At 35.6% G+C, this 242,880-nt stretch overlaps 28 protein-coding genes and 2 pseudogenes across 46 annotated transcripts in view; 9 read left to right on the top strand and 21 right to left on the bottom strand.

Annotated features, from left to right (window-relative positions):
- Positions 1–1,458: 1,458 nt before the first annotated feature.
- LOC141676850 (pentatricopeptide repeat-containing protein At4g14850) lies at positions 1,459–4,503 on the bottom strand. The gene is made up of 2 exons (XM_074482569.1): positions 2,806–4,503; positions 1,459–1,985 (listed from the first exon to the last, which is right to left on the bottom strand). Exons 1-2 carry the CDS (start codon positions 4,389–4,391, stop codon positions 1,520–1,522), a joined length of 2,052 nt encoding a protein of 683 aa, XP_074338670.1. The 5' UTR covers positions 4,392–4,503; the 3' UTR covers positions 1,459–1,519.
- Positions 4,504–9,081: 4,578 nt separating this feature from the next.
- LOC141676798 (uncharacterized) lies at positions 9,082–19,494 on the top strand. 2 transcript variants are annotated; one of them, XM_074482511.1, is made up of 5 exons: positions 9,082–9,249; positions 14,885–15,254; positions 16,609–17,126; positions 17,234–17,297; positions 18,662–19,494. In XM_074482511.1, exons 2-5 carry the CDS (start codon positions 14,897–14,899, stop codon positions 19,075–19,077), a joined length of 1,356 nt encoding a protein of 451 aa, XP_074338612.1. In that variant the 5' UTR covers positions 9,082–9,249; positions 14,885–14,896; the 3' UTR covers positions 19,078–19,494. The 2 variants fall into 2 exon arrangements, with proteins under 2 accessions (XP_074338612.1, XP_074338618.1); XM_074482517.1 differs by having other exon boundaries at positions 14,882–15,254.
- A 710-nt stretch (positions 19,495–20,204) lies between these two features.
- Positions 20,205–28,822, bottom strand: LOC141676782 (uncharacterized). Of its 2 annotated transcripts, none has more exons than XM_074482496.1 (8): positions 28,642–28,822; positions 27,869–27,974; positions 26,871–26,915; positions 25,336–25,374; positions 24,333–24,441; positions 20,981–21,206; positions 20,648–20,707; positions 20,205–20,563 (listed from the first exon to the last, which is right to left on the bottom strand). In XM_074482496.1, exons 1-8 carry the CDS (start codon positions 28,693–28,695, stop codon positions 20,354–20,356), a joined length of 849 nt encoding a protein of 282 aa, XP_074338597.1. In that variant the 5' UTR covers positions 28,696–28,822; the 3' UTR covers positions 20,205–20,353. The 2 variants fall into 2 exon arrangements, with proteins under 2 accessions (XP_074338597.1, XP_074338604.1); XM_074482503.1 differs by lacking the exon at positions 28,642–28,822 and adding an exon at positions 27,015–27,161.
- Positions 28,823–29,583: 761 nt separating this feature from the next.
- LOC141676765 (pentatricopeptide repeat-containing protein At4g14820-like) lies at positions 29,584–32,081 on the top strand. The gene is given in 5 exon segments (XM_074482479.1): positions 29,584–30,029; positions 30,401–31,226; positions 31,228–31,314; positions 31,316–31,831; positions 31,833–32,081. Coding segments are annotated over 5 exon segments (1,848 nt in total). The 5' UTR covers positions 29,584–29,775; the 3' UTR covers positions 31,998–32,081.
- A 31-nt stretch (positions 32,082–32,112) lies between these two features.
- Positions 32,113–33,829, bottom strand: LOC141676773 (uncharacterized). The gene is given in 5 exon segments (XM_074482488.1): positions 32,113–32,697; positions 32,833–32,982; positions 33,122–33,256; positions 33,258–33,311; positions 33,313–33,829. Coding segments are annotated over 5 exon segments (1,014 nt in total). The 5' UTR covers positions 33,739–33,829; the 3' UTR covers positions 32,113–32,448.
- A 1,160-nt stretch (positions 33,830–34,989) lies between these two features.
- Positions 34,990–35,400, bottom strand: LOC141715000 (uncharacterized). Its single transcript, XM_074518489.1, has one exon. It carries the CDS (start codon positions 35,398–35,400, stop codon positions 34,990–34,992), a length of 411 nt encoding a protein of 136 aa, XP_074374590.1.
- Positions 35,401–40,120: 4,720 nt separating this feature from the next.
- Positions 40,121–42,432, top strand: LOC141676745 (pentatricopeptide repeat-containing protein At1g05600-like). The gene is given in 3 exon segments (XM_074482458.1): positions 40,121–40,254; positions 40,698–40,992; positions 40,994–42,432. Coding segments are annotated over 2 exon segments (1,491 nt in total). The 5' UTR covers positions 40,121–40,254; positions 40,698–40,743; the 3' UTR covers positions 42,236–42,432.
- A 1,913-nt stretch (positions 42,433–44,345) lies between these two features.
- LOC141676755 (FCS-Like Zinc finger 8-like) lies at positions 44,346–46,962 on the bottom strand. The gene is made up of 3 exons (XM_074482469.1): positions 46,060–46,962; positions 45,041–45,915; positions 44,346–44,681 (listed from the first exon to the last, which is right to left on the bottom strand). The coding sequence occupies exons 2-3, from the start codon at positions 45,862–45,864 to the stop codon at positions 44,588–44,590; spliced, it is 918 nt and encodes a 305-aa protein (XP_074338570.1). The 5' UTR covers positions 45,865–45,915; positions 46,060–46,962; the 3' UTR covers positions 44,346–44,587.
- Positions 46,963–51,364: 4,402 nt separating this feature from the next.
- LOC141676890 (putative cytosolic oligopeptidase A) lies at positions 51,365–65,082 on the bottom strand. 2 transcript variants are annotated; one of them, XM_074482617.1, is made up of 7 exons: positions 64,964–65,082; positions 62,466–63,801; positions 57,293–61,553; positions 57,049–57,173; positions 52,527–52,648; positions 51,922–52,166; positions 51,365–51,804 (listed from the first exon to the last, which is right to left on the bottom strand). In XM_074482617.1, exons 5-6 carry the CDS (start codon positions 52,644–52,646, stop codon positions 51,933–51,935), a joined length of 354 nt encoding a protein of 117 aa, XP_074338718.1. In that variant the 5' UTR covers positions 52,647–52,648; positions 57,049–57,173; positions 57,293–61,553; positions 62,466–63,801; positions 64,964–65,082; the 3' UTR covers positions 51,365–51,804; positions 51,922–51,932. The 2 variants fall into 2 exon arrangements, with proteins under 2 accessions (XP_074338718.1, XP_074338721.1); XM_074482620.1 differs by lacking the exon at positions 57,049–57,173 and having other exon boundaries at positions 61,298–61,553.
- Positions 65,083–72,183: 7,101 nt separating this feature from the next.
- Positions 72,184–75,130, top strand: LOC141676861 (putative nucleoredoxin 1-1). Its single transcript, XM_074482578.1, has 4 exons — positions 72,184–72,722; positions 72,818–73,363; positions 73,977–74,480; positions 74,567–75,130. Exons 1-4 carry the CDS (start codon positions 72,618–72,620, stop codon positions 75,098–75,100), a joined length of 1,689 nt encoding a protein of 562 aa, XP_074338679.1. The 5' UTR covers positions 72,184–72,617; the 3' UTR covers positions 75,101–75,130.
- A 7,282-nt stretch (positions 75,131–82,412) lies between these two features.
- On the top strand, positions 82,413–83,225 carry LOC141676869 (uncharacterized). The gene has a single exon (XM_074482590.1). It carries the CDS (start codon positions 82,486–82,488, stop codon positions 83,038–83,040), a length of 555 nt encoding a protein of 184 aa, XP_074338691.1. The 5' UTR covers positions 82,413–82,485; the 3' UTR covers positions 83,041–83,225.
- A 551-nt stretch (positions 83,226–83,776) lies between these two features.
- Positions 83,777–84,853, bottom strand: LOC141676884 (non-specific lipid transfer protein GPI-anchored 5-like). The gene is made up of 3 exons (XM_074482612.1): positions 84,444–84,853; positions 84,287–84,328; positions 83,777–84,030 (listed from the first exon to the last, which is right to left on the bottom strand). Exons 1-3 carry the CDS (start codon positions 84,757–84,759, stop codon positions 83,903–83,905), a joined length of 486 nt encoding a protein of 161 aa, XP_074338713.1. The 5' UTR covers positions 84,760–84,853; the 3' UTR covers positions 83,777–83,902.
- Positions 84,854–86,143: 1,290 nt separating this feature from the next.
- Positions 86,144–87,978, bottom strand: LOC141676879 (non-specific lipid transfer protein GPI-anchored 26-like). The gene is made up of 3 exons (XM_074482598.1): positions 87,651–87,978; positions 87,499–87,561; positions 86,144–86,485 (listed from the first exon to the last, which is right to left on the bottom strand). Exons 1-3 carry the CDS (start codon positions 87,976–87,978, stop codon positions 86,373–86,375), a joined length of 504 nt encoding a protein of 167 aa, XP_074338699.1. The 3' UTR covers positions 86,144–86,372.
- Positions 87,979–88,418: 440 nt separating this feature from the next.
- On the bottom strand, positions 88,419–94,170 carry LOC141676817 (disease resistance protein Roq1-like). 4 transcript variants are annotated; one of them, XM_074482545.1, is made up of 8 exons: positions 94,037–94,170; positions 93,683–93,726; positions 93,430–93,546; positions 92,742–93,115; positions 91,064–92,165; positions 90,577–90,891; positions 88,998–90,485; positions 88,419–88,850 (listed from the first exon to the last, which is right to left on the bottom strand). In XM_074482545.1, exons 1-8 carry the CDS (start codon positions 94,131–94,133, stop codon positions 88,419–88,421), a joined length of 3,969 nt encoding a protein of 1,322 aa, XP_074338646.1. In that variant the 5' UTR covers positions 94,134–94,170. The 4 variants fall into 4 exon arrangements, with proteins under 4 accessions (XP_074338646.1, XP_074338651.1, XP_074338655.1 ...); XM_074482550.1 differs by lacking the exon at positions 94,037–94,170 and having other exon boundaries at positions 92,742–93,308; positions 93,683–93,721; XM_074482554.1 differs by lacking the exon at positions 94,037–94,170 and having other exon boundaries at positions 92,742–93,209; positions 93,683–93,721.
- On the bottom strand, positions 93,759–100,489 carry LOC141676841 (TMV resistance protein N-like; annotated as a pseudogene).
- A 1,074-nt stretch (positions 100,490–101,563) lies between these two features.
- Positions 101,564–106,590, bottom strand: LOC141676738 (TMV resistance protein N-like). The gene is made up of 5 exons (XM_074482447.1): positions 106,028–106,590; positions 104,360–105,461; positions 103,933–104,208; positions 102,335–103,849; positions 101,564–102,208 (listed from the first exon to the last, which is right to left on the bottom strand). The coding sequence occupies exons 1-5, from the start codon at positions 106,534–106,536 to the stop codon at positions 101,801–101,803; spliced, it is 3,810 nt and encodes a 1,269-aa protein (XP_074338548.1). The 5' UTR covers positions 106,537–106,590; the 3' UTR covers positions 101,564–101,800.
- Positions 106,591–106,821: 231 nt separating this feature from the next.
- On the bottom strand, positions 106,822–110,067 carry LOC141676728 (disease resistance protein Roq1-like). The gene is made up of 3 exons (XM_074482435.1): positions 109,427–110,067; positions 108,016–108,768; positions 106,822–107,788 (listed from the first exon to the last, which is right to left on the bottom strand). Exons 1-2 carry the CDS (start codon positions 109,936–109,938, stop codon positions 108,687–108,689), a joined length of 594 nt encoding a protein of 197 aa, XP_074338536.1. The 5' UTR covers positions 109,939–110,067; the 3' UTR covers positions 106,822–107,788; positions 108,016–108,686.
- A 567-nt stretch (positions 110,068–110,634) lies between these two features.
- On the bottom strand, positions 110,635–124,551 carry LOC141714993 (TMV resistance protein N-like; annotated as a pseudogene).
- Positions 124,552–127,905: 3,354 nt separating this feature from the next.
- LOC141676717 (toll/interleukin-1 receptor-like protein) lies at positions 127,906–131,731 on the bottom strand. The gene is made up of 2 exons (XM_074482425.1): positions 130,951–131,731; positions 127,906–128,882 (listed from the first exon to the last, which is right to left on the bottom strand). Exons 1-2 carry the CDS (start codon positions 131,598–131,600, stop codon positions 128,672–128,674), a joined length of 861 nt encoding a protein of 286 aa, XP_074338526.1. The 5' UTR covers positions 131,601–131,731; the 3' UTR covers positions 127,906–128,671.
- An 11,177-nt stretch (positions 131,732–142,908) lies between these two features.
- On the bottom strand, positions 142,909–150,611 carry LOC141676693 (disease resistance protein Roq1-like). Of its 3 annotated transcripts, XM_074482407.1 has the most exons (6): positions 149,898–150,611; positions 147,547–148,234; positions 147,133–147,408; positions 146,597–146,974; positions 145,006–146,520; positions 142,909–144,879 (listed from the first exon to the last, which is right to left on the bottom strand). In XM_074482407.1, the coding sequence occupies exons 1-6, from the start codon at positions 150,407–150,409 to the stop codon at positions 143,083–143,085; spliced, it is 5,166 nt and encodes a 1,721-aa protein (XP_074338508.1). In that variant the 5' UTR covers positions 150,410–150,611; the 3' UTR covers positions 142,909–143,082. The 3 variants fall into 3 exon arrangements, with proteins under 3 accessions (XP_074338508.1, XP_074338502.1, XP_074338515.1); XM_074482401.1 differs by having other exon boundaries at positions 147,133–148,234; XM_074482414.1 differs by lacking the exon at positions 149,898–150,611 and adding an exon at positions 148,328–149,883 and having other exon boundaries at positions 147,133–148,234.
- Positions 150,612–154,796: 4,185 nt separating this feature from the next.
- On the bottom strand, positions 154,797–161,043 carry LOC141676580 (TMV resistance protein N-like). The gene is made up of 6 exons (XM_074482253.1): positions 160,197–161,043; positions 159,438–159,998; positions 157,576–158,677; positions 157,130–157,405; positions 155,527–157,041; positions 154,797–155,299 (listed from the first exon to the last, which is right to left on the bottom strand). The coding sequence occupies exons 2-6, from the start codon at positions 159,947–159,949 to the stop codon at positions 154,889–154,891; spliced, it is 3,816 nt and encodes a 1,271-aa protein (XP_074338354.1). The 5' UTR covers positions 159,950–159,998; positions 160,197–161,043; the 3' UTR covers positions 154,797–154,888.
- Positions 161,044–167,913: 6,870 nt separating this feature from the next.
- LOC141676685 (uncharacterized) lies at positions 167,914–169,702 on the top strand. Its single transcript, XM_074482390.1, has 2 exons — positions 167,914–168,357; positions 169,066–169,702. The coding sequence occupies exons 1-2, from the start codon at positions 168,053–168,055 to the stop codon at positions 169,211–169,213; spliced, it is 453 nt and encodes a 150-aa protein (XP_074338491.1). The 5' UTR covers positions 167,914–168,052; the 3' UTR covers positions 169,214–169,702.
- A 1,541-nt stretch (positions 169,703–171,243) lies between these two features.
- LOC141676591 (type IV inositol polyphosphate 5-phosphatase 7-like) lies at positions 171,244–175,911 on the bottom strand. The gene is made up of 13 exons (XM_074482277.1): positions 175,364–175,911; positions 175,154–175,241; positions 174,780–174,848; positions 174,568–174,652; positions 174,372–174,476; positions 173,459–174,269; positions 173,186–173,379; positions 172,887–172,995; positions 172,636–172,784; positions 172,260–172,515; positions 171,885–171,922; positions 171,656–171,797; positions 171,244–171,564 (listed from the first exon to the last, which is right to left on the bottom strand). Exons 1-10 carry the CDS (start codon positions 175,391–175,393, stop codon positions 172,293–172,295), a joined length of 1,863 nt encoding a protein of 620 aa, XP_074338378.1. The 5' UTR covers positions 175,394–175,911; the 3' UTR covers positions 171,244–171,564; positions 171,656–171,797; positions 171,885–171,922; positions 172,260–172,292.
- Positions 175,912–179,210: 3,299 nt separating this feature from the next.
- LOC141676602 (uncharacterized) lies at positions 179,211–185,968 on the bottom strand. Of its 7 annotated transcripts, none has more exons than XM_074482300.1 (5): positions 185,862–185,968; positions 182,556–184,900; positions 181,996–182,162; positions 179,776–180,016; positions 179,211–179,596 (listed from the first exon to the last, which is right to left on the bottom strand). In XM_074482300.1, the coding sequence occupies exon 2, from the start codon at positions 184,879–184,881 to the stop codon at positions 183,163–183,165; it is 1,719 nt and encodes a 572-aa protein (XP_074338401.1). In that variant the 5' UTR covers positions 184,882–184,900; positions 185,862–185,968; the 3' UTR covers positions 179,211–179,596; positions 179,776–180,016; positions 181,996–182,162; positions 182,556–183,162. The 7 variants fall into 7 exon arrangements, with proteins under 7 accessions (XP_074338401.1, XP_074338429.1, XP_074338406.1 ...); XM_074482328.1 differs by having other exon boundaries at positions 183,088–184,900; XM_074482305.1 differs by having other exon boundaries at positions 179,211–179,644; positions 179,755–180,016; positions 181,996–184,900.
- A 1,039-nt stretch (positions 185,969–187,007) lies between these two features.
- On the top strand, positions 187,008–191,063 carry LOC141676670 (protein RDM1-like). 2 transcript variants are annotated; one of them, XM_074482372.1, is made up of 3 exons: positions 187,008–187,166; positions 189,560–189,736; positions 190,496–191,058. In XM_074482372.1, exons 2-3 carry the CDS (start codon positions 189,586–189,588, stop codon positions 190,876–190,878), a joined length of 534 nt encoding a protein of 177 aa, XP_074338473.1. In that variant the 5' UTR covers positions 187,008–187,166; positions 189,560–189,585; the 3' UTR covers positions 190,879–191,058. The 2 variants fall into 2 exon arrangements, with proteins under 2 accessions (XP_074338473.1, XP_074338477.1); XM_074482376.1 differs by having other exon boundaries at positions 187,015–187,166; positions 189,566–189,736; positions 190,496–191,063.
- A 10-nt stretch (positions 191,064–191,073) lies between these two features.
- Positions 191,074–193,659, bottom strand: LOC141676589 (pentatricopeptide repeat-containing protein At3g22690). Its single transcript, XM_074482263.1, has one exon. It carries the CDS (start codon positions 193,592–193,594, stop codon positions 191,093–191,095), a length of 2,502 nt encoding a protein of 833 aa, XP_074338364.1. The 5' UTR covers positions 193,595–193,659; the 3' UTR covers positions 191,074–191,092.
- A 464-nt stretch (positions 193,660–194,123) lies between these two features.
- On the bottom strand, positions 194,124–199,772 carry LOC141676657 (homocysteine S-methyltransferase 2-like). Of its 2 annotated transcripts, none has more exons than XM_074482353.1 (8): positions 199,654–199,772; positions 199,329–199,506; positions 197,365–197,421; positions 197,038–197,267; positions 196,149–196,278; positions 195,142–195,345; positions 194,728–194,799; positions 194,124–194,597 (listed from the first exon to the last, which is right to left on the bottom strand). In XM_074482353.1, exons 2-8 carry the CDS (start codon positions 199,470–199,472, stop codon positions 194,451–194,453), a joined length of 984 nt encoding a protein of 327 aa, XP_074338454.1. In that variant the 5' UTR covers positions 199,473–199,506; positions 199,654–199,772; the 3' UTR covers positions 194,124–194,450. The 2 variants fall into 2 exon arrangements, with proteins under 2 accessions (XP_074338454.1, XP_074338463.1); XM_074482362.1 differs by having other exon boundaries at positions 199,329–199,487; positions 199,654–199,694.
- A 2,499-nt stretch (positions 199,773–202,271) lies between these two features.
- Positions 202,272–207,272, bottom strand: LOC141676642 (serine/threonine-protein kinase 52-like). Of its 2 annotated transcripts, none has more exons than XM_074482337.1 (7): positions 206,862–207,272; positions 205,675–206,325; positions 204,739–204,860; positions 204,262–204,473; positions 204,006–204,180; positions 203,262–203,396; positions 202,272–202,742 (listed from the first exon to the last, which is right to left on the bottom strand). In XM_074482337.1, exons 2-7 carry the CDS (start codon positions 206,174–206,176, stop codon positions 202,536–202,538), a joined length of 1,353 nt encoding a protein of 450 aa, XP_074338438.1. In that variant the 5' UTR covers positions 206,177–206,325; positions 206,862–207,272; the 3' UTR covers positions 202,272–202,535. The 2 variants fall into 2 exon arrangements, with proteins under 2 accessions (XP_074338438.1, XP_074338446.1); XM_074482345.1 differs by having other exon boundaries at positions 207,069–207,272.
- Positions 207,273–229,750: 22,478 nt separating this feature from the next.
- On the top strand, positions 229,751–232,383 carry LOC141723842 (exocyst complex component EXO70C2-like). The gene has a single exon (XM_074525763.1). It carries the CDS (start codon positions 230,088–230,090, stop codon positions 232,077–232,079), a length of 1,992 nt encoding a protein of 663 aa, XP_074381864.1. The 5' UTR covers positions 229,751–230,087; the 3' UTR covers positions 232,080–232,383.
- Positions 232,384–236,458: 4,075 nt separating this feature from the next.
- The window catches only part of LOC141676562 (protein NETWORKED 1A-like), an 8,125-nt gene continuing 1,703 nt past the window's right edge, over positions 236,459–242,880 (top strand). The window contains exons 1-4 of one of the 2 annotated variants that reach the window (XM_074482244.1): positions 236,459–236,583; positions 237,387–237,469; positions 237,599–237,816; positions 238,530–242,800. In XM_074482244.1, the coding sequence (XP_074338345.1) occupies positions 237,711–237,816; positions 238,530–242,800 (4,377 nt within the window). In that variant the 5' untranslated portion in view covers positions 236,459–236,583; positions 237,387–237,469; positions 237,599–237,710. Of the gene's footprint in view, positions 236,647–237,386; positions 237,470–237,598; positions 237,817–238,529; positions 242,801–242,880 lie in introns of both variants that reach the window. The other variant, XM_074482235.1, reaches the window with a different exon arrangement.

The raw sequence follows: 242,880 nt of genomic DNA, 5'->3' as shown, positions 1-242,880 counted from the left end.
ACTTTTTTCAACTCAAGGTTTTCCAAACAAATTCCTGATGGATTGGATTGGACGTAAGAGGCTAGTGGGACTAGTCCAGTCATTGTAAGAGGCTAGCGGGGCTAGTCCAGTTTAAGGCTGAAATTATGCCGTATGGTACCTTAAAGACCGGATGGAGGTCGGTACGGGTTGATCACCCGTATTATAATGAAATGGAAAGATAAAGTGGTCCAATCAATGGTTATATATTGATTACTTAAAATGAAACTGAAATTTTCTATTCAGAAATTGATTCTTGAAAATGAAAAATTGTTTATATTGCTTTGAAAAGAGTTGATTATGTTAATGTGAAGCTTAAAACTTGAGAACCCTGATTTTTTTTATCTGTTGATCATATAATTGATTCCATATAGTGAAATACTGTTGCTTTCCTCTTTCTGAAAGATCTATTCTGATCCTTTAATGATTTGTGATGAATGCCGGCTTTCGTCCTACGTTGAGTCCTGTTTCTTAAAAGCTCCATATTGTTCCTTCAAAACCTTTCCTTAATCCAAAAGCTGGAATCTGCCACCTAGAACAAATAAAGTAGAATGTCCTGAGTTTGGTAAAATATATTGTGGATTTAATATTGTAGAATTGCTATATAGTTACTTGCTGAGTTTTATACTCATATGTTTTGTTTTAATCTAACCATGACAGTTAAGTAAGAAGATGGTCAATCTTAGGCGCACTGCTCGTAAGAGCGTACCTGGTGGTCCCTATCGTGTTGAGGGCTTCCGGTTGTCAGAGCAGGTAGTGGTATTTTTGAGTGAGCAATCGCTTAGAAGGAAATCTGTAAAGATGCAATGGGTTATCTGTCGGTTCCCAGCCGGAATCGATATTGTTTATTTAATAATATTTTGGGGTTGTAAGTTATATTTTATGATTGGTAGTTGTAATCTTATCTCATACTTTATCTTGTTGATCCTATTAGTAGTTAATCCGGGTTTATGTTTATTTAATTATTAGATTAGAGGAGTGTGGGTCCTCATTTCCTAACCCCGAGATTGAGGGCGTCACAGTATATGATTACATAACCGTGATTACATAACCGTGATTCCATAACCGCATCATAGTCGCGTAGATAATTTAAGTGATACTCAACATTCATCACATTTTCATATCGTGAATTACATATAGCTTCATTTAAATATTCTATAAATTTATTTATTTCACCAAGTTCTTATTCATCATATTATTCTGAATGAATCTTACAATGTCAAAAATAATTTGAAATTATGAATGTTTTCACATTAATATTCAATAATGTAAAAAAATATTACTTTATCGATAAAGTAATAAAATATTATTATATCGATAAAATAAAAATTCGGTAAAGTAATATTTCCCCCCGTACCGAGGGTATTATTTAAAGAGGTTCAAACCGTAGTAACTTGCTAAGTTCAAGCTCCTCTATAAAGTTGCATTATTAGAGGTAAACTCGAAATTTTGATTAATTGTGGTGCCTATCTTGTAAATTTATGTAATATACAAAGAATTATTACCAATAATCTCTACATGAGCAACTATTATCTCTGAAATGATGAAATCTATTATTATCTCTTACAATAATTTCTCTTCCAACAATGCCTGAGATGAACTTAATAGCACTATGACAATCAACACAGATTCGTAAATTCTTTGTTATTCTTATAGGGACTCCAGGGGGGATCACGATTAGCGCAAAAGCCAGGGCAATCTTCTCGCTGTGGAGCGAAACTTCCGATTCCCTCTCTTCCTCCTCTAAATCATATAGAGCAAACTTTGTATCAGGTACATAGCCAGCAGCCTTCATCTTTTCTTTCAGATAAGTAAGCATTGCCTGGATCTCAGTGTTTCTCTCATGAGAAGTATCCTTCGCTTGAAAAACATGGGTTTTATCCTTAACCGAGATCCAACTGCATCCTGCACCCTTTTTGATTCCCACATCCATCATCTCTTTCCTCACAAGGTTGGCGTCTTCCCACCTGCATGCACCATTTAATGTATGATTGATCAAGAACACAAGAATGCACCACATATATGTGCAAGTAAAACACTATGTACCAGATTTACTGTCATAACCCAGGAATTGTGTGGCACTTTATTACAAAATGTATAAGCTTCATATTATCTTGTTAAACAGTGCTCCCAAATTGAAGAAGGCTAAAAAGTATTTCCTTGTTAAGATCAAACTCTAAAAACCAACCTAGGCTAATCTTCATTCAAAAGAATGTTTTACTATGTATAGATAAGATTACATAATTGTCACCTCTATTTTTAAAATATTGGGCTTCTGAATCCTATAGTACTGCTCTTTCATTTTTAAATGGGTCTTTTATGTTCCTGTCCGTGTCCTGCATCAACAATTGTCCCTAAAACTTAAGATTCAACTTTAATCAGTAGGTACTCTGCTCTGTTTTAGAATTTAAGTTAAGATGTTATCATCAATGCACTTAAAAAGTTGAGAGTACTACTTCACTTGCCTATAATTAAAGGTAAGATCTTACATATTTCGAGCCTACAGTACTCTGTACAGCCTATGTTTCCTAGGGCCTTCTATGTGGCTGTTGACAAGGATTTGTCCCTATAAAAGTAAGGTTCGGATTATTGATCTTGTTGGACAATCTGTTTTGTCTAGAATTTAAGTTAACGTGTAAACATCTATGCAGTCCAATATACTATGTTACGTATTCTATAAAGTTCAATCAACTAAGTAATGTAAATACCATCTCGCATCTACAAACACAAGCAAATATACACAGCATTAAATTTAATAAATGGCAGTATAGTAAAAAGAGAAATTACCGGCCAGCTGCTGCAAACATATTTGAAAGCAATACATGATTCCCAGAGTCTTTTGGTTCAAGTTCAAATAAATTTTCAGCTGCAATTTTTCCTAATTCTGGCTTCCCATATACTCTACAGGCTCCTAGAAGAGCCCCCCAAACTGAAACACCTGGACTAATAGGCATTTTCTTTATAAAGTCATAGGCATAGTCTACCATTCCTGCTCTCCCTAACATGTCCACAATGCAAGCATAATGCTCGATACCAGGTTCAATCCCATACCTCTCCCTCATTGACTCAAATATTGACATGCCTTCTTTCAGTGCACCAGACCTACTACACACTGATAATACACATACAAGTGTCACATAATTAGGTACAACCTCACGTTTCATTTCCTCAAACAAAGCTAAGGCAATGTCTGCATGCCCTTGATGAGCATACCCACCGATCAACGCATTCCACGTAATTGAATTTCTTTCACGCATTTCACGAAACGCTTTGTCACAATCCTCTATACTTCCACACTTCCCATACATATCCACAAGAGCACTCCCAATAAAAACATTCAACTCAATACAAGCCTTCACCGCAAGACCATGAATCATTCTCCCCAACTCAAGCGCCGCAATACCCGCACACGCACTAACACAACTCGACAACAAAAAATCCTTCGGCTCAACCCCTTCTCTCCGCGCCCTCAAAAAAACCTCACACGCCTTCTCCTTCTCCTCGTTCTGCTCAAACGTAGCCACCATCGAACACCACGAAACATCATTCCTGATCCCCATCCCATCAAAAACCATCTCCGCCCCTACCACATCCCTACACTTCCCATAAAAATCAATCATCCCATTCCCAACCGACACAACCTCACTCAACCCAGTCTTAACCACAAACCCATGCACTTGTCTCCCCAACACCACATCCTTCAAATCCGAACACGCATTAAAAACCGCACACAACGTAATCGAATTCCCCTCCCCACCAATCCTCCTTAACTCAATAAACCCAAAAACCCCTTCTCTCCCCCTCCCATCACCCACATTATTCGAAATAAACGCATTCCACGTCGCTAAATTTCTCTCAGGCATTTCATCAAACACCTTCCTTGCATCCTCTCTACCCCCAAATTTCGCATACATATCAAACAAACTACACTCCACAAAAACATCACTCACTAATCCCACCTTCACCGCCAATCCATGAACCAATTTCCCCACAATCACCTCCCTAAGAGCTCCACACGCCTTAAAAACACAAGGAAATGTGTGATCATTAGGCCATATCGAATCAACTCGCATTCGCGAAAAACACAAAAGGGCATCTACAAAATGCCCGTTCTGAACAAACCCAGAAATCAAAGAAGTCCAGGTAACAACAGACCTGTGGTGATCAGGAGTGAGTTGGAAAGCGAGTTGAGCTGAGTTGGGAAGGTCGAGTTTAGAATACATGTTGATTAGATAGTTTGAGAGAAATGAAGGGAAAGGGGGGATTAGGGTTTTGATGATTTGAGCGTGAGTGGATTTAGCGAGTTTGGTTGAGTGAGTTGAAACGGACGATTTGATGAGTGCAGCGAGCGAGTTGGGTGAGAGAAATGGCATTTTTAGGGTTTTGCATGGAGATGAGGGGTAGGGTTTAAGGAAGTTTGTATTTTGGCGCGCAGAGGAACGTTAGGTTTTAACTTTTAAATTCTTCATTGGAGTCGCATAATAGATTTTTGTATTCCGTTTAATTGTTAAACAATTTTCGATCCAACTCTCAAATTTGTATTTTTAGATCAAAATGATGCGAAAATACTTTACGGTCGAACTCCAAGTTTTACACTTTTTTGAATTTTGATATCAGCACTAAATATTACATCAAATTTTTAGCCTCCTTATAATTTTTATATTAAACGAAATTATTTGATTTTTATCCAACCAATTTTATTATTTTTGTACTTTTAACAATAAAATACTAATTACAGTTTAAAATTTAGTGTATATTTGTTGAAATTGAATATGAAAATAGTATAGTTTTATACCATGATATAAAAATGATGCTAAAATAGTGTAATGCAGTGTAAATACTCTTACAATTTTGTCTATATTAATGTCTGATCATTACCGAATTTGATTTATTTTGATGTCCGGAATCATTGTTCTTATTACAATGATCCATTTACAATGGTTTACATGAGATGTTATACATATAAAATGATGGGCTTACTGAGTAGGTCTAACTCCACGTTAGTATGATATTGTCCGTTTTGGGTTTGAACTCATATATATTTATTTTTGGGTAATTTTCAAAATACCTCGTACTAATGGAGTTATTTGACTATTTATATTATAGCAATATGTCACTCCCATAATCGATTTGACAATCTCCCTCTTCACATATCGGGCTCGACATTTGTCGGATCTGCCTCCTGATTATGTGATTTGGCTCATCTTTTGACTCATACTAGAAGTTCATCTGACTATCTGCTCTTCCTAGAATCATACTGAAAGACTCACCTGCCTTTTCATTGAGCCCATCCTAGGTTAGCTCATCCGCCTTTACCTAAGTCCATTCTTAGAACTCATCTGAGATTGTTATGAACCGTTACAACCGTAGCTCTGATACCACTTATTGAGCTTACTGATCAGCCCTAACTCCGAAGTCACCTAATCATAATCCTCTTATATTATTTTTTTTCAAATGGTTAGGGCTCTGTTTGAGATTACTGTTAAAATCAGATGATTGTTTGGTAATATTTTTAATTTGTATATGTTTTGATGTAAAAAATTATAAAAAATAATACTTTTGATGAGGTTTGATGGTAAAATCAGCATGTACTTCACGCAAAAGCTGAAAAACAGTGTTTTTGAAAAGCATGAGAGACCTGCTTTTCCAAACAACAGCTTTTACGCCAAAAATACTTTTGAGAAAAACAGTTTTTTAATTTACCAAATAATTTTTTAACTGTTTTTCAGCAAAAAATTGTTATTACTGTTATTAACAACAATACCAAACACACCATATATATATATATAATATAAGGAAAACATACTTCACAATACTATGTCATATTCTTAGATTGTTTCCGCAAAATGTGTTATATTCCAGCGTTATAAATGAGAGATGCTACACACTGTAATCTATTTTACGATTCTTGTTTTAACGAGGAGTATTGTTTTTTTTTTCTTTTTTACGCGCTCAATTAATTTCGGTTACTTTTGTAGATCTTATATGACATATTATTAGTGAATTATTTTAACTTTAACAAAAATAATTAGTATTTTATTTTATTACTATTCAAGCCGAGGTTAATCGAGTCAAATTGAACCAGCTCATTTAATAAATCGAGCCTAAACATCTGCCCGAATTCGGTTTATTTAATTTCACGAATTGAGTCGCACCGGTTCGGGTAATTGATCGAGACAGAACATCTCCCCGAACTCCGCTCGTTTAAGTAAAAGAGTTGAACCCACTTAAACGAGTTCAAACCGGACGAACTCGCGAGCCTCCCGACTTGAATTATAGCTCTAAAGAAAATCTTCCAATAATTAAATTAAGATTCTATAATTAGGAATCAGATAATTCACGATTCATTTAGACAAATTAAATCTACAGATAATACAAATTATTCACTGAGAGAAAAAAAAATTAAAAATATGACTGATAGAACAAGCACAATCAGAAAGAAAACAAGGAGTCTTACAAAAGAAAAAAACAGCAACGCCAAGAAAAAAAGTAGTCCTAACAAAACAAATTATAATGTAAAAGAAAAATCAACTTATCGTGATCCGGTTAAAAGCCCACCCCCATTTGAACATCCAATAAATTTTTTGGCAAAAGCGCAACCCACGAGGGCCTAGGATAGTTTGTCAAATATCAATTGTTCATTAAATTTTAAGCGATTTATGTTTAAAATGACATGGTTGATTGTATTATTTCATTGAACCGGGTAAAATTGGATATTTAAGATGACATGGTTGATTGTATTATTTCGTTACACTATTTTCAATTTATTTAATTTAAGGTTAACTGTTCTTAATGTATAATTAATTAATAATCCAATCAAATCGAATCAAACCAATCCAAACTGAAATATTACCAATTGATATTTAAATTCATATGATTCCGTTTGAGTAAAATTGGATGTTTAATATGACATGAATGTTTGTACAATTTTGATAAACAATTTTTAACTTATTTAAACTTAAAATTTCCCATTCTCATACTATAATTTATTAACAACCCAATTAAATTAATCCAATCGGAAGTACAACTAATTAATTTAGGCTACAATTTGTATGATATATATTGGGTTGAAATTTTGAAAATTCAATTTAATTGGATCGAGTCAAATTGAACCATCTCATTTAATTAATCGAGTCTAAACTTCTGCCCGAACTTGACTTGTTTAATTTTATAAGTCGAGTCGAGCCGAATCGTTTAGCTGGCCGACTCGTTTAATTTTACACTTAATCAAGATTAAACCTCTACTCGAATTCGGTTTATTTAATTTCGCGAATTGAGTCGCACTGGTTCGGGTAATTGATCGAGTCAGAACCTCTCCCTGAATCCCGCTCGTTTAACCAAAAGAGTTGAACCCACTTAAACGAGTCCAAGTCGGACGAACTCGCGAGTCTCCCGACTTGAATTATAGCTCTAAAGAAAATCTTCCAATAATTAAATTATTAACTTAATGTGATCTGGTTAAAAGCCCACCCCCATTTGAACATCCAATAATTTTTTTGGCAAAAGTGCAACCCACGAGGGCCTAGGATAGTTTGTCAAATATCATTTGTTCATTAAATTTTAAGCGATTTATGTTTAAAATGACATGGTTGATTGTATTATTTCATTGAACCGGGTAAAATTGGATATTTAAGATGACATGGTTGATTTTATTATTTCGTTACACTATTTTCAGTTTATTTAATTTAAGGCTAACTGTTCTTAATGTATAATTAATTAATAATCCAATCAAATCGAATCAAACCAATCCAAACTGAAATATTACCAATTGATATTTAAATTTATATGATTTCGATTGAGTAAAATTGGATGTTTTATATGACATGAATGTTTGTACAATTTTGATAAACAATTTTTAATTTATTTAAACTTAAGATTTCCCATTCTCATACCATAATTTATTAACAACCCAATTAAATTAATCCAATTCGAAGTACAACTAATTAATTTGGGCTACAATTTGTATGATATATATTGGGTTGAAATTTTGGAAATTTAATTTAATTGGATTGAGTTAAATTGAACCAGCTCATTTAATTAATCGAGCCTAAACCTCTGTCCGAATTTGACTTGTTTAATTTTATGAGTCGAGTCGAGCCGAATCGTTTAGCAAGCCGACTCGTTTAATTTTACACTTAATCAAGTTTAAACCTCTACTCGAATTCGGTTTATTTAATTTCATGAATTGAGTCGCACCGGTTCGAGTAATTGATCGAGTCAGAACCTCTCCCCGAACTCCGCTCGTTTAACTAAAAGAGTTGAACCCACTTAAACGAGTTCAAGCTGGACGAACTCGCGAGTCTCCCCACTTGAATTACATCTCTAAAGAAAATCTTTCAATAATTAAATTATTAACTTATTGTGATCTGGTTAAAAGCCCACACCCATTTGAACATCCAATTTTTTTTTTTTGCAAAAGCGCAACCACGAGGGCCGAGGATAATTTGTCAAATATCATTTGTTCATTAAATTTTAAGCGATTTATGTTTAAGATAACATGGTTGATTGTATTATTTCATTGAACCGGGTAAAATTAGATATTGAAGATGACATGGTTGATTGTATTATTTCGTTACACTATTTTCAATTTATTTAATTTAAGGCTAACTGTTCTTAATGTATAATTATTTAATAATCCAATCAGATCGAATCAAACCAATCCAAACTGAAATATTACCAATTGATTTTTAAATTTATATGATTCCGATTGAGTAAAATTGGATGTTTAATATGACATGAATGTTTGTACAATTTTGATAAACAATTTTTAATTTATTTAAACTTAAGATTTCCCATTCTCATACTATAATTTATTAACAACCCAATTAAATTAATCCAATTCGAAGTACAACTAATTAATTTGGGCTACAATTTATATGATATATATTGGGTTGAAATTTTGAAAACTCAATTTAATTGGATTGATTTGTCAAATTCTATTAACTTGTCCAAACCAAATAATGTACAATTCTAGCCCCGATAATAACTAAAAAAATCCAAACCAAACAAAGCCCACCTATTTCCCATCTAAACATTTATAAAATCCGATCCAAACCCGGTCCGAACAACCAGAACGCCCAACATATTACTACGAAATCCCATCCATCCATTTGGCAGAGGAGCAATCTCGGCCGTCAGCCGCTCCTTATATTTGACGTGGATCCCCTTTCTCCCGCTCCTAGGTTTTCATCATTTGTCAATTTGGCAACTCACTGTTGATTCTCGTAGCAGGTATGTTCTCTCTTTCTAAATAGTTCTTGTCCATGCCTCTGTTAAGTGTGCACACATGTTTAGTTTGCTTACATAGAAAGCTTTGATCACCCAACGAATTCTCGTGTCCCCACACACCCCGTATCCCCGTATCGGATATTCGGACTTTTGAGATACTTGTATGCTCAAAAATCTCAATTAAAATTCATATTTTTTATGATTTTGTACTAGAAACTTAATTGATTTTGAATTAAATTCTTGTGTTTTAAATGTTTATATCATGTATTTGATTCAATTTGCATTAAATTATTAGACTTGCTAATGAATTTTTATCACCCAATATATCAAATACATACTTGTAATATTACTATATGTGCGGTATCCTCCCGCACCCGAATTCACATATTATTTAATTTGATAAATCCATGTATCCCCGCACTAGACACCCACATCTCTTGCTTCCTAGGGTTACATCATTGAAAAATAGCCATTTTAGTTGTTTTCTTCACTTATCTTGGGTTGTACATTCATCTAGAGTTGATCTCTTTAAGTTATAGCTTCTAGAATTTTTTATGGGTGCTTAAGAAAAGAGCATGCTTGTTATTTTATTTGTGAAGTAGATGGAAAAGAAAAAATTTAGGGTTGAAAATGAATCCGAGTAACTCCAATATCATAACGGATCCGTCCCATTAGTCCCCCGAACCCCCGTTCTTCGAGAAGGGCTTACAAAGCTTATATATTTTTTCCAAACATTCTTTATCATTCTAAAGCCCATTTTCGGTCGAGGATTGGGTCACGGGCGTCCATTGTTTGTGTAATTTGCCTTTGTGCCCATAAATTTTGGGAATATGATGGATCGTTTGTTCAATTTGCCTTTGTGCCCATAAATTATGGGAATATGATGGGTGGTGGTGGTAGGGAATATTTGTGGGAATATAGGGGTTGCAAACTTGAATCGGAGCTCTGATACAATGTTAATTTAAAAATTCTAGTGAAATCTCATATATTATTGAAATTAAAATTGAAGGAAGTAGATTTGTAGTTTATTACTGAAATTAATATCATTGAGTCAAATCTTACTTAACATGATCTTTATTAAGAGTGGTGTGAATAATAATGTAATAGTACTTGAACATATATTATAATCATGTCTAACTTGAATTTTTTAGTGAGTTCATTTATGTACATGCTTTATACATATAAGATATTATATACCGAATATTTCCCATAAATGTTTTTGATATCAGTTATAGTTACAAAATCATTGATGAATCATTTGCATGTGAGGACCACGTATTAATTACGGTGGTATGAAATTTTCAGAGGATCACCTTGTAGTTATAATAAGTAGAATATCAAGGAAAATCGAGATTATAATAGCATAATTAAAAGAGATGTGCGTCCTTTAATTATAATGGTAATAGATATTTAATCGAGATTATGGTATATAAGAGCATCTCCGAAGAGGGCGACAAAAAGAGTGCCAAAATGCCATGTGACATGATGTGGCATGACACTCTTGTTGGCTACCCATTGGAGGTTTAAGGGTGCCAACCAAAGTAGCCAATTTTTGGAACACTTTGATACCCTCCTCCCAAAATGGAAAAAATGTTCTATATCCTAATAAAGACATGTACTTTCATATCTATTTTTAATTATACTTGTATATGAATAGTTTGACAACTTTGCGTGCTAGTTGTTGAAGTAAATTTTGGTAAGAAGGGTGTCAAAAATACAATTAAAGAAAGAGACAATAATATATTAGTATTATTGATGAGTTGTCAATATTGAAAAGCTTAATTTAGCACCCCATTGGAGATGTTCCAAAGTTTTGTAATCTTTCAATGTTGGTTAGAGATGAATTATATACACGAGGGTTTTATGTGTTCTTCGTCGATTACATGTGGAGATGGGCCCTTTCCCTTGTTTAACCTTTTATCCTAATATGTCCTACATCATTTGTGCATCTATTTACTAAATCACTTTTGGTCCCAAAAGGCGGGAAGATTTGAAATGAGTTGACACGAATTTAACTGAAAAGTATGAATTTGAGTCGAGAGTTGCTGGGTTCAAGTATACCAATATTATACCAATATTGACCTATAAAAATTGGGTGAAAATTAAGGTGATTTTGGAACAACGGGAAGTTAACCCTTGAAATTCAATATCTATGCAAAACACTTATATTACTTAATATATGACTTTTTCAACTGAAGGCCCTACTTATTAACACAAAAGGAACCTAATTTTACTCATAGTGCTATATAAGGTGCATCATTTCTCATCCCTCCTCTCTCGGTTCACCCCTCATTTGAGAGTCAAAACCCCATCTTATTACAAACAACTACACTTTGTTAATCTGTTAAAACCATATCTTGTTACGAACCATCACAATTTTAATTTTAAGTTTGATACTTTATTTTAATTTCTCCATCTTTCTTATAATCTTATGTATAGTTATATGTATGTACAGGCATAATTTGGTGTTGTGACCTATAGCTTTGATTGTTGACTAGAGAATAAAAGCGTGTCATTGATGTTCTAAATGATTCTACTATGGATACATGTGAAAAAATATGTACACATGCCAAAATCATTTCTTTTGTAGTTTATGTTGTAATGTTTGATATGAATTTCAGTTTGTTTCGTGATGAATGCTATATTTTATATGCAAATGACATTGGTCTTTGTGGATTATAGAAAATACATCCTTATAGACGTGCGAACAGGAGAATGGATTAATATAATACATTTAACTTGGTTCTGAATCACATATGAATCTAATAGATTGTCAAGCGTGGCATGTTATTTTCCACAAACATTACATTAACAGCTTAGGCTAGGTTGAAGTGGATGCAAATTTATAGTCATAGATGGAGGTATTTGAGTAATTATGTACTTAAATCTAATGTTTTGGGGGTTTATAATTGAAAGTGCTTAGAGTCATGGATAAAAATTAACATTGCACGTTGAAGGAATTTTAAACTAATGTTGCTCATGCCTTCAAGCTCGATCCACTCAAACTCACAACATGCATCCCCAGTGCACATCCGACTCATGTCGTGAGTTCAATTTCTTACAACACTGTTTCAACCGCCATGAGCGCATCGTACTCTTGCATGCAGTCACCATAGCACCTTTTCACATATTTCATTCATTCACTTTCTGTGAAATCATTGTTTTTGAATTTTCTATTATAAAGCACTTCATGCCTCTAGAAGATTACATCATTATTGTTGATACATGATTTCCACTGCCTTAATGATGGCTACGCACACCATATTAATATTTTAGTGGAAGTATGATTATGCCAAGGATAAACACCAAAACCATTTTTGTTGTAATATTGAATTGATGTTAACTTATGTTTCATGGTAAAGGTTGTTTTGATTAGTGTTGTTCAGGGGCATATGTTTTTTGTCGACAAGTTTTCATTGGGAAGAAGACAAGTGAAGATGTGTACACAAATTTATAGCCCTCGGCTGATATTGCAAGCATGGTGCTTGCATGAAGGTTTATGCTAAAATTGAATACCTATGGCCCAATAAGGGTTTAAGTCATTATTTGGCACTTGTCACCTACTCGCCTTGACCCTAATCGACCTCTTGATTAACCTTGCACATCCGCATCAACTTAAGTCTGACAATCAATTGTTGGTTGTTTGAAGCCACACTTTTAGCAAATCTTTCACAATTTCACTTTTGCATGCACTAACCACAAAACTACTTCGTCTTGCCCCCAAAGGCCATTTAGTGTGCTTTTTTAGTGATTGTCATTATATCTATATCTATGTTGCATTTTGTTCGTTTTCATTTTATTAATAACGTTTTTGCCTTCAAAACGCACGCTGACACCGGACACAATCTATGTCCGGGTTGCTCTTATTTTATGCCCTCACTTACCATCAAAGGGGTAACAGTGGAACATGCTTATGTCTATTTTATTGTGTCATGTAATATAGTTTGAGGAGTTAAAAGGAGAAAGGGGTGTGAATGTGATTGAGTCGAATCCTGAGCATTTTTTAAATATCAAGTTAGGTCCCGATTTTGAGACTGAAATAAGTCGAAGCACACCGGTCTAAATGCAACAACTTGGGTAGTCAACAACACTACCATAGGTCCTTAAAAGGTCATGATTTGTTGGTGCACTTAGTAGTATTATTCTTGCTGATATACTGAGAAAAGTGTCCCAATCTCCTCCATGTGGGATTGAGGTGTTATAAACTCTCCCACTTAAACTCGTGACATCTTTAGCCTAACGGATAGCCTATAAGCCCAGATCGTACATCTCTAGCCATTGTGGGATAATAGCGACCGGTTTCGTATCCTCACCTCCAAACTTTTGTCCATTGTGGGATAATACTGCCAGCCTTCGTGTCCGTATTTCGGCAACGTGACAAATCAAGCTTTCGAGAGTCGGCTCTGATACCAAATGTGACAACCCGCGTCAGAGTCTTGTTTTGAAAATCGAATCAAGTCCCAATTTCGAATCCGAAATAAGCGAAGTATACCGGCCCAAATGCAACAACTTTGGCGGTCCACAAGGCCACTATAGGCCGCCAAAAGGTCATGATTTGTTGGTGCACATAGTAGTATTATTTTTGCTTATACTTAACAAAGTGTCCCAATCTTCTGGATTGTGGACTGAGGTGTTACACATAATAGGGACCAATATAACATGTACATGCTAGCAAAGTTATGTCATATGTATTGTGATGTAACTCTCTTGTAATGTGCATCCGATTTTTGATGGATCCAAAAAAATGTTGAGTGATGCATGTTTTTTGCTGTCAAGATAGACCATTATAGGTAATATCAAAAGAATTTCTAGTACAAGGGCACAAATGAGTTGTAGCGAATCCACCTTTCTTGGAGTTTTGGACGCGATTTTTAAGTGTTTCGGGATGTATATCGTTGGCCAACAATATGCACTAAAGAATTGAATGCGATGTTCTTCTCATAAAGGTCAGACTGAAATCAATTTGCTTAGGTATAAGTTATGCCAAAATGAAATCCTTTTATTGAAACTCCATCATGGAGCATGGAGCGCAATAAGGGAGAGTTAAAAGTCAACAGTAGGAGCTTAGAGTACTAAAAGTATATATAAGTATTCGAGTTTTATCTTTTAAAAGAGACCGATCGGATGCATCACACATTTTATGGAGATGATAGGATGTCTAAATTGAAAGACTAATTTAAAAATGTTATGTTACACGTCAAGGTGTAATTGGAGCCAAGTTAGGGAGGTCGACTCAACTAAATGAATTAAGCCTAGTCCTTGTCTAGTTATCAACTGGTACAGTTTTACACATTTGATATCATTTACATTGAATTATACTAAATCTGTTAATGTTTCGTTAAGCAGTTTTATACAAGCCAATTCCCTAGTCTATTTAAGTGGTTATCCTTTCAGCCTGCTGTAAGTCGATCAGGGGTCACTAAGTGTACTGTGATTTTTATTGATTTTATGAGTTTGACTAAATGTAACGAATGAATTAAATTACTAGTTAATTAAATAATACCCTATAATATATCGACCAACCACTGTAGCAGTCCTACGATCTAAATACATCTTATTTGCTTGATATCGTTGCATATGTTGATCACGCTGGCTGGTGGTGAGATTGAAGTTGATTTTTTTTACTATCTGTTAGTAGAATAAAAGATATATGGAGATCGACAATGATGAAAACAATCGAGATGCTAGTGAGATATCAAAGAACGGAATATATCTTTATCCAGTTTGTGCTCAAGCTTCCGGTGAAGGTTTACCGTATGCTCCTGTCGATTGGCCTGAACCTGGTGATATATGGCGCTGGAAGGTGGGCACTAGAGTAGCAGCATCTGGTCACTTTATGGATCGATACCTATATCTTCCAGAACGTCTTCAGAGTGTTCCCAGGGAGAGATCTTTTGCAAGCAAGCTCTCAGTTGAACAATATGTTCAAAAAATTGGAGCAGATGTCAAGGCATTTTTTGCCTCTTTTAGTTGGAAAATACCTTCAAGGGATCGACCCGAACTAAAAGGTTTGCTTGAGCTTCTTCCATTAGTATTTTCTTTTAAATATTTGAAATGAAAAATCATTTTCTACCACTTGATTGTAGAATCTTTACTTGTATAGAACTACTATATAAAAACTATGGGTGGTACTTAATGGTGCACTTCATAAGTTTATTTTGCATATTCTGCACCTCATAATTGTTTCCGCAAGGGCAGCAGTTACCGAGTGTTGAGCATTAACAGGGGCACAGTCCCAGATCTAATGCTTATGACCTCAAGTTTTGTTAAATCACCCTTAGTAGTATGATAAGTGTTTGTAGGACATCAAATGTATGTACTGATATAGGTTTTCTTTGGTTTAGGTGTTGTCTTAGTCATCATATCTTTTGGTTAATAAGTTAAAGAACATAAAATTTTGAATATATATATATATATATATATATATATATATATATTTAGAGGAAAGTTCTATGGAGACCATTTTTTCATCGGAGACCTTGGAGACCACATATGTTCTGCAACCAAAACACTATGAAATATATTATTTTGTGAAGTATGTTTTATTAGTATCACTAATTCATTAAAATTATTGAAGATCATTTAAGTTTAATAAGTAGAATGTGTATGTTCTGCAAGCTGAACAAATGTTCTGCAAATTTAACATGTTTTGCAGAATAAAATATTCTTGTGATGTTTTACATGCAGTACATATATGATATTCAAGATTTTGAATAAAATAAGGAACTTTGTAGAGCATAATTCGCAAAATAATATGTTTTGCAATGTTTTTATGCAGTATTTAATTTGCAGAACATAAGTGGTCTCCAAGGTCTCCAAAAAAAAGTGGTCTCCATAGAACTTAACCCTTTATTTTGTGATATGCTATATATTTGATGTGAAATTTTTACTTGGACGAATTATGAACCTAATCGACCAAAACAGGAGTAAAAATGTCTTAATATTTAAATGAGTTTGGAAGGAGTAATTGTTATTTCCATTCTTCGCAGAAAGTATAATAATTTGTAATTACACTCTTCAAACACTTTAATTATTTTTACCATATTTATTAATTTCTTATTGAATTATTAAGATTATTTAGATATTTAGATACCAACCTCTACCACGAGTTGAGCTGTCTTTTTAAGCTTTTAAATTGGACAAGGAGAGATCAGCTTCATAGTTTCCCGTTACCAGGAAAAAAAGTAATGCAGATGAGATTATTATGTTGATATATGGTGCAAAATGAACTGCAAGGGTACTGCTTAAATATCTATACTTGGTTTATTAATAATCTGCCTAGAAAACTGTCATGTGATTTGCTTATCTACTGCTTTGTACGATGTAGGTACTGAAAATGGTTTTACATGTTTTCCTGTACAGCGGAGTATCTAGGGTCAGAATTGCAACCTGGGATTAGGTGTTGTAAGGCTGGTAACAAATCATGTGGCAGCTTAGTTGAATCAGAGGAGGCTTTACCCGGACACATGGTTTGCGACATTTGTTGTAGTGAACCTGGCTTCTGTCGGGACTGTTGTTGTATTTTGTGTAGTAAGACCATAGATTTAACCTATGAAGGCTATAGTTTTATTAGATGTGAAGCAGCTATGGATGATGGTGTTATTTGTGGCCACTTGGCACATATAGGATGTGCTCTTCAATCCTACATGGCTGGAACTGTAGGAGGATCCATTGGCTTGGACGCAGAGTATTATTGCCGGCGCTGTGATACAAGGACAGATCTTGTTTTACATGTTACGAAACTTTTACAAACTTGTGAAACTATTGAATCTCGAGACGTCATCGCGAAAATTTTAAATTTGGGGGAATCTGTTTTGCGTGGTGCACAAAGACTTGCTGCAATCAAGCTGTTGGATCGTATTGAATTGGTTATGGGAAAGGTATGCTGATTATGCAGTGAAAATTGGCTGTTTATATTTGAAAGAAGTTTATCCTTGGTTCTATACACTCTAAATTGGCAGCATGATCAAACTGTTTTTTGCCTCAGCTTGGAAGTGGGACTTGCCTAGAAGATGTATGGAAGATGGAAGATACTTCAGCTGCTAATTCAGGTACTTTTTCATTCCTTTGCGGTTTTTTGTTTGAGATGCTCCTATTTACTTTGCAATGTTTTTGGGTTGGAATGTTTTTGGTTTCTGTCTTTGAGTTATAATTTATAACAAATTAGTTGGGAGAAACGCAAAAGTATTCCCTTGACCTTTTTCTCAAGTGCCTATCTCCCACTAAACTCTACATTTGCATCTAAACATGTGAAACGTGAAAACAATGATTTTTTGCAAAAATTCATATTTGGACAAACTTAATAACTGCCCACACTGCAAAAATGTCAGATTGGTAGACATGATTAATCAATTGTATTTATGGTTTTTTTATCTTTGATTGTTTAAAATCTAGTGCATAATGTTCTTATGTACAAAAAAAAAAGATAAAAATTCTTCATTGCTATTCGTAAAAATGTGCTCTATTGCCAACTTAAACGGGTTAATTATCAAGTAGGTCACTTACTGCGTCCAAATGTATCGAGCGAGTCACTGATTACAAAACCGACTCAAATGAGTCACTCATTTGAAAATTTGTATCACAAATATCACTCTATTGTTAGTCGAAATTCTTAAAAATATGATATTTTTTGAGTTTCGCATATTTTTTATGAATGATATTACATCCAAATGAAAGATTTTGAGTTCTAGTATTTTAGATAATATTTTTTGATGTTTAAAAATTTATCTACTATTTATTTTTATTTAAATCAAATAAAACAACAAAAAATTGAAAAAAAAATAGTTGATAAATTTTAAAAAACTAACAATATTATCTAATATTGGAACTCGGAACCTTTCTTTTTGATGTAATATTATTCATAAAAATGTGCGAAACACAATATATAATACTTTTAAGAATTTCAACTAACAATAGAGTGATATTTTTTATACAATTTTTTAAATAAGTGATTCATTTGAGTCAGTCTTGTAATCAGTGACTCGCTTGTCCTATTTGATAATTAACCCCAACTTAAACTCGGTTGTGAAGAAAAAAAGCAGAGAAGTTTAGTGCCCAGGTTTTATGCATTTATACACATCGTGCCATCATGATTCCTCAAATTGGAACATCTATTGCACCTAAATGTTTAAAATTTGCAGAGTGTTGGGGGCAGGGATAGGGCTCTGAAGGTAAAGTGAGGAGCATTATAATCTTTTGAGCAAAAAGGTCAAGGGGCATATTTATGCATAATGGCAATAAGTTTTCATCAGATTTGAAAATTTATTAAGATCATAGTTTATAAGTTGTGAAAGGCAATCTTTTTATCAATGAGCTGCAATCTTTTTTAAATCCACCCTCTTGTTTTAGAAACTCTATAATCGATACTCTTTTATTTTGTACCCAAGGGAGTATAATTCCTGCATGTTTGTAACAGGAATATCGGTCCATGATGCACTGGAATTTTCAATGAACGAAAAACCTGCTCATAACAGAGTATCCTCGCCTTATAAAGTATCTGGAAGTTTTGATCCTCTTATAGAGTCTTTAAAACTTGAGATTAAAGTTGACAAGATTCTGGGAGCCTTGAAGAAGTCTCAAGAACAAGAATACAATATGGTCCGGGATAAGCTATATGAGCAAAAGAACAATCTTCAAAATCTTTATCAACAAATTAACAAGGACAAGGCCGCTCATAATGCTGACGGGAAGGGATTGTTTACACCTGTTGTGAATAGCCTTGATCAGATAAACAGGGAGGTGATTAAAATCAAGGAGATGGAAGAAGTGGCTAAGGGATGTGGAAGAACTTCCCCGAGAATCTTGAAGGAACATTTCGATCTACATTGTTGACATGGATAAAAAATCTTGAAGGAACATTTTGATCTACGTTGTTGACATGGATAATTTTGCAACGGTTCCTTCTCTGGACGCGGCCCTTATGCCTCATGTAAGAATCCGCGTGTTCTGCAAGTGCTATCTGCCAGTGCACTAGTGTGCACAAGTTTTGCTCATATTTCTATACATTCTTTTTGTTGTAACGTTGTACTGCAGAAGTATTTCTATACATTCTTTTTGTTGTAACGTTGTACTGCAGAAGTGCTATGTTTTCTAGTTATTACATGGTAGATTAATTCTACACACAAAAAGATCCTCCCTAAAATGGTTTTCTTCATTTTGGCGGGTGAAATATATACAAAACATGCTTGTTAGACCAAGTCCTACCGTGATTTAGCTTTATATTTATGCTTGTAGTCTAATAATGATTCACATTATTTCTTTAAAAAATATTAATTCACATATCCTTGAATTAAGTGGCTGTTGCCTGTTGGAGACTATGATAGTTTAATCTGGACCTTTATCTATTGTTCGAACGGACAATTATAGTACTTCGGTGAAATTCAATATATGATTTTTAATATATTTTTTCCGGAAAATTCATGGGTGAAAGCTAAAAATACCCATTTTTGAGTGAAATTTATCAAAATACTCATTTTGAAAATACATGGCTGAAAATATCATTTTAGTTATGTGCATTTCTGGATTAGATATGTCAGAAAATTACAAATGACATGCATTTTCAGTTTCAGTCGGGGTTTTTGAGATACCCAACTATCAAATATCTATCATAAAAAAAATAATTTTTTGAATATCAATTTGACAAATGCGTGTTTAATAAAAAATATGATAACCAAAGGGCCAAATGACAAATACGTATCCCAAATGGTAAAATCAACCACTACCCACCAGAATTGGTACTTTCGTCGATTTTCACTAAAAAAATGTTATTATTAACATTTTTTTCAAAATTCATTACATAATTGAAACCATTATTTAGCAGTAACAGACTTTATCTGTATGGTATTCAGCTTGACATGTCTTCTTTATTTCTTTTCTTTCATTTTAATTTCTTCCTATAAGTCTTCTATCTGTTCATTAGCCAGTTTAATGAGCTCATTTTTCCCATCCTACTCTATTAATTAATTAGATTTATCGAATTATTAACGGATATTGACCACATTTCTACATTTTTTTTTACTTAAGAATGTACAGCATCTCTAAGGCATGGAAGCAAAAACACTTCTATGCAGGCATTGAATAGCATTCTGGTGACTACAACATCAAGATTTCAGATTGATGCCATGCCCTTGTCGGCCAAAGCATGTTGCATATTAGTTGAAGCTTCTCGCCTGCTCATTAGCCTACGGTTAGCTCTTTTATGACTCCGCTTATGTCTTCTACGTGACATGGCGGAGGAAGCAGCATCTTCAACGTCCTCCTCTCTTTGCGGGACATTCCATTCAAAAGGATCTGTCACTGTATCAATGTCAGTACTCTCCTGCAACCAAAAGTGATAATTTAGATGACAGACATTTCAGTATTTCACACTTCTGATTTTTTTGTCCATTTTCTAAAAGCACACCTTTTTGGAAAATCTGTCTCTTTTTTGAACACCAGAAATAGCAGAGATAGGGTTGTCGACCTGAAAATTAAAAACACGATATAGCTGGTGACCATTTTCTGCGCCTTATGTGTGATTTGGATTTGGAAAGGATATGTGCTTCTTTGCATTCACTAGAATTCATAATACATGTCCCGAGTCATATAAGTGTGGAACTACTTTCAGTATTGAAACCCTCTTCATTTTGATTAATAACTAGGATCAGGATGTACTTTGCATAAACCGCAACCTGACAGTGGGAAGTAACACAGTCCTTGAGGAAAATACTCTAGATTGAGTGAAATGTGAACTTACAGTAAATGGCTTGGGTTGCAGATCAGTATTCTCACTGTAAGAGCTGCTCTGGCTTGTTCTCTGAGAAGCAGAAGCAACATCTCTAAAAAAGTTTTTGCAGCGCCAAACATGTTTTGGATCCGTGGATAAATCATCAAAAACTTTCTCCCGGTAAAAATGCTTGGATACGTACTGCTTTATTATATCTTCACTCTGCAGAGGAAATTTTTCCACAAAATTCACCAATCTACATGTGTACATAGAAACATTAGTTAATTTGCATCAGAACTTTTGTAACATCTGCAAGTTTAAAATCAAATGCAGAACTATAAAAATCAAAACATATTTTAGCAATAGAAACCTCAAAATAATACAAGTTCTATTTTTTTTTCTACAGAACAGATAAGAACTCGAAATAAAAGGAAATGCACTAGTCTAAATATGGACTTGATCTTTATAAAAAATTATTTCCACTTTACATAAATTATGATTCGCTAACAAGGAAACCTAATCCAATGAGTAGTTATCTGAAGAGGAGTTGTTGATGGTGGATACTCATAATAATTTCCATCCCTCAAAACATTCCCAATCGCTGCAACATTCCTTCATACTTCAACAAACATCTCCTATGCGAAACTCTTTACATATTTCTTGTCCCTCTTACTAGCACATCTACCCATTGGTGAAATACTATGAAACCTTTGACATCCATCTACCAAATTGTCGTAGTCAAAATAGTAGGTGTTCGGCTCTTTCTAGTTTCAAATTTGCCTCCTCTAAATCAGCTCAGAGACTTTCAATTTCAATTTCGAGGTCAGTCTTTTTACTAAGCTCATTAATTATCCCTATAGGATGTTCTTGAATTGATTCATCACTATTTGAAAAATGGTCAAAATTGTTGACAAAATCATCACTATCTAAGCTAAGGTTATAGTTTGACAAAGGTATTCAATGCTTACTTTAGCTTCCTGTAGACTGCCTTTTAGACTTGACATGTGAATTATGAATTTAGTCCAGTGTGTTTTCAAGGTACTAGTAAATTTATTGTCTTAGAATTTTGTAGGCAGAAGTACGTTGAGTGACACTGAGGATCCTAACATTGAGGATCATGTTGATAGTTCACCATCACCTTCGTCAAACTATGACCCTAGCGAAGATAATGATAATTCCGTGAACAACTTTGACCATTATTCTGATAGTTATGAATCAATTTAAGAACATCCTGGAGAGATATATAATGAGCCTACTAAAAAGACTGACCCCGAAATTGAAATCGAAAGTCTCTCAGCTGATTTTGTGGAGGCAAACTTGGAACTAGAGAGAGCCGAACACAAGACTATTTTTACTACGACATAATCTGGTAAATGGATGTCAAAGGTTTCGTAGTACTTCACTAAGGGGTATATGTGCTAGTAAGAGGGACAAGAAATATGTAAAGAGTTTCGCAAAGGAGATGCAGATTGAAGTACAACGGAATGTTATAGCTATAAGAAATGTTTTGAGGATGGAAATTAGGATGAGTATCCACCATCAGCAAGATCTTTCTCTTCATATAACTACTCATCGGATTAGATTTCCTTGTTAGCGAATCATAAGTCACGTATAGTAAAAATCGTCTATAATAAAGATTAAGTCGTTATTTAGACTAATGCATTTCCTTTTATTTCGATTTCTTATTTGTTACTTATGTAGGAACACAAAATAATTTGTTTTATTTCGAGGTTCCTATTTACTAAAATATGTTTCGATTTATACAGCTCTTTGTATATTTTATGATTTACACCGTGGTTGAGTTTAAGTAAATTATGTAGGAACCATGCCTCGTCATAGTAATAACAACGTGATGACTCAATTAGAGGAAATATTGGTGACATTAGTAGGGAACCATCAAGGTAGATCCAGGAGCTTCATATATAAATTTAAGAAGTTAAGTCCTACCAATTTTTAAGTATCCACATTTTCATCAGAAGTGGATAGGTGGCTATAAGAGATGGAGAAATTTTTTGACTTATTAGGGAGCACGGACGAACAGAAAGTCCTTTGGCAAGCTACCAACTCCAAGGGAGTGCCTATGATTGATGGCTTACGGAGAAAAGGTGTGTTGAAGGCAATGCGAAAGGGGTTGCCCAAGCATACACATGGTAAACTTTTAAAGAGTCATTTCAGAACAAATATTTTCCTAGAACCGTACAGGCTAATTAAGGTGTAGCGCGATTTTATACGGTTGGAACAAGGAGAAAAACGAACTGTATCGGAATATGAAGTTGAATTCACCCATTTGGCCAAGTATGCGCCATCTTTTGTTGCAGACAAAATTAGTAGGATGCTTAGGTTTGAAGAAGGGATACGAAGTGAGATTAGGAGGCATGTGTCGACATTTGAACCGAGTAGTTACAAGATGGTGTAGTGAAGAGAGGATTGATGGTAGAGGACGGAAAGAAGAAATTTGAGTCTAAGAAGAAAGCTGAGCCTACAAGTGGATTTGACGAGAGTGGACCATCAAAGAAGTTCAATAATCGAGAAAATTTTATTCGACGCGATTCAGGAGCTATGCTTTCTTGTTCCATTTGTTCCATATGTAGAAGGAATTAATTGGACAAGGATTGTCGCTAGGACATCAGAGTCTCTTTAAGGCTGCAGAGTGTCCTAAGAGTGAGACTTCAAGATACATGAACAATAGGAATAAAGGCACTCTAGCCGCACTTGGACCAAACTACGGCCTAACCTTCCTAGCGGGCCAAATACCGGGCAAAATACGGATTAAGGTATGAAACGATTTTGAACATAAAGAAATTTGTAATATATCTAAAATCTGTTAATTATTAAAATACTGCTAATATAACTAAAAATACGGGACTAATAATATTACTTTTAACATAGGGAAATTTGTAGCCAGAATATGTAGCCCAAATCGTCCAAATTTTAGTAAGACATGAGCAAGAATGAACAAAACTTTTTTGAAGAAAACAAGGCGAATTTCAGCTCTTTATTTATGCATGAAGTTGTTTATTTTGTCTTACAATTTCAACATTTTTATGTGCAAGGCAATTTGGAGTTTACAATGTCAAACAACCTGCCTTTGTTGTTATTCTCCATGAAACAAATACTGCAGGCTACAGAGGAACATATATTGAATGTCAACCATCTATTATATTTCTTATTACTACACTTTTTTCACTCAGCAGTCAACAGTTTACTTTAGTTTAAAGTTTAGATCATTTTAAAACTCTCAATTTCTTCAAAAATCATCAAATAGCTGATGGACAATATAGAGGGTAAATATTAGCCTATTAGAGAGCTTTCTCAGCTTTTAAAGTCATATTAGGTACAAAACCAGATATAAAAGGTCTTGTAGTAAAGCATAAAGACATACACATTTCCCAACTCTTGTTGAATATGAGTTCCCTCCTGGTTGAGAATATGTTCAAATGATGAACCAAATGAGTGCTGAACTCCATATCCTCCACCCATGAAAGCACTTGCTGCGAAGATAAAAACTCGTATGTTCATGCATATAACTGTCATTAAAATGCAAAAATCCTGAAATATGATTACTTTATAGGTTATCTAAACATTCACAACGGTATTTTTGGTATCACGGTTCACTGATGGCATATTTTTTATTGTGTAGTAGAACGGTGCAGTGATACCTAAAGTGTGATGGTGAACTTATGTTTGCAGTATTCTTCCGGCTCAGAATTACCATCTTAAACAAAACAGAATCTATCAGCCTGTTCTTTTTATGTTCACTGCTTATTAAAGTTGAGTCATTTTACTACTAATTCTGCACAAGACAGTCGTTAAATTTCTTCTGTATTTCTTTCCCTGATTTCAGAACTAACATAAACCCCTGAACCAAATATGTTCCAAGGGTGTCTAACATAGCCAGATATTATCTTCTTTGTTTTCCATCTTCACCAATTACTTGTCTTTATTACCGCATCTTTTATCTCATCTTCTCCAACATTAAAAAACAATAATTTAGGTAAGTTGGTTCTTTTACATCATTAATTCATTTGAATTATAATGCATCTGTATGATTCTTTTAAAGCATTTATCCACATGAAGTTACCCAGGTATAGTAAAAAAATCTTATGACGATAATTAATTCTACAGAGGAGTTTGAGTTTAAAGCTGCACAGTCTAGGACATCATAGAAGTTTAATTTTAACAGTTAGAAATTTTAATATGCATTGGATTACAGTTACAGTAACAGAAGGAGAGGTTTTGTTTGCAACTACCACTCAATATGGAGAAGTAAATGAGGTGATGCGCAGGCTGACAACCTTTTCACAGCTATTACAAATAACTGGTTATATTTGTGTGTGTGTGTGTGAGAGAGAGAGAGAGAGAGGTAGAGGTATTATTATAGTTACTGATTGTGAACGAATTCCAAAAACTCCATGCGACCGCATCTGCCAGGAAAAATTAGAGACCTCTATCAGTAGAACCCAAAAATAAACTTTAAAAAAAGCATAAATAAGAAAAATAGGAAGCAAAACAATAAAAATTAAAGCATACTGCAGAGTGACATTTGCAAAACAGGATGAGTTAGTTCATACAAGTACAAGTATGAGAAATAAAATGCTGGCTGGAGATATAAGTTACAACACTATAACTGGTCAATTTGGTGATGCATATCACTGTGAAGTTGCACATATGGAAGTCCCAAAAGCAATTTAGGCAATATGTAACTATAAGTTGGTTAGGAAAATGTGTTCCTTGTTTTCATAGAAGTGACCGAAGACGAACTTTTAACTAGAATATGAACGGAAGGGTGTCACCACTTATAATACAATGGTGCAGGTAAGCATTGTATAACTTTTTTTACATGACAGCTCCTAAAAGATATAGGTAAGTTTGCGTGAATTGGAACCTTCCCCTATGTCCATACCCATGTCCGAGTGTCGAGTGTCCGACACGGGTACTCGAAGCAAAACGAAGAGTCTGGGTAACTAAGACCTTCCCTAAACCCTACTGATGTGTGAGCTCTGTGCAACGCAGATGACCATCATAGATATATGTCTTGGAATGCATAGATGCATGTCCACAAGCGTAGCTATTCAGTTCTACTCCATGCTCATCATTCCTATCTTGCAGGCAAAAGTCAAAAGCTACGAACTTTCTGTTTTCCAGTTCATTGCTTATTTCGGCTTGGTGCAGACTACAAAGTGTTTAAACATCATAAGTTAACTGAATAACTGGTATGAAAATCACAAGCTATTACTTTGCAAAAGTGAGCTATAGGTTGATGGTTGTTTTTCAATTGTCTATTAGCCTTGCACAAACATTAAAGCACAGAATTGCAGATAGAATAGCTAATACTAGTACTCGTGGTCTCTTTAGTTTAGGAAAAAATGCTTAGAGGGAATGGAAAAGACTTTTTAATAGGCCCCTGACAATGTAGGAACTATGTTACTCGTTTCTCAACTTCATGGATATACATCGGTCTATATTTACACCCAATTCTTTCTTATTTGCTTGCAAGTTGCAACAGATTTGCACTGTGTAATACAAAAAAAAATAGATCAGCACGCTAGTCCTTTATATCACAAGTTTTGAGTTTTAATTCATTTTCAGTAAAGAAGCATCTCTACATTGTGGCATAGTACTATTCCTAATGCAAATATACATTTTGGTATGATAAGGTAATCATCTCTGTGTCCTTGATTTATCCCCTAATGATCAACTCGAAACAATTCTGATACTGCATATTCTAGGAGAATTTCTATGCTACGTGATTCAAAAATTCAAATTGGGCCGTGTCCATTGCATTTAAAGGCACTAGACTTCAAAAAATTACTACTCAGAGAGAAGTGATAGAGACAGTGTGAAATGTTTAACGGCTTTATAACAATTTATATGTATGTGTGTAGGAGAGTGAGTGAGAGAGACACTATGCCGCAATTACCTCCTTCATAAGGCAAGTTAAACACTTTTCGAAGCCTTCGTGTCCCTGCCAAGAAAATTATGAAAGAATTTAAATAATTAATAGACAACTCTAAACACAGATGCAAGGCTAAACCACAGGAATGCATTTTGCTGCACTACAAACCAGCGACAAGAATAAACATTTTCACAATTAAGAATCAGTAGCATCACCAATGCTCCAAGATTACAATATCCTTAAAATTCCTTTATCGCAAGCATCTGAGACTATCTTCAAAACTGTAATTTACTCCAGTTAATGTTGACGTTTAACCTATTAATTTAGAATAAGAGTTAAGGAGTAATATAATAAACCATTGTTTTAACAAGAAGAGTAATATAATAAACCATTGTTTTAACAAGAAAATGTAGTTCTGGAATAGATGTGAGTCAATACGTGTATTACTTTCTACAAGTATCTCATGGAAGATTATTACATTAGTGTTATGAATATTTGACATTCAAATTACACTTAAATGGCATCAAGTTTTCCTGGTCAGTTGTAAATTGCATGGTACTGGAGCTAAATTTACCTAGATATAGAAACTTTGTTAAGAAAAGACCTAGACTGGATCATATCTCTCCAAGTATCAACCAATTTTTTTCATATCCCAGTCCTTCAGCTCATGCACAAATCATCTAACTTTCGATTTTGAAAAAGCACACAGATGTGAAATTTGTCTCTCATAATTTATGTAGAAGGCATATGTACACCAGTGTGCCAAAGAGGTGGGCTTACATGGACATCAATGACAATGACACATAGAAACACTGTCAATTTGGCTCAATGATCTATTGAATCAAAGGTAAAAAAAAAAAATTCTCTACATATGCATAACCTATCTAAATTTATATAGTATCTCCAAGAGAAACTAACAACAATGTCTCTGAACTTCAACACAAACACAGAATCAAATGTTTATAATAAAGATCACTACTGGAAAAAGGTTCTTATATATTGCTATGAGGTGAAAACAGTACCTAACTTGACAGCAATGCCGGCAACATAAAAACCAATCCAGAAAGCTCTTCGTGCATGTTTCCCGGATTCCTCGAGTATATTCTCTTCCTCTAATGTTAGCCTTACCTGCAAAACAATCATACTTTAAAGCGCTCCTAAATTTTAACACCTATAGCAGCATATGTTGCATTCACTTCCTTATGGCTGAGAGGAAGCTAGTAGAGAGCGTTTCCGCCTTTATGAATGTGAAATGCACTCTGCAATCTGAACGGAGGACAGATCATGCCCAGGAATTTTATTTTAGGACACCGGACAAATTTTGAAAAAATCCCTTTATATTTTTGAATTTTGAGGGGGCACTTTCATATATTTTCAAAAACTTTAATGGTGAAAAAACGTAAAATTTGATTTTATGAGGGACACGTGTCCCCCGGTACCCCTTACTAGATCCTCCCGACGTGTGTGTCGCGCAGAGGATGATGACTATAACGTCATCCAACAATCTTACTAGCAACTAAAAGGCAAAATCTTGATCATAATGTTCAAGTTAATGAACCAAGTCATACATTTGATCACATCATCTAAGTTAACCATTCAAAACTAAAGCTTAAACAATTATTATTATTAAAAAGTAACCAATTACACATATTACATATCAGCATTTGGGAATAATTTCGGGAATCTTAGCATTTTCTTCAAACAAGTGATTAGGGATTACATATATCAATCAAAACATTATGGGCTATATAGCCTATATATAAACATAAATATAGCAAAAAAAAAAACTTAATACCTCTTTTTGAGAGAGAGCTTGTTTGAATTGTAAATAAACCAATATCCTGTCCATTTTTGAGATGGTAAAATGAACAATAGCTAGCTAGTTAATTTGCTTAGGGTTTAATTGCTTACATGCTTGTTTTATGCTTGTCTATTAACAAACTTTTACAGGGTAGATGCAACATGCAAGAGCAACTTACCCTGGAATACACAGATAAAATATAACATGAAAATCAAGTGTTAAGGATGATTACAAAATGAGAAAAATCCGGACTTCTTAATTATCAGTTCGGTACAAATCTGACTGAGCGATCTATCTGTACTATACTATGATATAATATATCTGTACTCGATTTCGGTTCACAGAACCGTAATTGAGTATAATTTGGTACATTTTTTTTTAATCAACTATCAGCACCCTTAAATTCAAATACTAAAACAATACGCGCTACTCAAGTTTCAGGTTCGAACCCCGCCAGTATCAAATATTTATATTATTATCTATACACTATCCAATATTCAGGTTCGAATCTCGACAACAACAAATCTTTATATTATTATTTATAAATGTACTAATAAAATAATGATCCAAAATTTTTAATTATAATTTTAAATAATATAAAAATATTAATGAATTAAAAATTTTATGCACAACAAGAAAATTTTAAAACAAATCAACAGAAAACGGAGTTATATAGTAAGTGCATCTTAAAATACAGGTGAAAATCAAACTAGACAACTAATTTGGACAAATGTGCTATTTTTGTAAAATAAAATTAAAAAAGAAATACTTTTTTCCTGTCGTGTGTTCGATTCTCGTTTATCTCAAATTCATCGATACTAAGTTATAAAACATATAAAACTAGTTATTCAAAATTAAAATTAAAATCAAATTAATATGATTGTTAAGTAAAAAAATAAAAAAATGTTAATATAAGATCTATAAATAGTAAATATATTCAAAAACTAATTTGTATTTCCCTCCATTTACACACACACCCCTCCACAGTGATGAACCACCCCATCTTAGCTCTCCCAACTCCACCACCACCCACAACTCTACCATCTCCAACTCCATTTATGCAACCGCTTGTTGCGAGATTTATCGAGAACCAAAGACCCCGGAAAGGCACTCAATGTGTTTGATGAAATGCTCAAGAGAGGAAGTGGGGTTGATAGGTTTAGTTTTCCGCTTGTACTTAAGGCGGCGGGGAAAGTTAAGGCGGTGGATGAAGGGATGATGGTTCATGGGTTGGTTGTTAAGATGGGGTTTGCGGATGATTCGTTTGTCGAGACGGGGTTGGTGGGAATGTATGCGTTTTGTGGGGAATTTGAGTGTGCACGGAAGGTGTTTGATAGAATGACTGAGAGAGATATTGTTACGTGGAATATTATGATTGATGGGTATTGTTCGGAATGGTTTACTGTTTGTGTGTTTTTAATTTTTAGAGTAAATTGCAGAGTGGTGGCCTGTACGTTACTGAATTTTTAAAAATGTTGTTAAGTTTTGAAGTTCGTAAATTCTTTTAAATATGTACTACTAACTTTTGTGAAGGTGGAAGGGAGGTATTCTTTTGAAATGTTGAAATAAAATCTTACCATGGGAGCTAATTTTTTAGAAGGCGGAAACTAAAGTTGGCCATTAATTAGCGAACTTGAAAATTTGGCAACTTTTTTGAAGTTCGGTGTAAACTAAGGTCACTACTCTGTAATTTACTCCTATTTTATTTTTAGTTTTAATAATTTTGTGACGTGTTTGTTTGAATGTTGAGCAGGTACTGCAAGAGTGGATTGTTTGATGAAGTGGTGTTACTTTTGGAAGAGATGAAGAGGTGTAATATTGAGGCGGATGTGAAATTGTTTTCGACTATTCTTTCTGCTTGTGGTCGTGCGGGTAATTTGGAGTTTGGGAAAGCTATTCACAAAATAATTGTTGATGATAATGTCATGATTGATTATCGTACGCAGAGCACCCTTGTTACTATGTATGCGTGTTGTGGTTCTATGGACTTGGCTCAGGATATGTTTGATAAGTTGAATCCGAAGAATGTAGTTGCTTCAACTGCTATGGTTTCAGGGTATTCAAAACAGGGACAGGTTGATTTGGCCCGCGCGATCTTTGGTCAGATGGCAAAAAAGGATTTGATCTGCTGGAGTGCGATGATTTCTGGTTATGCGGAGAGTGATGCGCCTCAAGAAGCTATAAAGTTATTTGGTGAAATGCAAGACTCCGGAATATATCCTGATCATGTGACCATGTTAAGTGTTATTTCAGCTGGTGCAAATGTAGGAGCACTGGATCAGGCTAGATGGATCGACGAATTTGTCAAAAGAAATAGATTTGGGGATGTTTTGCCAATAAATAATGCCCTTATCGATATGTATGCCAAGTGTGGAAGTCTTGAGGATGCAAGAGAAGTTTTTGTTCACATGCGACGAAAAAATGTCATAACTTGGACTACTATGATCTCTGCATTAGCTATGCACGGGGATGCCATTAATGCCCTAAAGATATTTCATCAGATGAAGTCTGAAAATGTTGAGCCCAATGGAGTGACATTTGTTGGTGTTTTATATGCATGTAGCCATGCAGGATTGGTTAGAGGAAGGTATAAAGCTTTTTGCATCAATGGTGGATGAGTATGGCATAACACCGAAGCACGAACACTATGGTTGCATGGTAGATCTCTATGGTCCGTGCTAATCTTCTTAGGGAAGCTCTCCAGCTTATAGAGAGTATGCCTTTTGCTCCAAATGTTGTAATTTGGGGATCCCTTATGTCTGCTTGTAAAGTACATGGTGAGTTTGAATTGGGGGAGTTTGCTGCAAAACAGCTTCTGAAGCTAGACCCTGATCATGACGGTGCCCATGTCCTCTTATCAAATATTTATGCCAAAGAAAAACAATGGCACAGTGTCGGAGAGGTGAGGCAGTTAATGAAACACAAAGGTATATCAAAGGAACGGGGAACTAGTAGGATTGAGCTAAACAACGAAGTCCACGAGTTTTTGACAGCAGACAAGTACCATAAACAATCAGATGAGATCTACACAAAGCTAAATGAGGTAGTCACTGACGTAAAGCGAATAGGTTATACACCGATTACCTCCAATGTATTGACTAATTTAGATGAAGAAGAAAAAAAGGAAGCAGTGTTGTGGCATAGTGAAAAATTGGCACTCTCTTATGGGCTGTTGTCCAGGGAAAACTGGGACATGCATTCATATTATCAAGAACCTCAGGATATGTGAGGACTGTCATACTTTCATGAAGCTTGTATCAGACGTGTATAAGACGGAAATTGTTGTCAGAGATAGAACTAGATTTCATCATTATAAAAATGGTGTTTGTTCATGTAATGACTACTGGTAATCCTTAATGGTTGTTTATAATACATATGAAAGTACAGATTGAAGCAAGCTTTGTGTGTCTGAACATTCAACACTTTCTATTGATAACTTTCACTACATTCAACACTTTATAATGATAATTTGACAAGTTTAGCTATCACACATTCAACTTTCACCATTCAACTGAAAATTTCACAAGTTCAGCAATCAAACCATAGTGTTGCACAAATTATATGACACTATGACAGATATGAATGAACAGAACAAAATATGAGATATATTCAAGTTGTTAATTTTGAGCTACGAGAGTACAAAAGAAACTCAGATAGGCTCTGTAATTCTAGCAAAGACTATCAGAAATGAGAACTAGATGCCTCAATTGTGAGAAGACCAGGGTCCAGGAGCACTCTCATTTCCTATCATCTTATAAATAATTCTCAAGTTGGGACATTGAAACTTTCCTGACTCTTCTTTTAAACTGGCTGCCTTGAATAGACAACCACCAGAACTCCTGATTCATTTTTTCGCAGTAGCCTGGTAATCTTTAACTTCAAGAACTCTAAAACTGCTGGAAGCAATCTTGCATTCTCTGTTACGAAACTTCTCTTATACTCGAGAATCCATGTATTACGCTCTAATTGCACTACCGAAGCACTCCATTTTTCTTGTGTCCATGAATCATTTGCTCTTCGGATCACATATCCAGCCTTTCCATTAGCCCACTGTAAAATGAATGGTCATGAATACAAGCTACTGACATACGAAAGCATGACCTCAGGCACACTATACTAACAGAAAACACAAACAAATAACAGAAATTAAATGGACTGCATTTCAGAAATCAGTCTGAATCATACCTCAGTAACTCTTCCTGACAAGACAGTATATGACTTCGAAGAAAATGTAGTTGTAAGCAATCCAGCAGTCTGCAAAGGCCATCCCCATACACGCACCTCCTCCACCGCAGATTTGTACAGTATTAGATACGAATTTAAGAGCAAACCATCCTACAATATCGAATACATCCAATAAAAACTGTAATCTACTTCTCACAAAACACATTGCAACCAAAAGGGCTTCAAAATTAAAAAATACACATACATTCAATTAAAACACACAAAATGATTTGATTGCATATTTATATACCTGATTTATCTCCCATGTATCATCAACAAAGCTACCATTCAAATTCTTCTCACCAATCAATCCCTTAATCCCATTCCTCAAATACGCAAACCTTTCATTCAAATCCCGCAAACCGCAAGATTCCTCCCCCAAATTCCCTCACCAAATCATCCGATAACTCTGGCCTTAAACCCCTCGAAACCACCCAAGAAAACCCAAACTTCCAATCCCAAAACCAAAAAAACCCCGAAAAACAACCTCCTCATAAACCCCACCTCTCTTTTCTCCTTCTTCTTCACATCCCCTTCAAACCTCAATTTTTTACTCGCTTTCATCACGGGTGATAAGGCCAATCTTACAAGAGAAACCCTTGACTCAGGAGTAGAAACACCATTAGGACTAAATGGAATTGGAGTCCTCGATATCGGATTAGACGACAATTTAGTGACAGTAGATCTTTGAACACTCAATGGCATTAAATCAAGAGTGGCATTAATACTTGCCAAGCACATTTCACATTTGCAATTAGCATCTTTTCGACAATCTGGAAAATAACAGCTCGTGTCTCGGGTTTCAGATTGTTCGTCTTCCGTTGTCGAGTACTCGGAGGATTCTGGGGTTGAAGTGACTGATTTCATTGCGTGTTTGGTGTTTGATTGTGTCTGTGTGTGTGTTTTCTTTAAGACTGTGTGTTTGTTGGGGGAGATTAGGATAGAGCCGTTGCTTTTTGAAATTTAAAATGCCTAAACGGTCTTATTTGGAGATTTTGGTAAATAAAAAAGAAATCAGGAAATTGCCTAAAGGACTGTTTTAACTTTTAACTTATCATATTATCTCTCGTTGGTCGGTTAAACTACCGATTTTCGATTTATCGGATAATTTTTAAGGAGATTTATCGGGAATTAGTCAAATAGGACAAATTTTTATAACCATGCCCTCAACAAAATATTAATTTGTTGCTACTCACTAATTTGTCCAATTATATGTTTGAAATATTAATTTTAATAATGGACACGTTCCTAATTATTTGAATAGTATTTGTTATTCCAAAAAAATTAACCAATTTTCTTCTCAAATAACATGAAAAGACATATGAAATATTTTAATTTTGAGAAATATTTTAATTTTCTTCCGCACATGCTCTGACTGAGGAGACATAATCATAAATTCTCCTCCCGTGGGATTCGAACTTGTGACCAAGAGGATAGTTTTCATCTTTTTAACCAACCGAGCCAACACTTGCGGGATGTACACGAGAGTTCTACAATACTATTAGGAAAGTTACTATCTACTATCGAACACACGTCAGCATCGAGAGAATATAACATTTCTCTAATTTTTTTAGTACAACCTATTATGCGGGCAATCAATATTTCAAGTAATACTAGGTGGACAGAATTTTTTACAAAAAAAAATATATAGAATTACATGACAATTAATATGACATATTTTTTGTTGAATTTTTTGATTTGAATACACTGATCATTCCAATTAAAACACAATTTTCCAATTTTATAGACAAAGCATTTTCCTTCCAACATAAACATTTCTATTGAAAACAAACACTATCACTTTTGGTTCAACCTAACCTCTCTCTAAACACCTTATTATCAGGGGAAAAATATTCTATGCAGGTCAAGGTCATGGATACATTATAATTACATGACTTCAATTCTTCAACTAATTTCAAGAAAACAAATGAACACATTCATCCCCATGCTTTACGATCAAAAAGGTGAAAAAACCCAAGTAAAAGTCATGCAGAATCAAGGCACCATCAACCAGTGAAAAAACATCTTTTGTACAAAACAAGTTGCATGAGAGCTGAACAGAAGCTCTTCTATAAGTCAGCTTATTCCAACAAAAGTTAAACCAGAAATCACACCTTTTTACACCAGCTTGTTACAACACAAGAAAGACTCATTTCCTACCTGTGATGCACTTGTTGATCTGGCATACTTCTTCGAAGAACTCGAGGAGATATCGGACCTTCTACGGAGCATCTGCCTCATCCCCTCAGCTACTAGAATAGCAGGATTGGCTTTAAATTTACTACAAAATGACATATGAGCGTTTATAGCGTCTTCAAGACTAATTTTAGCCCCGACTGTTTTATGATCCTGGTTCTGTCGGTGAGTAGTACTAATGTTATTTTGTTTGTTGACTTCATCTTTAACTGCCTCTGAGCACAATCCACATAGCCATTTGCCTTGAAACTCAGACTTGACTTCATTAATGTAGTCTTGAGTACAATCTTCTTTAAATCCACAACACTCACACATGGCCAACTCAGTCTCCATTTCTTGAGTACAATCTTGCATGTAGGTTTTGAAGGTCAAAATGGGAATTATGATGGTTTGGAAATATAATGTGGGGGATGAGTGGGGATGAAAGTGAAGAGGGAGAGGAGGGGGTTTTATAGTAGGGAAATGTGCAATAATTTGCTCCATGTTTCAAGGGACATAGGCAGTGGAAAATGGGACAAACTGGTTGGGCCTTGTCAATTTTATTTACCTAAAGGAGTTTGGAATCTGCTAACTGTTTTGTTTTGTTATGTTTGATGCATGTAAGCATTTTCTTGGTTCATTGAAATTTTATATAGATTGGAGAATGAAAATTTTTGAGTCCGGATTTTATGTACCCTCCCATGTTCCCTAATATGTCATTTTTTTTATTGATCACTTTTTTACATTTTACGTGATCAAATAACTGATACGAAACATAGTTATTAAACAAACTGACATATTGAAACATAAAGAACATATTAGGGACGCGGGTGAGAGACGGACTCGAATATTGCAACCGATGTTTAAGGGGTGATGTTTATTAAGTGTTCTCGTGCGGCGGTCTTGAGGGGAAAAAACTAGTACATGTTTGTTTTTCTAACACTTTATAAATCATAAATATGTACATTTTAAATTTATAAATTACTTTAACAAACTAAAATATCAACATATTTCATGCTCAATTATAGTTCTTAGAGTTGGGTCAAAAATAATTAAATTTCTAATTAATCAGCTGGAGACTTGGAGGCATGCTTATTAGGGTTTGTTTTTTTTCTTTGGAGTTGATGGAGATTTGACAGTTACTTTCGGTTAACATTGATTCACTAATCATTTGACTTTGAGGCTAATTTGTGTGTAATTAAGTTAACTTTTGTCTAGGGGGTGTGGTTAAGTTACTTTGATTTCATTTATATATTTTTGTTTCCAACTTATCAAATTTAACAGTTACTAAATTTATATTATAAAATACAGAGGAACTTGAATGAAAACTCTCTAATTATACAGTCCATGGTATGACATTCAGACCACTTAAACTAGATTATCTACTTAAACAAATGTTACTTTTTAATAATTTTAGATTCCAAATCTTTGACTCATCTTTAGATATGATCAGATGAGTGATTTCCATTGATTAATTGATAGTTTGGAATGTATATACACATCCAGTGCACATACTTATATTTAATACATAGTACATAATACATTATACAGATTTCTTTAACAACTTTCTAGTGTTCTAAGAATTGAGTTGACATATTTTGCCATTTTGTGAGTGTGCAAGGTTTTAAGTGAGATTTCAAGTGAACGTTTGGATTTAAAGGGAGTCGTATGACGATGAAATACTGTGTTAGCCTTCTTCAGAATTCAGTCGCGATACATGTTTAAATGAGTCCGATGAAATTATATGTTAGCCCTCTTTAGAATTAGTCGCGGTGCCTGAAAGCCAGTTGGTTAACAAAAAAATGGGTTATAACTGTTGACTTATCATGATGTGTAGACAGACAATGCAGATTAATGTTAACAGTCTAACCATCTGCCAATCCCCATCTCCACATCACATCTTACAATCTGAATCCAAGTAAATCAAAATGAACTTGCCCAATGTGTTCTATTATTTAGGAAACATGTTCCGAGAGATACTGCAAGACTCTTCTGTGATGGAACTGAATGAATGCAAGGTTCAAGCAATTGATTAAATGGTTCTAACCAAATGTTGTAGTAATTAGTTAACTGCATGCCATGCATGACAAACTGAATGGACAAGAAGAGTTCATCCAATGGGTGGCCCTGCATGGCCAAGAAGAAGAACAACTATCCAGGTGTGGATTTTGTGAGCTTCTTTGTCACTCTCCTTGCCTAACAATAATTATGTTATTGAGACCAGATTAACAATGCATGCACATAGTGACTTTCTTACCAGATGATTAAGGCCTAATATGAATACAAGTTCAAAAGAAAATTAAAGAGCTGGACCCTCTATGTTACTTATAAGTTAAAAATTCAGGTATTTCTTACTTATAAGTAACTTATATCTGGACGACAAACAAGGAGGCTTGTGCTCGAATGAATTTTAATATGAAATCTGAGAATCCGTGATTTTTGGAGTTGAGACTGGTGATTTCACACAAATTACTACTGGTTCACAAAAGAAATATCGGTTTACATTTCAATTCGTTATTATTATAATAAACTTAATATCAGTCACACTAATAGGGTTTATATAGCGAACAACCAAACAGAAATAAATGAAATTATTCTAAGAAAAAATATGGTGTATATGAAATTTGGTAGGTAAAAGATGCAATCGGAAATATTCTTGATAATTGGTGATTAAAAAATATTAGCCACTCAATTATAATGATTGATACAATGCATTATGCATGTTAAGGATCTCTAAAAAGATAATTAAGCAACATCTATAAATACACCAAGTATGTATGATTGTAACAGTATTCTTGTTCAATTTTATCCTGAAACTCATTACATAATCCAAGCACTTGAGAAATTATAGATTAATAGCACATCAAACTTAGTACAAACCAGCCTTATCTACAACAAACAAGGTTTTCAAGTTTGCCAAACAGATTGTCCATGAACAAACTTAGATTCAGTTCTGCAAGAAGCACCAGAAACCATATCTTAATTGGCTAAATGCTAATCAAAAAGTTGTCTTCCTAGATGGTCTAGAATACCAGAGTCAAATGTTTATACATTGCGAAAACGACACATTCCAAATTACCAAATAATTACAGACAGAGTATGGCCATGGCATGTGGGGTTGCTGAACTTAAAGCATCTCATTACACAATGTTTATGTTCTTGACCATGAATATTTGTAGATCTTTGCAATCATCTCTTTCAGACTCAGAGCATGTGGATTCTTGTCTACTAGTCCTACATGCAATGGCCTCAGGCCCTCAAATTTGAAAGTTTAAACCATTCTCTATCTTATGTCATTGCATGTGGTTCACAATTCGATTGTGATAAATATCAAGTAGGTCACTTGGTGCGTCCAAATGTATCAAGTGAGTCACTATTTTCATGTAGTGAAAGGTGGTGACTGGTGAATAATCTATCTGGAACTAGACAAACAGTGAATATTAGAGTATCTGATGTAACAAGACATGTAGCTGCACATTCAATGGTTATTCTAGTACTATGTTGTCACCAAGCTGAAAACATTTATAAATATTTGTGGATATATAATGATCTAGATAATTAACATGTTTGGCTGCTGCAGATTATCTTAATTTGGCACTGATTTCTGTTTCTGGCAATGAAGGATTTAGCCAACCACTTGTCATCATTAACCCCCCTTGCTTCAACATTCACTAGATAATTATAATTTTTTTTTTTTTTGCTAAGTGATAATTATAATTTCAACTTGAAGCATCCCATTACACAATGTCAATGTTCTCATAGTGCTGTCATTTTTACTTGCTTTTGCCCTACATTAACTTTTAAACATTTTAGAACTGTTTTCTCACATGGAGGATCTTGTTTTCTTATAGTAATATCCTAACAACCAAACTCATAAACTCTGGTATTGTAAATTCCTATGTTACTCGGTACTCTTCCTTTTACTTTCGAGTATTCGTGCGGACACTCGACACTCGGAAAGGGTAGTCAGACTTGAACACTTATTTTAGGCTAAAAACATACATTTTTTTTAAAATGTTGTCAGCGTCCGATGTCGAACACTTCTAGCCGAGTCCGAGTAACACAGATAAAAACAGGACACTAATACAAACATGTATAACTCCCAGCAATGCTACTATATGCAAATTTACCAGGGGCCTACAACATATCTGGGGAGTGTTGTATTTTGAATAGTTAGTTTGAATTTTAGTGTTTTTCACATGGCATCTCATATGCAGGCCATTGGTTTTCTTCAAACCATGGTTTCTTCTTTAACCCCATACATCCACTTGCAATATCCCATGACCAGGAATCATCCAGTTTTTTAGGCATCAATAGAGGTGTACATGAGTTGTCGAAACCGACCCAAACCGGCCCTATTTCCAGCCAACCCAACCCGAAAATTACAAACCTTCATATAATTGGGTTGAATCGACTTCAACTCGGCTTTAATGAGCTGGGTATGGTTTCAGATTTTATCGAGCATCAACATTATGATCATGTCCAAAGAATATAGTTAAATCTGTTCTTAAATTATATTCGTTTTTGAAAATTGAATTTATCTCATAATACGTAGCTAATTTTTTACATTTTGGATATCATTTCTAAAGTAGGATTTTTAACATACATACATGAAATTCATATTTACAATTACACGTGTCACTATCTTTTATCGCGATATGATATGATACAAAAACCGTTTACGCTTGACAACGCCTCCTTAATACCTCCTTACCTTGCATTGTTGCGGCTACTCTAACTTCGAACTCTACCTCCAAAAGTTAGTTGATGCTGTGGGGCTTTGCTTGCGAGTCATTTTGCATAATACATTGCATTTGCTCTTTCTTGTTCACAAATAATTTAAAATCATAAAAACGGCTACAAATGAGAACACACAAAATTCTGTTACTCCAGATTCTTAACATTTAAAATAAAAAATTTGACCCGTATTTTAAATTTCTTATTTAGTATGAATCCATAATATATTTTTAACCTTTTTTTCTGAATAAAAATTCAAATTTTAAAATTTTATTTAGAAAATGAAAAAATCTTAAAACTAAATTATAAAACTATAACAGCCTTAAAATCTCATTATATTTTTTATAAATAAATCCGAAATTCGAAATCCGAAATTGTCAACCGTGCTCAGACCTGGTCTTTAACATCCCCTGCACCCATCAACGTATCACTTACTGTGCGCTGAGATTTCTCAGTGAAACAGCCAAACAGGTAGCACACTTTTTAAATATTAATATTTTTAATTAATTTTGCTAAATTTCTAGGTTTTAATTTCACTAAGCAATCTTTCTAAAATTATCATGTTGTGTGTGCCCAAAGTACTGAAAGAACATAGATTTTATAAATGCACATAAGGTGTTTGTGTAAATGTCAAGATGAACTTACTTGCTTACTGAACTTCATTTTTAGTACTTGCCCATAAGTTCAACAATTGTGGTGGTGTATCAATGCAGCGTACATAGTGAGTAAGATAAGAACTACTTTTAGTGAACTTTGCGCTAGAACTAGAAGCATTCGATATTTTTTAGTGTTTAAAGTCGTGTCGTTTTGGCAATTTGACATCTATCATTCTGACATTTATGAAATATTAGTCTGCGTTAACAATGCACATTGTATTTCTGGTGTATGAAATGCTTGTGATTTGTGACTGGCAGATGAAGTGAACTTTTTGTGCAACGCGTTTAATTAGAATAAACTAGGATGAATGTGATATGGCCTAGGCTTCTGACTCCGACTCATCTTTGTCAACTCATACGGAAACAGAAGAGTCCAGTAAAAGCTCTGCAGATATTTAATGAAGCAAAATCGAAATTTCCTAATTATCGTCACAATGGTCCTGTCTATGCCACAATGATCAGCATTCTTGGAAGCTCGGGGCGGATAACTGATATGAAAAAAGTAATTGATCAAATGAAAGCAGACTCGTGTGAGTGCAAAGATTCTGTTTTGCACAACTGCAATCAACACGTATGCAAAAGCTGGATTGCTTGATGAAGCCGTTACCCTGTTTCAGAACCTTCCTAAGTTTAATTGTGTGAACTGGACGGAATCTTTTAATACACTTTTGGGAATAATGATAACCGAGTCTAAGCTAGAAAGTGCTCATCGTCTTTTCTTAGAGCGCTCATCTGGTTGGGAAGTAAAATCTCGAACTCGTTCCTTGACCTTGCTTATTAATGCTATGTGTCAGAGTGGTCGTTCCGATCTTGCCTTGCATGTCTTCCTAGAATTTAATAGTCAATGCTGTTATCCTGGCAAAGAAACTTATAGAATTCTAATGAAAGGATTATGTGCTGATGGGAGACTAGACGACGCCACACATCTATTGTACTCGATGTTTTGGCGAATTTCTCAAAAAGGTAGCTGTGAGGATGTTGTGATATATAGAACTCTCTTGCATGCTTTTGTTGAAAGCGGACATATCGATGAAGCTGTTGAGCTTCTTGGTAAGATCTTGAGGAAAGGTCTAAAGGCCCCAAAGCGATGCCTCAAGCAGCTTCATCTTGCCAGATTCCATGATTGCGATGACAAAGGAGCGAAGAATTTAATAGACGAAGCTCTGATAAAAGGTGGAATTCCTAGTTCAGATAGTTATAATGTGATGGCGGTTGATCTCTATTCGGAGGGTAATACTAGTACAGGTGACAAGGTGATTCAAGAGATGCATGATAGAGGTTTCAAACCTTCACTTCTGATTTATGAAGCTAAGGTAGCGGCATTATGTAGGCATGACCGTGTTAATGAAGCAATAGAGGTAATAGAAAAGGAAATGGTGAATGATAATTGCATTCCAAGTATCAAGTTGTACAACACTGTTATGAAAGGCTTGTGTGATGAAGGAAGATCTGTCATGGCTATTCAGTATTTGAAAAAGGTCTTTAGGCAGGTCGGTTGTGTTCCCAACAAGGACACTTACTCCATTTTAGTGGATGGATTGTGTGCTGAGGCAAAATATATTGAAGCGGGTCAAATTTTAGAAGAAATGCTAAAAAGCTCCTACACTCCTAGTGAGAAAACTTATAATTCCCTAATACAGGGTCTTTGCTCAATGGACAGGCCATTTGAAGCGATTATGTGGTTAGAGGAGATGGTTAGCCAGGGAAAAATGCCGGATATTGCTGTGTGGAAGTCACTGGTACCTTATGTATGTGCTGAAATGCACTCCACCAAAGTTGTCTCCTGCAATGTTTGAGCCAATATCTAAAACAGTTAACTGATTGTTCATCTGGATCCTTTGTTATTTCAGATTTGAATTCAGTTGACAAATAGAGGTATGCCTAATATTTTCATCAATGTATTTTATCTGTATTGCTCCTTATGTGTTGTTTGAACATAAATCATAAGCTACCTTTTATCTGCTTAATGAAGGTTTATTGAAGCAAAAGTATCAAATAATTGCTTGGCAGACTAAATGCAATAGGTTGTGGACCTTAGTATATAAAAAGTTAAAAATCCCATGAAAGACATGCATCATAAAATCAAATCTGCTACGATCCCCACCATGTTATGTATTTTCAATTTTTCACATTCCTGCCAAGGTGCTCACGACAATAGATGCGACTAATCCTCTAGTGGGGACTAGAGGGGAGTGGAATATCTCTAGGTGTGGTTAGTTCAGGGCCTGTTCATATTTTATTTTTATAGCAAAAATGTTCAGATTAGATCAACTAATATATGTAAGAAATTTAGACGATAGTGTCACAATATTTTAGAGGGGCTGATGCTGACATTAGCTCTGGACAAACGATACCCATCAATTTTACAAGCTGAGATAGCCCTGAGTTACTGGCCTTGCTTAATTTTTTTAAGTACGGGTATCAGGACCTTAACTCTCTTCCTAACAAAGCTTCTTGGGACCAAGCGCCCAACTACATTGACAACGTTGTTGGATTTGGATACCATGTCATGTATCTGAAGGTTGTGACTTGTTGGTCGAAAATTCCTATACAGGTCCAGGAGAATCAACAGCACAAATTTACACTGGTTGCATCAATATTTTTTATATCAGAAATATGCCTATATCCCATTGCAATACAGAGTAAGGTTGTTACACCCACTACATGTAACATACGGAGTATATATATAGGAATTCTTTCAGCCTATGATTTCCCATTAGAGTTCTTCTTAAAACACAATTGATCCCATTTGTTAGGTTACTCCACCAACAAAAATTAATGCAGCTTATATATCCTGTTGAGTATTAAGAATGACCTGAACAGGAACTTTTCAGCACCATTAGTATTTTACCTGTAAGTATTGTTGTGGTTTATTAACCCTTTGCTTCCGTAGTTTCTACTGACTAATCTTTTAAACTCATACAATTTTATTCAATTTTATCATTTCAAACACGAAAAAGACCATTATGAAGGTAGTTAACTTCTTTCTCCCCTTTCATTTCAGAATGGCAAGTAGAATACTGTCAGGGCCCTTGTCCGTGTACTCACACGGAGTTACTTCCTCGGACCCTCGACCTCTTGTTACCAAGGACTTCAGGATATATTAAAATCCCGTTACTATCTATTAGGTAGAAAAGTAACCATAAGTACATATCAAGGTTTGCTTATTTTCCTTGGAATTATATACTCAAGTCTATTTAACACTAATAATTCTGTCCCCCCAGAAAAGCTTCAACCAGTCTGTAGATGAAACCGATGTATGAGAGTAATTCCAGCAAATGGGTTAAAGGTGGTCTCATGAGTAGAGAACCTTAAAAGAGAGACCTTAAAATGGTCCCAACTTGCTTATATTCAATAGTTAGTTGTTGAAAGTTGTCCTAGCCAAGGTCCCCATAATTGTTTCCTCATATGCAGCATATATTTGTGGACCATATGTAGGATAAGGTCTAATTACTTTCTTCAATAAGAGAACCAAACTTCCAAATGCTTTTGCACATTACTTGTGTTCTCATGAAACTTCAATTACATAATACAGTGAAGTATGTCAAGTTGATTCAAGATTCTTGAGGTAGGACAAATCATTTCCATCATCAATATCTCAATACCTAACCAAACAAACAGTTCCTGATCAATGATGTATGTATGGCTTCAAGATTAGCATATGTAATCACTGTCAGTAATATTCTACTTGGATTTTGTATTGTACAAGTGAAAGGATTAGAATGTCTTGAATCTGTTTAAGGTATGTACAAGTGAAGCTAGCTAATTAGTTTTACTCAAAACAAGATAGATGAGCAAGTACTAATTAGTTTAGCTAATCATAGATTCTGAGATAGGTTATTCAATCATAGCAAGTCAAACCAAGGCCAAGAATGTAAACAACTTACCACCTTAAACAAAATTCAATACATAACAATGTCACCCCTTTCATTTCTTCTACAAAGAGAGAATTTGAAGGTCGAAACAAGAAAATAAGGAGATTGAACAAAAGCAATCCAAAATATACATTATTACTAGCTTTCGGAGATGGTTGTCCTCACTAGACTTAGTTGATTCATATCTGAAATCTTAAAGATCCGTAGATACAAAATTGATAATACATAATATTTTCCCGTGAAGCTTATTGTAGAGACTAGAGAACATTAGGATCAGGTTCCGAAAATATCATTAGACGTTTCAATGCCTTCATCTGATATTATCTCCTTGTAGCGACATTCGTTGCTGCAGAAGGCTTTTTCCCCCCTGAGATCATAAGTTAACCGAAATCAACAAAAGTTTTCTGATTAAAATCAGCTATAGAACTTTAGGAAAACAAGTCCAGCAACAGACATATGTACTACTCTGAGAATACATCACATATAAAAGATCAGAAACTGCAGATATCTGATCAAATTCAGCTCGAGAACTTGGAGAACTTGGGATTATCAAATGCATTACTTGATAGTGTATTATCATTGTACTCTAGCAGCACAATTAGATTTGATTAGTATAAATCTAGAATCAGTCCTTGACAAAAGTTTAGAAAAAATCTAGAATCAGTGAATGCTACTTGTATCTAGTTTGTAGAAGTAACATACTAATATAAAGCACTTGAAACTAACCTGTACATATAGATGTCTTTCCCTTGCCCAAGATTCTTCTTGCAACTGTAACAGAAACTTAGAAAGCTCTCAGAGGGATAGCGCAATGTCTGATTAGTGCCAAACCCGTTTTCTTTTTTTAGTGATGCTGATAATCCAACAACTCCACAACAGCTCTCAATTATACAATCATCAAATATATGAGTGGTCTTTGGGTTTGGGCCATGAGTGATCACACAAGTATAGTCCTCAGAAAGCTCCATTTCATCAGCAGAGAGATATCCAGGGAAAATCCGTGGCGAATTAGAATTTTCAAGGCCGGGATTCATAGAATCAAAAGGGGATTTCTTTGATGAATACGGAGAAAAGGATCCTAACTGAGAATTCCTAGATTTTAGACCAAAATCCCCAGGAGACACTGGATGATCAGAATTAGGAGTTGGATTAGGGGAAAGAACTGAAGGAGGCAGGGGAGGAATCTGAATCTTTAACTGTGATCCAAACAATACCATCCGGCTTTCGGGTTTGAATAAATTTTGGTCTGATGTTTCATCAATGAGAGCATCAACTAGGCCAAGACCAACCCCTTTGGAATCTAAACTATCCAAATGAATTCTACTCTCAGGTTTCGAGATTCTTGGGTTGTTACTATTCCCATCAGACCAGAAATGAGTTTTTATAGCAGGAAAAGGCTTGCTATCAAGAATTGAAGTAGGACTCATTACAGATTCTGTTTCAGTATAACCCTTTGAGGTAAATCCAGTAAATAACCTAGGAGAACTTAAGATGAATGAGGATGATGTTCTGTACTTATCTCTAGATGAAAATGACCCATTATCTGCCATTACAACTTGCTCACTTTTGCTTACTTTATGATCCCTCTTTAGCAAAACTACCTATATAAAACTTACAACTTTTAGGTTCCAGAACATCACAAGATCAAATACCATAAAACACACACACACACACACACAAACACAAAAACACACAAACACAAAACAATATATGCAGATACTACTAGAGAGGGAGAGAAAACACACCTGCAATGTTAGAAAACTGCCATGGCTTGCAGGCTGAAAAGAGCTAAAAAAGAGACAAAGGTATAATCTTGAAGGTACTATGAGTAAATATGAGGGTTAAAGGCATTGCATCAAAAACAATGGTACCATTCTTGAAAGCCCACAAAGCTTTAATGACCAAATAGTTATATGTATAAATTAACTACCCACTCAGCCTGTCTTCTAATCAATTCAGAATCATTCAAGTTCTACAAACAGACACACAAAAGAAGGGTGACTGAATAATCATTCAACAACAGCTTTAATGATAAATACTCCTATTAGCTACAAGCCAACAAAATACACAAAGCTTCTAAATTTACCAATCTTTTTCATTTTACTTTTTCAGTCTTGAATTAATGCATGATTCCAAGATATTCAAGATTAGTGCCCTTTATAAAGACAACACTTTTACATCAAAAATCATAAAGTAACATTAGAAAATGAAGCTAAAATACAAAAAGAGACTAAAAAATAGACTTTTTTGTGTTAGTTTTTGTCCACTAACTTAAGGGTGGTGAAAAAATTAACTGCCCTGGGATTGCAGAAAAAAGTGGTAAAAAGTGAAAAAATGTTAAGGAAGTGTATGAGAATCTCTCTCTCTCTCTCTCTTCCCTGGTCTCTCTCTCTCTCTCTCTCCCCTAGTCTCTCTCTCTCTCCCCCTAGTCTCTCTCTCTAGTCTCTCTCTCCTGCTGCTGCTGCTGCACTGATAAATGGCCTACTGAGGAGTATATTTATGCATGAGGGTGAGCATGTATGTATAGATTTATCTGGGCAAGTAGTACAAGTGTGTGTGTTTGAGTGTATAGAGGAGTAAGAGTGAGAGTAGATGTGATGTGAAAATAAAGAGAGGAGCTCAAACTCATAGGCTGACGCAAGAGACTGTGTATAATAATTAGTGCTGTACTAGTACTTACTACAGCAACAGCACTGTATTTTATTCATTTTCTTGGATTCGGCGAGGCTCGGCTTTAAATGGCATTTGGGACAATCATGTTCAAAATTATATGCTGCTTTAATCATTATTCCCTACATTATTCACATTTGAAATAAAATAATTGACAAAGTTTAAGTTTTTTTATTTAATATGGTCTCATAACTTATTTTTTTTATTTATTTTGAATAAAAATTTAATGGTTAAACTTTTATTAAGGAAAAGACAATTTAAAAAAAAATAGTTATGGGTTTAAAATACGTTCCGAATTTTTTATTTCAAATATTAAGAATCTAATAAGACGGTGGTAATAGTACTTTTTGCCTTAAATCCATTTAAGCTAGGTCCATCCGTCTTCGGGTTTAATGATTACAGTCGACTTGAGATGTTTTATTGAAAAATATTTATGTTTCTAGCTCAGACTTAATTTAATTTTTGAAAAAAATTATGCATCAACTCATTGACAAATGAGTTATTATTTTGTTTTTGTGAATAATTCGAAATCAAGTACATGTCAAGCTTGATTCGAATTTTACGTTTGACTCAAATTCATTTTTTACAAACTCGATCATTTTCGATCTTAAATCCGAGGTTTTAGTCGATCTTTGATACTTATTTTTAACATTCAACTAGTAAATAAAGTGTTCGCTTAAATCAGAATCAGTTCATTTTTTGATTTTGAAGTATTCATCCGAATACTCGTCCAAATCTATTCATTTTTTGATTTTGAAGTATTCACCCGAATACTCGTCCGAATCGACTCGAGGAGTGCTAGAAATTGATAAATTTTGAAACGACAAGAGTGCCATTATTTGAGGGTGTCCTCCTATGTAACCTCAAAGGAAGCTAGTGAGTGAATGAGTAGGGTAGTGTAGCTGGCTAATAGCTCGAGCCACGGCTAAGCTAAGCTAAGCTAAGCCAATAATGCCTTCAGCTAGTGTGCATCTTATACAATAATAAATCACTAGACGTTAAAAAAAATTGTTTTAGAGTTCGTGCCAAGTGGCTCTGGTGGGGCCCGAATGAAACTTTACTAAAATACGAGTCGAAACGGTAACAAATTCACGGACCCTCCTGTATTTGATTAGCTACTCTGTACGCTGATCACCAGCCCAAACCCCAAGGCCTGTAAATTATACTCCCTCGATCCTCCTCGATTCTTTATATTGGAGACAGGGATTCAGCACGCACTTTAATATTTTTATTAAATGTAATTGTATAAATATTTTTTTAATTTTTTTTTCTTCTAAATAAAAATATAATGTTCAAACTTTTATACAAAAAAAGAAAATTTTAAAAATAAGTTACGGAAATATACTTTATAGTTGTCGTAAAATACGTGTCAAACATGTGAAAAAAATTGTAAATAAATGAGAGGGACGGAGGAAGTAATAGTCTCAGCTAAGTCGTCCAAAGTTTGGACTTTCAACCCCTCGTACCCTCAGTATTTAGGATTTGAACAGATCGGTTCGGATCAGATATTACAAAATCAAAGTTCAAATTTAAATATTTTCGGATTATTCAGATTTAAATTCGTCAAGTTTTGGATTGTATCAGATATTTTACGGGTATCGAAAATTATGAATAATATTATCAAATTTAATCTTATTTATACATGCAGATACCATTAATTACATGTATATAATATCAAAAATTAAAATACATTGATTAATAAGTAGCCAAATATATTATATTGCACACGTTGATATGATGAATGAAATCTAAAATATGTTAATAACATAATAACATTAGTATCACATTACCGATGATTTTTTTTTAAATACATAAAAGGTACATCCTAAATAATAAAAATTGAGATTGAAATAGAGATTTATATTTCACTAAATAAGTGTTGATAATCTTGACATTCTACTCAAATTATACAATAAAATTATGTAAATTATGTCTTACATCTAAAATATTGTACATAATATATTTTCTATGTACCGGGTTTTAATCCGGTTTCGGGTTCGGATCGGGTTTCAGATTTCGGATCGGGTATCGGTTTGAAATCGTTGAAGTCCAAATCCAAATCCAAAATTTCGAGTTCGATAAATCTAAAATTTCGGGTTTGGGAGAGAGTATCCGCCAGATCAGATTATTTTGTCATCACTATCTATTTGGTTCGATTTCCGTAAAGTCCGAATTTAAGTAGGAGATCACTTAACGATTTTCTGAACTCAATATATTAAGGATTAGTTAAAATATCCCGGATACCTGATTAAAACAAATTAGAGTTTGGTTTGAACCGAAACTCATGGCGTATTAATAATTTTGAATTTAATGATAATCGAACTCAAAATCTTATACGATATTTTATTAATATTTCTAATTACTTATTTTATAGAAAAAGACGGGTGTTTTTACGCCGTACTCCCGAGATTTTTTGGGAGAGAAGAGAAGAGAAAAGATGGGAGGAAGAGAAGAGAAGAGAAACAATAGAAGAAAATAAATCAGTCTTGTGTTCCCAAGTTTGTATAAAAAAAGAGAGAAAGTGATCAAAAGAAAAGGTAATGTTAATTGATTTTTCCAAATCTTCCCATTTTTGGGAAGAAAGTTTTAGGCGAAAATTGTAGGATATTTTCTCTCCTGATCATTTCTCTTCTCTCGTAAAAAATTTGAAGCACGCCTCGAAAGGAAAATTTTAAAATTTTCTTTTTCTCTTCTCTTCTCTCCATTTTCAAATTCTGGAGTAGAGCGTTAGTTTTGAATCTTTCATAGGGTGATGGACTGTACAGATTAGAAGTGAGGCAAGGGGAACAGATGAAATGATGTGAGTGCTTGAGTTGTAATTAAGTCTTTATCATTTTCCCCATTTTTGCATCAATAGCTTTATTATTTCTGAGTGGAAATTCTTATCTTTAGAAGTTTGTCTCACCTTTAATCCTAGGTGTACTTTAGAGTTTAGACTCTTGTTTAAAAAAGCTAATTGATATGATTAAAGCAACAAATCTTTAAAAATAGTTAAAAGTATTTAATATAATATTATGATTGATTATTATGATCACACATTTTGAAAATCGTAACTAATCAGATAAGCAATTTTAAAAAATTGAACAATTTTTTAGCAATTTATCAAAGCGGTCAATTCTATTTAAATAATTTATCGTTACTTATTGAAAAATCGACCGATTTTTATAATCACATTTAATATTTGAAAATTATATACCATCCCTTTTCGAGAAACTAAAAGTATATTAAATAATCACCAAACAAATTAAAATAAGCAGATGGGTGATTTGACCCTTTTTATATGATCCACAATAATTAAAAAATTCAAAGTAAAGGGTCCATGAAAATATTTAATATGTAGTGTTGATTGATGTTGAGTTGTGAGACATGGCAAGTCAATGTCTCCACAATTAATCTTGCAATTCAAGATTTTATTATTGACTCATTGGAGCACAAGGTCCACAACTTTTTCTACACATGTTGACTAAATGATCACAAGAAAAGAGGAAATGCGCATTTGCAGGAGGTGTATTAGTAGAAAAACTAATCACCGTTTTATCATGTTTTTAGTAATTTCAAGGCCTTGTATAATTATGTTAGTGTAATAATCCAGAAAAAGGGAGCATAAATTAGGCCATTGTCTTTTAGCCCTTTTGCATGTTTCCGTAGACTGGAAATTCATTGCACCTTTGTCGGCAACAATATTCGCCTAAACATTTTGTTTACAGGGAACTCTTTTACAGGAGAGTTTGGATTTTGTAAACTTAGTGCAGGTCCGGGAATTCTAAAAATATGTAACTTACGATTTAAAATAAATAAATGAATTATAAGTGTTAAGTAAAAAAATACTTATAAGTCAAATAAGTGTTTAAATAATTTTACTTATAAGTTGGGATTTATTTCTCTTAAATGAATTAAAATATATAATTATTAAATATAATTATATAAATTCTTGAAATTTTAAGTTACATTAACATTTAAAAATATAAATTTTAAAATTAAGGTTAATAAATCAGTAAAAAATTAAAATAAGTTGAGAAAAAGTACGTAATTACTAACATTCAACTTATCAGCTTATAGCTTATAAGTCGTAAATTATTGGGTTGACAAACATTCGTCAATAAGCTATTACGAGTTTATAAGCCGTAAGTGGCTTATAATTGTATTGCGAGACCCTTGAGCCCCAATTTGATGCATGGACTTTGAATACGTACCAAAATACTTTACTGCACTCATGTAAGCCCAACATACTTTCCTCATAAAAGCCCAATTCATTCTCACTAGAATAGCCCAAATAATATAGTACTTGGCTTTTGGCAATAAGGCAATTCAAGTTCATAAAGGTGGAATCACTTGCTATTCATTATTAGTAAAATGATTATAAAAATCGGGAATCGGAACTAAATAGTCAAGATACTCGTTTTGAATTAATTGGCTAATCAGGATGAATCGGAAAATATAATCGGCCAATAAGATCAATTAGAGAATTTAATCGAAGTAATAATCGGATGTATTTAGCTTTTTTTCCTATAATAAATAACTGCATCTGATCGGTTAACAAGAAACTATACATGATCATATCCCTAATTTCACCTTTGTTATACCCATACTTCCTCAGCAACCCTTCTTTTTTGAGCCCAACTTTCTCTAGCACCCTTTGTGACCCTCTATTTTCTTCTTCCACCAATGCAACAGTGGCGATGCCAAGCCCCCAGTACTCAGCGCTAAGCGCGTAGCTGACATGCGCACTCGATGCCCCTAATACCAGCTACAAGACCCTCATCTTGTTTCGTTAACAGATGTTGGAGTGCATGACCAAATTCATGGAATACAGTTTCAACCTGAAAATTAGAGAGTTAAAGTGTAAACGAACTGTTAACCGTGTAAATAGCAAAAGTAGATATCATCACCAATTGCCTATAGTTAAGGCATACTCACCCAAAAAAGTACACTCTTACCTCACGAAAAGTCATGAGGCTAGGCTTGTCCCCAACTGGAGGCATTTGATTGCACACCATATGTGCAACAGGCAACCTAGCAGAAGCACCGTCGCGTGAAAGTAACGGCTCCGAGCAACAACCTCATCCATCCAAGCTCCTCCACGCTTTTTGGATGGACGAGAATATGGATCAAAGTAAAAGTACGCAATAGGACTGCCAGAAGAATCCTTGACACAATAAAATTTGACGTCGCTATTCCACACCTAGAAAACAATATTAAAAGACTAGAACATCTGCATTGCACATAGAATACATAACAAAGGCTACAGATCTAATTATTATACCAAAAACATAAAATGAGGGGCTATTACAACAAGGCACAAGTCCAATGTGCCAGATTTCAGAATGTGACAAACCAAGTATTTGATTTTTTTTAAAATTATTAAAACATAATTATCTGGAGCTGGCCGAGTCAGCACAAAATGGGATCTGGGGCTGTCATATTTTATCAAGTGGTTAACAAGCTCAAGGGATATATTAACAAGTACAAGTATAATTTATTGTGCATGCTGCATAGATTAACCGTAGCGGAAATTACATTTGAAAGGGCAGAGATAACTAACCTCATTTGTTTCATATTTTGATTCACGCAGCCTCTCACTCCAGTATGTTGTGTCCCAATGGATCAGATCATCTGCTTCTGGAGCACCTTGATCTTTTGCGAATTGCTTCAGTTCTTCCATATCTACCAAGATCAAAGCAATTAACCTCTATTTTCTTTTTAACAAAATCACGGGTACTCTATAATAAGCAAGCTCATGGGTCTTTCTTAGGCATCTAGCAATAATTCAACTAGACAGCTGTAAAATGTATATAAAGGTGACACGATTGAAACTTCTTAGACATCCAGCACTGAATCAACTAAACAACTGTACAAAGTATCTCCAGATTGCACAATCAGAACAAGTTATAAGGACTTATTTTGAGTTATTTTGACATTCGATGAAGTCAATTTATCACAATACGATAACAGATTATAATCGACTAATCGTAGATCTGCTGAAAAGTAACAAGGGAATCAGTAATCAGTATCAACATGCTTTCATCAGACAAATCCACTTGAATCGGTCTACTTAAAAATGATGCAGAACTAAAGCTTATACATGGATAGTACTTGTTTATTTTTGTGAAAATGACTAAATAACACCTGACTGTGCTAAATATCTTATATGTGCATACTAGATATCTTATATGTGCATACTACATATAAATATTCAAACTAGCAAGTCACTTGGATCTTTTCAAGTAGTTTGCTCATAATGTGTCACTTACAGAACTCTCAAAACTAGAAAGTTCTTCGTTATGGTGCATTCATGGAAATGATTATAACCTGAGTTGTTTCAGAATTACAGTTTCATATTCCAACTTCAAAAGAGCTTTCTTGAGTTATTTCATGACTTAAGTTTCTCATTATTGTTTCAAAAAATTATAAGATTACAGTCAACATTTTACAGTTAATATGTCAAGACTTCTTGAGTTTAATTCTATTTCCATACCTACTGGACTGAAGTCTTACTTATCGTCAGCAAGGTATGTCTTTTTCTAGCAACTTCATATGCTTTTTACTTAATCACTTGTAATTTTTTTTAAAAAATATTGCTAGTGAAATGCTTTTGATACTCATCAGTATTAAGTAACTATTTACAAATCATAATCAAATCGATTGACATTTATGTTTGTTTAAAAGTTCACGTTACTGGTTTTGCTAGAATAATATATTAAAAAGGGAATAAAACCCTGAAGATTACATAAATGGGCCAGCCCCAAAGGAACCTACTGAAGACAGTACCCATGCAAACTGAACGAAAACTAATACTAAAACTTAACCTAGAGAGGCTTCTACAGCCATAGCTACTTGCCTTGAGGAAATCTACTCGAAGAAGATAATACTACATAAAGCTAAAGCTCCCCCCACCCCGTGCCTTAACGTCTACTACCTTGACCCTTAGGTTTGGTCACCTTTTCGAATCCTTCATCATCCAATTCTTTTTTCTCAGAAACTTTTCTCTCAACATCTCTTTTCTCCTCTTCAATATATTTCTTAAAAGATTTACGATCTCTTTGAGTAAGATAATAAATGTTATGCTCTTCGTCCTGCTTTTCACAATGATCAATTCGGGTGAAAACTTCATTTAGAGCTCGATTAACTAAGTTTCCTTTTTGCCACTCAAATCTGTATCTGACTTCAATTAGCATACAATAATGTTCGGCATCACACTGACAAATCACTTGATTTGGAATTGGTTGTTTGAGATCGGGGGTGAAACTAACTGGGAAGACAAACTCTCTTTCGAAAACGGATTTTTTCTTGCAAAATGTTTTTTTCATCAATCTCACCTAAACTTTCAACCGGGTTGCAGTGGTTGAATAATATTGATGTAAAATCAATATATTCAGCTATAGATAAACCTACACCTGGTCCATGCTTAAGATATTCTGAAATTAAGAACTCGCACTCCTGACAAAGATAATAGGCTATAAATTCACATGTTTTGGTATGAGGAGTATACGAGAAGTGCTCCATCCACTTCAACCTCACTTGATCCCTCAATCTTGGGTTTTTATTAAACAACAATGCAAGCTCTTCAGCAACCTTCATCTGGTTCTCTTTATGAATATAAACACTTCTTTCCTCTTTTTCTCCAACCTTCAGTTCGGCAGCCAAAGTTGCAAATACTCCGTGTTGAACCTTTGTGAAATTACTGGCATAGAGCTCTTCGATAATCTTTTCCTTGTTTGGATCGTGTGTGTGCAAACACCTTGTTCCTAAGAGGAAGGACGAATATTCGAAATCAGTTTTTGCAAATTGTCCATCTTTTTTTGCATTAGCCACCTTTATATCCATCTCAGTAATGTTTTCACGAGTCCACTTTGATCTTGAAGCCTTACTCTTTGTTAAAAGATTCACTAAGAGGTACTATTGTTTGTTTTCGTGAGCTTTGAGAAGAACTAGATGTGTAGGTCATTGATGAATGAGAGGGAAAGGATGATGAATGAGAGGGAAAGGAAGAGTAAAAATGAGGAGAAAGACATAGAGATGAATCCTTAAATCATGAATCATGTGTCGCTCTTTTTACCCCGGAAGTTGCTACATAATTACAACAAATGCCATCAACTTCCTACTTTTTGGTATATTATTATATTTCATACTGCTGTTTTTGTGTGTTTGTTACAGATGTGGTAGTGACTGCCAAAGACACGGATGTAGTTCAAAGATGTGGTTTTGATCAGGCAACTCACGTGATCTCAATGCTTAATCAGGCAGTACTCTGACATGGCTTTCTTCATTTCAGCCCTATTTTCACAAAGGTGGCTAATGCAAAAAGAGATGGACAATTTGCAAAAACTGATTTCGAATATTCGTCCTTCCTCTTAGGAAGGAGGTGTTTGCACACACACGATCCAAACAAGGAAAAGATTATTGAAAAGCTCTATGCCATACTCTGACATGGCTTTCTTCATTTCAGCCCTATTTTCACAAAGGTGGCTAATGCAAAAAGAGATGGACAATTTGCAAAAACTGATTTCGAATATTCGTCCTTCCTCTTAGGAAGGAGGTGTTTGCACACACACGATCCAAACAAGGAAAAGATTATTGAAAAGCTCTATGTCAGTAATTTCACAAAGGTTCAACACGGAGTATTTGCAACTTTGACTGCCGAACTGAAGGTTGGAGAACAAGAGGAAAGAAGTGTTTATATTCATAAAGAGAACCAGATGAAGGTTGCTGAAGAGCTTGCATTGTTGTTTAATAAAAACCCAAGATTGAGGGATCAAGTGAGGTTGGAGTGGATGGAGCACTTCTCGTATGCTCCTCATACCAAAACAGGTGAATTTATAGCCTATTATCTTTGTCAGGAGTGCGAATTCTTAATTTCAGAATATTTTAAGCATGGACCAGGTGTAGGTTTATCTATAGCTGAATATATTTATATTAGATCAATATTATTCAACCACTGCAACCCAGTTGAAAGTTTAGGTGAGATTGATGAAAAAAACATTTTGCAAGAAAAAATCCGTTTTCGAAAGAAAGTTTGTCTTCCCGGTTAGTTTCACCCTCTGATCTCAAACAACCAATTCCAAATCAAGTGATTTGTTAGTGTGATGCCGAACATTATTGTTTGTTAATTGAAGTCAGGTACAGATTTGAGTGGCAAAAAGTAAACTTAGTTAATCGAGCTCCAAATGATGTTTTCACCCGAATTGATCATTGTGAAAAGCCGGATGAAGAGCATAATATTTATTATCTTACTCAAAGAGATCGTAAATCTTTTAAGAAATGTATTGAAGAGGAGAAAAAAGATGTTGCTGTGGAGAGAAAAGTTTTTGAGAAAAAAGAATTGGATGATGAAGGATTCGAAAAGGTGACCAAACCTAAGGGTCAAGGTAGTCACAAAGCGCCTACCATTGGTGAATCCAAAAGGTTTTTTTTTACTGGAGGAATCAGTTGATAAGGTCCCAAGTTAATATAAGCTCGTCGAATCTCATCACACTGATTAAATGCATATTCAGACAATTGACATCTTAGTCCTGGACACGCTCTAATTTAAAAATATCAATCTCATTTATGTTTATTGAAGGAGTTGCATCCGCTTCAATATTTTGATGTTCAACAGGAGGCTGGAGAGTAGTTATTTTGACATCAATTATTTGAGGTTCTGATGCTTTTTTAAAGAAAGAATGAATGGTGCGTTTTGGTTTCCCCAGGAACATGCTTATTTAGGAATAAAAGTTACAAATGCATAAATTCTAACAAACTTTAACAACCAGGCACAATTAGACAGTTTAACAGCAGATTGGTATTTACTATTCCCTCCGTCCCAATTTATCTGTCTTGTTTGACTTTGTTTGACTTTTGATGGTCAAATTGACTCAACTTTGACCATAAATAAAAATTTATTCTTTCATTATTGTGAAAAACTGAGAAATACAAATTAAAGTACATTAAATATACTTTCTAATGATATAATTTTTATAAATGTTTTTGATAATCTACTATGTGAAATTTTGAGTCAAAATTGGGTCAATTTCACCATAAAAAGTCAAACATGACAGATAAATTGGAACGGAAGTAGTAATACATACCTCAATGGAAGATTTGTTGTCACAAGCTCACAGGTTCTGCTTTCTGGGGTTTGGAATTTCTGTACTAATCTATTTATCAGCAACAAGCCAAACTAGCTCTCGGCCAGAATTCAATTATCTAAAACCTAAATTCAGGAATTCATTTTTTGAATGGTAAGAACTCCCAAACATATAACATATCATTCAAAATAAAAAACGATACTGAAGTGTAAATAGAAAAGATAATTAATTGATAGCTTCTTACCTGTAAATCTGCAATTCCGATTACCGAATGCTTTAGTTTTTTGATTTGTTGAAGTCTTAAACACTTGAATCTGTATCGCCCTTTTGCTTGACAAAGTAGAGACAGAAGAGGTAATAGCATCCCCATTGGAAACCCATCCCCATCCCAAAAACTTACTAAAAATGATAATTCCCTAAAATTTTCTTAAAATTTTATTCATCTTTTAAAAATTTTGTACATCCTATTCCCCATATTCATCCCTACTTCCTTTTTTTATTAATTTTTATTTTCTTTCATTTAAAATTTTAACTTTCAATTAAATTTAATTTTATATATTCTTTAGTGCCATTATTTGTTAACACATTTGAATTTTTCATGAATATAAAAAGTATAGTTATATTTATTTTTATTTTTATTTTTGGTATAAAATTTTAAGAAAATTTCAAAATATTGAATAAATATTAATATATGTGAAATGTTAAAATGATGTAAATTTGAGATAAAAATAATTTAATAAGAAGAGAAATGAAATGGGGAATGAATAGTGAAACCCCAAATATGGGGATTTGGTTTTAATCCCTAAAATTATTCCCTATTTTAGGGATCCAGATGTGGATGATATTTTGACAAAATTTAACATAATTCCCTAAATTATGGGGATGGGGATTGAGATGGGGATTGGGATGGGAATACTCTAAGAGGTGAGTTTAGACTTGTTGGTGGGTGAGTTACTATTTAACTTTAAATGCTTTATATTTATATATTACAGTACTTTCTGTTTTTAATAGTTTTAATACACTTTTTTTATATTACACTTTCAGGTGTGTGGGTTCATAATTTAATACATAAAATATGTATTATTTGTAAATTTTGGGGTCCTGCCCTCAGTCCCTGGCCTCTCGTATGTCCGCACACCTCTGAGAACTACATCAAACTCTTATTCTTCTGAACATAAGCAAGTCATTTTCAACTTTACCAAGTATATTATAGTATTTTACCGAGTTGAATAGCTAGGAAGGTTGGAGATGCTCTTAGTCAGTTTTTCCTCCTAGTTACTTTTTCTTGTTAATTGCATTACTAAGAAATGCAACAAATGCTCAAGCTATCTTAAATGTACTAACTTTTCCATTGCACAACATTATGTAAAACATAGATACCTTACCAACATTTACACTTAGTTTTAATTACCAACCACTTAAATAAATGTATGGCAACTTTCTTGATGGTAAATTTAGCTTTAGACAATAAGGTGAAGCCTAATTAGTCGTCTTTAGTGCTAACCAAGAACATAAGACAGGAATACAGAATTACGACAAGATTACGGTAAGTTTCTTCAATAATATATATATATCAAGTAACATTTTAAAGCTTACAAAACTTACATTAATTCAAAACAACGATTTAATCATATCAAATGAAAAGTTTAACTAGTATTAGACAAAAATCTACACACTACTGATATCTTAGAGCATTTCCAAGAAACACTTTAAGTCACTCTTAAATATAATATGATATAAATTATTGGCTCTATGCAATTTAGTTTGTATAAAAACAACTTGATCTCATAAAAGTACAAAAACAAGTGGATAGAGAGAGAATATGTCTTATTAATTTAAGATGAAATATTACTTTATGGGTTGATAGGAGCTCAAACAAACAAGGAGAGAGAGCAGGCTCTTAGATTTTAGGAGCCACTGAGAGTCTCTTAGACCAACATATGCTCTCCCTCCTCAAATTTCAATTTAAGAACTAAGATCTTATACACGAACTCAAACTCGAACTTTGGTTATCACAATCATTAGAATTAACAATATATAAAAGAAACTACAACTAAATACGAGTAACTTCTTCTCCTTTTCTCACTTCACAAATAAACCATGACGTATACGTTAACATATATACACACACACATAAATATTAACTTATATCCTGTACACATAGATCCTAGGCGCTGTGTGTATCGACCGGTGGCATAAATAACCATGATCGGCTACGATATTACAAGTTACCAATCTAAATCAAACATGATTTACATGAAGAAGGTTTGGCTCAGCATGTTCTATTCAATATGGGTAGGAGAAGAACTATTTACAACTATTCAATTAAGAATTCTCAGATTGACTAGTTTTAAGTTTTAACCCTACGACATAGAAGGAACAGTGAAATAAATAGTAGAAGACATTTTAAAGTAGGGTTTGGCCGGGAAAACAAATATAACAATTATTGAAAGAACAAAAATAACATTAAAGTTGTTGACATTTTTCTTTATTCTAAATACAATTCAGACACACCGTTGCCAGAACCTAACAATATAAGGACTCTAGATTTTAAAAAGTAATGAACTTCATATTCAAGCCTTATCATTGTTTTTTCTGCAGCTGCATATGAAGCTACTATGTGCAACTATGCAAGTCTTTTGGTGATGGGTTAACAGAAGTGAAAAATCCTTGTCTATACATTATTAATTGATTTATATATATATTTAGTGTAGAGAGAAATAATGTATTTATTTATATGTTTTATATGTGGGGCTAGTAGTTTAATAAATAAGTAGTTTATTTATAATAAAAACCCAATTGTTCACGGGCCTTAGTCCATTAAGTTATGTTTTCGGGTCTTATAACCTATATAAGTTATGCAACAAATACCAAGACGATAGGAAGGAAAAATTTCTACTACATGCAGCATTTTTAGTGTTATGGTTCCTACTATCTGGCCCAATACCTTGTGCAACTTATGGCTTTGCATATGATAAGATACACTATATAAACCCCACACTTGTGGCAGTTGCAGCAGCCTCTTGGCTATGCATTCTAGAAATTAACAAGGTGTTATATTAAGGCCACAATGTACCAAGTGAATACCACAGTTATGGCATCAAGTGTTTGATGAAAAAATTTTGGTTGGTTCTAGAGAGCTTCAGTACTTTATATCATTTTGACACGGAGATGACCAAACTAGTTAAGCGGGCATCATAATGAAGAGTGTGGATAGATACTACATATAAACAGAGCTAGTTCAAGTGTGCTATATTACATCTGCCTTGAAATCTTATTTATTGGCTCTATTTCTTCTGTAGTCTGCAATTTTGTCTACACCTCGATTTTTTATCACAGTTTTATCTGGAATTATTAATATAATTACCATGCAGTCATGCACAACTAGTCAACTACAATGCTTTGGCCCATAAGCTGATACCTTGTTATAAGCGTTTTGAAGGTCTTATATCTCAATTCAATCACTGTCTGCCCAAAGTGTTAGACATGCTTTACTATCTCGAGTTTTCAACACCCCTAGGTTGCTGCCTAAATATTATCCTAAGTTGAATTTAAATACTCTAACTCAAGTTATTGATCACAAATTCTTTTATTATCAATTAAAAGTATCACAAGACTCCCCACAATCTAAATTCTAAAGCATTACTAGACTATTCTAATCAACTCAAATTCAGCTAACAATAATTAGACTACTGCTGCATGGCCTTCACTTGAAATTATAAAAATGTTACAGAGCTATATATCAGCAAAGGACATTTTTTATGTATTCTCTCCATTTACAGTTATAGTAAACCCAGTACCATACTTGTGTCACAATTGCATAGTACATTATATAAGAAAGTCAGATGCAAGCTCACACGAAAACGCTATAAACAAGGAAACTCTACTATCAAAATAGATAATAATTACTACCAAGACTGACTTTTCAAGCAAGCCCAACAAACAAGTAACAATTAGTTATGCGATGCATTCCAAATTGAACTTTTTTTTTTTTGACAAATATGGCTTATAGACTTACAAAGTGAGTATTTGTTCTAATAATGTTATGCAAACTGATAACCATTACTTAAGTCTACGTGTTTAGATAAATTTACTGAAACATGGTCATCTTAGACACTCAAGCTGCACTATATAGTGAGGGAGTCTAGACACAAGTATCCTGCAAAGTTAATCAATACAAATACATATATAGAGATAGGTAAGAAACTTATAAAGCTCTGACATATAATACTACACTGGAGAAACTTACCAAGTATTTGTTTGTGATGGTCATCTTTCTGGTGGCGAACCTCGGTATCACTTAAGGCGTGCGATATGTTCCGATAAAGGAAGAAGAAATTATGAATGAAAGCCAGGGTTTGTTACCACTACCTCCTTTGTGGTGGCATAAAGTATGGTGGCTTGCACATGGATGGTTGAAACCATTTCCTCCATTTTGGGCTCTTGGATATGTCTTTGGCCTTGCAAATAGTCCTGATGTTGATGCAGAAGCAGTACATGGAAAACTACATTGATCCATCTGGCGGTAGCTAAATCAAAAAAAATAATGTATAGTCCTGCAATATGCATTCTACTACAGAAATGGCTACATTATTTTTATTATACAGTATAAAATATTTCTCCTTTTATGAGTCGTCCTGTAATCTTCTTATACTCACACTAGAAGTTTGCTTAGTACTTAAAGCAAGGAATTTAATCATTGAAGATTATATTTATATAATTAAAATATAACAGTTTCCTAGATTGATTGGTATAGGTATAGAGAAACAAAAATCCTGCATGTGTAACATTCTTTTTCAAATAATCTATTTATTTCTAATAAGAACCTAAAGAACGAAACTTAAATACTTGATCATGCACATCAGCTAACCCTAAACACTTCTTTCTTTTCCAAGGTAAAACAGGGTAGAAGTTAATTATCAGAACAAATACATGCCTCAAACTCTAATTCTAATGGAGAACAAACACAACAACTTATGATTCATTTCTGTGTTTTTCCCCAATTTCAAAGGAAAGGATATACTGGCACATATTTATTATAGGTGCAGACTAAGATGCAGAAGTACCAATTATTTTCTGAATCATTGTTAAGTTGGAAAATTGGACTGATATCTTGGTCAAACCTAAGGCAAACTTGCTAAGGTTAATGGTCAGATTCATAATCAAAACAACAGGAATGTGAATGCTTTAAGCCTGTATTTTGTAAAATAATATAAAGCACACAATTGCTTTACAACTGAAGAAGTACATTACATGGACAAAATGCAAAAACATCTTTGCTAAATATCTTTTTATATTTGAATCGTTCTTGGCATATAGTCACAACAGATTGGTATTACAGAATAAGCATATTAAAACAAAAAATAAATGAATATGCATCTTGCAAAAAAAGTTAAACTAGTAAATGTTAGATGAACCTTTCCAATTTGGGACGATCACAAAATATATTTTTAGCAGATGAATGAACGGCACTTTGCTGGGGCCTGGTTAGCTGCTGCTCCAAGTTGTTTCTTGTCTTCATTATGGAGGAGACTGTTAGGCTAAAGTAGTCATTACTTTTCTGAGATGTAGCCCCCCTACACATTTCTTCCCAGCAGAAAACTTTTTTGTTTTTCTAGTGTTGTCCAACGAACAATTGGATTCCTCTGGACAGATGCCCCTCTACTGTAATTGACAGCTTAGGCAACATCCTACTTGCTGAAAGTTTACGCCTCAAGGGCTTGGACTTTCAGCTGTTTCTGCAGAATACATTGTAATCTCTCCTTCGTTGCTATATCCGTCGCTGGTCGGGCATATCTGAAACTTCAACAAGAAAGGAACTGATTCGACCTCGCTCCCAGAGACATTTACAGAACCAGTTGAAGCAATTTCGGCATCTGCCACAGTATCAAGTCCTTGATCCCTTGAATGCTCTTCTCCAACTGCATGCCGCAAGGGAATTGCCTTGACCATATTCTTGTCTAATTTCAGATGCATATTTTGAGCAGGCTGATGCAAGAGCAAGACCGCAGGTTTGATGATCCTTGGCAGAAAATTAATATCTAAGAGCTGGATTAGGGCACTTTCATTCTTTCTAAAAGGAGCTGGAGTTAACTTAGGTGATTCGTAAATTTCAGGAGTTGGAAATCCTTGTAAATGAGGAACAGTCTGTAATTCAGTGATTGGTGTGTCCTCTTAACGTGCATTTGCCACATGGTACGAGCTTGGTCCAGGAATTGGTATTGAGGTTTGACAATGATGGAGTACCATCATCTTCAGCTTCGGTTGACTTGAAAACCTCTTTGTGAAGGAGCGCAGGATTGTTCACTTTTTGGGTAAGCGGACATCAAGAGAATCACCGGTAGTTTTGGTCTAATGAGTTCATCAAGATTACCCTCCAAATGTTGGTTCAACCAATCACAGATAATGGGAATCAATATACAAAATTGCATAAGAAGATCCCTCTTCCAAGATGAAGACGAAGATGATTTTGAAGTGGACTAATGGTGGGAGATGTGGCTAGTTTCATGGGATCACAGACCATAAATGCAAGATTGCCAATGCATATCATACCCAGCTGATCCAGGGCTCTATGTTACTCCATCAGTGGATATCTTTATAAGATTGTCTGTCGCTTTGACCACTTTTCCTTCCCCGACTGTCAACTCCCTTTTCTCAGCATAACCTAGTATGTAGACAACACTACCAAGATCCAAACTGAGTTTAGAGCAGATCTTTAAGTACCAAGGTTGCGGAACCTGCACACTTGAGTCCCTGTCCATCACATCCAGAACAACAATTGTTAGATCAATAATTGAGTTTGTGATGAAGAATCTGCACATTAATAAGAGAATTAATAAAAAATCATATGAAAGTAAAACACAGACCTAGATACATCATAAAATGAAATCCTTACTAAGAAGTAAGAACTATCCATATATGTTACATTAAGTCACAAGCTTTACCAAGAAGCATTGGTAGATGTAGGTGGAAGAGCTAAGATATTCAGCAGGAAACAATGACCATGTTATGAAATACAAATTAAAGGGTAAGCATGCCTTTTAAGAAATGCAGGGTTGCATGAAGTACTTGATATGTGCAGTACAATAAAAACTTTTTTGTATCTTGTCTTGAGATTCTACCAACTTATCACCCCATCAAAGTTTCACCTTTCCTATTTCTCGAATTCTCACCTATTCTATGTCAAAATGCAAGAGACAAGTTATGACAGAAAGCTCTTAAATATGTAGCAATCCTATTCTCTAGTCTTGTTTTTCACATTTTCAAGAAAATGACATTCCAACTCTTGTTTTTCACATTTTTAGTAAACTGTAATAACTTATGCAAACTATGTCAGATCTAAACCATAAAACAAAACATATGCATTAATCCCCTTCACTCATAAAAACAAAAACTTCAGCAAATTTTGCCGATAAAAACCAAACTAACTTCACCAAGTAATCAAGAAAATAATCGACATCACCACCAATATAACTCCATGGAACAATTATACAAACTTATACATTAAGCAATTAGCTCAGAAACCAAGTATAACTCTGTGGGACAATTGATGCCTGCAATAATCGACATCACCACCAATAATGACATAATTTTCACAATATACTTCATTATACCTGCCACGAGAACCATACGATAACCTAGAACAACCCTCATACAAAAATGAATATGTAGAACAAGAATTAATTAAAAATGTCATCACAAATTAATTAAATTGTCAAAAATGTGAATAACCTCAGAATTCACTTAGCTAACACAAAATTACAGCTAATAATGAAAATCATAAATCTACAAACTACATTTTTTTTGAATTCAAATCTAAAAACTACATATAAACATAAAGTTAAACCAATTGATCAACATAGCATATAAATAAAAAATAAAAAATATTTTAAAGTTCAAAGAAATGAAGACTCACCGGCGCCGGAAAACATGTGGAGAGAGAGATGAAGATGAGTAAAAAGGAGAGAGGGAGAGAGATGAGGATGAATACAAAGATGGAGCCGAACCGAATCGTACAAATTCGGTCCGCTTCGTTTTAGAATTTTTTTTACATTTCGGTTTTCGATTATAACAGAACTAAAAGTTCGGTTCGGTTCGGTTCGGTTTTGAAAATTATAATTTCGGTTTAAGCGAAATAACCGAAGTTTTATATATATATATATTTTAAATTGGGTAAAATTCCACAGGCACGGTTGGCTCCACGTGTTGGGAGCCAACAGAAAAAGACTTCCGCAATATTTCATGGCGGAAGACTTCCGCAATGAAACAATGCGGAATACTTCCGCAATGGAATGTCATATTTGAATTTGGCTTTTAAATATTATTTGGTATGTATTGGAGCTATAATTTACTTTTTTTATAAGTACAAATTTTAAAAAATTAATAGCTGAAAAAACAGGGGAGTAATGCCTACTTCTGCAATGATTCATTGCGGAATGCCTTTCCTTCCGCAATGATTCATTGTGGCCGGTCTAGCCCACGTTGTAGCCCTCGGCAACACAAACCTCGTACGCAGTGCAATCTCCGGACGGCCAGGCAATACCCTCTCCCAAACCCACAACATCAACAACATAGCACACCCGTTCAGACTGCCTGAAGACTTATGCACAACCTTCGACAAACATCTATACAAGTAGCTCAGAACAGCAGCCCCCCAAGCATAATCGATAATATGATCAGTGTCCTGTATAAGCTGTAGATATCGGGGGTGCACCACATCCCGAGATGAGGTAGGAAATAATATACCTCCAATCAGAAACAGAAGATATGCCCGGGTGTAAACTATAGGATCCTGCTGAAGAAACTCTAGACTCTGCTCCCCCTCTGGCCTAGAACCATATCTCGTGCGTAACTTGTGAAGAGTCACCCCGCCTCGACCATACATCTCAGTCCGCTCCTTCTCAGTCATCCTCAAATCCTCCCAGTTGGTTACCCAATACGGTTTCGGATTATCAAGCTCCGTATGGGTAACAGCACGACCAGTAATAGGCAGCCCCAAGATCATGTAAACATCCTCCAATGTAATGGTCATCTCACCGAATGTGAAGTGAAATGAGTTAGTCTCTGGCCTCCACCTCTCCACCAGTGCAGTGATCAAGCGAATATCATTTTGCGGAACAACCAAGGGGTTAACAAACACCCCGAAACCCCAGCCTGTAAGCAAATGTATATGCTCCTCATCCAATACCCAGTTACCCATGTTAGCAGTCAACTGTCTAACATCGAGCGTCTCCCTCTCACCCCCATGCCATATAAGAGTACTAATGTGATCATCCTGCATGGTCAGCAATGATCGATCCATAGGCCCGCCTTCCATACTCATTTTATCTGCAATTTTCAAAACAAGAATTATTTCAGTTTGATATTATAATGCACAAATAAGGGAAGAATAACAAACAACTAAACAAATAACTGCACAAGCGACAAGCGAAACCAATTTATGGGTTCCAATTTATATAGAAATTCAAAACTTCTTATCAGCAATCTATCTACTCATCAGCATGGAAACATACAATTAAAACTAAAAAAGTGAAAAGACGACAAGCGAAACCAATATAGGTCGAGATTCACTATAAGCATTTCCATTTCCAGATTTCGCATTAGACTGTGCAAACTAATATTAATTAAATGCACTACACTGCACAAGCTCAAATTATATGATCCAAAATGCAATTCTTATCAACGTACTTATAAGCACCAAAACATCCAACTAAAAATAAATTAACGAAAACACAATCATAACCTTAAATTTATTACCAAACCTTCCATTTTCAGGAACTACATTTCACCGCGCAATTCACTATAATTAACTAAACTTAAAAACTTCCCCCCTATATAAATTTAACCTAATTATTCGAATGAAATTTACAACTCAAAATTAAACCTAAACTAATTTCTCAACTAGTTTATTTGACCTAATTAATCCTAACCATAATTGTTATAAAATCCAAAATTCAACCCAAATTCGAATTAAATCACCACAAATAATGAAGAACATAAAATTCGAACTAAAAAGAATCAAATCAACATATAATTCGAACTAAAAAGCATAACATCAACATTTAATTCGAAATAATCCTAACCCTAATTGTTAAATAAACCTAAATTCGAATTAAATCACCAAAAAAATCAAGAACATAAAATTAGAACTAATAATCATCAAGTCAACATATAATTCGAAACAAATTTAAAAAAAATCAAGTACATCATGTGTGTGTATAATCATGAACAATCTTGTGTGCGTATGTGTTTATAGTCGTATATATACATACATCTCGTGTGTGTGTATACGGTGTGTGTGTGTGTATACGGTGTGTGTGTATACGGTGAGAAAAACAAACCTCAGAAAATCGAGGAGGGAGAAGAATAATCAATCGCCTGATATCGGTGTGGTTGTGTGTGTTTTTAGTGTTTTAATCGAATGAAAATTGTTAACAGTCGCTGGTTGTGTTTATCAGTTAACGACTTCCGCAATGATTCATTGCGGAAGTATTAAGGGCAAAAGGGTAATTTCGATTTATCCGCAATAATTCATTGCGGAAGCCTCTTACCTTCCGCAATGATTCATTGCGGAAGTCAGGAGCCCTTACGCAATGAATCATTGCGGAAATACGGGTTGGCTCCTAAATAGATCCCAACCAACCATGGTTGGGGAAGGGCACCCTTTTAAATTATATTTATATATAATATAAATAATATTTATATATGATATATATATAATTTATATCTATAATATTTATATATATATTTTAAACAATATTTATATATAATATAAATATATTTATATTTATATACAATATAAATAATATTTATATAACAGTTCGGTTAAAAACCGAACAGAACCGAAAAAATCGAAGTATTTCGGTTCGGTTCGGTTCGGTTCAGTTTGAAAAAAAAATTAAGTTCGGTTTGAAAAAATATAAAACTTCGATTTTCAGTTATTTCGGTTTGGTTCGATTTTTAACCGAACCGATCGTTTGCTAACCCCTAGATGGAGGGCCATTCTCCCTCTGTGGCAGAATGAGTATAAAAATAGAAAAGTAAAATAATACTTTTTTATATTTTTTTTTACGATTTAAGTATTAAACTTTGTATAAAGCAGTATGTGTTCTAAAAACATATGATTTGCTTTATCAATCTTTACAATGTACATGACCGATACCAATTTGATTATTAAAATTCGATAAATCGCTATGAATTCTTCTAGAATCATATATTACTAATAAATTACATTCCCTTCATCTCATTAAATATCATACATCGGGAATCGTGCGCCTGACATGCATTTAAATTGAACCGCCGCTCATTTGCAATCCATGCCGATTATGTCTCAGCATAATTTTATCTTTTCTCAAAATAACCACTTTTGTTAACATATCCGATGGATTCTCTTCTCCCTGAATCTTAATTAATCTCAACAGTTGGTTTATCACCTCACGTATTCAATGATAGCGAATGTCGATATGTTTCATCTGGGAATGATACTTTGAATTCTTACTCAAGTCTAGAGCACTCTGACTGCCACAATGTACTTCGTAGTCTTCTTGATTAGTACTCAGCTATCGGAAAAATTGCTTTAGCCATAACATTTTTTTTTGGCTTTAACTGCTACAATGTATTCTGCCTCTGTAGTGGATAGAAATCTTGATTGCCATGACACATCTTTCCTTACAAAAGTGTAAAGAAAACATGAAGTAGATTTTCTACTATCAATATTCTCGACTATATTTATATATGTATATCCTTCCAAGACTGGGTTAGCTCCCCCGTAACATAGACACATATTCGATGTACCTTTAAGATACCCGAGAATCACTTAACTGCTTCCCACTGAAAGGATTTGAAAGAAATCGGCTTACCATTCCAACTGCATGAGCAATATCTGACCTCGTACAAACCATAACGTGCATCAAACTTCCTACTACCGAAGAATACGGCATCTTCGACATTTCCTCTATATCTTTCTTATATGAGGGGCATGATTTCTTGCTTAGTTTGAAGTGGTTTCCCAATTGAATGCTAACTGGTTTTGCTTTATCCATTTTGAACTTTTTAACCACTCGTTCAACATACTTTTCCTGAAATAGTCATAACCCTTTGATTCTTTCCAACTCGAACTATTTGCATTCCTGAGATTTGTTGAGTTGGTCCTAAATATTTCATATCAAAGTGTTTAGAGAGCTCATTTTTCAACTAGCTTATCTTTGTTGAATCTTTTCCCATATTCAACATGTCATCAATGTATAATAATAGTGCAACAAAATTATCATTTGGAAATCTTTGAAAATCAACACACTGGTCTGCATTAATTCTTTTGTAGCCTTGTCTCTTCATGAAAAAGTCACACTTTTTGTACCATTGTCTAGGTGCTTGTTTAAGACCGTACAGACTTTTCTTCAGCTTGTAAACAAGATTTTCCTTTCCTAAACCATCAAAACCTTCTGGTTGTTCCATGTATATTTCTTCATCTAGATCACCATGAAGAAATATGTTTTCACATCAATCTGTTCAAGCTCGAGATTTAAATTAGATGTTTATCTGAGATAGATACGAATTGAAGTCATTTTCATAACCGGTGAAAATATTCGCCAAGATCAATTCTTTTCTTCTGATAAAATCATTTTACTACCATTATGGCTTTATGTTTCACTACCTTTCCAAAGCCATCTTTCTTGATCTTGAATACCCATTTATTCTTCAAAGTTGTCTTACCTTTGGGAAGCTTTACCAAATCATATGTATGATTTCCTCTTGTATTGCTTGCATCCAAGCAAGCTTATTTTCAAGAGAAATTGCTTCATGAAATTTTTTTGGTTCCCCCTCTTCGGTAAGTAGAAGATATTCAGACTCTGGGTATCTTCATGAAATTGCTTATTTGTTTTGAATATGTTTTCTAGGTTTTCTGTTAGGGTTCTGTTTTGTAGCCGCCTTAAGAGTATTATATAAACTATCTAGTGTTAGGAATTGTCCTACATCGGTTGTGGGAAGGGCATATTACTAGAATATAAGCAGTCAGTTAACTCCATTAATTAGAGGCCTTTTGGGACATGTCCAAAAATAAATCCGTGTGGGCTCGAACCTGACCAAAAGCGGACAATATCTTACTAATGTGGAGTTATGCCTGCTTAATAAGGCCAACAAGTGATATCAGGCATGACCCAAAGCGGAAAATATCTTACTAATGTGGAGTCATGCCTGCTTAGTAAGCCCAACAAGTGATATCAGAGTTATGATTATAGCGGTCCAGAACAATCTCGGATGGGCTCCCAGAATGGACCTAGGAAGCGGCTGATGGGCTACCCTAGGATGGGCTTAAGAGGGAGGCAGGTGGGCCTTTCAGTATGGGCCTAGGGGATTAGTTAGAGCCTGATGGACTTGTCAAGGGGGAGCCAGATCACACAATCAGGAGGCGGATTCGACTGGTGTTGAGCCCGATGTGTAAAGGGGGAGATTGTTAGGAAATATCACACATCGATTGTGGGAAGTGCAGATTGCTAGAATATAAGTAGACAGTTAACTCCATTAGTTAGAGGCCTTTTGGACATGACCAAAAATAAATCAGTGCGAGGTCGGCCCTGACCCAAAACAGAAAATTTCTTACTAATTGTGGAGGCTTAGCAAGCACAACATCTAGGACATAACCTAAACTCAAGATTTATTCTGTAATTTGTCTCCTCGAGATCAATAAAACTTTTCTCTTCTGCCAATTCTTCATGTTTATTATAGTCTTTCTTAATTCCGTTATAACAATAACAATTAAAATGTAATATCTCCTTACAAACATATTGTACGAACATATTATAGATACATAAACTTCTCTTTAAAACTATATATATTATGGTTATGACTTTTTAACGTGTACCAAAGGAGAAAAACTTAAAATTAGTTGGTGATAAATAACTTCATTAACTTTATAATTATCTTATATAAAGTTTAAATTTTAATATTAATTTTTTAAAGAATTAATGGGTTTGATAACACCATATTTAATGAAAAAAGTATAACAAGTGTATATACTTATTCATAAATTTCTTATATGTAATAATGAGTAGTATGTAATAATTAGTTTGTCATCTAGTTATTCCCTCCGTCCCTTTTTAGTTGTTACATTTGGAAAAAATATTTGTCACATTCATATTCCAATGCATAATTTTAAATAGTTTATCATAACTACCCCTATATTTTAAGTATGAATGTTCGAATTTACAAACAATACATATATTTTTAACTCATCATTTAACGTATTAATTAGGGGTAGACATGAAAACAAATGATATATTTAATTTTTTTGTTAATATGTGTGTTTTACCTAAATGTGACAACTAAACCGGAGGAGGGAGTATAAGTAATGAATAGATAATAGTGTGAGGAAATAATTAGTAGATAATAATGATAGGGTAATTAATAGGGGACAACATTGTAATTACACACTAATAATAATTAGAAGGTAACTAGTAAGGGATAAATGATAATTAAATTGTCTAATATAATAGTAGATAATAGCATTAATTGGAATTTGGAATGCCATTAAAAATTCAATGATTTTTTTTTTTATAATATTAGGCAGGGTTGGACGAGTCCGGATCCTCTGTCCCCTTTTTGTATCCCCTATTATGTCCCCTGAAGTCTGTTAATTTTTTCAAATTTATATAAAGTATATCTTAATTTGATTTTATTTTCATATAGTACATAATTAACTAAAAAGAATTTCATATGATATTATATAGTATTTTTTATTTTTATATCTCTATATTAAATAATTAATTAAATTTTTGAAAACATATTTTTAAAATTTAATATTAAATTAAAAAGCAAAAAAAATACTTTATTTATAGCTAAGATTATATTAAAATATTGAAGTCTTTTTTATATAATTTTTTTTTTGAGAAATTTATATAAAATTTAATCTACTAAAATTATTTTTTTTTTCTAAAAAGCAAATATATTGATATGTGAAGGAACCGGTACATAAATTAGGGACAACCGGACAAGTATTGAAACCCTGTAATATAAAACTGAGGGACTGTAAATTAGGGTTTGGTTTGTATCCCAAAGTTTTCTTCTTTAATTATATATCCTATCTTCCAGATAATTTGTATTTTAAATTGCCTGAATTTGTAAGTTTTCCAATCTCAATTTAGTTTTTTTATTTTTATATAGGTTAATATCAGGTAATGCATACATGTATATGAATATATAACTTCAAAGTTAGACATGGTACACAAAGGTTATATAGATAGGGATTGATACATATGATTCATTCGTTACCCTCAAAATCAATGAGACTATGCATCGTTTATTGATTCATTTGTCATAGACTATAGTCTTGTTTAATCAGAGTAGAGATTTGAGTTTTTTTTAACCAGGGCTACCCTGGGTGTGCACTGAGTAAACCCTCCGAACTCACACAATAGTATTGTGTCTGTAAACCACGTGAACCAATGTAAAGTGATTAGGGATTTGAGTCGTTATTTGTGGTTGAATGTATGTATACATTCTCTTGTTTCTTTCTTAGAAGTTGTCTTACCGTAACATTTGTTTGATCGTGAGTTTGTTTGTAAAACGTCCTCATGGGGTTAGTGCCAATCACTCTCAAAGTAACCCCCGGAGATGAGGTTATTTTGGAGAATATTATTTTAGATGATGACGAGAGAGTTGATCCTTCTATCATCAAGGTTGTACATAACTAACCTTCTCTATCTTTTTTTTCCTGATTTATTTTACTTCACCTTTTCACATTTTAATTCATTTGGACCACCTCTATTTACAGGGTTTTCATGAAGAATTTAAAGATAAATATGTGTGCATATTTATGCTCCCCATGTCTCCTGGCCATAAGAAATCTATGGTTCTTGATACTACCAGGTTGAGGGACGTTCATGAGCAAATTAAGTCTTCTGGTGGAAATTTTAATGTCATTTGTGTGCCTACACATATAGAGCATAATAAAAATGATTTTGAATACTTCAATCCATACCATGAATACTTGGAGATCAAATTTTGCACTTCATTCCATCATATTCATCTCGATGATTCTGCATGCTTGAAGCGGATGGAGAGTATGATTGGTATCCCGAAAGATCCTGAAGCGGCCTATGTTATCCTTGGTCCGATGAATGGTTCGTGCAGAAAGGTTGTCAGTATCCTTAATAGTGACTTTTTCAAGTGGCATGGAGCTGAAGCTTTTCCATTTACCACAGAAAAGATACAACAACTGACATGCGAGGATGAAGCTTTGTGGAGTTGCAAATATGATCTTGGAACTCTTTTATCAATGCCTGATCGTGATTATGTTATCTCAAATGACTGCACAAAGGTACTTCCATCCCCTCGATGTGCCATGAGCATGAATTTGTTTTGAATATAGTTCTTAAAGAAAGAATGACTCAATTATCCTATGTAAGAGCCTGCTCTGATTTGCCTAGTTTCAGATTAGTTGCCCTTTATACCGACTATTAAAGTTGATTCCACAGGCGTGTCTCATTTTTGGTTCCTCTTCCTTCTGTATGCTCTGCCATCAAGCGTACTGCATACACCTATGACTTACCACATCAGTCTCACTTCCCCCCAATGTATACACAATTAACATATATAAACTAGATTTTATTCTTTAAGGTAAGATGTATACACAAATTCATGATTAAATACCTAGATAAAATAAGAACCCAAGGCTGATAACCTTCTTGCAACTTGTGCTGAATATACTAAAGGGGGTACCATTATAGAGTAATGTGATGATTAAGTTTTTTTTTCATATGCATTAATACATTAAAGTATATGTATTTGTATTATTTCTTTATTTATCCAATATTCTTTGCTAGATAATGACATTTGGGATAATATGTGTATCAATAGTATTATGCACAATAGTTTACATATTCTTTGCATATTCTGCTATCTTCGTAGTTTTATTAATGGAATCGATTTAGGTCCCTGTTTTTGATCTACATCAAAGGACTGTTTGCCTCTTATTCTATGAAGATACTTTGGATTGCAGAAATTGGACGGAGAAACTTAAGAATCTTTACGTAGCACGTAACGATTTTGAGGTGGTGGTTGTCTTCCCCATTACTTTTGGGCATGATCACTCAGTGGAATTCAAGAATCGGAGACGCACCTTAAAATTTTGGAAGGTGTTCGGTGACATGCCATGGTTGGCAATCCCTCTTGATGACCCCAAATGCACGCAGCTGTGGCGCATTTTCAGTAAACAGTGCAGTGATAAACTAAAGTTGCTCATAATTTACTCTAGAGGACAATACTTCGAGGAAAATGGATTCAAAGTCCTGGTGGAGACTGGATTTAAAAAATATCCTTTTATGAGAAAGGAAGTGGTGCGGACTTCAGTTGCAGCAAAAAGAGAAAAGAACTTGTCCTCATTTTTGGGACGAAATGAACTTATTCGTGGTAGGGATTTGTATTATGCTGGACGGGTCAGTTCTCTATATCAATCGTCAATATAATCATTTTTCTTTATGCATACTATTTGCTTGTTAACACAGTGTATTTGCCCCTGCAGGAGAAATTTACAGTCTCCAAACTCTTGGGATGTTCAGTTGTCCTCCTTTTTTTGGGAGTATCAGGCTTTAGAGGCTTTAGTGACTTGCTGACTGGTCTACATTTTAATCATGGAGTTACCGCCCAGGGTGTTGAAAGTTTTGAGATAGTTTACATTCCAATGACAGAATCTCCCCCCGAGATTGTCCCTGACTGTGACTGGATGCTGGTTAGCCCCAAGGAGCACCTGATTTCTGTTTTTCATCACTTTTTTGATGACGAAATTACAAAAAATCCAGGAAAACAATTCACCATGGCGATGGTTAGTTTTGGACAGTTTGGACATTATAATCATCGTGGAATCATGTATACCAACTGTTCCAAGGAGGCATATAACTTATTTTTGGAGACCTTCCCGTTTAATGACAACAAAGACAAGGAAGGCTTCAAAGTTCTATATAATGCTGCAATAAACAGACCAGGAAAGAAGATGGATGACTTGTTGAATCGCGTAGGCATCGATTCGGTAATTTGCTATTTTCATTTGATTTTCTAAATTATGATTATACTCCTTGTAAAAAAATTACTCCTATCAACTAAAAATATATATAGAATCAATGAATTAGAATTTTTAATATTCTGTGTAGTTGATTCAATTTGGCTAGTATTAACTCATATCAAGCTCTAACTCAGGTTTCTGTTTTAATATAAATTCTGACTGGTTTATTAGTTAAACTCTTTTAATGTTTTGCTAGCCATGGATATGAGAACTCAATGTCATGTAACAAGACAAGCTTTTAATGTTTTGCAAGCCATGAGTATTTAAAGTCATTTTGTAATATAAATTACAGTCGAGGGCAAAGTAGTACTTTTCCAAGCGAACTTTAAATATTTTAATTATGATAATTAAAATTTTGATTTACATTGTGCTTATATAAGCCTATTTAGTGAAGAGTTTTTGGTACCGAAAATAAAACCTCGAGTATATTGTTTAGGTTAGTGTTCTTTGAATTTTTTTTTTTTGTTGCTATATGTGTGTTTCGATTCAAGTGATGATGGTGAGTTTGTTAAAGCTGTTGCATTTTGGTGAGGAGGAAATAAAATTGTTTGTTTTGGTAAGGACAATGATGTAATGTGGGAATTTTCCGTTCCAGAAAATTCAGATGATATGAAAGTCTTCATATTTATGCATTAACCAGAATTAAGGGGAAGAAGCTCGTTGATTGCTAAGTTGTGTCAGTCTGGCTTTCTATTATGTTTGCATGATTTGATACCTTTTACAAACTAAGCTAAGCTGAGAATATCAACAGCACAGAAATGCAGAGCAATATCTAATTCATTAATTTCTCAGAAAATGATTTTAACAACCTTGCTTGTCCAAAATACAGATAGTGGCTTATATGCCTTGCAGTACACTAACAGAAAAGAGAGAGAAAAGGCTAGGACAAAATGACAGAAGGACCAGGACCACCATACACTAACTTACAGGCCCTGCTTAGGATAACAGAATGGAAAATGATAGAAAGGAAATAATGATAATGAGTGGATAATAACTATCTGATTTGGCAATGGCTAATTTTGATGATGATGTGTCTCATTACTCCCCTTCAAGCTGGAGGTAGGCTCTGCTGTAGCTCCTAGCTTGGACAGAAGGTAGAAATGCTGCTTAGTTGACAAGGCCTTGGTGAGCAGATCAGCAAGTTGACTGTGAGAAGGGACATGATTGGTTACGATATTTCCGGAGTTGATCTTGTCCCGAATAAAATGACAGTCTATTTCGACGTGTTTCATCCTTTCATGAAGAACTGGGTTTGCAGCGATTGCTATTGCAGCTTGGTTATCACAATTGAGCACAGCAGGTGGTAAATGAGAGAGTCCAATGTCTTTGAGAAGTGTAGAGAGCCAAGTAATTTCACAAGAAGTCACAGCCATAGCACGATATTCGGCTTCGGCCGTTGATCGAGCTACAACACTTTGTTTTTTAGTTTTCCATGAAATTGGTGATGAGCCAAGCAAAACACAAAACCCTGTGGTGGATCTGCGTGACATAGGACACGTTCCCCAATCGCTATCACAATAGGCATTAAGTTCAGCCGCAGAAGAGGAGGAAAGAAGTATTCCTTGCCCAGGGTTCAATTTAATATACCTCAGAAGTTTTGTAGCAGCATCCATATGAGCCGAAGTTGGGTGTTGCATAAATTGTGTAAGCACATTGACAGAGTAGCAGATGTCCGGCCGAGTTATAGTAAGATATATGAGTTTTCCCATGATTCTTTGATAAGGGTGAGGATTCTGTAAGTAGACACCATCATCATGGGTCAAACGAAGGTGAACATCCATTGGAAGTTTAAGAGGAGTTGCAGAACCTAGACCACTAGATTCAATGAGGTCAAGAGCATATTTCTTTTGTGATATAAAGAATCCAGCTGCACTGCGAGTAATCTCAAGGCCCAGAAAGTAGCTTATATTGCCCAAATCTTTCATGTGAAAGTTGGAGGACAACATTGACTTGAGGCTATCAATTGCATCCAAATCGTTGCCTGTAATCAGAAGATCATCCACATATACCAGTACATTAGTAATGGCACTGTTTACAGTATGAGTGAAGAGGCTATAATCCGCAAGCGATTGAATGAAGCCCATTGCTTTCAAGACTGTTGAAAGCTTGGTGAACCAATTCCTGGGGGCTTGTTTCAGCCCGTACAGTGATCTTTTAAGTTTACATACGAATTTAGTTTGTCCAGAATTGAACTCCCCTTGATTCAGTACAATCCTACATCCAATGTGTGTATATCCACGCGGAAGCTTCATGTAAACAACCTCGTCCAAATCGCCATGAAGGAAGGCGTTTGTGACATCCATTTGGACAGCATACCAGTGCTTTACAGCAGCTACAGCCAAGAGAGCACGCACAGTCGTCATCTTGGCGACAGGAGCGAAAGTGTGCTCATAGTCCACTCCGTACACTTGTTTGCAACCAAGGATAACTAACCTCGATTTGTAACGCTCCACTTGTCCATCTGACCTGTATTTTGTTTTGTAGAGCCACTTGCACCCAATAGCACGTTTATTTGGGGGCAATTCAGTGATTTCCCATGTATCATTAGATTCCAAAGCTTCCAGCTCTATGTTCATTGCTTTCACCCAGTTTTTATCTTTAACAGCCTGCTTGAAGTTTGTTGGATCAGCTGTAGTAGTCAATGAAGACAGAAGGCATGTGAATTCTGTTGCCACCACCTGTGAGGTCACTGTGACTAAGTTTGCGGAGGGGTTTGGAAACGGTTTGGTGACATATGACTGCATCCAAGATGGTGGTTTTGTTACTCTGGTTGTTCTTCGAAGTGGCACAATAGGAGATTCATTTGCAGAACTGGACTGAGAATCACTGTCTTGTGGAGTGGTTGTTGATGGAGAAGATGACTGAGAATTATTGTTTGAAACTGGAACATCGAACTCAAAGATATCATCACAGTTGGTGGAAGCAGGTGAAGGCATTTTAGTAGGCAAAGGCAACATATAGGCATCATGGGTATTTTTATTCAATGGAAAAACCGTTTCATTGAACTGTACATCCCTCGACACAAATGGTTGCATTGTAGTTAAATCCAACAGTCTATATCCCTTTTGTGTTGGGGGATATCCCAGAAACACAGATGGAACACCTCGAGCAAGAAACTTGTCTGAACTGTGAGCAGCATTTGTAGCAAATGCGAGGCAGCCAAAGCTTCTCATCGTTGAATAGTCAACATCTTCCTCGAATAACAACTGATAAGGTGACTTGTTGCCAATTACAGAGGAGGGGAGCCTGTTTATTATGTATACCGCTGTAAGTACACATTCCCCCCAGAAAGATGCTTCAAGGCCTGATTGAAATTTAAGCGCTCGTGCTACTTCAAGTATGTGTCGGTGCTTTCTCTCTACCCGGGCATTCTGCTGTGGACGATAGGGACATGAAGTCTGATGTATCATGCCTTGAACTTGGAAAAATTCTTTGCAAGCTGCATCTTTAAACTCTAGAGCATTGTCGGAACGAACTATTTGCACACTTTTTCCAAATTGTTTGTTGACGTAGCTGCAGAAAGTTTTGAGACACTTGAGATATTCTGACTTATTTTCAAGTAGATATACCCATGTTGTTCTTGAAAAGTCATCTACAAGTGTTAAAAAATACCTGAATTTCTGTCTTGTGAGCACTTTGTAAGGGCCCCAGATGTCCACATGTATCAACTCAAACACTTTAGATGCATAGGATTCACTCAAGGGAAAAGGAAGTTTCACAAACTTGGCCATAGGACAGGTCACACAGACTTTATCACAAGCATTGACACAATGTTTTACACAATCAATATATTTCAGTTTCGAGGGAGGGGCATGGCCTAATCTATTGTGCCACAAAGAGTACTGAGATGATAGACTTTGTGTTCCAGCGTTGAAGCAAGTGGGTTTGACACAATTATCAGTCAACAAATAGTAAAGACCATTAAATACTCTCCCTTCTCCTTTGATCTTTTTAGTGTTGGTATCCACTATAGTGCAAGATGTGGGATCAAATACAGCATGACAATTATTATCATGTGACAACTTTTGAATAGAGACCAAATTGTGTGTAAAAAGTGGCACATAAAGGACATTAAGCAGAACAAGACCATTCTTCAAATAAACATCACCAGTATGAGAGACTTTAGCTTTATCACCTGTAGGAAGCTTCACAGCAAGATTTGAGTCTACTACTTTCGTGTTGACTAGCAATCTGAGATTGGATGTCATGTGATCTGTTGCGCCTGTATCCATAATCCACCCATCAGTTTTACTTTCCACCTTGTTGCAGGCAATCATCCCTGAAAAAGGGCTGTCTAAGACATCACAATCTTCAGCACTGGGATGTTGGGCTACAGGAATTAATTTCAAAAGTTGTTGTAGCTGCTGAGGTGAAAACATGACAGCTTGTCCTGTGTTATTACCATTATCTTGATTAGAAGCACAACATTGTGTCATGTTACTCATCTTCTGAGAGAAACCACTTCCATTCTTGGTGTTTGACCATTTTCCACCTGGTGTTGGCCCTTTAGTTTGAGTTTTAGGCTTGTATTTATAATGCCACTTGGGATAGCCTATCACATTCCAGCAGATATCACTGGAATGACCTTTCCCCCCACACACATTACAACCAGGAGAGTTGGGATTATGTGAGTGAACTGTGGCTTTGCTGAGTAGGGCTGATAACTCAGTTTCATAGGGTTGATATTTCAAAGTTTCTCGTTGAGATTCTTCCTGTTGAATAACAGAACAAGCTTCTTCAACACTAGGCAGCGGAGTTGACATTAAAAGTTGGCTTCTTTGTGGACCAAAACTGTCGTCAAGGCCATTAAGAAATTGAAAGAGACGTGACTCTTCTTTTTGTGTATGTATAGCTTGCAAAAATTTTGTAATATCATCACCGATGGTAGTAATAGATGGTAAAAGACTCATCGAATCAAGTTCTTCCCACAGACTACTTAAACTTGTATAATAATCTGCAATACTAAGACCACTTTGTTTCAAACTGAAAAGGTCCTTACTTAACTTATATTTACGAGAGCCATTGGTGAGTTGAAAACGTTTTTCGAGTTGTTTCCAAACCTCAGATGCAGATGTGATGAACAAGACAGATTTTCTTATAGTATCAGAAATGTTATTATGGATCCAGGAGGTTACCATACTATTACAGGTATCCCATTGAATTGCTTCAGTGGCATCTGTGACGCTTCTTACTTCAGTACCGTCGACAAAGCCAATCTTCCTCTTGGACTGCAACTGAATCTCCATAGATCTCCTCCATGAACGATAATCACTGGCTCCTTGAAGCTTCGTGACACTGATAGAAAGTGGGTTATCTGAAGGATGAAGAAATAGTGGATTCTGCATATCAGAGAAGGAGAACTTACTACCACTAGCCATGATTGAAACTATCAAACAGCTACTGTGGATATGAAGGTCTAAGAACTAAGATTTGAAAAGAAAATATGAAAAGAACAGCACACTCTTTGATTTCACTCTTGATAAAGATTTCTCAAGCTAGCAGCTCTGATACCATGATACCTTTTACAAACTAAGCTAAGCTGAGAATATCAACAGCACAGAAATGCAGAGCAATATCTAATTCATTAATTTCTCAGAAAATGATTTTAACAACCTTGCTTGTCCAAAATACAGATAGTGGCTTATATGCCTTGCAGTACACTAACAGAAAAGAGAGAGAAAAGGCTAGGACAAAATGACAGAAGGACCAGGACCACCATACACTAACTTACAGGCCCTGCTTAGGATAACAGAATGGAAAATGATAGAAAGGAAATAATGATAATGAGTGGATAATAACTATCTGATTTGGCAATGGCTAATTTTGATGATGATGTGTCTCATTATGATTCATTGAGGATGTGTTTTTCAACATTGGGATTATAAGTTTGTCATTTTTTTCAATATTACTGATGAATTCTTCATAGTTTTAACTTTTAAGTGTTTGTTAATGTAACTTACTAATGTACTCTGTTGAAACTAAATAAGCCTCGTTATATTGGGTAACCAAAATACTAAATCAACATAAGATTGACATAAATGTCCAATGATATGAGTGTCTTTGTATGTCTTAGTTGTCAGATTCATCTCTACTCTTTGTTATTTCTTATTTCAGTAGCAGAAACTTCACGTGATGAGCTTCTGTCAAATAGTTGACCTCACTTGACCATCTCTGGGCTCCTCCATCAGAAATCATGTTTCAGAAGATATGCTCGCATGATAAAAAACACATCAGATTCATAAACTTCTCAGAATTTAATAAATTATTAATAGATGATGCAGGCCGGCTAGTATTTGTAGCTCTAGCTATTTTACATGTTTTTTAGAAAGTTGACAAATGTAACAGTACATTAGGGAGGGAGGGGTAATGCAAATATACTTGAAAGAACTTACTTGAAACTTGGGGATCATACCGAATACCAGTCATAGAGATCATGCTCCCATTTGATCCCTCTCTCTCTCTCTCTCTCAGTCTCTCTCTCCCAGTCTCTCCCGCTGCTGCTGCTGCAGTGATAAATGGACTACTGAGGAGTATATTTATGCATGAGGGTGTGACTGAAACATAGCCAATGCATGGATCATCCATGCAGATGGATTGGCGCCAGGGATGAGGTATAGACTTGTTGAATGTAAGCTAGTGCTTCATCTCGAGAAGTAATAGTTGGCCATCTTAGGTATCGAGTTACTTTATCATCACTAGCCCATTTGTAGAAATTTTCAGCATCTGAAATGTTGAAGGGCCTGAGAGAGATTCTTGTTGAGTCCATTTAGAGTGAAGTTCTGATTACAAAACCAGAACTTGGAGCAGGACCATAAGATCTAGAAATGATTTATAGCAGAATACTGGCCTAAAGCCTGAAGGGACTTTAGTTAAATTACACCATATGCAAAAAAATAGAAGTAAAAGTTCTAGTCAAAGATGAGCAGCCCATATTGACTAGTTTCACAAGAATCTAATTAATTATAGAGTGCTATACAAGGGCGGCGTAACGAGAGGCCTAACCTAGGCTGAAGTCGCGATTGAGCCAGAAATTTTAGTAAAATGTTTTTTCTTTCGAATTCCCCACTTCTAGTTTAAAATTGGTAGAAAACTTTTTATTAGGGTATGACATCTAGAGATTTGTGATATTTTATCATAGTTTCGTACTATTTTGAAATTCTGGTTCATCCACTCTCCTAATATATATTATCCAATGCTTGGTCTCCAAGTTATAGAAAACTGTCTTCATTTCAATAATTGAGTTGAAGCTTCAGGGAAATTTCTTTGGTATGAAAGTTGCACATATATAAATAGGCCTATCACATGAGGCATACTCTTCAAGAAACAAAACATAAAAACATTCCAAGCACAACATCATATAAATAAACACACATATAGATCTCATGATGCAGAATGAGATTCAGCTCAAGCCAGAAGAAGATGACTATTCAGATATAAGTCTGAGGCCGATGGATGTCGATGACATCGATGATTTCATGGTATGGGCTACAGATGATAAGGTGAGTCAATATTGTTCATGGTCTACCTACACTTCAAAAGAACAGGCTATGAACTATATGACTAACATTGTAGCACCCCATCCCTGGTTAAGAGCCATATGCCTGAAAAATCGCGTGATTGGATCCATTTCTGTGACACCGTTTCAGGGAAATGATGCATGTCGAGGTGAACTTGGTTATGTTTTAGCTTCGAAGTACTGGGGCAAAGGCATTGCCACAAGGGCTGTGAAAATGGTGGCCTCAGTGATATTTGTTGAGTGGCCACATTTAGAAAGATTGGAAGCTCTGGTTGATGTTGCGAATGTTGGATCACAGAGAGTGTTGATGAAAGCTGGATTCGAGAGAGAAGGTGTTTTGAGGAAGTATAGGATTCTGAAGGGAAGGACTAGAGACATGGTGATTTTTAGCCTTCTTTCTAGTGAAGTTACTCAAAGTTAAAGCTAGTATTGCCATTTATATGGCCTTGTATAGGATTGTTAATTCTGATAATTCTGTTGTTATTTTTCATGTATACAGAAGAGCTTGAATATTGTTTGCAAAAGTGTTTGGTTTCATTGATTTCACTATCTAGAAACGAATATATAGACATTTAGACATGTATTAGAAGTTTTAAATTCTGCTTCTTGGTGTGTTTATTTAGAAAAAATCATTTGTAGAAATTAAAATATTCGCACACTTCTACCTGCATTGAGTCTTGAACCCTCGATCTTTTATAGAAATTAAATTTTTAGGGGAACATTGTCCACCACCGCCGCCCGTGCCCCCTACTAAATCCTCCCGTACGTGGGGCTATGGATAATACGGTGAGTAAATTTTGTGTATGGATACTTGCACTTTTAACAGGCCATGGACTATGTGACTAACATAGTCGTTTCTCATCCCTTGCAGAGCGATATACCTCAAAAACCATGCTATATTGGCTTCATTTCCTTAACACCATGTGAAGACAATGATATTTGCAGAGGTCAACTGCAAAGAGGAACTGTCACAGGGGCGGTGAAAATGGCGGCCTCAACGATATTTGTTGAGCGGCCACATTTGAAAAGATCGGAAGCGCTGGTTCCAAAATTTGTCACATAAGTTGAGATAGTTTTTCGAGTTTCTTGCTAAACACTAAAAACTACTTCATTACATTTATGAAAAGTTATATAGATGACCTAAAGAGGGTCATCAAAGAATGCATTACACAAAATGGTGTGGAGATGTTAGAAAGATATGCTTCCTCTGCAACTCCATCATAAATCAATACAAGCGGGAAATAAATGATACATATTTGCGCAGGAAAGATGGGGCGAGTTCATCATCCGTTGAAGGTAGAGGCAAATGATGCAACAAAAAGAAGAAAGAAGAGCAGAGGCGCCGCCAATTTAGTAGAGCTTCCATCTGAGGTACCGTTATCTTTTGATGGTGTGCTGTTGGATCCAGGGCCTGAAACATCGTAAACATTAAGCGTGTTAGTCTTTTCCCGATAAATGTAGTTAGATACAGTTAACCCTCGATGAAGTAATAATCGATAAAGTAATAACCTTGCTAAAATAATATTTTTCTCCGGTCTCAACATAATAGACACAGTGTATCTTTACTCCCGATAAAGTAATAAACTCGCTAAAGTAATATTTTTTAGTACCGACCCTATTACTTTAAAGAGGTTTAACTGTATTAGAGGACTAGTATCGTTTTATACCTGAAGGCGTTCCTTTAGTAGGAGTGCCTGCTGGAGAACCACCTAATGCATAAGATTGATTAGACTTTCTTAAAAAATGTAAACATTCGAGTTAATTTTTTTGATGCTCGGGACTGAAATGTTGGAACACGATGTTATAAGGTCAAAGAACGCTTACCGTTACAGCTACTGGGAGGTGGAGTTTGAACATTGCAGACAGCAGGCAAGGCCTGAGCTTGAGTTTGGTTAACTTGAATACCAGATGTTCCACCACCGTTAAGTACTTCACACAAACACTCGGGCCTTGACTTGGCAACTCTACTAAGCTGCGTGCAGCACCCTGAGTCTGGCTTAGAGGCGTTTCCTGTAATAAAGCTAAGGCAAGGCGACAAGCTAATTAGCGTGTTGGTGCAATCACTTTGAGCTGTTGATCCTGTCCAGAGACTGGCCACTAGGAACATCACAAGGGCTACACCGATTCCTTGAAATGCCATCGATAATCAGTTACAGATTTCGTGTGTGAGTCGAGATGTTATCGATGAATTTCAGGACTGAAAGATTTAGATCAGTGAAGTTGTTGGAAAGGAATGCAATGAAGATGAGGTTTATATAAGGGACTTGGAGAGACTTTTGTTGGTTACCAACCTGTGAGCATATGTAACAACTTTTATTACTAAACAAAATGAAAGTGACTCCGTCCGGGAGTGCTATTGAAAACTGTTGTGCTGTGAGAAAAAATGTTGGTCGAAAAAGTGTTGTCAGGCAAATTAGATGACTGTTTGGTAAATTTTTTTAATATATGCATATTTTGAGATATAATATATAAAAATAATGTTCTTGAGAAGGTTTGATGATGAAACTAATAACTACTTTCGGCAAAATCTGAAAACAGTTTTTTTCAAAAGTATGGGGAACATACTTTTGTTAACAGTCGATTTTAGACCAAAAACGTTTCTCTAAACAATACACAGTTTTTAAAATTTGTCAAACACCTTTCTGACATTTTTTAAACAAAAAGCGGGCTGTAGCTGTCTGCAACAGCACTCCCAAACGGAGCCTTAAAAATTGAATTCAGATTAGTAAATTTTACCTGAACGAAATAAATTAGTATATTTTCAAAAGTTGATAAAGAAGATGACAGAGTTTTGTTATGAGTTGGTGAACAACTTAAACAGCACAAACTAATGACTCAGGCTAGTTATAGCAAATGGTGAAAGGAAGTAAAGCCGCTTAAAGCCGGCTTATGAATTTAGTAGACTTATCTTGAAATCCAAATACTAGATCTTTGATCTTTGTCACTCTGTTTTTGTTATGCTTAGTTAAGAGTTGAATGCTTCTTTTTGGTTTTCTCTAATGATATTCATAGTTTTCCAAAATTATTTTTCGTTTTAGAATATTTCGTCTTTCCGAATGCAAAAAATTTCGATATTCTTATTAAAAAACAGGATTCGAGTGCATTTGATATATTATGTATTCTTCTATTAATCTACTTCCAATCATTTCATTTTTCGTGTTTGTAGTATTTTTAATTAAATTTCGGGTACATCTCATCTATTATGTATTTTTATATTCACCTACTTTCAATCGTTTCATTTTTTAAGATTTTAGAGTAAAATCTAATCAGATCTATATTTAATACTTCCCCTTACTCAAAAATCCATTTTTGGTCGAACAGTGAATTACGGACGCCCATCTTCTCGTGTCTATAATAAATTGTGAAAATATGGGAAATGACCGTCACTCTAACACCTGGGTTAGAGAAATACCAACCGGATCTATATTTTAACCGGGTCAGCAGTATTTTTAGTCAAGTTACTGATTTTGAATGTAGTAATAAACGAGACAATACAGAAATCAAACAACACAAGGTAACTGAGTTATCCATATAGAAGTTAAACAAAACACCATAAAAACTCCATAGAGAGTGATAGAAACACCAATCACACTGCAAGAAATTACACGCAGAAAACACATCTGCTACTTATTGGGAAGATTGCACACACAAAACGCTTCCCAGCAGTTACCAAACTCAAATGAAACATCAACTGTATGCGTTATACAAAGCGAAAACACAAGGATTATCATAGTACTGGATAGTAGGTAACTTTTAGAAACTGCAGAAATTTGAAGCGTACAAAGCCATGAACCAAACAATGAGAAAAGGCAACTTCAATATACTTCCACCAAAAGTTGCACCATTTGCTCTAGTCTCCTTAGATCCTGCATCAACATGATGCATGTTTTTTTTTTCAATTATAAAAGTTAAGTACTGCAGTATTTTGCAACGGATTGTTAACATTTGGGCTGGCACGTAAACTAAGAAAAAAACGAGCAAGTTAGTGGGAATTGCTAAAATTAGTACAATAACATCCTAAACAGGAAAACTTTAACAAATGGATGGAACGGAGAGAGCTATTGATGAAATACGTGGATATCTTTTTTTAGGCATGCAAAACCGTAACATTTTATTATAGTTTTTAGGCTAAATGATCTTTTAACCCTTAAAGTCTATATCGTGATACCCATCAGTCTCAAATGTTTGAACTCGTACCTTTTAAACCCCTGTATGAGATTTCGTATACTTTAGTCCTTTTTACCGTTATCAGTATAAATTGGAGGGACAAAAAAGACATTAACCTCTGAGTTGTACCATTATGGGTCAAAATGTATATTTTTCATAACTTGAGGTGAAAATTTACATTTCTTACATATTTATTATATCTATTAGCCCTTAAAGTATATATGGTGTACTTTTCAACCCTTAAGGTATAAGAAATGTACTTTTTTTTTTTTTTTTTGCTAAATGTACTTTTTAACCCTTAAGGTATAAAAAATGCATCTTTTAACCCTTAAGGGTACAACTCGAAGGGGGTAAAATATCTTTTTTGCCCCTCCGATTTATACCGGTAACGGTAAAAAGCGCTAAAGGGTATGAAATCTCATACCGGGGGTTAAACGATACGAGTTCAAACATTTGAGACCGATGGATATAACACTATAGACTTTAAGGGTCAAAAGATCATTAAACCTATTTTTTAGAGCACCAATGGCTGGAAGAATTCAGTACATTGCATCTGACAAGAAACATCAGTCCGTCTGATAACATACAACCCGGAGAAAAATCTAGTCGAAAGTGGAAGAAAATCACCAACACGATTTGCAGATTGTTTTAGAAACACAATTGAAGTGATCAAAACAGCCTAAAATAGGTAACTTAATAGATTTCATCTTACCTGAAACTGATGGGCTAGGAGAAGCAGCAGGCGAGCCAATTGGAGAGATTGCTGGTCCATTAGCTGGTAACAAAGTATTCAAAAACATAAGGAGCATTAATTTTTAAACATAAATATGTTTGTTTGATATTTATATCAAGTTTTTTGGGTACCATAACAGCGGCTAACTGGTGGAGTCTGCACTTCGCATACAGCAGGAAGAGCAAGCGCTAGTGTCTGATTAATTTTGATTCCCAAAGCGGTTGCAGCATCGCCATTCAGAGCACTGCAAAGGCATTGTGGCTGTGACTTAACAACACTGGCCAGTGATGAGCAGCATGAGGAAGACGGGGTCGATGTGTTGCTTCCAGTAACGTAGTTTAGGCATGATGCCATCCCAATGAGCACGCTAGTGCACCCTGACTGAGCTGCAGTTCTTGCCCAGAACAATGTCATTAATAGGATAATGAGCGAGCCCAGTTCAATTCTTTTGGAACCCATTTTTATCGTGTTGCACAATTAGAATGGATGCATTTTGAGACATCGAAGAGGATGATTTTATACACACATTGGCTGAGTAGCGCACACAATCTTTGTTGAATATACCATATGATTTTGCTGCTAGAAGTAAAATGTTGGTAAACAAGAAAAAGCCCTGTGCCGTAATTTGATATTATTTACTAGTCTATGCAAACCACGCGTGCACCTTTTATAACACTGAAGTGTTAGTGCTTAGCTGATAAAATTATTACACATCCTCGTTTTCTTCTTGCTTAATTTCCTTTTTATAAAGAAAACTGAGCTACAATCTTATGATGTGTACTCATGATACACTCCAGCCATCATATCAAGACTCTAGAAACTAAGAAAAACACTTCACCAGACAGTCTTGCCAATCCAATCCGATACACTCTGCAGAACCAAACCATCAAAGACTTCAATCAAGATTCTTTTTGTTTGTCAGTTGTCCCCAGGCGAGGATGTCTGATTTGTTTATATATCAGGTGACCTCCGATACTCTTTACTCCCAAACCATCTTTAACTTCAATAACCATCTCGCTTGATTCAGAGTAATTATTTTTCTGAATAAAGATTATCCATGACTGTGGTACGGGTTTCCAAGCATTCGTCTCACAAACATCATTTGCAATGGTAGCTTTAAATGCTTTAGAATGCGTAACTGGTTCAGTGTGATCAGTTGTGTGACCAACGTTCAACCAAGCAATTACCATTACCCCTAAGGAGTCGCCAGGTAAGGTTGGTATCCCATGGAATGACAGTCTAGAACTGTCTGAGACTTGATTCATAAACCAATGCGGAATGTCTCTCATCGGAAGATAGATATCAATTCTTTCTCCAGTACCAGACAAAAACTGTAAGAAATACAATTGTAGTATTCATTAGGGAGATATAACTAAGACATTAAAGAAACTTAAATTTAAATTCTATGTAATTATCACACACACACATAGGATGATAGAAATTTTACTTTGGCAGACAGACCGACAGTGGTAACTAACCTGAAACAAGCTCTCTTCGAAAGTGATTGATAGTTTTTCACAACCTGCCATGTCAATCCGTTTGATAGATGCAAGTTTGTCCAAACCTACAATCTTAACCAAGCTATTGCAGTAGGAAAGATACAAGAACCTTAACTGATCCAACTTTGATACATCTAACGATTCAATTGATGTACAAGAACTTGCATACAAATCACTCAGCTTAGGAGGAAGTCCCTGAATTTTCCTAAGATACTTGCACTCTGTCAATGTAAGAGTTTCTACATTGATCAACTGGCCTAGGCCGGGTGGTAGTGAGTGGAAATGACTTCCAGATAAATTTAGATGTTGCAATGATATTAAACAACCAATAGAATCTGGAATATCATAGAGATAGCAGTCCTTGAGATTTAAGTTCTTTAAGGTATACAGAGCAAACACCGCTGGGGGGTCAGCTTCAATATTCTCTAACACTGAGAACCAATTCAAAGCAAGGATTTCCAGGTTCTTCAGATTTTGAATAGAATTAGGAATATTCCTACTTTTGGTGCTCCATGCCCGAAGTTCCTGTAAACCGGAAATACTTCCAATATCCTTGGGCAATCCTTCTAGACTTAAACAATCACCAAGATCTAGTCGTTTCAGTGATTTGATACTGCAGATGCTGCTTGGAAGATTTTTGAGCATCCTGCAGTTACATAACACAAGCTCAACAAGTTCACTTAGATGTCCAAAGGATTCTGGTAACTTCACAAATTTGGTGCCTTCTGCCCAAAGCATCCTCAATGATTCCATATTTCCAATATTGTTAGGCAATTCTTCTAAATTTGAGCAATTATTAAGATCTAGAATTTCCATCGATCTTAGGTTGCATATGCTGGCCGGAAGATACCTAAGCTTCTTGCAACTATGCAGTAGCAAGTTAGTGAGTTTACTTAAATGTCCAATGGATTCCGGTAAGCTTGTTATTTTTGTACCCGCTGCCCCAAGCATGCCTAAGGATTCCATGTTCCCAATATTGTTAGGTAATTCATTTAAATTTGAACAATAATTGACATCTAGACATTCCAGTGCTCTCAGGTTGCAAATGTTTCTTGGAAGATTCCTGAGCTTCTTGCAGTTATGTAGTAACAACTTACTGAGTTCACTTAAATGTCCGATGGATTTTGGTAAACTTTTAAGTGCTGTGTTCTCAGCTGAAAGCAACATCAAAGATTTCATATTCCCCAGTCCGGATGGTAATCCTTCAAGAATCAAGCAACGATTAAGATCAAGATGTTCCAATGCTGTCAAGTTGCATATACTGCCTGGTAGGCATTTTAGCTTCAAGCATCCCATCAAATTCAACTTAACCAGGCTAACTAAGTTTCCAATTGATGGGTCAACCTCTACCAGGTCTAAACAACCTCGTAGAGTCAGATCCTCTAGGCATGGCAATCCGCTGAAGTCTGGAGTTATCGTCAAGAATTTACAGTTGCTGATATTTAAGATCTTCAGATTTTCCATACTCTTCAGTTTATTGTTGAGATAAGAAAAATGTCAAAACTAGTTATTCATTTTGTTGGGAAAACAAAAGCTATTAAACGTCACAGTAAATTACCTTAGGACCATTCCACAATATCTTGAATCTGCTCTGTTGTAGATCAAGGAAAACCAAGTTTTTTGGACAGAAATCAGTTGGTAAACAATCCAAAGGACAGGCTTGCCAGGAAAGCCACCTTAACTCTTCAAATATACCTGTAAAACTTCCACTAAGATTCACCTTGTTAATGCTTAGCAATCTTAATTTATGCAATTTTTCAAATGTGCTGGTTTTAAATGACAATTTATATCCCCATCTGGTTCTATATCTGATGCAGAGGTCTTCCTGTAGTACTCCGCCAGATGGGATGATACACTCTATGCATTTCTTCCCCTAATATTCAATCCACCAAAAAAATTTAGGAAAAGAATTTTTTTAACAGACTGTACACATGAACTTATCAAAGCTAGAGATATTTATGTTTCAGATTTCAGACTAATGGTAATGAATTATTTAAAAACATTAAAAATAGTAAAAAAAAATGCTGAGTTTATTACTGAATTACCTTGTTTCCATCTAACACATTGAAAATGTCTTGACAGGACCACAATCGACTGTGTTTCCAAGGTTCCTTAGGCAAATTATTATGAGCAATATCTCTTCCCATATCTCGTAGTAGATCGTGCATCCTCAACTCATTTTTCTCATTTACTGATAGTAAACATCTTTCCATTAAAATGGTAATATCATTATTCGAATCGAAGCCACATGAGTTTAATATAGTAACTGTCATGTCTCTATCATTTCCAATGAAAAAACATGCAATGTCAAGGAACACAGCCTGCAGATTTCCAATTCCGAGTGCATGGTAGCTTATTAAGAGTTTCTTTTGAATGTCATTTCGAGGAATTTGTTGCAATTGGCTGAGGGAACGTCTCCATTCTCCCATGGATCTTTTAAACAAATAAGATCCTAAAACTACGAGAGCCAATGGAAGTCCTCCTGCTTGATATGCAATGCCTTCAGAAAGTTCCATATAATCTTCCGGTGGAATTGGTTTTTTGAAGGCATGTCGACTAAAGAGCTCCAAGGACTCACATCTGTCTAGTTTTTCAACGCTATACCTCTTATCTACCTCAATTTGTTCGAGTAGACCTGCATCCCGTGTTGTTATGACGATTCTACTACCTTCTGCAAATTGGTTCCACTGTCCTGCTAAATAGTCAAATTGCCTTCTGTTGTTCAAATCATCTAGAACGATAAGAACTTTCTTAGAACATAACCTTTCCATCAACAAGCTGACCCCTCTATCTTCATTTTGAACCCTTACGTTATCTACTATTAGAATTTCAGAAAGAAGCTGCTCTTGTAAGTGAACTATACCATCATGTCCTTCTGAAGCTTCTCTTACATTAGCAAGAAAGCAACTACCTTCAAAGTGACGGAAGTTCTCGTTAAAGAGAGCTTTTGCAATGGTCGTTTTACCTATACCACCCATACCATAGATTCCAATCTTTCGGATTTCATTGTTACCAAGGCTCAACAACTGTGTTATTTCTCCCAAGCGAGACACTATTCCAACTGGTTCCATTGCAACATTTAAAGCTACAAGGTTTACTTCAAGTAGGACCTTTTTTACAATTATCTGGATGAGCTCAACTTCATACCTGCAAAGATTTTACAGATGACAGAACTATAGTTATTGGTTGATTCATCAAAACAATACTAAATTGCAAGGCATGCTGATTAAACAGGGTGCATTAGGTATCTATTTATATTATTTACTCATTTAAGAGAGAGTAGAGATATAAGAGATAGCCAAGGTTACCACAGCGCCAAGTCGACCCTCGACGCCCAAGTACCTTCGTGAAGACTAGTCGATAAGTCGCCCGACTAGTCGTAAAAAGTCGACAAAATGTTCATTATACATATAATTACTTGATTTAAATATATTATAATTGAACATGTTAGTTTTATAATTTAAATAAAAAATAATAGAATAATAAGTTCAAAATATGCACGGTACACCACAATTATGGTTATGAAGACCCCAAGTCTGGCTACCAGACTCTTGGGCGACCTTCACGTCAACTAGTCGACGACAAGTCGGGCTTCGAGACTCTCGGCGCCTGAGTACCTTTGCGTCGACTAGTGGTCTTCGTGATAACAATGGAGATAGCTTCATTCACAGTGTAAGAGACAATGCAGTAATGATATGGTTGCGAGAAATAAATGTTGCTTACCCATCAGCATCATTGTGCAGGTCATAACCAGAGAGATTCGCAGCTTCAGTTAATGCAGCTTTCCATTTATCCACCTTTTCCATGTTCAAAAAATATGTCTTCTCGTGACCCTCGAAAGCTATTTGAAAACTCTCAGTTTTGTTGCGTACAACTGATGGACTAACATCATAAAAAACAGGATAAACAGATTTTCCCATTTTTGGTTTGCATTCCAGAATCTCTACAAGTTCATCTAAACACCAGGGGGAGAAGGCATAGTTTTTCGAGAAGATAACAAGAGAAACATCAGACCCTCGAATTGCCTCACGCAACTGATGTGATATATCTTCGCCTCTTGGAAGTCCATAATCATCCATAAATGTTTTGATGCCGGCCTGCTTTAAAGCAGTGTATAAGTGACCGGTAAAAGTTTTGCGATTATCTTCGCCTCTGAAGCTTAGGAATACATTCCAATGAGGATTAAAAGAACTGGAAGAGAATCGGTTATTGTTACTTGTACAAGCAGCCATGGCGCCTAATATGAGTAAACTCGGATATATGAACGCAGCAACTATGTGAAGTATCTTTCTTTGAAATTTTAGTGAAGTAAAGGTATATTTGTAAACAGAGGTAGAAAACACATAAGAATTGACATCGAGAAAGGCTGTCATTGAAATAATCGGATGTGGTGATAATTACAAGGAATTACCTGATATTCAAGAAGGTCCCCATGAAAATTATCAAGAATCTTGTAATAAGATTCTAGAACTACTTGATAGTTGATGCCTAAACCAACTGGGAATATCTCCACATTTGCAGAGACAACCTGTCACATACACAAGAACATTATTGGAAACATTAATATATAACTGACACAAGGTTAAAGAAATTTCGATCACGATTCTTTATGTTTTCCTGCACACAAATAGATAGATGGAAATACACAAACAGATAGGACCAACCTGAAACAAACTTTCTTCGAAAATGATAGATAATTTTTCACAACCTGCCATGTCAATCAGCGTTATTGATTCAAGTTTGTCGCAACCTGAGATCTTAATCAATCTACTGCAATAGGAATTTCAGTGGATGTACAATAACATGCATTTAAATTGCTCGACATATGAGGAAGTTTAGGTAATTCCCAAAGGCATTTGCATATATACAAAATTTCTCATGCACAAACACACAATATACACAGATTATTAGAAAAATCAATACATAAGTTGAGATTAACGGATAGGAACATATTACAACGATTTAGCTAATTTCAATCTACAATTTCTTTGATCTCATTCAGACAGATTTGGTCATACCTATTATACATTGGACAAAAGAATGAACAGGGAACACAACAACATCCGACTCTCGCTTAGTTGTGAGCATTAACCAGCCTACCGCGTGAACTTCCATTGCCAAGATAAGGACCAGCTACAACTTCATTCAGCGGAAGCACTTGGCACTTGCAGGAGATCCGAGAAATATAGAGGTGGCACATTTAAATATATACCAAATGTGCTCTCATCTGCATCAGACCGTGTCCTCCTACCCTTACTGAAACTATTTCATTGGCATACAGAGGGAATTGTACTTGTGGTATGAAGCTTACCCACGACTGTGAAAAATGCTTTTGATTCCATACCGATGTCTGGCAGAGCCATGTGGTATAACGTTCTTTAACTGTAACGAGAGCAGAAAATCCTGAAGACCAATGGAAAGATGAATAACCAACATTTAACCAAAGAATAACCCCTAAATAACTGGTGGAAACAGTTGCTGGCATTGAGAAAACGAATGTATCACCGAACATACTATATGGTTCTTGAATACTGACGTTACTGAACCATTGCGGAATGTTCATCATTGGAAGATAAATGTCAACCCTCCCCCCAATTCCACAATATAACTGTTACATATACACATCACATTATTACTAGGTAATGAAGAATGATTTAATTTTATTTTTTTGTAATGATTATATCCGCTGGTCATTTACAAAATGGTAATATGGAGATGGAGAACAGTAGAACAGAGGAGAAGAAGAACCTGAAACAAACTCTCTTCAGGGGTGAATGACAGACTTCTGCAACCTGCCAACTCAATTCGCGTTATAGATTTGAGTTCGTTGAATCCTACAATCTTTACCAAGCTAATGCAGCAGGAAAGATACAAACACCTTAAGTGATTCAACTTCGATATGACCAGTGTTTCAATTGATTTACAGGAACTTGCATATAGATCGGTCAAGTTAGGTGGGAGTTCAAGGATTGCCCAAAGATACTTGCACTCTGTCAATGTAAGACTTTTTAGATTCAACAACTGACCGAGGGTGGATGGTAGTATATAGAAACGGTTTTTTGATAAATTCAGATGCTGCAATGATGATAAATCCCCGACAGAATCTGGAAGATCGACCAGATAGCAAGCACTAAGATTTAAGTTTGTAAGTGAATTCAAACACCAAACTGAGGACGGAATGAATCTAGTATTCCTTGAAATAGAACACATATTCCTATCAAATTCTTGTGCTTGGAACGGCAAGACCAGGACTTCAAGGTTCTTCAGGCATCCAATAGATTTAGGAACTTCCCTAAACATGGTGTTGCATGCTCGAAGTTCCCTCAAGGTTATAATATCTCCTATATTATCGGGCAATCCTGTAAGAGTTGAACAACCACTAAGATCTAGACATTCCAGTGATCTGAGACAACCGATGCTCGTAGGAAGATATTTGAGCCTCCTGCAGTTACTTAATACAATCTTAACAAGTTTGCTCAGACGTCCAGTGGACTCTGGCAATGTCATTATATCTGTTTCTGTTGCCTGTAGCATCCTCAAGGATTCCATGTTCCCGATCTCATTTGGTAGTTCTTGTAAATCAGAGCAATAGTTAAGATCTAGACATTCCACTGCTTTAAGGTTGCAAATGCTACTTGGAAGATGCCCGAGTTTCTTGCAGCTATGCAATAACAACTTGCTGAGTTTACTTAAACGTCCAATGGATTCTGGTAAGTATGCTATTCCAGTGTGCTCTGCAGAAAGCACTTCTAAGGATTGGATGTCCCCTAATGCGTCAGGCAATACCTCTAAATTTGAACAACCACAGAGGATTAGATGTTCCAATGTTCTGAGGTTGCAAAGGGTACTGGGAAGATAACGGAGCTTCTTGCATTTATTAAATTTCAAGACAACCAATTTACTGAGTTGTCCAATGGATCCTGGTACTGTTGTAATAGCAGTGCATCCTGCCCGAAGAATGCTCAAGGATTTCATATTCCCCAGTCTGTCAGGTAACCCTTCAAGGATTGAGCAATCATCAAGATATAGTTGTTCCAATGCTGTCAAGTTGCATATGCTGCTAGGAAGACATTTTAGCTTTATGCAGCCCATCAAATTCAGCTTAATCAGCCTAATTAAGTGTCCAATAGATGGGTCAAGCTCTACCACATCAGCACAACCACTTAAATTTAGCTCCTCAATGCATGGAATTCTGCTGAAGTCCGGGGTTGTTGTCAACAATGTGCAGCTACTGATATTTAGGATCTTCAAATGTTCCAGACACTACAGTTTAAAAAGTACTTAGTTTTATATTTTGTTTAAAAATATACTAATCTTTGTAGTAACTTAATTACCTTAGGACCATTCCACAATATCTTGAAATTGCTCTGTTGTAAATCTAGGAAAACCAAGTTCTTCGGATAGAAATCAGTTGGTAAACAGTCCAAAGAACAGCCTTGCCAAGAAAGCCACCTTAACTCTTCGAATATGCCTTTAAAACTTCCAATGAGATGCATCTTGTTGATACTAAGCAGTCTCAATTTATGCATTTTTACGAAAGCACTGGTTTCAAATGATACATTCATTGGTAGTCCTCCATACGGAATGATACATTCGATGCTTTTCTTTCCCTAATATTATTTCAAAGAACAGAGTTATTATATTTTTTCTAACAGATAATACCATGAAGTCATGAGATCAGGATATCATGAATCTGTTAAACAAGTGACAAATTTTATTGATTAAACAAGCAAAACTGAGAGTATATTAGTCAGTTACCTTATTTTTGTTTAACGCATTGCAAATATCTTCATATGACCACAGTCGACTGTGTTTCCAAGGTTCATAAGGGCAATTATTACGAGCAATATCTCTTCCCATCTCCCGTAGTAGATCGTGCATCCTGATCTCATTTTTGTCATTTACTGATAGCAAGGATCTTTCCATCAAAATTATGATTTCATGTTCTGAATCGAAGCCACATGAGTTTAATATACTAACTTGCCATGTCTTTATCATTACCGATAAAATAACATGCGATATCAAGGAAGACATCCTGCAAGTTACCATCACCAAGCGCATGGTAGCTTATAAGAAGTTTCTTTTGAATCTCATTTCGAGGAATTTGTTGCAATTTATGTAGGGAACTTCTCCATTCTGTCATGGATCTTTTAAACAAATAAGATCCTAATACCTCGAGTGCTAACGGAAGCCCTTCTGCTTGGCGTACTATGCTCTCTGAAAGTTCCATATAATCACTGGATGGAATTGGTTTCCTGAAAGCATGTCGACTGAAGAGCTCCAAGGACTCGTGTCTGTCTAGTTCCTCAACATTGTACCTCTCATCTACCTCAATTTGTTCAAGTAGACCTGCATCCCGTGTTGTTATGATGATTCTGCTTCCTACAGCAAATTGGTTCCACTGTCCTGCTAAGTAATCAAATTGCCTTCTGTCGTTTAAATCATCCAGCACAATGAGAACTTTTTTAGAACATAATCTTTCCATCAACAAGCTGATCCCTCTGTCTTCATTTTCAACCCTGATTTTATCTACTATTAGAATTTCGGAAAGAAGCTGCTCTTGTAAGTGAAGTATACCGTCATGTCCTTCTGAAGCTTCTCTAACATTTGCAAGAAAGCAACTACCTTCAAAGTGACGGAAATTTTTATTGTAGAGAGCTTTGGCAATGGTCGTTTTCCCTATTCCACCCATACCGTATATCCCAATCTTTTGGATATCGTGACTGCTGGTTCTCATCAGTTGTGTTAATTCTTCCAGACGAGATTCTATTCCAACTGGTTCCTTTGCCACATTCAGACCTACTAGATTTACTTCAAGTAGGACTTTTTTTACGATTATCTGGATGAGTCTAACTTCATACCTGCCAAAAGATATTAGAATAATTAATGCAAGTAATAAATACAAGTCCTTTATAGGCATTGATTTGAGCCAATAAGTAATAAATCCAGTAACTTCATATCTGGATGTATCTATTTGGACTCCTAGACGATGAAGTTTCTGGTAGTGAGAAGAACCATCAGACTCATATCGCACACCCACTCACCTAAAATTGCAGAGTCCAGGTAACAACATTCTTATCCTTTATTCGTAAAACTTATGACTGCAATACCATGAGGAAGATAAGCTTATGGTTTATAAATATAAATTTTCTGTAAAAGCCTTATTTTATGTAGTGTCTGCAGTCTATTTGCGAATCATCTACTACATAGCTATAATAAATATACAGTTTTAACCATATTGTATTCCTCCAATCCAAGATTTCTGCTAACGATTGGCAAAGGACCAGCTATCCGAAAACTTTGAAACTACATGGATGTTCAACGTACCACTAAAGTTATTCTATGTTCAGTTGTCAGCTCTTATAAAACCTTAAAGAACACTTATTCAATTCTATCTCTAGGGGCGGAATCAGGATTTTCATATAGGGGGACCAGATCATTTAGACGGGTCAGATCCAAGTTACTTCAAAATATTTCAAATTTAACATTCAAATTTCTATGATTTTGGACATTTGGCAGCTGACTCTGCCCCCACCCCCCAGTTCGGCCCTTGCCTATATCATTAACATCATGATTTTTTATTGAAATACCGGAGAAGGAGCTTTTTTCTACACAATTAAACTATTGATCCCTATAAAAAATAAGTATAAAATATAAACTTATAATACTGTACAAACTCTGTTCATTACTTGATCAATAAAGTAATGCGAGAAATTGAAGTAGCTTACCCATCTGCATCATTTTGCAGGTCATAACCGGACAAATTTGCAGCTTCAGTGAGCGCAGCTTTCCATCTTTCCACCTTGTCCAGGTTCGAAACATATCTCTTCTCATGACTCTCGAAAGCATCTGAAAAACTCCCGGTTTTGTGTCGTACTAGTGTTGGACTAACATCATAGAAGACAGGATAAACCAACTGTCCAGTCCTTTTTTTACATTTCAGGATCTCCACAAGCTCGTTAAGACACCAAGGCGACGAGGCGTAGTTGGCTGAGAAAATAACAATAGAAATCTCTGAACCCTGGATTGCCTTTATTAGCTGCTGTGAAATTTCTTCACCTCTTGGAAGTCCATAATCATCCATAAAAGTTTTGATTCCAGCCTGTTTCAAAGCTGTGTACAAGTGACTTGTAAAAGTTTTGCGTGTGTCTTTGCCTCTGAAGCTCAAAAAAACTTTCCAATGACGATAAGAAGAATCGAAAGATAAGCCATGTTGATTAGCACTTGTTGAAGCTGCCATTACCAGAGGATTTGATGAGACTGAGTACATAGAGATCAGAACAGAGGATATGGATGATGAGAAAGGTCTGAGGCTTAGAGCAGTTGACTTCAAATATAATGCAAGAATTTAATGCATTTGTTCCCGTTGACCCTTGAATTGAGAAAAGCATGAAAATCAACAATTGTGAATTCTATGATCACACTCAACAAGATTTGTCTTAGTAAAGTTTACAAAATTTAAACCGATTTTTCTGGCAGGTTGCATGTACAAAAAAATCTACCAATAAAAATAAGTCAGCTCATAGAAGTTATTTTTAGGAAGAGGTCATGAACATGCAGGTCAACTAATAAAAGTAGTAGTAGTACCTAGAGCAAGCCCATAGCACACACGAAAAAACCCAATTTTAAAATCTGTCACATGCAAAACAAAAATATTTGACGGTTAACGGAAGCGAATTGTATTAATTATTTTATATAATTGATGTAATTAGCTAAAATAATTGATTCTCGCAATAGATTTACAACTACAGGAAGTTGTCCCTGAAAAATATTAAAGTTTGAAGATTATCAAAATATTACAATCATGTTACAACAATAGTAAGTTTTTGCTAAAAAAAGGAACATAACATTTTAAATTCTACCTTGGCAAAAAAAAAAGAGCATTACAAATTCTACCAATGAGACTTTGCAAGGAATAAATCGGCAGATAGCATTACAGAACATTACAGAAAATGTTGTTTTTTGTTATTGGTCGACAAGTGTTTGACAAAATGTCTGAAAGAGTTAAAATTAGGGTTGAAAAAAAATGTTGCGAGAATAAGAGATATAAGAAATAGCTTCATTCGCAGTGTAAGAGACAATGCAGTAATGATAAGGTTGCGATAAATAAATGTTGCTTACCCATCAGCATCATTGTGCAGTTCATAACCACAGAGATTCGCAGCTTCAGTTAATGCTCGGCTTTCCATATACTTTCACTATTCACCTCAAGAATAAAAACCATTAATCGAATACTAAATTAATTATGCGCAAAAGATTCGATTTTTTTTTTAATTTAGTGAGTATCGTATTAACACAGATATATGAACGCAGCAACTATAAAGTACCTTCCATTGAAATTTTATACACATTACATTGACCTCGAGAAAAGGTTGCCATTCATAAATACAATGAACTACGTGCAATTGAAGACTGTGCTTTGTGCACTGCAATTAGAAAATATTCAAGAAGGTCCCCATGGAAATTATCAGCCTTGGATGCTTGTCCTATTGATTTCTGACAAAACAAAATTGTAGATCGATGGAAATTAAAAAATTGCATGTGTAAAATGCGTGATAAAGTAGTGTTTTGGGACCAAAATGTTACATAGTGCCCGTTTGGGAAATCTTAAAATAAGTAACTTATGACTTAAAATGATTAAGTGCGAAATAAGTGATAAGTTGATAAATACTTATAAGTTCTATAAGTGTTTGGATAAATTTACTTATAAGTCAGAATTTTTTTTACTTAAATGAATTAAAACAAATAATTATTAAATATAATTATCTTAGTTCATGAATCTTAAATTAGAAAATATTTAAAACTTTATATTTTAAAATCAAAACTTTAGAAAAAAGTGAAAAAATGAAAATAAGTTGGAAAAAAGTACGTCACTGCCAACTTTCAACTTATCAGCTTATAAGTTGTAAATTCAGCTTATAAGTTGGGTCGACAAACACTCGTCGATAAGCTGTTAAGGGCTTATAAGCCATAAGTGGCTTATAAGTAGCGTGACAAACAGGCCCATAATATAGTGTTTGGTGCCAAAACACTGCTTAGTATAGAGTCTTGTCCTTATTTTCATTAAATGTCAAAGGAATCAACGGTACTTCAAGTAACGTTTTGCTCTAAAAAAAGAAATAAACATAACAGTGTTTAGTGTAGCGTTTTGCTTGTTAAAAAATTAAAAAAAATAAATAAAAACTAGCAAAACGTGGAGCGAAGTACCATTATACCAAAAACGCTAGACGAAGTGCCGTTACGAAGTGATATTTTGGATAATTATTTTCAGAAGTGACATTTTGAACCACTTTTGACCCTAAAGTGACATTTAGGGCCACCACCCCGAGTGGGGTCTTTAGCCCTCACTGGATTTTCAAAAAACGTTACTAAAAATATGAAATTTATGCATGACCTTGTTAACGTTTAAATTCTTCCTAAGATTATAATTTCCACGCTAGGAATCGAATCCGTAACCTCACTAAAAGAAACCGATACCTCAATCACTGCACCCAACCTTTGTTGATACAAGAAACTACTAACCAAAAACAGATTCCTGTGTTTACTGGATTACATGTCTAAATACATATTCAAAATATTAATGTATTGCTCATGTTTCTAAAATCCGAAGCTACTTACTCAATCTATTACATTAAAGACCCCGGAAAAATACCAAATGACCAATACAAATCTAGATCAGATATCAGAAGCAGTCACAAGATGAATCTCAATAGTATGAGAAATTGTGAGTTTCTACAATATCAACTTACTTCCGAAGGGAGGCGGGGACAATGATGTGCGGATTATTCATACATTAGATGACCGCCAATGCTCTCCAGCATTGTATCATCTTTTACACGAACGTGAATTGTCTCCTCAGAAAACAAAGGGAATTGTGCCCGTGGTATCAAGGTTATCCATGACTGCGGTGCAGGTTTCCATGTAGATGTCTCATAAAACCATCTTGTAGGAAAAGTCATGCGATTAACAACACGAAGGGAAGCCCAAAAATCTGACAAATCTGTAACCTGTTTAACCTGAGTTGTTTGATCAACATTAAACCAAAGTATGATCCCTAAGTAACGGTTAGGCACATATTGCGGCATATGTAAAAAAATTTCAGAAGAATATGCTTGCTGATGCCTAAACCAGAAAGGAATAACTCTCAATGGAAGATAAATGTCAATTATTCCCCCATTGTCAAACAAAACCTGTCACATGCAGAGGTAAATTATTAGAGAACTTGAGCAACAACTAGAATCAAGATTCTCTTTGTTGTCAACCAGAGAGCAGGAGATAAATAGATATAACAAAAGATAAATATAGTGCTAGGCAACCTGAAATAAACTCTCTTCAAAAGTGATTGATAGAGCCTCACAACCTGCCATGTCAATTCGAGCTATAGATGTCAGTTCATCCAAGCCTTCAATCTCAACCAAGTTAATGCAATAGGAAAGATGCAAGCACCTCAGGTGACTCAACTTTGCCACAACTAATGTTTCAAGTGATGTACAATAACTTGCATACAGATCAGTCAAGTTAGGTGGAAGTTCCTGAATTGCCCAAAGGTCTTTGCAACCTGTTAAAGTAAGAGTTTTTAGATTGGACAACTGACCAAGGCTGGATGTTAGTATTGAGAAATAGTTTCTTGACAAATTTAGATGGTGCAATGATGATAAATCCCGGATAGAATCTGGAAGATCAGCCAGTTTGCAATCACTAAGATTTAAGTTCGTAAGAGAAAACAAGCACCAAACTGAGGCGGGGATGAATCTAGTATTCTTTAAAACAGAACATATATCCAGATAAATTCCTTGTGCTTGGCACGACAAGACAAGGATTTCAACGTTCTTCAGACATCCTATGGACCTAGGAACTTCCATAAACATGGTGTTGCATGCTCGAAGTTCTCTCAAGTTTTTAATCTTTCCAATATCATCTGGCAATCCTTTTAGAATTGAACAACCACTAAGATCTAGACACTCCAGTGATTCGATATCACAGATACTGCTCGGAAGATATGTCAGCCTCTTACAGTTACATAATAAAATTTCAACAAGTTCACTTAGACGCCCTGTGGATTCTGGTAATGTTGTGATTGCTGTCTCTACTGCCTGAAGCATTTTTAAGGATTTCATATTCCCTATATTGTCAGGCAATTCTTGTAAATTTGAGCAATAATTAAGATCTAGACATTCCACTGCTTTCAGATTGCATATGCTGCTCGGAAGATACATGAGTTCCTTGCAGCTATGTAATAGCAACTTGTTGAGTTTACTCAGATGTCCAATGGATTCTGGTAGGCTTGTAATTGTTGTATATCCTGCCGAAAGTATCCTCAAGGATTCCATTTTCCCCAACTCATAAGGCAATGCTTCTACATTTGAATAACCACGGAGAATTAGTTGTTCCAACCTTCTCAGGTTGCAAAGAGTGTCGGGAATAAAACAGAGCCACTTGCATTTGTTTAACTTTAAGATAACCAGTTTACTGAGAGATTCGATGGATTCTGGCACGGTCGTAATTGCAGTGCATCCTGCCCGAAGAATGCTCAAGGATTTCATATTCCCCAATCTGCCAGGCAATTCTTGTAAAGTCAGGCAACCATCAAGATCTAATTGCTCCAATGCCGTCAAGTTGCATATACTGCTTGGCAGACATTCAAGCTTCATGCAACCCTTCAGATTCAAATTAACGAGCCTAACCAAGTGCCCAATAGATGGGTCAACCTCTACCAGATCTTTGCAATCACTTAGATTAAGATTTTCAATGCATCGGACTCCACTAAAGTCTGGGCTTGTCGTCAAGTATATACAGCCACTAAGATTTAGGATTTTCAGGTGTTCCAGACTCTACATTATGTTGTTAAGATAATTAATATTTTAGTATCATATCGCTGTTTTCTCAGGAAATATTAATATATATAGCTGCTTACCTTTGAACCGTTCCACAATATTTTAAAATTGCTCCGTCTTAAGTCAAGGAATACTAACTTCCTTGGATAGAAATCAGATGGTAAGCACTCCAGAGGACAGTCTTGCCAAGAAAGCCATCTTAACTCTTCAAAGATGCCTCGAAAACTTCCACTGAGATGCATTTCGTTGATGTTAAGCAATCTTAACTTCTGCATTTTTCCAAATGCATTTGTTTCAAATGATGAATTCTTTGGTACCCTTCCATATGGGATGATGCACTCGATGCATTTCTTTCCCTAATTAAATCAAATAACAAAAAAAAAATTAGGAATGTTTCTAAACAAGCAACATATATAAAGTATATGACATCTTTACTTTGAATTACTTACAAATTACAAACATTTTAATACTCTTCAAGTAGTAACTGCAAATATATTAACTAGTTACCTTCCTGGTGATTAATATGTCACAAATATCTTCACATGACCACAATCGACTATGTTTCCAAGGTTCGTTAGGGCAATTATTATGGACAATATCTCTTCCCATCTCTTGTAATAGATCGTGCATCCTTAACTCATTTCTGTCATTCACAGATAGTAAACATCTTTCCATCAAAATGGTGATTTCATTATCTGAATCAAATCCACACGAGTCTAATATCTTAATTGTCATGTCTTTATCATTGCCGATGAAATAACATGCAATATCAAGAAAGACATCCTTTAGGTTACCATCACCGAGCGCATAGTAGCTAATCAGAAGTTTCTTTTGTATCTCATTTCGAGGAATTTGCTGCAATTTATTGAGGGAACTTCTCCACTCTCTCAAGGATCTTCTAAACAAATATGATCCTAAAACTTCAAGAGCTAATGGAAGGCCTCCTGCATGACATACAATGCCATCAGAAAGTTCCATATATTCTTCAGATGGAATTTGCTTTCTGAAGGCATGTCGACTGAAGAGCTCCAAGGACTCGTCTTTGTCTAGTTTCTCAACGTTGTACCTATTATCTACCTCAATTTGTTCAAGTAGACCTGCATCCCGTGTTGTTATGATGATTCTGCTACCAACAGCAAATTGGTTCCACTGTCCTGTTAAATAATCAAATTGCCTTCTGTTGTTTAAATCATCCAGGACAATGAGAACTTTCTTGGAACATAATCTTTCCATCAACAAACTTATCCCTTTATCTTCATTTTCAACCCTGACTTCATCTAAAACTAAAATTTCCGAAAGAAGCCGTTCTTGTAATTGACGTATACCATCATGTCCTTCTGAAGCTTCTCTTACATGTGCAAGAAAACAACTACCTTCAAATTGCCAAAAGTGTTTATTAAACAGAGCTTTTGCAATGGTCGTTTTGCCAATACCCCCCATCCCATATATTCCGATCTTTCTAATGTCATTGCTACCGATGCTCAACAATTGTGTTATTTCTTCCACGCGAGAGTGCACTCCAACTGGTTCCTTGGCAACATTCAGTCCTATGAGATTTACTTCAAGGAGGACTTTTTTTACAATCATCTGGATAAGTCTAATTTCATACCTGCCAACGATAACATAAGATTCAGAACTTGAATTTTAGATCTTTTTTTAAAAAAAATTGAATCTTGATGCTTGTTAATTGAACCAACTTTAATTAGGTATAGTAAGTGTTAAGTAACCAACTCATCTAAAATCTTAGAGTTTCAGAGGAAGACGTCATCCCAAACTGGATCTTATTTAATATTCTAACACTCTATCACTCAAAAACCCAATTTTGAGCCGGAGAGTAGATCATGAAGTCCATCTCTAGGGAATTTCGTGTCCCCAATAAATTGTGATAATATTGGAGGTGGCAAAGAGTCGAACTTGAGACCCCTTCCGACAAGACCTATGATACCATGTGAACTAAAAACTCGCCTTTAGTAAAGTTAAATTAACAACTAGGCAACGGAAGACAATCTTGTGATATAACCTTAACAATAATACATTTAAAGTTATTTTTATGTTACATTAATTAGAAAATCCTAATAAACATTGTTCATACTGTATGACCAATAGGTATAGATTTATGCATTGGACATAATAGATTGATGAGTAAATTACTGATAAATATTGCAGCTAGCTTACCCATCTGCATCATTCTGGAGGTCATAACCTGACAAATTTGCAGTTTCAGTTAGAGCAGCTTTCCATTTATCCACCTTGTCCAGGTCCGAAAGATATCTCTTCTCATGACTCTCGAAAGCATCTGAAAAGCTCCCGGTTTTGTGTCGTACTATTGCTGGACTAACATCATAGAACACAGGATAAACTAACTGTCCGGTCCTTTTTTTACATTCCAGGATCTCCACAAGCTCGTTAAGACACCAAGGTGACGAGGCGTAGTTGGCAGAGAAAATGACAAGAGAAATCTCTGACTCTCGGATTGCATTCTGCAACTGATGTGGAATTTCTTCTCCTCTTGGTAGCTCAGGATCATCCATGAATGTTCGAACACCAGCCTGTTTCAAAGCCGTGTACAAGTGGCTTGAGAAAGTTCTGCGTGTATCTTCACCTCTGAAGCTTAAGAAAACATTCCAGCGGTGATTAGAAGAATCGGAAGACAAGCGATATTGGTTACTTGCAGAAGCTGCCATTGAAACGATCAGTAAATTATAGATGCAGACAAAAGCTTCTTTTCTCTACTTTGAGATCACTTCTAATAATCTAATCTGCACTTCTTTTTTTTCGTTTTGCGAAACTACCCAGTAACAACTGTCCAGGGTCAACTGTTTATTTTTCCATAAGAGTGTGAACTGTACTCCATCTTTTGGTTGACTTTTGTATTGGCTAAAAAAAACTTACAGATTTATTTTTCAAATATAATAAGGCCACGAGGTCTTACTCTAACATTAAGATTTAAAATGAGCTGATTTATTTAATTTGGTCATGTTCGACTCAATGCAATTCATGATATTCTCATAATTTATCATTGACACGAAAACAAGTTATTGCTTCAGAAAGGCTTTAGGATATAATACAAAAGAATCCGCCTGGCCTTTCTCTATCACTTCAAAATTTGAAATGAGTCGTTTAACTTGATCTATAAACAGGAAAACATACAAACTAACTTGTTTAATTAAAATTTTCATTAATGATGTAGGACAAGTCGTAGAGCATATTGAGATCACAAGGATTTCTACTGCAGGACAATTTGTACTTTGTAGGGCATGTTCATGACTACCCTAAAAATATCTCATGATTTCTCAGGTACTACTAAGTACTAACACACAATATAAACAGATTATCAGAAAAATCAATATCCAATTTCTATGATATCCGGCCTACTGGGTGAACTTTCGTTGCAAAACCATTTTTCAGAGGAACGAGGGGTGAGGGTAGGCGCTCTAGCAAGCATCGTTGAAATAAGGATCAACTATAACTTTATTCAGCAGAACCACTTGGAACTTGCAAGAGATCCGAGAATAATAGAGGTGGTACATTTCAAATATGTACCAGATGTGCTCTGATACTCAGCAGCGGAGCGCATCCTCCTACCCTTACTAAAACTATTTGATTGACATGCAAAGGGAACTGTATTTGTGGTATGAAGCTTACCCACGACTGTGATACATTCTTCCATAATGATGTCTCGCAAAGCCATGAGTTACAACGATCTTCAGCTCTAACGAGAGCCCAGAAATCTGAAGGCCAAGAGGGAGCCGTATAACCAACATTTAACCAAAGAATAACCCCTAAATAACTGGTGGAAACAGTTGATGGCATTGAGAACACGAATGTATCAAAGAACATACTATTTGGTTCTTGAATACTGACATTACTGAACCATTTCGGAATGTCCATCTTTGGAAGATAAATGTCAACCCTCCCCCCAATTCCACAGTATAACTGTTACATAAACACATCACATTAGTACTAACAAACAAAGAATGATTTGAATATTTTTTTGAAACGATTACTCGCCAGATACATCTATACTCTTTATTAATAAAGTAAACACTTTCTCGATAAAAACACAGTAGTAATATGGTAATATGGAGAAAAATAATAGCAGGACAGAGGTAGTAATTGGTAATATGGAGAAGGAGAATAATAGAACAGAGGAGAAGAAGAACCTGAAACAAACTCTCTTCAGGGGTGAATGACAGATTTTCGCAACCTGCCAGCTCAATTCTCGTTATAGATTTGAGTTCGTTGTATCCTACAATCTCAACCAAGCTACTGCAGTATGAAAGATACAAACACCTCAAGTGATTCAACTTCGAAACGACTAGTGTTTCAATTGATGTACAAGAACTTGCATATAAATCGGTCAAGTTAGGTGGCAGTTCCAGGATTGCCCAAAGAAACTCGCACTCTGTCAGTGTAAGAGTTTTTAGATTCGATAACTGACCGAGAGTAGATGTTAGTATATAGAAAGGGTTTCTTGATAAATTAAGATGCTGCAATGATGATAAATCCCCAATAGAAGCTGGAAGATCGACCAGATAGCAAGCGCTAAGATTTAAGTTCGTAAGTGAATTCAAACACCAAACTGAGGCCGGAATGAATCTAGTATTCCTTAAAATAGAACACAAATTCATATCAACTTCTCGTGCTTGGAACGGCAAGACCAGGACTTCAAGGTTCTTCAGACATCCAATAGATTTAGGAACTTCCGTGAACATGGTGTTGCATGCTCGAAGTTCCCTCAAGGTTATAATATCTCCAATATTATCGGGTAATCCTGAAAGAGTTGAACAACCACTAAGATCTAGACACTCCAGTGATCTGAGATAGCAGATGCTCATAGGAAGATATTTGAGCCTCCTGCAGTAACTTCAAGTAGGACTTTATTTACAATAATCTGGATAAGTCTAATTTCATACCTGCCAAAAGATATTAGAATAATTAATCATGTTAGTTGAACAACTCAACATAGGAGCACGTGCTCGGACTCTTCATGTTACCTTCGAGTACCCGTGTCGGACACTCAACACTCGGACATGGACACTCGGACTTGGACACTTTTTTCAAAATGTTGCCGAGTCAGATACTTGGACACGTTCCATGTCGGACACTTCTAGCCGAGTCCGAGTAACAAAGACTCAACCATATAAACAGACTTTCTTAGCAAATTATATATTAATGATCATAAAGTTGCATTTACATAAGCTATCTAGTCACATTATGTCTAGCTCCCATGTTCTTTTAGCATGTTAGTATCACCAATCACAATCAGGCAACAAGGTTATGTTACCCGGGCTCCTTTTTAATATTCGGACTTGGGTATGAATCTACTGTTAGATTCCTAAATCGGAAATGGAAATCGTGGAGTATACCACCGTTGAACATGTGAATGTGACAGAATGATGTGACAGAATGTGACAGAATGATTTGATTAAAATACCGGATAAAGGAGCTATTTTCTACACAATCAAACGATTGATCCGTACAATAATAAGTCTAGAAATAAGCTTTCAATAGTGTACATACTTTATTCATTTCTTAATCAATAAAGTAATGCGAGAAATTGAAGTAGCTTACCCATCTGCATCATTTTGCAGGTCATAACCGGACAAATTTGCAGCTTCAGTTAGCGCAGCTTTCCATTTATCCACCTTGTCCAGGTTCGAAACATATCTCTTCTCAAGACTCTCAAAAGCATCTGAAAACCTCCCGGTTTTGTGTCGTACAACTGAAGGACTAACATTATAGAAGACAGGATAAACCAACTGTCCAGTCCTTTTTTTACATTCCAGGATCTCCACAAGCTCATTAAGGCACCAAGGCGACGAGGCGTAGTTGGCTGAGAAAATAACAAGAGAAATCTCCGAGCCCTGGATTGCCTTTATTAGCTGTTGTGAAATTTCTTCACCTCTTGGAAGTCCAAAATCATCCATAAAAGTTATGATTCCAGCCTGTTTCAAAGCTGTGTACAAGTGACTTGTAAAAGTTTTGCGTGTGTCTTCGCCTCTGAAGCTCAAAAAAACTTTCCAATGACGATAAGAAGAATCGAAAGATAAGCCATGTTGATTAGTACTTGTTGAAGCTGCCATTAACAGAGAATTTGATCAGAACAGAGGATATGGATGATGAGAAAGGTTTGAGGCTTAGAGCAGTTGACTTCAAATATAATGCAAGAATTTAATGCATCTGTTCCCGTTTACTAAGCATGGCTTAGTAAAGATAGGGATGATTAAAGTGGTAGGATTGAGATGAGACTTAAGAGCGAGATCAGCAGCAGCTCCTGTTTACAAATTGAATGCTTCAGTGTCGAATTGATGTTTCGGAACATTTATGGTCTATAAAGTACTCCCTCCGTCACAATTTATCTGTCTTATTTGATTTTTACGGTTAAATTGACTCAATTTTGATTAAAAATTTCATATAGTATATAATTGAAGATATATCACTAGAAAGTATATTTAATATACTTTAATATGCAATTTTCAGGTTTTTAAAATAATGAAATAATGAGTTTTTATTTACACTCAAAATTGAGTCAATTTTACTGTAAAAAATCAAACAAGACAGATAATTTGAGACGGATGGAGTAATATAAAAGGCAGTTGACTGAAAATATGAAGTTTCCCCTCTTAAAAATGTTTTCGAGTTTTTTGGCAAGATCAAAGAACTCAAAAAACTTGACATTTGTGATCTTTTTTGGACACTCGACACTCGAATATCAACACTCGGACTCCAACACTTATTTTAGGCCAAAAACATATATATTTTTAAAAAAGTTACCGAGTCCCATACTCGGACACATGTCCATGTCGGACACTTAGCCGAGTCTGAGTAACATAGAAAAAAAATTGCAATTACAATAGGATTCCGCTCTATTACAGTATCCATCTTCTTTTCTGTTTCCAAATTGTTGAACATTCATGTCGTGGTTCATTGTTTCTCATTATCCTCATTGTTAACTATAGTACAAATCTCCGGATTTTTGTAACCTTTCATCTGACGCTTCCACCTAAGCTTCACTCTAGAAGTTCAGTATATTCCTCAACATCAAGTTTTCTTCAAAAGTGATTGATAGCTTTTCACAACCTGCCATGTCAATCCGTTTGATTGATGCAAGTTTGTCCAAACCTTCAACCTTAACCAAGCTACTGCAATAGGAAAGATACAAGAACCTTAACTGATCCAACTTTGATACATCTAATGATTCAATTGATGTACAATAACTTGCAAACAAATCGCTCAGCTTAGGAGGAAGTCCTTGAATTTCCCTAAGGTACTTGCACTCTGTCAATGTAAGAGTTTCCACATTGATCAACTGATCAAGGCTGGGTGGTAGTGAGTAGAACTGACTTCCAGATAAATTTAGATGTTGCAATGATAATAAACAACCAATAGAATCTGGAACATCACACAGATAACAGTCCTTGAGATTTAACTTCTTTAAGGTATACAGAGCAAAATACTGCTGGAGGGGCAGCTCCTATATTCTCTAGCACCGAGAACAAATTAGGAATTTCCCTAGAAAAAGCGCTCCCTGCCCGAAGTTCCCGTAAGCTGGCAATACTTCCAATATCCTCCGGCAATCCTTCTAGACTTAAACAATCACTAAGATCTAGTAGTTTCAGTGATTTGATCTTGCAGATGCTGCTCGGAATTTTTTTGAGCATCTTGCAGTTACTTAACACAAGCTCAACAAGTTCACTTAGATGTCCAAAGGATTTTGGTAACTTTTATTAAAAGTCATAGTAACTTACCTAGGACCATTCCACAATATTTTGAATTTGCTCCTTCGCTGATCAAGGAAAACCAAGTTTTTTGGACAGAAATCAGTTGGTAAACACTCGAAAGGACAGTCTCGCCAGGAAAGCCACCTTAACTCTTTAAATATATTTTTAAAACTTCCAATGAGATTCACCTTGCTAATGCTTAGCAATCTTAATTTATGCAATTTTTCAAATGTGTTGGTTCTGAATGATACTTCAACTGGTCCCTTTTTAGATCTTATGCAGCCTTCTTCCTCAAGTACTCCAAATGGGATGATACACTCTATGCATTTCTTCCCCTAATATTTATTCCACCAAAAGAAATTAAGAAAAGGAAATTATTAACAGATCGTGCACATGAACTTATCAAATCTAGAGATCATTTATGTTTTAGAAACCTTGGCATGATATATATACCAGGAGAATCTCCATCAATAACCGTGCTTTAGGCCAAATGTTATACCAAGAGAAAAGCCTCTTTTTCTCTTCACCTGGCCAAAGATTAAGACCTGGTCACATTAGTTTTGTGCAATGACAATGTGAAAACTGAAAAGAATTTATAATAAATGACATTATTGCCTCATGTGTACTGTAATGCAAGTATGAAACTGAGTAAACTATAAAAGGTTAACTAAACTCATGTGTAACAAGACAAAACTCATCTATGTATAATAATCATGATACCATCTATGTATAATAATCATAATACCAGGTCAACTAAACTTATGTCTATACTGATACTTTAACACCAGACCATATCTTACCAAGAGAAAGGCGTATCTTTTATTATATTAAGCATTCCCTCTCGCTTCAAAACCCATTTTCGGGTCGAAAAATGGATAACAGGCGCCCATCTTGCCCATAATAAATTTGTGAGAATATTGGGAATGACAGAGTGTCAACACTTGAGACGCTTGCCGTCGAGAGATACAAGTTGAGTAACCGGTTCATCCTAAAGTATTAAATAAACTGGATCTTATATTACAATTTAACAGAATGAATGAATGACAAATTTGTTCCATAATCTATCTGCATTCCATGATGTTTACAACTTCAGGAAAGAACTACTGAAAAACATAAATTAATCAGAACACTTTACAGAGAATGATCAACGAGTGACATACCAGCTCAGACCGATCAAGCTCAGGATCCATTAAAGTAAACTCCTCAACAGTTTTGCGAAGCTCTGCTTTAGGCGTGAACCGGGTCGGGTTAAGAGTAATAAATCGAACCAATCCGACTAGTTCGGTCCAACCCGTTAATTAAAAAAATATTTTCAACCCAACCCTATTCTTTATATGTTGGGTTGGGTCCAATTAGTTCGAGTTAAAACTTGAATTAAATTATTTAAATATTTTTTAGGAGTAAAAATTTCAAATAAATTTAACCAAAAATTGAATTAAACTAGTAGTACCACATAATTTAACGGAATATATATATTATTGGATATTATACGTACCGTGTAGTACTCTTCAATTCATAATTAATAACTTATAGTGTGTTATTCCTAAAATAATAATATTATTTCGAATATATTAGTTAATAAATAAATATATAAATTCAAATTCAAATAATACCGTAATTATAAAATTGGGCTGGGTTGGTTTAGTAAGGATTTAAATTATTTAAACCTTGACCAACCCATTATATTCGGATTGACGAAAAATTAAACTAATTAAATTTTGAGTTTTGAATAATTCAGTTTCGTCGACTCAAATAAGGAGTGGGTTAGGTCGATTTTGCAGTTTGGTTGGTTTTTTGTTCAACCCTACCTTCCTTAATTACAAATTGCAATTAAATAGTTTGTTCTACCCCTTATCGGTAAATAACTAAATACAGACTAATGAAGCAATCTCTGCTTCCATGATCTGTGGAACCTCGTTAAGACATCTATCTAACAAAAAAAACAGATTCCTGTGTTTACTATAGGGCTGTAAACGAACCGAATTCGAACGAATATTTTACGAACACGAACAAAAATATTACAAACCGAACAATGTTTGTTAAGATTTTCGAACGTAATTCTCTGTCCGAACTCGAGTTTGGTTAATCTTGAACCGAACACGAGTTGTTCGCGAATATACCGAACCGAACTCGAACCGAGTTAGGACAGCTTGTTAAATTATTAATATTTATGATTTTTTTGGGCCTCAGGTCAGCATAGGTAAGCCCAATCCAGACAATGAAAAATTAAAAAGTTTCTGACCCACTAAAATTAATGAATAAAAATAAATCAAGTTTATACAACAAAAAAGACAAAAACTCAAGCAAGATATCCAGTCTCGACCTCGACGACTCCAATCACTCCACAATTGAATTGATAGACTTCGATACATCAAGAGCACTTGTGTTAATTCTCAGAGGAGTTGAAGATCAAGAGCTTCGATACCATCAAGATTCAAGACCACAATTGAATTGATAGACTTCGATACATCAAGACTACTTGTATTAAAAAAAAACATATTCTTGTTGCTCTTTCTCGGTCGTTAGTAATAGCAAAAGGCTGCCTGATTTTAGAATAACAAAAGACTGTCTGATTTTAAAATACAGTTACATTATAAATGTGTTTGGTTAAGAAATAATGACATGCTTTTTATAAATTTGTGCAGGTTTTCAAATTTTCAAGACTGAGAATGTCTGACTAAATCTAAATGTGCATGTTTTGCTTGTATTCATGGACTGGGATTGCTGCCCGTGGCTTTACTTTACTTTCTAAATTCTAGTTTTGCTTAACTAGTTAACTTTGATCAAGAATTCAAGATTCAAGAATGAAGACCTTAAGTCCTCATTTTGGATTTTGTGTTGAATAATGAGATCAATCCTGTTAATGGATAATTTTAATTTATCATGTATTCCAGTTCAGTACTTAGGTTTAAATTGTTAAGTTAATCTATAATTTCTGAATTATGATTTTTTTACCTTTTCTCGAACGAACTCAAGCGAACTCAAGTCGAACATGAGTCGAACACATGTTCGTTCGTTATGCTTAACGGACAAGAATACCTGTTCGAACTCGAGTTCGTTATACTGTCGAACCGAGCTTATCGAACTCGAACTCGAGCGAGCTTAACGAACAGCTCGGTTCGTTTACAGCCCTTGTTTACTAGATTGTAACATATCTGAATACACTTTTACAATAATTATGAACCGCTCACTTATCTAACATCCGAGTTACGTATTATGATTAGAGAGAATTGCATTTTGCACCCTTTAAATTTGGTCAAAAATCAATTTTTTATACATATTTTAAGAAATTGCAGTTAGCATTCCTTTCTTTGAAATCTCATCCAAGTTGCACCATTTTTGCCAAAATTCATCAAATTTTTTTCCAAATTATTGTCTTCAACAACATATATAATCTATTATTGAAGAAAAAAGATTAGATATATTGTAGGAGACAACAATTATGGCTAAATAATTAGGCAAAAAGGGTGCATGTTAAATAAGATTTTAAAGTAGGGGATGCGAATTGCAATTTATGAAAATAGGTATATAAAATTGAGTTTTGCTCAAATTTAAGGGATGTAAAATACAATTCTCTCTTACGAGAATAACCAATAATTTTGATATTCGTCATAAGCTGATTCACCATTGCTCCAAACTGGAAAATTGAAAAATAAAACATAACTAAGAGTTAAGCGCCACAGTTCAGTTTTGAACTTCTGAGTTGACTATCAATCAAGTTATGGCTCATAAGTTAAATTTATTGATATTTATTTGATTGTTGGTAATAATCTTTTAATTTTTTGTAATTTAACTTACAAATAGAAAAATAGAAAAGGAAAGATATTAATTTCACCGAACTGCATTAAGAAATTTTGATTGCTATTTAGAAACTATGATAACATTGACATGATGACCCTTTCATTATGCAAGTGATACTGTACTTTGTAGTTTCTTTCTCTGCATTTAACAGAGAAAGAAAGAACAACCTGGACTTGAACACTGAATAGAGAGCCAGATCAAGAGGGACTAACCTCCAAACTCTTTCGAAAGGTGATTGAGAGATCTTCACATCCAGTCATGTCGATCCTTGTTACACGTCTAAGTCTGTCTAAACCTGTAATATCGACCAAACTAGTGCAGTAGGAAAGATATAACTCCTCCAAGCAACTCAGCTTCGATACATCGAATGTTATGATTGATTCACAGCATTTTGCGTATATTTCTTTAACCTTTGGAGGAAGTTCCTGAATTTTCCAAAGAGACTTGCATTCTGTCAGTATAAGGCATTTTAGATTGGTCAACTCACCTTCCGGTCAAATTTAAATATTCCAGCGATGGTAACCAACCGATAGAATCCGGAAGATCAACCATATGGCAGTTGCTAAAATTTAAGACCTTTAGAGAAAGCAGAGTAGAGATTGGAGGTAGGACGAATCTAATATTCCTCATTTCACTTTGGAATTGTATATCCAGAATTTCGAGATTTTTCAGATTTCCAATAGAAGTAGGAACTTTACTAAACCTCATCAGACTTGTTACCCGAAGTTCCCTTAAGCTTATGACATTTCCAATTTCATCGGGCAAACCTTTAAGCCTTGGACAATCACTAAGTACAATACGCTCCAGTAATCTGAGATTGCAGATGCTGGTCGGAAGATACTTTAATGTTTCGTTGTCACCTAACACCAGCTCAACAAGTTTACTTAGACGTCCAGTGGATTCCGGTAATACTGCAATGGATGTGCTCTCAGCCCATAGTATCCTCAAAGATTCCATGTTCCCAATATTATCAGGCAATTCCTTTAATTTTGAGCAATCACTAAGATTTAAAACTTCCATTGCTTTCAGGTTGCAAATGTTGCTTGGAATGTATTTGAGCTTCTTGCAGCTATACAATAACAACTTACTGAGTTTACTTAAATGTCCGATGGATTCTGGTAAGGTTCTAATTGCTGTGTATTTTGCTGAAAGCGTCATTAAGGATTTGAGGTTCCCTAATCTGTCAGGTAAACCTTCTACACTGAGGCAACCATCAAGATCTAGATGTTCCAATGCTGTCAAGTTGCACAGGCTGCTTGGAAGACATTTTAGCTCCAGGCAGTCCTTTAAATCCAATTTCACCAACTTAAGTAAGTGTCCGATAGATGTCCCCACCTCTTCCAGTCTCACACAACCACTTAGATTTAGATCCTCTATGCACGGGACTCCGCTGAAGTCTGGGGTTGTCCGTAAGAATGCACAGCGACTGATGTTTAGGATCTTCAGTTGTGTCATATACTGCAGTACATTATATTATCAAGGTAAGAAAAATGTCAAATTAGATAATCATATTATCAGGAAAGATATCTACAATCTGCATATATAGTAACTTACCTTAGGACCATTCCACAACATCTCAAAACAGCTCCGCCTTAAGTCAAGAGAAACCAAGTTTTTTGGACAGAAATCTGTTGGTAGAGTCTGTAAAGGACAGGCATGCCTAGAAAGCCACTTTAACTCTTAAAATATACCTTCAAAACTTCCTTCGATGTCCAATTCGTCAATACAAAGCAATCTTAATTTAGGCATTTTTCGAAATGCATTGGTTGATATCCCCTGCTCAATTGAATATTGCATTTCGGCTTCATATAGTATCCCTCCATATGGGATGATACACTCGATGCATTTCTTACCCTAAAATTAAATCCACGAAAAGATCGTTATAGCAAAAGATCGTGTGCATATGTAACATAATATAAATTCTGTACTTGAGGTAACGGGCATTACATTTTTTCTTAAAAGGCAAAATCCGGAATACAACAGTGAATTACCTTGTTATTGTGTAGTATATTGCATATATCGTCACATGACCACAATCGACTGTGTTTCCAAGGTTGTTCTTTAGGGCAATTATTGCGAGCAATATCTCTTCCCATCTCTCGTAGTAGATCATGCATCATCAACTCGTTGTTCTCATTCACTGATAGTAAACATCGTTCCATCAAAATGGCAATTTCATACTCTGAATTGAAGCCACACGAGTTTAATATACTAATTGTCATGCCTATATCATTGCCGATGAAAAAACATGCAATATCAAGGAACACATGCTGCAGGTTACCATCACCGAGTGCCTGGTAGCTTATTAAGAGTTTCTTTAAAATCTCATTTCGGGGAATGTCTAGCAATTCATTGAGGGAACTTCTCCATTCTCTCATGGATCTCTTAAACAAAAAAGATCCTAAAACCTCAAGAGCTAGTGGAAGCCCTCCTGCTTGGCATACAATGCCTTCAGAAAGTTCCCTAAAGTCTTCCGATGGAAATGGTTTTTTGAAGGCATGGCGACTAAAGAGCTCCAAGGACTCATTTTTGTCTAGGATTTCAACGCTATAAAACTTATTTACCTCGATTTTTTCAAGTAGATGTCTATCCCGTGTTGTTATGACGATCCTGCTACCTACAGCAAATTGGTTCCACATTCCTGCTAAGTAATCAAATTGCCGTGTGCTGTTCAAATCATCAAGAACGATCAGAACTTTCTTGGAATATAACCTTTCCATCAATACACTGATCCCTCTGTCTTCATTTTCAACCCTGATATTGTCTATTACAAGAATTTCAGATAGAAGCTGCTTTTGTAAGTGAAGTATTCCGTCATGTCCTTCTGAAGCTTCTCTTACATTCGCCAGAAAGCAACTGCCTTCAAAGTGACGACGATTCTGATTAAAGAAAGCTTTGGCAAGAGTTGTTTTACCTATACCACCCATACCATATAACCCAATCTTTAGAATATCATTACCACCAACATTCAACATTTGTGTTATTCCGTCCACACGAGAGTCAATAGCGACTGGTTCCTTAGCAACGAACAAACGTACACGGTTTACTTCAGGTAGTACTTTCTCCACAATCATCTCGATAAGCTTTGCTTCATCCCTGCAAATAATATAATGTGGATTCAGAACTTAAAAGGTATGACATTGATCTTATTTATATAATTGATCATGTTTGATTTCTGTCATGATTCGATTCCCTATTGCGTGATTATACAAGATTTATTAAAAATGTAACTTCTATAATTTCATTTTACATATAATTAAATAATATAGTATTTACTACACACTCTTATCAGGTCTAATCTTTACATAGGCTAATTTAACAAACTTACTAGTAGCTGATATTAATATTTTAATGTGGGTCCGTAGTTTGCACGGATTATCGAATAATATTCTTTGACTATTGATCCTGTATTGACAGCTAGGTGTAATGGAACTGGTCACCTATTTCCTCTCCTAGTATTTGCCTTATTTATTTCACTACACTTTTTCATGTGTGATGGCACATTTGTATGTAATAATAATCAGGAGGGTATCTTAGACTTTTTCTTTTCAAAATCTTTCTGTTAGTTCTGCTGTCATTCCCACGAGAATATATGGGATGATCAGGTGTTATGTTGGTCAGCTTTCCTAGATCTATTTTTGAGCAATATATGAATGAAGTTAGGCTCTACAAATCTCTTGCTCGTATCTTTCATTTTGCTGCTATCTTTATAAAACTATCATTGTATCAAAGCCGCAAATGAAATTTGAGTGAATTAATAGAGTCATAGTCATCTTCTCTTATTCATATTGTAGTTTTGTGCTCAGATCTAAAGCTCCCTTTGTAATCCAAAAGTGTTGTGATTAAAGAGTGAGTTGTGCTTGTCTTTATACTCTAATCATGACATCAGGAAGTAAATTTTCTTTCTCCGATATGCAAAACCTATTGTTTCTTCATTCATCAGACAACCTCTTTCCATTAGTGTTATGAAACTCGAAGGAGCGGGTGATTATCGCTCTTGGAAACGATCCATGGAGATTCAACTATCCTCGAAGCGCAAGCTTGGATTTGTAGATGGTACAGAGGTCAAAAACACATCTGATGCGACATAAGCGATTCAATGGGAGACTTGCAATAGTATGGTAATCTCTTGGATATATAATATCTCAGAGTCAATTAAAAAATCTGTCTTGTTTATTACATTTGCTTATGAGGTATGGAAACAATTACATAAACGTTTTCAGCTTACTAATGGGTCTCGTAAGTATAAACTAAGCAACAAGTTGTTTGGTCTTAAAAAAATGGTAGCACTCTGGTTGATTACCTTACATCTCTTAGTAGTATATGGGAAGAACTCGAGTACATAAATCTTTTACGATCTGTTAAAACTGTAAGTGACGATGTTACTACTCTGTTAAGAGCCATTCATGCCCAAAAAGAAGAGGCTAAGTTGTTTCACTTTCTCAACGGTCTCGATGATAAATAGTCTCCTCAACGTAGTCAGTTGCTTATGTTGATTCATTTGCCCAGTGTTGAAACTGCTTGTTCTGCTATTCAGCATGAAGAATCTCAAAAAGAGATTCTTCATAACTCTTATTCTTATGAAAATGAAATTTCTGCTATGTTTACTAAAACGGTTGTGAATGTTGACAAATCTGTTACATGTGGAGCATGTGGTGGAAAAGATCATACTAATAACAACTGTTGGAATATCATTGGCTACCCCAGATGGCACTATAAGTAAAACCACCAAGAAGACCAGCTAATGCCAATCACAGAGGCAACTCTCCTGCTAGAAAATGACATAATCCTAGAAATACTTCAAAAGGTCCCATGACAGCCAATGTGACTGTTGATACTACGCGTCAGCTCAACCTATAGCCTTCACTCCTCAACAACTTCAACAATTGCTGCAACTCATACCAACACATAATCAATCCGTGAGCTATGAAGCTGCAGATGATGTGCTCGATTCACCATTTTCTAGCATGATTATGTGTGATGTGCAGACCGTTCAAACTATCTATGAAGATTGGATTGTGGACACAGGTGCCAACAATCATATGACCTCGAATTTGAGTCTCCTCGGGAATATTAAAGCTGCACCACCCAACTTGACAGTCAATTTGCCAAACTTCATTTTATACAACAAATCTATGATGTAGATTATGAACACACCTTTGCCCCTGTTGCCAGGATGATAACAGTGTGTGCACTTCTTACAGTAGCATCTCTACAGAATTGGTTTGTACAACAGATGGACGTCACAAAAGCATTTATTCATGGGGACTTGTATGAAACTGTTTATATGAAAATGCCAAAATGATATACACACTATGGCTGCAGAGTGACTTTAAATCAGGGGGAGTTCTCTGCTTCCAAGCCTACCATGTGTGTAAGCTAAAAAATCTCTTTAAGGACTCGACAGGCGCCTCAAAATTGGTTCAGCAAATTATCATCCACACTAAAAACTCTAGGGTTCACTCAATCTCTTTTAGACTATAGTTTATTCACACAAACTAAGAAATCCTATATAACTCTAGTTCTTGTGTATGTCGATGATCTCCTTCTTTCAGGAAATGATATGGCTAAGATTACAACTCTCAAATCCATGCTCTCCTCAACGTTTAAAATGAAGGATCTAGGTGATGTGAGTTACTTCTTGGGTCTTGAAATCACCAGGTCTACTGCTGGCTTTTTTGTGTCTCAAAAAAAATTTGCAGTTGATTTAATACTGAATGTGGCTTGGTCGATACAACTCCTCTGAAAGTTCTAATGGATATTCATCTTCGACTTAAGGCTGACACTGGTGAATATCTCAGGGACCCTCATCCTTACCAACGACTTATCGGTAAACTAATATATCTCACAATCACGCGTCCAGATATCACTTTCTTTGTACACATATTGACACAATTTATGCAAAAACCAACGAGTCAACATATGGAAGTTGCTAAAAAACTAGTGAGGTATATCACTTTAAATCCAGGTCAAGGTATATTATTTGCTTCATCTACAGCTGCTGAACTCAAGGCCTATAGTGACAGTGATTGGGCCACATGTCCCATGACCAGACGTTCTATCACTGGTTTCTGTGTTCTTTTGGGCTCGTCACCTATTTCCTGGAAAACTAGGAAACAACTAGTTGTGGCTCGTTCAAATGCTGAAGCAGAATACTGTTCCATGGCTCATGTAACTTGTGAGGTGACCTGGTTATCTGCATTGTTAAAAGAAATGGGTCTTCATAATTTACCTCCGAAAATCTTGCACTGTGACAATCATGCGGCCCTTGCCATAGCAGCTAATCCCGTTCTCCACGAGCGCACCAAACATATTGAGGTAGACCTGCATTTTATTCGAGACAAAGTCACCGCATGCTCCATTCTGACCAAGCAAGTTCCCTTACATGCCCAACTCGCAGACATCTTTACCAAAGCCCTATCTTCCAAGAAACATTATACGCTAGCTCCCTTGCTAGCTCGAGGGGGAGTAAAGGAACTAGTCACCTATTTCCTCTCATAATATTTTCCTTGTTTATTTCACTGCACTTTTTCATGTGTGATGGCATATTTGTCTGTAATAATAAATAGGAGGGTATCTTAGACTTTTCCTTTCCAAAAGAATCTTTCTAGTCATGTTGTCATTCCTACGAGAATATATGGGATGAGCAGGTGTTGTGTTGGTCAGCTTTTCTAAATCTACTTTGAGCAATATATGAATGAAGTTTGTCTCTACCATTCTCTTGCTCGTTTTGCTGCTATCTTTATAAAAATATCAAAGTGTTGTAGGCGCCCAATGACAAATATTCTCAATCTGGTTTAACCATCTAACTATTTTGTGGGGAGACTCGTTTGACTCGTTTTAACCAACTGCCATCCTTGGATGAATCTTTTAGTTCGTGCCTGGCTGACTCGATTTGAACACTAGTACTGATCGATATATTCTTCAAAATCTCATGAATTTTGATAAGATTTCACAAAATATAAATTACAAAAATAAATTCATCAAAATCTATTATTTTATCAAATAATTTTTTTTTTAAGGAATTTTGACTACCATCCATGATTATAAAAATTGGCGATTTTACAGATTAATCGGCCGGCTAGCTTCCAATCAAATAACCTGAAAACGGTTGAAAAATCATTTTTCTCAAAATCAAGTAAAAATCAGGTTTAAATCGGGTCAAAACTAAAAAAATCGGGCCAAATAACTTTATATACCTCCAGGCTTCGTCAATCTAATGATCATTTCTGGACATCAAAATTCATGAACTCTCTTTCTTTTCACATACGTGTTTGTTTCGCGTCCAGATGAAAGAGAAAAGTATTAAATTACAGAAGAAGAAGAAGTGAAAGAGAGAGAAGATTTTGAGATTTGAGAGGGTAGGTTAGGTGGGTTGTTCATTTGGATTTAGGAGATGAATATTATTTTTTAATCTATTATATATATAATATAGCAAATGGGGGGTTGGGTGAGATAATTTATTCAATGTAAAATGACAGGTTTAACCCTTATCCTATTTATTATTTCGTATTTAATATCCATTAATAGCTAATCTTCATTAATGCATATTAATTATTTTATAATTAATAGTTATATATATACACACACTTACATATATATGAATACATATGTTACTTTCAATAATATATATCAGTTAAAAAGTTATTAATTTAATTAAGAATTAGATATCTCAGATATTTATTAATATAAACATGATTAAATTACATCAAATTTTTTAATAACATGTATCATATTAATCATGGTTTAAGTAGCTGATAAAAAAAAATCACTCACTAATTTTAGAGTACACTTGCAAAATATAATATTTTTTAAAACTGTTTGAATTTTAATACGATTATTTATGACATATTATGAGTATCAAGTACTTACTTACAAAATAGACAATAACATAATCACATTTAAATCATCATGCACGTATATTACATGAAATTCTTATTAATACAACACAAAAATTATTTTTTGCAGATCAAATTATATATTACTACGCCGATAGTATATAGTCACATTTACACTATGCATTTGTGTTACACGAAATTACCACCAATACAACAAAAAATACAAAAAACATATTATGGAGTATCAAACAAGTCGACAATAATATAATTGCCATTGGGAACTTCTTTGGATACAACACATAGAAAAATAAGGTTGGTAACCGCCAATATTTATCACTAATTTAAATTTTCAAATATCCCAAAGATACACCGAAATTAATAAAAAATATAGTAATATTTTAGAACACGCCCGTGCCTTGCACGGGCTACAGAGCTAGTTCTAAAATAATAGAATGACGCGCAAGCTTTATGTGACAGTTTGTATGTAACCATGTGCCATTTAATCCAAGCCCATTTCATAGAAATTAATTATTTTAAAGCTTTTTTTTGATTATATTTATATTTTTTTATATTTTTAAATATTAATATAAAATATATACCCGATTATTCCTCCGATTTATCCTTCCGATTATTTCCCGATATACCGCTTAATCCCTAACCGGTACCTTCACCGATTTCGATTTTTAGTACCATCTTATCATCATATTTAAAATTTAAACCAAATATCAATACATTTTATGAACTTTTTAAAATTTAAATTTAATACCCCATAGTTAAAAAAATAATAATTTATTCCAATAAATTTTAAATAACTTTTTATAATACAACATCAAATAAAGATTTTAAATTTTTTAAAAAATTATATAAAATCCGGATTGAATCCACTTCCCTTAATAGGTAGAAATTCAAATCAGATTCACGGATCAAGCGGAACTTCGACAGTAATATTAGATGAACGATAAAGCTGAGAAAATATGGAGATGCATACCCGTTTGCTTGACTTTCCAGCTCGAAACCAGAGAGATTTGCAGCTGTAGTTAACGCGACTTTCCATTTATCCACCCTTTCCATGTTTGAAACAAATCTCTTCTCGTGCTTTTCAAAAGCTTCTGCATAACTTTCACTCCTGTGACGAACAACTGCTGGAGTAACTTTATAAAATATCGGATAAACTGATTGCCTCGTTCGATTTCGGCATTCCATGATCTCTACAAGCTCGTCAAGGCACCATTTTGAGGATGCATAATTTTCTCAGAAGATAACAAGAGAATTCTCTGACGTCCGAATGGCGTTTAGCAATTGGGGTGAAATTTCTTCTCCTATTCGTAGTTCGGGATCGTCCATGAACGTTCCAATGCCTACATGTTTTAAAGCATTACGTAAGTGGCCAGTGAAGCCTTTGCGCGTATCTATACCTCTGAAGCTCAAGAACACGTTCCACTGCAGCGGGGGATTAGAAGTTGAAGACATGCTAGACATGGTATGCTTTGAAAGGCGATGTACAAAGGATCCGATGATGAGTAATAAGTTACTTATTTTAAGATTTTTCAAACAGTCATTACACAACGTAAATCCAAGTTATGCAGAGTTATCAGATCAGATCAGGTACTGCTAAATTACTCGGTAATTATACTAAAATTGAAAAATGCTGATGATAGTTGCCCCTTGTCGTGGAAACTGATAATTGTAATAAATAAAGGAATAAAGTTGAAACTTTGAAGGTTCATTGAATCATCTTCCATTCAATTTTTAAAATATTGAAAGGCCGTATCTCTTTGACTCTTCCGAATGGAGTTGAACTTAATTACGTGGGAGTAGTTACCAAGAGGACGTATTTAGAGCCGATAATCTGGTATAGGAGGCCTTAAAATAAAAGGAGAACAAGAATATATAAGTGGATATGTATTCGACTTTTTGATACCCGAACACGAAAATATATGATATAATGAAACACAAAATTTAAACGGGTACAGTTTTGTATTTATTCTTAAATAGACGATACGACACGAAATAAATAAACTTATTAATAAATATTTAAATTTATATAAGAAATTTTTATATTCATTTATATAAATATACATATTTTTGTAATATTAAATATACTAGTTGGTAATCCGTACGAAGTACAGACCCGAAATTAAAAATAATATCAAGTAACTATTTACATTGATTCAAAAAAAAAAGTAACTATTTACATAAAATTGAATCTCATAATTTGTGCTAAATAAAAATCGATTATTTAAAAGTAAACCGACACTTGAATAAATAAATATACACTAACAAATAAAAATATAAGTGAAAAAAAGTTTACAGAAAGTAGAAGTTAATTTGTGTTGGTTGAGATTTAATTATATAGCGAGTATCAAAATTTGTTACTTCCGTCTTTGAAAAAACATGGTTTCGCTTATTATTATAGATAGTAGATAACCTGTGTGAAGTATGGACCCGAAATTAAAAATATCGAATTAGTATTTGTACAGAATTAAATTCATAATCTGTGTGAAATACAGATTGGAATTAATGTATTATTATTAAATATTAAATTGGTTCTTATAAATAATAGTTATGTGGTTAAAAGGAATCGAATCATTTGTGATTTTTTTCTAGTATAATTCTAGTTCTCCTTTGTTTTACTTGATATATAAATCTAACATATTAGTTTTATTTTTGTGAAACGAATTGTATATATATCTTATAAAACAAATATTTGTTATTTTAGATAATTTAATAATATTTAATATTATCTAATAATTATCTGATAATTATCGTATAAATATCTTTTTAAATATACTTTATTTAATATTACTAAATTATTGATAACAATTATTTTTAAATTAAAAGTAAATAGTTGTTATTATACTTAATTTAATATTACATAATATAATCTCCATATAAACCCATAAATTTGTTACTATTAAAAAATATTTTTTAACTTAAAAATAAATAAATGCCGTGATGGACAATAATAAATACAATTGTTAAATCAATAAGTTTCAATTTAAAAGTTAATAAATGCCACTAAACTCATTTACTATTACATAATAGTTTTTAAATAATATTATTCAATTTAAAAGTAAATTGACGTTTGGATAGAAATTACTTGATAAAAAATAAAATTTACACTGAAAAAATGTCAATTAATGTTAGTAGTTTACTTAGTAGTTAGTAGTTTTTAAATTAATAGTAAATATATGTTATTTTACTTAATTTAACGTAACTTAATAAAATTTTAATATAATTTATAAATTCGATTATTTTTTTTATAAAAATAAATTGACGATTGGATGGATAATAACTAATAGAAAATAAAGTTTGCAGAGAAGATAAATTGATTTATGTTAAAAACAAAATTTACAGAGAACAATATTCAACTTATGTTATGGATTACAAAAATTTGGTACTTTTAGTACCAAATTATACATGATTTCGTTTATTGGTAGATAGTATATATATATACATACATAATTTGGATACCATTATATATTCAAAATTATACCATTATATGTGTGTCTATATACATATTTATATATTTATATATTATTTATTTATTTATTTTTATACACGAATTGTACACGAAACGAAACGATTGGTTACCGATATGTGTTTAACCTTCGGTATACGAATGTTAAACCTATCGAATATGTGTTTTTCATTTAATAGACGAAACACAAAAATATACGATACGAACGTATACGAGAATAACCAGCTCTAAAAGTAAAAGTAAAGCTCTAAAAGTAAAAGTATGGCTCCAAGTAGCATTATACAACTTAAATGAAAAGGTTAAAAGTATTTGTATCTTATTTTGTTAAGGCATTACAGTTTAAACCTTGATAAATAAATATCTTTGTACCGATTATTTTATTTACTAATCGAGATTATTTATTTATCGACATATTGATATTATCTATATTATATTATGACCGAAAAAAAATATTTATTTGACGGGATTATTCATTTATCAAATATTTATTTATCGGGTTCTCTATCATAAAATAACACTATGACGGATTCTAAAATGCCGACCCTATATATTGTATTTAGTACTGTCAGCTTATACCCATTTTTAAAATACATGGCTGAAAATACCGTTTTGGTTACGTATTTTGTAATTGGGTAAGTGTAATACGCATTTGAAAATTGGGTATTCAAGAAAATTACTAAAGATACGCATTTGTAGTTTGGGTATTACCATTGGGATACGTATTTGCCAAATGCGTTTCTTTAAAAAAATAAAAAAAATAAATTGGATACCCATTTGACAAATGCGTATCTAGTACAAAATAAGATACCCAAATGGCAAATGCGTATCCAAAACGGTATTTTCAGTCATCCTATTCCAGAATGAGTATTTTCAACCATTTGCACCAAAAAATTGTTATTTTTAACATTTTTTCACAATATGCCTCGCTTATGAATGCACACGGAACCTATTATTTTGAGGAAAGTTTATTTGAGAATTTTTTTTGTAACAATACTTGGGGTCCGTAACATTTTCTTTTTTTGAGTAACAAGGTTTGAGGACCAGCTTTACGCACCCAGGAAAAAGTGACATTTGGGGTGCATGCTGTCCCAACAATCGCCTATCCGATGATGTATGAAGGCCTGATACCATCGTATCTTGACAAAAAAAAAAAATCGTGCACACTAATCTCTAGCCTACAAACAATAAGCAGGTGATAGGTGATCTGTACTATTCTGAAACAAGACTCCATGTATAGACAATTAGACATGTACAGTAAGTGTTGGTAAATTGTAAGTTGAAGTGCCTAGTTTTCTTACACGGAATATTCAACCATGGCATAATCTCGAGCAGAGTAATTGTCCAAGTGCAGTCTGAGGCCATGTACTTGAGCACCCACTGAAGCAGTTCCATTGACGGATACTTTAAACCATCCATTACAATGGCAGCATTTTTGGGAAGATTGTAGGAGCCTGGTGAATTTTGAAATATATAATCTTGAGCCAGGGGATCTCTTGTTAATTGAGTAGGTTCTTGGCGTCATAGGTGTCTTTCCCAGATGGGGAGGCTGCTCCAATATACTTTGAAATTAAGAAACGGTTCATAACAAGGATTTCCAGATTCTTCAGATTTCTAATAGAATTGGGAATTTCCATATGCTTGGTGGTCCATGCCCGATACCATCGTATCTTGGGACTAATGGTGTGCCATTACAGTCCATACACACAAGCCCATGAGGGAGAGAGAGTAAAAAAGATGATGTACTACATGAACAAGTCAAGGGTGCCATGAACAAGTGGACCTTCCCTAAATCCGCCTCTGGTTTGTAGCATTAGCATAGCTTCTGGCCATGTTTTCGAGGAAAGCTTGTCTAGTACTGGCATATGTAATTCCAAGTCAAGAACGATGAATAAAATTCTGCTTCCTTCTCATCTGACCCTGGAGGATGACAGTACAAGCGATGGCCCAGTGTTGTCTTGCATATGCCACCCACTCCTTAAAAAAAAAAAAAAAAAAAATTCCCAGTACTCATACTGTGTAGACCAACATTCCTGATATCATTGATGCCAGTGCTCGACAATTGTGCTGTTTCATCTGCACAACGAGAGTCTCTACCAACCTGTTCCTTTGCAACTTTTGGACGTCCTAGATTTTTCACTTCAAGCAGAACCTTTTTTACAATAATCTGGACGAGCCTAACTTCGTGCCTGACAAAAATATTTAAATTTTAGGTGCCTTCGAAATGAGAACAATAATAAATCTCTTTATAATAATACACGGCACAAAATAAGACGAAATCTAAATTGATACGGATATGTGTTTAACTTGATACACGACAGAAGTCCACAAACTAGACCAATTGCCAGCTCATTGCAAATGAACAACTGTCAGTAGGACTACTGATAAAGTGATAATAGATAGCTAGATAAAAATTATTGTTCAGCAAAATTTAGATGCACGTTCACAGATTATTTCTAATACAATAAAAATTTGTGGAAAAAATCTACAAAAAACAAGAAACTCATAAATGCTAAGTAGCTAGGACACAAGAAAAAATACGCAACATACAATAAAAATAATTTTGCAGAAGAAAAATGAATTTAAAACACATATGAAACTGCATAACAGAAGATATACAAAGAATACAATAAATTATGAAACACAAAAGAATTAAAAGAACAAATGTAATAAATTTTCACACATAATAAAATTACTAAAAAAGTAATATACGACACATAATAATTTATAGAACATACACTAACACAAACAGGCGGCAAAAAAAATAAGCACAGCAAAATAACATAAAAAAATATATAAAAGAAATTAAGTTATGAAACACAAAAGAAGTTAAATAAACACATAAAACAATTTTATAGAAAAGAAATTAAGTTACGAAACACAAAAAAAGTTAAATAAACACATAAAACAATTTTTCAACACAAGGTAAAATCATCTAAAAACATATGATAAAAAATTAGAAGTTACAAGGAAATAAAAATCATAATAATATGATATTGAACACGTGAAAATTAAGATAACATACCAACAAAACAAACCTAGCAAATGCTAGGATTTATTGCGTAGGAATGTACCAAAAATACATTTTTTTAAAAATTATTTGCGATTTTATCAATTCTTAAAAAAATTGTAAAAACACTATTTTTAAATAAATATTTATAAAAATACGATATTGCATATGTTGCAATTTAGTTTAAATTATATAATTGTTTTAGGTTTTATTACGGGGTTGTATTTTGGGTTGCAATTTACGGTACGTATTGTTGCAATATTTTTATAGATTCAAGTGGTTGTAAAAATGATTGTACATATTTTTTAAAATATTTTAAAAAAAGTGATAATATTTTTGAATTTTTTTTGTAAAATTTGGATATTTATGAGTAAATCCCAATTATCAAAGTTAATGGTAAATAAGCTTATTAAGCAGGAAAGGACTTGTTGGCTAGGAAATGACTAAAAAATAGGGTCAAAACCGACCACGGTCTATCATAGAGATGCACAAAAAACCCATCGGGCCAAGGTTTATCCGGCCTTTAAAAAGGCCGGGCTTTTTAAAAATTGGGTCGGGTCGAGCTTCCTAAAAAATATAAGGTGCGTTTTAGGCCCGCGGGCCTGGCCGGACCGGGCCGAACCGAGTTTTATTCGGGCTTTTTATTTATATATTAAAAAATATTTTAAAATTTTATAACTCGAATTATGAGTAGTTGAAATACCGGAAAAAATAATATCTTGATATATCAGATAGAGTAGTTTAGACACCGAAATAAATAATTATTTTTAATATAATATATAAATAATTATATAAACCTTAATAGCTTCTAATATTATAATATATTATTTTAAAAATCATAAAAGTATTGTATATTTTCAAATTTTATATAAAAAATTCAGTTTTTTAATCGAGTTTTTCAAAAAGCCTGGGTTTTTATCCAGGCCGAACCGGGCTTTTATCCGGGGTTTTTTCGATCTGAACTTTTATCCGGGCATTTTTAGATCTGGGCTTTTCGGCTTTGGGACGGGCCGGATTTTCGAGAAAGATGAGGCTAATTTAAGGCCCGTGGGCCGGGCCGAACCGGGCCGGGTTTTTTTCCCGATCGAGTTTTTCAGATTTTTTTCCGGATCAGACCGGATGGGATTTCAGACTTTAGGATTTTTTGAACATTTCTAGTCTGGGGTGGGTTAAACGATATGCAAAGAAAAAATGCAAATATGACTGATGAGTAAATTAGCAAGAGCTAAAGACAGGTTAGTGTTTACCCATCTGCATCATTTTGTAGGTCATAACCGGAGAGATTTGCAGCTTCAGTTAATGCAGCTTTCCATTTATCCACCTTTTCCATGTTCGAAAAATAAGTCTTCTCGTGACCCTCAAAAGCTGTTCGAAAACTCTCAGTTTTGTTGCGTACAACTGATGGACTAACATCATAAAAAACAGGATAAACCAGTTTTCCCATTTTTTGTTTGCATTCCAGAATCTCGACGAGTTCGTTTAAGCACCAGGGAGAGAAAGCGTAGTTTTTCGAGAAAATAACAAGAGCAATATCAGACACTCTGATTGCCTTTCGCAACTGGTGTGATATATTTTCACCTCTTGGAATTCCATAATCATCGATAAATGTTTTGATCCCAGCCTGCTTTAGAGCAGTGTATAAGTGGCCGGTAAAAGTTTTGCGAGTGTCTTCACCCCTGTAGCTTAAGAATACATTCCAATGAGGAATAAAAGAACTGGAAGAGAAGCGGTTATTATTACTTGTACAAGCAGCCATGGCGACTAATATGAGTAAACTCGGATATATGAACGCAGCAACTATGTGAAGTATCTTTCTTTGAAATTTTAGTGAAATAAAGGTATATTTGTAGAGAGATGTAGAAAACACATAAGAATTGACGTCGAGAAAGGCTGTCATTGAAATAATCGGATGTGGTGATTATTACAAGGAATTACCTGATATTCATGAAGGTCCCCATGAAAATTATCGGCCTTGGACGATAGTAATGTGGCCGATTCATTCGTGACAAAAGAAAATTATCAAGAATATGTCAAATATAACATCTCTCTGGGAAGTTATCAAGAAAATTACTGAATTTACTGGTGCATGCCTGATCTCATTTTTGTCATTTACTAGATTCATTGTCCTCAGTTTGCAAATATCTTCATATGACCCCAGTCGACTGTTTAATTTGAATAATTCAAATTAATCATTGCCTTTAATTGGGGATGATACCACTGCAATCATTTAAGTAGAAAAATAGCTCAAGTATAGAAACTATCATATGAGTGGCTGAATAAAATATTTTTCACATCTGATAGCATTCTGTTAACTGTTGGAGATAGAGGTTATTTTTAGATGGGTAAAAATGTATATCGCCCACTGCATTTTGAGCAAACCCTATTGTCCAAACCTTATATTTTTGAAATAATAGTACTTGCTTTTATTCAATAGAATCAATGATCAACGCATCAAAAATACAATCAGGAGGGATATCAACCCACTAATACACATCTGATAAAGAATGCGTAGCTCGTGCTAACAAGTGAGCCCTACATTCAGAGACCTAGGTATATACTCAACTAGCACTTCATCATGGTGCTTAAAAAACTCAACACACTCTAACACAATCGAATGGGAATAAGTATTCGGTTGGACATTTTTACATTCATCCGCAAACTCCTTCGCATCCGTTTCGAACACACACCGCTTGTATCCTAACTCTTTGACCCATGATAGTACTTCCTTGAGACCAAGTGCTTCGACTTCTCTGGGGCTGTACATAGCCTGCATTTTTTGATTGCGTTCCCGAATAAATTCTCCACAATCATTTCTAATCACACCTCAAATACCAGTTGCACCCCTTTCCCTAAACACAGTAGCATCGGTGTTCACCTTGATCCATCCCTGTTGTGGTCTCTTCCATCTTCTCAAACTTCCATTTGTAACCACTTTATGGTTTTTAACTGCTGCACATCTCTGTCTCCATTCATACATCATACTCATTGCAGTTGCTTGTACCCCAAACTCCGATACACTTACTTTGTCCCACACCCACCTATTTCTGGGACTCCAGAGGTTCCAACAAACCATTAGAATAAACGCCAACGTATCCCATGGGCAATTGTTCTCCAGCTGGTGAATAATTTCTATTATAGGACCTTCATATCCCATCGTACTAACTTCATGTAGGCCCAGATTTGTCCATACTGCTCTTGCAAAAGGACAATCAAATAGGACATGAGTTGCATCTTCGTTCTTTACTAAGCACCATGGGCACTTTATAATAATCTGAACACGCTTCATAACTAGAGCTACATCAGTTGGCAAACAACAACGACAGACTCTCCAAATAAAATTAATCACCTTGCATGGCAACCATAAGTTCCATATTTTTTCCAAAAAGATAGATGCATGTAACCATTGTTGCATACCTTGCACTGCTCTATAATAACTTTTAACAGAGAACCTACCTGATTTCATCCAAGTTCCATACCCATGAGTCTTTCTGATTTTAAGTTGAAATAGGTATACTTCTGATCAATTGCACATCATTTTCATTAAAAATATCTTACAACACCTCGTCATCCCAGCATCTGCTTTCAGTTTCCATTAAATTAGCCACCCGGATATGTCCAAGTTCCTGAGGCATTTCAGTAGTCACGAATCCATTATTATTTCCTGGCAACCATGGTATATGCCACACACTGGTCTGCTCTCCGTCTCCCATCTTCCTCCTACTTCCTTGTCTAACAACTTCCTGTGCTGCAAGAATACTACGCCACATATATGATGGATTTGTTCCTAGTTTAGCTTGCAAAAAATCACAATCAGGGTAATATTTTGCTTTCATAATACCTGACACCAATGAATTCTGATTATTTAGTAACCTCCACCCTTTTTTTGCTAGAATAGCAATGTTAAATTTATTTAACTCTTTAAACCCCAATCCCCCTCCCTCCTTAGCCTTGCACATTTTTTCCCAGGACAACCACCTAATTCCTTTGTTCGATCCTCCATTTCCCCACCAGAAAGAGTTCATCTGCTTCTGAATTCGATCACATATCCCCTAAGGTGTTAAAAAAAGATTAATCCAAAAGTTTGGTATTGTTTGTGCTGCGGATTATAACAACACCACTTTGCCTCTTTTTGAGATTGATTTATTACTCCATCCTAATAACTTAGAGCTGATACGGTCATTCAAGAACTTAAATGCATTATTCTTTTTTCGTCCAATGTGCATTGGCAGCCCCAAGTATTTTCCAGGCACTGAAACTTCCTCTACTTGTAATATTTCACACACCTCCCTTCTGCTTATACTTGTAGTATTTGGCTAAACACCACATTTGATTTACCAAGGTTTATTGCTTGTCCAGATAATCTTTCATATTTCAACAATATGTTCTTCATAATCAACGCCTCAGTCCTTGTAGCTCTAAAGAAAAAATAGGAGTCATCCGCAAATAATAAGTGTGTTATAAAAGGTGCACCTCTGGCAATAGAACATCCATGCAGTAGTCCCATCTAGAACTGGCCAAATGGGCGGGTTTGAACCGCTCATTCGGGACCGGTTCGTACCGAAACCGTAAAAAATTCGGACCGAACCGGGCCGGTTTAAACCCGCACAGCTCGGTAAATTAGGTGAACCGAACACGAATACCAATTTTAGAACCCGGGACCGCACGAGCCCACACGAGCCCGCACGAGCCAAGCCCGCACGAGTCGCACGGCAAGCCAGCTCGCACAGCCCGCACGAGCCCGCACAGATTTAATCCTCTATGATCATCACTTTGCAATGTGAATTCATGATCTATCATGAATTCAAGAGCCTTTGCATCTACCCATTAGTATTATATAGCAACATAGGTAGTTTTTATTATATATATATATATATATATGTATGTATAGAGTATGTTCCTTGTTGAAGGTCCTAATCCAATGGTGACAGAAAGAAGCTATCGAGAAAGGCCAGCAGGGGAACATACAGAGGTTGTGCAATTATCAGAGCTGACTCGAGCGTCTTCAACCCTAAACTCTGATGATTGATGTGCTTTGTAATTATTCTATGTTTTGATAATTGTCACACCTCCTCCTACCTATAGCAATCCCCGTGATGAATAACAGCTCGCACAGCCCGCACGGCCCGGTTCGTGATTCAACCCGCACGGCCCAGTTCACGAATTCGTTCGGTTCGGTTACGAGTCCTGTTATCACGGTTCAAACCCGGCCCGAGCCCGGTTCGTAATTCAGCGGTCCGGTTCAGTGTTCAATTACCGAGTGTTCAACCCGTGTGCGGCCCGGCCCGGCACGCACGGACCGCACACTTGGCCAGCACTAGTCCCATCTCTTCATGTCTACGAAGTATAGAGCTTAGCCCTTCAGCACATAATATGTATAGAAAGGGGATATAAGATCCCCTTGTCTAATCCCCCGTTGAGGTTGCACATCGCCAAAAATCTCCTCATCTTGAATAAAATTATAAGACACTGTAATGGCACATGTCATTACCCGCGTTATCCACACATCCGCAAAACCGAATTTCTTCATCATAGCCTCTAAATAATGCCATTCCAGCCTGTCATATGCTTTAGAGACATCAATTTTGAATCCCACTACCCCGTTCTTCCCTTGCCTCTTTCTACTGATGTAATGATTTAATTCAAAAGCAACCAGTGCATTATCTGTGAGCATACGACCTTCTACAAATGCACTTTGCTTGTCTGATATTAACATAGGCAAGCATTTTTTCAATCGATTTGCCATAACCTTTGATACAATTATGATCAACACATTACAAAGAGAGATTGGTATTAGATCAGTCATCCGTTGGGGCTGCTTAATCTTTCGAATTAAACATACAACTGTTTTATTAGCAGTATATGGTAATTCCCATGTAAGCATGAAAGTCTGGCAGCATTTAACCACATTCTCACCTACAAAATTCCAATACATTTGGAAAAAACAAGGGTTTAACCCATTAATACCCGGTGATTTGTCCGGATGCATTGAGAATGCAGCAATCTTTACTTCTTCCCTTGTAACTGGCTTAACCAATTTCTCGTTCTGCTCAATTGAAACTTTTCTAGGAGCCAAAAATAATTCGACCGTTGTTTCCAGTACACCTCCTACTTTTCTAGGAGCCGTAAAAACCTATCTCGAGCCTCAACATACTTCTGAATACCATATACATCTCTCCTTGACCTGAATTTCTGCATCTCAATTCTACATTTTTTAATTTGCACATGCAAATCCTTCGCTAGGCCTCCTCCCCATTCTGCTAGGCCTCCTCCCCATTCTTCTAGTTTCAAGCTTACGTACGCCATCTTGTCCATGATATTCCTTCCAGTACCCTCCGCCCAGGAGTCCTGCACAATTTTAGCACACTGATCCTCTCTAATTCAGCAGTTCTCAAAACGAAATCTCTTCATTCTGGGAACATACACCATCTTGTTAAGCTCCAAAAATATCGGGAGATGATCAGAGGTAGAGATCTCTAGCACTTTTAATTCTGCTCGGGGAAAATAGATCTCCATTCACTATTTGCCAATCCCCTATCTAGTCGCTCCTGGATCCAGTTGGGAGTATCCCTCGATCGTTCCCATGTAAACTCATTTCCAGTGGAAACTAGATCATATAAAGCACATTCATTTACTAAATTCTTAAATCCCTTCATTAATATACGTGGTTGTGGTCTTCCACCACGTTTTTCATGATCAAACATTATATCGTTAAAGTCACCCAGTATGCATCACGGTAACGTAGACTCACTAGTTAGCTTTCGCAATAAATCCCACGATTCTTACCTTCTTTGACGTTCTGGACAACCATAAAAACCTGTGTATCGCCACCTTCTTACTTGATCACACTCTACTTCATAGTCTATATAATGATTGCAGCTTCCCTTAATCTCTGTTCCTCCTGCATTTTTCCATGTAAGTGCCAACCCCCCACCATGACCGAGAGCATCTACTACAAAACACCCCGCAAAATGCATCTCATTGCATAGTGCTTCAATTCTATTTTTCTTAACTAGTATCTCTGACATGAAAATTATGTATGGCCTAAGCTATTTGGTTATTTCTTTAAGAAATCGAAATGCTCGTGGTTTGGCCATACCACGACAGTTCCAGGCTAAGCAACTCATAATCATCGGCGGGCCTAGAGTCCAGGACCTGCCCCATGCAAGTTTTTTGGATCAGTTAATTCCATTATTTTATTTGCTTCCTCATCCTTTGGCCCATCTGTTTGCATTAATATTGGCCCAGAGTCCAGTTAAATGCCATTCGAGTCCACCCTCTTTCTTTTTGTTTCTAATATTGTATTAATGGTCTCATAATGTTCATTTAAATTCAAAATATTTCCTTCCTTATCAGGTCCCCCCTGATTTCTTGGTATAACAACAACTGCAAAATTATCTCCTGTATTTTCTCTAACCACCCCTTGTACCTCCATGAATCTCGCCCCAACTATCGTACTTCCACCTCCACCCCCGTGACTCCTTGTTCCTCCGCCAACTTCCGACCAGTTTCTTGCTCCATCCATATTTCTTAACCACCTCGCGCCTACACCTTGTTTGCCACCTCGATTTTGAGCCCTTAACCAAGTGTCATATGCTCGTTCCACTTCTTTATCGGGATGTGCATAAAGGACATTACATTCCCTCTCCGTATGCCCTACAATCCCACACACAAAACAAAAGGTTCCCAGTCTTTCATATTTAAAATTTACCTAACTCCATATTCCTCCTTCACATTTAATTTTCATACGCCTCTTGAATGGCTTCTGCATATCCAAACTCACATGAATTTTTATATAATGTTTCCATGTGCCATCAAAACTTGTAGGATCAGACTTTACATATTTTCCCACAAAATTTCCAATGCTTGACAAGATATTTTCCGATATAAATCCTTTAGGGATGTCATGAATTTGTATCCAAATGTCCATTTCATTCGGGGCTACTTGACATGGATCTTCTTCTTGTAGTTGATGATATATCAGCACGTTCTGTTCGAACGACCACGGTCCTCCCTAGGGGTGAGCATCGGTCGGTTTGGGCGGTTTGGAGGGTCCAAACCGAACCAAACCGAAATTAGCGGTTTCCCTAAAATCCAATCCGAAACCAAACCGTTATGTGAAAAAACCAAACCAAACCAATCCGTTTAAAACGGTTCGGTTTGGTTTGGTTTCGGTTTAAACCGTTTTCCTTGTAAAACAAAGTTAAAAATTAAATTAAACTTGAATTTGTAAATAAGAATCGAAATTTTGTATCATATTATAGAATTATATTTTCTATTATAATCACATTCAAAAATAATATATAAAAATAATGATTTTGAAAAATAAAGAAGGCAAGAAGATGAAAAAGATGCGACCAATTCTTATTCTTTTATTGAATAAAAATAAAAATAGTGAAAACATAACAAATACATAAATATTTATATCTTAGAATAAGCTATATTATGATTAGTTCTTTTATATGTTTTAGTTTACACATATGTTGTACATTATAATTTTATTATTAATTGCACTCTACGAATATATGTATATTAATGTTTTAATTTAAATATTCGATTCGGTTCGGTTATATCGGTCGGTTTGGAGGTAAAATCCGAAACCAAACCAAAAAAATTCGGGTTTTAAAATGTCAATCCGTAACCGAACCAAATCGTTAGTAAACCGTAAAATTCGGTTTGGTCGCTTTGGATTGGGCGATTTCGGTCGGTTTGGCTAATTTATGCTCAGCCCTATTCCTCCCTCAATAACCTTACGTAGATCCAAAATATGGTAGAAGATAAAAGAGTATCTATACCCTCCTATGTCATGAACCTCCATCCCCTCCTTAGGTCTCCACAACGAGGCTAGTACATTCTGCATCGCCTGGAAGTTGATATTCTTATCAGTTAGGAATCATCCCACAAGAATAAAGTTCTCCTTCTTTTCCTTTTCCCGCCCCTCTGCATTCCCCACAATTATACCACACTCCTCTTCATCCTCAATTGTTAATTGTTCATACAGTTTTTCCAGATTTGGTTAATTAGGCTCCATGATGATTCTGTTTGGTTATGGTAAAAGACAAGATATTTTAAATGATGAAAGACCAAAAGTTACTCATAAACTTGCCATACAGGCAAGACAATACTCTGAGTCATCCAGAGAAGAAAAACTATTTTTGTCCAAACCTTATATAATAGCCTAGTATAGAGCTAATATATTTGTTTACTGGTTTATAGGACTAATACAATATTTTTAGGATAGGACGGAATACAATGGAAACCAGGAAAAGAACTGGAAATCCATTTAAAAAAATCTGGTAAGAGGAAGTCCCACAGAAGGTTACTCATTAAAAATATGCGAAGTTGGAATCAAAATTTAGATTATACTAGTTAAGCACGGGTCAAGTTAATTTTTTTAAATAATTTTAAAAAATCATAATAGTATAAGTGTTCTATCAAAATTTCTAAGTTTTACTCAGAAAATCCAAAACAAACTATTGAGTACAATATTTGTATTATGATTATAATAAAAAGATTATAATTATTATGCAATTTCAAAACTTTTATTATTTTATTAAAATATACTATTGAGTCATATGCGAAATAGTATTACTGAGTTAAAATCAATATAAGAATTGCAATTAAAAAAATGGGTAAAATAATACATACAATATTATGATCATATAAAAGTAAAAGAAGAATAAAAATTATACATTAATAGCAATAATGAAATTCAAAAAGGGTGAAACCAAAAATTGATTAAACCAAACACGTAAACCACTTTTTAAGTTGTACACAAGTATTAATTTTGGTACCACCAATTTTTGGTTTCACTTCATGTATATCTCTTATAATTCTACTTTTGCATGTCTTTTAATTCTAGTAAAACTTTTAGTTATATTATATACTTTTACATATTTTATGATTCTATTAAATTTGGTTTTATTTTTGTTATATTATACTTCTACAATTCTTGTGATTAAGTCATGCTTATTTATGATTTTTATAGGTTTAAATCTTATTTTTAATTATGTTTTAAAATAAATAGGTTCATAAATTGTCCCAACTAAATACATTTTGAAAAATATAAAACATGACCAAGTAAATTGGTCATGTGTTTAAATTGAAATATTTTAATCTGAAATTTTTTAATCTCAAATTAAAAAAATTGAAATTAAACCCCACGAACTCACGCAATATCCTCCAAATGATGTGAACCAAGATAAATCGCACTTAAGCGACATGCTCTGGTTCATGAGGCATAATCATAAATTTTCCTCCCGTGAGATTCGAACTTACCAAAAGGATGGTTATCCCATCTTTAACCAACTGAGCCAACCTTTGCTGGCTATATTGTAATTTCTAGATTCATTCTATTTTTGCATGTCTTTTAATTCTACTAAAACTTTTGGTTATATTATATACTTCTACATGTATTATGATTCTATTAAATTTGGTTTTATTTTTGCTATATTATACTTTTATAATTTTTGTGATTATATTAAGTTTGGTTTCACACTTTTGGCTTTAACCTTTGTATTCCCAATTTCCTTCTGTATTGCTAATTCAATATATTAGATGTACTATAACAAAAGTAAATATATATTTTTAGCCTTTTCGAATCATATACGTTTTTTAATATAATTATTAGAATTATATTTTTTTTATTATACTTCTTGATTTCTAAGCAATACTCATACCATCTTAATTTCATTTATAAATATACATAATTTAACAGACTCCTATTTCAAAACATATTATTTTTAGGCGTTTTGATTTAGTATAATTAGTAGAATTCTACTTTAATTATACTTCTTGATTTCTAATTATCACCTGAGTATTCTTCTTTAATTTCTAAATGACCTATAATATTATATTTATTATTTTATCCGTTTTTTAATTACAATTCTTATATTGATTTCAACTCAGTAATCCTATTTCTCATATAACTTAATAATTATATTTTAATGAAATAATAAAAACTTTAAAATTGTATTATAGTTATAATCTTATTATTTATTATAATTAATAACCTTTATTCTTAAGTGAAACACTCTTATAAGTGGTACTTTGGTTTCAATTCTTTTCGGTTTCCTCAACTTTTGGTTTCACCCCTTTTGAATTTTATTATAACTCTGAATGTATAATTTATATTATTCTTTTACTTCTATTTGACTTATAATATTATTCGTATTATTTTACCCGTTTTTTAATTGCAATTCTTATATTGATTTCAACTCAGTAATCCTATTTCCCATATGATTCAATATTATATTTTAATGAAATAATAAAATATTTGAAATCGTGTAATGATTATAATTTTTTTATTTGGTTAAAGAGAGGAAAAATTATCCTCTTGGTCACAAGTTCGAATACCACGGGAGGAGAATTTATGATTATGCCTCCTGAGTCAGAGCATGTCGCTTAAATGCGGTTTACCTTGGTTCACGTGATTTGCAGGCTATTGCGTGAGCCCGTAGGGTTTACCCAGTGCGCACCCAAACAGTAGCGGCTGCGGGTTATCTACGATAAAAAAAATCCTAACATTATTAATAAGCGAAACCCCTTTATTAAATGGTCCCAAATTTGATATCACCTGATTTTTGTTTGACCCATATTTTGATTTCACTTCAATCATTCTATTTCTAATACAACTTTATATTATTATTTTTTAATAAAATATAACTAAATTGTTGAAATCTTATTGTAATTATTCATATTTTTATTTCAGCTCGATAATCTTATTTCTGATATGACTCTATATAACTCTATAGTATTTTTTAATGAAATAATAAAATCGCTGATATTATTATAATCTTTTTCATTATAATTCTAATACAAATAATGTTTTTTTTTATCGTAGTTAACCCGCAGCCGCTACCCTTCGGGTGCGCACTGGGTAAACCCTACAGGCTCACGCAATAGCCTGCAAATCACGTAAAACAAGGTAAATCGTATTTAAGAGACAGACTCTCACTAAGGAGGAATAATCATAAATTCTCCTCCCGTGGGATTCGAACCTGTGACCAAGAGGATAGTTATCTCCTCTTTGACCAACTGAACAACTTTTTTACTTTTCTTAAATTAATTGTAAATAAAAAAATGAATTAGCAATAAATTTAATTTCCGATTTATTCTCACCTTTATTTCACCTTTGGATTCATATATTTTGTACAGTTGTAAATTGTTTGTTAATAAATTGATATATTTATTAGAATTATATTGTAATTGTATTTTTGTAATAACCAACTATATTGTAATAAATAAAATATTGAGATAATTATGGTGATGTATAATGAGAAAATACACGGATTATCGCACTTTTAAATCCGGATGCCCGAAAATACATATTAGCGTGGAATAATGATTAAAAAACCATCTAACTAATGCGTAATAATATTTTGTTTGAACTATACACATGTTTCTTATACGTGATCACTGCAATTAAAGTTTTAAGTTTGCTAAATACGAATGTTCAATGTACATATCATATATTAAAAAAAAGTTAAAAACATGTATGTTCGGTATATTTATGCCTAGATATATCCAAAACATACATCTTCGTGATGTATATTCGGTACACGTATTCCCCACATTCGTTTAAAGCCAAGAGTGAAAGAAAAATAAAACCAAACTTAACGGGTAGAAGCATAAATAAATAAAAATAAAACTAAATTTAATAGAATCATACGACATGTAGAAGTGTAAGATAAAAAAAATAAAATAAAATTTAATGGAATCATAATACACGTTGAAGTATAACATGAATAAATGGTGTAATTAAAAATTTAGTAGAATTAAAAAACATATAAAAATAAAATTATAAGATATACATAAATGAATAAGTAAAAACAAAAGTCAGTGTACCAAAAATTGGTAAAACCAAAATTAATAGTACTAAAAAGGAGTTTCGCTTATTAATAAAAGTTATTAACTAGAGGGGTAGGGGTAGTGGTGGGGAAGTCTAGGTGCCCATTTGGGAAATCTTAAAATAAATAACTTATAACTTAAATCGAATAAATGACTTAAAAGTGATAAGTAGATGAATATTTATAAGTTATATAAGTGTTAAGATAATTTTACTTATAAGTCAGAATTGTTTTACTCAAATAAATTAAAATAAATAATTTTTAAATATAATTATCTTCATTCTTGAATTTTAAGTTAGGTTAACATTTAAAAAAATATTTTTAAAAACTAAAGTTAATAAACAAAACAAAAAATCAAAATAAGTTGAGAAAAAATATGTCATTGCTAACATTCAACTTATCAGCTTATAAGTTGTAAATTCAACTTATAAGTTGAGTATATCAGCTTATAAGTTGTAAATTCAACTTATAAGTTGAGTAGACAAACACTCGTCTATAAGTTGTTACGGGTTTATAAGTTAATAAGACCACTTACTAGTTGTGGGGGATGTATTCTGAGTCTAGGTCCACCCCTAAATATGCTATATGCGTAACACATAAGTCCTGCTGCCATGATGGTCTCCCGTAAAGGTTGGGAGGCTGTTCGGGGCCTGCAAGGCTGTGCCATTTTTGTATGACTTCATTCAAGACTTTTTTCAACTTTTCATCATTCGGAAACAAAATGGCTATATGGTGGTCCCCTTGGAGAAGGAACGGGTGGTTCTTGTCCTGCAAGAATCTCCTCCTGCGGTACCATTTATGTAAGACTTTATTCAAGACTTTATTCAACTTATTCATCTGTACCACATTTACAAATTGAACGTATATTTTGTTGCTGCTCGGCCAATTGTTGTGGGTCTGTCCCGGGTCATGTAAGACATCATTCAAGAGTCTTTCTTCATTCAACTTTTCATCATTCGAAAACATAATGGTCTTTTGACGGTCCCCTTGGAGAAGGAACGGGTGGTTCTGGTCTGCAAGAATCTCGTCCTGCTGTCCTTCGGTACTGTAACATTTACTGTAACATTTATGTAAGACTTCATTCAAGACTTTATTCAACAGTACCACATTTCCCGTGAAATGTTCCGGGAAATGTTGTTCCGTGAAATGTTCCCGGGAATGTTGTTCCTGGGAATGTAAGTCTTCATACAACTCCTGCCGTGGTGTTCTCAAGCAACGGGCCTGAGTCAGTTGGTGGAGAAGGGCGCGAGACTCAAAGTGGATAACGGAAAGAAAGTAAAACAGTGAGGGGGAAAGAACGTAAAACAGTGAGGGGACAGCGTAATGGCCGTCAGGCACTTTGGGGACAGGGAAATGGGCTTGATACAGTTCGGCGTAAGACAGTTCAAGGTTGTTGTCCTGCAATACTCTAATACGCTGTTGGACTTCATTTAAGAATTCATTTAACTTTTCATGAATCTCGTCCTTCTGTCCTCCAGTACCGTACCATTCATCAAAGACTTTATTCAACTGTACTAAATTCAGAAATTGAACGTTTATTTTTATGCTGCGCAACCTTTTTATGCTGCGCCGCCGAGTGTTGCAAGTCTGTTCCAGGCCTTGCTCTTGCCCCGGGTCCTTCCATAAGACATTGTCCAAGTCTTCATTCAACTGTTCTACAGTCCCACTTCTTGTAAAACTAACACTGCCCCTTTCTGCCAAATTGAAAATCTTTGGTTCCTCCTTGACATCCCGGCTTCTTGTTAGTACCTTGGAGACATGCAAACCAACATAGATACATATCATAAGTACCAAGACTGCAACAAACAAATTCAGGGCTCCTTTTAAAATGTATGACCAACGCTTAAAAATCATTGAGTAGTTGGGCCGTGTGTTGTGAGGCTGTTCCGCAGGGCAGTCGTCTTGCTCGCCCTCCTCGACGGGGCCTTCATACATCAGATGTCCTCCAAAACTCTTAAAAGTTAGTTCATCTTTAACATGAACCTCCATTTCCTCCCCAGCTTTCAGAGGAAATTGTGCATGGGGTATGAAGGTTACCCACGATTGAGGTACGGGTTCCAAAGCTGATAGCTCACAAAACCAACCTCCAGTATGAGTCATGCGTTCTACACGAACGGATGCCCAAATATCAGACAAATCTGAGATTGGGTTTTCATTAATTGGCTTTTGACCGATATTAAACCAAAGGATCATCCCTAAAAAACGGTGAGGCACGGTTTGTGGCACATTTAATGAGATTTTGGAACTATTTGATCGTTGATGCGTAAACCAACTGGGAATATCTCTCATTGGAAGACACATGTCAATTTTCTCCTCATTTGCGGAAAGAGCCTGTCACATTTACAAGAACGTAATTGAAATTGGGAAAATACAGCAAGGTTAAAGGAAGGATTAAAATTCTGTGGTTTTCGCACACAAAAAAAATAGATAAAGACAGATCAAATAGGTAGAACTAACCTGAAACAAACTTTCTTCAAGAGTAATTGATAAATTTTCACATCCTGCCATGTCAATCCGTGTTATAGATTTGAGTTTCTCCAAACCATATATCTTAATCAAGCTACTGCAACAGGAAAGATACAAGCACCTCAACTGATTCAGTTTTGATACATTCAATGTTTCAAGCGATGTACAGTCACTTGCATACAAATCGCTCAACTTAGGAGGCAGTTCATTTATTACCGAAAGATTCTTGCACTCTGTCACTGTCAGAGATTCAAGATTCGTCAACTGACACAGGCTGGGTGTTAGTGTGGAAAAATAGTTTCCGGACAAGTTTAGATGCTGCAATGATGATAAACAACTGACAGAATCTGGAAGATCAACCAGATAGCAGTTGCTAAGATTTAAGTTCTTCAAAGAACACAAGCACCAAACTGAAGCTGGGATAAATCCAGTATTTCCTGAAGTAGAAGACAAATCCAGAACAACTTTTACCGCTTGGGATGGTAGAACCAGGATTTCAAGGTTCTTAAGATATCCAATAGAATTCGGAATTTCACTTAATTTGGTGGTGCATGCCCGAATTTCCCTTAAGCTTTTAATGTTTCCAATATCCTCTGGCAATTCTTCTAGACTTGAACAATCACTAAGATCAAGACGTTCAAGTGATCTGAGATTGCAGATGCTGCTCGGAAGATATCTAAGACTCTTGCAGTTAACTAATACAAGCTCAACAAGTTCACTTAGATGTTCAATGGATTCTGGTAACACCTTAATTGCAGTGCCTTCTGCCCGAAGCATCCTCAGGGATTTAATGTTCCCAATATTGGCAGGCAGTTCTTTCAAATTTGAGCAATGATTAAGATCTAGACATTTTATTGCTGTTAAGTTGCAAATGCTGCTTGGAAGAGATCTGAGCTTCTTGCAGCTGTGTAAAAACAGTTCACTGAACTCACATAAATGTCCTATGGATTCTGGTAAGCTTGTGATTGCTGTGAATTCTATGGAAAGAAGACTCAAGGATTTCATTTCCCCCAATTCGCAAGGCAGTTCTTCCAAATATGAACATCCATAGAGGATTAGATGTTCCAATTTTCTCAGGTTGCAAATCGTGCTTGGAAGAAACTTGAGATTCTTGCATTTATTTAATTTCAACACAACAAGTTTACTTAGACATCCGATGGATATTGGTACTGTCGCAATTAAAGTCTTTCCAACCCGAAGCATGCTCAAGGATTCCATGTTCCCCAATCTGTGAGGTAACTCTTCGAGGATCGAGCAACAATCAAGATCTAGGTGTTCCAATGCTTTCAAGTCACAGATGCCACTAGGCAGAAATTTTAGCTTCTTGCAGCCCTGCAAATTCAGTTTAAGAAGCCTATCCAAGTATCTGATAGATTGGTCAACCTCTACCAGACTTTCACAGCCACTTAGATTTAGATCCTCAATGCATGGGACATTGCTGAAGTTGGGGGTTGTCGACAATGATGTAGAGCCACTAATATTTAGAATCTTTAATTGTTTCATAGACTACATTAAAATAAGAAAATCGTCAGATCAGTTTTTTATTTTGTAAGGAAAGAAATTAATCTTTGTTTTGACTTACCCGGGGACCAATCCACAATTTCTCAAAGTTGCTCCTCTGTAAGTCAAGGAAAACTAAGTTTTTTGGACAGAAATCAGTTGGTAAACACTGCAAAGGACAGTTGTGCCAAGAAAGCCACCTTAACTCTTCAAATATACCTTCAAAACTTCCACTGAGATGCATTTTGTTAATGCTAAGCAACCTTAATGTATTCATATCTCTAAATGCGTTGGTTTGAAATCCAAGACCCAGACCCATCCCAGAAGGCTGAAGGAGGAAGTCCAAGACCAACCTAAAAGGATTGGAACCAACAAGTACCCATGTAGATTTGACCGTCTGAAGATGTGCTTCCTCTATTACCCCTCCATAGGGGATGATACACTCGATGCATTTCTTCTCCTGAGATAAGTTCCATGAAAAGATATGTAAAAACTATATAACACGAAACACATTACAACAAGAGATTGTGAACACATGTTAAATTACCTCAGATTACTCTAAACTAGTGAGAATCACATATTTAAAACCACTATACACCAAGCATATTAAGGAGTTACCTGGCTTTTGTGCAACACATTGCAGATATCTTCAGATGACCACAATCGACTGTGTTTCCACGGTTCATTAGGGTAATTATTACGAGCAATATCTCTTCCCATCTCTTGTAGTAGATCGTGCATCCTCAATTCATTTTTGTCATTCACTGACAGTAAACATCTTTTGCTCAAAATATCAATGTCATTTTCTGAATCGAAGCCACATGAGTTTAATATACTAATTGTCGTGTCTTTATCATTGCCAATAAAACAACATGCAATATCAAGGAAGACATCCTGCAAATTACCATCACCAAGCGCATGGTAGCTTATTAGAAGTTTCTTCTGAATCTCCTTTTGAGGAATTTGCCGCAATTGGCGTAGGGAACTTCTCCATTCTGTGATGGATTTTTTAAACAAATAAGAACCTAATACCTCAAGTGCTAACGGAAGCCCTCCAGCTTGGCGTACTATAACCTCCGAAAGTTCCAAGTAATCTTTGGATGGAATTGATTTCCTGAAAGCATGTCGACTGAAAAGTTCCAAGGACTCGTCTCCGTCTAGTTCCTCAACATTATACCTCTCATCTACTTCAATTTGTTCAAGTATACCTGCATCCCGTGTTGTTACGATGATTCTGCTACCTACAGAAAATTGGTTCCATTGTCCTGCTAAGTAATCAAATTGCCTTCTATCGTTTAAATCATCCAGCACAATAAGAACTTTCTTAGAAAGTAATCTTTCCATCAACAAGCTGATCCCTCTATCTTCATTTTCAACCCTGATTTTATCTACTATTAGAATTTCGGAAAGAAGCTGCTCTTGTAAGTGAGGTATACCGTCATGTCTTTCAGAAGTTTCTCTAACATTTGCAAGAAAGCAACTACCTTCAAAGTGACGGAAATTTTTATTATAAAGAGCTTTGGCAATGGTCGTTTTCCCAATTCCACCCATACCGTATATTCCAATCTTTCGGATATCGTGACTGCCGGTCCTCATCAGTTGTGTTAATTCTGCCACACGAGATTCTATTCCAACTGGTTCCTTTGCCACATTCAAGCCCACCCGATTTACTTCAAGTAAGACTTTATTTACGATTATCTGGATAAGTCTAATTTCATACCTGCCAAAAGATATTACAATAATTAATCAGGACGATGAGCTTACGGATTATAAATATTAAGTTTCAAGATCTGTGAAGTGGATTCTTCGGTACCTTAAAGGTACTACTGGTATGGGTTTAGTTTTTGATGGTGCTATACCATCTGGGACTTCTGTTGTTGGAGTTGTGGATTCTGACTATGCAGGTGATCTCGATAAAAGGAGATCTCTGACAGGCTAACTTTTTAGATTTTCTGGTTCAGCTATTTCGTAGAGGTCGATTTTACAGTCGACAGTGGCTTTGTCTACTACAGAGGCAGAGTACATGGCAGCATCAGAAGCAGTGAAGGAAGCTATTTGGTTGAGAAATCTTGTGACTGAGCTTGGGGTTCAGCAGGAATCTAAATCTGTTGTGTTTTGTGACAATCAAAGTGCTCTACACTTGATTAAAAACCAGGCGTATCATGAGAGGACAAAGCACATAGATGTTAAATATCATTTTATTCGCAAGGCTGTCTCTGAGAGGAATATTTTGGTGAAAAAGGTCACCACTCATGATAATCCCGCAGATATGTTGACTAAACCAGTTCCAGGTAATAAATTCAAGCATTGCTTGAATTTGATTGGTGTTTCTTGATAGTTGGAAGTCGCCCCTTCAGGGGCTTTTGATGGGCGAGGAGGTTGTCTGGTGTTTGTTTTGCTATATCGTGTTCTTGGTTATGAATTAACATCTTTCTTTCATGTCTCTTGTTTCTTACATCGAGTTTGCTCGCGTAAGCTTAGAGATGTGTTGTGAAAGTGTCTATTTTTGGTTGCTTGATGGAAATCAAGTCAAGGTGGAGATTTGTAATATTGTTTGTCTTGATTTCTATTTATTGGGTATTTTATTTATTGGGTGGCCAACCAATAAAGAAAATTAGTTTTATTTTATTTTATTTATTGTGCTCCCCTTTTGTAACATGTCTCTCTGGCACTCTTTTATCGATATAGTAAAAGTTCTCTATGCCTTGTGGATGTAGGTCACATCGACCAAACCACGTTAAATTCTTGTTAATTGTTCTTGTGTGTTAATTAATCATTCTAGTCGGATTATAATCCTAACACTTATTGTATTACTCCAGTCTAAGATTTATACAAAACACTGGCAAAGGACCAGCTATCCGAAAACTTTGAGGCTACAGGGATATTCGACGTACCATTAAAGTTATTCTATGTTCAGCTAGCTCTTATAAAATCTTAAAAAAAGACTTATTCGATCCTATATCCTTAACATTATGATTTATTGATTGAAATACTGGATCAAATTATTGATCCCTATAAGAATAGGAGTAGAATTAAACTTACAGCGCTATAATTACTTAAGAGGAAAAGTTCTATGAAGCCTATTATTTAAATAGAGATCATATATATTCAACAAGTAAAATACGTTCAAAAGATGCTTTAAGGAGTAATATGTATAGCAATGTTCTGCAACATAACATATATGATCTACAAGATATCCAATTTGATAATGGTCTTTATTCTGTAAAGTATGTTATGCACACATTCTAATTATCGAGCATAGAAAATAAAAGGTCTCCAAGGTCTATAACTAAACCGTGGTTTCTATAGAACTTTACTCACAAACTTTAATACGACAAAATGTATTAATCAACAAAGTAAAGAGAGAAACGGAAGTTGCTTACCCATCTGCATCATTTTGGAGGTCATAACCCAACAAATTTGCTGCTTCAGTTAGAGCAGCTTTCCATTTATCCACCTTGTCCAGGTTCGAAGCATATTTCTCCTCGTGCTTCTGAAAAGCTGCTGCAAAACTCCCAGTTTTGTGCCGTAGAACTGATGGACTAACATTATGAAATACAGGATAAACTATCTGTCCAGTCCTTTTTTTACATTCCAGGATCTCCACGAGCTCGTTAAGGCACCAAGGCGACGAGGCGTAGTTGGCTGAGAAAATAATAAGAGAAATCTCTGAACCCTGGATTGCCTTTAGTAGCTGTTGTGAAATTTCTTCGCCTCTTGGTAGTCCATAATCATCCATAAAAGTTTTGATTCCAGCCTGTTCCAAAGCGGTGAACAAGTGACTTGTGAAAGTTTTGCGCGTGTCTTTGCCTCTGAAACTCAAGAAAACATTCCAATGTCGATTAGAAGAACTGGAAGATAAACCATATTGATTAGTGCTTGTTGAAGCTGCCATGAACGGAGGATTTGAAGAGACTTAGTATCTTAGAGACCAGGACAGGATAGTGCATAGATTGTAGATAAGATATGAGTGATGGAAAACTTTAACTCAAAAAATGAAGTCTCTCCTCCTAAAGAATGTTTTCGAATGTACAGAGTTTTGATATTTATAAAACCGTGATAATTTACATTTTTAAAAGTTCAACATTAAAGGGAAGATTATATAAATTAAACAAAAAATGTCTTAATTATACCTTCACTAAAGGTTGACACGAAAATCACATTAACCATTGACTTACAAAAACGTACAGACCGAACCGCCATCCATGTTTACATCATATACACATGAACCATCTTACGCAGAGAGTGAAATCGCTCCCTGCATTTAACAGTTTTACACGAATGGTTGCAAACTACACATCCCGCATCAATATACTCATACACTGATGCATGACATGTATATGTTATTACAAGCATTTCCTGAAAGCGTCGAGTTAGCCAGCTTATGCATGGATAAGAAAGTGCTTCTACTACTGTAGTGATCTACAAGAAAGTGTCGACTTCACTGTCAGCTGTGATTCACAATGAACGTGTCGAGTTAGCCAAGCCATGTTCGCACAAGACATGCTTGCCCAAAACTAAAATCATTGTATTATTAGTATCTCTTTCAGACATTTCATCGAACATGTTCCGTGCACTTTCCAAATAATACTAGTCGGTAATCTGCGCAAACGGACCCGAATTAAAAATAATAGTATCACATTATTATTTACATAAAACTGAAATTTTTAATCCGTGTAAAATACAGATCTAATTATAATCGATAATATGTAGTTAAAAAAATCGAAGTTAAGTGTAAATCTAAAATTTGATTGTATAGTTTTAGTTATGCATGCACCAATTATTTATTTATATAAATGTGACATGTTAACTTACGAATACGATTATTTTAATATAAACCGATGTTTAGATGTTCAGCAACAAAAAAAAAATTGAAGGAAAATAAAATTTACGGAGAGTAGAAGTTATTTTTATCAGTTGAGACTTTATTACATAAAAATTTTAAAATAGTTGTATAATTTTCTAGTGAGTACTAAGATTTGGAACTATACATAATTTCGCTTATTAGTATAGATAGTTGATAACCTGTGTGAAATACGGACCGAAGACTAAAAATATCAAATTAATATTTGTAGAGAATTATTTATAATCAGTGCGAAATACAAATTAAAATTAGTATATTAATATCAAATATTAAACTGGTACTTGCAAAAAATAGTTATGTGGTTAAAAAGAATCGAATCAGTTATGAAATTTTACACTATAATTTTAATTTTGCATTATTTTACTTTGATATAGAAATCTAACATATTAGTTTCATTTTTGTAAAACGAATTGTGTCTCTATCTTATGAACCAAATATATGTTCTTCAGATAATTTAATATTAACAATAATATTAGATAATTATCTTATAATTCTCATTCTCAATATAGTTTATTTAATTTTAATTAATTATCGATAAAAATTAATTTTCAAATTAAAAGTAAATAGATGTTATTAAAATTAATTTAATATTACTTAATTTAATCTAAATACAGCTCATAAATTGGTTACTGTTAAAATTTGTTTTTTTAATTTAAAGTAAATAAACGTTGTAATGGACAGTAACAAATACGAGAGTTAAATCAATAATTTTCAATTTAAAAGTTAATAAATGTTACTAAAGTCATTTCCTATTACTTAATTATTTTTAAAATAATATTATCCAATTTAAAAGTAAATTGACACTATGATTGACACTAACTAATACAAAATAAAGTTCACTAAGAATAGAAGTCAATTCATGTTAATAGTTTACTTTGTAATTAGTAATTTTTCAAAATAAAATTAAATATATGTTATTTTACTTAATTTAACATAACTTAATAAATTTTTAATATAATTTATAAATAAATAAAATTTACAGAGAATATAAGTCAATTCGTGTTAGTAGTTTTTTTAGTAGTTTGTATTTTTTACAAAAATTAAAAATAAATATAAGTTATTTACTTAATTTAACGTAACTTAATAAATTTTTTGTATAATTTACAAATTATTTAAATAATATTTTTATTTTATAAAAGTAAATAGACGATTGGATGAAAACTAAATAAAAATAAAATAAAATTGACAAAGGATAGAATTCGATTTGTGCTGAAAACAAAGTATATAGAGAATAAAAGTCAACTTAGTAAGTATCAAAATTTGGTATTTTAGTACTTTGATATTTTTACCACCAATTTATATATTATTTTACTTATTAATAAAGAGTATACATTAAACTTAAATGATAATCTATACTATTTATACAGTTATATATAATATTTGTTTGTTGGTTTGTGTTGTATGATGAATAGAGTAGAATATGCATTATTGTTGTAAGATTTTGAGTATAATATGTGAATTTCAATTTTTTGCCCTGCTGAGTTTAAATACGATTTTGAATACGAGTTGGTTGAGGGTGAGACATGAATTATAAATAATATTTAAGTTTTTTTTATCCCGGATACGAAATTCATAGTTAAAGTTAATATATACATGATGATTATATATAAAGGAGGATGATTAAATACAAATTAAAATTAAAATAGAAATTAGAAACTAATCTCAGTTATTATCTAATGATCCCCTAAATTACCCCATCTAATTACTCTGCACGTCACCCTCTCACATCTACGATCTATTTGCATAACATATGTGTCATATTTCGAATCAGTTTTAAAAAAAGATTATTTGGTTTTTAGTTTTTATTTTAAACTGGTTTTTATTGAAATAGCCCCTATATATAGATATAAATACAAGATCAGTCGTAAAAGTTAATATTTAAGGGGCGATTATCTACGAATTGTGTAAATTTTATACTTCAAACGTTTGTAATCGTTGTTTTGTTTTAAGCCTGACTTAAAATTATGGTATTTGTTTGAGAATGCACCGTTTTTAAAGTTGATTACTAGGTGTTTGATGGTTGTTGTGAAAGAAATATACTTGAATTTTTTTAAAAAATTATCTCCGATAGTTGCTAATGTTTCGCTGCTTTTACTTGGAAATGGAGCTCCTGACGTGTTTGCAAGTCTTATTGTTTTTTTATTGGGAATAATGCAGTTGCTGCATAGGTTGTAGCATTTGTCTCCATTTATGTGTATTTCTGGATTTCATGTTGCTATAATGAGTTCTAACTAGATATGCACAAAAGGCCCACCGGGCCGGGTCTTGACCGGGCCTTAAAAACCCCGGAATTTGACCGGGCCGGACTGACATTGACCGGACCGGGCCGGGCCTTCCGGAAATTTCAAAGCCCGTTTGGGCCCTCGAGACGGCCCTAACCGGGCTTTTTTTCGGGCCGGATTTTTTTCTAATTTAAATCGGATCTAGTATTATTAGAGATTCCGAATAATACATGTGTTAGCAACTTGATCATCGTAAAAATGTATTAGTTTACATAGAATATTTTAGGAAAACATTACTTCGTTGAAAATATTTAAGTTCCGCAAAAAATAAACATGTTTATATAATATATTTTATCATTATTATGATAACAATGATAACAATGATATCATTGTTATAATAACAATGATATCCAAATATTCATGACAATGATATCCAAATATATATAGTGTACTTATTATATCATCTTTCATTATTTATGTAACGAAGTATATAAATAATATTATTAATCACAAATATGTAAATATATATGTGTTTAAAGTATTATTTATATGTATAGTAAATGTAAATTTATAAATATATAAGAAAATATATTAGAATAATCAGATTATAACCGGGCTTTTTCGGGCTTTTAACCGGGCCGGGTTTTGCCTAAAAATATAGGGCCCGTCGAGGCCCGGGCCGGGACCGGGCTTTGACCGGATCGGGCCGGGCCAGATTTTCGGGTCCGGGTTTTTTGTACATCTCTAGTTCTAACGAAGCAAGTATGAAGGCTGAAGCTAAATGTTATGAATGGGTTGGTTACTTGGACCCTGCAATGTGGCTAGAGTTGATTCAAGATGAAATCTCCTTGCCCTGGATTTAATGCTTTTAGAGTAAGCATAGTAAGCATAGTTCAAAAGGCCGTAACCTTTAGGTTGCCATGTCATGGAGTGTGAGGTATAACTTAGGGTATTATTGTAATAAATCATTTATGTATGTTTAGTCTGATAGGGTTCACTGTACTATATAAACAAAACATGTGTGCACTGCACATCATCTTGAATGAAATAAAATCAGATTTGCTTTCTATTCTCTCTTCTCTCTTTGGCTCAATTACATTTTATAAAGTTAACAAACACACTATTTCCATTAACCGGCCTCTCGCTTAGTTGTGAGCATTAACCGGCCTACCGCCTGAACTTCCATTGCAAAGACATTTTCAAAGGAACGAGCGGTGATAATAAGGAACAAGTACAACGAACCAAATGGCACTTGCAAGAGATCCGAGAATAATAAAGGTGGTACATGTTAAATATATACCAAATGTGCTCTGATACTCAGCAGCAGACCGCATCCTCCTATCCTTAATGAAACTATTTCATTGGCATACAGAGGGAACTGTATTTGTGGTATGAAGCTTACCCACGACTGTGGTACTTTCTTCCATAACGATGTCTTGCAAAGCCATGAGTTATAACGATCTTTTGCTGTAACGAGAGCCCAAAAATCTGAAGGCCGAGGAGAGGGCCCCGTATAACCAACATTAAACCAAAGAATAACCCCTAAATAACTGCTGGAAACAGTTGATGGCATCGAGAAAACGAATGTATCACCGCCGAACATACTATTTGGTTTTTGAATGCTGACATTACTGAACCATTGCGGAATGTCCTTCTTTGGAAGATAAATGTCAACCCTCCCCCCAATTCCACAGTATAACTGTTACATAAACACATCACATTAGTACTAACAAACAAAGAATGATTAAAATATTTTTTTGAAACGATTACTCGCCAGATACATCTATACTCTTTATTAATAAAGTAAACACTTTCTCGATAAAAACACAGTAGTAATATGGTAATATGGAGAAAAATAATAGCAGGACAGAGGTAGTAATTGGTAATATGGAGAAGGAGAATAATAGAAAAGAGGAGAAGAAGAACCTGAAACAAACTCTCTTCAGGGGTGAATGACAGATTTTCGCAACCTGCCAGCTCAATTCTCGTTATAGATTTGAGTTCGTTGTATCCTACAATCTCAACCAAGCTACTGCAGTATGAAAGATACAAACACCTCAAGTGATTCAACTTCGAAACGACTAGTGTTTCAATTGATGTACAAGAACTTGCATATAAATCGGTCAAGTTAGGTGGCAGTTCCAGGATTGCCCAAAGAAACTCGCACTCTGTCAGTGTAAGAGTTTTTAGATTCGATAACTGACCGAGAGTAGATGTTAGTATATAGAAAGGGTTTCTTGATAAATTAAGATGCTGCAATGATGATAAATCCCCAATAGAAGCTGGAAGATCGACCAGATAGCAAGCGCTAAGATTTAAGTTCGTAAGTGAATTCAAACACCAAACTGAGGCCGGAATGAATCTAGTATTCCTTAAAATAGAACACAAATTCATATCAACTTCTCGTGCTTGGAACGGCAAGACCAGGACTTCAAGGTTCTTCAGACATCCAATAGATTTAGGAACTTCCGTGAACATGGTGTTGCATGCTCGAAGTTCCCTCAAGGTTATAATATCTCCAATATTATCGGGTAATCCTGAAAGAGTTGAACAACCACTAAGATCTAGACACTCCAGTGATCTGAGATAGCAGATGCTCATAGGAAGATATTTGAGCCTCCTGCAGTAACTTAACACAATCTTAACAAGTTTACTCAGACGTCCAGTGGATTCCGGTAATGTCACTATTTCTGTTTGTATTGCCTGAAGAATTCTCAAAGATTCCATGTTTCCAATCTCGTTTGGTAGTTCTTGTAGGTCGGAGCAATAGTTAAGATCTAGATATTCCACTGCTTTGAGGTTGCAGATGCTACTTGGAAGATGCCTGAGTTTATTGCAGCTATGCAATAACAACTTGCTGAGTTTACTTAAACGTCCAATGGATTCTGGTAAGAATGCAATTCCAGTGTGCTCTGCAGAAAGCACTTTTAAGGATTGGATATCCCCTAAGTCGTCAGGAAATACCTCTAAATTTGAACAACTGCAGAGGATTAGATGTTCCAACGTTCTCAGGTTGCAAAGGGTACTAGGAAGGAAACGGAGCTTCTTGCATTTATTTAATTTCAAGACAATCAATTTACTGAGTTGTCCAATGGATCCTGGTACTGTTGTAATCGCAGTGCATCCTGCCCGAAGAAAGCTCAAGGATTTCATGTTCCCCAGTCTGTCAGGTAACCCTTCTAGGATTGAGCAATCATCAAGATCTAGTTGTTCCAATGCGGTCAAGTTGCATATGCTGCTAGGCAGACATTTTAACTTCATGCAGCCCATCAAATTCAGATTAACCAGCCTAACTAAGCGTCCAATAGAGGGGTCAACCTCTACCAGATCAGCACAACCATTTAAATTTAGCTCCTCGATGCATGGAATTCTGCTGAAGTCCGGGGTTGTCCTCAAAAATGTGCAGCGACTGATATTTAGGATCTTCAATTGTTCCAGACACTACATTTTTTGTTAAGATAGGAAAAAATTAATACTTAGTTTTTTATTTTGTTTAGAAATATACTAATCTGTGTAGAAACTTAATTACCTTAGGACCATTCCACAATATCTTGAAATTGCTCTGTTGTAAATCGAGGAAGACCAAGTTCTTCGGGTAGAAATCAGTTGGTAAACAGTCCAAAGAACAGCCTTGCCAAGAAAGCCACCTTAACTCTTCAAATATGCCTTTAAAACTTCCAATGAGATGCATCTTGTTGATACTAAGCAATCTTAATTTATGCATTTTCGCGAAAGCACTGGTTTTAAATGATACATCCGTTGGTAGTCCTCCATAAGGGATGATACATTCAATGCTTTTCTTTCCCTGACATTATTTCCAAGAACAGATTTATTACTTTTTTCTAACAAGAAATACCACGAAGTCACGAGAGCAGGATACCATGAAAGTGTTACATTGCATCACATCTCCTCTTTCAACGAGTGATAAATCTTATAAATAAAATTAGCAAAACCCAGAGTATATTAGTAAGTTACCTTATTTTTGTTTAAGGCATTGCAAATATCTTCAGGTGACCCCAATCGACTGTATTTCCAAGGCTCAAACGGGCAATTATTCCGAGCAATATCTCTTCCCATCTCCTGTAGTAGATCGTGCATCCTAATCTCATTTTTGTCATTTACTGATAGCAAGGATCTTTCCATCAAAATGATGATTTCATTTTCTGGATCGAAGCCACATGAGTTTAATATACTAATTGTCATGTCTTTATCATTGCCGATAAAATAGCATGCAATATCAAGGAAGACATCCTGCAAGTTACCATCACCAAGCGCATGGTAGCTTATAAGAAGTTTCTTTTGAATCTCATTTCGAGGAATTTCTTGCAATTTGTGTAGGGAACTTGTCCATTCTTTCATGGACCTTTTAAACAAATAAGATCCTAATACCTCGAGTGCTAATGGAAGCCCTCCTGCTTGGCGTACTATACCCACCGAAAGTTCCATATAATCTTTGGATGGAATTGGTTTCTTGAAAGCATGTCGACTGAAGAGTTCCAAGGACTCATCTCCGTCTAGTTCCTCAACATTGTACCTCTCATCTACCTCAATTTGTTCAAGTAGACCAGCATCCCGTGTTGTTACGATGATTCTGCTACCCGAAGCAAATTGGTTCCATTGTCCTGCTAAGTAATCAAATTGCCTTCTGTGGTTTAAATCATCCAGCACAATGAAAACTTTCTTAGAACATAATCTTTCCATCAACAAGCTGATCCCTCTATCTTCATTTTCAATTCTGATTTTATCCACTATTAGAATTTCGGAAAGCAGCTGCTCTTGTAAGTGAAGTATACCGTCATGTCTTTCTGAAGCTTCTCTAACATTTGCAAGAAAGCAACTACCTTCAAAATGACGGAAATTTTTATTGTAGAGAGCTTTGGCAATAGTCGTTTTCCCTATTCCACCCATACCGGATATTCCAATCTTTCTGATATCGTTACTGCCGGTCCTCATCAGTTGTGTTAATCTTTGCACACGAGATTCCATTCCAACTGGTTCCTTTGCCACACTCAAGCCTACCAGATTTACTTTAAGTAGGACGTTATTTACAATAATCTGGATAAGTCTAATTTCATACCTGCCAAAATATATTAGAATAATTAATCATGTTAATTGAACAACACTACAGAGTAATAGTCGTTGGTTGCTAACTAAATAAACAAACTTTTTTAGCAACACTACATGTGAATGTGACAGAAAGATTTGTATACATTCTTTGTCTTACATTAAAAGTAATAAATACAAGTTCTTTATACGCATTGCCTCTAGCCAATAAGTGTCTGAAGGCCTTGGTCTTATTCTATTTAGTCACCTAAAAGTGAAGATTCCGGGTAAATAAGGCTTTTTCTGTAAAAGCCTTATTTTACGTAGTATCTGCAACCTATTTGTGAATCACCTACTCCAAAGCTTTACTAAATTTTCAATTTGAACCTTATTGTATTCCTCCAATCTAAGATTTCTGCCAATGATTGACAATTATCCAGCTATCTGAAAACTTTGAGGCTAAAGGGAATTTCAACTTACCATTAAGTTATGTGATCCTATATCCAGGGCTGGAACCAGGATTTCATATAGGGGGGCCAGATCATGTAGAGGGGACCGATCCAAGTTATAATTCAAATTTTGCATTAAAATTTTTATGATTTTGAACAGTTGGCCCTTTCCTATATCCATAACATCATGATCTATTGATTGAAATACCGGAAAAAGGAGCTATTTTCTACAGAATCAAACTATTGATATGTACAATAATAAGTATAGAAAGAAACGTACACTAGTGTACATACTTTATTCATTACTTAATCAATAAAGTCATGAAAGAAATGGAAGTTACTTACCCATCCGCATCATTTTTTAGGTCATAACCGGACAAATTTGCAGCTTCGGTTAGCGCAGCTTTCCATATATTCACCTTGTCCATGTTCGAAACATATCTCTTCTCATGACTCTCGAAAGCCTCTGAAAAACTCCCGGTTTTGTGTCGTACAACTGATGGACTAACATCATAAAATACAGGATAAACTAAATGTCCCGTCCTTTTTTTACATTCCAGAATCTCCACAAGCTCATTTAGACACCAAGGCGACGAGGCGTAGTTGGCTGAGAAAATAACAATAGAAATCTCTGAACCCTGGATTGCCTTTATTAGCTGTTGTGAAATTTCTTCACCTCTTGGAAGTCCATAATCATCCATAAAAGTTATGATTCCAGCCTGTTTCAATGCTGTGTACAAGTGACTTGTGAAAGTTTTGCGCGTGTCTTTGCCTCTGAAACTCAAGAAAACATTCCAATGTCGATTAGAAGAACAGGAAGATAAACCATATTGATTAGTGCTTGTTGAAGCTGCCATGAACGGAGGATTTGAAGAGACTTAGTATCTTAGAGACCAGGACAGCATACTGCATAGATTGTAGATAAGATATGAGTGATGGAAAATGTTAAGGCAGATGACTCAAAAGATGAAGTCCCTCCTCCTAAATAATGTTTTCGAATGTACAGAGTTTTGATATTTATAAAACCGTGATAATGTACTTTTTTAAAAGTTCAACATTAACGGAAAGATTATATAAATTAAACAAAAAAAGTCTTAATTATACCTTCACTAAAGGTTAACACGAAATCACATTAACCATTGACTTACAAAAACGCACAGACTGACCAGCCATCCATGTTCACATCATATACACATAAACCATCTTACGCAGAAAGTGAAATCACTCTCTTGCATTTGAGACTCTCTGCATTCAACATTTTACACGAATGGTTGCAAACTACACATCCCGCATCAATACACTAATGCATGACATGTGTATGTCATGCAAGCCTTTCCCCCAAACACTCCACTCGTACAAATTCCCGCCTCCCCACGACATAGGCGGATCCAGGATTTTTTGTTTAGGGGACACCGGACAGATTTTGAGGGGGCACTTTTATATATTTTCAAAAAAAATAATGGTGAAAAAACGTAAAATTTGAGTGTACGGGTACACGTGTCCCCGGGTGCCCCTTATTAGATCCTCTCCGGTCCCCACCCCCACCTTTCCTGAAAGTGTGGAGTTAGCCAGCCAGCTTATGCATGGATAAGAAAGTGCTTCTACTGCTGTAGTGATTTACAAGAAAGTGTCGAGTTAGCCCGCTTATGCATGCATATGAAGCCATATTCTCGCAAGCCCAAAACTAAAATCATTGTATTATTAGCCCAAGTATCTCTTTCAGACATTTCATCAAACATGTTCCGTGCACTTTTCAAATCCTTAACTTTCAGTTAAAATCAAGCAACTCAATTTTTAAAAAGCAATCAATGCAGTAAGAGTGTACAAATATATGTCCAAATGTCTGTATAAAATATATACGCCTGGCAACCATATAAAAAGAAAAGAGATAGAAACAGAGTGAGGATGGGATTATGTCAACCCCTGAACTCCCCGGTTTTAGGATGGGATTATCTCTCGATCATTTTTCGGCTTTTTTAATAAAAATTCGGAAATAAGGCCTAAATGAATGACGTACTGTTCTAAAAATCCCCGATTTAATTCTTAAAAAATATTTGGCCGATCTATTTTTTGAAATCTGATTAATGTTTATAAATTATTTTTGAATTATATATTTCATAATAAATAAGATAAATATATTAAATATTATTAAAATATTTAAATATATCCGATTTTTGTTCCGATTAATTCCCGATTTGCCGATTAATCCCTAATCGGTACCTAAACCGATTAGTGTCGATTACCGATTTTTACAATTATGGACTTACCAAGTTAAAAATTATAAGTTTAAAGTAAAAAGGCCTAATTCGGATACAAATATAGAATTATATGTAATTCTAATAATTTTTGTTTTATTTCGGAATGGATAAAATTAATTTTATCTCAGATATAATTGAAAGTATTTTAAATGAAAATCAAATTTTTCGAATTCTTTATTAATGTATAGTGGTGACTGTTTCAAAATAATACTTTTTCCATTTAATAAAAAAATGTGAATAAAAAGGCCTAATTCAGATATCATTACAAGATTATATGTGACTCTAATAACATTCGTCTTATTTCAAGAACGGACTAAATCAGATATGATTGAAGATATTTCAAACTGAAATTAGATTTTTTGGATTTTTTTATTTGTATATTAGTGATTATTTCAAAACAATGTTTTTTTTATTTAGTAAAGAAACTGGGAATACCATCATAAATTTTATTTATTCAATCTAATTTTGTTATATTTATAATATTAAACTCAAATGATAGTCTATAATATTTTTACAATTATATATAATATTTTTTTTAATCAATAATTATATATAATATTAATTTGTTTGTTTGTGTTGTATGATGAATAGAGTAAAATATGCGTTATTGTTGCAAGATTTTGAGTACAATATGTGAATTTCAATTTCTCGCACTGTTGAGTTTCAATATGATTTGGAACTCGTCTGAGACATGAATTAAAAATAAAAAATAAGGCTTTTTCCCCCCGAATACGAATTAATAGTTAAAGTTAATATATACGTGATGTATAGTTGTAACTGCGCTCGACTAGTATATCACATTGGCAAGAATAATGAGTGAAACAGCCTTTTAAAACCTTAAAACTAAGGACCAAAGCCTCGATTCATTTGCACCTATATTAAATAAAGACTTAATTGCATGATCGCTATCAACCCAATAGTCATAGTCTTGTTCTTGTGACAAGTTTTTAAGTCTTGTTTTCGTGACAAGTTATTATCAGTAGTTTTATAGTATTTCTTTTCACAAGCAATCATCACTTTACGATGGCGTCTTCTCCGGAAAATCTTGAAGAAATGTATGCAAGGTTGGCATTGGAGGACGAGGGGGATGATGGGGTTTTGATGACAGAGACAGAGGCGAATCGAGAAGAACAAACATTCATATTGGTTGGGAAATTTCTCACGGAGAAATCAATAAATTTCTTAGCAATGCAGAATGTATTAGCCGCATTGTGGAGGCCTCAGAATGGGATTGAAATACATGATATAGGCAATCATCGTTATACATTTGTCTTTTATCATGTCATGGATATGGAAAAAGTTATTGAGGGAGGACCATGGAGTTTTGAACAGAGCCCATTGATATTTCATAAACTTGAACCTATGGAGGATGCTATGGTAGTGCCATTGAATAAAATGGAGATCTGGGTGCAAGTGCACGACATGCCTACGGGAATGGTAACAGAAAAGGTATTGCAGGCAATAGCAGATCAAGTGGGTACATTTGTTAAGATGGATGCAGCGAATACGAGTGGAATGTGGAGACAATATGTAAGAGTCCGAGTGTCATTAGACATTGACAAGCCATTGAAGCGTAGATTGAAAGTTCGAAGAGAGAATGGTACGTCTACTTGGGTCAACTTCAAGTACGAAAGGCTGGGAACATTCTGCTTTGTGTGTGGAAGAATTGGACATTCAGACAGAGACTGTGAAATTGTCTATGCTAATCCCACGAAAATAATCGAACGAGCGTACGGGGTGTGGTTGCGAGCTCCAAATAAAAATGCACAGAAACAGAATTTGGGGTCAAAGTGGTTGAGAAATGGACCAAATAGTGGATATAATAAGGTGGTGGCTGATCGGACAACAGGAGCAACAACCATGCACGGTGGTGGAGGAAATCTTGTGAATTTTATGGAAACTGATGGGGTGGTTAGCGAGATTGTAGGGGGTGACCCAACCATAGCAGTTAAGGGGCATAATTTGGGGGATATGATAATCATGGATAACTCACAACATCCAAACAGAATGGAAACGTATGAGGCGGGAACTAAAATATTTGAACGTGAGATTATGGTGACAGATACAAAACATAAAAGAGTAGATATACAGGAAATAACGGAGGAGATTTTGGGGGGTAATTCAGAAGTGAACATGGGCTTAACTGATGGGCCAAAAAATGGACCAGAGGCGGGACTGGAAAGCCAGGCCCGCCTAGGACAATGAGTTTACTTGCTTGGAATTGTCGTGGGCTGGGTAAGCCACGGACCATTCAATTCCTTAAACATATTACCCAACAGAAGAGGCCCAGTATAATATTCCTATCTGAGACGTTGGCTCGTGAAAAGAAAGTTGCAGAGGTGTGTAAAACTCTTAACTTTGCAGGATTTATTTCAATTGAGGTGCAGGGGCATAGTGGAGGATTTGCACTATTATGGAAGAACGAAGGAGGGTGTACGGTGATTGAAGCAACAAGGAATTATATTGACTTCGAGGTAGAGAATGAGGGTGTGGGAAGGTGGAGATATACGGGATTTTATGGCTGCCCTGAAAGACAAAGACGGAGAGAATCGTGGGGAATGTTATTGAACTTACGGGAAAGATCAAACTTGCCGTGGTGCGTAATCGGGGATTTTAACGACATGATGTACGAGGATGAAAAAAGGGGAGGGAACAAGCAGCCATTCTATTTGTTAACAGGATTTACAGAAACTTTGGAGACATGCCAGCTGAAAGACCTTGGTTTTGTTGGTGAGAAATTTACATGGGAGAGATCGAGGGGGAGTAATTTTTGGATTCAAGAACGACTGGATAGGGGGGTGGCTAACCAGAAGTGGAGGGAGCTATTTCCAGAGGCAGAAGTCGAGGTTATTGAGGTAGCAACTTCAGATCACCTTCCATTATATCTTCAACTGAACAGGCGTGTGTATATGCCTAAGGAGAAAAAATTTAGATTCGAAAATATCTGGGTAAGGGAGAAAGAATGCAGGAACATTGTGAAGCATGGTTGGGAAGCAGGTGAAACTAGGGATATTGTGCATAAAATTAAGAGTTGTGGTGAAAAATTGCAAGAATGGGGGGGAGGTATTACCAAGGAGTTTAAACGAAAGCTGGGCCATTGTCGAAATATGCTGAAGAAGCTACGCTCACGAAGAGATACACAGGGAATAAATAGGTATAATGAAGTGAGAGATGAATACTTGAAATTGTTAGATAGACAGGAGGTGTACTGGAAGCAAAGGGCTAAACAACATTGGTTGCGGGAAGGGGATAAGAATACAAAATTTTTTCATAGGTATGCATCCAATCGGAGAAAAAATAATAGAATTGATCGGTTGAAAGATGGAGATGGTAATTGGCAGGACACACCAGAAGGGATTAGGAATATTATAGAGAGCTATTTTGTCGATTTGTTCCAGGCTTCATGTGTTGATGGTAGATTGTCGGAACATGAAGTAGTGAAACAGGTGTCTACTTATGAGAACGAAGAGTTAATGAGGGAGATTTCAGTAGAGGAAGTGAAAACGGCGGTATTCTCTATGCACCCAGACAAGGCGAGTGGTCCTGATGGATTTAATCCTGCATTTTATCAGGTTTATTGGGATATTGTGCACGTGGAGTTGGTGGATTTTTGTCGTACTTTTTTGCAAACAGGGGAGTTGCCTGCAGGTGTGAATAATGCTTGTGTATGCCTTATCCCGAAGGTGAAGAAACCAAAGACAATGGGGGATCTCCGACCTATTTCGTTATGCAACGTTTTGGTTCGTATTTTGTCTAAGATCATGGCCAATAGGCTTAAAAAGATTTTGGAATCCATTATATCGGACAGACAGAGTGCATTCATTGAGGGAAGGTTGTTAACGGACAATGCGTTGATAGCATTCGAGATTAACCATTATATGCAGCGGAAGAGGCAAGGTAGAACTGGTGTTGCAGGGCTTAAATTAGACATCTCGAAGGCCTATGACAGGCTTGAGTGGAGCTTTGTGCGTAATATGATGGTAAAATTCGGGTTTAATAGTGTGTGGATTGAGAGGATCATGCAATTTATTAGCTCGATGGCATATAGTTTCTTGCATAATGGGGATGAATTTGGGTGCGTTGTTCCGGGAAGAGGACTCCGTCAAGGAGATCCGATTTCGCCTTATCTTTATATCATGTGTGCGGAGGGGCTAAGTGCTATAATTAGAAGAAACGAGGAGGCCGGACTGATACATGGTTGTCGAATTGCGAGAGGAGCACCAAGTATATCACATTTATTATTTGCGGATGATTGTTATATGTTTTTTAAGGCAGCTAAGAGTGAGGCGAGTACTCTAAAGGGAATTTTACAGAGGTATGCTCGAATATCGGGACAGGTGATTAATTATAATAAATCGAGTATTACATTTTCAGCCAACACAAGTGCTGAGGATCGGCAAGAGGTTCAGAATCAGCTGCAAGTGCAACAAAATGAGACTCCAGGCAAGTATTTGGGGTTACCTATGAAGGTTGGGCAAAATAAAAAAGCTGAATTTGAGTTTCTTGTAGAAAAGGTGGCTTCCAAGTTACAAACATGGGGGATGGGGAATGTTTCTAAAGCAGGTAAAGTAACGTTGTTGAAATCAGCGACGCAGACTATTCCTACGTTTTGGATGAACTTGATGTTAATTCCGCAAGATGTCTGTGACAGAATCGAAAAAAAGATGAATCAGTATTGGTGGGGAGGTCGAGGGGAGCATGGAGGTATTCGGTGGATGTGCTGGGATCGTTTGTGTGAAGTAAAGGAGGTGGGTGGGTTAGGCTTCAGAAAGTTACGAGAATTTAATGTGGCTATGTTAGCCAAGCAAGCGTGGCGACTAGTAAATAACACTAATCTATTGGTGGCGGAAATAATGAAGGCTAGATACTATGCAAAATCAGATTTTTTAAATGCTAAATTGGGTTCAAATCCTAGTTTTATGTGGAGAAGTATTATGGAATCCCAGGAGGTCATTAAGCGAGGTTGCAGACGGAAGATAGGAGATGGGAAGGATACTAATTTGTGGACAAGTCCATGGTTACCATGCTTAGAGAATGGTTTTCTTACGAGTACTGCTTATACTGGACTTCATGATGCAACGGTGGATGGCCTGATGATGGAGGGTCAGAAGAGGTGGGATGTAGAGGTGCTAAACGATATATGCAATGAGCGGGATAGACAGCTGATACAACAGATTCATGTTCCTAGCAGAGGTATTAAGGACTCTTGGTATTGGTTGCTAGATGAAAAAGGGGAATTCTCGGTCAAAAGCTGCTATAGGCATTTGAGGGGGGAGAGGGAGAGCCAGGATAAAGGATTTTGGAAGAAGCTGTGGGGCTTAAACTTACCGGGGAAGATAGTTAATTTTTTATGGAGGGTATGCCGGGATGTACTACCTACCGCTACTGAATTGTTAAAGAAGGGAGTAAATATTTCGCCAACATGTTCATGGTGTCATTTGCATATGGAGACTGCAGTGCATACTCTGTTCTCGTGTTGTTTTGCTCAGGAAGTATGGAGTTCGGTGGGATTGCAGGACCTGGTAAGCGTAGGAGAGGACATGACGGGGTTGCAAGTGATCAAGCAAGCATTCTAGCGGGGCAATAGAGAGCAGTGTTTGATGATAGGGATTATTAGTTGGAGTTTGTGGATTCGACGTAATGAATGGGTGTGGAATCGAAACAATATGTCAATGTTTGGAACTCGGTCTATGGGTTTGCACCTGATGCGTGATTGGAAAACTGCGTATGAGCGTGAAAATGGAGATAAAAGACAGCTGCGAACAGCAAGTAAGAAATGGGTTAAACCGCCGGAGGGGTGGATAAAAATAAATGTTGATGCTGCTAGTCAGGGGTCTGTAGTAAACATTGGCGTAGCATGTGTAGCTCGAGACGAAAGGGGTGGGTTTTTGGGTGCTAGAATCGCGAACTGCAGGGGTTACACGCAAAGCCGCGAAGCAGAAGCTGTTGCTCTTCGGGAAGCTTTATCATGGTTGCTAACTTGGAGAAATACAAAATGTATATTCGAGTTGGATGCTAAGTTGGTGGTGGACGCCGTCTATAATAACACGGGAAGATCAAATTTTCATAGTATTATAGATGATTGTGTGAGTTTACTTCAACATTTTGAGAATGTATTAGTTGTGTTTGAACATCGATCTGCGAATAATGTAGCTCATAACCTAGCTCGAGCTGCATTTTCTATGTCTGGTCATATGGAGTGGTTTCATACTGCTCCAGAGTTCATTCGTTGTAATTTGATTTCGGAGGAGTATTAGTATAAGCAAGTGCGTTTATTTCAAAAAAAAAAAAAAAAAAAGAAACATACAAAATAAAATAAACTAAATTAATACTTCAGTTACAATTTTGAATCATAATCCCAACACAAATCTCCCGTAAGTTACGAAATTATAATCAAAATATAAGCTTTTTGTACAAAAAGAATAAGTTATTATACAGAACACTGTTTGAATTATAATCTGCAAATTTAAATATTCCGAAAAATTTAAATCAGTAGTCAAAGTAAAAGATCCTATAGAAGAATCTTTCTGTTATAAAACCAACCGCCAAAATATATCCGAATCCTAACTCCTCCACTTTTATCTCAACTATTTGTTACTTCACTTACCGAACATATTCTATATCTGCACTACAAATAAAATAACATATATATTTTGTTTATAGTTATAGCCCTGTATTTTGTTTTTTCAAGAATCTCGAAAAATGTCATGGTCAAGAAGAAACGAAGTGGTGAAATCATCGAGTTTTGGTGACGTTGGGGTTCGAAGAATGGACTCTTCTGTGAGTATTTTGAAAAAGAAGCGACCTGGTGTTGCTGTTGAAGGTAGAAGTATTAGGCATGTTGTTGAAGGAGTGGGAAAGATAAAGAACTTGGAGTGCAAGTTATTGGAAGATGATGGAGAAGGAGATTTGGAGGGCAGTGTTGATTGTGGTTTTGGAGGGTTTCTTGAGAATTGTTCGTTTTGCAAGAAACGTATTAGGAGGAATATGGATGTTTTTATGTATGGGTATGGGGCTCTCTCTCTCTCTCTCTCTCTCTCTCTCTCTCTCTCTCTCTCTCTCTCTCTCTCTCTCTCTCTCTCTCTCTCTCTCTCTCTCTCTCCCTCTCTCTCTTACCACACATTATGGATATTTTCATGCATGGGAATGCAATCTCTTCACACACACACGTTTTATGCATAAATTTTATGTTTATTAGTAATAAGAAGAGGAAAGAAAGTGAAAGATGAATTGTACTAAGGTAATAAATTTGATTCTTGACTGGATTGTTTGTAGCATGTTCTTGGACCTTTTTAGGCCTAAAAATTCTATTTTAAGTTATGCATACTCCTGGTTAAGCAGTTAAGTATCATCTTTTCCGACCATTATGCGTTGGTCAAAAATGAGTTGGTCAGAAATGTCCGCTTTTCTTGTAGTGTCATTCTTGCTTTTGTGATTGATTTGATCTATATCTAGGTATTGGGTTATGGGTAAATGGTCATGCAGTAGGGAATGTGACTAATTGAATTGTAGTTTCTGCCACAGTGATCCATCTTAAAAATGCTCTGTAATTTTATATATTTTGTTTGTCGCCCTTTAAAGGATGTCATCTTCATACCTATTCATTCTAGAATACAACTATTTGCTACAGAATTGATAGAATGATAGTGAAATCATGATACACTTAGCGCAGAACGATTGAGATTGAACTTACAAGACTTAACTGATGACTGCAGTTATCTAAAAGCATTTTGCTCCCCTGAATGCCGAGACGTGCAGATTGAGATGGATGAAAGGTTGAGACCTCCTTCACCAGAACCATCGCTATTATCAGCGATAGCTAAAATGGTTGGCGCTAGTAATGCAGCTAAAGTAACTTCATGATCAGAAGTCAGAACCAGAACTTGGCTCTAATCTTAACAACCATTTAGTTTCCATCTTCGATTAGGTTTTTCTGAGTCTGTCCCCAAGTGTAGCTACACTAACTACATTCTCAGGAGCATTTGCTGTAAGATTTTCCCTGGAAGCTGTAATGATCTAAAATCTAGTTGCAGTTGGTTTAGGTTAGCTAACATGAATGAATACCACCTAAATGTACAGTTCTGGTGGGTTTTTTTAGGACTTCAGAGGTTTAATAACAGTCTATTAGCTAGCTGCTTGAAATGTAGATATCTGCAGATGCTTGCATAGTATGTCAAATACTCAAATCCCTGGAACAATATGGCATCTCAATAATTAAGCACAGTTAGCCTTTCTGCGTCTATGAAAATTAGAAGTTGGAAATAAATCTGTGCATTTTGTTTCTTCTTTATTCTTTTGTACATCATTCCTCCGATTTACAAACAACGGTCAGCTTGTGGTAAAGGCGTATCTCTAGGAGACACGGAAGTAAGTGGACTGTCATGCTCGGTGAGTACGAGTGTGCTATTAATCCTCTGGATTAGTTGAGGTTCGCGCAAGCTGGCCCGGACACCGGATTACCAAAAAAAAGGCAACTCACTGTCAAATATTAAACAGAACTTGATTAGCAGGTATATCAGAACTTTACATATTGCTTAGGTGCCAAATAAAGTTGTGAACTTGATGAATGATTTTACATCTATTGATTTGAAAGAACACATTTTGTTCCCTGGGCATCTCTTGTCTTGCTGGGGTCCAGAAACTTGATTTAGACACATTCAACGCATAAACAGAGGCTTTTGATTTATGCATACGTAATTACGTATACATAATGACTGCTTTTCTGTTGCCTTTGGATCTTTAAATCCAACAGAACTGCTACAAATTCTCACTTTATACAGAGATTCACAGTTTGTATCTGAGAAAGAAAATAAAGAAAAAGTGTAAAGAACAAATGAACATAATACTAAATAGTGGTGATGTAATGTGTAAGATGGCTGAGGAGAACCCTTTTTTCAGTCACTCATCCCCAAGAGGCCCAGACTAATGCAATGCACTGTACCTGTGCATAATCTTTGACTTACTTTGATATATAAGACCTAAGAATTTGGTAATAACCAAAATAAGGGTTTGGTCTGTGTCAACTCTTTGCCACAGACGAGTTATCTAACAAACGATTTTCTGGCCATTGGATGAACCATCCAACGGCCGTAGTTAAAAAAATAGCTACAGGGACCGCGAACATTGTCTAGGCTCCAGAAAAATTACCTTTTTACCCTTTTGTCGCGGACCGCGGACATTGTCAGCGAGCGGTTGGGACTTGATGTTAATGTAGGGGGTCTATTTTCATATAGGAAGGTAACAACCGCGGACAATATCCGCGATCCATCTCTCCAAACTGTTGACAATGTCCGCGGTCCTATAGGTTTTTTTTTAATCACGGCCGTTGGATATTTGATCCAACGGACAAAATACCGTTTGATAAGGCGTCCCCCCAAAATAATCAGCCAGAAGTAAAATTGTCGAAGCATGAGAGGTATATCGACGCAATTTAAATAGAGGGTCATGACGGCGAGTTGTGCTAGCCCTCGCCAGAAATCAAGAATGCGCATGAACTGGCCTGAGAAGCTTGAACAAATGAGAAATTTATCAAATTGAAAACAGGACCATCAAATATCAATGTTATTTTACCTTCAAGTACAGTATGAAAAATGTGAAATTTTGTTTTGTTTTTGGTTCATAAATCACTTTAGTCACTGTATAGGTGCATACATTGCAGCAGTGGTACAACTTTAATCACTGCAACTCTCAGGTCACTCCTTTATTTTGTTTCTTGTCCCCAGCATGCAAAAAGTTTTCATATTTATAACACCTCTTAAACACAAACACCTGAGTTTCAGAATTCTCCATCTATAATTATCTGTCATGCTTGTAAAACTGTCTTCACTTTTACTTTTATAATTTGCATTTCATCACACTTGCTAATAAATAAGAAAAGTATAAAATAGTGGAACTGGGTGGTAATCAAGGTACCAACTTTTCAGTAAAATCATTAACAGCAACAAGAAAAAAAAGCTATAAATAAATAAACAAGAGGGCACTACATTGAGTTTTTTTTAGCTCTCCATCACTTTGGTAATGAGTATATATACACACATCATTTCTTTACTTCTTTTTCACATCTGAAACAAAAAGAGCACACCTAATGATTATTTTGACAAATCTATAACATTCTCTTCCTGTTAGTGACCTGTGCATTCCTTAACTAATAAAGAATCTTGAATAAACTATTCCTCAGTTACCCACTTGGCAATCTCTAATTAGTTGAGTTCCTCCTGAAACAAATTTGATTTGATTAAAGTTAGAATGCTTATTGTGCTACTGATTAATATGTGCTTTTAAGGGTTTCGAGATCATACTACATACCTGAAAATTCTTGTATGGAACTTTGAGATGCCGTAAAATGGGACTTTGTTAGTCTTTACTCTAAATTTGTTATTAAGTGAGAAATTGTGGTCAAGCAATCCTGCTTCAGCGATTAGTGACTGATTATCGTGTAGTTATATGTCTGCAAGAGATCAGAGAAAATGTCAATTTTGACAAATAACTGAAATGCAGCGCCAAATTATTTTAAGTAGAAAAGCAGAAGGCCGACCTTTTTCAGTTTGTGGACATTGCTGTGTCTCCATCAACCTACAAAAATGAGCTTCATCAGAAGAAATTTAGCACGCAACTGGGGACCAGTTGACAGATAAGAACATGTGTGATAATGTTTATGCTCCATGAGCATTCTATGATATATATTAATAAATTTAATTGAGCATGCTAGTAAGTAATCCTAGAGCTAGACTATAGAAACGGTCTTCAAACATATTCCAAACTCCATGGTTTGTACTTTGTAGTAACCAAGACAAATTTGGTGATATACACTAGTTGATTATAGGTAAATTAGATGTTGCTTAATATATACTCAAACAACTATGGGATATAAGATAGGAATATAAATTAGAGAGAGAGAGAGAGAGCTTACAAAAATCTAAATTTAACAGTTTCCTTGATCCTTTCAAAAAAAGCAGAGCTCTGTGTAGCCATGTGAGTATGGAAACAGTTCCTCAACCTCAATTCTAGAGGTAGAACAGCTTGTGCTTTTCTTTAAACGGCTATGCGATGACTCAACCTCAGCCCAGAATATGCTGTAAACTGGTCTGTGATCAGAGAACCTGGATTCCCCTCGGACATAAGATAATTGATGTAGACCTCTTCCAAACCACAAAATCCGATCACACCTTCACAATATGCAATAAGATGCATCAATGCATTGAAAACAGTAGCCCATATAGAACAATTGTCAACAAAAAACAGCAGGTTGCACATAAGCGAAGGACAATAATATGACAAGTTCTTACCATGCAGGTGTTCGGCGTTTCTCTTTTAGGTTAATACTTTCACCAGTGTATCTGTCTGAATTATGTGAGTATTTGTATGTTGGGGGAAAGTATATCTTTCCTTCTCTCCATCCTTCAAAAACGCGACCCTTTCGCTGCTCTAATCGTAACTGTCAGAAGGAAGATCTTAATCAGTAAAGGATTATAAATAACAATTTGTTTAATTAATAGGAAAACATGGAAATGCTCTGGCGAGAACAAGTATGTTATGCCTGATCATTTTCTAACAGAGCTCTCCAGTTTTGCATCTCAACGAGTGCTTTTGCAGATCGGTAAGATAGCGCAATTCGATAGTTCAGATCCCCGACCCAGATGATTCGACTGGGTTAAAAAAAAGATATCAGAACCACATAATACTTAAAATATAGAGGCAAAGTACCGTAAATTGTAAAATGTTGGGGTAAATTTGTTATAAATTTTTAACTGTTAAGGTGGCTAAATTCTGTGTAAAAGCACAAAGAGTTACACACAACAGTATTTTACACTGCACATAAACTAACAAAGCTCTTACTCATGCTCAAGGATCGTTTGTGGGGACTTTTCATTACAAATCCCACGAACTCGTGGAAACCTTGTCCTCCTCAGGATCTGCATTACATCAGAATTTCTCCTTAGCTCATCACCTTCCTTCTGTCCCGAGGTCAAGTGGCTACAGACAAAGCAGAAGCTTGTTTGATGCAACAACATGCTGACCGATATGGACCCCTACAACAAAACTACTGGATTAACTCAAGCTCTTAGCGGACAGAAAATTTAAAATTATCATGTGCATGAAATATTTTACCTTATTTCCTAGGTAACCCATCAATCCTCTACCAACACGAGATACCTTGATGTTCTGGACATGCTCTTTCAAGTCACTCCTCACCCATATTGTGAGAAAAACTCCAACCATTTGCTCAGTCACGACTAAACAATACTTTGAATTTCCCCGCATTCTATAACCATCTTCCATTGGTGAGAATAACACAGTGCTAGGTGAATCCACGGGCCCATAATCATCATCTGATGAGCCCCATCTGGAATAATCACTTGGCCTCTGACCCCATGAGTAATCACTTGGTCTATGCCCTGAAGAATAATCACTTGGCCTTTGACTTGATGAATAATCACTAGGCCTCTGACTAGAGTAATCACTTTGCCTGTGACTTGAGTAATCACTAGGTCTGTGACTGGAAGAAAAATCACTTGACCGGCGACTTGAAGAATAATCACTTGGCCTATGACCCCATCTGACAGTGGAGTCGTAGTCACTAGGTCTATGACCAAAGATCACTCGATCACAGACACTGTACCGTCTATCAAGGCGAGGTTGGGGTATAGGATAATTGTCGTTGTCATTTCTCCAGTTTCTTGGTGCCTGGAATGATCTACGCTGGAATAAAGCTGAGGCTGTATGCCTGTTTGATCCCTCAAAATCAGCATTAGATTCGGCAATCGGATTAGGGACTGGAGAAGGTGTGCAGCAAGCACTTCCACTAGTTCCAGGACGATTGTTTAGGGTCTTATTAATCAAAGCTAGCCATTTTTTGGCAGGGCCATTGTCTTCTGCTCCCAGAATATTACCAGCATTTAACGGAACTATTTCTTGAAATCTGATGGAGTGAAAGAAAAACTTTCTTAATTTAGTTATTATACTTAATTACTTCCGAGAAAGTAAGTCTGCACAGAAACTCAAGCAAATTAAGAAAACATACCCAAGTACATATATGTCTGCAGGAGGTGAGGCAAGGAGCCAATCATCAACACTCAAATTACTTGTAGGAGATTTTCCACCTACATTCCATGTAGCTGAAAAAATGCTGTTTCCACATGAAATTTATAAACAATTTAGCTAACAATTAAAAACTATCTTGAGAGACCAAACTTGCAAAATGAGGAACGAGAAGAAACCTATAGTTCTGCACATTTATAACTTGAGGGTGATCCAGATTAGCTTTATATCGCCGGAGTCGGTCCCTTGCTCTACTTGCTTTATCTGTGCATTGAAGTACTAGAGATTAATAAATATTGATAACCATCAAAAAAAATTATGACTTCCTCATATACAGGTTAGTAGGTAACACAAACATGATATACTAAATGCTCAAGCTTAATTACAAAACCTGTTTTAACTTTCTTGCTTTTGTTCAGCTCCCTCTCGGAGAAGCTATCCGTCCACCCAACATTCCCAACTACACAAAGAAATCCACATTTATCCCTATACATCATGTAAATTACACGAATAGAAACTTTGAACTTATTAGTAAAACGACGAATATCATGCTGTTATCATATTTATCATCAGCAGATAGGAACAAAAACATAACATCTGTTACAATCAATAAACAAGTAGAGCACCAAAATACAATTATCAAGCTTAATTGCTAACAAGACAAATTATAACATAACAATGAATCATTTGCACACAAAAACTCGAATAAACGACAAAAATTAACAACTTCAGATTCCAACTTTACAACAACAAAAAATTGCCCACCTGCAGAAACATCTTCATTAGCCTGAACATCTTCAGTTTTGCACCTAATATTAAGCAGCTTCCTAACCACTGATTTTGACCAAGCGAGCTTCACAAAGCAGAACACAATGAGTCAGAAAAACATAAACTTTGCACAATCATACTTTGTTACATAAATTTAATTATCTAACATGACATAAATATTTCAACAACAACAAAATAATCAAACACCTTGCTTTTCTTGGCATTTTCATCTCTCATTGTATCACTTCTTCTTCATGCAGCTCTTCTTCAAAATACCCTTGTCCCCTTTCCAAAAACTAGCTATAAATCCCTCTAAAACCCCATTTTTTTTAGAAAATGGCACACTATAAAAATCAAATCTTTATCAAATTAGCCCTATTTCTAAACATGGGCCAATCAAATTTGTCAATAACAAGCTGAATACAAACACAAAAACCCAAAATTAACACAAAAAGATTGGTTCTTGAAAGATCTTGATTTTGGGTTAGCCCTCAAAACAATGCTGCTTCTTTTCTTGAATAATAAATGTATCTATCATGTAAGTATAAAACTACAGGAAAAGGATGAGGAGAAACAAAACAACCAAGTTTTAAGTAAACAAGTGTAGAGGGAATGAGTAGATTCTCAGGCTTAAGAACAAGACAAATGCAGCTAAATATTTAGAGAGAGAGAGATTATGTGTGTAGGTATGAGAGAGAGAGAGAGAGAGAGAGTTTGTGTGAGAGAGAGAGAGTTTGTGTGTGTGTGTGTGAGAGAGAGAGAGAGAGAGATTTATTTGTGTGAGAGAGAGATAAAAGTGAGCATTCTCTTTAATTATTTTCTCTCCTCGAAATACACACACTCTTTCAAAGGGGTAACAGCAAAGTATCGAATTTTGAACACAGAATAAAGTGCAAGTGAGAGTGAGCTTTCCTTTATTTTTTCTCTTTTCTTGAACCACATAACACAAAGACTAGGCCTTAACATTTTTGTTGTCGTTTTGAGATGATCTAACCAAGTGAAACGACAATATGACGTTAAAATAAGGCTGACCCATTTGGTCTAAAGAGTTGTGAGATCTAGTATTTGTGATTCTAGGCTCCATTTTGTTGTAAGCCATTTGGTCTAAAGTGAAATTTAAAGAAGGGGAAATAAAGATAAAGGGAATGTGTGTTGGAAGAGTATTAGTGAATTAGTACTAGTTTATAGGTAGTTATTTATGTATTTGTGTGTGTAGATTGTTGATTTTGGCTTGCTTTTTACTGAGGTTTGTTTTGATTTTGTGAGGAATGTTTGGAGGATGTGCCAATAGTATTTGGACAAACGGATACTTCTCTTGTATTGGCTTTTTGGGTATAATTATCAATCATGTCTTAGATTTAAGTTAAACATAGTTTATTAACACTTAAATTTTGTGAGGAATGTCTTTGAAATTTGACAATAAGCAACGACGATTCACGGTCGAAGAGATGAGTAAAGAGCGAGTAACGAGTGTATTATACGAGTGATTGAGCGAATTCTTAATTATTCTGTCCGGTGTTAATTATAATTTAAAAAAAGGTTACAGCTAAATCTTGAATATGTCAATTGGGTATGAAATTTTTGCCGGGAGATATTAAGAATTAAGGAGGAAAGTGTTTTTTACGGTATAAATAAATCTCTTGTGAAGAAAATAATGGGTCAAGGTATTGTCCGGGTTATTTTTATGTACTTTTATATATTATTGTATATTAATTTGTACCTGGAATACAGCACAGCACACACAACCTGGAGGTATTTTGCGGAAATAATTTCTTCATTCTTTGTAATGGGAGCAATGGTGTGTACAGTATACTCTCCCTTTCTATACAGGGTACAGTTGATTGATTGGATGATAGTTTATTGAAAATGGTACGTAGGTAGAAAAAGTCTAACAGATCTTTAAACATATTTTTAAATTTAAATATAAGAAATTTAACATCGATTTACACAATAAACAATATTTTATTAACTAAAAATTATACCTTCCATAATATTTTTCAGAAAGAGTTATAATTATAACAATATTCATAGAAACATGATAAGAAATTGTTGAACTTTCTCTAAAAATAATATACGAGTAAGATATCATCCGAAGCACGAAAAAAGACATATAGAATTTGGGAAAGATCGAGACGAATATTTGTGATGGGAGGGTGTGTTGAATGATAAAAGAATGTATAATATTCATTTGAGATTCTGCATGATATAAGTATAACTTATAATTATAACATTCGACTGAAAGAGATTGAAAAGGATTGTGGAGACTATTTCTTCGAGAGAGAAAATGTAGGCTTGTGTCCAATCATAGGGGTTTCAATTGGCAATGTGGTCATTTGTATAGGTGTTAGCTCGACAATGAGCACACTTTTAAGAAAGATTATAAGTGCAAGTGCACAATATATTAGGCGTCTTCTTGACTAAGTATTAATTTGAGGGACATGTCTAGAAGATTTTCAATAAAATATCGGGTAAATTCTGGAGGAACTCTCTTATTTTCTGATTTTTATAACGATACTTGTATATGTATTTACACATTTTGACGATGAAAAGTGTACACTAATTATTTAGTAGAAACACGTGTTACATGTGCCCCTTACTAGATATCGTGCTGCCGTCCTTTTCTTTTTGGACTGCTGATTTGTAAGGGTTTGGTTCCATGAACTCGTGCAAGCATAACTCAGGTTATGTCCTGCCTGTAAAAATTGACTCGGTTCATTAAAAATGGAATAATTATCATTTTGATCACAAATTCGAATTCTACAAATTATGTGAGCTCGTGGAATTTATCTTGTACACATCCGAGAGTAACAGTTACGATTTCCTACCATAAAAAAATGTTATGTCTTCCTCAAAAACCCTCCCTTGCTCCACTAAATAAGTGTAGCCTCCACTAGCAATGGAGGCACTATAACAGGATCGACTCTTATGGCTTTCATCTCATTTTTGAAGTGAAATATTATCAAATTTTCAATAATTACTTTCGTTCCTTTTAAAAACTCGGGAGTATGATTACGAAAGAAAGTAAAACTATTTTATTTACCCCTCCACTTATTTTTTTTTTTCTAAAACTCGGGAGTAAGGGGTTAATGATAATTTATAGATGCAGAGGATGTATACAAACACAAGTTATCGCATATATTATGGTGCACTATTTTTCTTGTCACGCGCGAAACCCAAAGTGATTTATTAACGATTTTCTTCGACGCTTACGCATAAAATGTGATGGTTGATAAATTATTTATTTACAAAAGAATTAGGTGATAGAAGATATCTTAAATACAAAAAAATGAAAATGTGATATTCTTACGTTCACATTAATTTTTAGTAAAATTTATGCGAAAAATTTTCCGGAATAGTTAATGAGGATCTTTTTCTTTAATTATGCAAGATTAATTTGTATGTGCAGAGTGATTATCAATCTTAGTTACGATCATACTAAAATGGAAGCTTGTACTGAAGGATGAGGGGTGATAATTATGCACAAACTGTAAATATGAATTCTTAATCACTGATTATTAAATTAAATGTTAAATATTTTTGGACTCCGTAGCAAGGAGAATCTAGTAAGGGACACTAATGACACGTGTCCCGTATAAAATTAAACTTTACGTTTTTTCATTATTAAATTTTTTGAAAATATAAAAAAATGTCTTCTCAAAATTTAACAATATTTTCCTAAAATTTGAATACAATCGCCCTAAACGGAAATTTCTAGATTCGCCCCAGGCAAGATATTCACCTTCTTTTTCTTTTTGTAATGACCCCAATTTGTACCCTCCATAATTCAAAGAAACAAGACATCTTGTACCATGTATTGTAGTCAAAAGAAGCAATTTGATTTTTGCTTTTAGTTTCATGTCCCATTATATATAATATAGTACAACAGTTTGTGTGTGTCCATGAACATATACTAACAGAATGTGACTAATGAATTATAAAAATTTTATTGCGGAGAATTTTGTACGTGCATGGAATAGGAATTCATTATTATTAATGAGTTATTCACCAATATTTTATTGACACCTCATCAAACACTAACTTTTAGTCTACGAACACACACCAGAAAAATTCATAGTACATATATGTTTTAACTACAATTACAATTACAAGAAGTTTTGCAGGTTCATCTGTTAGGGCAAAGTCTTTTGCTCAAGGAAGGAGACCATCCAATAGAAATTGTAGGTCCACTTGTTTGGGGTAACACTACCATATTAAACGCTGCTTTAGACAAGATCATATCATATTTTCCAGGACAAAATTGTGAAATACAATAGTCCACAATCAAGACTTCTTGCATTACATGCTTATTACAATATGGTTTATTGATGCACTTCACCACTATTATCTTGTTGCAACCTGATTCTTTTGAATGCTATGGGTTGATGGCTGCATAAAATTTTCCAAACTTCTCTTGCTTGATCTCCGGGCAATGATAAGATGCTACACATAACAATCCAATCAAATCAAATTATAATCTCGACGAAAAACCTGACATGGGTGAAATCAGATTAACATTGCTGAAAATTAGTAGAAAACATGTCCCAGAACATACAAAATAGAAATAGAGAACATACTACAAGTAGAGAACATGAACATACCAATACTTAGAAGAACCTTACCCATATATAAATTTGGGCTGATTGTTAACATTTGCTTATTAGATACTTTAAAGGGCTCGATTGGCTGGACATCTCCACCTCCGTGCCAAATTGCTAGCTATCTACTGAGGTTTTGAGTCGTGCGGGGTACTGAAAAAGCTAGGGTCATCCCGGAGACCGACTTCTTTAAGTTGCCAGGACGATTTATGAATTTGGTGAGGACCATGTCCACAACTACATGTACATAACAATTGTTGACTTCCTGCAAGTAAATGTCATATCTAATTTTTTGCAACTATCCGCAGAATTTAGAAAAACAAAAGGAGGTGTAATTTGAAGAAGCATAGAAATAATTTTGACCACCAAACATGTGCCTGAACAGCAATGTCTAAAATTACCAAAATTAACATGCTTTAAACTTCGAATCACTAACCATTAGGTTTAAAATATAACAGGATACAGTTTTATACATTTAAAATATCAATTTAAATTAAAAAGAAAAACAAAGTTTCAAATCTTAATGTCACTCCATTTAACACATCAAAGAAACTTTGTAAGAGTTCTCTTCTCCAACACTAATTGAAACGAAAGTTCCACAACAGATATCTTTCATCTTCAGACAAAGTTCTTGGGTGGGTATTTTAGTATTCTTTGTATTAACCCAATATTCAAGAAGTTGGAAGATTAATCGTAAATACTACGGAAAAGTTGAGACAAAGAAATGTCATAACTTGGATAATGATGCATAAGCTGAATTTAAAGACATTGATAATTAACAGAATACAGCATTATTTAGAACAAAAGACATAGCAGAAGTAGATATAACTCGGGCACAATACTAAAAAGAAATATGGATCGGAAACTTTTAAATCCAGAGCTAAATTACACATTGCATATTTGCACAGGATCCGTTTAAACATTTTAGTTCACTCTTGAAGGGGCGTTAAAACCTTTAACCTTAACATGGTACTGTCATGTTTTGAGAACACTAACAGCTAAATCAAAAGATGTTTTATTAATTTAATCAACCAACCAAGATATTTAGCTTGATTCAAAACTCAAATTAATGCAATGATGTCTGATACCCAGAAGAAGTTCCAAGACACCCATAAATAATAAAAGAAATTTATACCAAGTCAATAGTCTCACTCTCACCCCAAAAATATGTGAATTGTTCGAGTGCATGATTGCATGTCACGAGGGAGGGCACGAGGAGGACAAAACCCGAATCTTTGCTAAAGGAATACTAAGTCAGACGCAACTCATACTCATATTTCTCTTTGTCCCTCAAACTAATCTTCTCCATCTCCCTCATCGCACTTCCCTCACTTCGCTTCTTTAAACATGAACATCTCCATCATCTCACTTAGCTTCTTTAATCGCTTCTTTAAACATGAACATCTCCATCATCTCACTTCGCTTCTTTAAACATGAATCCAACATCTCCCTCATCTCACTTCCCTCACTTCGCTTCTTTAAACATGAATCCAACATCTCCATCATCTCACTTCGCTTCTTTAAACATGAATCCAAAATCTCCCTCATCTCACTTCCCTCACTTCGCTTCTTTAAACATGAATCCACATCCCCATCTCACTTTGCTCACTTCGCTTCTTTAAACATGAATCCAGCCCCTATTTCTCCTCCTCGTGCCCTCCCTCGTGTTCCGTGGCTGCGTAAGCTAGAGAGATTCAGAGAAGAATATATCAAGCCCCTGTGTCTCCTCCTCATGCCCTCCCTGATGCTATATATCAAGCCCCAATTTCTCCTCCTCGTGCCCTCCCTCACGCACTAAAGTGACAGTTCTTAACCATTTTAAAGAGATGATTTCGATGAAATCTTATTTTTACAATTTCATGTAAAATATAACATGAAGCATCTGAGTCATTATGTAAAAGTGCTAAAAATTCCAAACCTTGGTCAATTCCAATATTTGCAATAGAGGTAGAAAACACTTTTTGATTAACAAAGCAGGTTCTTACATATTTACAATCTGGGACAGCCAAGGTATTCCGACTTCTGAGCAACCTAATAATGTGTCTTTACTCTCATGCATATTTAAATTAGTGTCAATATCATAGACATAATAGATAGGTAGAAACTTTTCAACTGAAATAATAGATAGGTAGAAACTTTTCAACTGAAATATCTACCAGCTACAAACAAGTAAACAGCTTTTACACAAGATACAGTAACTGGTTAGAAAAATATGATAAGTATGCCAGCACAAAAATCTGTTACCTGTTACTCCAAACATATGAAAGTTTATAATAAAGTGTAGTCTGCCGGTACCCTTATTCAGGTTCAACTTGGTTTTCATCAACGCCGTGACTTGAAGTCCTTGCAAACTTTAGTTGCTTGTGTATAAAAGAATTCCTCTTTCCCATCTCTGGAGTCTAGATCCAACACTGTAACCAGTTCATCACCCGAAGCCATAAAAAGGGTGTCAAGAAATTTGCTCTAAACCAATTTATTGTCAAGATATAACGAAATAATAAGCATAAATGACAACAAACTTATAATTGTTTGCAACTGGTTCCTGGCCAACCATAAATTATAAAAGACACATTAACAAAATTATGACAATTGCAGTTAGCAAAAAAACTAAAATTATGACAATTTCACCAAAAGTATTCATTGTGTTGTCAATAATGGTTAGATAGACATAAATAGGCACAAGACCTGTCTAATAGGCATTTGTCCAACTGTCCGATTGAATATTTTTGTAAAAAAATGCCTAATCTTGCAATTTGCAAAACTTAATCACGAGTAACTAAAGGAAAAAGTATTAAACTATTAACCATTTAATATCAACATTGAAATCTTCCACAACACTTCATCCCTTGCTTCATCAACACATTAAATATACTACTAGTCCAAGGACACCAAAGCTTTCTTGGCTGAGTTTGTCATACAATTTTCAGAAGTCGTGTCATCTACAAGACAAACATATACTTCCAACCCAGTTAATCATATAATTGTAATAGATAATGTTAGTCAAGTGTTACTTACATTCTGTTGAAACAATCTAATTAAATAAATTACAGTATATGACTGTAACTGTTAAAGAAATATTGGCAATGCAGAGTACCGATAAATTAGCTTGGTCTTTGCAGAAAACAGAAAACAAAAAGGAGAATAATAATAACAATGATTACCAACTTGCATTTCAAATAAGATGCTTGCTAAAGAAAGTGCTGATAGTTTTTCAATTCTAACTTTTCATTAGTATTAAAGCTCAAGTTCGGTATCAGATAATACTATGCGACCGGTTGGCTTTAATAAAATAAACTGCTTAGGAAATTCCTAGCATGGCAAGATGTCATTTTCGACCTCACATTAAAAGAGGTTGCAGTAAATTAATCTCGCACAGTATAGAGCAGCACTTCACTGCATAGTGCTAAATGTTCATTCCCTTTCTTCGCGGTGTGATTCAGTTTGTTGCTGCTTGGCCAACAACATCAATTCTTCAATCCGTTTCTTTGCTTTACCCATACCCTTTTCCTCAAGTTTTTTCACCAGATCATTGTATATATTCTTTGGTGGAATAAACTTTCTCTGCACAGCTTCCTCAAAAAATGAGCAGGCATGTTCCAGTTTCCCACTATTATATAACCCACGAATTAAAACCATATAGGTTCCAAGACCAACACTGACATCATTTCTCAACATATGGCTCAGTAGAAAAGAAATCATCTTCATTCGTTTCAATTTACAACACATCTTTAATAATGGCATGTACGTTTCCAAATCAGGCGGGCAGTGATTCTCTTCCATTTTCTGAAGTAGTTTTAGAGCTTTTTCCTCCTGCAAGTGACGGCAAGCGTTTGTGATCATAGTTCTATATGTTAAAACATCTGGAATAAGTCCTTGATTTGGCATATCGTCAAAAACATCCTGAGCATCCTTTAGCCTACCAGCTTTACCTAAGATGTAAATTAAGGAACTACAAAATGCAGAATCAGGAGCACAACCATTCTTCTTCATAGTTTCTGATATCGCCAAGGCTTCATCTATTTCCTTTGCCTTTCCTCGAGCATGCATTATGATAGTGTAAGTCACCACATTTGGAGGACAATTATTTTCTTGCATCACCTCCAGAGTTTCATCAACTTTACGAAAATTCTTCTCGTGGCAATAGGCATCGACAAAGGACGTATACGTAATCACATCAGGACAAATCCCACTTTTTTGCATTTCTTCCATAATCTGTCTGGCTTCATCTATTTTCTTAGCTTTGCACCAACCACGTATCAATATATTATAAGTAAGTAAGTTTGGAGTTATCTGATTCCTAAACTCAATATACACATCTTGAGCAAGCTCAACGCACCTCTCTTTTGCTAATAAATCAATGACTACATTCAGTGCAACAACATTCTTCTGCAATTGAAACCGATCCATGCTTCTAAAAGCCTCTATCACATCATTATACTGACAAGCCTTTGCAAGCCTTCTCATGACCTTTGTCATTGTTTCAAATGTAACGTGCCCTCCCAACCAATCCATTTCTTCCACCATATCCCACATTAAATCAAAATTCTTCGACTTCCCTAAAATATCAATTATCATATTATAAGAGTCTGGGGAATGCTTGAACCCTGCCTGCATTTTAGCCCATTTGAAACACCCTAATGCCATTATCCAGTTATTGCTAAATCTCTTCAACACTTGATCAACCAACTCATTAGATACATCAACACCACAATCATTTAAAGCTTGTACAACATCATCCGGAGAATCAAACGCATTATTCAAAATCCTACTTACCTTATCAACATTACTTCCACTATAATCCCCCACTCGACTTTCCAATCCAACTTTCACATCAACAATTTTATGTGTATCAACCCAATGTGATATCGACGGAAGCACAAAGTCATCATTTTGACTAGACCTCCCAACACCAACACCCTTCTCCGAAAATTTAACCCAACTGGGAAGTTCAGGAGACTCGTTCACGTCACTCAACTCATCCACTTCTTTAGACAAAGTCACACTGCTAAATGAACTACATAACAAACTACACACTCCATTCATCGAAAAAACATCACCTCTGCAAACCATCATCTCAAATCGAGACCCGAAACGCGATAAATCCCGAATCTTTGCTAATCTTAACAACATTCTTGATGACCCTAATAACCTAAAGCCAATCAAAACAACCATTTTAAAAACAACACACAAATCAAGAAAGCTGTATAACTCAAGATTTCAAAATGGGTATTCATAAAAATCGGGTTTTTATTACAAATTACAAAAAGGGGGCCAAAATTAGGTGCTTAAGCATCCCAAAACGCGACAAAGCCCGAATATTTGCTAAATTAAGCAACTTCCTTGATGACCCTAATAACATCAAAGCCAATCAAAACTACCACTTTAAAAAAATTAAGAAACCACTATAATTCAAGATTTCAAAATGGGTATCCATAAAAATCAGTTTTTCATTACAAATTACAAAAACGGGCTGAAATTAGGTGCTTAAGCATCCCAAAACGCGACAAAGTCCTAATCTTTGCTAATAGAGGCAACATTCTTGATGCCCCTAATAACACTAAAGCCAATCAAAACTACCACTTTAAAAAAACTAAGAAACCACTATAATTCAAGATTTCAAAATGGGTATTCATAAAAATCGGCTTTTTATTACAAATTACAAAAAGGGGCTGAAATTAGGTGCTTAAGCGTCCCGAAACGTGACAAAGTTTTATTACAAATTACAAAAAGGGGCTGAAATTAGGTGCTTAAGCATCCCGAAACGCGACAAAGTCCAAATCTTTGCTAATATAAGCAACATTCTTGATGACCCTATTAACACTAAAGTCAATCAAAACAACCACTTTAAAAAAGAACACACAAATCAAGAAACCACTATAATTCACGAATTCAAAATGGGTATTCATAAAAACAGGATTTTTATTATAAATTAGAAGTAGGAGCTGAAATTAGGTGCTTAAACATAGCAGAAATGAACTTGCATACATAAAAGAAAACAAGGCCTAATTACATAAAACAACAAAAAAATATAAGATTTGAAGTTGAACAACATACACACAAGTACATATATACTTATTTTTATTTATGTCAAAATAGAGATACAAGCATACCTGAATGAGATTTGATAGTTGAAGTTGGGGATACTTCACAATACCTCGACGGCTTACAAGAGTGTTTGTAATGCTTGTGGGTTTTTAACCTGGGTTTATTAATTTTTAACATGGAACTTTTTTTATAAATAAATGACATAATTGCATTTTGTACCCATTATATTTAGCTAAAACTCAATTTTATATACATATTTTCATAAATTGCAGTTTGCATCCCCTAATTTGAAATCCGCTTTAAATTGTACCATTTTTGCCAAATTTTGTCAGTTTTTTTACCCAAATTATTATCTTCAACAATATATGTAATATAGTGTTGAAGAGAAAAAATGAGATATATTGTTGCAATGGCAATTAGGGCTTAAAAATTAGGCAAAAATGATGCATGTTAAAGCGGATTTCAAAGTATGGGATACAAACTGCAATTTATAAAAATTAGTATACAAAATTGAGTTTTGGTCAAATATAATGGGTGCAAAATGCAAATCTCTCTAAATAAATATATTTTTTAAGAAATTTTCGGATTTAGTCGAAGGTTCAAAATAGACCCTAAAATTTTGTTAAATTATTGAAATACGGTTAAATTTCGATAAATAAATATTTGGAGATCAAAATATTATCATTCATTTGTTGAGTTAAAAAATATATTATCTTAACTTGACGAGATTATTTATTTATCAAATATTATTTTTTAGAAATTTTACTATAACATGAATATGTGAGATTCGAAATTTTATACATGAATTCATGAAATTTGAGAGCACATACATATGATTTCATATCAATTAATATTATACTTGACACAAAATTATAAACATGGCTTTAAAAATTAATTTCTTTAAACATATTTTAATGTTAATAAATGAAAATATACATAGTTTCATGGTCAAAACACTTCAAGTTAGGTGAAATGAAATAACATATAAATAAGATTAGAGATATTTTTTATCATTATTTTCATCATTGATAAAAATTTAAATACAAATCAATATTTTTCAAAGAAAATCTATAAACTAATAAATATTATTTACTTTAAATAAATCCGAGCGTGAGCGATAATCGAATCCGAAACCGAAGATTTCATTTGTTTTAGCCAAAAAGATGTAAGGGTAATTTGGTAACTAAAAAAACAAAAGCATGGCAAATCAGGAAGCAAAATAAACAAGACCCAAGTGCTTAAAAGTTTGGATTTTACTGAATTGGGGGTGGGGGTGGGGATTAGTAGGTGTGTCTGAGCACGAGGGCTTTTGTTTTTCCGGCTTTCAAGTGTACACTCAAGTACAACGTTGAAGCACTGTTCTGTTTAAGGTTCTGACTTCTGTCCCTTAATTCATTTTTATTTTTATAATCCTTGTACTTTCCTTATTAAGGTACACATTAGTTTCTTGATTTTTTCATGTCTCTGTCATTACACACATTTATAATTTCTTGATTTTTGTGTGTTTATATCTGTCATTGTGATGTTTAGGTGTGTATATAAAGAGGGTTGTTCTTGCATGTGTGTATTTACATTTTAGTTAACACTTATTAGATGCAGTTAGACAGTTATGCTTAATTGTCTTAATTGTTATGAAATATTGTATATCTCTTGTTCTTAGATGTGTGTGTTTGTGTGTGTGTGTCTGAAATGAATGTTGGTAGATATGAATTACTGCGGTTTAAATGTATGTATGGGTTCCTTCCGGAGATGGAACCCGAATTTATATTGAACTTAGGCTCAAATAATAATAATAATGTATCAATATTCAACAACATTAATTTGACTAGTGACTAGTCATTCCGTATCCTGATCTGGAACACTGGAAACATGGCTTTAGGATTTATCTTGCAGAAAACGTATTCGTAGTAAATATGCTAATTCAATACTGACAGTAAGCTAGAGGATGTTGTGTTTTATTTCACTTTACTATCTTAAGAAGAAGCTCTCCAAAATTTTGAAGTTCAGAAAAACAATAATTTTTTTCAACTCGTGAATTAAATTCTGCAAGTGATTGGTTCATTGCAGAGAAACTTTTGGAATAAAATTAGGCAAATTACTCCACAAAAGATATCAACATGATATACTAAATAGATTAAGTGCAGATTCCCTTGAGTTATTCGTATTAGGTGTTTGTACTAACATCCCCTAAAATGTCTTGCATTTCTTTTATCTAAAATATTTATCATCTAAGTTTCTAATTTGAGTCTGGGCTAAAAAAATATTTTCAGTAATTTCAAAATTTCACCCCAGGCAAATTAATTTTCTTTTTACTGTTTTTCCGAATTGTCCAGGGCTGGTGCAGAGCCAGCACCCCTCCTAGTTCTGCCCATGTGTTTCTCATTATCTTAATAGCGTTATTTGAATTTAAGGGTTGGTATGGCTGATTTATGGGTGCAAGAACGATAATTAGTTCTTTAGTCATGGACGGAAGAGTCATATCTTTCTAGATAGGTTATTAAGCTTGCAGCCAAGATATGCAACTTTGAGAATTGTCATGTTTATCTGGTTTTGTATTACTTACTATGAAAAACTAATTAGTCAACGTGTTGATGTTGATATGCCTTGGTGATGTTTTATTTTGGATAATCTATGTACTCTTTACTACAATATATTGGATTTTAGAGAACTGAAATCTATTCGACTCCAATTACTGGCTAAATTTTATAAAGTGTTGGTTAGAAACTTGAATGCATATTTGCAACCACCATTTTATAATTTATTCTAATATTTCAAGAAGTCGAAGGGATTTTATCTTTTTGAATTTTGGCCTACCTTTCTCCTGTAACTGTTTTCATGGATATAGACAGCCAGAGTGCTGGCAGTGAATCCAGTCTGGTTCATACGTTGTGAACTACAGGTAAAAGGAGGAAGAGGTGGGGAGGTTAGATGTAACGAGAATATATCCTTTGATGTTTTATGATCTAGAACTAGGGATTAAGTGGTTAAGAAAAGAATGTTGCTAAAATTGAAAGCCTTGGCCAAGAGAAAAAGTATAATTTATCTTCTACATTTGAAGGTTTCTTTGAAAACCTTGTATTATGTGATAAACGTCTAGTGATGCCAATCTTGTCATAGTAGGCCACCATTGTTTCCAGTAATTAGATTCAGTTACAAATCAACTGGGTTTTTAGCTTGCCAATCCCAGAAAGAACATTTGAAGCTTCAACAAGGATTTATTGTGCTTTACTAGAATCAAGTACTCAAGAAACTAATGATAGAAAGGAATACAAACTCGTATAGACAAATCATCCAGCTAACCTATTAGAGGGTATTGAAGCAATGAAAAAACTTCAATAGTAAATATGTGATATCTCGGCTTGCAGTAAAGGATTGTGCCACTATCTTTTCAAATTGATCATTACTGTTGGATTCAGTCATCTTAATGTCTATTTCTAATTGGCTTCTTTTGTTGTGGCTCACATTAAACTATGTAGCTTGAGGGCCACGGGCGTGGCCATATAGTTGATGAGTTCTTTTTTTGGGGGGGCGGGGGCGGGGGGTATATGCTTAATATTAATTTAATAATAGTAGATCTGTATTATAATTCCAAGTTCAGTTGGGAAACTAACCCTGCTCATGTCAGCATAGCTACGCCTCTGCTCGGGGCAGCTACTCCATATTTGAATATTTTGTTGCATTTGCAGACTGGAATTTAATGTTTTCTTGATTCACATGAATCTGAGGTTACTGATATCTCCTCTTCCTTTCTCATCTCTTTTAGCATCAGTCCTTTCAGCAGAAAGAATTATGAAGAGGGCAATGCCATTTGATGATCAGGTAGACATATCTTCCGATGAGGAGTCGTCTTCTGAATTAGACATTGCAGAGTTGGCTCACAAGCTTGCTGGGGACGTATCAATTGATCAACCTGAACCAACCGATGTTGTTATGACAATTGGTAATTGTTTTTATTTTCCCTCTGTACCAAAGCTTATCATATTTACTTCAGTTATTCTGTCAAATCTAAGTGTAGTTGTTTGAGTTCTCACTAATGTGTATCTTCTATGTAAGCTGATAAGCTTTTCAAGTGGTTTTGAAGTATAAAGAAGTGAAATAAATTGTAGCTCTTCTAGAAAGTCAAGTATTGGAAATGATGATACAATCACCAAAGGACCTTGAAAACCAAACGTTCAACCCCCTAGATCTAATTATAAGTTCCGATCCACTAACAATTGTATATTATCTCTCCTTGCTCAAGTGGCCAAATCTCAGAAGGCATCACTTCTTTTAAAAGTACTGAAATATTATTATAGACCTAGCGCATCATGCATTTGTTTCACCTCCAAAGGTTTACCCTACTCAGTTTAAGTTTAGATTTTCTGCACAGATGTCGAAGATCGAGTTTCCAGTGCTGAAACATAGCATATGTACTCTGCTCTTGTAGTAATTATAAATGCTGTAAATATGGAAACAAGCTGAAAACCAAGAATCAAGTTTTTGAATTTACACCACTATTTCTTAAGCTACAGAAATTTGAATAAGTGTAGTGAAACTGTGAATGCAGACCGGGAGCTGATGACATAATTTTATTTCCCAGTCAATCATCTATATCATCATATGGTCCAGTTTTGTTAACAATCCTCTAATTTATATTCTCAACCTGGCTTATATATCTTCACACATGCCATTCTCATATTTACAACCACTTGGATTGCAGAAAATGTTGTACTCAGAGAGGCCGAGATGTACCAAGATTTTATGATGCATTTGACAATCCCAACTCAACGTGGTGCCATTGTACCATTTTCCTCGTGGAGAGAGTTCGGCAATTCTATGAAAGAGATATATAAGCAGCCTCTGCATTACCTCACAAATGTCTTCCTGAGGCAGTTGGATCAAAACCGGATTGGTGCTGATGATGTGGACAAAAGACTTGATACCATTATTCATCCTGCCAAAGCTGAAGTTTTCCTCTGGATGACGGAAGAAATTCACAGGCTCACTACTTCTCCACATCAGCTGGCTACACTCTGGCTGAACAATCCCATGTACAAAGCTTTTATTGATCTCTATGCCCCTCTGTCTAGAAATCCAATATAAGGGTCTTTATGTAGGAAGGGTCGATCTCGAGCAACCCCTGAACATTGCAAGGGTGCAATGATGACATACAGCTAAGTTGTTCTACTTGGTTGTGTCTTGTGAACTATCTATTTTCTTTACCATCTATGTATGGTGCTATCTGAAAAAGACTAAATGGTCTGTACACATTACCAATAGCTTAGCTAATGACAGATGTTGAAGCAAGATATACATACTACCAATAATCACAGCAAGAGCAAATTCCATGCTGGAAAAAGTGAAATCGGTTGTTATCTCGAATTATAATTTTACGATCATACATCTCTGACACTAACTTTGCATAAGAATGACAGTCAGAGCACATTCTGAGATTCTTGATTATACGTATGGGCGTTCCATGGCTTGTACTGACGAGTCCAAAGGCTAAGGCTAGTTTTTCACTATGTCTACTGAGCAAAATATCTTTTTCTTGCTCATCAACATCTAGCAAAACACTTTTTAGGTCAGGAACATGAGACACATCTCTGAGTCTGTAGTTGATCTCTTCTAGCATTGGGAGAACGAGGTCTGTGACTAAATGAGACTGATCACCTGAAGTAAACTCGTGAATCACGCCATTAGCCTCGATTGAGCTAGATCCTGGCACTTTTTTAATCCCCATTGCCTTCATGTTTAGTCTCACTTCTGCAACATCAGTCCACTTTCCAGCAGATGCATATATGTTTGAAAGCAGAACCTGGACCCCAGAATTTTCACCGGTTGATTCGGCTATCATCCCAGCTGCATATGTTGCCATTTTTTCATTTTTGTGTGTCCTGCAAGCAGCTAGAAAAGCCCTCCAAACTGCGTCATTCGGTGCCATAGGCATTGTTTTGATTAGGTCAAGAGCTTCACTTAACAATCCAGCACGACCAAGTAAATCAGCTACACAGCCATAATGAACAATCTGAGGAGAAATTTTGTAGCTTTCTGTCATAGATTGGAAAATAGACATGCCTTGATCTACAAGACCCCCATGGCTGCATGCTGTCAGCACCCTAACGAATGCAACTTCATCCGGCTTCACCCCTTGCATGATCATTTCATGAAACAGGTGGACTGCCCGTTCTCCATTTCCCTCCACGGCCATGGCTCCAATGGCTGCTGTCCAAGCAGACACATCTCTCTCCTTCATTGAGTCAAAAACTAGCATTGCACTTTGAGTATCTCCACACCTAGCAAACATATCGATTAAGGCTGTATTGAGCCGCATATCACAAACCACGTTGTTAGTTCCAATGTATTTATAGGTCCATTTTGCAAGGTCAAGGGCACCCAAATATCCGCAGGCAGATGCAACACTAACCATTGTTACCTCATCAGATCTAATTCCCTTACTCTGCATTACTCGAAAATGTTCAATCGCTTCCTCAAATAAGCTCTCTTGTACTAACGCAGCTAGAATGGTGTTCCAAGACACAAGATTAGTCTCTGGCATCTCACTGAATATTTTCCTAGCCAACTCAACATCATCATTTCTTACAAGACCTGCAATTAGCGAGTTATAGGAGACCACAGTCTTGTTCACCATTCGGTCAAAAATCAAACAAGCCACTTCTTTATTTCCACATTTCATGTACATGTTAATAAGGGAATTACTGATACCATCACAACCTTCTAATCCATTCCTCAAAATATAACCATGACACTCTTTACCATACAGATAATTCTCCAATTCTACGGCTGCAGAGATAACGGACAACATGGTGATCCGGTCTGGTTTTAGCCCTTGCCTCAGCATATCATTCACTACCGGAACCACCTCCCTAGCTAGCCCCTGATGAACATAATTCGACAAAATCGTATTGTAAAGAACTAAATTCCCACCAACACATCCACGAAAAACCTCCCTCGCTCTATCAAAAGCGCCACATTTCATAAACATATCCACAACCGCATTCACCAAAACCTCATTCTCCTCTACCCCCAACTCACCAACACACCTCCACACTCTTTCTCCCAACTCCAAGTTCCTCAATTTCCCGCAAGCCGAAATCACACACACCATAGTAACCTCATTAGCCCTAACCCCATTCCCAACCATTTCAAAAAACAAAGACACAGCCTCCTCAGCACACCCCCACCTAGCAAACCCGCAAATCAAACTAGTCCACGACACCACATTTCTCTCAGACATTTCATCAAACACCTTCCTCCCTTTCTCAACCTCCCCACTCTCACAATAAAAATGAATCAAACTATTCTGTATATACACATCATCTTCAAAACCCATCTTCACAACACACCCATGAACTTGAACCCCCTCAAAAAACCCATCTTTTTTAGCACAAGCACTCAACACAAAAGGGAAAGTATAGTGATCAAACCCTACATTTTTTCGCAACATTTCGACAAAAATCTTGATTGACTCATCACAAAATCCACAAAAAGCATACCCTCTAATCAAACAATTCAACAAATAAAGATAAGGGCCATTTTCTTTTTTGTTATAATACAATAAAAATGCTTTCTTTGCATGTTTTAAGCTTTCAGGAGTAGCTAGTTCAGCATAAGCAGCTATTAGTTTAGTTAAAATGTGTGTTTTTTTGTTAAGGCCTTGTTTTGTGATGTGGGCTTGATGTTGTTTTAGTTGTTTTAAGGTTTTGCATAGTTTAAGTGAGTTAGTTTCAGGTGGGTGATTGATGCTTGGTCTGATAGGCTGCTGTGTAGTGAGAGTTGGAAGATGTGTTGCAGACATTTCACAATTTTCAGTGTCTTGGCCTATCTTACAATATAATTTTGGTTTGAATTTAGATTTGGAATTTTCATAGGTGTTGCTCAAAGTAAGAATTGTTCCTCCCTCCTCTCAATTCTTTATATCGTGGGAGTTATACGGGCGATGAGACTTAACCCACACTTTTATACTCTTATTAATTGTAGTTGTATGAATTCCTTTTATTTTTTTTTTCTTCTAAATTAAAATATAATGTTCAAATTTTTATATAAAAAAATTAAAAATAAATTACGGAAATATATCTTATAGTTGTCTTAAAATACGCGTCAAGTATGAGGAAAAAAACTGTAAAGAAATGAGGACGGTCGGAAATAATATAATTTTGTTCAAAACTTAAAGATGTCCAATATGTCACAGTGTTGTATGCTGGAGCCTGGATTTTAGCAACACCTACATCTGCAAAAACATCATTAGAAAATTTCGAAAGTTAAATATTTATCAGTAGAATTCGAAATTCAGATTTTTACTGGCAAATCTAATGTAGTCTAGTTACTAGAGCTGACAAACAAATGTACATTAAACACAAATGACACAAGTCTTGATAACACAAGTACATAACTCAGAATGGATAACATCTTAGAGTTAGAAGTTAGCCAAGGTTCATTCATTCCAAAATCATGTCACAGACAACAGGAAGAACAATGTTTTACAAGGCTTCCCTCTTCTGTCTCTTGTACAATGCCAAGTGCATCAGTGAAAAACATGAGGAAATTTGCCGAAAAAAAGAAAATTTACAAGGACTGTTATTTAGTTATAGCTCGTTTCAAGTCGGGATATATTATAGTCCGTCATCAACATCATGGTAGAAGGCGCCTTCACTTCATGCACATTCCTTTTTCAGGGTCTTGGATATAGCTCTGATAGTTTTCGGGGTAGTTCTGCAGCAGCCTCCAATAAGAGAAGCCCCAGCATCACACCATGTGCTCACGTATGACACAAAATCTTCATCTGCTACTCCAGTTGTTGGCTGTAACAATTATATCCTTCTTGTTATTGTGTTGAGCAATAATGTTATCATGATTACATTCAGAATGAAGTGCAGCGTGGATAATTGTGAAAGCTGCATGATTCAATAAAATGAAAAAGAGAGGACTTACCACCCACTCCTTTCTTTCAGCGTCGTACATCTCACCACTGTTTGGATAAACGAGTATTGGTTTAGTGGTAACCTGCTTGATATACAAGAAAACAAATGAGTGTACTATAAGTATCCAGCTGCAACAAAACTGAAACTGGAACTAATCGAGTTAGATGCTATAAACTGAACATGCAATGTTGCACAAACTATGGTGAACTGTGCAGGAGATGACGATTTTTTCTTCTGATAAAGTTAATACAGTCAACAGGCGGGTCTTGATTCTTGAAGGCTCAACAAAAGGTCTAATGCATGACATCATAAGAAAGTATGGCTCAACTGCTATACTTTGGAAGAAAAGGCTCAACCTTCTTCAGTTATTAAACAAAGGATGCTGGGGTTATTCTGAAATTAGTTATAATTTAAAAGGTCATACCTTTTTAATTGATTGGATCAGTCCATGAATAAATCGAGGAGGGGTGCAATTGATTCCAACAGCAACAACTTGTTTACATGAATCGGCTATTGAAGTACATTCGGATATGGAGTCACCACTAACTACATTTGTTCCATCCTTGGAATTGAAGGAAAACCAGGCTGGAATCTTTATGTTTTCTTCTTCAAGAAGCTCAGCATATGCCTGTTGTGGCCATGTAAATCTATCAAAAAGGATACACCGGAAATTTTATTTAAGGAAGTAACATTCTCAAGATTCAGAATCCCCTGGTTTAAGCCTTTGGACATTGATTCATAAATTACGCCAGGCAGGCTCAAGATATTGGTTGAGAGGGTACAGTTATAATGTCAACAAAAATTCCCATTCAGTAGGCATAGAAAACACAAATAAATTTTCCACCAAATATTGTTTCTTCTGTAGCATTCTAATAATGCTTTAAAATGTTAAAACAGGGCTAACTCTACACATTAATATTCTGTTCTCTACAAAACTTTAAAAAAACATTATACTTGTATCAGTTGTATTCCAGACTTGTTCAAATTAATGGCATTCGAAGTCATGCTTACACTACAATTTCAAATAATTGTGTTTTGGAGAGAAACCATACAACTAACTTGGCTGCTTATGGGAGGGAGTCTTACAAACACTATTGTAATCCATTTTGGTCTTGAAATCATTAACTGTACCGATATACTGTATTAATCTTAGAAGCTACGCAGGGAGTGGTCATCATCAAAATAAATGATCACAAAATTAAACCTAATACGTAAACAAAGTAATCAAGATCACATATGATGCAAGTGTAACCATGCACAGTTTACTCTGTTCCATAATGAACCCTATTTTTCATATCTTAACAACTTAAAATACTCTCCTCTCATAAATGGTGTTCCTGGTGGTAAATTATCGTTTTCATTATGTGTGTATGTGTGCTTTTTTTTGGGGGGGGGGATTACATTACAGAAATTCACAGATCTAGATGATACCTTTGCTTCCAATTTGTTAGGTGTTGTCTCAAATGCAATCAGGTCAGCACCTGATTCAGCTAGGAGTTGAACTCGTCTTCTGTGGAAGTCTTTCAAAGTTTTCAAAGTGACAGTGTCACCATATATCCCACTGTAAGAAAAACCGACTTGTAGTTATCTTAATATTTCTTTTTTCTGAAATCAGAAAAGGCATCAACATCTACTTCAGCGATCTACTTCAGCGATCTAATGCTCAGTAAGGTTCAAGAATTTAAATTATCACATAAGTTGCCTGACTTTACATGGAAGAGTAGAAACTGTTTTGTTTAGTTCTAAAAAGCATTAAAAATATCATCTCCACTTTATTAATAAAGTCTAAACATATACAAATATAAAAATTTAAAGCCCTTGCAGAGTTCCCCAAACAGCTTAAAGCTTGGGAAGCTCAGACCTGGTCAAGATCTGAACAACAGTAGAAATCTTCCTTTATCACCTTCTACGTGCTTTCTTTTGCTAATATATAGGTCTAAAAGTGTGATTATCATGAGTAATGTTGTGCATTTAATGAAGGTAAGATAGTTAGAGGAATCTGTCAAAGGTTAGTAGAAGAGGAGCCAACAAATTATCTTCAACTTAAACTTCAGTCAGAAAAAAAGTTCTGATCATTAGAGAAGTGCTACTCACAATCAACACTTATTTCACAATTTCTATCTTGCACGCATCACTGCATGATATAATGGAAAAAGTGGTTGTTCTAGAAGACACGCAACTCTAACAGGGCAGGATTTGATTTTCTGAAATTTAATCATATACAGGATAACTACATTATATTTGTAATTCAGAATATGAAAAAATTGTAATCTTGTCAAAAAAGAAGAATGCCGGTATAAACATAAGAATCAAATTTTACCTATATTCAGAACCATCGGCCAAGTAAGCTCCATAACTTCCGACAGAAGCTGCAACAAAGACCGGGTGTAGTTCTGGCATATTTTTATCTTCCATAACATCCCAAGAACCTTTAGCAACTCTGTCATAGTAAATGTTCCGTGCCTCACATGCTATTTCAACACTTCTTTTAAGTAAAGCTTCACCTTCTTCTCTAGACATGCCCTTAGCCTCAAAACCCTGAGGGGTTGCCTGCCTCACCCACAAATCAATCATTTAATATGAGGTATCACCGGAAACAAAGTTATACTCCTAGTTTACGTGGACTTATTACAGAACATGTACTTACCTGATATGAAGCAGATGTTATTACATTTGCTCCAGCTTCAAGGTAGTCTAGGTGCACCTGTCATTAAAAGTCAGTTAATTGCAGAAGAAAAGAAAAAATTGCATATTCACAAAGCCACATTGTATCCAGAATACATGCTAACTGAGTTATAATATTATCAACAAAAAGTTTCATAGCCAGTTCTTTTCTGCTAATAAATTTATAGTCAATTTAAATGCTTTTCCGTTATCCTAAATGCCCACTCACATTGCGATCTGTCATTAAGAGCATCAACAGCTAAATTCAGACAAGACTAAACCACCAATGCATTTCCTAATCGAATAGTAAGGAGGATGCAAAAACAAATGCAACGAGTACTGTATTTGTTAGAATTTAGTCAGAAGTTTGATAATTGTCACAAATCACAACCCCCAGGATCACATTGTATGCTCCACGGGAATATCTTTTTTCATACACACATCGAGATACTGCAACATTACTACATGTCACATTCATAAACAAAACTTATATGATTCATGAAGTGGCATTTATTTATCTAAATATTCACACATATATATAACAAGGGTGGCTACATTAAACTGTGTAAATGCAGAATAATAAGACCCTCATAAAGAGGAAACAAGTTGGATGCTAGTCCATTCATACATTTAATCACATGTTCAGTTTTTTGCACTATTAACCGCATCAATATAGGCATTTTTACTGAACCACTAGCAATGAAACTGCCCAATTGAGGTTTTTCAAACCATAGCTGTAAACGCAAAAATGGACAGATTACTACCTTCGGTAAAAGTAAAACCTTATATGGTAACAAAAGGCGTAATGGAAATTATAGATTGTAGAATTCAAGCAATCTGTAACAAAAGTAAACTGATACTCTATCGGGGAATATACAGCTTCAGCGGAATTTATACATTTAGTTAAAAAGAATTTTTTAGCTCCAGTTAAGAGTTTAGAATTAGTTGACCCAGATCATATGAAATCTCGGTTTTGGGCAAGGTTATAAAACTCTTCGGTTGCATATCCAAAATCCGAGTAATCGACCGATTTTTCAAGTACAACTATACATAGAAGTTCATTCAAATAACATATTCTGTCTTGCCGGTTCTCTAGAAATATTTTACAATTTGTGCACAGATCATAATTTTTGGTAATTTCTCATTATTATATGCGTCGGTTGCAGGGAGGAGCCATGTGTCGAAACCACATAACCCCACCACATAAACCTCTTAAAGATAAATACAATAATATTGAGATGGAGTGCATATCCTTAAACATGTCCCTGTCCAACCCATGCTGCAAACATATCTTAATACTAAGAAAGTAAGAAACTGTCTGTTATATTGAAGTACTTTAATCAGCATATAATACACAAATTTTATAACTTAAAAACTTTAATAATAGCTATATTAGAGGAAACAAGGATACTCCCTCCGTCCCAAAAAAGTATTTTCTATTTTGACTTTTTACACTATTCATGGTAAACGATTGCGATTGACTACTAATTTACGACTAATTTATAATATCAAATATAGTCATGAGTGATCTTGTTGGATTCATATTTATGAGTACTTTAATAGAATGAAGTTTTTATATTTAATACTAATACGAAATTAAAGATATTAACAATCAAAAGTGTGTATTGACAAACGTTATTGACAAACGTGTTCAACACAAACAGGTTTAGGGACGGGGGAGTAATTATTAATAACAGTCAAATAATTACCCTGGATTAGAATTTGTTGAAAAGGGGGATTACATGACCAAGCAAATTAGAAAACAAATTCAAATACAACTAATTAGTCTTCTACAAAAATCAAATTCGTTGTGATTTACAACAAATTTGATTTTTGTATACCGTAAACCACACACGACAATCCGACGTTTAGAGAGCTTGTAACTTAACATGGTATGTCGTAAAACATAACTATATGAAAAGAGCATAGCAAAAATTAGTAAATTACCCTTGTAATGAGATGAGGAGAGCTAAGGAGGCACTTGGCGCTCCACAGAGGGTCATTAAGGTCAGCACCGTGGCTTTCGAGCTCCGTCGCAAGTCCGCCATCGATCACAGCATATCCGCCACACTTCTGGAGAAAATCTTCCATACTAGTTGCTGCTCACTTTTCTTGTCCAAAGAAACTGTGATCAATATTACAAACAAATACGTAAAGAATGCAGTATGATATGCTGTAACATACGTTTGTCGTAGACCGGGATTCAAACTTAAAATATGAAGATAGGAGTATAAGTTTATTTGTGGATTGCAAGTACAGTTGAAAATTTTACCTGAAGAAGAGAGGATTAATGAAGCTGTCAGCTGTGCAGTACAGATGGAGCAAGTAAATATATCGCACCATGTTGTTTCGTGCAACATTTATAGAGGCGATTCATGTATGCTAAAGTTACCAAAATGCCCCTACTACTGTACAGTGTCGATAATTCATTATCTGTTACAACTATCATATACCCCCTCTGTTTTTTTTATTTTGTAAACATTTTAATATATTTTGATAGTTAAAATTATTATTTATAAAAATTTTTTTTATAAATAAAAGTAGACTCCTTATATTTTAATTCACAAAAAGAAAATTTTTAAAATCATATTTCTAACTAGCCGGTCAAATTGACTTTTTTTTTTCTTTCTCGTTGCAAATAATAGTTCTTAAATTAGAAAATTAAAGTTTTGTGAAATGTTAAGGGACTTGCATGTTACAACTAGATACCAAAGATATAATGTATCAGATATCAAAAATTTTATAATAATATAGTACGAGTTCATTTTAAAAAGATTTAATTGATTTGAGAAATGTAAATAATGGATGTTGCAACATCCATTAAATTAAGAGTTTTTTAAAAAAATACACAAGGTTAAAAATATTTTTACAAAAATACTGTCATTTTTTAAAAAAATCTGCAAAAATATTTTTTTATTTACAAAACTACTATTATATTAAATTTTTCCAAAAAACGCAACTCGATTTAATTAGAGGTAACTTTCTACTAGTTTCCACAACTTCTTGTAACTTTATACAACCTCGAATGTAACTAAAAAAACTTAATTTAACTAGTTACATGTCTGTTTGATTTTGGTCGATTTTCGTTGATTTCGTATTTTTGTAAAAATAATCCAGAAGATAGTTAAATCGTAAAAAACTTAGAAAATTGATATTTTTGATAATTTCTTTAAAATTAAACCACCTAGTATTTGGGAATAATTTTAAAATTTCCATCCGATATCCAAATATTTTTTATATACGTAATCTTTATGTTTGATTGATATTTTATCACTTGACCCAAAATTATGTCCATGTTCAACTAAGCTTATGATATCAATTTGTCCTTTCTATACTAGTGGAGATGGCGTGGATAAACATAATTATAATCTTTATATCTTTATCCTATTTAGGAAGATATCTTTAGTTTTTGTCTATCGGTTATTTGATTTATTGTTCTAATTTCTCGCTAATAAAAAGAATTTAAGAGTAGAGTAATATTAGCAATTTCAAAATCATATTCAAACTATTTTATTGAATATTCTTAGTAATTAAAATAAGCCTCTCATGTATCATTACAAAAAAAATAGGTAATCATAGCATTGGAGTAAAAAATTATGGTATTCCCTTTGTCCCGTTCAATTTTATACAGTTTCCTTTTTGAAACTCACTCTCAAGTCTCAATTGAATAGGTTCCAAAAATAGTAAACTTTTATAATACAGTGTGATCAATTAATATTTAATATATAAAGTGAGTGTATTTCTTCTAATACACCCACTTTATATATTAAATATTAATTGATCACACCATTTTATCCACTTTATCCACTTTTCTTAGTTTTCGTCACTAAATTATATTTTTTCTTATCTCGTGCCATACCTCCCATATATACTGAACAGAATGGAAGGGAGCAATTATTTAGTCGAATATAAGATAAATGGTGTGAAATAAAAAAGTATAGACAACGGTTTATAGAAGAAAAAGATTTTGAAAAGAAAATCAAAGAATGCTTGAAATTGTCGGGAGGGAAGCAGATGCGGATCGGCGATGCACCCCGGTCGGACGTGGAACAGTGTCAAGCTGGTCCACCAATCAGCTCGGGGTGTGGATCTGTGCAGATTGGCATGACAGTTAAAACCCAGCTTTAGAAATGCTTGTGGAGATATCGTCGCGTTAATGGTGGTGGCAGTACGCGCAAGTGAGTATTGATTCAGTATTCAAGTAGCAAGTGCTGCTTAACAATTGAAGGGAAAAATAAAGAATATATTTCACTCTTAAAAAAACATAACAAATCATAAGCCAATTAATTTTAAATGAAACACAAATATTTTACATAAAAAGAAAAACGGTGGACATCATATATAGTTTTCGACCATTTAAACTATGCCGAATAATACCATGCAGGGGCTAAATTTTTGTGCTAACCCATCCACATGAGAGTTTCCGTATAGGAAAAAGCATATTCTAAGTTATTGTAATATATCATGATATGTAAGGTAAAATTTTTGGTGTAAATATTTATCGGAGACTCATCTTTCCGCATACTCTTATAATATGCTCCAACAATTACTGTAATATATCATGATATGTAAGGTAAAGTTTTTGGTGTAAATGTTTATCGGAGAGACTCATCTTTCCGCATACTCTTATGATATGCTCCAACAATTAATGTAATATATCATGATATGTAAGATAAAGTTTTTGGTGTAAATGTTTATCGGAGTCTCATCTGTCCGCATACTCTTATGATATGCTCCAACAATCACGTGCCTGGAACATCATCCACAAATTTAGAAAGCATATAGTTTTGTGTAATGTGTGTAAGAGAAGCAAACTAGCAAATCATGGTGCTCCACTGTGTGTGCACTTGTAACCAAAATGGGATGCATTACCAAGTAGAAATTGAATCAGCAACCACCAAAAATGATTGAAACCCCCTTTTTCTTGATTTCTCAAGTTGCATCCATAAAACACATCAGAAAACAAAAACTAGTTTAAACATTCAGAAAATTATCGAAAAAAAACATTCAGAAACCTCCAGGGACCACATTCCCGCAAATACACATTTTAAAAGAGAAACGACAAACTTCCAACATCCCCGCAAATACACATTTTAAAAGAGAAACGACAAACTTTCAACTGTAAGTATTGTACTGATCAAATCACAAAGGTTCTTAAGGACCTCGCATGGGCGCGAAGCAGAAACAGCCACTAGCCTGGTCCTCCGGAATCATCCCTCCGCCCTTGCTTGTATCAATTGCTTCTAACAGCCTCACCACCTCCTCCATTTCAGGGCGCTTCTGCGGATTTACATCCCAGCATTTTTTCATGATGCTTGCAAAAGAACTTGGGCAGCATCGAGGAATATCCGGCCTTAGATTCTGAGAAAATCAAATCAGCAATATTAATACTAAGTTTGAGAAGAATTGTAAGAAATATTAGTTTCTGATTCATTCGAGGGAGAAATGGAAATTGTTTTTTGTTTTCTTTTTTCGAATGGGAAGGTTGTAATTCACATTCCCCTAAAGAAGTGTCTTTTAAGAACTAGCAATCTCTAAAAACTAGCAGCTATTTAAACTTTTAAGAACCATTTTTTCGATATTTTCAGTGAAACTATATAGTGATCACAGATTCATCTTTTTTAGAGTTTGATGACAGAATGCCACTGAGAATAATATTTAACGCCATCTGAAAGCGTACCGTACCCTAGTGATGTAAAACTTTGTAATAAAAGCTTGTTTTCAGATCATCCCTATACCAAATTACTTTGAGGGCATTAATTGGAACAATAAAAGTTATAACGGGATACAATCTAAGCAATATATATGTTAGCAGACAAATGCAAGCGGAAATTATGAAAAAATGTAATAATTCTTTGCTTTGTTTTAAGTAAGACTGACCTGTCGGACAACAGCAGATGAAACTTCTGCAAAGCTAAGGTTCACGTAGGGAAGATCGCAGCAATATATTTCCCACAAGCATACACCAAAGCTGTACACATCACACTTTCTATTGTATGGCTTGCCGTCCAGAACCTATTATACAAAGTACCTCATCAATTTCTCTTATATAAGAAACTTAAGCAAAAATAAAACTAGGGTTCTAAATAATACAGGCTTCTATATAAAATCATCCTGCAGGGCACACAATAATTAATGCAACCAACTCAAACCAGGTTCATTTAAAAATATAGAAAAGCCATAATCATACTGCTTGACACAAGACAGATGAAGTATCGATTTATCTTTTGTGGCCCATGGATTAAAACTGATGTCTTAAGCTTTTGAATAAAGTATATAAAACCGAATAAATGTGTGTATTCTCTACTATTTGCACATATCTGAAACAAAAAGAACCTAGCTCTTAAAATCTTGGATATCTACGACATGTATAGTGAAAAACTACTTTTTTGGAAATTGACTCGAGAACAGATTATAAAATAAATAAATAAAAAGGAAAACAAAACACAATGAGGGCATTATGCAAAAGAGAAATGCATTCTCAACAGTCAATACTTACTGATGAACATAATATAGAGACTGTACGTATATGGTTATACATCCTCAATTTAACAGTTGCATAGAAAGCATGATACATATATAATTAAGAATTTTAAAAGAAGTATTAGTTACTGTCATTGTTACCTCTGGTGCCATATAGCCAAGAGTCCCAGTTTCTCCTGTCATATCCTTGGGATTTTGAGCTTCCACTCGAGCAACACCAAAATCAGCGATTTTCAGGTTTCTGCGATAGTCAAGTAGCATGTTTTCAGCCTTGACATCTCGATGCACAATCTTCTTTGAGTGTAGATAGCTTAATCTGCAAAATGAAGACAAATAATGTATAGTGGTCACGGTTACCAATCCTCTTTTAGATAAACATATCAAAATAGAAGCCTACCCCCTAGCTAAATCCAATGCAAGCTGGACCACAACTTTGAAAGGAAGTTTCTTCTTCCTATTTTTGAATAGTAGGCTCTTCAAAGTTCCTCCAGGGACGTACTCCACTACAACACAGCATGCCCTTGCCGGAAGGTTAGATAAAGCATCACTTGAAGAAGAGGCATTCTCAGGAATCTTCAGATCGGAAGTTCCCATTGAAGCACCAATAAACTACAAAATACAAATATGCCATGCTTGAGTTATGACGTTATATCGGCAATGGATTAGTCAAAGTAGGAAAGTATTAAGACTTCCGCTATTAAATGTACTGTAAAAATTTGGGGGGGGGACATTTATACAAAGTAATTAACTTTGCAAATCACATTTAAAATTGCATTTAACAAAGTAATTAACTTTGCAAATCACATTATAAATTCGTCAAATTTATTATATAAAACAATCTTTAATTAGAGAATCTTGAGAGGCAGGAACATACTTTGGTAACATTCGGATGTTCCAGCTGGTGCCAAACAGCAACCTCTTGTTGAAATGAGGCTCTCAGAGTAGTAGTTTCAGTAGTAGTGGCCACGCCATCCTCCCCCCAGTCTAACACTTTCACTAGAGCAGAAAAGATGAAAACATAAGCAACATAGTACAATATATCTCAAAACAAACAATAGCTCTAAACATATTACAATCACGGGGTTAGAGTTCTTATAATCCATTTAGTCAAAACAAAATATCAAATTACTCTATCGAGCATACTGAAAATCAACTCTTTAATTAATTTTACTAGCTGCTGCTCTATGATAATTTACCATCAAGTATATTTTTGACTAATCATATGCAGCCATATATGCACTGAAAATCATACATGTTCGTTACATTGCCCTGCCAAATGACATCCTAGGCTTAGAGAGACGTCATAAAATCAGGCATACGAATTCCAGTGTCATATAGCCCCTACGTACCAGTGTAGGGTATACAGGAAATCGACAATCAAATTTAAACCCCATAGATTGTAGTATTTGACACGTAACTAACTACCAAGAATGTCTTTTCTTCTTTACTGCGCCGCCTTTCTTTTATTGGTTACTTCCTAAATGTCTAAGCACATCAAATCGAGGTAAATCTGCATGCTTCTTTGCAAAAGCACATGCATCAGTTATCATGTATTCAGTTTAAGAGTAGCCAGGAAAGTCTAACTACCCTCATACTGACGAGGTAACAAAAAAACTTGAAATCTGGAAGGGAACAACCAAAATGAATCTGAAATATATCTTTATTTCATCTTCGATATATTAAAAAGAGCTATTTATACGTAACCATAGGTGGATACATACCTGCAACATCTAGGTTATTGTATCTTTATTTCATCAATTCAATATATAAGAAAGAGCTATTTAATAAGTAACCATAGGTGGATACATACCTGCAACATCTAGGTTATCGTAGGTACCACGATATATCGTACCATACGTTCCCCTAGCAACAAGATACTTAATTTGCAACTTTGACAAATCAATCTCCCAAACTTCCTTGGGCTTTTTGGGATCCACAGTTCTAGACCATGCACGGGTCATGTGCCTCTCAAGCTGGATATCCAGGCTTTTGAGATCTATTTGATCAGCCCTGAAAATCATGTCCTTGCTACTCAGATTTCCTGGACTCTTCCCCAGAACATTTTTCGGGGCTGCAGGAGTACTTACAGTAACCACCCTCAAACTACCATCCTTTTGAAGTTCCAACCTTTCAGTCATCTGAACCTCTTCTCTTTTATTAGTAACCTTTACCTTCATTTCACCCTCCTCTTCAATTTCCGATTTCCCAGTTTTCGGAACTTCCCTTATTTCATCTGTGACACCATCCTCTATAATTTCCGAGTTTTCAGTTTCAGGAACCTCAACTATTTCATTACTAGTATATGAATCCATCGAAATGACTACCTAACTCAAATTCCAAAAAGTTGTTAGTCCTTCAAATTGCAAAGTCTATGAACAATAAACACTTTTTCCTTATATGCAGCTATATATCCAGCTTCAAATTAAACCAAATAAGTTAAGTCCGAATATATAGTATAACCCTGCCAAATCAAGGTACAACAAGGTCAAACATCAATCAATTCAAAATATTGGATACTACACAATTTATAGAAACAAAAAAACTAACATATCTATCAGACATAAAATACACTTATAACGTCCCTATTAGACATTCATACATCTAAATAAATAAACAACTATTATGTTTTTCCGTATTCGAAATTATGAAATTTAGCAAAACAGATACTCATTTGCGAGACATTTAAGACATATAAGCCTAATTATTTGGGATAAAAAAATAAAACAATTATCATGATCTATTTAACGGTACATTCATCAAACACATTCCTTCCAACAAAATAAACAAGGGTTTTCAAGATTATTCACTACCATTACTTGTTGACATACAAAATAGTTCATTCTTTTCAAAGTAAAGAGTGAAAACAACACAATTCTCACAAAAAAAAGATAAAACCCCACCATGAATCAAAGCACAAATAAAGACCTAAAATCACAAAGCTTCATATCATAGATACCATGCATAAATAAAATAAATATAAATTAGTGCAACACTTACCCACAAGTAGAGAACACCTAGGGAGAGAAGAGAGAATGCAAAGGTTGAACCACACTCACATAAAATATAAGATGTGTTTATATAGCTACACACATGACAAGGCAAGGGGTAAAGAGATTATATAGGGGATAAATACAAAAATAAATGCAAGGGTATAAGGAAAAAGGTGGGAATATGAATTAAAGAAGGGAGATGACAGATACCCACATTTATTCTTAGAGATATAGGAGCATACGGGAGAGAGAGAGAGATGTGTATGTGAGTGAGAGAGAGGGAGAGAGAGAGAGAGAGAGAGAGAGAGAGAGAGAGAGAGATTTATATGAGAGGGAGGGAGAGAGGGAGAGAGATAGAGAGAGATTTATGTGAGAGAGAGAGATGGGGGCGGGAGGGTTTGCGTAGTTATGTTGTTAATTGACAACAACATCAACATGCGAAAGATCCAAAAGTAAGACGAGGACAGATGGAATAATAATGAATAAATGTACGATATCCGGGGCCGTGCTGTACTGCTGTAGACTCAAATAAAATCCCAATGACGGTTTTGCCCTTTTCAGTTACGTTGCTAACGTCAGACTCTTTTTTTTGTATATATACAGGATATGTTGTGATTTTAGAAAGTTCAAAGATAGAGATAAAATCCTGACCAAAAAATAAAAGATAGACATAAAATCTGAAATAAGCTACGATATCTCCATTTTTTTTAATCGTATTTGTTTATTTTCGTATCGTAAAAAGTAAAAAAATTATATTTATGTCTTGATATGGATAGTACTTGAAGTTACATAACAGCTGGTATTTTTAATTCCGGACTGTTAAAAATATAAAAACTGTGAGTATCTCTTGATATGGATTATCGAATATATCTTTTTAAATATTTTTAAAAAAATTACGTACTTTTTTATTCGTAAATGTATGTGTGCTATTATTAGAAAATGGTTGCCAATAGCAAATTAAATTAGATATTTGTATTATTATTTTCAACATATAAATCAAATGTATATATTTTCAAATCTCAACACCTATATATTATTTTAAGATTGTAGTGTTACGTTAACTAATTTTTAGTCTTTTATTACTTATATGTTAAAATTTTAGTAAAATATAAAAAAATACAAGTAAGAAGTAGATAAGACAGTAATTGACTCGTGTATCACAATTCACAGCGTTGTAAGCGAATCTATAATAATTTATTTTGTTAATGTCGATTGCCACGTAGACGCGATATTGAATCAATTTACCATACAAATAATTTGATTCCACAAATTTAGCAAGGAGTTTCTATTTCAATTTCAAATCTATAAGATATTAGTTGAGATTTAGCAAATTTGTGATGATTTTTTTTCAGAGAAAACTGGGCTTGACGGTGTCCTCGGGCAAATTACATGATGTTGGGACATTTTATATTGTTAGGACATTTTATATTGTAATATTTTAAGAATAAATTGATAAATATAAACACAATCCTATTTACAAAAATACTCACTTATATTTTTAACCTCAGACATGTATTTTGAAGTTATCCTCAAAGTCAGCAAATCTTTTTTTTTATCGTAACAAACCCGCAGCCTCTACCCCCTACGCGTTCACGTAATAGCTTGCAAACCACGTGAACCAAGATAAACCGCATTTAAGCGACATGCTCTGACTCAGGAGGCATAATCATAAATTCTCCTCCCGTGGGATTCGAACCTGTGACCAAGAGGTTAGTTTTCCTCTTTTTAACCAACTGAGCCAACCCTTGCGGGCGCAATCCCTTTTTTATTATTATCATCCGGTAATATTGATTATCACATGTACAAGATGTTAAATTTGTCATAAAAAAAAACTCTTTTGATTCCAAAAAAAATATCGAGTATTTTTCATTTTAAATCATGATATTATCCGTCTTAGAATTGTTTATATATGTACCATTTATCACGATATTAAATTTAAGAGATTCCCGCAAACTGTAATCATTTTCTATTTTGATACATTTATTTATATATTAAACTTTTGTTATCGAAATTTTATGCGGCAAAACAAAAATATTTCATTGTACGAGATTAAGTCTTTTTGCCCAAATAAAATAATACCAAAACCTACAACGCTCATTAAATTATGGTCATTATTGTGTTAAATTTAATGATAACAAAGACGGTATTAATTATTAATGGAGCTAGTCAACTTGCTATTATTTAGCATTTATCCTTTATATATTTCAGTACTTGGTCTGTAATAATTAGCAGGGTACATTAGACTTTTCCCAACTAGCATTTAGCATATTTTCTGTTATTCCAGGTGTCATTCCTGCAGCATATACGTTGCACTGCAGGTGCTGTGACAGTCAGCTTTTCTAGATCTCATTTTGAGTATTATGTGAATGAAGTTTCTCTCTACAATTCTCTTACTCTGCATTTCATTTTGCCTGTTATATTCATAAACCTATCATGGTATCAGAGCAGCAAATGATTTGTTGAGTGAATTATTAGAGAGCTAGTCAACTTCTCTATTCACATCGTTGTCTTAGTATACTCAGATCTAAAGCCCCTTCTCCAAAGCGTTGTGATTAAAGAGTGAGCAGTGCTCGTCTTCATACTTTAATCGTGATGTCTGGAAGTAAATTCTCATTTTCTGATATGCAAAACTCATTGTTTCTTCACCCATCTGATAACCCCCTTTCCATTAATGTCACGAAGCTTGAAGGTGCTGGTGATTATCGTTCCTGGAAACGATCCATGGAGATTCAGCTGTCATCAAAGCGCAAACTCGGTTTTGTGGATGGATCTGAGGTCAAGAGTACATCTGATGCTGTTGAAGCTTTGCAGTGGGACACTTGCAACAGTATGGTAATTTCTTGGATTCATAATAACGTCTCTGATTCCATTAAGAAATCTGTCTTGTTTATTACGTCTGCTTCTGAAGTTTGGAAACAGTTAGAAAAGCGTTTTCAGCTGACTAATGGGTCTCGTAAATACAAACTGAGTAAATAGTTGTTTGGTCTTAAACAAAATGGCAGTAGTGTTGTTGATTATTTTACCTCACTCAGTAGTATATGAGAGGAACTTGATTCTATGAATCTGTTGCCCTCTGTTAAAACTGTTGGTAATGATGTGACTGAACTGTTGAGAGCTATTCATGCTCAGAAAGAGGAGGCTAAGCTTTTTCAATTTCTCAATGGCCTTGATGATAAATACTCCTCTCAACGTAGTCAGTTGCTTATGTTAATACCCCTGCCCAGTGTGGAAATTGCTTGTTCTGCTATTCAGCAGGAAGAGTCTCAGCATGAGATTCTTCAGGCTTCTAGTCATCTTGATAATGTATATCTGCCATGTTTACTAAAACTACTGTGAGTGCTGATAAATCTGTTACTTGTGGAGCGTGTGGTGGTAAAGGGCATACTAATGACAGGTACTGGAATGTCATTGGATATCCCAAATGGCATTATAAATACAAACCTCCAAAAGGTTCTGGCACTAGCCCTACCAATTACAGGGGAGGTGCTCCAGCTGGAAAGTGGAGTAATGCCAAACAGAGTGCAAGAGGTCCTGTTGCAGCTAATGTGGCTGTTGATGCTAATGCTGCAGCTTCTGGACAACCTATAGTGTTTTCCCCTCAATAATTGCAACAGTTGTTGCAGCTCATTCCAACAAATGTTCATGAACCTGCAGAGGACATGTTGGACTCACCCTTTTCTGGTATGATTATCTGTGACAATGTGCAGGCTGTACAGTTACCTTGTGATGATTGGATTGTTGACACGGGCGCAACCAATCACATGACCTCTAATTCGAGTGCTCTTATGAATGTCAAAGCTGCTGCTCCTAATTTGACAGTCAACTTGCCCACTGGTTCCAAAGCTGTGGTTACCCATACTGGTGACTTGACACTGAACAATGCTCTGCGTCTCCTGAATGTGTTGTATGTTCCATTCTTCACTCGCAATTTACTTTCTATTCATAAATTGTCTGAAGACAATAATTGCTATGCTGTCTTTAGTCCTACTGCTTGCACTGTTGTTGATGCTGTTACTCAAACAGTGCATGCACAGGGTGTTGTTGACAATGGTCTGTACCATATGTCAAACACTGATATATCTACATCACAGGCCTTCCAATGTTTAAGTGTGCAAACATTGTCTTTGTCTGATCAATTTACTCTGTGGCACAATCGCTTGGGTCATGCTCCTGTATCCAAGCTAAAGTTTATTGACTGCATCAAACATTGTGCCCATACTTCTGATACTGTTTGCCTCACATGCCCTATGGCTAAATTCACAAAGTTGTCATACCAACTGAGCACTTCACATGCATCCAAAGCCTTTGAGCTAATTCATACTGACATCTGGGGTCCGTATAAAGTGGCAACAAGAAAGAAATTTCGCTATTTTTTGACAATAGTGGATGACTACTCCAGGATGACCTGGATTTACCTTCTACAACACAAATCTGAGTATCTGCACTCACTAAAATCTTTTTGCATTTTTACTCTAAGACAATTCAATGCGTCTGTTGCTATTATTCGCTCAGATAATGCACTTGAATTTGCAGACTCAGCCTGCAAAGAATTCTTTCACTCACAGGGTATTGTTCATCAGACCTCGTGTGCTTATCGCCCTCAACAAAATTCAAGAGTTGAGCGCAAGCACAGGCATGTGCTTGAAGTGGCTAGAGCCCTAATGTTTCAGTCAGGCCTAGCTGTGTCTTTCTGGGGAGAAGCAGTTCTTACTGCAGCCTTCACTATTAACAGACTGCCATCATCTGTTCTTCATAACAAATGCCCTTATGAGCTACTATATGAGTCACCTGTTGACTACAGTGAATTTCGATCCTTTGGCTGTCTTGCTTTTTCTTCAAACCCAGATCACACATCTGATAAATTTGCCCCTCGTGGAGTACCTTGTGTCTTTGTTGGTTACCCTCCACCAATCAAAGGGTATCGCTTACTTGATCTTCGAACTATGGCTCTATTTGTTTCTCGAAATGTTGCTTTCAATGAGCAAATCTTTCCTCTAAACAAATCCTCACCCAAACCATATAAGCTTCCCTTACCTACTGTGATGCCTTCACCTCAACCATATTATGATGATGACTTCTTTCAGCTTAACCCCCATGCAGCCATTTCCCAACCTACATCTCCTAGTGTGGACACTCAACCTGACACCCAATCTCCACCTATAACACCACCCATATCTCAGCCTACTGTTACACCCCCTCGAAGAACCTCCAGAGTTACTAAACCTCCGTCTTGGATGGAAACCTATGTCACCAAACCCTATCCTAAACCATCTGCCAATCTTGCTATACCCTCCACATTTGACTGTTTCTTAACATCTTTAACTGCCACATCAGATCAAACCTCTTTCAAACAGGCAGTTTGTGACATTAATTGGGTGAAAGCTATGAATGTGGAGCTCGATGCTTTAGAGGCTAATGACACATGGGATATTACTACTCTACCATCGGGAAAAAAAACCATTCCTTGTAAGTGGCTGTTTAAAACTAAGTACTCCTCTGATGGCACAATAGAACGGTTTAAATCTCGGTTGGTTATCTTGGGCTGTAAACAAACATACGGGGTGGACTATGAACATACTTTTGCCCCTGTTGCCAAAATGACAACAGTCAGGGCTCTGCTTGCTGTTGCAGCACTTCAGAAGTGGCATGTGCAACAGATGGACGTCACGAACGCTTTCTTGCACGGTGACTTACATGAGACTGTATACATGCGAATGCCTGAGGGTTATACTCATTATGGCTGCAGAATCACTCTTAATCAGGAGGAGTTCTCAGCCTCAAAATCAATCTTGGTGTGCAAACTAAAGAAGTCCCTATACGGGCTTCGACAAGCACCTCGCAACTGGTTCAGTAAGCTTTCTACCAATCTTAAAACTCTGGGTTTTGTCCAATCTCTCTCTGATTACAGTCTCTTTACGCTTACTGTTGAGTCCTCCATTACACTTGTTCTTGTCTATGTTGATGACCTACTTCTTGCTGGAAATGACATGAAACAAATTGATACTCTCAAAATCATGTTATCTAAGACATTCAAGATGAAGGATCTTGGGCATGTCAACTATTTCTTAGGCCTTGAAATTACTCGATCTGCTGCTGGTTTCTTTGTCTCTCAAAAGAAATATGTTGTTGACTTGATTGCTGAGTTTGGATTAGCTAATGCCACACCTCTGAAAATTCCTATGGATATACACCTTCGTCTTCAAACTGATACAGGTTCTCTTCTCCGGGATCCTCATCCTTACCAGAGGCTTCTTGGAAAGTTAATTTATCTTACAATTACCCGCCCTGATATTGCCTTTTCTGTCCACATCTTAACTCAGTTCATGCACACTCCAACGTCTGCTCATATGGATACAGCCACAAAACTACTTCGCTACATCAAATCCAATCCTGGCCAAGTGTTATCCTTGCATCTTCATCCGCTGCTGAATTACAGGCCTACAGTGACAGTGACTGGGCCACTTGTCCCATGACCCGTCGTTCGACAACTGGTTTCTGTGTTCTACTGGGTTCCTCTCCTATTTCCTGGAAAACCAAGAAACAACCTGTAGTTGCTCGCTCAAGTGCTGAAGCCGAATACCGTTCCATGGCTCTGGCCACCTGTGAAATCACCTGGCTCTCTGCATTGCTCAAAGATATGGGTTTACAACACTTACCACCTACCATTCTTCACTGTGATAACCAGGCAGCAATAGCCATAGCTGCTAATCCTGTCTTGTATGAACGCACGAAGCATGTTGAAGTTGATCTGCACTTCATCCGCGATAAGATTTCTGATGGCTCTATCCAGACCAAGAAGTTCCCTCACATGGCCAAGTTGCAGACATACTCACCAAAGCCCTTTCCTCAAAGCAGCACTATTATCTCTTGAAAAAGCTTGGAGCTGTCTCAGAATCCCACTCCAAGCTTGAGGGGGAGTAATGGAGCTAGTCAACTTGCTATTATTTAGCATTTATCCTTTATATATTGCAGTACTTGGTCTGTAATAATTAGCAGGGTACATTAGACTTTTCCCTACTAGCATTTAGCATCTTTTCTGTTATTCCAGGTGTCATTCCTGCAGCATATACGTTGCACTGCAGGTGCTGTAACAGTCAGCTTTTCTAGATCTCATTTTGAGTATTATGTGAATGAAGTTTCTCTCTACAATTCTCTTACTCTGCATTTCATTTTGCCTGTTATATTCATAAACCTATCAATAATTTTTTGATGAGTATAATATTATCATATTAATATACGTTATCGAGCATATCAAGACGTTAGAAAACGATCAGTCAACTATATAATCATAAGTTTAAACAATCCTAGTTAATTATACGTTATCGAGCATATGTAAATTAACAATTATAATAAGGGGAAAATGAGATGACTAATACTTTCTTTCAAAAAAATATTTATTCGATGTGTGGCTCTATTTCGAATTTTCAATGCCAAAAGAAAATTCGTCAAACGTTAATGTTGTTTTGAAGAAATGAAAGTTATGATAAGTTGTAACCGGATGTGTGCAAATAATGTTATTAGCGAATTTATTGTATTAATTTTCAAGTGATATTTTTCATATTTATTGCTAATAATGTGGTGAAGTTAAATTATACAGGCCTTGTTTAGCCCATACCGAATTACGGGCTTAAAAGGATAAGGCACTAAGTGGGCTAGACATATCAGAAACATTACGATCCACAATTCTCAAATTTGAGTAGCCTCCTGGCGAATTACGAGGCCTCTGGTCTAGGGCCGAGCAAAACCGAACCGAAACCGAAAAATCGAACCAAATCGTACTAATTCGTTTTAACTCATTTGTACCAGGCATGTTGCACTTTGGCAGCTAAATTTGGCGGAACCAGAATTTCGAGAAAAGAACAGCATTACAGAATTCGGAAATCGAAAGTAATCGGTCGAGGTACCAGTTTGTAATTTATTTGGAGATTTTTAGAAATTTGACGATTTATTAAACTGATCAAATATTTTTGATAAATTTATTAACATTTTTCGAAAAATCGGCCTATTTATATGACATAAGCGTAAGTCTCGTTTGTTTAGTCAACTCTTAAAATTACACAAAAACTTGGGAAATTACACAACTTTCCCGTAACTAAATTACAATTACAAGTTTTAAGGTAACTAAAATAGTTTTTGGTTTATTGATATGTACGTAGTTAATTTTGGTAAGTAATTAATGTTTTTTATATTAAATTGCTACTTAACTTTGTGTCGATTGTGGAGCTTGATAACTAATTTCCCCCGCTTTGTGGTAAATACAAAAACCAAAAACCATGGAACTTGATGTTCCCTTATCCAGTTTAAAATACACCAACCCAAACATTTTAACTCGTTTTGAATCCAAAGAATGTAGTCGGGTTACATTGGAACAAACGCGGCCTTCGAATGTATCTTCCGTTGATTTTTAGATATAAATATAATTTATAATGCTGCACTTTCAGAACTATAAGAAAGGTTACATGGCATTGCAAACCAGTACATTGTTAGATGAAAAGTTCAGCCTACAAGTTGCTCAGGCCTGGCCTGGTTGTAATACCTGTTTTGAGGCATCAAAACTCAAGTTTATCAATGAAAACTTTAGAATAGTAAGCATATAATCCCTGTCTCGTTCAATTGTATACACTTTCTTTTTTGGAATGTCGCTCGTATACATTTCAAAATTAGTAAACTTTAACAACTTCAATTTTTGACCGAATCTGCAACCTTTTCAGCTATAACAGTGGCAACTTCTGCTGTGGCTGCTTCTAGCAAGATCCCTTGAGGGGCTATTGCATTCGCCGCTATACTGCCTATCCCCCTGGAAACTATTGTTTTGGTTGGGAATCTCAGTTTTCCGGTCACACCGACATTGTTCTCGATGCTCACCAGTGTCAAATGAGTTTTCATTTCCCTAAAGATCTTGGAATGTTTCAAAAATTTATTGGGATCCACAACATGAAGCACGTCCGCAACAATTTTCTCGATCAATCTTGCCTCATGCCTGTCAAATTTAAACCAAACATGCATGTTAAGGAAGCTGGTATCTGTCAAACGATTGTTGCTAACCATCTGTCCGCTATAATTTTCCAGGCAAATGGTTACAACAATCGTTTGTCAAGCACGAGGACCCTTTTGTGGAATGCAGTATGTAACTCTGAGAAAAAAAGATCTAGTTGAGGATGTGGTACCCATTTGCCTCATTATCTGAACAGTATCCAGAAATGTTAGCAGCTTCACACAATGCAGCTCGCCACATTTCTACCTTTCTTTTCTTCATCTCATCATCAACAAAGAAGCATTTGCCTAACCATTTATGTAGCTCACCAGCATCTGCATAATGGACCTTTTGATGTCGTACGAATGAAGGATCGACATTATAAAATACAGGAAGAACTATTAGCCCTAGTTTTTTCTTGCATTCGAGGATCTCTACAAGCTCATCCAAACACCATCTTGAAGAAGCATAGTTTTTCGAGAAAATTACAATACAGACTCTTGCTTCTTGGATAGCTTTCCGCAGTCCAGGGGAAATTTCTTTTCCTCTAGGTAAACCGTTGTTATCTATAAAGACTTGTAAACCAGCCGATTTCAGTGCATTGTATAGATGATCTGTAAAACTTTTTCGCGTATCCTCACCTCTGAAACTCAAGAAAACATTGCAGTTCCTTTGTAGGAATGGATACGAAGAAGGATCAAACAAAGAGGTAGCTCGTTTACGTAATGCATCCATGAATAGAAGGCAATAAAGAAAGTTATAAACAAGGTATTTTATAACGCTGTAAAGCAAATAGTTAAGTTGTTTTCCAGTAAAATAACAGCTGCCTTACTCATATTTTAGCAAACCTTTGTCATTTTATTCCTAAATTTTGTTTTTGTCCTATGGTAGTAACTGAGCAGGAATTCTGGCCGGCTGGCTAATCATAATCTCTTAAGTTGCTTCTATGAAATATCAGATTCAAAATCTAGTGTCTTGAAGTCTGTGTGATTGTTAACTATCTTTATTGTCGCCAACATAATCTCTTAAGTTGCTTCTATGAAATATCATATTCAAAATCTAGTGTCTTGTAGTCTGCGTTGTCTGCTTATATTCTAGCAATCTGCCCCTCGATGTAGGACAACTCTTAATGAAGATAATTGTCTGCTTATATTCAAGCAATCTGCTCCTCCCACAAACGATGTAGGATAACTCCTAACACTTTTTTTCACATATTCAAACTGCCTTCAAGCTCACTAACAGCCAACTAATGTTCAGCTCCTCCCACAAACGATGTAGGACAACTCCTAACACTTTTTTTCACATATTCAAACTACCTTCAAGCTCACTAACAGCCAACTAATGTTCAGTTCCAGCTCATGCACCAGTTACTCTAAAATCTAAAGGTATTAGAGAATGTCACTAACAACTAACTAATGTTTAGCTCCAGCTCATGCACCAGTTACTCTAAAACCTCAAGGTATTAGAGAATGGCCCTTCCAGGATCTTATATTATTCTAACACTCCCCCTCACTCGAAAGCCCATTTATGGGTCGAAGAGTGGATCACGGGTGCCAATCTTTGGGGCATAAATTTGTCTTTCGTGTCCCTCATAAATTGTGAGAAATATTGGGGGTGGCAGGGATCGAACCTGAGTTCTCTGCCAGCCTGAGCTCTGATACCATGTCAAGGAACCAGTTACTCTAAAACCTCAAGGTATTAGAGAATGGCCCTTCCAGGATCTTATATTATTCTAACATTACCTCCGAGAAACTAACAGAATTGCAAACAGTCAGTTAATTGGGATTTCTAGCAGCTAAATTGGTGATATTTGTGATTCTTCCTTTCAATTTCCTTTTCTTTCTCTGTAATCACCATGGTTGTTTACTGTTTAGTGCTTAAATTTGTGATCGCGCTTGTACTTAAAATGTTTACGTTAAAATCAATGAAATCCCAACTTGTACATCAGTTGGTAACAAATAATGTTTTTGCTCTCATCTTTTATCACTTAAAAATAGAATCATGAAGTTGCTCTAGTGCTTTTACCACCAGGTTCGCGTCGGGTCTTGATTTAGGATTTTCTGAGAGGCATTTAAGTGCGACGGAAGAAGCTCTTGACGCGGCTTTAACTGTAATCTCGCCTTTGATGCGTGCATCCATAACATCTAAATTCTTACTCTTGTTGGTAAGGTAAGGCTTAGCCCAAGAAACGAGGTTCAGTTTCTTTTTTAGAAGGAAATTTTCACATACTCTTCTTCCTGTCCATAATTCCAGGAGAACAACTCCAAAGCTGTAGATGTCGCTCTTCATTGTTAGATGACCTTCACAAGAAAATACGGGCATGAGAGTAGACAGAATGCAAAATGAGAATGGGAACGAATGTGTTATACATATGGATTATGTTAAGTAACCAATGATAACTCCTGGTGGCGGGGCTGCTCCTTCGACGCCGTCCTGGATCCTTCGCCGCTGTAGAGGTGTAGTTGTGGTTGGGTTCCTACAAAACAACACCGGAAGGGGGGTTGGAGTCCCGCGGCGCCTCCGGCGTGAGAGTAAGAACTAGCTTTTTGGGAAGATGAGGATGAATATGAATGTACGGTGGCTGTGTGTGTATATGAGTGTGAAAGAATGATTAACCCCAAAACCTCACCTTCTTGGGCTATTTATAGCCCAAGGATAGGGTTTTAGGGTTGGTACCTTTGAATCGTAGCCATTGGTTCTGGAAGCGGAGGACACCTGGCGGGAGTGGATGCTTTACATGTGTCAGTGCGGGACTGGCCGAGGAATGTTTTGAGGATCCTCTGACACGTGCCTTGATTATTCCCATGATTGATGCGTGACAGTTACTCCCATCATGTGCTTGGGTCAGCGTCTCACATGCTGGGATTACTCAAGGTTGGGGTCGCGGGACTGGACTAGTCAGGACTGTAGTGTTAGGACTAGACTGAGTTGGGAGGCCAGGACTAGTCCTCCCAGGAGCTGTATGGAGTTAGGAGTCTAGGACTAGTCCTTCCAGGAGCTGTATGTAGTTGGGAGCCTAGGAGTAGTCCTCCCAGGAGCTATGTGGAGTTAGGAGCCTAGGAGTAGCCCTCCCAGGAGCTATATGGACTATCATGTGCCCCTCACTCCCTTATGCAGATTTTCTGGATGGGGGAGTGAATTTGGGTATGTTTGTAGAAATGAGCTTTTGATTGTTTTGTTAAAAGAACTTGAGCTTTTCTTGCCCCCCAGTCCGGAGTTCGTTGAGTTCAGCGAATCAGGACTAAGGTGGTTGTCTTTAGCAGGAGTTAAGCTTTTCTTGCCCCCAAGTCCGGAGTTCGTTGAGTTCAGCGAATCAGGACTAAGGTGGTTGTCTTTAGCAGGAGTTGAGCTTTTGTTGCCCCCCAGTCCGGAGTGCGTTTAGTTCAGCGAATCAGGACTAAGGTGGTTTTCCTTAGCAGGAGTTGAGCTTTTCTTGCCCCCAGTCCGGAGTTCGTTGAGTTCGGCGAATCAGGACTAATGTGGTTGTCTTTAGCAGGATTTAAGCTTTTCTTGCCCCCCAGTCCGGAGTTCGTTGAGTTCAGCGAATCAGGACTAAGGTGGTGTCTTTAGCAGGAGTTGAGATTTTGTTGCCCCCCAGTCCGGAGTTCGTTGAGTTCAACGAATCAGGACCAATGTGGTTGTCTTTAGCAGGAGTTGAGCTTTTGTTGCCCCCCAGTCCGGAGTTCATTGAGTTCAGCGAATCAGGACTAAGGTGGTTGTCTTTAGCAGGATTTGAGCTTTTGTTGCCCCCAGTCCGGAGTTCGTTGAGTTCAGCGAATCAGGACTAAGGTGGTTGTCTTTAGCAGGAGTTGAGCTTTTCTTGCCCCCAAGTTCGGAGTTCGTTGAGTTCAGCGAATCAGGACTAAGGTGGTTGTCTTTAGCAGGAGTTGAGCTTTTGTTGCCCCCCAGTCCGGAGTGCGTTGAGTTCAGCGAATCAGGACTAAGGTGGTTTTCCTTAGCAGGAGTTGAGCTTTTCTTGGCCCCAAGTCCGGAGTTCGTTGAGTTCAGCGAATCAGGACTAATGTGGTTGTCTTTAGCAGGAGTTGAGCTTTTGTTGCCCCCCAGTCCGGAGTGCGTTGAGTTCAGCGAATCAGGACTAAGATGGTTTTCCTTAGCAGAAGTTGAGCTTTTCTTGCCCCCTAGTCCGGAGTGCGTTGAGTGAGAGGATTCCGGACTTGGAAGTTGAAACGGTTTTGGGGTTTTTCCCCCCAATTATTTGAATTATTACAGCTGTAAGGATGTGGAGAGACGTGCTGTAATAATTACTCTTTAATAATTACTGCTTATGATGGGTGGCTGGGATCGTGCCACGTGGCGCGGATGTCGGATTTTTCACTGCCTCTATAAAAAGAGGGGCTGCTCTAGTCCTGACTAATGGCTTGTCCGGACTAGTGGTTGCTTTTAGTTAGAAAATTAATTCTAAGTAAAAGTTGGTTGCTCTAGTCCTGACTGATAGGTTGTCCGGACTAGTGGATGCTTTTAGTTAGAAAATTAATTCTAAGTAAAATTTGGTTGCTCTAGTCCTGACTGATAGGTTGTCCGGACTAGTGGATGCTTTTAGTTAGAAAATTAATTCTAAGTAAAAGTTGGATGCTCTAGTCCTGACTAATGGCTTGTCCGGACTAGTGGTTGCTTTTAGTTAGAAAATTAATTCTAAGTAAAAGTTGGTTGCTCTAGTCCTGACTGATAGGTTGTCCGGACTAGTGGATGCTTTTAGTTAGAAAATTAATTCTAAGTAAAAGTTGGATGCTCTAGTCCTGACTAATGGCTTATCCGGACTAGTGGTTGCTTTTAGTTAGAAAATTAATTCTAAATAAAAGTTGGTTGCTCTAGTCCTGACTGAGAGGTTGTCCGGACTAGTGGATGCTTTTAGTTAGAAAATTAATTCTAAGTAAAAGTTGGATGCTCTAGTCCTGACTAATGGCTTGTCCGGACTAGTGGTTGCTTTTAGTTAGAAAATTAATTCTAAGTAAAATTTGGTTGCTCTAGTCCTGACTAATGGCTCGTCCGAACTAGTGGTGGATTTCTAAAAATATGCAAGTTAAAGAGAAAGCTTTTCATTGATCATTCATACAATATAGAATGAGAAACATTTTGGTTGGTTGCCAATATTGTCTACAAGTGTTTTGGTTGCTTTGTTTGCTTTACTACTGATAGAATTTCCTTAGCCTTAGTCCATGCCAAGTGTTTGGGACTTCTGAGGCATCCATGTTCAAGAGCTTGTATGTTCCTGGCCTGAGGACTTCTTTGATCTTGTATGGTCCTTCCCATTTGGGCATTAACTTTCCGGTGTTTGTGGGGTCTGATGCTTCAGTGTCTCGAAGGACTAGGTCTCCAACTTGGAAGTTTTTGACTCTTGACTTCTTACTGAAATGCTCTCTTGTTTTCTCCTTGTATTTTTCCATTCTTTCTACAGCTTGGTCCCGGACCTCATCAATTAGTTCCATGTTTGTTTTGAGTCCTTCTTCATTTGCTTCTTCTTCGAAGTGTATTGCTCTGTGGGAAGGAAAGCCCACTTCAATGGGCAGCATTGCTTCTGTTCCATAAGCTAGTTTAAATGGAGTTTCTCCCGTGCTTGTCCTTGGACTTGTCCTGTAGGACCAAAGTACGCTTTGTAGTTCTTCTGGCCACTTGCTTTTGCTTTCTTTGAGTCTTTTCTCGATACCTCGGAGTAGGATTCTGTTGGTTACTTCTACTTGCCATTTCCTTGGGGATATGCCACTGATGATTTTTTGTGCTTGATCCCGCGCTCTTGGAGGTAAGACTCGAACTCTGATCCGATGAATTGGGGCCCATTGTCTGATACTAGGACTCGTGGTATCCCGAATCTCATCAAAATGTTGTCCATAAACTTTATGCAGTCTTGTTGATTGATTGTCCTCATTGCTTTTGCTTCAACCCATTTTGTCATGTAATCAATGGTGACTAGTAGGTACCTGAGGTCTCCTTTTGCTCGAGGGAAGGGTCCCATGATATCAATACCCCAAACAGCGAAGTAGATAGGTGACAGGACTGAGGATGGTAGGACTGGGCTTATCCGGGACACATTGCTGAAGAGCTGGCACTCCTTGCACTTCTTGACGAATTCTATTGCATCCTGATGAATTGTTGGCCAGTAGTAACCTTGTCTTACGATCTTATGAGCTAGGGCTTTGGCAGACATGTGGTCACCGCATATTCCTTCATGTACTTCTGTCAAGCAGTACTTTGCTTCTTCTGGGCCGATGCACTTCAGGATTGGAGATGAGAAGGTCCTGCGGTAGAGTACTCCTTCTTCGAGGAAGAACTTGGTTGCTTTTGCTTTCAATCTTTGAGCTTTTCCTTTATCTTCTGGGAGCTCCCCTTTGTCCAAGTAGTTTATGAATGGAGTCATCCAATTTTGGGTGCTTTCTATTTCCAAGACCTCTCCGGAGTCAATGGATGGTCTGTGGAGTTCTTCGAAGTAGACTGAGCAGTCCAGATCTGATGAATTCCGGACTAATTTGGATAGGATATCCGCTTCTTCATTTTCTTCTCGGCATATCTGGAGGACTTGGTGGCTTGGGATTGAGGCTAAGTAGCTCTGAACCAGCGCTTGGTACTTCGCCAGAATAGGGTCCTTCGCTATGTATTCTCCGTTTGTTTGCTTGACCACTATCTGGGAGTTGCTGTAGATTTTTAAGTTCTGGACCCTTAGAGTCCGGGAGAGCTTTAGTCCTGCGATCAACGCCTCATATTCTGCTTGATTGTTTGTTGCTGGGAAGCTGAATGATATAGCTGTCTGAATCTTAAATCCTTCTGGGCTCCTGAGTATGAGTCCGGCTCCTGACCTCTCGGTTGTTGAAGAACCATCTACCTTTAAGGTCCAGGCTCCCAGACTAATTTCCTTTTTTGGCTCCTGATCCGTGTCCATTGTCTCTTGGTCTTCTTCCGGGAAGTTGCATTCGATTATGAAATCTGCAAGAGCTTGAGCTTTGATTGCAGTCCTGGGAATGAAGCTTAGGTTGAACTGGCTCAATTCCACAGCCCAATTAACGAGTCTTCCCGAGATATCTGGCTTGTGGAGTATTTTCCTTAGTGGTTGATTTGTCACTACTCTGATCTCCCTCCCTTGGAAGTAGTGTCTGAGTTTCCTTGATGTTGTAACCAAAGCAAAGGCAAACTTTTCCAATCTTGGGTATCTTGTTTCTGCATCTTTTAAGACCTGGCTTACATAGTAGACTGGTTGCTGTGTTCCATTCTCTTCCCTGATTAGGGCAGCTCCTACGGCTTGTGCTCCTGCTGACAAGTATAAGTAGAGAGGCTCTTCTGGCTCAGCTTTAGTTAGGACTGCTGGGTGAGAGAGGTAGGATTTGATTTCCTCGAATGCTTTCTGGCACTCTGGGCTCCAGTTTACCTCTTTCTTGTTGGTTGCTCCTTTGAGTAAATCAAAGAAATGTAAGCACCTCGCTGCTAGTCTTGAGACAAATCTCCTGAGTGCTGCTAGTGATCCTGCTAGTTTCTGCACATCTTTTTGGGTCCTGGGAGCTCTCATCTCCTGGATTGCTTTTATTTTCTCCGGATTGGCTTTTATACCTCTGTTGCTGATCATGAATCCTAGGAACTTTCCTGCTCCTACTCCGAAGGTGCATTTCTTCGGGTTTAGCTTGAGTTGGTTCTTCCTCAGATTTTCAAAGCACTCCTTCAGATCTTCCACGTGCCCTGGTATAGTTGTTGATTTAGAAATCATGTCATCGACGTAGCATTCCAAATTTCTCCCAATCTGGGTCTTGAATATCTTGTTCATGGCTCTTTGGTAAGTGGATCCTGCGCTTGTAAGCCCGAAGGGTAGCATCACATAAGCGTATACTGCTCTGTGAGTTATGAATGCTGTCTTAGGGATGTCCTTCGGGTTCATCTTTATCTGGTTGGAAAACCCGAAGGGTCGCTGTTCGACTCCTGCTTAGGACCAAGTCTTTGGAAAACCGGATTTGCTTGTCCTTCTTGGCTTTGGTTGCTTTGCTTGAATTTCTTGTCCTGATGGTAACCCCTTTTCGGTCGGTCATCAGTGTTTTTACTCCTAGACCCTCCATTCCGGGTCATTCTCATTGCCTGGAGCACATCTGTTTCCTTAATGAATCTGACAGCCATGGAATAAGCTGCTGTCAGACTTTGCGGCTCCTTATTGATCAGCTCCACAATATACCTTTCGTTGTGCTCTGGGTCCAGGTTTCTTCTAAAGATGCTTAAAGCTTCTCTCTCATCCAGATTTGAAACTTTATTGATTGCTTCCTGGAACCGGCGCATGTATGCAGAGAGGGACTCATTGTCGTGCTGCCGGATCGTCTCCAGGTGACACATGTGCATTTCGTGCGTTTTGTTCGCCCGAAATCTCCTAAGGAAAGAGGCTCGAAATTCCTTCCAGGAGTGGATGCTGCGGGAGGGGATTCTGCTGAACCATCTCTGGGCCCCTCCCTTAAGGGTTGAAGCGAAGAACCTTGATTTCGTCAAGTCATTGTAGTTGTATATCTGCGCTATCTGCTCAAAGTAGTTCAAGTGCTCCTCCGGGTCTCCTAGACCATCAAAGGAGTCAAAATTGTAATGCTTCAAGTTCCGCTGCCGGGGGATAACTTCTAAGGAGTGGCTGAAAGGAGTGAGTGTTTCTCCAATCTCCACTCCTGATTCTCTGTCCATCTTCCTCTGCAATTCATAGATCATGTCTTTTAGGTCCTTCTGCTTCTCTTCTTCTTCATCATCAGAAATCAGCTCCGGAGTAGGGTCTCTCCGGGTTCTTTTGCTCCTAGACTTGGTCAACAGCTTCTCTTCTTCTAATTGCATTCTCTTTTGGATCTTTAGCTCGAGCTTTGCTTCTTCTTCTTTCCTGATTTGCTCCCGGACTTCTTCCAACTTTCTCTGTTTAGCAGCTTCTGCTTCTTTTTTGCCTTGATCTTTTTTGCTTTTCTTCCCCTTGGCTCCAATGCGGTCGAACACAGACCTCTTTGATTGCTGGGAGTCCCCGGATTCCTCCGGCTCCTCCTCTAGTTCTGCCTCTTCTTGGAGGCGGGTCTGCTCCTGTCGGTATAGTCTGATTGCTTCTGCCAGTTCATCACTTGTGAGGTTAGCCATGTGCTCTTCGACTACCGGGACATTTGTGTACTTGTACTGATTGAGCTCTATGAGGGTCCTGGCATCCCTTGTGTTTACAATTCTCTCCATTACGGGAGTGTGTAGTGGTTGTTCCTGGAATGTTTCTCTCTCGGCTCCTGGGTCAAGAGCCTGGGAGTGGTCCGGCTCCTGGACCTGAGCACTAGCAGATGGCCTCCCAGAGGTATTCTTTCCTGGTCTTGCCATTTCTCAATAATACCAACAACAAATAACAACAATATGGCACAGAGAATATCGGTCTAAGGTTGCTTTATGAAATTTGCAGAAACTACCCAAAATAACAACAAATACTAACAAATAGCTTCCTGGGAGCAGCTCAAACGATTTTATGGGACTATTCAACGATGAAGTACAACGCAAATGTTATATTCAAACTAGAACAATAACGATTAAAACTAACAATAGCTCACACGAACGTGGCTTAATCAACAAAACGGGCTCACACAAATGTGGCCTAAAGTAACGAGCGCATACAAACATGGCCGATATAAACAACATTCATGAAGGTGAATTCAGGGGCACCGAGACCCAAGGATGGAGACCCCTCCTTCTAGCGCCAAATGATAACTCCTGGTGGCGGGGCTGCTCTTTCGACGCCGTCCTGGATCCTTCGCCGCTGTAGAGGTGTAGCTGTGGTTGGGTTCCTACAAAATAACACCGGAAGGGGGGTTGGAGTCCCGCGGCGCCTCCGGCGTGAGAGTAAGAACTAGCTTTTTGGGAAGATGAGGATGAATATGAATGTATGGTGGCTGTGTGTGTATATGAGTGTGAAAGAATGATTAACCCCAAAACCTCACCTTCTTGGGCTATTTATAGCCCAAGGATAGGGTTTTAGGGTTGGTACCTTTGAATCGTAGTCATTGGTTCTGGGAACGGAGGACACCTGGCGGGAGTGGATGCTTTACATGTGTCAGTGCGGGACTGGCCGAGGAATATTTTGAGGATCCTCTGACACGTCCCTTGATTATTCCCATGATTGATGCGTGACAGTTACTCCCATCATGTGCTTGGGTCAGCGTCTCACGTGCTGGGATTACTCAAGGTTGGGGTCGCGGGACTGGACTAGTCAGGACTGTAGTGTTAGGACTAGACTGAGTTGGGAGGCCAGGACTAGTCCTCCCAGGAGCTGTATGGAGTTAGGAGTCTAGGACTAGTCCTTCCAGGAGCTGTATCTATTTGGGAGCCTAGGAGTAGTCCTCCCAGGAGCTATGTGGAGTTAGGAGCCTAGGAGTAGCCCTCCTAGGAGCTATATGGACTATCAACCAATCCGTCTAAAATCTTAATGTTGCAGAGGAAGGTCCCAACAGCATCTTATACTCTTTAACAGATTATAGTATGCATATGGAGTCTAACATATATAAATCACTTTCGACATTTGATTATGTGGAATAATAACCTGTAGCCAAATATTCTGGAGCTGCATAACCATATGTTCCGATAATCGTTGTAGACACATGAGTTCTATCATCTTCTGGTCCATCTTTTGCAAATCCGAAATCAGAGAGTTTTGCATTGTATTTCTGTGAATCCACAAGTAAAACTAAAATAGTAACGTAAACACCAAATGACAGTAAATTTTGATCCAGAAATTGTTTTCTTACCGAATCAATCAATATATTGGATGTCTTGAAATTACGATAAATCACATTTACTTCAGGACTGTGAAGATAAGCAAGCCCCTTTGCTGCACCAAGAGCAATGCTTACGCGAAGATTCCAAGAGAGCGGTAGAGAGTAAGTTCCCCCTGTTTTGATTGAATCAAGTAGCTACATCACAAGTTACCAAATTTCAGAAGCATCGATAATTTTATACAGCTCAATTCTAATACTGCAACAGCATGGTATACTTTTGAATTTAACTTATATTCTTGTAGGAAATACTTGACTAAATTAGAGCTACTAAGATTGAGAAACTCACTTTGGAATAGATGGTTTTCCAAGCTGCCATGAGGCATGAACTCATATATTATTAGTCGATGTTCCTCTTCTAGGCAGTACCCTATCAGCTTTACAAGGTTAGGATGACAAAGAGTCTCCAGACAATTAAGTTCCGACTGTTTTCAAAGAGGTGGATGGATTTCAGTTAGCATACTTGAACTTGAACAATTACTGGAATGCACCACCTTCTTAATTTTATCCGAAAAAGAGAAGTAACAGGAAAAATGTCGTAGATTTCAAAAATCGCAGTACTTACCAACCAAGCCTGGGTACCTAGGAATCCTCTTTGATTTAATCTCCTTATTGCAACAACCAGGCCAGTTCCCCATTTTGCAGCAGCTAATGTGTTCTCATGGACCCAGCCCTTATAAACAAAACCAGAAGCACCTTCCCCTAATTTACTTTCTCGACGGAAGTTCCTGGTAGCTTCCTTAAGATCATTGAACGTGAAACTCTTTAACTTAGATGACCACTGAGCTTCTTCCTGGTTCAGTGTTTGCATTACCGATGGATGTACTGGTACGAAGGTATGGCGATTGGCAGCCTGTAATTTACTACTCTTAACTGACAGTACACCAGTATCGTATTTTGATGTCTTTGCATTCCTACTGACTGAAAGAGGGAAATAGACTTGTATAACATTAATAATCAGTAAATGCTAGAAACATTATAATTACGAGTAGAACAAATCATACTTGCTAGTTCTTGTCATGGAGAGGAAAATAAATTTACTCTTGGACAATTTCACATGCTAAATCTGTTCTGATTTATGGCAGAATCTTGATCTTGAATCAGTTGCATACTAGCAGTTTCCTGTATGATAGAGTTTGGACTACAGTTTTTTAAAGATTTTTGCAAGTTTTTTAACATTGCTTCATAGGCTAATTGACTTAAATCAGTAATGTTTCTTTATCCAAGTAACTTGCATGTACATGTTGATGTATGTGAAGAGCTTAGGTTTTACCTGAGAATGCCTGAGCTGCAACTGAAAGAAGACCAGTTACCCTTTTTGTGAAAGTCATGCCAGAAGAAGACTGCATTTTAGGATTTGGAGCAGAATTAACATTGACAATCATTGAATAATCCTCGTCGTCTTGGTCATAATCAACAGGTAATATTGTCTCGACTATAGAGTAACCTGTACTCTTTTCTTGCAATGTCAGTGCAGACTCTAGACCGACCACAATCTCAGCCATAGTAGGACGGCGCTTGGGCTGACCATGTAAACACTTGATAGCAACATCCAAATACACATTTAAGGAATTAGAGGAAATGTTCACCTTGATGTTGGGATCAATAATCTGGCTCACAAGCCCCGTTTTGAAGCAGTGTTGTGCCAATCCAGCTAAATTCATCCGGTCTTCATCCAGACTTGTGTCCAGTGCTGGCCTTCCACACAAGACCTCGAACAACACTACACCAAATGCATAGACATCAGATTTCCTGGTTACTCTTTGAGTTGAGATATAGTATGGATCTAGGTAACCCGGTGTGCCTTTGACACAGGTGCTTACAAATGTACATGTCTGATTTGCTGGACCTATTTTGGACAATCCAAAGTCTGAAATTTTAGCCGCTAAACTCTCATCAAGCAAAATGTTTGTAGTCTTCACATCTCTGTGTATAACTCTATTCTCAATGCTTGTACCAGTGTGAAGATAGTCTAGTCCATGTGCAGCCCCTATGCAAATCTTGAGACACTGCTCCCATGATAGAGGAGGAAAAGAAGTATCGCCTTTTCTGACCCTTTTATGCAGATGATCAGCAAGTGTTCCACGAGACATATAATCGTAAACTAGGATCATCTCCTCACAATCATCACAGTAACCAACAAGGTGGACTAAATGACTGTGTTGAAACTTAGAAAGCATCTCAATCTCCATGTAAAATTCCTTGCTTCCTTGCTTAGACGTCGATTTCAGACGTTTTATAGCAACAACCCTCTGTTTAAGGTCAATGACACCTTTATAAACCATTCCAAACCCACCCTTTCCAATTAGCAATTCATCATGGAAGTTGTTTGTTGCCAACTTGATGTCTTGAAGTGAAAAGCGACGACACAATTGTGGTAAAGACAATGGTAAGCGATTAGTTTGCTCAGCTTCTCGATTAGCTTTCTGTGCTTCTTGAAGTTTCTGAAGCTTATAAACCAAGATATTCAGTAGAGTGATGAGAATCACCACGCCGTTTGAGCTTTCTGTCATTTTCTACGATTTTACGAGGATAATCACTGTAAAACCAGAAGAATGCTATTATCAGGCAGCCTAATAATGCTGCAACTATGAGAACTCAATAATAAGAGAACAGAAAAAGAGTCAACTGGTGTACTTCCTAGATCATTTCAAGAATCAATTCTTGATAAGATTAAAACTTTTACTTAAAGAAAGACGAAGATTGACTGACACTGTGACACATTTAAACATGTACATACAGACAAACAAAATGATTAGTTAAATGTGGAACTGTTTTTTGTACTTGCTCTGTTGTCTTTTTGCATGCTTCAGAGTTTGAAAAGCACTTGCAGAAAATTTAACATACTCACTCGAGAGCCCATTTTTGGGTCGAGAAGTGGAACAACGTACACCTATTTTTGGGACAATATTCGCCTTCACGTCCATAATAAATTATGAGAATATTAGGTGTGGTAGGGAGTTGATCAGACATGACACTTGGAATTTCTTGCATGTCGATGAAGTGGCGAATGCAGAAATAATTTTCAGTGAATTCGTAATATAAATTTTTGAAAAAACCATTAATAACTCAAAAAGATAAAACTTATTATATCAAAAAGTCTTAAACTTAAAAAATATAACATGAATTTTTTAGGTTCAAAATTTAAGTTACATAATGTGTTGGATCTTGAGGAAGGAGTCATAGAGGATACAGATAATACTTATAAAAAAGAAAGGTGAAAAATGAAAGCATGAATATGGATTTGAGAACTTCCCTCTCATCCACAAGCATTCCTTGAATATTGCATGGCCTTTCATGCACTGTTTTGTTCAGACATGCAATACTATCTCAACAACCTTAAACAACACTTTCTCTTTTCTAATTCTTATAATTGCTATCTTCATTATTATTAGTAGTCTTTTCTGAGTATGAGATGAAAACAAGAACATAGAATGGTTAATTTATATTCTTTCATTCTTGTCATTGTTCAATTGGATTAGTCCTGATAGTTTGTCTGTTGTACAATATGGAGCCTGATAGTTCAAGTCCACCCGAAAACAGCAGCGAGAAGAATGATGAACAACAGGATCATTGTGAAGGAGGAGGAGAAGTTACAGAGGATTTAAAGCCTAGTGATGGAAGTGAACAGAAAGAAGAAGCAGATAAGCAGAGAAATGATGAAGAAGGTGATCAACAGGATCAACCCCCTGATATTGTTAAAGTCACGGATGAAATTGATCAGTTTATCGCTCTTTTATCATCAGATAAAGGTGATGGTGATAATGAGCCCCCGAAACTTCCTGAATCACTTGAACAATATGCCTTTCTTGCAGAAGCAAAGATAGCAAACTATGATATGTCAGATGTTCCTGTCAAATGGAGCGAGCTTCCTGAAGAATTATCGACTAGTCTTCTTGGGAATGTAGCTCGGATTCACAAGTTATGTGTTTCACTTTCTAAATTCTCCTCAGAATCAGAGTATGCAACGACTCTCAATCGCTTTGGAGGCATCCTTCAACGTGCCTTGTCGTTCTTTGAAGAGGAATTTAGGTTACTACTTGAAGAATGTAATGTCAATGACATTGAGTACTCATCTGATCCTGATCCGGAGAAAGAGCCTCCAGTGGTAAATTATTTTCCAGGATATTCAGACGATATCATAGCCAAACTGCACAGTCTAGGGCATGCATTGATATCAGCAGGACACGAAACAGAATGTTGTCAGTTGTATTTCCTGGAGCGAAGAAAAGCATTGGACACGACATTTGATAGGCTGGGATACGAAAAGAGCAGCATTGATGATGTGCAAAAAAAGAACTGGGATGCTATGGAGAGAGACATTGCTACCTGGATCAAAACTTACAAGGAATTCTCGAAAAATATCTTACCATCAGAGAGAAACCTCATTGAATCTGTCTATGCAGGACACGAATCTGCATCCCTTAACTTATTCAGAATACTCTCCCGGTCCTTTTTGATTCAGATTCTCAATTTCTCAGAGGCTGTCGCCATGACAAAGCGTTCTGACGAGAAGCTCTTCAAATTTATCGATGTCTACGAGGCCCTACGAGATCACATTCCAGCCTTAGACGGAGTATTTCCTGCAGATGATGGTGTTCACGAGCTTATCAAATCAGACGCGACATTGACTCGTTGCAAGCTTGGTGAAGCACTTATTTGCATTTTTCGCGAGCTTGAAAGCAATATAAAGACCGAGAGTGGAAAGACTGCAGTCCCAGGAGGCGCGGTTCATCCAAGCACACGTTACACACTAAATTACCTAAACCTATCTTGCGAGTACATGGAAACATTAGAACAAGTGTTCAAAGAGCATCAGAAAATCGAGAGGGCTGATTCGAACAGGACAGGCCCTGAGTTTGAAGCACCAAAAAATCAGTCATCAAACAGTAATGAAGAGGTCACTGCACAGTCCCCATTCCAGTTACAATTAATAAGAGTGATGGATTCACTGGACTCAAATCTCGAGGCCAAATCGAAGCTGTACAAGGATCCATCACTAAGCCTAATATTCCTAATGAATAATGGAAGGTACACTTTACAGAAAGTAAAAGGATCACCTAATCTAAAAACTGTGATGGGAGACTCGTGGATCCGAAAGCGATCATCAGACCTTAGGTCTTACCACAAGAGTTACCAACGAGAAACATGGGGAAAAGTATTACAATGTCTAAATGCAGAAGGCTTGACTGTCCATGGTAAAATATCGAAACCAGCATTGAAGGAAAGGTTCAAAAGTTTTAATGCAATGTTCGACGACATACACAAGACACAAAGCAGTTGGTTAGTGACTGATGAACAGCTTCAGTCTGAGCTGAGGGTGTCAATATCATCATTAGTGATCCCAGCTTACAGGTCCTTCATGGCCAGGTTCAGTTCAACATTTACGCCAGGCAGGCAGACTGAGAAATATGTCAAGTACCAGCCCGAGGATATCGAGACTTATATTGATGAATTGTTTGATGGAAGCTCTGGAACCCAACCTAATAAGAAGAAGTGATCATCATAAGAACAAATTTATCGAATCTCTGTGTATTGGAACAAGTTTTTTCTCTCTTTTTTTCTTCTTCTTTGTCTTTTAAGATGCTCAAACTTATTGCAATGCTAACTAGCTTAATGTCAATTTTTATACCTGCTGTATTTTTTTAGTTATCTGATACCTTAAGAGACTGTATGTGCCTTGCAAGTTTTGTCACAAGTGTTCTTGGCTATCTGTGGGAGTGAATTTATGATAGCTTCTGCTGTGTTTTAGTTGTTTGCCTTGTAAATGTTCTTGTTGAAATGACAAGTTTAACACCTGAGAATCTGCAAGAGGGGACGCTCAGGACCGTCAATTAGGGTGTGCAAAAAGTCCTACGTCGTAGGCCTTCAATTTAAAAGGACCCCGAAATTATCAAATACGTATAGTTATTTTGAGTATTTAGTAGTTTTGGACACTTTTAACGCACTCGTTTATGAATTTTCAATAGGATAGCTAACAATTAAGTAAAATGAGCTCGACCCGAGTTTTAGGTTGTTCGGCTCGAACTCGCTCATTAACACTCAAAAAATTATAATATATCCTGAACATTTTTAGTCATGAGTTGGTGTTTCGAATTTTTTAAAAATATTTTTCATCGATCCAACCGTATGGATGTCAAGATATATATACAGTATATTTTAGTGATATACCAAAGTTTCCAAAAAAAAATATTTGATAAGTTATTTTCACAACGGTTCACCTCATTTTTTTCTGACTCGGCTCGACTCGTTTATGTTCGCGAACAAACTCGTGTTCGGCTCGTTAATTAACGAGCTCGAACTCAAACACAATTTTTGTCGATTAGAAAGCTCAGCTCGGTTCGTCAAAAAAAATAAAGCTTTGTTTTGTTCGGTCAAAACTCGGCACAGCTCGGTTCTTTGTTCGTGAAGAGCCCTATTCTAACTTGTGTTGAAATTATTTTTTGATTCATACCAAAAGTTGAGACGGGGCTGAGGACGCTCCCAGTGCTTTAAAATTGCTTGTCGAATCCTCATACATGTCGAAATTACGAATACTGAAGGATTAACAAGCAAAAGATGATACATCATTACAGCTTATGACTCCTCGTAATCGAGCAAAAATACAAAATTAAAAAAGACACACGGGTATGGGTTTGGTTGCGGAGGCCCATGACTCCTCGTAAGGCTGCTTCAAACATGTGGACCTACTTAACGTTATTCTCAATACTCCAATCATAAAAGTCCATTTAAAGCCCAGCCCAAATGGCTCTAATGAGATACCCCATGTGCTTAATGGACCCAAGCTTACAGTAAGCATGACAAATCCAAATGCAAGAGGACAAGCTGAAATGGTGATGATGTGGATGTTACATGAGTACAATGCGTGCAACATCAACATCATACTAAAACCTCTCTTTCAACTAAGTAAGATTATTTTTAAAATATTAATATAAGATTATGGACATATCGTCGTTTAAGTCTGTTTAGAGTAACTGGTTATTTAACGAGATATCAGAGTTTATGTCACATTTTACTATCCTAACATTCTTACAATTTATGTAAAAAGAGTCTTTAACACGTTTGGTAATTCAAAACTCGTTAAATTTAATTCAATTAACTTTCGAGATTCGGTTGAGTTAATTAATTGTGTCATAATCCTTACAATTAAAACACATAATTTATCTATTCACTAATTTTTTTGTGAATAGATTTAACAACAAAAATTAATTATTTTTTCCGCGCTTAAATTTTTGACCTGACAATCGCTTGAGGGGGGCATTGACCGTATAATTTTAGCAAAAAAAAAAATCTTGTTAGTTGTTAAGTTTTTTCTTAAACAACTAAACCAAGATTAGAACAAATTTTCTTGTTCCTTTTCTACCAACTAGGTACACAACAACCCTAAAAGGCTTGTGATGAAGTGTATGGAAAATGATGGACTCAAACACGTTAGAGCATTAAAGGCAAATCTAGAGAAGTATATTTTATACATATAATCATGCTCATTTGTGGGGTTCTATACATCATTTGGTCAAGATATACAAGGGTCACTACCAAGCGGTACACGAGCCAAACTGTTTGTCAGCTATTCAAACTCATTTCGTGAAAAATTTGAATTCGACTCGGTAATAATCGAGTCGAGCTCGAGTTCTAGCTTTTCAAATTTTTAATCAAGCGGAGCTCGAGCTTCAAATTATTCGGCTCGTAAAGTTCGCGAGTCTTATCGAGCCTCTATTATTTTAAAATTTTTATTAGAAATATATTTTTATATAAATATTTAATATTTTTATATATTATTTATTTATTATCGAATCGAACACGAGCCGAACTCAAGCCGAACTCGAACCGAACTAGTCATATTTCGAGTTTTAGTTAATATTTAATGAATTTAATTCGAGTTTTCGAGCCGAACTCAAGTCTAGCGAATTTTTTACGAGTCAAGTTTCGAACATGAGACTATAAGCTCAATCGAGCTCGAGTCCAAAATATTTCAATCGAGTTCGAGCCAAACATAACGACGTAATCAAACCGACAGTATTCGACTCGGCTCGGCTCTATTGTATCTAGGGCTGAGCATTCGGTCGGTTCGGTCCAAAACCGGACCGAACCGAATAGACCGAAAAACCGAATAGTCATTTTTTCTTGGACCGAACCGGACCGAAGTTATATTATGGACCGGACCGAACCGAACCGAAATAATTCGGTTCGGTCCGGTTTTGGACCGAATAGACCGAATTTTTTTTCAAAAATAAAATTGTATTATAAATTAAATCACAAGTTATAAATTTTAAAATATAATTAAAGTAGTGTGATATGTAGAGTTCTAATATTTCATAAATATAATTACAAATTAAAAATTTTGATTGTAATTTTTAAGATATATGTAAAATATATATAATACAAAATTATAGTATTTATGATTTGGTCTATTCGGTCCGGACCGAAATATTTGTGAAAAGAACCGAACCGAACCGAATTTTAATTCGGTCTATTCGGTCCGGACCGAATAAACCGAATTTCTGAAAAATTTAGGACCAAACCGAACCGAATTAGTACGGTTCGGTTCAATTTTTCGGTTTCAGTTCGGTCAGCCCTAATTGTACCGCACATAGTCTCATATCCAGCAGCAGTACAATTCACACTAGCCATTTCCATTTTATCATTGATAATTTCCCAACGCTCAACCAACAGTATTCAACTTCACTTATTTGTATGTTTATATCTCTCATTTTAATAATAGAAAATGCATGTGAATTGTAAATCTGTGTCTAGTCATATCTTTTTAATTCTCATTTTCTTTGACCGATTGGAGTAGTATTCACAGTTATATAACAAAAAAAGAGATTCGAAAAGAGGTTTTCGAAATATCATAAATATTATCCTTCTAAGAAATGTTTTTATATAATAATATTTAATTCATATCTAATTTTTATAAAAAAAGTATTTGATTTCTGAATCACGTTATCGAAAGCAATGATATATTAGATTACTTGTTATTTCTTACCAATATTTTATATTAGAAATTGTCATAATATTATGTGAAATTATGAAATTAAAGAATTAAATTATAAAAACGTAAAAAAATATTTATTTAATTATTTTCCGCGTAGACCGTCTAGGACCTATTTTTTACCGTCTTGCCCGCCTAATCCCGTTGTTGAACTAATTTTTTGAAAAAACGCCTAAATCATCGCCTAAATTCGAGTCGGAGCGTTTTAGCACCGTCTAACGCCTAAGCGAGTGCCTGGACCAATTTTTAGAACAATGGCTACAAACCCTAGAAAAGGCAATTTTGAATTTCCAAAAACAACATAATTTATCCACTAATCCGTTACTACAAAAACCTCTGCTAACGTACCCTTTACTCCAATTCCAAATTTAATATTCACACCCATATTCATTTTTTTATATTAATTGACTGTAAATCTGTAACTGTTACCTTTTTAACATTCTGCAGTTACCAATGCCATTAATAAATTTTCAGAAAAATTTAAGTTTTTGACTATATCCGTTGCACATATTAAACCGTCGTAGAAATTAGGCGTTTTTTCAAAAATTATTAATAAATTACTCAAAATCGGTTAAAAATATATATTTGATTTGACCGTTTCCGGTAAATAATCGATAAATCATTTGACTTTTTAAAAATATTTATCGGATTTGATCTATTCCCGATAAATTATCGATAAATAATCCGGTTTTTTAAAATTCAACTCATAAATTACGAATATATCAACTAAATAATTTTGATTTCGGAAATACGTAATCATGTTTACGCACAATATTATCCTATCATGTGGGTCCCTTACATGGGCCCTAAATAAATTACTCTCAAAAAGTGGGTGCCTTGTGTCTGTTTTTTTTTCAACTTTTCAGTACTTGTGCTGTGCATAATTAAACGTTTTGTGACACAGTCACACTGACACAGTACCTATTGGAGAGCATAATGCTAGAGCTGTAATAAAATTGAGATTATAGTTACAGATACATACATATATATGCATTGAGTTGGAGAGATAATGGTAAATGGATGCTTCTGTAATAAGCTACTGTTCTAAACCCCAGTTCTTGATTTTACTCTTTTTGTAAGTTCTTGAATTTTTTGTTGGAAAGATTCAATCTTTATGGTTTTTGAAGATACCCTTTTGCTTAAAGATTCAATTTTTGTTCTTTCCATAACTGTGGGATTTTGTATGTATAATGTGTATGATTTTTTGCTTACTGTAATGGATGCATTGATTTATTTTTGAATTTGTTGTTAGAAAGATTCAATCTTTATGGTCTTTGAGGATACCCTTTTGCTAAAAGATTCAATCTTAATTGGTTTTTGTATGTATAATGTATATGCATATGTATAGTGTACTGTAACATAGATGATGGCTTCTGTAATGAGTTACTGTTCAAAACCCCAGTTCTTGATTTTACTCTGTTGGTAAGTTCTTGATTTTTTTGTTAAAAAGATTCAGTCTTTATGGTTTTTGAGGATACCCTTTTGCTTAAAGATTTAATTTTTGTTCTTTCCTTAAATGTGTTGTATTTTGTATGTAACTATGTATAATGTGTGTGTACAGTGTATTGTAGTGTAGATGTGGTTTTTTTGATTTATTGCAGTTGATCAGGGAATTTGTTTATTTTTTGACTAATTATTGAATCTGGATCATAGGGCAGCTAAATGTTTGTGTTGTGGTGGTAAATAATGATGTTCTTGGTATACTTATATGTCTACTTGTCTAGTATTAATTTGCACATGGGCAGTCTGTTTCTATAATTGATGAGTTCTAAGATCTGATTTGCATTTTGATATCTTTGTGATTGGTTTTGTCAGGCTTTGTTGATTTATTGGCTTGGACATTAATTCAAAAACTTGCATTTGCTGTATAGCTGTGGTTTTGTGCTCTGGCACACGAGGTAATGGTGTAACGCTTTTGTAATTTTTTCTTTGATTCCGGATTGAAATGAATTTCAGGTAGTGTCTATGAAATTTTGGTATGAATGCTTGCATTCTGATGTGTTTTTTCCCTGATCTTTTGTTAATAGGTTGAAGGGAGGCACGACGCTGGCCTCCCATTACTTGGATTTCTTTCACTGGTACATAGGACAGGTTTTAGGAAAGCCTAAACCAATTGTATATTTGTTATTTGCTGGAGTAATGTCGACGGCATTATTACATTCGGAGTCGAGGCGCTTGTATTCGTGGTGGTGGGACAGCCACATTAGCCCAAAGAATTCGAAATGGCTTCAGGAAAATCTTACAGGTTGGATTACATTATTTTTGAATCGTTGTTTGTGTTTAAGTGATTATCACCTTTGCCTGCTGCTATTTGCATTTCCATGTTCAAATATTGGTTAATCGTCTCATTAATTAGTATATTTTTCATGGTGATTAAAAATGTTATAATACTCCCCCAGTTAATAATAGATGACCATTTAGGAAAGTGTGTAGATATTGCGTAGAACAACTTTTTCATCATGACTCCACAGTCTACAGTTTACAATGATTGTCTACTTGCATTTCTTTCTGATGTCTCTTTAGAAACCACAGAGATAACATATATATTCTCTATGATATCGATATTCACAAATATAGGCCTCGTCAAGAATAAATGAATTGCAAGTCTTGTTATATTATGTCAGCCTGAAGCCATCATAAGGATTTCCACCTCAAATTCATGCACTTAATCTTTCTAGTTCATCCTTTTTTGAAAGTAAATCAAGTACTAAGTTTGGTGTAATGTTGCCTGTCGTTTACAATGAAAATGTTTATACCATGATTGGGTAGATCAATTTGCAATATGATCCACTACAATTTACTTTTGACAACCCATATGGAGAGAGTAAATCCACAGTGCAAGTAGAGTTTCTAAAAGGGACCCTCGTTTAGCATCCACCAATTGCTTTTATCACATGTTTGATATAATTAAGCTTATACTTGTATCTAAACTACATTCATTATATTTTCAACTGACAGATATGGATGCCAAAGTAAAAGCAATGATCAAACTCATTGAAGAAGATGCGGATTCCTTTGCAAGAAGGGCAGAAATGTACTATAAGAAACGTCCTGAGCTCATGAAGTTGGTTGAGGAGTTTTACCGAGCATACCGTGCATTAGCTGAAAGGTATGACCATGCAACAGGGGAGCTTCGCCAAGCTCATCGAACTATGACAGAGGCATTTCCCAATCAGGTACCTTTTGAACTGGCTGATGAGTCGCCCTCAGGATCTGCTCATGTTACAGAGCCTCATACGCCTAAAATGCCACACCCGATCCGTGCACTTTTTGGTCCAGATGACTTGCATAAGGATGCAGCGGGGATTTCTTCATCTGATCTGCATTCAGTAAAGAGTGGATCTTCTTTTGGAGATTCTGATGCTGTAATTAACAAGAAGGGGTTGAAACAGCTCTATGAGATGTTTGGTTCAGGAGAAGTTCTCCCACACAATATGAAGTTTGCAGAAGGAGCAGTAGGAAAAGCAGGCCGAAATCATGATATAGAAGAGAAGGAAAAAAGTCTGCATGATGACTCGCATGTATCAGAAGAAAATCAGAGCCTGAAAATGAAGCTCATTTCCGAGTCTGATCGTGCTAGTAAAGCTGAAAATGAAGTTGAAAACCTTAAGAAGGTCCTTGTAGATATGCAGGCTGAAAAGGAAGCAGTCGTTTCTCAGTATCAGCAGAGTCTAGAGACATTATCAAGTCTGGAAGGAGAAATTACTTGTGCAGAAAATGATTCAAGGAGGCTCAAAGAAGAAGCAAGCAAGGCTGAATCTGAATTATTTCAGTTAAAAGAAGCCATAGTCAAATTAGAAGCAGAAAGAGATGCTGGTCTTATTGAGAACAAGAATTGTCTAGAAAAGATATCTAGTCTGGAGGTTATGGTTTCACACGCACAAGAGGAGGCAAAAGGACTTGACGAGCGAACATTCAAAGCAGAATTTGAAGCTCAATCTTTAAAAACCGAGTTACTAAAATTAGAGTCTGAAAAGGAAGTTGGTCTTCTTCAGTTCAAACAGTGTCTAGAGAAGATATCTATTTTGGAGAAAAAAGTTTTTCTTGCGGAAGAAGATGCCAGACGTCTTACGCAGCAAGCTGAAAGAGCTCAAACAGAAGTTGAGCAGCTTAAAACAACTCTGGCTGAAGTTACTGCAGAGAAGGAATCAACTTCTCTTAAATATAATCTTTGTTTGGAAAAAATATCGGCACTGGAGACGAAAATTTCCTGTGCCCAAGAGGATATCAGACGCCTCAACAATGATATTCTGTTGGGGACTACAAAACTAAGCATTGCAGAAGGAAAGTCTGATCTCTTGGAGAAGTCAAATCAAACTTTGAGGCTCGAGGCTGATAATCTAGTAAAGAAGATTGCTTCAAAAGATAGAGAACTTTCTGAGAAGCTCGGGGAGTTGGAAAAACTTCAGGTCTGTGTGCAAGATGAACGTGTGCGCTATGATCAAGTCGAAGCCAGTCTGTGTACACTGCAGAATATGTACTCTCATTCTCAAGAGGAGCAGATAAGTCTGGCTTTGGAGCTCGAAAATGGACTTCGGATCTTGAAGGAAATGGAGATGTGTAAGAATGGTTTGGAAGAAGAGGTCCGGAAGTACAAAGATGAAAATCAGAGCTTAACTGAAGTAAATTCATCTTCTACCAGTTCAATTACTGATATGCAAGTTGAAATAAGTGGCTTGACAAGGTTGAAGGAGAGACTTGAAGAAGAAGTTACATCACAATTGGGTAAAAGTAAATCCCTCCAGCAAGAAATTTGTTGTCTCAAAAAGGAAATTACTGGATTGGATACGGGTTACCAGACACTAATTAAACAATTAGAGTTAGCTGGTCTGAACCCAGAATGTGTTGGTACTTCCGTAAAGGAGTTGCAGGACGATAACTTAAAGTTAAGACAGATCTTTGAGAGTGAAATAGCTGAAAAGGAAATTCTTCTCAAAAAGTCAGCAAAAATGGAGGAACTTCTAATGAAGAATGCTTCATTGGAGAGCTTATTGTCTGCTGTAAATGGCAAGCTAGAAGGGTCAAATGAGAGGGCTAATGAATTGCAAGAGTCTTGCAATATTCTTCATGCTGAAAAATCTTCCCTTGCTACTGAGAAATCCCTTATTTTGTCTCAGTTACAAATTATCACTGAAAATATGCAAAAATTACTTGAGAGAAACACTTTTCTCGAGAACTCCCTTTCTAGTGCTAATGTTGATATTGAGGGATTGAGAACAAAATCAAAGAGCTTGGAAGATTTATGCCAATTGCTTGGTAATGAGAAAGCTAATCTCATCAGTGAAAGAAGTGCCCTGGCAGCACAGTTGGAAACTGTTGGTCAGAGACTAGATAACATGGAAAGGAAATTCACAGAATTTGAAGAAAAATATGCAGGCCTAGAGAAGGAGAAGGATTCTACACACTCTCAGTTAGAAGACTTAAGGGTTTCTTTTAGAGTAGAGAAGCAAGAGCGAGCAAGTTTATTACACTGGAGAGAATCCCATCTAGCTAGTCTGGAAAATCAGGTCCACCTCCTACAAGAAGAATGTCGGTGCAGAAATAAAGAATATCAGGAGGAACTTGATAAAGCTGTTGTTTCCCAGTTTGAGATATTCATGTTGCAGAAATTTGTGAAAGATATGGAAGAAAAAAATTGTATGCTATGGACGGAATGTCAGAAACACATTGATGCTTCCAAATATGCAGAAAAACTGATTACAGAGCTGGAGAATGAAAACCTTGAACAACAGATGGAAGGGGATCTGTTAGTAGTTGAGATTGAGAAGCTAAGATTGGGGATATATCAAATTTTCGAGGCCCTCGAAGATGGTCCAGATAATGGTACAGATGAAAAAAATAAAAACGAGCAAATATTTGTGCATCATATTTTGGAAGATGTTTCTAATATGAAGCATTCTCTCTCACAAATTAGTGATGATAAGCAACAGTTAGTAGTTGAGAATTCAGTTCTTGTAGCCTTACTCGAGCAACTGAGACTAGAAGGCGTGGAAGTTGTCTCCCAAAAGAAGAATCTGGATGAGGCCTTAAAAACGGTGACAGAGAAGTCTTTTGTGGTGCAATCTGAATGGCAAAATCTTTTTGAGATGAACAGGCAGCTGAGAACTGAGCTGAGCATGGAAAAGGATCACGTGGACTTGCTTATTACTGATGTACAGAGTTTGCGTGTAAAGCAGGCTTGTATGGAGTGTGCGTACCTTGAATTACAAGAAGAATATTCTCAAGTCCTTGAAGAAAATAGAACTTTGTTGCAAAAGTTCTCAGACCTGAAGGAGGAGAAATTTATTTTGGAAGAGGAAAATAATACTGTTCTCTTGGAAATGTTGAAATCGGACTGTATAGCCACAGTTTATGAAGGCTTTAGGACCGAGGATGCAGAAGAACTGAGAGTACTTGTTGAAGACCTAAACAATCTTCATGGGGTTCACATTGAACTTGAGGAGGAGGCTAGCACATTGAGAGAGAAGTTAGACAGCAATGAAACAGAAAATCTACGAATGCAAAATGTAGTTGAGAAGGTAGAGATGGAATTGTCTGGTGCGAAAGATCAAAACTACAAATTGAAGCAAGAAATATCAAGTGGAGCAAACTTGCTAAGCCACAGGGAAAAGCAACTTTCTGATGCAGAGCAGAAGCTTATAATAACAGAAAACTTGAACTCAGAGTTGTGCGGAAATCTAGAGGAACTAAAGAAGGTATATGAGGAAACAGAAATCACAAAAGAAAATTTAAAGGTTCGTATTCTTCAACTGTCTGATAACAATACGAGCCAGCACGAGGAAATTCAATCTCTTCTTGAAGTTAAAGAAAATTTGGAAGCCAGACTTAATACGCTAAATGAACAAATAGTGGCTAGAACAATTCGAGAAGAAAACCTGAATTCGGAACTGCAAGAGAGGCACAAAGAGTTTGAGCTGTATGATGCTGAGGCTTCAACATTTTATTTTGACCTACAAGTCTCTGGTATTTGTGAAGTTCTGGTCGAAGAAAAGGTTCATGAGCTTACTGGAGTGTGCCACACTCTTCAAGATGAAAGTGCTTCTAAAACAGAAGTAATTGAACAGATGAAAGAAAGAGTTAACTCCATGGAGAGGGAAATTGGAGGACTAAAAGCCCAGCTACTTGCATATGCCCCTGCTATAGCTTCACTGAAGGATGACATAAAATCTCTCGAAGACAGTACCCTTTCTTGGGAGAAGCATGTTGGAGGCGACAATCGAAGACCAAAGGTAACGATGCTCCTTGTTTGATCTTAATATGTTACTTCAACATCTAGGTTTCATAATATTTAGCGAATTTGAGAAATCCT

Source organism: Apium graveolens, chromosome 1 (genome assembly GCF_009905375.1).
Source record: "Apium graveolens cultivar Ventura chromosome 1, ASM990537v1, whole genome shotgun sequence".
Classification (NCBI taxonomy): Eukaryota; Viridiplantae; Streptophyta; class Magnoliopsida; order Apiales; family Apiaceae; genus Apium; species Apium graveolens.
Note: the sequence above shows the minus strand (reverse complement) of the source record. Positions and strands in the feature narration are given on the sequence as shown.

Excerpts from the sequence above, each read along its gene's own strand:
- LOC141676850 (XM_074482569.1), bottom strand. The coding sequence starts at position 4,391 with ATGCCATTTCTCTCACCCAACTCGCTCGCTGCACTCATCAAATCGTCC. Across the intron at positions 1,986-2,805 it reads ATGTTTGCAGCAGCTGGCCG|GTGGGAAGACGCCAACCTTG; the intron begins GTAATTTCTCTT and ends TGGTGCATGCAG.
- LOC141676798 (XM_074482511.1), top strand. The coding sequence starts at position 14,897 with ATGGAGATCGACAATGATGAAAACAATCGAGATGCTAGTGAGATATCA. Across the intron at positions 15,255-16,608 it reads GGATCGACCCGAACTAAAAG|CGGAGTATCTAGGGTCAGAA; the intron begins GTTTGCTTGAGC and ends TTTCCTGTACAG. Across the intron at positions 17,127-17,233 it reads TTGAATTGGTTATGGGAAAG|CTTGGAAGTGGGACTTGCCT; the intron begins GTATGCTGATTA and ends TTTTTGCCTCAG.
- LOC141676782 (XM_074482496.1), bottom strand. The coding sequence starts at position 28,695 with ATGGACAGGATATTGGTTTATTTACAATTCAAACAAGCTCTCTCTCAA. Across the intron at positions 27,975-28,641 it reads AAGCTCTCTCTCAAAAAGAG|GTAAGGCTAACATTAGAGGA; the intron begins GTATTAAGTTTT and ends ATTGTTTTGCAG. Across the intron at positions 20,564-20,647 it reads GAGACAGATTTTCCAAAAAG|GAGAGTACTGACATTGATAC; the intron begins GTGTGCTTTTAG and ends TTTTGGTTGCAG.
- LOC141715000 (XM_074518489.1), bottom strand. The coding sequence starts at position 35,400 with ATGGAGACTGAGTTGGCCATGTGTGAGTGTTGTGGATTTAAAGAAGAT.
- LOC141676755 (XM_074482469.1), bottom strand. The coding sequence starts at position 45,864 with ATGGCAGATAATGGGTCATTTTCATCTAGAGATAAGTACAGAACATCA. Across the intron at positions 44,682-45,040 it reads AAAGACATCTATATGTACAG|GGGGGAAAAAGCCTTCTGCA; the intron begins GTTAGTTTCAAG and ends TTATGATCTCAG.
- LOC141676890 (XM_074482617.1), bottom strand. The coding sequence starts at position 52,646 with ATGGAAGAACTGAAGCAATTCGCAAAAGATCAAGGTGCTCCAGAAGCA. Across the intron at positions 52,167-52,526 it reads CAAAATATGAAACAAATGAG|GTGTGGAATAGCGACGTCAA; the intron begins GTTAGTTATCTC and ends ATTGTTTTCTAG.
- LOC141676861 (XM_074482578.1), top strand. The coding sequence starts at position 72,618 with ATGGGGTTAGTGCCAATCACTCTCAAAGTAACCCCCGGAGATGAGGTT. Across the intron at positions 73,364-73,976 it reads TCTCAAATGACTGCACAAAG|GTCCCTGTTTTTGATCTACA; the intron begins GTACTTCCATCC and ends GAATCGATTTAG. Across the intron at positions 74,481-74,566 it reads ATTTGTATTATGCTGGACGG|GAGAAATTTACAGTCTCCAA; the intron begins GTCAGTTCTCTA and ends TTGCCCCTGCAG.
- LOC141676869 (XM_074482590.1), top strand. The coding sequence starts at position 82,486 with ATGATGCAGAATGAGATTCAGCTCAAGCCAGAAGAAGATGACTATTCA.
- LOC141676884 (XM_074482612.1), bottom strand. The coding sequence starts at position 84,759 with ATGGCATTTCAAGGAATCGGTGTAGCCCTTGTGATGTTCCTAGTGGCC. Across the intron at positions 84,329-84,443 it reads ACCTCCCAGTAGCTGTAACG|GTGGTTCTCCAGCAGGCACT; the intron begins GTAAGCGTTCTT and ends CTTATGCATTAG. Across the intron at positions 84,031-84,286 it reads TACTAAAGGAACGCCTTCAG|GCCCTGGATCCAACAGCACA; the intron begins GTATAAAACGAT and ends ACGATGTTTCAG.
- LOC141676879 (XM_074482598.1), bottom strand. The coding sequence starts at position 87,978 with ATGGGTTCCAAAAGAATTGAACTGGGCTCGCTCATTATCCTATTAATG. Across the intron at positions 87,562-87,650 it reads ACCAGTTAGCCGCTGTTATG|CTAATGGACCAGCAATCTCT; the intron begins GTACCCAAAAAA and ends CTTTGTTACCAG. Across the intron at positions 86,486-87,498 it reads TCCTAGCCCATCAGTTTCAG|GATCTAAGGAGACTAGAGCA; the intron begins GTAAGATGAAAT and ends ATGTTGATGCAG.
- LOC141676817 (XM_074482538.1), bottom strand. The coding sequence starts at position 93,391 with ATGACAGCCTTTCTCGATGTCAATTCTTATGTGTTTTCTACCTCTGTT. Across the intron at positions 90,486-90,576 it reads TATTGTGGAATGGTCCTAAG|AGTATGGAAAATCTGAAGAT; the intron begins GTAATTTACTGT and ends AATAAACTGAAG. Across the intron at positions 88,851-88,997 it reads TCGAAGAGAGCTTGTTTCAG|TTTTTGTCTGGTACTGGAGA; the intron begins GTTAGTTACCAC and ends TATTTCTTACAG.
- LOC141676738 (XM_074482447.1), bottom strand. The coding sequence starts at position 106,536 with ATGGCAGCTTCTGCAAGTAACCAATATCGCTTGTCTTCCGATTCTTCT. Across the intron at positions 103,850-103,932 it reads TATTGTGGAACGGTTCAAAG|AGTCTGGAACACCTGAAAAT; the intron begins GTAAGCAGCTAT and ends AACATAATGTAG. Across the intron at positions 102,209-102,334 it reads TTGAAGAGAGTTTATTTCAG|GTTTTGTTTGACAATGGGGG; the intron begins GTTGCCTAGCAC and ends TGCATGTGACAG.
- LOC141676728 (XM_074482435.1), bottom strand. The coding sequence starts at position 109,938 with ATGGCAGCTTCAACAAGTACTAATCAACATGGCTTATCTTTCGATTCT. Across the intron at positions 108,769-109,426 it reads CTGCAAAATGATGCAGATGG|GTATGAAATTAGACTTATCC; the intron begins GTAAGCTACTTC and ends ATCTTTTGGCAG.
- LOC141676717 (XM_074482425.1), bottom strand. The coding sequence starts at position 131,600 with ATGACAGCCTTTCTCGACGTCAATTCTTATGTGTTTTCTACATCTCTC. Across the intron at positions 128,883-130,950 it reads CTACAAAATGATGCAGATGG|GCACGAAGTTAGGCTCGTCC; the intron begins GTAAACACTAAC and ends TATTTTTGTCAG.
- LOC141676693 (XM_074482401.1), bottom strand. The coding sequence starts at position 150,409 with ATGGCAGCTTCAACAAGCACTAATCAATATGGTTTATCTTCCAGTTCT. Across the intron at positions 148,235-149,897 it reads CTCCAAAATGATGCAGATGG|GTATGAAATTAGACTTATCC; the intron begins GTAAGCAACTTC and ends ATCTTTTGGCAG. Across the intron at positions 144,880-145,005 it reads TTGAAGAAAGTTTGTTTCAG|GCTCTTTCCGCAAATGAGGA; the intron begins GTTAGTTCTACC and ends TAAATGTGACAG.
- LOC141676580 (XM_074482253.1), bottom strand. The coding sequence starts at position 159,949 with ATGGCAGCTTCAACAAGCACTAATCAATATGGTTTATCTTCCTGTTCT. Across the intron at positions 158,678-159,437 it reads CTAAAAAATGATGCGGATGG|GTATGAAATTAGACTTATCC; the intron begins GTAAGTAACTTC and ends ATATTTTGGCAG. Across the intron at positions 155,300-155,526 it reads CTGAAGAGAGTTTGTTTCAG|TTATACTGTGGAATTGGGGG; the intron begins GTTCTTCTTCTC and ends TTTATGTAACAG.
- LOC141676685 (XM_074482390.1), top strand. The coding sequence starts at position 168,053 with ATGTCATGGTCAAGAAGAAACGAAGTGGTGAAATCATCGAGTTTTGGT. Across the intron at positions 168,358-169,065 it reads ATGGATGTTTTTATGTATGG|TTATCTAAAAGCATTTTGCT; the intron begins GTATGGGGCTCT and ends TGATGACTGCAG.
- LOC141676591 (XM_074482277.1), bottom strand. The coding sequence starts at position 175,393 with ATGAGAGATGAAAATGCCAAGAAAAGCAAG. Across the intron at positions 174,270-174,371 it reads GCAGACATATATGTACTTGG|ATTTCAAGAAATAGTTCCGT; the intron begins GTATGTTTTCTT and ends TCACTCCATCAG. Across the intron at positions 172,996-173,185 it reads CAAACGATCCTTGAGCATGA|TCGAATCATCTGGGTCGGGG; the intron begins GTAAGAGCTTTG and ends TTTTTAACCCAG.
- LOC141676602 (XM_074482305.1), bottom strand. The coding sequence starts at position 184,881 with ATGTTGTTAAGATTAGCAAAGATTCGGGATTTATCGCGTTTCGGGTCT.
- LOC141676670 (XM_074482376.1), top strand. The coding sequence starts at position 189,586 with ATGAAGAGGGCAATGCCATTTGATGATCAGGTAGACATATCTTCCGAT. Across the intron at positions 189,737-190,495 it reads CGATGTTGTTATGACAATTG|AAAATGTTGTACTCAGAGAG; the intron begins GTAATTGTTTTT and ends CTTGGATTGCAG.
- LOC141676589 (XM_074482263.1), bottom strand. The coding sequence starts at position 193,594 with ATGTCTGCAACACATCTTCCAACTCTCACTACACAGCAGCCTATCAGA.
- LOC141676657 (XM_074482353.1), bottom strand. The coding sequence starts at position 199,472 with ATGGAAGATTTTCTCCAGAAGTGTGGCGGATATGCTGTGATCGATGGC. Across the intron at positions 197,268-197,364 it reads TAACATCTGCTTCATATCAG|GCAACCCCTCAGGGTTTTGA; the intron begins GTAAGTACATGT and ends TGGGTGAGGCAG. Across the intron at positions 194,598-194,727 it reads CTGAAAGAAAGGAGTGGGTG|CCAACAACTGGAGTAGCAGA; the intron begins GTAAGTCCTCTC and ends TAATTGTTACAG.
- LOC141676642 (XM_074482337.1), bottom strand. The coding sequence starts at position 206,176 with ATGGATTCATATACTAGTAATGAAATAGTTGAGGTTCCTGAAACTGAA. Across the intron at positions 204,474-204,738 it reads AACATCCGAATGTTACCAAA|TTTATTGGTGCTTCAATGGG; the intron begins GTATGTTCCTGC and ends TGTATTTTGTAG. Across the intron at positions 202,743-203,261 it reads CATCTGCTGTTGTCCGACAG|AATCTAAGGCCGGATATTCC; the intron begins GTCAGTCTTACT and ends TGATTTTCTCAG.
- LOC141723842 (XM_074525763.1), top strand. The coding sequence starts at position 230,088 with ATGGAGCCTGATAGTTCAAGTCCACCCGAAAACAGCAGCGAGAAGAAT.